The sequence below is a fragment of the Ictidomys tridecemlineatus genome, chromosome 6 (assembly GCF_052094955.1).
Source record: "Ictidomys tridecemlineatus isolate mIctTri1 chromosome 6, mIctTri1.hap1, whole genome shotgun sequence".
NCBI classification, from domain to species: Eukaryota; Metazoa; Chordata; class Mammalia; order Rodentia; family Sciuridae; genus Ictidomys; species Ictidomys tridecemlineatus.
The window spans coordinates 125,548,176-125,836,533 of NC_135482.1; the positions used below are offsets into that span (position 1 = coordinate 125,548,176).

The 288,358-nt window shown below is 39.6% G+C and overlaps 1 protein-coding gene and 2 pseudogenes across 2 annotated transcripts; all 3 read right to left on the reverse strand.

The window, feature by feature from the left end:
- Positions 1 to 31,134: 31,134 nt before the first annotated feature.
- Positions 31,135 to 91,497, reverse strand: LOC144365030 (uncharacterized). Of its 2 annotated transcripts, none has more exons than XM_078015750.1 (4): positions 91,336 to 91,497; positions 90,545 to 90,872; positions 47,250 to 47,394; positions 31,135 to 31,264 (listed from the first exon to the last, which is right to left on the reverse strand). In XM_078015750.1, the coding sequence occupies exons 1-3, from the start codon at positions 91,400 to 91,402 to the stop codon at positions 47,361 to 47,363; spliced, it is 429 nt and encodes a 142-aa protein (XP_077871876.1). In that variant the 5' UTR covers positions 91,403 to 91,497; the 3' UTR covers positions 31,135 to 31,264; positions 47,250 to 47,360. The 2 variants fall into 2 exon arrangements, with proteins under 2 accessions (XP_077871876.1, XP_077871878.1); XM_078015752.1 differs by lacking the exon at positions 31,135 to 31,264 and adding an exon at positions 32,791 to 36,878.
- Positions 71,567 to 74,913, reverse strand: LOC144378445 (thyroid receptor-interacting protein 11 pseudogene; annotated as a pseudogene).
- Positions 91,498 to 112,707: 21,210 nt separating the features above from the next.
- LOC144365108 (heat shock factor protein 2 pseudogene) lies at positions 112,708 to 126,580 on the reverse strand (annotated as a pseudogene).
- Between the last annotated feature and the right edge of the window lie 161,778 nt (positions 126,581 to 288,358).

Here is a 288,358-nt window from a genome sequence, read left to right on the forward strand (position 1 = left end):
CAAGTTGAAAGTTAAGTGACAGTGTCAATTTGAGACATAAAAACAAAAAAGAATGAGGAAAAATTAACAAACCCTAAGAGACCTGTGAGACGTACCATCAATCATCCCAACATATGTTTGATGGGCGTTCTATGAGGATAAGAAAGAACTGGGCATGAAGAAGACTTGAATAATAATGATCAAGGTGAGAAAGATGACAGATGTTAACTAGGAGGCAAGTCCCAATCTCCTCACAAGACAAAAAGAAGGCAGCAGAGGAAAAGCAGAATTGAGTGGTGGGTGACAAAATAAATGCTCTAAGACTCAATATTGCAAAGTTTGAAACCTGGAGAGACTTGAAGATAGATTATCAGAGTCGAGGATCAACTCTGAGTCCCCTGATCATGCCAGGACGGGTTGGGAGAGACAACAGAGAGACAAATAAGAGGGGAGCAGAAAACCTCTGAAGCTCACTTACTTAAAAACATTTGGAAGGACAGAAAAAAATTAAAGCTTGACAGTAACAGCAGGTCCTTAAAACAGTGCAAATAGCTTAAAACCAAATGATGAAAAGAAAACTGAGCCAGGGGACTGCACCATCTTGTGGAACCCTCAACCAAAAAGTCATCCCCTTAGATCAACACAGCATCTTCCCACACCCAAACAACTGCAAATTAAGCCTGAAGAAAATCCCTTGCAATAAAGCCCCTTAAGAATTCAGACAGGGAAAAAAAACTTCTAGAAGGACTACTAGTAACAAAATATCACTGAAAGCTCCTTTCCTTGTCCCTCACTGTGAACAAAGGGAGTGTGATGGCAGTACGTGGGGTGAGGAACTGTGACTAATCATGCTCAGTGCAACCCAGGCAAGGGTAGAAAACACTGTGCAGGATCTGCTCAGTAGACTCAGACAGAGACAGTAATAAAGCAGCTTTGGCCCCCAAAAGGAAAGTGGATTCACAAGATCTTTACCGTTGACACTGTGGGAAGGCATTGTGGGAAGCTGAGATACCATCTCTGGGATCATGGGGCCATCACAAGGGGAAGCTACCTGAATATCCAGGGGCCAAGAACTGGTTCCTGGATTAGCAGCTGCAGACAGAAGGATCTAGGCTAAGTTCCCTGAATACCCTAGGAAACTTAAGCTAAAGGCACCACAAAGATAGCCAGAGGAAGATTAGTTAAGGTGGAAAATTACCAGAGTCAAGGCATGAAGTGGCTGCTCCTCCCCTTAACAGGCATCCAACTTGACTCATAGTCATAACTGGTAAGTGAAAGAGCATGGTGTGGACATTGGTGGGATCTTTCATCAAATATAGTAAACAGAGGGTATCAACACCCATCATTCACAACTTGGGGCAGTGAAAACTAGAGCCCAGCTTAACCATCTGAGTCTCTTCATTATAGTACCCCAGAAATTCACAGAGTGGCATGGCCAGGGGGATACTTCTGCACCACAGATCACCCATGAAAAACCCAAAACCAGAGTTCCTGCACTAATAGACAACCATCAAGATTTTTACCACCATGAAAAGAATCCTATTGAGAGGAACAGTTACATGTTGACCTATAGAAACCACAGGGATACTCCAAAGCCTGCGTCATGAACTCCTGTGTTCAATAGAAGCAGTCAAGTCACAACACTGCATCCTCTGAGCGGTCAGCTGCAGGCTCTGACACACCAGAAGTTGCTGGTGGGAGATTCATAACAAGTAGGAAATTGGTTCCTATGCCCCTGCAATTTAGGAGAGATGCACAGCCAATTACTGATGGTCATCAGCCAAATGTTTAAATCCCAGTGAAATCCAAACCAGGATTCAACAAGAATTTTCTTCACCCTGACATGGTTAACTATAATTCTGATGTCAACTTTGATCACATAAGTAACTCTTTAACATGAATGATAATTTTTGCACCAATAGCCAATATTGTGCCTTCAACCTATTTGAATGTATTTCATCTAATGGTTTGAGGCATTAATAGTAATCAATCTTCCTATTTTTTCCTAGTTCTCATTCATACTTGCTTCTCTTAACTCCCTATTCATCCTCTTGCATTATCCACTTACCTCAAATACAGAGCAATCATTTATTTCTCCTTTTTATCATAGTATGAATTATTATTTTATATATTTTATTTTCTTCTTTCTCATTTTCCCTCTTCTTTTTGCCCAACCTTTTTTCCTCCCCTTTTTTTAGCCCTCATTTAAGGTTTTGGTAGTTTATTAAATTTAATAACTAATTTTTTTCACCTATTCCAGAATTTTATTATAAGTTTATATGTGGATTTGAAGGGGCTATGGAGAAGAGTAGAAAAAAGTTTTTGTTTCTTATAAGGCTGAATAGAATGAGGTTTTTAGTACAATCTGAAGTGATTATACTAAATAGGGTTCAATGGCATCTCTCAAAGTGATGCTGACATTGGGATCAGCAGATGTTACACATTGACTTAAAATATCATTGTCTAGATATCCACCCAACCCAGAGCTCTTAAGAGAAATAAGGTCACAAAGTAGTCCTTCACTTGCAAGAAGAAGTAAGATCTATAGCAACAGATGGGTAGACATAAAAACAGTATGAAAAAGCAAGGGAACAAACCATCCCAAATTGCCCATAATGCTTCAACAATTGACTTCAGTGGAGGAAATATTAGAGAAGGAACTTAGAAAGTCCATAGTTAAAATGTTCTATGATATAAAAGAAGATTAAAGAGTAAAATCAGAGAGAAAATACAGCAAGAAAAACATTACTTTGATAATGAGATAGAGATTCTGAAATTGAACCAATTAAAAATCCAATGAAAGACTCAATAAACTAAATTAAAAATTCAATGGGACGCATCACCAATAGATTAAACCACTTTGAAGACAGATTTTCAGGCCTAAAAGACAAAGCATATAATCTTGAAAACAAAGTTGACCATAAAGCAAAGATAGTAAAAGACCATGAACAGAACATTCAAAGAATCTGGGATAATATTAAGAGGCCAAAATTAAGATCTGTTGGAATAGATGAAGCTCTGAAAAAGAAGCTACTGGGATGCACAATCTTTTCGGTGAAATAATATCAAAAATTTTTCCAAACCTTGATAATGACATGGAAATTCAAATACAAGAGGCATATAGGACTCCAAATATACAAAATCACAATAGATATACTCTAAAATACAGTATAATAAAAATGCCTAACATATGCAATAAGGATAGAATTTTAAAAGCTGCAAGAGAAAAATGACTGGACACATTTAGAGGTAAACTAATCCATATTTCAACTTATTTTTCTACCTAGACCCTAAAAGCCAGGAGAGCTTGAAATAACTTATACAAAGCTCTGAAACAAAATGGAGGCCAATGAACAATACTGTACCCCCAAAAAATTAAGCTTCAGAATTAAAGACTAAATTAAAAATCTTCCATAATAAATAGAAGCTAAAAGAATTAATAGGTAGAAAGCCTGCACTACAAAATATATTCAATCGTACTCAATAACATATTTCATGTGGAAGAAATGAAGAACACTATAGAAAAGAATTTGACTAGAATAATAATCAATTAAAGTAGAATTTAAAGTTCAATTTAAACATTTGAAATAAATTAATAAATGGTAAGAAATAAAAATAATCAATAATATTAAATGTAAATGACCCAAACTCTTAAATCAAAAGACATAATTTGGGAAATTTGATTAAAAAACAAGACCTAACAATATGCTGTCTGCAAGAGACTCACTTCACAGGTAAAGATATCCATGGACTGAACTTGAAAGGATGGAAAAAAAAATATCATTCACATGGGACTCATAAACAAGCAGGGGCAGCTATTCTCATATCAGATAAAATGGATTTTAAGCAAAATTAATTAGAAAAGACAAAAAGGTCACTTCATACTGCCTAAGGGAATCATACATTAAACTATAGTGACCATAAATAGTTATGCCCCAAACAACAGAACATCTATGTATATCAAACAAACCCTTTTTAATATTAAGAACAATATAGACTATAACACAATAATACTGGGTGACTTTAACATGCCTCTCTCACCACTGGATGGATCATCTAAACATAAACTTCATAAAGATTTTACAGAACTAAAAAGATACAATTATAATGTGGACCTAATAAACATACAGAATATTTATTCATAAATTACTGAATTCATTTTCTTCTCAGCAGTGTATGGAATATTTTCTAAAATAGACTATTTTAGGTACCAAAGAAAATCTTCACAAATACAAAAAATTAGAAATACTACCTTGCATTCTATCGGATCATAATGGAATAAAATTAGAAGTCAACTATAAAATTAAAAATATAAATTTCTCTAAAATCTGGAGATTAAACAATACACTGTTGAGTGAAGAATGGATAGTTTAAGAAAAGAGGTGAGAAATAAAAATTATTAGAAGTAAATAAAACTAGTGATACAACATACCAAAATCTCTGAGACAACAAGAAGACAGTTCTAAGAAGAAAGTTCATATCATTGAGTTTATACATTAAAAGAATAGAAAATACCAAATAATCTATCATTATATCTCAAGGCCCTGTGTGAGGAACAAAGCAACACCAAAAATCATTAGAAGATAGGAAATAATTAAAATCAGAGCTAAAATTAATGAAATTGAGAATAAAAAAAAACACACTACAAATGACCAATGAAACAAAAAGCTGGTTTTTTGAAAGGATAAAGAAAATTGATATTAGTTCTTCTTTAAAGGTCTTGTAGAACTTGGCTGTGTATCCATCCAGTCCTGGGCTTTTCTTGTTTGGTAGACTTTTGATGGCATCTGCTATTTCATCACTTGAAATTAATCTGTTTAAATTTTGTATATCATTCTGATTCAATTTGGGAAAACTATATGAATCTAGAAATTTGTCGATGCCTTTGATATTATCTATTTTACTGGAGTACAGATTTTCAAAATAATTTCTAATTATCTTCTGTATTTCTGTAGTGTCTGTTGTGATATTTCCTTTTTCATCAAGTATGTTAGTGATTTGAGTTTTCTCTCTCCTACTCGTTTTTAGCATGGCTAAGAGTCTGTCAAATTATTTTATTTTTTCAAAGAACCAACTTTTTGTTCTGACGATTTTTTCCAATTGTTTCTTTTGTTTCAATTTCATTGATTTCAGCTCTGATTTTAATTATTTCCTGTCTTCTGTTGGTTTTAGTGTTGATTTGTTCTTCTTTTTCTAGGGCGTTGTGATATAGTGTTAAGTGATTTATTGTTGACATTTTCTTCTTTTAAGGAATGAACTCCACACAATGAACTTTCCTCTTAGAAATGCTTTCATAGTATCCCAGAGATCTCAATACATTGTGTCTGTATTCTCATTCACCTCTAAAAACTTTTTAATCTCCTCCTCCATGTCTTCTGTAACCCATTGTTCATGCAGTAACATATTATGTAGTCTCCAGGTGTTGGAGTGGATTTTATTTCTTATTTTATCATTGATTTCTAATTTTATTTCATATGATTTGACAGAATGCAGGGAAGTATCTCTACTTTTTTATATTTGCTAAGAGTTGCTTTGTGTCATAGCATATGGTCTATTTTAGAGAAGGATCCATGTGCTGCCGAGAAAAAAGTATATTCTCTCATTGAAGATTGGAATATTCTATATATGTCAGTTAAGTCTAAGTTATTGATTGTATTATTGAGTTCTATTGTTTCTTTGTTCAGCTTTTGTTTGGAAGATATATCTAGTGATGAAATGATGAAAGAGGTGTGTTAAAGTCACCCAAAATTATTGTGTTGTGGTTTATTTGACTCTTGAACTTGAGAAGAGTTTGTTTGATGAACATAGCTGCTTCATTGTTTGGGATATATATATATATATATATATATATATATATATATACACGTATGTATATATATGTGTATATATATATGTGTATGTATATATATGTATATATATATCCCTATTTTATTTTATATATGTTTTATTTATATATATATAAGTTTTATATATAAAATTATATATATATATATGTATATACATATATATATATACATATATATATATATATATATATATATATATAAATTGTTAAGTCTGTTGGTGTCTGGTTCCCTTGAGCAGTATGTAGTGTCCTTCTTTATCCTTTTTGATTGACTATAGTTTGATGAATACTTTATCTGATATGAGGATGGAAACCCCTGCTTGGTTCTGCAGTCCATGTGAGTGGTATAATTTTCCCAAACCCTACACCTTCAGTCTCTGAATGTATTTTTCTATGAGATGTGTCTCTGGAGGCAACATATTGTTCGGCCTTTTTTTTTTAATCCGATCTGCTAGTCCATGTCTTTTAATTGGTGAGTTTAGGCCTTTAACATTCAGGGTTATGATTGAGACATAATTTGTATTTCCAGCCATTTTTTTAAAATTTTTAGTATTTTATGTGACTTGGTTTCTCCTCAAAACTACTCTAAGATTTCATCTCACTCCAGTCAGAATGGCAGCTATTATGCATACAAACAACAATAAGTGTTGGCGAAGATGTGGGGGAAAATGTACACTCATACACTGCTGGTGGGGCTACAAATTGGTGCAGCCAAAATGGAAAACAGTCTGGAAATTTCTTGGAAAATTGGCAATGGAACCACTATTTGACCCAGCTTTCCTTCTCCTTGGTCTATACACAAAGGACTTAAAAGTAGCATACCACAGGGACACAGCCACATCAATGTTTATAGCAGCACAATTCACAATAGCTAAACTGTGGAACCAACCTAGATGCCCTTCAATAGATGAATGGATAAAAAAGTGGCATATATACACAATGGAATATTACTCATCAATAAAAGAGAATAAAGCCATGGCATTTGCAGCTAAATGGATGCAGTTAAAGAAGCTATTGCTAAGTGAAATTAGCCAATCTCCCCAAAACCAAATGCCAAATGTTTTCTTTGATATAAGGAGGCTGATTCATAGTGGAAAGTGAGAGGGAGAATGGGAGGAATAGACAAACTCTATATAGGGCAGAGGGGTTGGAGGGGAAGGGAGGGAGCATGGGGTAATTAATGACGGTGGAGTGTGATGATCTTTACTATCCAAAGTACATGTATGTAGACACAAGTTGGCATTAATATACTATGTATACAATCAGAGATATGAAAAATTGTATTCTATATGTAATAAGAATTGTAATGCATTCTGCTGTCATATATAAATTTTTAAAATTACATAAGAAAGAAAGAAAATTGAAAGCCCTTAGCCAAACTAATCAAAAGTAAGAGGAATAAACCAAATTAATAAAATTCAAAATGCAAAAGAAAATATTACCACAGACACTGCTGAAAAAATTCAGAGGATCATGAGAAACTATTTTGAAAATTTATGCTCTAATAAACAAGAAAAACTTGAAGATATTGACAAATTCTTAGAGACATGAGACCTACCCAAATTGAACTATGAGGATATAGAAAACAAACAGGTGAATTTCAAGTAATGAATTTGAAGCAGCTATCAAAATCCTTTCAACAAAGAAGAAATGAGTATTGCATGGATTCTCAACTGAGTTCTACCAGACCTCTAAAGAAGAACTAATATCAATACTCCTGAAGTTATTCCAAGAAATAGAAAAGGAGGGAATACTGCCAAATTCATTTGATGAAACCAGTATTACCCTGATATCAAAATGAGACAAACACACATCAAGAAAACTTCAGACCAATACCCTTAATGAACATAGATGCAAAAATTCTTAATAAAATATTGACAAGCCATACAAAAACACATTAAAAAGAAGGTGCACCATGATTAAGTGGGTTCCATTCAGGTATACAATGTTGGTTCATCACAAGAAATCAATAGATGTAATTCAGCATATAAATATACTTAAGGAGAAGAACTGCATGATTACTCAGAAAAAGCATTTGATCACATACAGCATTCACTCATGTTTAAAACACTCGAAAAACTAGTTATACACGAAATTTACCTCAACATTGTAAAGATTTATGACAAATCCCAGGCTGACATTATAGTGAACGGAGAATAACTGAGAGCATTTCCTCTAAAATCAGGAAAAAGACAAGCCTGCCCACTTTCACTGCTCCTACTCAACATAGTCCTTGAAACTAGCCAGAGCAATCAAGCGAGAAAAGAAAATTAAAGGACTACAAAGAGGAAACTAAGAGCTCAAATTATCTCTGTTTGCTGACAACATAATCCTATACTTAGAAGACTCCTCCCACCAAAAAAAAAGAACCCTGCAGGATATGTCTAGATCTCATAAATAAATTTAGCAAAGTAGCAGGATACAGGATCAACACTTATAAATCAATCATGTTTATATAATATAATGATTAATCTGCTGGAAAGTATATTAGGAAAACTATCCCATTTATGATAGCCTCAAAAAAAAAATCTTGGGAATCTATCTAACAAAAGAGGTTGTTATGGTTTGGATGTAAGGTGTTCCCCAAAAGCTGATGTGTAAGACAATGCAGGAAGGTTTGGAGGAAAAATGATTGGGCAATAGCCTTAACCTAATTAATGAGTTTCTCCCTGATGTGATTAACTGAGTGGTAACTGGAAGCAGGTGGGGTGAGTTTTGCAGAGGAAGTGGTTCATTGGGGGCCGTGGCTATGGGGTATATATTTTGTATCTGGAGGATGGAGTCTTTCTCTCTCTTTCTGCTTTCTTGGCCACACACTTTTCCCATGATGTCCGGCCTCATCTTTAGCCCCAAGAAATGGAGCCAGCCTCTAAATTAACTTTCCCCCCTCTACAAAATTGTTCGGGTTGGATCCTTTAATCAGAGCAGTGAAAAAAGCAGACTAAAGCACAGGTTAATGACCTCTACAATGAAAACTATAAAACACTAAAGAAAGAAATTGAAGAAGACTTTAGAAGATGGAAAGACCTTCATGTTCTTGGATAGGCAGAATTAGTATTGTCCGAATGGCTATATTATCAAAAGCTCTAAACAAATTCAAAGCAACTTCCATCAAAATTCCAATGATGTTCTTCACAGAACTAGAAAAGGCAATTATGTAATTCATTTGAAAAATTAAGAGACCCTAAATAGCCAAAGCAGTACTTAGTGAGAAAAACAAAGCAGGAGGTATCACAATACCAGAACTCAAATTATACTACAGAATTATAGTAACAAAAACAACATGATATTGGCTCCAAAACAGTCATGAAGATCAAAGGAATTAATTAGAAGACACAGAGACAAACCCACATAAATGCAATTATCTGATACTCAATAAAGATGCCAAAAACATGCTGGAGGAAAGATTGCCTTTAAACAAGTGGTGATGGGAAACTGAAAATTCACGTGTAGTAAAGTGAAAATAAGCCCCTATCTCTCATCCTGCACAAAAGTCAATTCAAAGTGGATAGATGTAGGCTCAACACTGCAAAATGTTGACAAAGGAACTGACTTTCTTAGCAAGATTCCTAAAACACAAGAAGTAAAATCAAAAATCAATAACTGGGATGGCATCAAATTACAAAAGCTTCTCTACAGCAAGGAAAACAATTAAGAGCATGAAGACATTACTGGGTTTGAAGAAACCCAAAAACTGTGAGTGAGGAAATTGCTAAACAGACCTGCATCAATGTTCATAGCACCCTTATCATAATAGCTGAAAGGTGGAAATAACTTAAAAATGGAGAAGGAACATGTGTAGAACTCATAATAAAGTATCACTTCACTATATAATGTGCTGATATATGCTACAAAATGCATAAATGTAGAAAAAAATATACTCAGTGAAAAAGCTATATCCAAAAGACCATACATCATATGATTCCATTTATGTGAAATGTTCAAAATAGACAAATTCATAAAGAGAGAACATATATTGGTGGTTTGTAAGATCCAGGGTAAGAGTGAAGTAGAGAATGGCTGCTATTAGGTACAGGGTTTCTTATTGGGGTGGTTTAAATTATTCTAGAATTAGATAGTATCTTTTGCACAACTTTATAGTGAAAGTTTCTGAATTGTGTATTTTAAATGGTAGATTTTATGTTAAACAAATTATATCTCAATTTAAATGTTTTGAAAAAAGTAAAAGGAGAAATAGACAAATCCAATGTTATGATTGGAGACTTCCACACCATTTTTAATACAATTGATAGATACAATAGGCAGACTGTCAGTAAGGGTATAGATAATCTGAATAGCTATATCAATCAGTTTGATCTACTTAAAATTTACATAAAACTCCAGAAAACATCAGAATGCATATTTTAAATATTTTTTAAAGTAGACCACATTTGAGTCATGAAGTAATCCTTAATATATTTACAATAGTAAGAATTATACAAATATCTTCTCAAACCACACTAGAATTAAACTACAAACCAATAACAAAAAGATGACCAGAAAATCCCCAAACATTTCAAAATTAAGCAGCATAATTCTTAAGAACCCATTTATCAAAAAGAAGAATCAAGAGAAATTTAAAAGTTTTTCAAACTCAATGAAAAAATATAATATATAAAATTATGGCAATGAAAGAGCTTACAGAAAAATTTATAAAACTTTACATATTAGAAACTAAAAAGGATCTAAATTTATCATACTGGATTTCTAGTTTAGAATCTAGAGAAAGAATAGTAATTTTAGCCTAAATAAGGCAAAAAAAAGAAATTTTTGAATTGAAGCCAGCATTCATGAACATATACAGAAAGAGAGAGATTTGATGAAACCAACAGCTAGTTTTTTGAAAGGGTGTATAAAGATATATCTCTAGTCAGACTCAGAAAAACAAAAGACAGAGGAAACAAACAGCTGATATCAGAAATAAATTACTACTACTGATCCTATGAACATTAAAGGGTGATAAAGTAATACTTCACACACACAAACCTAATAAATTAGATGAGATGGATTATTCTCTGAAACTGACAAACTGTGAAAACTCACACAAGGTATATAGGTCACATGAGTAGATATATATCAATTGAAAAATTGAATCTATAATTAATATCCTTCCAAAAAGTGCCAGGTGCAAATGATTTTACCAATTGATTCCACAAAACTTTTAAAGAAGAAATAATGCTGATATGCCATGAACTTTCCCAGAAAATAGAAGGAGATGAAGCACTTCATCAGGAAACCTATGAGGGCAACTTTACCTTGATACCAAAATTAGATAAAGACAATAGTCGAAAGGAACATTACAACCAATATCACTTATGAACATGGATGTGGAAATCCTTGACATAGTATTAGCAAATCTAGTCCAACAATGCATTCAAAGACATGTACCCTGTGATGAAATGGCATTGATTTTGTCAAGGTTGGTCCAACATTCAAAAATCAATCTATCATGTCATATGCTAAATAAAAAAGTTACATTATCATATTAATTGATATTGAAGGACATTTGACAAAATCCAACTATGACTGATGATAAAAATTCGGAGCAATCTAGAAATGGAGAACTTTCTCAACTTAATTTGTAATAATGTATTTTAACAGCCCTATAACTAGTAAGATTTTTAATGATAAGAGAATGGATTGTGAGAAACTTTTGGAATTGTCTACAAGATAGCAATATCACCTCTTAACATTTCTATTCATCATACTTGAATTCCTACCTAGTGAAACAATGAACGAATAAATGAATGAATGGCATGAATATTAGATACAAAGGAATAAATGCTGTCTTTGTTCCTTGATTGCACAATGGTAGATATATATCTCAAATGTCACAGAAAAAGGAAATAACTACTTTAATATAAATAGTCAAAATGTATCTGTACATGTTCTATTGTACAAAACTTCAAAATACTGATAAAAAAATCAAAAAAGAAGTAAATAAATGAGAAAATATTCCTTGCTCATGGATTGGAAGACTTTTATTGTTAAGCTGCTGCTTTTTCCCAACTTGATCTGTAAGTTTAATGCAATCTCGATGAAAATCCTAGTAAGTTTTTTGCAGATGTTGACAAACTGATTCACAAGCTGAATGAAGACATAATGCCTAAACTAGCCAAAACAACACCGAAGAACACCAAAGTAAAAATCTCAGCATAAAAATTACATTAAGCCCAACACTGTGGTAAGAGAGAAAGAATAGGCACATAAATTAGTGAAACAAAATGGAGAGCCCAAGGTTTTGGTCAGTTTTTTCATTTCTGTGAATAAAAAAGCTGACAAGAACAATATAGAGGAGGAAATATTCATTTTGGCTCATGGTTTCAAAGGTTCAGTCCATGGTTAATTGACTCCATAGCTTTGGGCCCCAAATGAAGCAGAACATCATGGTACAAGGGGATGGCAGAGGAGAACAGTTCAGGACATAGCAACCAGGAAACAGAGAATGAGCTCTGCTTATCAGGGACAAAATATAAACCCCAAAGACATAGCCCCAGTGATCTACTTCTTTTTTTTTTTTTCAGAGTAGAAATTAGAAGTTTATTAAAGGACAGCAGAAAAGACTTCTCCCGGAGGAAGAAGGGGAACCAGGAGGTGGAATCCGTGGAAGTGCGGTTGTTTCCCCTTTTTATAGTTCTTTCAGTGATGGAATGTAGGTTGGAAGGCCCAAGGGGTGGGACACAGGTGGGCCAAAGAAGTAGTCTGAGCAGGAAGGACTTCATTATCACTTCTTTGTGATGGGCTATCTTCAAATCTGCTGGGGGCTATTCATTAATACTTCTTCCAGGTGGACTTTGGCCTAGGGCCTCTTTGGGACTTCATTAACATTCCATGAATTGTCCTGTGTTTTCCCTGAGTCATTCCCAGCATGGCCTCCATCTTAGATTTCACTCGGTATTAGACCCGATTTACCTAACTACACTGACTACCTAACTTTAAATCTGGCTTCATTCCCCCCTCTAATTTGGGAACTCCTTACCGCTGTAAGGAAAGGGGGCGAAAAAGATTGTTCTGGCTTCTTCAGGCTGACAAAAGGGGCGATGTTGGGGCAAGCAGTTTGGAGTCCCCTTTTAAAAATCGGGTCTATCTAGTGGTCCATGATAGGCTGGAGGGCCATTTGAGTGATGAGTGGTTTATAAGAGAAAGAGGAATTCATTAGTACTGGAACCAAATTGATGCAGCAATAAATGCCATAGCACAGGAATATGCCAATGAGTATGATGGCAAAGACAGAGACTAACAATGTTTTTCACCAGGAAGTACCAGAGAACCAGAAGCTAAAATATTGTTTCTGTGACAAAGTTGCTGAGGACATGGCTTCTATCTGAGCATGTAAATCTTTAAGGATATTTGTCACATTGCCAGAAATGTCAGCGATGTAAACACAACATTTAACTTTTAGGTTACAGATGTCCTTTTCCTTAAGATACAATTTAATAATTTAATGTCATCTGATCTTGCAAAATCCTTTTATTAGTATGACCTGTGTCTAATAGAGAAATCTAATTTTGTTACTTAGGGCTGGATAACCATACTAGCAAACACCAAGCCTACCTGTGTAGGTTAGGAATATCTGTGGGCCTTAAACTAAAAACTACTCTGGCAGTTCCTTTTGATAGTTATCAGGCATTCCTACCTAAGAATCTCTTTTGCAGCCTCCAGTTTACTTATTGTTGGAGGTTACATTTAACTATTATTATCATTTAAAATGCCAGGAACAGCTGTGTTTTGGCTTTGACTGTCTTTGCTAAGTGTTTAAGATGAAGCAAGTCAAACTGACTTTGTTTCCACCTATTGTTAACAGTCAGCTGAATAACCCTGGGAGTCCTCGGGAACTTCACAGCAGCTTCTCAGTTCTGCTAGTGCCATTTGCGCTAGAGAGCCTAATCTATGTAAAGGTTTTATTGCAAAACACAAAAGTACTTTGCTACTTTTCTACAAAAGGTTAAAAGCTTTCAGCCTTTCTTTAATTCTTGTTTTAGATGTGATATTATGTTGTGTTTGCTCAAGTTCACAACAATTTATGTAGGCTTTGTAAAATGATGTCTAAAAAGCAAAGATCAGCTTCAGATCTATAGTATTTAAGACTTATGAAGAGCCCCACCTTGAGATAAGGCTCTATGTCCCATCTCACTGCACGTGAAAGTGACTATGAAAGAAGTAGGCCAGATTTCAGTGCATTTAAAGTTCTTATAAATGGCTTAAAGATTGCCTGTTAATGTTTTGCAGAGGTACTGCTTTAAGAACTCACAACCTGGGTTAACTTAAGATAAGGAGTTATCACCTACAGGATAGAGAGATAAGTACTAAAGCCCAGTACTCTTAATATAAGGCTGCTGAAGTTTATTTGCTAGATGTTTAAGATTAAGTTTTAAAATTAAAGTTAAATTAAAAGGGCCAAGAAAACCAATATTTGGCTCTTGCCCTCTGAGTCAGTCTGAATCAGGGATAGGAGACTTTTCCAAAGAGCTTTGCAACTCTAGGCCACATAACCTCCTGATTAGGGAGATTAATGAGACCAGTGGAGGACAGAAAGCCAATCAGTGCATTTGCTGTGAAGAGGAGGGTCATCAGAAAAGGGAGACATCCCTGATGCTTCCAAGGGAAGCCACATGGTCAAGCAAGGCCTGGACCCATCCCAGTGGTCTACTTCTATCAGCCACATCCTACTTGCTTACAGTTAACCACCCAGTAAATCCATATCAGTGGATTAATCCACTGATTAGATTAGGGCTATCATAACCCAATCACCTCTGAAGATTCTTGCATTGTCTCACACATGAGCTTTTGGGTAACAACCCATATATAAACCATAACAGCTGGAGACAAACTCAAATACAGCAAAATGGTTTCAGAAACATGTACAAAGTCATTTTAGTAGAGAAAGGATAAAATTTTTAACAAATGATGCTGTAAAACTTGGGCCTTCCTACATAAAGAACTTAGATTCTGACCTCATACTTTTCACAAGTATGACTAAAAATGCAACATATGTGTGTGTATTGCATTTCTTTTTTATCATTATGATCCATTCTCATGCGCTTATTCACAACCAAATTTTAAAATTGGAAATCTTAAACAAAAAGTCTATTCAGTAACGTTTCTGTTCATCCATCAATAAATATTTACTTTGTGCTCATTGTAAGCCAAGAATATTTTACCTTGGGAATATAAAATCAATAATTTTATTGACTTCATGGCAAATGAGGGAGACCTTCAATAATTCAAATACATATTATTTCTAAAACAAGTAAAAGGAAAATGTTCTTATGTAGAACCAAAATTTCAGAACAGAAAAAAATGTTTAGTTCTTTGATTTGGTATTTGACTGCTAGCTGCCTACACATTTTTACAATGCACTCCATAATTTCAGTCTTCATTAACCAATTTCACACTTAATTAAATAAAAACTTGTTGATATCTAATATTCTGTGTGTATCCTATGTAGGATTTAGAGATAGTCATTCTTTTATTCAATGTTTTTTGAGGGGTAACTGTGAGCCTAGCTCTAGAAATTTACAAGATGAATTAGATATATTTCTTATCCTTAAATAAGTCAGTACAGAGAGAGAGGAAAATGCAATAAAAATCCAATGAAATTCACTGTAGCAAAATGTGCACAAGGCATCATGGAACTAACCTAGCCTGAAGGGAAAAGAAGATTTCCGGGAGATGCCTCTTCTGAAGTATGCGAGTAGAAGATTGAGAGGGTAGGTAGTTTCCAAAAGCAGGCAGGAAGAATATAAGAAGTAAGGATATAAGAAGAAATATAAGTAATATGAGAAGTAACATGAGAAGTTAAGTCTGCTGCACTAGAATGTGAGCACCAAGCAAAAACCAAAATGGAGGCCACCAGGTACCACTGGCCTGTTAGTGTGGCTTTTCAAGGGGAAGGCAGGAATGGAAAGAGTTGCCAGGAGAAATAGGAAGAAAAGATTATGGAGAGACTTAAGCTATGTTATGTGAACTTTATCCTGTGTGATAGGGATAGCACCTGAGTTTTTAAGGAGGAGAAGGATATGGTCAGATTTAGAAGTGAAACATGATCCCCTGAGAATCTTATGGCCTCAAAACTCAATTTTCTCTTTATAGGAGAACAGTTGTGCTTATTCCTTAAAGAAATCTAGAGTTCAGGGAAAAAGAAACAAATTTTTTGACAAATAACCAGTGCCAGGGAGACTGAAGGAAAAGTAAATGCAGTGAGAAGTCTTATTTTACTAAATTTCTTTTTTTTCCCACAAGAAGATTGGGACTGTGAATTCTGAATTAAGGCTGATCTTTAGAAATATCTATTTCAAGGACTGGAACATTTAAAGAGCAAGATCTCTCTCTGACAGGTTGGAACATGTAGGAGGCGTGTGTTTTGTATACTCTGTTCTGAGCAGGATCACTCAAGTGGTCACAGAGAAAGATGATCAGAGTTGAAATTAACCTTCTGGATGCTTCTGGTTAAGAACATGCCTTTGGTTGGCATTATAAAATGCTTAACACATGAAAACACCTTCTTTTGAAGTAGCTACGGTGATCAGAGAAAAATATAACTTTCCTCTTGGTGACTAAATGAAGCAAATTATAGTGAGGGCTAGAAAGAAGAAAATTACATGTTGTCATCAATTTGGCAATAGACTAATAATTTTAATAAAAACTTTCCCTATTAATTTTGTCAGTCACTTTTCTACCAGGAATTACCGTTGCATGATTAACTATCCCAATGATCTAGACAGGCTTACATTAAAAGTTTTCTTCTTTAGCAAAGGTTCTCTAAGTGCTCTCGTAGCATTTAATATTCTTACTCATTTACCAAAAAGAATAATGAAAAAGTGATAGATCATAAACTCAAGAGTTGTGGAGAAGAGAGGTCATCTAAAAGTACAATCTGATGGTGTGCTAGATCTCTGTCTTCAAGTACCACAGAATCACCTGTGAAGGCTATTTACTGATGGAGTCATGGTCTCCAAATCTCTTGTCAAGAAGGTAACATGCACATGTTTAGTATAGTTTTCTGATACAACCCAAAGCGTAAACCTAGCAAATAATAACAACTTTCATATATCAATTTAGGAAACTGCTTTAAGTATATATAACAAGAATAAGAATAGCTCCTTGGAGCATGCTTGAGCAGCATTTTTAAAATGCTATTGAGTTCTCTGTTAAAAGTATGAATATTACTGAGAAGATCTGACTTCACAAAGATTAACAGACAGTAACTAATATTTTTGAATGACTCAAAACAATAAAAATTAATGAAAAAGTTAAAATTACTGTAGTCTCAAAAGACAATGCCATATGCTAATTTGGTTAGGTTGTTAGGGAAATGAAATCATGCCTGTAAAACTGCCTTTGAAGGAGCAAGTTTATATGAAAAAATAAATATGTGCAGAAACAAGATCAGTAGGTATCTAGACCAAAAATTTGCCAAAATCATTTTAAAAGGAAAAATCAAAAATATTACCCCTAAAATTACATCTTGCTTATTTTGAACCATTAGTAGTTTTTAATTTTTTTCTTTGTTTTAAACTTATATAACAATGGAAAAAACACAACTACCTCCAGTATTTTCATACTTCAGGTTTCAGAATGTTGGCACAGAGAAAACAGTGTTAAAGTGCAGTACACGTTTAACATTGATTATATGTGTAACAAACGTCATTCTTACAATGGCTCTTTCAGGGTCTGAGGGCATCCCTCAGGGGTAGAGTACTTCTCAGCAAGCATGAGGCCCTAGGATCCATCCCCAGTATGAAGAGTGTCTTTCTAAATATTTAATTTTTTCTCAGTGATGCTATGAATTTCTACCTGTTTCCCAGAATTAGTACATACAACTAAATAACTGAATTTATTTTCAGGCAAGTGCACTTTAACCTGTGGCATCTAGGTCATTAATAACCCCACAAAGGCTATGGACCTGTTATTTTAAACTCAAGAGGTTTTTGTAATCCTAGTTTTGCCATTAGGGCATTGCCAAATAGAAGAGACAAGTAAATTCCAGGATTAATTCTTGCTTGGCTTAAAAAATCACTGGCTCCACAGCCAGATCTGCTTAGATATGTCCTTCAAGGACTCGTGCAAACTTTTTGCCTGAGCTCTTCCAATTCAGTAGTGCAATCCTGAAACAAATAAGAGTAGATAACTTACAGAAACAACATATGAAGTATAAAACTCTGCTAAAAATTTTAAATGTCAGGAGGATTTCCATTGAGCCTGCAGATCTTATCACTCTGTGAAATGCAGCCAGCTCTGTGTATGTATTGGAGTGACTGGTAGAAAAAATACCCTGAATGGTATACTTAATACTGCTTAGACAGGAAGTCAGGCACAGTGAACAGTTTACTGTTAGAAATGGGTTCAAAATCCTATTACACTGTGTATGATTTTATTGACTCAGCCTTTTTCCTCATCTGAAAATGGTGATAATAAATGTATCTTGGTAGAGTCTTGTAATGAGAAAATAGTGTAACTCATGTGAGGTACTGGGAAAGCTGTCTAGAGTAGTGAATAGTCAATACCAGTTTTTTTTTTTTTTTTGGACCAGGGATTGAACCCAGGGGCAATAAACCACTGAGCCATAGCCTCAGCCCTTTTTTATATTTCATTTCTTCATAGTTCAGTTGCTAAGTGCCTCGCTAATCTGCTGAGGCTGGCTTCGAACTCATGATCCTCCTGCTTCAGCCTCTCTAGTTGCTGGAATTACAGGCATGAGCCACCATGCCTCACTCAATAACATCTATGAGAGTAAAAAACATAAGCCTAATCCTTTATTTCAATCATCTTCACTGATTATTTTGTTTGTATAACAGAGACAGCAGGTTATATCAGCAATATTTATAAGCACATAGAATAAAGATCATGTCAGGGGCGCCTCTATGGACATTCTATAATTTTTATTTAGTTAAAATTAAGCATGGGAGAATGGGAAGGGAACTAGACTGTGTCATATGGAAAGATTTTCAAGAATCCTTGAGGGATTGTGAATTTATTTTTTTTTAAATATGTATTGTTTTTTAGTTTTATAGGTGGTCACAATATCTTTATTTCATTTTTATATGGTGCTGAGGATCAAACCCAGTGCCTCATGCATGTGAGGAGCACCATCTACCTTTGAGCCACAAGCCCATCCCAGGATTGTGAATTTATAGTGGCGAAACTAACACTACCAAGTGATTTTTTCACTTTTACTGAGAACCACAGAAAGAGTAGAGAAGATAGAATGTTATAATTATTCAGGATTTAGGGTACTATTATTTGTATGTGCATGTTTTTTAGGCAGGTATAAATGATTTTTCTTTAAAAAAAAAAAACAAGGTCATAGGGTAAGCAAGAGTGTAGTTGAAGTCACAAAAATAATACCAAGAGTACATGGCTTTTGAGAAGATTCAAAAATTCCAAGAGAAAGCCACAACACTAGTTTTTCACATGAGCATCCAAGTCACTAGGAATTATGTTGGGATGAAAGATGGAAAGATAATCTGGGTCAGCCACTGAAGGCTTCAGTGACTACAAATTTGACCAAGTTGTCAGATAATAGTATCAAGGAGAGAGAATAATGCTCTATAATTGGATACTATGAATCTCAGTGGAGAAGCATCCTTGACATCAAAATATAAGTTGTCAATGAGGAACAGGAGCTAAGTGAATGTGAAACAACTGTCATTGTCACCACCAAAACAAGGCTAATCGTGATGAGGAAGACATGTGTATGAAACTAAGAACAAGAAACTGGAGTGAGCATATTGCAGAATAGTTGAAGATGTAGGAAAGTTCATTCACCATGAAAAGACCATTCTAAAGACCAGAGTGGGACGAGTTGCAAGAAAAAGTAGCAGTGGGGAAGAAATGGACCCAGGAGAAGATGCTCAGGAATGTAGAGACAAGGACACAAGAGAAGACGGATGTCAGGAAAGGCGGGCGTTTGTGATGATGTTGAAGGGTGAGGTATGTGATTATCACAGAATGTTTTGGTCTACAAGACCCCAAACAAACTTTGGTTTATTTATTTATATTCAGCATTTCTCAGGACCAGTTGGTTCTGGTGGGGAGCTTTTTGCTACAGAGAGAGTACAGCGTATTGGTTAGATACATGTATCCTGAAGTCACAGCATCAGTTGCAAATCTTCCTGCAGTGTTTACTAGCTGTGCGACTTTAGCAAGTTACTTAATCTCCCTGAGACCTAGTTTTCTTACCTATAAAATGATCAACAATAGCCCTTATGTCATGGAGTTGTAGTAAGGATTGCATTAGATAATGTGTAAGATATTGAGCATTGGACATGGTGAATAGTAAGTGCTCATTAACTGGTGTGTTGCTTTTGCTATTAGTATTTTTGCATGTATAAGGAGACAATGACTTTTTTGAATGTTAAAATAGACCATTTAAGAGAAAGTTATAATTTCTTCTTCACTATTAGCAATATTTATTTTAATTAGTTCCCAAATTCTTCCATCAGAATACAACAGAAAAAGTTTTTATAAAGAGAAGATTCAAGTCCCTCTGGTTAAAACACAAACAAACAAACAAACAATCTTTGTGTAAAATGAAACTAGTTTCCAGGATAATTTCCTTTATCACTTGTTGCCTAACAAACCACTCTGAATTTAAAGGCATAAAAAATAACAATTTAAAAAAAAATTATCTCGCATTGTTCTGTTCTGAATTCAGCCATGTTTTGACCCTTTGGGGTTCTGGCATGTGATAGAGATCACACAATTACTTCAACAGGAATTGGCTTTAATATATATATATATATATATATATATATTAATATATTATATATATATATATATTAATTATATATTAATATATATATATATATTAATTGGCTTTAATATATAATATATATATGCATATGTATATATATATTCATTTCATTGATCCCATCTGAATAATACAAAAGAATCATCCTATGTTAAGGCCAACTTGTTAGTGACTTTTATTTATTCTATATATATAATAGTTTTATATTTACAAAACAATTCCAAAGACAGTAGGATGTCCTTGGATGCCCCATACTCAGTCTCCACTATTATTTACATATTACATGACTATGGAACTTTTATTATAATGAAAGAACTAATATTGGTTATTAGTCCACAATTTATTCAAATGTCTCAGTTTTACCATTTTTCCAGAATTTCATTCAGGGTTATATGTTATATATTACACATATAAAAAATCTCCTCAAAATCCTTCGAGTTTCTCAGGCTTACTTTGGTTTGGATGGCCTTAAAAGTTTTAAGGATTGCTGGTGAGGTCTTCTGTATAATGTGCTTTAATTGTGTTTTTCCTTATGTTTTTCTGATGAGTACACTGGTTACTGTGGTTTGGGGGAAGACTACAGAAGTAAGGTTCCATTCCCATCACACAATGTCTTGGATACATACTATCAGTATAACTTCTCCCTATGGGGGTTACTTGTATTTATTGTGTTTTGCTGCTGTAACAAGTTACCACAAACTTAGCAGCTTAAACAACAAAACTATTATATTACAGTTCTTTAGGTTACAAGTCCAACATGGGTACTTCCAAGCAAAACTCAAAATGTCTGCAGAGCTGTGTTATTTTCTTGAGGCACTAGAACAGCATTCCCTGCTTTTCCAGCACCTAGAGGCTGCCCCTACACTTCTTCTTCTTTTTTTTTAATAGCAAGGAAGATTTTATTTAAGACTATTGCAAAAAGATCAAAGCTATTACAATAGGGGAGATTGCATTCAACTCAGGGGAAATAAAAGGCAAGAGAGTATTTAAGTGCTAAGATAAGCTAGTAGAAAAGCACTGGAGGATGTTAGGAGGGACACTGATAAATGTGCTTAGGTCTTTCGTGTTTGCTAATTGTGTTTATTTTTTTAAGGTCATATTGTTTATTTATTTATTTTTATTGGTTGTTCAAAAGATTACAAAGCTCTTGAAATATCATATTTCATATATTAGATTCAAGTGGGTTATGAACTCCCATTTTTACCACAAATACAGATTGCAGAATCACATCGGTTACACATCCACATTTTTACATAATGCCATATTAGTAACTGTTGTATTCTGCTACCTTTCCTATCCTCTGCTATCCCCCCTCCCCTCCCCTCCCATCTCCTCTCTCTATCTCATCTACTGTAATTCATTTCTCTCCTTGTTTTTTTCCCATTCCCCTCACAACCTCTTATATGTAATTTTGTATAACAATGAGGGTCTCCTTCCAAACAGAGGTGAAAGATTTATACAATGAAAACTACTAAAGAGAGTTTAGAGTTTAGTTTTAGAACCCTAAAGAGAGAAATAGGAGAAGATCTTAGAAGATGGAAAAATATACCCTGTTCATGGATAGGCAGAGCTAACATCATCAAAATGGTAATATTACCAAAAGTTCTCTATAGGTTTAAAGCAATGCCAATCAAAATCCCAACGGCATTTCTTGTAGAAATAGATAAAGCAATCATGAAATTCATATGGAAAAACAAAAGACCCAGAATAGCAAAAGGAATTCTAAGCAGGAAGTGTGAATCAGGCGGTATAGCGATAACAGATTTCAAACTATATTACAGAGCAATAGTAACAAAAACAGCATGGTACTGGTACCAAACAGGGGGGTGGACCAATGGTATAGAATAGAGGACACAGAGATTAATCCACAAATTTACGACATCTTATATTTGATAAAGGGGCTAAAAGCATGCAATGGAGGAAGGATAGCATCTTCAACAAATGGGGTTAGGTAAACTGGAAATCCATATTCAACAAAATGAAACTGAATCCCCTCCTCTCGCCATGCACAAAAGTTAACTCAAAATGGATCAAGGAGCTTGATATCAAATCAGAGACTCTGCGTCTGATAGAAGAAAAAGTTGTCTCCGATCTACATATTGTGGGGTCGGGCTCCAAATTCCTTAATAGGACACGCATAGCGCAAGAGTTAATGACAAGAATCAACAAATGGGACTTACTTAAACTAAAAAGTTTTTTTCTCAGCAAGAGAAACAATAAGAGAGGTAAATAGGGAACCTACATCCTGGGAACAAATTTTTACTGCCCCTACACTTGTTGACTCCTGGCCCCTTTCTCTATCATTGAAGTCAGCAGTCTTGTATCTGTCTTTGCCTTTCTTACTTCTCCCTTTAACTTTCTTCATCTGTTTTCTTCTTTCATTTTTAAGGAACCTATTCATTTCATTGATCCCATCTGAATAATACAAAAGAATCATCCCATGTTAAGGCCAACTTGTTAGTGACTTTTATTTTATCTGCACCCTTCATTTGCCTTTTCTAAGAGTTATAACATATTCAGTTGCTTAGAAACCAGTACATGCACATTACTGAGGCCATTAGTCTGTGTACCATATTAACCTTGATCACCTGGCTCAAGGTAGGATTTGTCAGGTTTCCTCACATAAATTTACCCGCCCCCCCTTTTTTTTCTCCTTCCCTTTCTCTACTGAACGCTCTGGAAGAAAATAACTATTCACAGTTCATTTTTAAATTGGATGCTATGGTTTGAAGGTGTTTCTTTCTAAAATTCATGTCATAGGTTAAACCACCAGGTGATAGTATTAAGAGGGGGGCTTCTGGCAGGTGAAGTCTCACCTTCAGGAAAGGGATTAGTGCCCTTGGAGAAGGGTTTGAGAAAGAGAGTTCTTCCTTTTTTTCCCCCTGCACTTTCTACCTCATCCACCATGGGAGAACACAGAGAAGGTCCCCTCTATGAGACCTCTACCTCACTGATGCCCAATCTGCAAACACCCTGATTTTGGAATTTCCAGACTCCAGACTGTAAGAATAAATTTTTATTGTTTATAAATTACCCATTCTAAGTTGTTTTGTAGCAGCACAAATGAACTAAGACTTAATGGGAAATCAGACTCTATCTGAAGGGCAGAGTAGCTACATAAATTGTTTGAAAGTATGATTTTTTGAAATTTATTATCCAATCATTTATTTAAGGAATTATGAGTATTTATGTTATTGGGTTATAATCTGATACTACTAGTTTATATTGTTTTTCATTTTTTCTAGCTTGTCTATGGCAAGCTCCTTCAGGTGAATCTTGTATCTCTTTGACTTACCTTCATAATGATGGGGTTTCAGTTATCTTTTGAATACTTCTCCTATTCCAACTCCTACATCTTATATTCCTGGCAACCTATGATATTCTGTTCACTCTCTTTTTAAAAATTGAGATGAATTACTTTGTCTTGATTCTTTAGTTTTGATTAACACATAAATTATAGATATTAATAAGGTTCAATGGGATATTTCCATACATATTAATGCAGTTTGGTGTGATATTCCCACACATGCATAAGCATGCACTGTGCATATCCAACCTATCCCCTTTCATCCTTCCCAAGAACTATTCATCACAATTCTATATTCAGAGAGGTGTTTTATTAGCTTCCACATATGATAGAGAACATCTGGTATTTGTCTTTATATGCCTGGCTAATTTTGCTTGACATAATTTCTTCCACTTCTATCTTTATTGCTGCAAATGACAATTTCATTCTTCTTTATGGATGAATAATATTCCATTGTGTATATCCAACATGTTTCCTTTATCCATTTACCTTTTGACATGCATCTAGGCTGATTCCATACCTTGGTTATTAAGAATAGTGCTATAATAATCAGACCTGCAGGTGTCTCTTTGGTATGCTAATTTCATTTCCTCTGAATATATACTCAGAAGTGAGAAAGTGGATCATACAGTAGATCTATTTTCAGTTTTTTGGGGAATCTCCATACTGTTTTCCATGATGACTACTAATTTTCATTCCTACCTTTTTCTCCACATCCTCACCAGCATTTCTTATGTTTTCATTTTGTTGATAATATCCATGCTAACTGGGGTGAGATAATATCTCATTGTGGATTTGATTTACATTGGCTTGATGGATAATGACATTGAGCATTTTTTCATGTTTGTGGGCCATTTGTACTTCTTTTGAGAAATGTCTACTCAGATCATTGCCCATGTTTTCAATTGGATCTCTTCTATATTTTGTCATTAAGCATTTTGAGTTCTTTACATCTCCTGGATATTAACCCTCTGTCAGATGACTAATTTGTAAATATTTTCTCCTATTCTGTAGGTTTTCACCATACCCCATGGATTGTTTCCTTTGCTGTGAAGAAGGTTTTTTTTTTTTTTAATTTGATGTAATTCCATGGTCAAGTTTTGCTTTTGTTTCCTGTACTTTTAGGATCCTATCATTGTTTGTATCGATGTCTCACTGTTGCTCCTGTTTTCCACTAGTGGTTTTGGAGTGTCAGGTCCTATGTTTAGCTCTGTGATCCATTTTGAACTGATTTTGTACAGAGTGAGAGAAAGGGGTCAAGTTTTAATCTTCTGCAAGTGTATATTCAGTTTTACTAGTAGACGAGTCTGTCCTTTCTCCAATGTAGGTTTTGGCACTTTTGTCAAGAATAAATTGACTGTAGACTCATAGGCTTTATTTCTATGATGTCTATTCTGTTTAATTTCTGTGTGCATTTGTTTTTATGCCAATACTATGCTGATTTGTTTACTATGGCTCTGTAGTGTGTCTTAAAATCAGGTAATGTGATGCCTCTAGCTTTGTTCTTTTTGTTCAAGATTGCTTTGGATCCTAAATATCTTTTTGTGATTTCATATGAATTTTTAAATTATTTTTTCTAGTTCTGTAAAACATATTATTGATATTTTAATGGGGATTGCCTTGAATCTATAAATCACATTGTGTTAAAACATTTACTCTCGGTAGTTTTGTCAATCCAGAATGTTATAAAATTTGAATTATACAATATCTATATCTATCAGATAGATAGATAGATATATCCATCTTTTTCAGACTATTTTCCTAGCTCTGCACATTTAAGATTCATCTAAAGCTCTGTGACTTGATAGTGCATTTCTTTTCATTTCTGATTGATGTTTCATCATGTAGATGTACTATAGTTTATCCAGTCACCCATTTTAGAACATCTAAGTTGCTTCAAGTTTGGAGCACTTATGAATAAATTTACTAAAAATGTTCATGTGCAGGTTTTTGTGTAAATATAAGTTTTCAAAAACAATCACATAAATAAGGAGGAGCACATTTGTGAGATTGCACAGTAAGACTATGTTCAGCTTTGTAACAATCATCCCCACCCACAATAAATAGGAGTCCCTGTTGCTCTATATTCTAACAAATATTTGTATTGTCAATGATTTTAAATCTTAGCCCTTATAATACATACCTGTGTTATCTCACTGTTGCTTCAATTTTCAGTCCCCTAATGCTAATCTGTGTTGAGCCTCTTTTGTTATACTTAAAATGCCATCCTTACATCTTCTTTGGAGAGGTGTCTGTCCAGATTCTTTGATCATTTTTTAAACTTCATAGATTGCTTTTTTTATTTCTGAGTGTCACTAGTTCTTTGTGTATATTAGATATAATATACACACTTTATAAAGTGTGTGTTTTGCAAATGTTCTTCCTCAGTTTGTCTACCTTTACATTCTCTTAATCAAGTCTTGCAAAGAACAGATTTAAGTTTTGACTTGAACTAAGTACAATTTTTTCAGTTTTCTCTTTCATGGATAATACTATAGTTATGTATTTAAAAATCTCATTGACAAGGTCCTATGTATCACATATTATATTTTCTTCAGGAATTTCATAGTTTTGAACATTACTTTTAAGTCTGTGATCGACTTTGAGTTAATGCCTATGTTTAGGATGTTTTTGCACATGGATTTCTAATTGTTCCAATACTACTTGTTGATAATACCATTATTTCTTCTTGAATTACATGTGTACTTTTACCAAAGATTAGGTACTATGTCTATTTCTGGTCTTTTCCTATTCTGTGTGCCTTCTGCAACCAAAAGTATGCTGTAATGAATATCACAGCATTTTATTGGATCTTGAAAGAGGGTAGTGTGAGTCCTCTAATTTTTTTTGTCACTATGTCAACTATTATAGATTCTTTTTCTTTCTGTATAAACTTTAGAATCAAATTGCCTCTATCTAAGAAATAGTTTGCTGGGAATTTGACTCTAATTACATTAAATCCACAGATCAAGTTGTTAAAAAAGAAGTGATATTTAACAATCTATGTTGTCTAGTAATACTGATAATCCACAGGTGAGAACAATATTCCTAATTAAATCATCATTAATACAGCTATTCTCCTATAGAGAAATGCCAAGGTCTCGGCTTGGCACCAGAATCATGAGCCACCACACAGCTTTGTAGGTTCAAACAGCAATTCTTTATTCCTGCTCTCACACCGCCTCCACACAGGTCCAGGGGCAATCCCGTTTTGCCGTCTGCCCGTACAATTCACCTACTCCACGAGGCTATCTCCAAATCCCATTTTAATCTCACGAGAACTCAACGGGAACAAGCAGCAGGAACACCCTAATCCCAGCAATAGTCTTCAATCTCCAACTTCCCTAAAACCCATTATCTTAAACTGGCAACGCCTTAAACTCAAGGAGCCAGTTACTTCCTCAAACCTGATCAGCTCTAAACCCGGATCTGCCTTGGTCCTTGAGCAAGGTCACCTTATTAAAGCATGCATGCAATGTCCCATCGAATGTCCTCTAAGCAGCATGGGGTACGCTTGGCAAGGAAATTTCGATGCGTCATTCCTACTTGGTAATGGCCCTAAGCATCTCCCCCCTTCTGATTAATTAAACAACAAGCAATGTGGCTTAGGACCATGCCTGGTAGGTTGTCCAATTCAACATGTGGTTCTTACCCGTCATGGGAGAACTGACCTTTACACGTCAGTTTCCTGTCTTAGGTTGAATCCACTGCAACCAGATCAACCCGTCACTGACTACCAGTCCAGCATTCAGCCATGCTTGTGGATAGGCCTAAGCACCAGTCGGGGGATGAGGTTCTTACCTCACCTCTGTTGGCCCCCAAATTTAACCTTGGTGCCAGTGGGGGGGTGAGGTTCTTGCCTCACCTCTGTTGGCCCCCAAATTTTAGACCATCACTAGTAGAAGGGAGGAAGATACAGAAATGCCACGACACCAAGCCAATTGATGGCTCCTTTGGAAAAATTGCGTCACTGGTGACACCATCAGCAAAGATGCCAGCATTACCACAATTAACATGGGGTGTGCTGGCAAGGAAATTGCATCACTGGTGACACCATCAGCAAAAATATGCCAGCAGTACCACAATTCGCTGCACCAGATGATAGTTCACAATGCATGCAACTGATATATAGTCCAGGCAAGTTCTGCAGGCAGTTCAAAGTGGAAGAGTCTATCAATATGTCCATTTCCTCCCAAAGTAAATCAAATCTCTGATTGAGCATTACTTGTTGAGTTATATTCATTGATGCATCAGTTTATACAGTTTACTGTGGTAGCTATCATAGAAGCTGTAGTTTGGTTTTCTTAGTCTTCACCGGCACTGGGATGGAGATGGGAATTCTGGCAATGATGTTAAAGAGACATTATCCTGAACAGAATTATTAAATATAATGAAAAGGAAAAGTGAAAGTAAACAAACAGATCTGTTAACCACCTTTAAAAACAATTCTTAACAGCTGTTTACCTAATTTAGATTAAACCACTTAAATCACATGAATTAAAAAAAAAAAGAAAATTCGGATCCATTTTTTCATGAGTGCTCCTCATATAAAAATATGGACATACACACATACTGACATGCAACACAAAACAGGGCACACATAACATACAACACATAAGACAATAATAACTGCCTTGTAGCTTACCTAGGTAAAATCTCCATTGCAATGTTTAAAAACTCCACAGTCAAAAAATAAAACACAGTCAAAAAACAAAACTGATCAGAAAAATATTAACCTAGGTTTGTATGAGCTCAAAAAATAAAATAGAACTTTACGATGTGGGAAAAATGCAATAATAAAATAGATATTGAAAAAAGGCACCGTGGTTAATCACTGTCGCAGATGTAAGAATAGCCAAGCTGGAGCTCTGGATATCAGCTGTTATGGATTTCAGTCAAATCATCTTCTTTTTCTGTAGAAATTGTTTTGGTTAATGTCTCTGGAATCTAAATCGGCTGCTGTTCTCCCTGTGGAAACACAAAAACAGAACCCCGACTCCAGACAAACACTGGGTCAGAAGCTTTCAAATGTCCTGTTAGAATATCTTTCCAAAGTACCTTAGGCTTATGTACATTTTTTGGATACATATGTCTTTCCGCAGCATTAAGTCCTGATGAATCCAAATTTAAAAGGTTTAGAGTAAAAAAAGGGTTATTTTAAGTTTATCTTTGGGGGATATATACCCCTATAAGATCCTTTTAAATTTAAGTCTTTCAAAAGCATTCTGCCTTACTTTTTAGAATTACTTTAGTCCTTTTAATTTTTTTGATGTGGTTTTAAACCATAGTTGTCTTAGCCTTTTGCATTTTCTATCTGAAATACCTTTACTTGACATTTTCAACCATTTTTGTCTTATTTCTATCTTCTACTTTTCTTCTAAGGTTTTTATATTTACCCTTAGTTGCTTTCTTCTCTCCTAGTTTTCTTTTGTTTCATATTTTGTGGGTTTAAAATTCTTGTCTTTCTATATCTTTTTTATCTTCCTATATCTTTTTTATCTTTCTACATCTTCTCTCTTTTTTTTTTACCTTTTTGTACTTCTGTTTTTGAAGTTTTCCACTTCAAATTTTTAATCTTCTTTATCTAAATCTTTTATCTTATTATCTTCCCATTTTCATGGGTTATATTTTTTTCCTCCGTCATGAAGGCATCTTAACCACCTTCAATTTAACCTTTTAAAGCCTTTTGTAATGTACTTAGACATTTTACAACTTTTTACTTTACCAAAGATTATCTCATCTCCCTCTTTTTAGTTTAATAAGTACATTTTAATAGTTTGATGAGTAAAGCAATCTTTTTTCCCCGCCATGAAGGTATCTCAACAACCTTCAATTTAACCTATTAAAGCATTTCATTTATCATCTATACTGTACTTTTAAATGTACTTTTTCACCACCTACAGCTTCACTCTTTTAAACGAGCTTAGATTTTGTTTAAATCGCTTAATATTAGTTTACATGGTTGCCCTTCAACCAAAGGCTCCTTTTTACTCCATTAAGAAGCTTTGTCTCAATCTGCCATGTACAAATACCTTTTTTCTTCTTTCTTCCTTTCTCAAGTTTTTAAAGTAAGTTTAGTTTCCTCAAAATCTTTTTAAATGGCATTTTACAACTTTTTACTTTACTACACAGAGATTATCTCATCTAGAAACATTGTTTTCCTTTAACCTTTTATATTAAAATATATTTCCACATCTTGAATCTTTTTATATCTCTTTTTTAACCATTAACCCTTTTTATAAATTCACATTCTGAAACAACTCTTATAAAATTTCCTATGTAGACAAATTACTCCACTTTAGTAAGATGAAATAATTTCATATGGTGTGGAAAGGGAATATGTAATAGGTTGTTCTGAATGGCTTAGAGCTGACTACAAAAGCAGAACATTAATAAAAAGAAACTGAGGACACATGGCTTAACCATGTAATATGTGAAATGAAAAAAAGTAGTATAGGAATTTATAGGAGGAAATAATTTAGGAAGGCTTTGCATCTATGTCATATAGACACTGGGAATGATTGGCTGTGCTAACAAGTAAATTACCTAATCTCTCTGGACTGTCTATTTTCTAAATTATTAAATGAGCTAATGATAAAAATTGCACCATAATTTTGTGATAATAGTTTGAAGTACCACATGTGCACAGCCTACTTTGGTACTTAGCACATAGTGGGTCTCAATTAATGCGAGTTCCCTGCTTCAAATTTTTCATCTGTATCTTAAAACTGGGGAAGTAAGAAGTAGTTTCTCTGTAATTAAGGAGAGCATGATGGTCTTGGACAATAGACTAATACAAAGATTGATCGAGTTTTCTGTAAAGGGGCAAATAATATATATTTTCAGTTTTGTGGGCCAAATTATCTCTCACAGCTACTAATCTATGCCTCTGTTACTCCAAAACCACAAATAATATATAAACGACTGAGTTCTGAGCAAACTACAAAGTTTGTTTACAAAAACAAGCAGGTATCCAATTTGGCCTGTGAACCTTGGTTGAGGGCCATAACATTAGCACAGTTGCAGGAGAAGAACCACACAAGTTGTTTTTGAAATAACTCAACAGAATGATGACTTTCGATAGGGACATATGTGGAGCAAGACTGAAAGGAAAGCTGTGAATAGATCCTCCTGGGAGCTGAGAGTGTAAAATTTATTGTGAAAGTGAAGTTACAATACTCAAAAATATTTAATTGGTTATTTATCATTAAATAGTATGATAATAAGGAAAAGAATAATTTAAAAACTAACCATAATCTCATTCCTTCAGTGACATGACTCTGTGCACTCCTGCATTATGTTTCCTCTGTGTTCCCACAGCTCTCTGACCTCCTGAGGTTGTCTTACAGCAATCTGTTCATAGGCCACCTGGCACCTGGTCCTAGAATGGGTACATTTGGGAAGGAGAAATTTAACTCTATTTTTATTTTTTTTTAAATCCATGTGGCTGAGTACAGAATCTGCCAATAGACAGAGAAACAACAACAAATACACACACACACACACACACACACACACACATGTGTATGCATGTGTGTTCTGGGATGTGGCTTAGTGGTACAATGCTTATCTAGAATGTGTGAAGCGCTGGGTTCAACTCCAGCTCCACAATGAATACATAAACAAACAAAATATACACACATCTGCATGTATACATAAATGTACATATATGTGTATTTTTTACAGGAGCAATTAGTAATAAAGCAATATAAAAAATTAAAAGTTCTATGTAATATTGCAGCAAAAAATAGCCTTATTAAGAATGTGGTATCAATCCTTTTAAATACTGTTCTCTGCTCACCCTAAGTGACTTCATGTTCATATAATATTTTAAAATATAAAAAAATTTCACATACAATATACATCTTGCTTTAAATTCAGTATAACATAGTCAGCAAAATTCATATTATAAAATAGTATAATTATTTTCATCATGTTTGCATCAAAATGCATTGAACTGGTAACTCCTAATTAACTTAATGATTATTCTATTGTATAGCATTTATTCCTTCCAAATTTGCCATTATTAATAAGGTTTCAGGAGTCTTTAAGAATATAACTTTAAATAAATTAAATTAGTATTTTAAAATATATTCCAAAGAGTTAAGATTAGTTGCTTATAATCAATATCACAAATTGCATTATCACTAGTTAGTTATGGCAGTGTTACACTACTATCATAAGCAGTGCACATATTCACCTATGTTTACAATTTAATTTGTGACTTTATTAATGTAACTATTCCTAATTATTATGTTGTACTGGGTTATTCAATTAGTAATGTATACTCTTTTCTTTTTACTGGATTGATTTATTTCTCATTTGTGTTTTTCATATAATTATCCAATTCTTTATCACTATTATGATATTCATACACATAAAAATACACTCCTTATATACTATAGGTATTAGTCTTTTGTGTATTTGATTAAATTTCTTTCCATTTGATATCCTATAGTGATTTTTTGTTATGTCCCCCTAGGAATTTTTTACCATGTCCTCATTATCCACATTTTCTGAATACTTAGTTTGTATAGGTCTGACCTCTATTTAATTTGATACTGGGAGGTTATGAATTTATATTCAGTTGTCTGAGTTTTTTCTTTCTTTTTTTTAAATTTTAGGTTCATTTGTGCTACCATCCAAGTTAAGCAATCCTCAACATATTTTGATCTTTATTACTATAGATAATATTGCTTGTGATTTTTTGCGTGATTGTTTATTAGAACACATTAAAACATTCAATGCCAGAGAAACTCATAATATTATAATGACTGTGGACACAAGAATGTAATTATTCTATCAAATAGTTAAATCAACATGTTTTTATTTGCTAACTTACATAATAGTAATACCAAGTAAAAACAGTAGTAATTATAAATAATAATTTTCTATTTTATTACCCTTAATTTCTAGTAAAAGAGATGATAGATTGTGTAATTTGAGGCACATACTTTTACTTTGAGGCTATCTATTATAATTTAAATATTTTTTCAGAAACATTTTAATTGACATATAATGAGCATATTTATGGGTTATAGTGTATTCAATAAAAGTATACAGTGTATAATGATAAAATCAGGGTAATGAGTATGTGCCTCTCCTTAAACACTTAGCATTTCTTTGTGTTGGAAAATTTCAAACTCCCATATTCTAGTTCTTTATAAAATGCATTAAAAATTGTGAACTGTAGTTACCCTACTGCACAGTAGAATACTAACTGTATTTTCATATCCAAGATCCAGCCTCATCCTCCCTACTCTTTCTACCCCCTTTAAGGACCCCTATTTTACTCTCTATTTCTTTTAAATAATTTTTTAAAATATTTTTACTCATATGTGAAAGACATTGCCTGTTCTTGATTTCATATGAATGATATCATTTTTTTTTTTTTGTGTGTGTGTGTGTGTATTTGTTTGTCTTGGTTATTTCATTCAGATATGATTTTTGAGATGCATCCATATTGTTGTTTATATCAGTAATTCAATATTATTGTTGAGAACTATCATATTAACACACACTAGTGTTTATCCATTATCCTGACAAAGAATATTTTAGTTGTTTCAAAGTTTGGACTATTAAAATTATTAGCAAAAATTAGCTACCAAGTTGTTTTCCCCTGTAGTTGAACCATCTCCTTGGCAAATTTTGGTATTGGTAGTCACTTTAATTGTAATAAAACATATATAGCACAAAATTTGTCATTAGTGACATTTATTATATTTGCAATGTTATACAATCATCATCATTATCTAGTTACAGAATATTGTCATCACTCCAGAAGGAAAACCCATGCCCATTACTCAGTAATACATTAAGCAGTAATTGCCTCTTTTTGGTTTCTTTCTGGATCTAAGCAATCATTAATCTGTTTCTGGATTTGAAGCATTCTTTAATTTTAGTTCTTTTAATAATGAGATGACATCTATTTGCCTTAAATATTTACATTTTTTAATTGGTCACTTTATCTACTGATGTAAAGTCTGCTGAAGATTTTTGCCCTTTTTTTCTTCTTTGTGTTATAGTAGTGATTTGTTAAGAGTTCATTTAGTTTTGATACAGGCTACAGGTAAGGTAGAATATATGTATTGACCATGTTTTCTTGAAGTGTTGCTTGCACCAATTTTTCAATACTGTCTTATGATGAACAAGTTTTTAATTTTGATAGTCCCACTTTTAAGATTAGTGTGTTTTTGATTGTTAGAACTATTTGCTACTCCAAGATTAATGAAGATATTATACATTTCTTTCTAGAATTAATAATGTAACATTTTGAGTATAAGTTTGAGAATCACACAATAGAATACTTCCAGGAGCTCCTTCCCCTTGGTTGTACCATTATCATACATTTTACAGAATTCTATGTAGGTTATAAATATCACAGGAATGCCATCAATATTTAAAAGTTCAGTTGACTTTTAAAGAAATAAAGAGAAGGAAAAATATATTACTTCATAATTACCCAGATATTTACTATTCTGGTACTCTTCATTTCTTATATAAATCTGAATTTCCATCTAATATTGTTTTCTTTAAATCTAAAATACGTTCTTTAGTACTCCTTGATATATCAATCTATTGGTGATTTATAAGTCATATTTTGCCTTTTGAGGAATGTTTTAATTTCACCTCATTTTTTACATTTAATTTCACCTTCATTAGGTATAGCCCCCAATTGCTTTCTTATTCATATTTTTATTTTGATACATTAAAAGCATCATTCCACAGTGACAGTATCACTCTATTGTCTTCTAGTTTCCCTATTGCCCCCCAATCAAAAGTCTGCTGCATATTCTTCTATATTTAATGTGTTTGTTTAATGATTGGTCTTCAGAATTTGATTATGATATAATAAGTGTAGTTTTCTACGTATTTATCTTCTCAGAGTTCACAGAGCTTCTTTTAAGTTGATAGTTTTCATTGAGTGTAGGGAAATTATACTGTTAGATCTTCAAAAAGGTATTTATTTCTTTCTCACCGTGTTTTCTCTCTTGGCTCTAAGTATGCAATGATAAACCAGCTGATCTTAATGGATTGGTCACTGAAGCTGTTATTTAGTTTTCAGTCTTTATTTTCTTGGATCTTCTCATGAAATAAATTTTACTAACTTAAGTTCGTTGACTCTTTAGTCTTCAATATGTTGTTCTTCCTACTTATTTTTTTTAAGCTGTCAGATATATTAACTTTCAGTACTAGATTTTACGTTTGCTTCTTGTTTATATTTCCCATTTCTGTCCTGACATTTTCTATGTTTATTCATTCTCTCCTTCTTCTATGTAAATCCTTTGTAGCTAAAATATTTGCCTGCTAAATTCAACTTCTAGGTTATCATGATGATCTATTCTCTCTGTTTCAGGCATATTTTCCTACTACCTTGAAACTATATTCTAGACATTGTGGTTAATGTGCTATAGGGAATCTGTATATTTTCTTCCATAAAAAAATCACATTTTGTTTCTTTGGGTAGATCAATCACTGTCAGATAATTAACTTTAATTCATTGAGATGCTGTGTGTCAACAGCTCTAGCCAAGAACCCAAGGGAATCTCTGTGTACAGTTCTATGCTGACCACTTGTGCAGCTCATTGGTGTCCTGCTCAGTAAATTTCAGCCACCTCCAAAACATCTCTGACACTGTCTCCTCAGTTTAGCAAGTCTTCTGTGCCTGTTCAGGATCCATTTCCTTGTAGCTTGTATAGAAAGAGACCACAGGCAGAAAGCAGGCTTAAATGTGAATGTGTCTCTCCTTTCCTGAGAATCAGGGTTTTGTAGTATCTCTGCCTAATGCCTGTAAACAGCTTTCTCAAATATTCTGTCCAGGTTTATAGATGCTTGCAACTATAAAAGGAAGGGCAAATGTGTTAGCTATTACATGTGAGAGAAATTTTCATTAGGGACCTTTTATCATTTTACAATCACACTGTATTGTAAAATGATAATAATTCATATTTATAACAATATTGCTTTCTCTTTTCTTGCAATGTTTTCACTCCAGAGTGATCCATATTTACCCCAATTTTTTAGCCTGGTTCTCTTTTTTTTCCTATGAAGAATATTGTTGGTTAAAAAGCAATTTAGAAAAGCAATTTAGAAATCCCATAAAGGGCTGTAATTATATGCCATAGTAATAAAATGTTAAAAGAAATATTAAATATTGGAGTGGTAACTTAAAAACAATTACAATGATAACAGGGGAAGTAGTGTTAAGGGGATTAATATAAAGAAAACCTATTGAAGGGACCATTAAGTGTGTAGGTTATTGCAAGGTCTAAATAAGATATTGACATGGGAATAGAGAAAATTAAAGGCTAAGAGATGGGAAGGATCTGCTGGCTCAATATATTTTTTTTGTACTGCACCTCATTTCAAAGACCTCTTTTACATATAGGTTGTAGAAATGTGAACACGGGCATAGAATAAAAATAGATTACTGAAATAAAGTATAAGGGAAAAAAATGAGGTAAAGAGGTTAAAATCCTAGATCACATGTGAAAGGAGCCACAGTGTGGCTATGAGATTACAATAGGAAAGAGGAAAAGAGAACACAGTATGCACAATGGCAAATGTAGATGTTTAAGAGACATTATCAATTAGGCACGTCATTAATGCACATATCCCAACATCTAAGAAAGACATCTCTGGTGGATTCTCACAAAGATACCACATCTAGGCATATTTCTGATTGTGCCTTTATTTTAAAGTCAAGAATACACGTTGTTTGAATCACAAAATTGCATCTTCTGATGCTTGAGAGTAATATACTTTCCTTTATAGTGGTCATCCATTCCAACAGAAATATATTCACAAGAAGTATATTCATTATGAAACGATTGGATGGGCTGGTGTATGGTTCGCAATATTTTGTCCTCCATAAAACTTCTCAGGGCTCTTAAGTTTTTTTCCTCTTTGCATTTCCAACCACATTCACTCTTTTCCATGTGTGGCCATCTGTAGACCATGTAGACATATGACCTAATGGTTGACTTATTGACTGACTGAAAAAAAAAATGAATGAATGGACAAACAAAAAGATAAATATCCAAATTCTAAACAATACCTTTTCACATTGCAAACAAAAATCCATTCTGTACAATGACAAGCATTTACTTACTCTTGTGTCACTTGGCCAAATGGGAGATTTTGGAGCAGTAATCTTGTAGAAAAATACTGGATCTAAGCTTATAATTGACCTTTTAAATATGTGTTATAGCTCAAGCTTCTCACTTCCTAACTTTCTTTAGACTCTGAAATGTTGGGACTGTGCTAATCTCAACAAGAACTTTGTAGCTTTAACCTTCCCAGATATAAGAAATATTTGCATAGTGTGAACTTTATATTGATTCTTAAGATTCATCAGATAAATGTCATTGATGTATTTTAAAATGAATAGGATCCATCTCACAAAACTGACAGGGAAAATTCAAGAAAAGTTTAGATTTTTTTTATTCTACACATAAAAGTCACCATTTTGTTAGAGCAAAAACAATTTTAGAACTTCTGGTTCTCATACCTCTTCAGTCATGATCTCTATGTGAGTCATTTTTACATTGAGAAGTAGTAATCAATATTGATTTTGCTCATTTGTCCATGTATTTCTTCTTTATTTGACTATCTATCACATATGACTATGAGTTATTTTAGTTTATGGAAAGCATTTAAATGGGGACCGAAGTTAAATGCAATAAAAAGATCAGGTGAGAGAGATGAAGGATTTTAGTAACTGAAGAAAGGTTTTCACAATCTTTTTCATTTTTGCCTTTCTATTTACAAATGCGCTTCAGATGATCTCCTGTTCATAATTCTAAGAAATAAATGAAACCTTTTTCAAAGTAGATTACAAAACAATTTATGTCATGTTGAAGTGATTAGACAAGAGTTATAATTCAGTACCACAGTTGATATTGTTCCTGGTTGGATTAGATAGATGCGATTGCTGAGCCATTTTTCCTTGATTTGATAGATGAATTATATGAATGCAATTCATAAAATATAAGCAATATTTGAATGCATGATAAATAACCCTACCTTGTGGAGGAATTTTTTAACTCTGGATATTTTATTTGGAATTGGGTATCTCTAAATGAGATTAGTCTGTAAATTTTATTCTCAAGCCCTTTTGATAGATTATTGTATCAGTGATAAGCAAAATTCATGATGTTAGCTGAGAAGCTATCAATATTTTCTACTTCCTGGAATATCATGTGGACTTTAAAATGATAGAAAAAGCTATTCATCAAAGGATCTAGGGGCATTGCCAACCTGGATTGTATTTCCTTAACAAGTTTTTTATTAATCCAATTATTATTGGTTCATTTGTTTTGTTTCTTATGTCAATTTTGGTCAGGCATTATTTTCCTAGAAAATCACCAATTTGGGTTTGAGGAGTAAATCTCAGTGGTAGAGTGCATGCTTAGCATGTGAAAGGCCCTGGGTTCAATCCCAGCACCAAACAAACAAACAACAAAAAAAAGAAAAGATAAGAAAAGAACCAAATTAAGACAATATTTTTATATGTCAGAATAAAATAATATCCCTAAAAATGGATTTTTTGTGATATTATATTTAGGAATTATTAACATATATACCCAGAAGTTAAGTATTCCTTACATGCTCTGACAGGCAAATTATAAATCAGCAATGTGCATTAAACTGTTTACTGGAAAATTCTAGCATCAAATACCTCCTAATTTTTGTTTAATGTAGTTATTTCCCTAAAATACTTGAACCTTGGCAAGTATGGTCAAGTATACCAGTCACACAAAATATTCCTATAAATACACTGTAAAGCAATGATTTGTGGGTCAAATATTTAGAAACATCAGTATACAGATAAAAAAGTGATCTATATTCATCTCTTTATCATATATAATTCTAAAATAACAAAATGTATACAAACATAAATGTGAATGCAGGTAGATAAATTCTTTATATTTTTCCTCAATTTGGGACTTCACTTCATTTACAAAATTTTGAAGGAATATTTTTCACTTTTTTCTTCTTGATTATTAAGATATAAATTATATTAATTAGTTGCTAGCTACAAATTTTATTATATCATTTATGTTTTTGTCTACAGTTTTTCCAATTTCTTGTTTTGACTGCATTTGAAACAGTAATTATTTGAGACTTTTTTTTCTTATTAAAAATGGATCGTTATGGTTTGAATGTGAAGTGTTCCCCTAAAGCCCACGTGTAAGGCGATGCAAAAAGGTTCAGAGAAGAAATTATTTTGAGAGTCTTAATCTATTCAGTGATTAATCCCCTGATAGGGATTAAATGAGTGGTAACTGAAGTGTAGGTTGTGGCTGGAGGAGGTGGGAATTGGGGGGGATGGCTTTGGGTATATATTTTGTATCTGGTGAGCAGAGTCTCTCTCTCTCTCTGCTTCTTGATCATTATGGGAGCTGCTTCCCTCTGCCACATTCTTCCACCATGATGTTCTGGAATGGAGGAATGGAGCCGGCCTTCTATTGACTAAGACCTCTAAAACCATGAGCCCTCAAACCATTCCTCCCCTAAAATTGTTCTGGTCAAGATCCTTTAAGTCACAGCAGTGAAAAAGCTGACTAAAACATAGAAGAAGATTTCTTTTTTAAATTTTTACCCGTAGAATCCAATTTGTACAAATGAGACATTAAGAGCTTATTTAAGTATTCTATGTGATAGAATCAGTTTTTTAAATGTTTGCAAAAATATATAGTCTTTCTTTATGAAATACAATAATATAAATCAACTTATTAATAATTTATTCACTAAATAATATTCATAAGGCTTCATTTAAAAAGGCACAATAAAAATGACAAGGTTGTAGATGTTCTAGGTGAATATATTTTTTTAAAAAGCATCAAACAATTTAAGGTTTGCAAGGAAATATTATAATTGGTAATTTTTTTTAACAATTTCTATCATCTGATTAATTTTTGCCTAATTGGTCTATGTAAACTTTGGATGGCATTTTGAACAATACAACTACAGTCACTTGCTCTTCAATTTTCTTTGACTTTATAATGAGTTTTTACTTTAGATTGGTTTAGTCATTAGTATTTCAACAAATACTCACTGAATATCTATCCTATTTCATGTGCATTTCTTGCTACTGAAAGTATAATTGTTAATTTTTTAAAAATCCCCAAAAGTCCCTGCTTTCATGGGGTTCCCTTTCTAGAATCATAGTATTATCCTTGATATTGTGTTATTGACACTAAAAGATGATGAAAGATATGTATTAATTTTGGTTTATCCTTTCGTAAAAGATATCTATTCAATGTTAATTTACAACTTTAAATATTTGTACTTGTTCTTCCTTAAGTTTGTATTAACCCAGAATAATTTTACCTATACTTTGAAGTTTTTTCCTTCTTTCTCCTTTCTCTTTATGGACTGATTCTTTTAAGAGAATATGCCATTTGATATACTGTATCTCATTGTTTGCTCTACTTTTATACTTACTTAGTCCATTCAGTCACTATGTATTATTGGTATATAACCTGAGACAGGCAGTTTCCCAATTTCTAGTTATAGAATTGTGTATGACACCATCGACATTCCTGCTTCCCTGGAATATACTTTTAAGGGGGTAGAGAGTGCTGTGAAGACAATAAAGTTAAATAAGATAAAGGAGGTGTGTGATGTTCTAGATAAGTGTGCAAAGAAGAATTCTTTCAGTAGGTGACATTTGTTGATTTCCAAATGAAGATCCAATACTTCAAGGATTTGAGAGAATAGTGTTCTAAGTAGAGGAAACAACAGATGAATAGATTTAGAAAATTTTAAAAAAGCCATCGTAGAGTGGGTTAAGTAGGCAATAGAATTCTAACATAAGACCACTACCATAAAGTTTGACCTTACATCTGAGAATAATCAGGGCAAAGTCTCCTGTCAATCTAGGTAATAGAACTTTTATGTAAAACATGCAAAGAAGGTGTCTCAAACTGATTCTGCCAATTGTTAACCCATCTCTTGCCACAATATCACCAGAGCAAAAACTAAGAATTTCTTAGTGAGCAATTTCATTTTTATTAGTTTTTTATTTATGTATGAAGCAGAATGTATTACAATTCTTATTACACATATACAGCACATTTTTTCATATCTCTGGTTGTATACAAAGTATATTCACACTAATTTGTGTCTTTATATATGTACTTTGAATAATAATATGCATCATATACCACCATCATTTCTAACCCCATACCCCCTTCTTTCCCCTCTCACCCATCTGCCCTATCTACCTTGCTCTTGGATAGACAGAATTAATATTATCAAAATGACCATACTACCAAAAGCACTATACAGATTTAATGCAATTCCAATAAAAATCCCAGTGACATTTCTCATAGAAATAGAAAAAGCAATCATAAAATTCATCTGAAAAAATAAGAGACTCAGAATAACTAAAGCAATCCTTAACAGGAGGAGTGAAGCAGGTGGCATCACTATACCAGAATTTAAACTATACTACAGAGCAATAGTAACAAAAACATCATGGTATTGGCACCAAAATTGACTGGCAGACCAATGGTACAGAATAAAGGACATAGAGACTAACCCACAAAATTACAATTATCTTATATTAGACAAAGGTTCCAAAAACATGCATTGGAAAAAAAGATAGCCTATTCAACAAATGGTCCTGGGAAAACTGGAAATCCCTATGCAACAAAAAAAAATTATTAAACCCCTATCTCTCACCATGCACAAAACTTAACTCAAAATGGATCAAGGACCTAGGAATTAAACCAGAGACTCTCCATCTAATAGAAAAAAAAGTAGGCCCTAATCTTCATCATGTGGGATTAGGCCCCAACTTCTTTAATAAGAATACTTTGTAGCAAGAATTAAATCAAGAATCAATAAATGGGATGGACTCAAACTTAAAAGTTTCTTCTCAGCAAAAGAAACAATCTGTGAGGTGAATAGAGAGCCTACATCTTGGGAGCAAATCTTTACCCCTCACAAATTAGATAGAGCACTAATCTCTAGGCTACATAAAGAACTCAAAAAACTAAGCACCAAAAAAAAAAAAACCTAATCAATAAATGGGCCAAAGACCTGAACAGACACTTTTCAGAAGATGCTATAATATCCATCAACAAATATATGGAAAAGTGCTCATCATTACTAGCAATTAGAGAAATATAAGTCAAAACTACTCTAAGATTTCATCTCACTCCAGTCAGAATGGCAGCTATAATGAGGACAAACAATAGTAAGTGTTGGTGAGGATGTGGGGGAAAAGATACTCTCATACACTGCTGGTAGGACTGAAAATTGGTGCAGTAATATGGAAAACAGTATGGAGATTTCTTGGAAAATTGGGTATGGAACAACCATTTGACCCAGTTATCCCTCTCCTGGGTTTATACCCAAAGGACTTAAAAAACAGCATACTACAGGGACACAGCCACATCAATGTTTATAGCAGCACAATTCACAATAGCTAAACTGTGGAGCCAACCTAGATGCCCTTTAATAGATGAATGGATAAAAAAAATGTGGCATATATACACAATGAAATATTACTCAGCAATAAAAGAGAAAATATCATGGCATTTGCAGGTAAATGGATGGAGTCAGAGAAGATAATGCTAAGTGAAGTTGGCCAATCCCCCAAAACCAAATACCGAATGTTTTCTCTGATATAAGGAGGCTGATTCATTGTGGGGTGGGGGGGGAGCATGGGAGGAATAGATGAACATTAGAGAGCAATTTCATTGAATAGAATAAGGAATTCTATAAAAGAGCTCTAGTTTCCTTATTCATCTCCATAGACACAAACCTGGCACTACAACCCAGTCAAGAAAGAAATCTTCCAAGAGTATTTTCAGAAAGACTGACAGATGTTCCAGTATTGGGAAGGCACTGCAACTGGTACTTCTGAAGGCCCAAGGCTGGATGGCTGGGTCTGGCAAGGCAGAGGCGAAAGGTATATTGAAACAGACTGAGGTTTGGTAAGGATTCCATGGTTTTCCTGTGGAACACGTGTAAGGAGGATAGATAGGTGGGACTCAGACTGGTTGGAAAGACATCCCTGCGATGGATCAGGGATGAGGACTGCCAGAAGGCTGGGAAGAGGGGATTAGAATTAATTCCAGAGGAAGAACTGTCACCCTAGGATGCGACAGGTGAGAGAAGCCAGTGACAAGGACAACCCAACTTGAAGAGAAAGACAAACTTGGAACTCATCCCCTTTCCTCTAGCAAGGCAGGCCAGGCATCAGTAAGAGACATAGGGAGCTTTGGAAGAAAAGAGGACATCGACTTTTGTTTCAGATCCCACTGGACTTTGTTAAATTAGAAAACTTAAGCTTTTTATCAGTATTTGACAGTGACTTACAATCTATGAAATCAGCATGGTATTCAGGAACAAGGATATGAAACTAAGTCTGTTTTTATCATTTCATTCCCATAAGTTAATTTTGTTCAATAAGTTGACTGCCAGGATTTCAATATATAGATTCATTTATTTTTGTCAATGACATATTTGGTCTTAGATTCTGCATGTATGTAGTCTCTGCTTTTGTAGGTATAATACAACGATATTCTTAATATTTTAAATTACGTATCTTTCTATCAAGAATAATTTTTATCTTTATACTGTTTCAGCCATAGGAATCAATTTTTAGACAGAGTTCTATTGACTTGAATTCTTTTGAAATCACAATCTCCTTTTCTGAATTCTTTGTCATATATCTTTCAGTAAATTGGTATATAACCTTGAGTAATTTTTTTGATAAATTATATTGGCCTCTGATGTCTGAGAATCTCTCTCTATTGCATTTGCATAGGAATGACAACCTGGTTAGATAAATATGTTCTTAATGTACAATTTTTACCCTTTAATTGTTTTTTCCTTTCTACTCAGTATTTCACAGATTCCTACTGAAACTCTGCTTTGGGTTTGAAGAATATTTGTAGAGTCATTTGTTTTTGTTTTGACAACATCCTTTTTATTACCAGCCTTTGTCTAGGTTTAGATCTTTCACCCAAATTTAAGTTCTTTAGAATAAAGTTCAAGATTTTTTCAAAACGTCAAGGACAAAAATGTTTTGTTTTGATATTTATTTGACCACTTCTTCTGATTTATCTATTCTGCTTCTTAATCTGTATTGTCACAAATGTAAACTCCTTATTCTTTGTACAAGCTGGACCCATGTACAGCCATCCATTGCTTCAACAATGAAGTGGCCATGGGACCACTCCATTCCTCCAGCTTGCTTCTCCCGTATGTGCGCCGTCACCTGAGAAGCCCGTTCTGCCTTCACTCCAATGTAAGATTAGTAAGTTCCAAACTATGGACAGCTCTAGTCTTCAGAGCTGATTCTAGTTTTCCTCCATGTTTTCTTTTCTTTTAGCCATTCTATAGCAGATATGGGGCTGTATTTACCTGTACTCTAGTAAGTAGTGTATACTGACATCCAAAAGCATTTATTTTAGGTAGTGTTATATCTTACACTCAAAGCAGTATTTTTTCTTGCACTCTCATAGAAATGTTTATATTACTGAGTGTGGATGAAAGAATATATGTAGTGTTATTGAAATTTGTCAATGCATCTTATCAAAATACTTTCCAAAAATGTCAAATTTTAAATCTCCTTTCAGTACATAGTATCTGTCATTTTTGGTTTGGGGGATTTTGGGTCGTTTGTTTTGCTTTTAACTTTTTATTTTGATAGGCGAAAATCATGTCTCAATGTTTAAGTAAATTTAAATTTAGCTCTAGTGAAGTTAAACATGATTTCAGAGACTTTAGTGTTTTGTAAATTATCTATGAAAGACTTTGGTCTTTTTAAAATGGTTTTTAATATATCACTTATAAATTTCAAGGAGTTCTTTGTATACTAAGAATGTATTAGTTATAGTAGGATTAATGCTATAATGAATAGGCCCTTAAAATATTCTTTTATTCCTGTGTATATATTTAATTCACATAGTCATGATAATTTACTGTATGATTTTTACAATGGTCAAAGCAAGACTACTAATAGGTTTTAGGAATAAAATAAGTTGTGATGTCTACTATATTTCTAATAAAAATTAGGTTTCATGGTTCATTATTGTTTTCCTAGATTTAAAAAGAAATCATTAAATCTAATGATCAGAATATAAGTGCCTAAATTCCTTCTCAAGAATTTCCTTTTTGGAGAGAGCAAATTTTTCTTTCTTTCCATAGCTTGGCTAGTGTGAGTTGTGCTGCTATCAACATTGATGTGGCTGCCATCACTCTAGTATGCTGATTTTAAGTCCTTTGGATATATACTGAGGAATGGGATAACTGGGTCTAATGGTGGTTCAATTCCTAGTTTTTTTAAGGAACCTCCATACTGCTTTCCAGAGTGGTTTCACCAGTTTGCAGTCCCACCAACAATGTATGGGTGTACCCTTTTCCTCACATCCTTGCCGACATTTATTGTTACTGGTACTCTTGATAATTGCTATTCTGACTTGAGTGAGATTCAATCTCACATTGTTTAGTGTGCCATTTGATTATATTTACTCATTATTTTAAGATTTTTTCCCATTACTATTCATACATAAGATGAGGGTCATTTTTTTTAAAATTATACCATTAGTAGCAAGGTTGGATTTTAATGATATTGTTTTTCGTGTTCTTTGAAGTAGCAGGTAATATTTGATAAACACGTCATTTAAGGTTCGGAAGTTGTAGAGTAGAGAATTGTATAAGCCAGTCTTCCTTAGCTATTTGCTTGTTATTGCCTGTTTTGTTTGGTTGGTTGTGTAGAGGAGCTTACTTTGAATAGGTGATTTTCACATTTTTATTTTATTTTCCAGTGCAACAATCTTTTATTGCTGGGACTACATCTTCTTCCTCTTCCAATTGTCATTTTTATTTTTATTTAAAATAAAGATCCAGCAAAACAAAAACAACAAGGAAGAAGAGTATGAAAGGAGAACTGGGTGAAGTATAAAAGAGAATAGAAGCAACACTAAGAATTAAAATAAGAAAAATTGAAAAAATAGTGTAGAAGAACTATTTTTTTTTAAGTCAGTGTAGTAACTATTCTAAAAATTTTTTGTTGTTGTTAGAACTCTTGCACTACTGGACTAAGCAAAAGATCACTGGAGAAGATAGGAAAAGTCATCTCTGCTTTCTTTAAGATGACATATTCATGCCATTTTTTTGTCCAAGGACAAATTTTTTTATTAATCTCTTATAGATGTATGTGATGGTGAGATTCCCTGTAGTATATTCACATATGTACATAGGAAACAGATTCATTCTACTGTCTTTCCTTTTCCTATCCCCCTTCCCTCTAATCCAATGAATTTTTAATCTTATAATTTGGCATTAATTGAAATGTTATTGATCTTGTGTTGTTGGAATTTCCAAACACATTAATAATAGGTTGAAAGCAAATTGAGAAACTTTGTCATAGATTGCTCACAAAAATTTATATACTAACTATATTATAAAACTGTGGTATTTTATCTTTATATTTCTAAGATCTTTCAAGGTAAATACTACTTAGTCTCTTTTGACAAATGACTTTGCTAATCTTGTCTGTCTTATTCAATTGATATTCCAAGTCACACCTAAAAAAGAATCAGATTTTTTAAATTTGAGATTCTGCTTAAAGTTGCTTAAACTCATAAAGACTTTAAAGATTTAGTTATTCTTACTAGACAAGATCATCATATGCCTCTTTATTTATGATTTCTCTTAAAAACTCTAATATGATTCCATAATTTTAATTATTTTATCATATTGTGTAAAAATATTTTACATTTTGTTATATAAGGCAGCTATTTACTTTGGTATATTTATTTTTCACCTAGACACTTTGATTTCCAATTATTTCTAATACATAGAAGTGCACATAGTCGGCAAGCATTTATGAGTATGATGCCAAGTTCCCCAAAATTGTAGCCAATATATGTGATTTGTAGCTTATTGAATTAATAAAACACCAGGCTGATATTTCTGCTTTTCTTAATCCAAATTGTAATGAGAATGTTTTCAGAGTTGCATTTAAATATGATGCTGGCTGTTCTCCATATTACAAGAGAACCTCTCCATTTCTAATTTACTATTGGGAATTTTCTATGATTTCTTATTACTCAGGCTTGCTTTAAAAAGTGGGAGTTCCAATAGATCTCTTTAGGAACACAGTCCAATAATTAATAACTCTAATTTTCAGGAAATATCTTTATTCCACAGTTAAATCCCTACTGCTTTAATTTAAACTACCTCTTATACTATCCCTCATGAATTGAGGTAGTTTGTTATTCACATTTTTCTCTCTAATAACCCGTCTGATACAATATTGAAAAGGCTTAATTACACCTGACCATACTCTTATCCATGTGGATAAAATGTAAATAAAAATTCTTTCACATAGTACTTACAGTCTCTGAACCAGTTTTTTCTTGGATCATGCTTCACAGCAATGTAATTTGTTATATTCTTTCCAAATGCTTCAATGAATCTATAAGTGATATGTTTCAACTGGGATTTTTTTAAGTGATAAAAATAATAGAGAGCTTGAGTAATCTGAAAAGATAATAAGAAAATTCATTCTGTTTAAATATGTACATGTGTAAAATTATCTACCAGAAGCAGAACCTGAATCATTTGTTAGTGTCTCTCAATGCAGACACAACTAAATAAAATAAAATAAAAAATGGCTGTGAACAAATAAATTAATAACAACACACATAACTTTTAATGATTAAAATAATTACATATCAACATTTATATATTTCATACAGTTATATTCTATTATAAACTTCAAATAAATAAGGACAGTTTAGCATTTACCTATGTGGAGAAAAGTGTGTTTTGCTTCACTATGGTAAAATCCTAAACCACACTGCTTATTAGGCAGTTGTATTCCTTTAAAATAACTATTTAGATTCCTGTAATTGTCAGGCATATGAGAGTAGGCAGTTAGTGGAAAGATAAGGATGTCAAGAAACACTGATTTTTATCACTGAGTTCCAGTGATAAATTATACTTTCCTGTATTCATTATTTTTCATTTGGTAATTACTACTCTTTTAAAATTATTTTCCTATATACTTTAAAATATACAGTGAAGAGTATGATCATTTGAACAATTACTGTTATTATATTCAATTCCCTTATCACCATACTTCTCACACATGAAAATTTTTTAACTAGACACTTGACCTGATGGCATGAATTATTTAGTAGTAATTTTTAACCTTTCCATACAGAGAAAATATTGATCAAAAGATAATATTCTACTTTAAATAATCATTAGGCAAAAGGAAATTCTTAGGAAATTGGCTTTCCAACTTGAAAGTAAATATGCTTAGAAAATTAATTTAGCAATATAAAATGATTTTTTAAAGCATACTGCATTGAAGGCTATACTTCCCACTATCAGTTTCCATGGAGTTTAGATGGCTAAAAATAATATTAGGTGATTAGTCAAAGGTAAGTATGAATACTGCAAAGTATATATGAGTTAGAGTGGATATTATTAAATACTGTCAGGAATTAAATGCACAGCAAGGCAGGAAAAACTCTGGCAATGTGAAAGAATTTTAAACTTACTTTTATATGGTTTGAGGTTCTTACCTTAGATAATAAAATGAAACTTTTTGTTTACAAAGAAGATTTTTTTTCTAGACAAATATTGGGAAGCTCACAAAACATGAAAAACAAGACCAATTTTGACATTGTTTCAATATGTAGGCCTATATACATATATAGTAAATTGCTTTCAGAAATAATTCTTGAGATTTGAGACACACATGTACTTTGTTTGCTTGTTTTATCACTAATTTTACTAATTGGTATAGTAAATTCTAAATAAAAGCTTATTGAATTAGTGAATTAATGTATATGTTTATTAAAATCAGCTGAAAATATTTTTTGATGGGAGCATATCCCAAAATATGCTCTCACAAGGAAAGACTTAGGATTGTATAAATATTTTATTTCTAAATTGGTTAATTGCTCCTTAAAGACCTAGAAACTATGAATGCCTGGATCATATGATTTATAATTTTTAAATAAATTTAAAGGAAAAAATTACTTTTTCTCTTGATCATCTTCCAAATACGTGTATTTTTCTTCAGTGTTTAGACAGCATTTTATAAAGATTCTAGTACTGTCTTCATCAATCTAAAAAAAATGCATTGAAGGGCTGGGGATGTGGCTCAAGCCGTAGCGTGCTCGCCTGGCATGCGTGCGGCCCGCGTTCCATCCTCAGCACCACATACAAACAAAGATGTTGTGTCCACCGAAAACTAAAAAATAAATATTAAAAATTCCCCCCCCTCTCTCTTTAAAAAAAAAAATGCATTAAATATAAATTGTTATCCTGAGCTCACATAGTGCTCTCTGAGGCCAGTTCTGCAGAGAACTATTCCATCTTCACAGATTACCAGTGACCTAAGAAAAGATGAGGAAGTTCCAGCAATCAAGTAGAAGAATTAGGTTTTGAACTCCTAAACACTAAGTCTACTGTGATCACCCGTCATGATTAAAATAGGAAATCCTTCAAGTGTCACTAATTTAAATAGGACTTTTGTTGTTTTATAAAATCCAATGAACCATTCAGAGTGAATGAATCAATTTTTTTCCCTTCCCACTGCACCAGTGATCTAATTCAACCATTATAAAGTAATTCTTTCTATTTTCCTGTGGCCAAAGCAAAACTTAAAATATGGGGGCAAAATGGTTACTATTGACAGAGATGAGAAAGAGGTATTTTCCTCTTTTGCTCTTCTTCCTTCTGTTTATCATGGACTTTTCAATGACAATGAATTGAGGAGCAGTTGTTAATATGTTTATTATTCAGTGGTATAGGGGAAATGCTGATAGAACTGATAACAGACTCTTAAAATTTAAAAGCTTCTTTTGGAAATACTGCACCACTTTCTCAAAGTAAAACCATTTATAGGTAATTAAAACTGAGAGTCAGAAAAGGCAAGTTTAAAAGGTTTTTTATCTAATTTCTGAACATTCCCCCCACTCCCCAGGCTTTAGCTGCTTCTGTTAATAGAAGAAAAGAAATATGAAAGCAGCTTTCATCTGGGATGTATTTTACATGGGATTTGTTTTCTCATTCCATCAATACGAATTTATTGAGTTCCTGTTATATGGCAATAATTGTTAATAGGCACCTTTGATACAATGATGCACAACACAGGTAAATCCCTTGTTTTCATGGAGCTTATAATTTAGAAGACAGAAAATTTTAAAATATAGACATTAGAAAAAGTTCCATGTTGGGCTGGGGATGTGGCTCAAGCCGTAGCGTGCTCGCCTGGCATGCGTGCGGCCCGGGTTCGATCCTCAGCCCCACATACCAACAAAGATGTTGTGTTCACTGAGAACTAAAATATAAATATTAAAAATTCTCTCTCTCTCTCTTTCTCTCCCCCCTCTCTCACTCTCTCTTTAAAAAAAAAAAGAAAGAAAAAGTTCCATGTAGATGGAACTCTAAATTTGACTAAGATGCATAACCTACAATAGACAAATGCTCTACGATAGAACAAAGAATCCGGATATTCTTTTTACATTACAGTTATTGGAGAATTATTCAAATAAGAACTTGGATAACATAATTCATGAAAAACAAGCAGTTGGAAGTTAAGTGAACCAATAATTTGCAGTCAGTGTTTTTTCATTCAGGATTCTAAATAAACAGAGAAACACACAGGATTCTTAGAGAGAGGGAGGGGTGAGAGGAAAGGCAGTGGGAGAAGGAGATAACTTTCAACAGTACCCTGGTGACAGACACATATAAAAACTTAAAAGGCTCAGATCTCAGGTACAGGAAATTGATTTAATACCATTTCTGTTTCACTCTACACATTTGTTGAATTTTAAAACTACATGGGGCATAAGATTTAGAAGTAAAACACGACCATAATGTTGTGATACTATAGCTCTGTAATATAATTTGAGGTCCAATATTGTGATGCCTCCAGCATTGCTCTTCTTGCTCAGGATTGCTTTGGCCAAATTAACTTTAGAACTTTTTTTTCTAGCTCTATGAAGAATGTCATTGCTATTTTGATGGGGATTGCTTTGAATCTGAATAACACTTTCGGTAGTATGGCCATTTTGATAATATTAATCCTGCCTATCCAGGAACATGAGAAGTATTTCTATTTTCCAAGGTTGTCTTCAATTTCTTTCTCTAATGTTCTGTAGTTTTAATTAGAGAGGTCTTTTATCTCCTTGGTTATATTTATTTCCAAGTTGTTTTTTTTTTTTTTTAGGTCATTATAAATGGGTTAGTTTTCCTTTTTTTTTCAGCAGATTCACATTGAAGTATAGGAAAGTGATTAACTTATGTTAATCTTGTATCCTGCTACTATTTTAAATTTCTTTTTGAGATCTAAAAGTCTTTGGCTAAAATCTCTTTTTCTTTTCTTTTTTTTTTTTTTTTAAACCGGGACTTCTAAATATAGGATCATGCCATCACAGAGATAATAAAAATGACTTTTCCTATTTATATCTTTAATTTCCTTCTCTTGCTTGATTGCTCTGGTTAGGTTTTCAAGGACTATGTTGAATAAAAGTGCTGAGAGTAGACATCCTTATCTTGTTTCTCTTTTTTAGAAAATTCAGTTTTTTCTCTGTTCAGTATAATGTTGTCTTTGGGTTTCTCATATATAGCCTTTCCATTGTTGAATTAAGTTCCTTCTATTCTTAGTTATCCAGAGTTTTAAACATAAATAAGTCCCAAACTGGCAAATGCTTTTTCTGTGTCTATTGAGATAACCATGTGATTCTGTCCTTAACTATATCTATGGTACATTACATTTATTATTTATTTGTATAGGTTGAACCAACCTTGTATCCCTGGGATGAAACCTACTTGGTCATGATGCAGTATCTTCTTGATGTGTTTTTGAATGCAGTTTGCCAATATTTTATTAAGCACTTTTGCATTTAAGTTCTTCAGGAATATTGGTCTGACGTTTTAATTTCCTTGATGTGTCTTTGTCTGGTTTTAATATCAGGGTGATAGCGGCTTCATAAAATTAATTTGGCAGTGTTCCCTCTTTTTCTATTCAATGGAATAATTTGAGAATTGATATTAGTTCTTTAAAGGTCTAGTAGAACTCAATTGAGAAACCGTGTGGTCCTGGGCTTTTCATTGTTGGAAGACTTTTAATAGGTGCTTCAATTTCATTGCTTGATATTGGTTTAAGTTTTCTATATCCTCACAGTTCCACTTGGGTAGATCATATGTCTTTAGGAATTTGTTAATATTTTCAATATTTGATACTTAACCAAAACAGACATAAAGACCAATAGAGTAGAAAAGAAGCACAGAGACAAATCTACATGGATATTGTAATCTGATACTGAACAAAGTTACCAAAAACATATCCTTTTTAATAAATGGGGCTGGTAAAACTGGATATCCATATATAGAAGAGTAAGACTCTCTTACCCTGCATAGAAATAACTCAAAGTGGATCAAAGACTTAGGAATTAGACCAGAAACTCTACAATAGCTAGAAGAAAATGGAGGCCCAAGACTCTAACTTGGTGGTACAGGTACTGATATCCTTAACAAGACTTCTAAAATGTAAATGATAAAACCAAGAATCAATAAAAGACCTTCTTCAGAGCCTATAGAACTGGAGAAAATCGTTGCCAACTGCTCCACAAGACCAGGCATTAATATCCAGAATATATAAAAACCTCAAAAAAACACCAAAACAAACAGATAGCCAAATTAATAATTTGAGAAAAGAACTAAACAGACACTTCTCAAAAGAAGAAATATGGCCAAAATATATGAAAAAATGCTCAACATCTCTGGCAATCAGGGCAATGCAAATCAAAACTGCATAGAATTTTCATATTACTCCAGTCAGAATGGCAATTATCAAGAATATAAATAATAAATTCTGGTAAGTATGTGGGGGTAAAGGTAAAGGTACATACCTATGTTGTTGGTGGGACTGAAACCAGTACAACCATTCTGTAAAGCAGTATGGATATTCTGCAAATAAACAAACATACACACACACACATACACACACACACACAACAAAAAAACTAGGAATAGAACTGTCATATAACCCAGCTATCTCATTCCTTGTTATATATCCAAAAGAACTAAAATCAGCATATATAGTGATACAGCCATATCAATATTCATAGCAGCACTAAAGCCAGTTATTGAACCAGCCCAGATGCCCATCAACTGAAGAATGAATAAAGAAAATGTGGTATGAATACAGAGTAGAATTTTCCTCACCCATAGAAAGGAATGACATTTTGGCATTTGTTGATCAATGGATGGAGCCAGAAATCATCATCCTAAGTGAAATAAGCCAGATCCAGAAAGTCAATGGTTGAATGTTCTTTTTCTCATATACAGAAAGTAAACCAAAATAAAAATAGTAGTAGTGGTAGTGGTAGTAGTTTTAGTAATAAAGCATGGGGTGGTGGGTTCCATGAAAATAGAAGAGAGATCAATGGAGTAGGAAGGGATTGGAAGGGAGGGAAATTGGAGGGATGGGAAAAGGAAGGAACAGTGGAATGAAACTGACCAAACTATCCTATGTACATATATGAATACAGCACAGCGAATTTCACCTTTATATATATCTATAATGCACTAATAAAAAATCATAAATTGGGCTGGGGATGTGGCTCAAGTGGTAGCGCGCTTGCCTGGCATGCATGCAGCCCGGGTTCAATCCTCAGCACCACATACAAAGATGTTGTGTCCGCCGAAAACTAAAAAATAAATATTAAAATTCATTCTCTCTCTCTCTCTCTCTCTCTCTCTCTCTCTCTCTCTCTCTCTCTCTCAAAAAAAAATATCATAAATTAAAAATAAAAGAACTAAAACATGAACTGAAGAATCCAAATTTCCAGCAGTCTTTGTGCATTAAGGAAATCAAGATTAGTGTTTAGAATTTACAAATGAGTGCTCCAGATTTAAATGGAGAGCTACACTCAATATTGTAGATAAGTCAAAATAGACAAAACCTTAATAATACTGAAATATAGCTTTATGCTTGGGTCTGATTGAATTACATTAGCCAACCCACATTATATAACCTTAGCAAGAGAAAAATTTAAAACCTTTTGGAGAGACTTCAGATCTTCAACATTTTTGTATACATGATTATGAAAAACATTTTTTAAAAAGGCTAATCCCTGTCCAAACATAAGAGAAAAAAATAGCCAATAAAATAAGACCTACAAATGAAATTGATTTTGATTGGCAGACAGGACTTAAAAATAATTATGATTAATATGCTCAAGAAAATAAAGGAAATGTTAGAAAAACAGGTTTTCCTGAGATATTAGAAATTTACACAGATAAAGTGCAATTTTAGTGCAAACAGGGTTAGGGTTAGGATTAGGGTCAAAGGAGACATAAGTTCAATGACCTTTCAAAAAAGGGCCAGTGACCCTAGTGTGGTGGCTATTCAATTCGTTTTTTTTTTCTCCTGCTTCTACTACAGCAAATAAGAGATCAGAGAATCAGACTGTATGAATTTTTAGATCAGTTCTGCACCAGTCAGAAATGTTTGCACAATGCACAAACCATTTCTCCTGGACCTGTACCCAGGAGAAAAAAAGAAGATTGGAAGAAAGGAATCCCTCAGAAACTCCTATTAATACAGGAAAGGGGCCAAGTGAATGAAGGCTACAAGACCCAGGCTTATGTCTGTATATTTCAGAGCTAGAATGACCTGTGGAAAAATCCTTTTGGTTACTCCTAACAGAATTTCTTTTCTTTTGCTAGTTGTACAGTGTGATATGTGAAATAGTTTATGATTTACATACTCTGAAAATGATGGTAGTTATGTGTTTATGTTTCTTTGAAGATAAAATAGGGCTCTCAGCTATCTAAGAAACATGACAGAAAAACAAACCTTTGTTGTCTTATGCTTCTGATGTCATTTACTGTGAGGTACTGATCCTGAATGATCTGGCCAGATGTCCACTCTCCACCCATGTGCACCACTTTAAACACACTAGACTTGCTGCTCTAGAAACAAATCAGATCCATTCTCATCTCAAGATTTTTGAACTATGTATTCTGGAGATTAGTGTTCTATCTGACATATGTGTGACAAAACTTTGCTCCCCAAATGTAGGTTCTCTCTTAACCTCATTGATTGTTTCTTTTTCTGAGAAGAAGCTTTTTAGTTTGAGTCCATCTCATTTATTAATTCTTGATTTTATTTCTTGCGTTCTGGGAGTCTTGTTAAGAAGTTTAGGGCCTGATGAAGATTTGGGTCTACTTTTTCCTCTATTAGGTGAAGGGTCTCTGGTCTAATTCCTAGGTCCTTGATCCACACTGAGTTGAGTTTTGTGCATGATGATAGATAGGGATTTAGTTTTATTTTGCTGCATGTGGAAACCAAAAACACCAAAAAAACAAAACAAAAAAAAAACAACCCAATCAATAAATGTGCTAAGGAGCTCAATAGACACTTCTCAGAAGAAGATATATATTCAATCAACAAATATAGAAAAAAATGTTCAACATCTCTGGTAATTAAAGAAATGCAAATGAAACTGCACTAAGATTTCATCTCATGCCACTCAGAATGGGAGTTATCAAGAATATAGACAACAATAAATGTTGGAGAAGATGTAGGGAAAAGGCACATTTATACGTGGCTGGTGGGACTGCAAATTTGTGCAACCAATCTGGAAAGCAGTATGGAGATTCCTTAGAAAACTTGGAATGGAACCACCATTTGACCCAGCTATCCTACTCCTCCATCTATACCCAAAGGATTTAAAATCAGCATACTGTAGTAACCCAGTCACATCAATGGTCATAGAAGTTCAATTTATAATCACTAAACTGTGGGACCAACCTAGATGCCCTTCAGTAGATGAATGGATAAAGAAACTGTGGTGTATATACCCAATGGAATATCACTCAGCATTAAAAGAGAATAAGATTATGGAATTTGAAGGTACATGTATGGAGTTGGAAAATATCATACTAAGCGAAGTAAGCCAATCCCAAAAAACCAAAGGCTTTCTGAAAAGTGGATGCTGATCCATTATGGGCAGGGAAGAGGTATGGGGAAAATGGAGGAACTTTGATTGGGCAAAGGGGAGGGTTCCTTTACCTCCATCTTTCTTGATTATTCAACATATGTTTTGTCACTATCTAATCTAACAAATAATATATTTATTTCATTTATTTATTTTTTTCTTCCACTACAACACAACTTCCATCAGGGCACAGCTCTCCCTTTTTAAAAAATTCTTTATTTGTCAGAACGGGTTTAGTTTTGTAGCAAAATTGAGCAGAAGGTACAGAGATAATCCACATACCCTTTAACCCCACAAATGCATAGCCTTTATTATAAACATTCCCCACTAGATTGGTGCATTTGTTAAATGGATGAATCCACACTTATGCATCATAATCACTCAAGGTCCATTATTAAAATTTGGGTTTTCTCTTAGTGTCACTACCCTGAAAATGTTCTTTTCATCCTTCCATGATTCCCAACCTTGGAAACTCAGTGCTCTTTTCTCTATCTGCACAGTTTTATCTTGCCAGAATGTTACATACTTGGAATCATACAGTATGTAGCCTTTTAATTGATTTCCCTCACTTAATAATATTTAAGTTTTTTTCATGTTGTTATATGGCATACTACCTTCTTTTTTTGCTGAATAATATTCTGCTATAAGGATGTACCATAGTTTATTTACCTATTAACCTACTGATTAACAGTTTGGCCACTTGCAAGTTTTGACAATTATGCATGAAGTTGTAATAGACATTCATGTGCAGGTTTTTCTGTGGACATAAATTTAAGTTCCTTTGGGTAATTTTTGCTGGATCATTTAGTTAAAGCATATTTAGTTTTTAAGAAACTCTTGAACTCTCTTCCAAAGTGTCTGTACCTCCTTACATTCCTGTCCATAACAATTGTTTGTCATACCAGCAATGAGCACTTCCTGTTGCTCCACTTCCTCACCTGCATTTTGTGGTGTTAGTGTTGATTTTGGCCTTTCTAATAGGTACATAATGGTATCTGATTGTTGTGCTAATTTGCATTTTTCTAATGATGGATGATGTGCAACATCTTTTCATATGCTTATTCACCATCTGTATATCTGTTTTGGTGAGATATCTGCTAATGTCTTTGACCCATTTTTAATCTTAAACCTTATTAAGGTTTAAGAGTTTTTGTATATTTTGAACAGCAGCCCTTTATCAAATGATTCCTTTGTAAATATTTTCTCCCAGAATTTTTTGTATTCTCATTTTCTTTACAATTGTGTTTTGAAGAACAGAAATTTTTATTTTAATGAAGCTCAGATTATGAATTCTTTCTATCATTTAGTACACCTTTGGTATTGTAGCTGAAGTGTCATTATTAAACTCAAAGTCCTTTAGAATTACTACTGTATTATTTTCTAGGAGTTTTATATTTTTGAATTTTTAATTTAGACCTATGATCAATTTTTAATGTATTTTAAACTGATACATAAAACCATAAAATTTGTATACACCAATGAGGTGTACGTTTCATACACATACACATGCTATTTTATTTAAATCAGGTTAAACATATTTATCTTTCCAAACAATTAACATTTCTTTAGGATGAAACTAAAAATAATTTATTTTAGCTACTAATGTACAGTATGGATGAAATGTACAATTCATAATTGTTATTTATAGTCACTCTACTGCATAATAGCACATTAGAACTTCTGGCCAATCTTTCTCCGCCCCTCCAAACAAACTCCACTCTCCCCAGCCTCTAGTAACCACCATTCTATTTTCAACTGCTATGATTTTTTTTTTAAGATTCTATACAAGTGTAGTATTAGTCATGTGATATTTTTCTTTTTGTGCCTGGCTTATTTCATTGAACATAATGATTTCCACTTCTATCCATAATTGTCTCAAATGACAGGATTTCATTCTTTTAATGACTGAAATAGTATCCCATTGTATATGCACACCATTTTTTCTTTATCTACTCATCACTTGGTAGACACTTAGGTTGTTTCCATTTCTTGGCTATGATGACTAATGCTGCAATGAACGTGAGGGGTGTCTTTTCTGCATTCTGATTTATTTACTCTGGGAATATATCCAGTAATGGGACTGCTGGATGATATGATAGTTCTCTTTTTAATGTTTGAGTAACTGCCATCCTGTTTTCCATAATGGCAGTACTAACTTAACATTTCCACCAACAATGCACATCCTTTTCTCCGAATCTTTGCCAACATTTGTTATCCTTATTCTACTTGATGGTAGTCATTCTTACTGACTTACTAAGGTGAGGCATTATCTCATTCTGGTTTTAACTTTTATTTTCCTGATGATTAGTGATGTTTAGCATTTTTTTCTTGTACCCTTGTCCATTCATATGTATTCTTTGAGAAATGTTTATGTATATCCATTGCTCATTTCTTAATCAGGCTATTTGCATTTACGCTATTAAGATTTGAAGTTTTTTATACATTGTAGATATCAACCTCTGTCAGATGTATATTTTGCAAATATTTTCCCTCATTCTGTGTATTATCCCTGCACTCAGATGATTATTTTTTTTGTTGTGCAGAAGCTTTTTGGTATGATATAATCCCATATGTCTATGTTTGCTTTTGTTTCCTATGCTTTGAGGGTTCTTTTCCTGAAATTTCTTTTCCCATTCCAGTGTCCTAAAGTTTCTCCCCTAAGTTTTCTTCCGGTAGTTTCAAGTCCTAAATTTAAGTCTTTTAATTCATTTTGAGTAGATTTTTTGTAATTGGTGATAAGAAGATGTCTAGTTTTATTCTTCTCCATGCAGATATCCAATTGTCCCAGCTCCACTAAATGCAAAGATTATCCTTTCTCCATGCATGTTCTTATACCTTTCTTGAAATTCAGCTGACTGTAGATTCATGGGTTCATTTCTATCTATTTTTTTCTGTTGGTTTCTGCGTCTGCTTTTATGTTAATATCATGCCATTTTGATTCCTGCAGTTTTGTAGTATGTTTTTGAAGTGACACTGTGTAATACCTCCTGCTTTGTTCTTTTTGCTCAAAATAACTTTGCTATTCAAGAATTTTTGTGTTTCCATATAAATTTTAGGATTTTATTTTCTAGTGATGTGAAAAAATTAATTGATATTTTGATGGTGATTGCCTTGAATATATAGAGAGCAATAGATTATATGGGCATTCTGATTATATTGATTCTTCTGAATCATGAACATGGGATATATATCAAACTTTAGGGTCCTCTTCAATTTCCTTTATAAATGTTCTACAGGTTTCATTGTAGAGTTATTTCACTTCTTTGGTTGAATTTATTTCAAGGTACTTTTTTAGTAGATATTGCACATAGTAGTGTTTTCTTGATTTCTATTTCAAATAATTCACAATACTATCTCAATGATTCTTTATATTATTGTAATATATACAGAATCCCTAAAATGTATATTCTTTATTTAAAAAATTACTGAGGGATTACATACAAAAAATTGTGGCCAGCACTAGTGACTTATGCATGTTGATTTTGTGCCTTGTAACTTTGCTGAATTCATTTATTAGTTCTAATAATGTTTTATGGAGTTTTCTCAGTTTTCTATATATAAAATCATATTATCTGCAAACAGAAACGACTTGACTCTTTCTTTTTCAGTTTGCATGGCCTTTATTTCTTTCTCTTGTCTCATTCCTCTTGCACAAGTTCAGAACTGTGTTAAATAAAAGTGGTGACCATAGGCATTTTTGTCTTGCTCCTTGTGAAGAACATTTTAAGCTTTTCCCCTTTCATTGCAATGCTGGCTCTTGGTTTATTTTAAATGGCCTTTAGTATTATATGTTTCTCCTAAAACCTCTTATTTTTCACTGTTATTAACATAATGGGATATTGAATTTTATCAAAGGCCATTTCTGCATCTATTAAAATGACTTTTTTGTCCTTTTTGGGCTATTATTTGTAAGGTCTCTGTCTAGATTCATGGTTTTACATATGAATGACCACTTGTTCCAATAGAGCAGGGTTTTGGACTTGTTTGACTATAAAAATGCTTGGTGTGTATTAGTTTCTCAATATTTTTTTTTAAATGGAGAACTGTTTGAGTATAAAAATGCTTGGTGTGTATTAGTTTCTCAATAATTTTTTTAAAATGGAGAATATAAAATCTGGTGTTTTGGTGTATGTCACAATAATATAAACATAAATCAAAAGTTTGTCGTGATTAAGACATGTGATTTTTCAAAGTATGAGTGATTAGGAAATTTATTTCATACTAGAAATCTGTTTATTAGTATGATTTCATTTCTTAAACTTGTTATTATTCAAGAACTGAAGCCAGGACTTTGGAGGGGCGGGATATTTAGTTAAGTGATAAGTTTGGGAATGGTTGGAAGAAGGAAAGGAAAATGAAAGAAAATCTGGCTAGGTAGCCAAGAAATCAATAATTTGAGTCCTGAAAGCATTTATGTGCAAAATATACTTAAGACTCAGCTTTATCTGCTTTCCGGTAAATAAATACTCTTCCAAAAATTTAATCAAACTCTGGTCAGTGAGTTGTATCTCAGAACTATAGTTCATTGATTTTAGACAAACAAAATAAAACACTGATTTCACTCAACTGTTTTTAGAGCAAATTCATATTCATTAGATAAACTTTGTTGAATTCTTATGTTCCAGAAAAACCAGTAAACACTTTAACTTTAATTATGTAATTTAATCTTCATAAAATTCTTAAAAGAGACAGAGGCAAGTTGAAATTGATCCCTGCTTCCCCTTAGAGCCAAGTTTTACCAGACCATATTTTGAGGAGTAATACAAGTGGATACCCTAATAAGACATTAAGGGCTTTTTGTGTTACCTAGGAAAAGGATGGAGAAAATGCTCTCAAATGTAAAAATATTAGCACAGAACAACTGGAAACATTATTTTTCCTATTTTAAGTGTGAGAAAGATGATACTCCATTGACCAAGGTCATAAAGTTTTTAAAAAGTGGAACCAGAATTCTTATAAGCTTCTCAAATACTAATGTGCTTGATATTCACTGAGATATAGTGTTAAAATTCAGATTTTGATTCCTATAAGTCTAAAGCATTTCCAAGAGTCCTCATTTTTTAACAAACTTCCGGGTGATATCAGTGCTACTGGCTATGTATCACACTTTGAGTACAAGGTCCTACAGAGATGAATGTGGAGATATTGAAAAGGTGAAAAATGCATAGTTAGCCTATTGAAAACACTATAAAAAGAATAATTATGCTCTCGCTTTCCATTTTTTACTACAAGATTGCAAATCTTCATAGGCAGCGAGCACCTTTATTACACCTCCACTAATATAGCAAAACAGTCATTATGTACAAAGATAAAAGGGAAACAATCAAGCAGATGCTGTAGTTCATGTCCATCAGGGGAGCAGAATTTGTGATGGAAAAGCCCTTGGGTTCACCAGGCTTTTCCATATGGTTTCTCTGTCAGTTTGGGTTGGGTTTGGCCACCATCTTTATAACCATAGATCAAGATGTTACATTACTTCCTGGGGAGGAAGGAAAACCATGGAAAAATCAAATTTTTTCTTTATTTCTGCAAAAATGGAGCATGTGAGGTGGGACTGCCTAAATCATCATTCTGAGTTTTGTTTAAAAGATTTTGAATTTAGTTAGGTATTATTCCTTACTCGTCTTCCAACACCCTCAACCCCCACATGTATATCTGCCTAGAAAGTGCCTAAATAAATAAGCAGTAAGTAGAGAAAGATAAGGGAAAATAAATTATTTTCTTTCTCATACTTATCTGAGATATGCCACAGGTTAAATTTTGTGATCTTAGTGTATAAAATATTTGCAAAGAACATATTCATAACCTAATACCTGTGTTTTAGTAGTATCATTAAGTTTTACTGAATTATTTTGCTTAAATGGAATGATATCCATTTGATAATAGCTAATGAAACATAGGTGTGTTACAGAAAATTTTTAAATAATTTGAAACTGATTTTATGAGAGTTTACATTATATTGGCATTTCATTGATACTTGATTTTCAAAATTGTATTGAATTGTATTCAATAATTGCTTAACAATAGACATAATCAAAGCTTTAAGAAGCGTATATAAAATTGAAAAGCAAAAGTAATCTTTAAACGAAAAAGAAACAGTGACTGAATTATTTGTAAATTAAGGACTATATTTATAGTTTCTTTCTTTGAGATATTCACAGGCAACTGAAAAATCAAATTTTACTTTCTTCTCCTGTTTTTTATATGGTCCAAACCACAAAGTCACTGTTTTATTTTTAATTGTGATCTTGTAAATTTCCTGTAAATTACCTTTCCCTCAAAGCTTATATTGTTCACTCTGTTTTTGCCTCATGGTGACAGTCTCATTTTCTGAAACTTCTGGAAACTCATGAACTCTACTTCTTCATGAGTTTTTAAAATACTATTTTCTTTTGACCCACCATGTGACAAATATTGGACCTTGGTAGTAATAATAAGCCCATTTCTATGGAAATGGTGCAGATATTATTTAATCAGTCTTGCTGGATACTGAACAATTCATGAACGGCTTGTTGAAATTCAATAAGCCGTTCATGAATACTTGAATTGAGAGATTCTGGTTTTTAAGAAAAAAAACAGAAGCTGGTAAATATCACTGGGGACAAATACTACTTCGTCAAATTCAAACTGGCTCTGAAACATCTCGGTTTTTAAATTCTTCCTGAATGTGTCTGCAGCAAGGAGAAAGATGAGGTATGACCACAAGGTAAGGAAATGCATGTTCTTAGGTGATTTATAAAGCCAGCTCTCCAAGTGCAATTCAAGACAAGGACTTGCAGAAATGTTTGAGGCCTCAGCAGCATCATTGCTACCAACATACAGTCTCCTGGGCACATTCTAAGAAGGTCAGCACTCATTGTGGTATTTGTTCATAATAGTCCTTGTTATTTTATTGTCACACTTTGCAAGTTGGTGTCAGGCACTTTGAAACTGAAGGAATGCCTCTCAAAGGCCCTTGGAGATCATGATGCAAGGAGCTTCGTTTATATCTGAAGAGGGCTGGAAAAAGAAAATAAACTCATATCCCTTCTACTATCAGTGTACATCCTCATCCTGCCACGGATACGTTTTTAATTGCTCTCCTTAAAAGCTTGATCCAAAAGCCTTTGAAGTAAACAGCTCTCTACCATTATCCCATTACCAGTGAACAGCTTCTCAATCCTGCCCTGATTTTGAGAGAGAGAGAGAGAGAGAGAGAGAGAGAGAGAGAGAGAGAGAGAGAGAGAGAGAGAGAGAAAACATTTAGAAATTGTTCTGAAACATGGTTTCTGCTAACATTTTCTTGTGGGTAATCTTACTGGCCTATTAGACATTTGGCGAGGATGTGGAGAAAAGGGTACTCTTGTACATTGCTGGTGGGACTGCAAATTGTTGCGGCCAATTTGGAAAGCAGTTTGGAGATTCCTGGGAAAGCTGGGAATGGAACCACCATCTGACCCTGCTATTGCCCTTCTCGGACTATTCCCTGAAGACCTTAAAAGAGCATGCTACAGGGATGCTGCCATATCGATGTTCATAGCAGCACAATTCACAATAGCTAGATTGTGGAACCAACCCAGATGCCCTTCAATAGATGAATGGATAAAAAAAATGTGGCATCTATACACAATGGAGTACTATGCAGCAATAAAAAATGACAAAATCATAGAATTTGCAGGGAAATGGATGGCACTAGAGCAGATTATGCTTAGTGAAGCTAGTCAATCCCTAAAAAACAAATACCAAATGTCTTCTTTGATATAATGAGAGCAACTATGAACAGAGCAAGGAGGAAGAGCAGGAAGAAAAGACTAACATTAAACAGAGTCATGAGATGGGAGGGAAAGGAAGAGTAAAGGGAAATTGCATGGAAATGAAGGGAGACCCTCATTGCTATACAAAATTACATATAAGAGGTTGTGAGGGGAATGGGAAAATAAACAAGGAGAGTAATGAATTACAGTAGATGGGGTAGAGAGAGAAGATGGGAGGGGAGGGGAGGGGGGATAGTAGGGGATAGGAAAGGTAGCAGAATACAACAATTACTAATTGGGCATTATGTAAAATTGTGGATGTGTAACCGACGTGATTCTGCAATCTGTATTTGGGGTAAAATTGGGAGTTCATAACCCACTTCAATCTAATGTATGAAATATGATATGTCAAGAGCTTTGTAATGTTGTGAACAACCAATAAAAAAAATTTTAAAAAAATAAATAAAAAAATAAAGTCATTTAACTTCTGTGATTCAACTCCATCCTTGAGGAGAAGCTACATACCTGTGGGTCCCATCATCTTTTCCTAGCCCTTAAAGGCAACTGCTAAAGCTCTGATTACTATGACTTCTGCTATTTACTCCTATATTTTGGAATAATATTTTATTTTTTATTATTATTACTATTATTATTATTGTTATTAGCTTAAAGTACTGGGGATTGAACCTAGGGGTATTCTAATAGTGAGCTATATCCCCATCTCTTTTATTTATTTTATTTTGAGATCAGGTTGCTTTGGGTGACCCTGAACTTCAACCTTTCTGCCTTGTCATCCTGAAAGGATAGGTATGCACCACCACACTTGGTTTATGTTATCTTTACTTTTCAGACATAATCTGTTGACTTCCTACTATGAAAGGTAAGGATTATTTTACCTTTTTCACCTCAAATACATACCATTTTTCTTCCTCTCATCTTCCTAATAGAGTGGTATCATAAACAACAAAGATTAATTATTTAAGTTGTTAATACATAGGTATGATAGTATGCTTCAGTGTGTAAAGAAATGTGTAATTATATACTACTATATATTTCCATTAAAATAATACACATTATATAATTAATATACTATTTTATATATATTACTACTACATACTTTACTTTTTCATTTTCCCCACTAATCAATGGACTATTTAAGGACTCTTAATTCATAACCCTATTTTATGTATCTATCTCTAATTGTTCCACAATTCTTCACCAAACTTGTGAGCTCTTCTCATGTCACTAGTTGATCACATTACTAGTTCCTTTCTATTGTTAAGAAAGACATCCAACTGGGCACCATGTCACACTCCTATAATCCCAGGGACTTCGGAGGCTGAGGGGGGAGGATGGCAAATTTGAGGAAAGCCTCAGAAACCTAGAAAAGCCCTAAGCAACTTAGCAAGACTCTGTCTCAAAATGAATGAATGAATGAATGAATGAATGAGTGAAAAGGCTGGCTAAAGATGTAACTCAGTGATATCAAATCCCTGGATTCAGTCCCCATACCAGGAAAAAATAAGATATCTACTCTTCTAGACCATGTGTCTTCCCTTTTCATTTTAGAGGAGTTGTTTCCAGGCCCCCTGCACAGCTAGGATACTCTTTCCCTATCTTACTGGGAATTAATTACATTTGCCTCTTTCATGGTTAAACCACTCTTTGTACCCAAGTCTTCCTCTTTGTTGGCTACATCCTCTTATTGTAGGGTGAGTTGCTTTCTGAGAAAGAATGCAAGTTTTCTTTTTTCTTTTTAGACTTGCACATCGGACAGTGTTTTTACAATATTTCCTACCTGAACATATGACTAACAGTGCAGCTAGATATAAACTTTAGGTTGGAAATGACTTTCCCTTTGGTTTCTAATGCCATTAGGACTTTCTTTTTTAAATATATTTTTGGTTGTATATGAACACAATATATTTATTTATCTTTATGTGGTGCTGAGATTTGAACCCAGTACCTCATGCATGCAAGGCAAGTGATGTACCACTGAGCTACAACCCCAGTACTCCCATCTTACTCCCATTAGGGTTTGAGATATGACAGTATGGAATTTTCTACCATATATTATATGAACTGTTTTCCACTATCTACAACTTTGAAGATTTCATCATTGCTTCATTATCTATGAGGCTCTAAAATTTCAGGTGGTATATTTTCACATTTTTACACTAATATTTGTTGTTCCATGAAATTTTCTTAAATTACTTTTTGTGTGTTTTTCTGCCCTCTTGTTTTCTTCCTAGAGTTCATATTAGATAAAACTTTCCATCTTCTTTTTTTTCTATTTTAACTTTCTTTGGGTTTTGGAAGTGTTCTCTAATATCCAATACATTATATACACTTTTCTTAAATTTCTATCACTTTTTAACTTTCTAGAGATCTTCCTTTTTCGGATTTCCTATGTTAAAATATTATCCGTTTTCAGTTTTTGATTGTAATATATTTTCTTACCTCTCTGAGTATATCAATTGTTCTTTTGTGAAATGTTTATCTAGTATCTGTACCACCCCAATATTTCAAAGTTCTTTTTTTGTGTTAGTTTGATTTTTATCCACTGTGTAAGAAGTTACTCATTAATATTTAAAAATTACTTGTTAAAAAAAGTGGCTTTTTTGCATGAGGATAGGGCTGGTGCACAGGGAAGTCTTTGTAAAGTTTTAGGGAAATAACTTGATGGCCTCCTTACCCAAAGTACACATATGAAGATGTGAATTGGTGTGAACATACTTTGCATACAACAAGAAAATAAAAAAATAAGAAGATATTCTATTTATATCAAAATAGAAAAAAAAAAAGAAAATTAAAAAAATGGTTACTTTCTGCTCTATCTTTCTAAAGATTTTGCCCTGTGTATCTGAAACTTGCCAGATGACATAATGTCTAAGAATGTATTTACATCATATTTAAACTATGTTTTTCAAAAAAATTGATGGGAACTCTTCCTAGAATGTCCAGAAACCTGTACATATTGCCAATTAATGAATGCATTTTCTCTTGCTAATTATTTAGTTTGTTGTATGCTCTCTGTGGACACAGCTAGAAAGATAAATGAAAATTATTCCCTAACATTGATAAAAGGTAATTAAACAGTTGCTTAATTTTCCATTGCCTGCAGGAAAAATCTCATGACCTTGATGACAGGTTAATCTCCCTCCTTTTCTCTAGCTTTTCTATACAGCACTCCTAGTGTATCTAACCATCTGAGCTGCTTTCTATGATCCCCAAACTATTATAATTTTAATTCCATTGCAATTCATTTCATGTTTCTTCTCCCTTAAAAAAAACATATTCTTGTCTTGGGCACATCACAGTTCAAAAAGAATTTTGCTAATTTCCTGCACACACACACACACACACACACACAGATGCCAGCTACCTTGATTCCAAGTAAGGATATGGATATAAGAAAGAAGGCCCCTACACATGAACCCAGTAGCATCATCTCATTTGAAGAAAGACTGCTCTCCAATTCTTTGCTCAAACCAAGCTACCAGTTCAAGAAGAGCCCTGCACACCTACAACTGGTACAACTCTAGGCAACTACATTTCCCAGAGACAGCATGACATCATCTAGTCTATGTTCTCAGTACTCCCTTCCCTTTTCTTTCTTTCACCTCTCTCTTCCTATTCACATTCCATTTTCTTGTTTCTCAAAATCCTCACTCTTAGGTAACTGTCATCATTCTCCTCAGGCAGTTGGTTGATAAAGACTTAATTAAGCCAGTGGCTTGTTGGAGCCAAACTGTACCAGCTTGTAAGAGATAAATGCTCAATATTTAGGAATTTTACAAACAAACTTTCAACTTTTGGTAGCTAGTAATCAGCCTTGGAAGAAATGCTTATACCCAGAAAATTGGCATTGTTAACACTCCCTACTGGCCTGTGAGGAGCTGGTTTATCTGCACACCACTGGGTATTACACTGCCCAGGGGATCTTGCAGTCTTAGTGGGTACTCCTGAAAACCTTAAAGATTCAAAACGAACTTCCATCTCTGAGATTTCTCTAACAGGAAATATTTTCTAACAGGGGTAAGTGATAAAAACAATAGAGACATTTCCAAGGGTTACCACATAGACAAAACCCTATATAATCTTGATCAAAGTTGGCTCTACAGATGTATACCACTAGGAGATATGGCAGGGAAAAAGTCAGAAAGGCAATGCCTTTCTGGGTCAAGAAAGATTCCCAAAGACACATGTACATGTAATTATTATATAAAACAATTCTGTAACACTGACCTGCTGAGACAGACTGTTTCCAAGTTACTGACCAAAACGAAGAGTGAAGCATGCTTTCCAAGAGAGGACCATGCTTCTTACACCACCACAAAGGATGTGGAAGTAATTCAGTCTATGCACTGAAAAACTATATTACTGAAAGCCAATTAAATACTCTAATGATTTCTAAAAACTGAAAATAGGTCTTAATATTCTATTGAGATCTTCCAAAGTCAAAACTTCTGGTCTAGTGGCTAAAGAACGGCCAATCTTTGTTACTTAAGTTGCATTGAACTGCACTTATTCATATTCCCAGAATATTTTCTTTAAAAGAGGGAAGGGATCAGTAGTGCTTAATATAAATTAGTCATCTTTTCCATGTATTTATTTCCATGCTTCTCTGAGAATTTATTCTGTGTTAACTCTGTACCAGTCACTGTCATGGCTATACACAAGAACATTTAAGTTCTAGTCCCACATTGTGTTTCAGAAGATTATATTTGAAAAATAGATGGGGAAGGAAGTACTACTGAAAGCCCTCATAGAGATTCTACCAGTACTATACAGAGAAATCACTTTCTGATTTGCTCACTATAATTAGAAAATGACATTTGAAAGTTATAAACTTTTACTTTTTGGGTCCCACAGTAATAGTCATCAAAAGCCTTTGAAAGTATATGATTTGATTTCTAAGGAAAAGATATAATGTACCTTTATTAGCATTATTGAGAGAAATATAAATGTAATAAATTAAAAATGTTTTATAGGGAACACCATAAAATATAGCAAGAAAACTTTGGTTTATAATTAACCCATGTTTCTGAAAATATAGGGTTTCATTTTAATAAAAATGGATTTTAAATAATGGGTTCTAGGAACTATGGTTGTAGCAACACTTTGATTTATTTTTATACTTGTTTACTATTGGAAAAACATATGTATTCCTGTCAAAGCACATCAAATTCATGAACACATTTTATATGCAGAGCTCAACGAATATGGTCTTGCAAGATATACTCATTTTAAAATATGGTCAATAATGGAAAAGATTCCATAAGCTTCTGAGAAGAAGGTAAATTCAGCTGTTTGGGGGTGAAATATTCTGTAGATGTCCATTAGGTACATTTGATTTATAGTATTAAAGTCAGAAAAATCCTTATTAGTTTTATATTTGGATGACCTATCTGCTGGTGATAGGGTTTGTTGTAAACAACATTTAGTTGGATCTTGTTTTTTGATCCAATCCATTAATCTGTGGCTTTTTCCTGGGGAGTTGAGACCAGATGCATTCAGGGTTATTATAGATATGTGTTTGTAGTTTTATAATATTTTGGTTTGTTTTCTACATTTAATTCTGTCTTATTTTTCATTTACTTGGTTGCTCTTCTCATGGTCATCATCTATTAAGAGCTTTGGGAATTATTTTTGGGTACATCTTTGTGCAGTTTATCTTTGAGTATCTTTATAGTGCTACTTTGGTGATCAAAAATTCCTTTAGCTTATCCCTGTCATGTAAAGCTTTTCTTTCAACATAAACTTTGAAAGAGATTTGCTGGATTTAGAAATCTTGACTGACAAAATTTTTCTTTAAGAGCTTCCTTTGAATATCTCATTCTGGACCTTGCTCTTCTTTAGGATCTGAGTTCAGAAGCCAGAAGTGAGCCTTAGTGCCTTGCTCTTAAACGAGACCTGATGTTTTTCTCTTGCAACTTTTAGTGCTCTTTCTTTATTTTCTAAGTTACGTATTTTGATTATCATGTGTAAAGAAAGAAAAAGTTGAAACTGAGAGAAGATTTTTTAAAAAGATAAAGAAAAATGAAACAAAAGCTTCTATATATTTATAGCTACACGTATTTTGTCTTCTATTTTTGATTTTTGTATATTAAGAAAAAAGATAAATCAAAAGTTTCCAACCCAGGCTAGGTGAAATTGGACAAGAGAAAAAAGCAGGCCCTACAGCAAATATCTTTCTGACACCTGCGGCTTCCAAAACCACTAAGAACACTCATTGAAATTGATTGTATGAAAATTCATATTAAATTATGTAATGAATATTAAATAATATGATTTATGTTAAATTTTATTTAAATTAAATTAATTTCTTTATATTTTATTAAATTAATATAAATCAAATTTAATAAATTTTTAAATATACATTGTTATAATTTAATATAAATTAATTTTATTAAATAAAAAAAACCTAATTTTATATTAAGTGCTACATCAAAAAATAAATTTAAATTAAATGTAATAAAACTAACATAAAATTAATAAAATAAATTTAAATTAAATGTGATAAAAATTAAATTATATTTAAATTACAATATAATTTATATTTAAAAATTGATTTTATATTAAAGTTTATTAAATTAATTTTAATAAAGAATGTCCTTTAATGGTTCTAAAACTACAGGTTTCAGAAAAGCAATTGCCACATAATCTGCTTTCTCTCTTCTCCGACTTTGCCCAACTCAACCTAGAAACTCGATTCATCTTTTATCTTAATTTACAAAAATAAAAAAGATTAATTATATATACTCTTTTTGTTAACCCAGAGAAGCATTTAGATAAACAGTCCATATTTTAATGATACATTCTTATAAATTGACTTTTCATTGGAAATGATTGATGTAATAAGTCTTTTGGTTTGACTCAAACTTAACGTGTAGAAAATATTTTCCTTATGAACATATTTAACTCCTAGAAAATTGAATTTAAGCTGAAGTGACTTTTTAGACAATTAAAAATAGTTAAATGTATAGGTTCATAGTATTTTGATTAAAAAAATCTTAGAATTAATCCACTAATTTTTTTATTTGGGCCCTCCAACTGTAATTTTCTTTTAGTAGTTGTACAATGTTTTCTTTGATAAAGAATTCACAACTTCTTGCTACATCATACTCTAACTTTGGAGATATATCTTTATCATATGGGTTGGATTTTTCTTTTCTGTCATTTAAATGTATCATTTTTATTTTAATATAATCAAAATTAACAAATATTATAAAAAAGAGGTTGAGCTATATAAGTTCACTGATACTGCTCTGATTCACAATCAAAGTATTTAAGAATTGAATACTGCATACAGTTACCTCATAACATCAGAACAAATTTTAATAAACCAAAAGTGCTACAGCAAACAAAGAATCAAACAATAATTTTAAGTGTTACATGAAAAAAACAAACAAAAAAAAAACAAAAAGAAAAACAAAAAGAAAAAACTTGGTAGCTCTATATATCAGGTTTTTTTCTTTACCTTTTTTCTACAAATGTATGGGTTTTTTTCCAAAAGAAAAAAAAAGTACCTTATGTTTATGGATTCTGTAAGTGCTAAATTATCTCTGGCTTGATAATTATCTATTGCCTTAAAAGGTCCTTTAGTACAACATTGGAACTGTTGTCAAGGGGCATTGGCAATAGTGTACAGGTCAAATGAAGATGCCCAGGTCCACCAGGTCCAACCAAGTCCAGCTGGGTTAAAAAGAGTCACAGCTTCCAAATGGGGAGCCAAGAATGGCTCAATTCTGTTCCATATTTACAACTTCCTGGTACTTTTAGACCTGGCTTTTCCTTCCTGGTGAATCTAAAAGTTTCATGGTATGATCAGAAATTTTTCATGGTAGAATAGCTGGATGAGATTCTCTTTCCAGAAATTGAACCAAAAGTCCTGAAAAAGAACTTTTAAGCCTAGTTTGCTCAGCTGGTCTCAAAGGTATGTTGGGGTCACTTTTGGAACTTCCCATTCAAAATACTAATCCTTGTTCTCTTTTCCATAATGCAGGTCTGGAGTTGCTGGTGGATGTCAAGGACATCCTAGATGTATGAAATTAGAGACATTCTAGCATAAAGAGCTCCTCTCTGCATGTCTTTCTGCTGGATAATTTGAGTGAGTTTCTCAACCTCATCTTTCGACAGCTGATCTATCTGTCTGGTTAAAGACATATTCTTTGAATTCTGAAGTTTAATCTCAAGTATTCGTTCTTTGACTCTTTTCACAAAATTTTCCATTTTGGCTTTACAGATGGCATGGTTTTCACTCCCATTTTCTGTATTAAGGCTTTTCACTTTTGTTTCTGGAAAACTATCAGCATTCTCTGTTTGAATATCCTGTCTCTCTTCATGCCCCTGGGCTTTTATTTGTTCAATGGTTTTCTGCAAATTCTTAATTTCCTTGTCTTTTTGAAAAAACAGTTGAGTATGTGCAGCCTTCATCTGCTCATACTGGTATTTAAATTTATCCATTTCCTCCTTCTGCTCCTGTAGTGAATGAAGTAGTTGCATGTGACTCTGGTTTTGATCTTCAATGACCTTTTGATGGTGTGTAACTTCCTCTTCCAGATGATTCTTGATGATATTCAGTTGAGATACCTCAGATTCTAGTTCTGTGATACTATCAAGGGTTTTAGGCTCAGCCACAGCTACAACTCGATTCTGCTGTTCCCTAATTCTTTCCAATTCTTCTTGCAGATGAGTGTTTTCTTCTTTCATGGAGCTGAAACTTCTGTCTTTTGCCTCTATGGTCTGCCTTAAAGTTTCATTTTGTTTTAAGGCCTGAGAACACTTATCTAAATCCTTTTGCAGTGCTGAATTTTCTTGTTTGAGTTGGTCAATAAAAACTTCTTTCTCATTTATAAGTTGCATCAATTGCTTCTCTTCTTCTAAATGAGATGCCAACATTTCCTTAGTTTCTTTTTGATCAGTAGCCATTTGCTCAATATTCTTTTTCAGTCCTGCTATTTCAAAGTCTTTCTCTTGACTGAGTTGCACTACACGCTCCTGTTCCAGCTGTAAGGCAGAGGTATTCCAATTACATACATTTGAGAGTTCCTGAATTGTCTGCCTGTAACTGTTTGCTTCTTCCAACAGTCTCTTTTTGGCCTGATACAGTTCTACTTCTATCTCTACTTTCTCTCTTTTCAGCGTCTCCATAATAGTGTCTTTTTCTAGAGAAATTTGGTTGTTACCAGCAATAGATTCTTCCAACTGATGCCTTACATCTTCATATGCTGAAATCAACTTGTCATTTTCCACTTTGAAATCAAAAGCAACTTTTTTAAAATTTTCATTGAGCTGTTCTACTTCTGCAAGATTTTGCTTCAAGTTTGTAATTTCGACTTCCCTTTCTTTAAGCAAGTCATCCTTAAAATTTCTGTTAGAGTCTTCGTTAACAGCATGTCTTAACTTGTTCAGAACTCTACATAATTCCTCCTCCTTTTGGCTAATATGATCCTTAAGTTCCAGGTTTTCCTGCTGGATGTTTAAACTACTTTTCTGTGACTGACTTAGCTGACCTACTAAATCTTTGATTTTATCTTCAAGCTTCTGCTTGGTTAAATGCAAATCACGGAGGCTCAGTGCACTCTCAGTTAACTTTTCTTTCTGTACATGCAACTCTTTAGTCATGTCCATATTATCCTCCTCAAGTTGTTGAACTCTCTCTTTTTCATCCTCTAGATCTTGTTTCAACTTCTTGATTAGACCATCTCCTTCATTTTGCTGTTTTGATAGCTTATCTATTATCAAATTCATGTGCTTTGTATCTTCCTGGTGCTCATTTTTCAGTTCTTCTAACTGAGCTATCAGCATTTCCTTTTCATTAATACTCTCATTCAGTTCTTGCTCCTTAGCCTCCAAGTTCAGTGTTAACTCATGTATTTGTACATTTAAATTCATGTCATTTGAAGCCTTACTTTTAAGGACTTCACACTCCCAGCTAAGTTTGCAAAGTGATATCTGAAGTTCTTCCTTTTCTTGATTCAATACTGACTTCTCTTTTTCTAAAACTTGCACGTGCATTTGAAGTTTCAGATTGTCTTCAGCAAGACTGGTATCCTGCCTTAAACTACTCAGTTTCATTCTTTCATTATGAGTATCAGACAGGGCTTCTTGTAGTCTGAACACTTCTCCCACTGATGAACTCTGTGGAGGAATTGTTCCCTTTTCTGCCACAGGATCACTCTCCTCCATCACAGAAGGCTGCAATTTACTGCATTCCAGTTTCAAGTTTTCACACTCTTCAGTTATTTGTTGCTTTTCCACACTGACATGCTCTTTTTCTCCCTTCAGGACATCTCTGTCGTGTTCTGCAGAAGATAATTTTTTCTTTATGTCTTTTATTGTATCCTCAAGTTCTCTGATTCTTTTTATGGACTCTAGTTTTTCACTTTGTAGAACCTGAATCATGTTTTGCATCTCCCAGACATGAGACTCATCACTTACTGTAACTCTTGAGTCACCTTGGTGTAACAGCTTTTCAAGTTCTGCAATCCGTCCTTCATAGTCATTTGACTCCTGTTGATGCTGGTGATTTAACTCCGCCAATTTCTGTTCATGTGCATTCTGCAAAACGGACATTTCACGTTGGTGATGATCCATGTCCTGACTTCGGTTTTGTTCCAGGACCTTAATAGTATGTTGTAGTTTGCAGATTTCACTGAGTCCATAACCAAATGAACAAGGTGCTTTGGTTGCTGGTACACCACCCACTCCTGAAGGTACTGATTGAGCAGCTGAGTGCGCGCTCAACAACTGCTTGTGTACTGCCATCTGCCTTGCTTGAAAATGGCTAATTTCTACCTGTTTCTGTTGCAGCTCATTTTCGTAACTTGTAGATTGAAGGTTTATTTGAAACTGTGATGCTTCATCCTTTCTTTCCAGATCAGTACAATACTTTTCAAGTCTTGTATTCTCGGATCTCCACCTTGATTCTGTGGCTTCAATTTTCTTTCTCCGACAACGAAGTGAACCGGCTTCCACAGCTTTGGAGACCTCCACAGGCATATCTATGGTGCAGCTGGAGCCTTGGCCAGTGGGGGAAGCCAAGCTGCCTCCCTCCTGACCCAAGGACTGGCCCAAGCCGAAGCCTAGGCCTCTAAACCACAAAGACATTGCTAGAGCTTCAGAGAGCCCTCATCTCTGCTCCAAAAACCACTGTATGGCCAACCACCTTCCCGCTGAATGTCCTGGAACTTTGGTGAGGTAAATTATGACAAAAGCATTCAGAATTCCGGACAGTGTAGGGTTCCTGCCACCCTTGGTGCTCTGCCTTAAACAGAGACCTGGCCTGGGCTTTGACCAGGAACTTGCCGCCAGGGGCTCAGTCACCCCCGCGAGGCCTCTGCTCCCTCCCTGGACTTTCAGGATAAATTCTCCCTCAGAGTTAGTGACTCCCCCGGCTCTGCGAGCTGCTCCTGCCACCTCCATGCTGGCCACCAGAACACCCCCATGTGAGAGCCTTTATCCTGTCTTGGAGGCATGAAGTTGAAGTTCTGTCCTCAAGGACCATAAAGGAGTTACAAAAAATTAACTAAAATTAACTAAAACTAAAACACAACAGAGGAGAGAGAGCAGGAAAATTTGGTATTGGGATGGGGAGAAACTAAAGAAATGGGATTAAGGACAAAAACCAATATACAAACAAATAAGCTAATGTAAAATTAAAACAGTTTAAACCTACATATAATTATATCCCACCTGTGTCAAAACAAGGCTAAATCATAAACACATGCAAAAGAAAGCAATTAAATGAAAGTACATAAATATATATTTTTCTAATCCATCCACAAAGTGAGGACACACACACACACACTTGTACACCTCAAAACTTACAGAATAAAAAGAAATTATAAAGAAATAAAATACAATATTTACCCAACCCCAGGAATATGGTTCATTTGTCCCATAGCTAATATGGAAAATGTGTATTATATGGTATATACTATGTAATTGCTTACACACATTATAATTTACACACATCATAAGTTCAAGAACTCCAAACTCTCTGAAAGTTCACGCATTCTTTGAATCTGAATGAAAAATATAGCACTCTTCAATAGGTGAGGCACTAGAGTGACACAAATAAAATAAGAAAGTCAAGTATAAATACACATGGAAAAAAGAATTTATAAAAATACATATAACCAATAGTATGAACTCACTGAATGGGTTAAGAGACAAATTAGATTATGAAACATCATGAATAATATATCTAATTATGTTTTGAAAAAGTAGCTATGGTTGTTTCAGGAAGCTAGAAATATTTAGCCATGTCCAAATCAAGCACTGTTTTCTCTGGGTTAATAATTCCCAGTTCTTCTCTCATAGCTTATGTGGCTTAAGATCACACACTTCCACCATCCTACTCACATCTCTTTGGATATATTCTGCCTTGACATAATCCTATAGAAGATGAATAATAACAAGTAATAGTTGAAGAATAGCCGGATTGGCTGCTTATAAAAGAGCCCCAATCTATTTTGTAGTGGGGAGGCCATTTTGTAGTAATGCAGCCTAAATTAAGAAGTGCTTTTTAGTATAATCATATTGTATTGCTCACTCATTTTAAACTTAAGTCTCCTAATCTGACAGATTACATTGGCATACACAGGTTACATTCCAGCATATGCTGGAACATGAAACTCTTACTGTCATTTCATAACATATTCCTTACTTGCTCATCCTGAAACTTATGGAATAGTAAATCGAATATGACATTTGAGAATAAAATTTGGTTTAGTATAGTGAATATTTTATGTTGAAACTAAATATGGTCTACATGGGAAAATAAATTTTGAGGATATTCTCTTTATCTTATATGTTCTTTCTACAACATCTTCGAAAACAGAGAGTATATTCTTCAAAAAGATGAATTATATTCAGGAGGCTGAGTCAGTAGGAGTCCATGTTCCAGAAAAAAGTAAAAAGAAAATGGAAATGGGAATGTAGCTTACTAGTAGAGGATTCCTGGGTTCAATCATTAGTACTACAAACCACCACCAGCACAACAAAAAACAGCAACAACAACAAAAAAGCGTAATTCTAAGAGTTTGTATTTATTGAGACTTTACTGTGAGCCACAGTAACATTGTGAAGTAGATCAAAATGTATTTGAGATTATTTTAGATTATTAGATGAATAAATAATTTAGATTATTTTAGAAACTGATTATTTGCTATAATTCTTACATAAAGAATTTTTCAAAAAATATTCTTTTATTTTTTTATTTGTTCTAAGTAGTTATACATGAGAGAAGAATGCATTTTGAGCATCACACATATGTGGAGTATAACTTCTTCTTCTTCTGGTTGTACATTATGTAGAATTATATCAGTCAAGTAATCATATATGTACATATGGTAATAATGTCGGATTCATTCTACTATCCTTCCTACCTAACCTCACTCCCTTCTGTCTGATCCAAAGTTTCTCTATGCTTCCCTACCCTACTCCCTTACTGTGGGTTAGCATCCACATATCAGAAAACATGCAGCTTTTGGTTCTTTGGAATTGGCTTATTTCACTTACTATGATATTGTCCAGCTCCATCTATTTACTAGCAAATTCCATAATTTCATTCTTGATTAAGGCTGAATAATATTCCATTGTATATATATACCACATTGTCTTTATCCATTCATCTACTGAAGGACATCTAGATTGTTTCCACAATGTATCTATTGTGAATTGTGATGCTATAAGCATTGATATGGCTGTGTCCCTGTAGTATGCTGTTTTTAAGTCTTTGAGTTATAAATCAAGGAGACGGATAGCTGGGTCAAATGGTGGTTTCATTTCCAGATTTCCAAGGAATCTCCATACTGCTTTCAAAATTGACTGTACCAATTTGCAGTCCCACCAGCAATATATGAGTGTACCTTTTCCCCCACATCCTCACCAATACTTGTTGTTGTTGTCTTCATAATAGGTGGCATTCTGACTGGAGTGAGATGATATCTTAGAGTAGTTTTGATTTGTAAGTTCTCTAATTGCGAGGATGATGAACATTTTTTCATGTATTTGTTGACTAATAGTATATCCTCTTCTGAGAAGTGTCTCTTCAGGTCCTTGGCCCATTTGTTGATTGGGTTATTTGCTTTTTTGGTGTTTAGCTTTTTGAGTTCTTTATATACCCTAGAGATTAGTGCTCTATCTGATGTGTGAGGGGTAAAAGTTTGCTCCTAGGATGTAAGCTCTTGGTTCACCTCACAGATCATTTCTTTTGCTGAGAGGAAACTTTTTAGCTTGATTCCATCCCATTTATTGATTCTTGGTTTTAATTCTTGTACTATAGGAGTTTTATTAGGGAAGTTGGGGCCTAATCCCACGTGATGAAGATCATGGGCTACATTTTCTTCTATTAGACATAGAATTTCTGGTTTAGTTCCTAGGTTGTGATCTACCTTGAGTTTTGTGCATGGTGAGAGAGACGGGTTTCATTTCATTTTGTTGCATATGGATTTCCAGTTTTCCCAGCATCATTAGTTGAAGATGCTATCTTTTCTCCAATGCCTGTTTTTAGCCACTTTGTCTAATATAATTTTAGTTTTAGGGGTTAGTCTCTGTGTCCTCTATTCTACTCGTCTGTTTTAGTGCTGTTTTTGTTACTATTGCTCTTGTAGTATAGTTTCAGGTCTGGTATAGTGATGCCACCTGCTTTACTCTTCCTGCTAAGAGTTGCTTTAGCTATTCTGGGTCTCTTATTTTTCCAGATGAATTTCATAATTGCTTTTTCTATTTCTATGGGGAATGCCATTGGGATTTTGATCGGAATTGCATTAAATATCTAGTGCTTTTGGTAATATGATCATTTTGATAATATTAATTCTGCCTATCCAAGAGCAAGGTAGATCTTTCCATCTTCTAAGTTCTTCTTTCAGTTCTTTCTTTAGGGTTCTATAGTTTTCATTGTATACATCTTTCATCTCTTTTGGTAAGTTGATTCCCAGGTATTTTATTTTTTTGAGGTTATTGTAAATGGGGTAGTTTTTCTCATTTCCTTCTCAGAAAATTTGTCATTGATATACAGAAATGCCTTTGATTTATTGGTATTGATTTTATATCATGCTACTTTGGTGAATTCATTCACTAGTTCTAGTAGTTTTCTGGTAGAGTTCTCGGGGTCTTTTAGGTATACAATCATATCATCAGCAAATAGTGCTAATTTAAGTCCTCTTCATATTTTTTTCCTTTAATTTCTTTCATCTAATTGCTCTGGCCAGCTTTTCAAGAACTATGTTGAATAGAAGTGGTGAAAGGGGGCATCCCTGTTCCAGTTTTTAGAGGGAATGCCTTTAATTTTTCTCCATTTAGGATGCTGTTGGTATGGGGCTTAGCATAGATAGCCCTTACAATGTTGAGATATATTCCTGTTATCCATTGTTTTTCTAGTGTTTTAAACATGAAAGGGTGCCGTATTTTTCAAATCCTTTTTCTGCATCTATTGAGATGATCATCTGATTCTTATCTTTGAATATGTTGATGTGATGAATTATATTTACTGATTTCTGTGTGTTGAACCAACTTCCATCCCTGGGATGAATCCCACTTGATCATGGTGCAAATCTTTTTGATATGTTTTTGTATTCAATTTGCCAGGATTTTACTGAGAATTTTTGCATCTATGTTCATTAGAGATATTGGTCTGAAGTTTTCTAATACTCTACAATTTCCAACATTCTACAATTTATTTCAGGAAATAGAGAAACAGGCCACTCTTCCAAACGCGTTCCATGAAGCCAATATCACCCTGATCCCCAAACCAGGCAAAGACACATCAAAGAAAGAAAACTTCAGAGAGAGCATGTTTTGAAATAAATTCTTTCTTCAGTCAGGAGAAAAGGTGCAAGAGTGAATTGGTAATACTTTTAGATAAACTGCAACTTGTTTCTTTTGAAAATATTTTATTTATTTTTTATTTATAAATTACAGTGGAATGCATTACAATTCTTAGTACATATACACAGCTCAATTTTTCATATCTCTGGTTGTACACATAGTACACTACAACTTTTAAAATGCAATGGAAGAATGGGAAAAAAATTCATATTTGGGTTACTGGAATTTCTGCAGCAATGTAGACTATAAGGCTATAGTTTCAAACACATAAACCTTAGCATATTAAAACTTATGAAAGGTCTTAGGCTTCATTGAAATTGACTCTATTTTACTCCTATCTCAAATATACTTTAAATAAAACAAAGGAAAACTTATATTCTTTAAGCTCCTCTTCAAGCTTATTATGTACATTTACCAATTATATGAAAAAATCAGATGCCAACTGGTTACAAAAGACAAGTGAAACTAAGGTTAATTTTTTACCTATAACTTCCATGTAGAAATCCACATAGAAATATAATTATATTTTAAATCTAAAAATCTACCTATGCATCTATATATTTACACATATAGACATCAAAGAACACATCAGATATCCACTGATTTACAGATAGTGAAGTCTGTAATATTATATTGTAAATAACACTTCTTTCACTCAATTGCTTGGACCAGCTTTTTCACAACATAATTTAAAAGATGGTATGAGGAATGTGGAAAATACAAGTGTCATGGTTTAGACATGAAGTGTTCTCCAAAAGCTCATGTATAAGGCAATGCAAGAACCACCAGAGTGAAATGATGAAATTATGAGAGTTATAACCTAATCAATAGATTAATCAACTGATGTGAATTAACTAGATGGTCACTAAAAGCAAGTATCGTGTTGCTGGAAGAGATAGGTCACTGGCAGCATGTCTTTGGGGTTTAGATTTTGTCACTAGTGAGTGGAGCTTTCTTCTCTGCCTCTTTGCTGCTATGTCCTAAGCTGCTTTCCTGTATCATGCCCTTTGGTCATGGTGTTCTGCCTCACCTTGAGCCCAAAGCTATGTAGTCAGCCAACCACAGACTGAACCTCTGAAACTGGGAACCAAGTTAAACTTTTGCTCCTGTATGTTGTTCTTGTGAGGTCTTTTGTTCACAGTGATGGAAAAGGTGACTAAAACAACAAGGAAGGAAACTTTGGTAAAACAGCTAGTTCTAAATTAAAACTGAAAACTCAAGGAAGGCCAGAGTGTGGAAGGGTACTTTATGGGTACAGCAGTGGGCTTACATGGAGAGCCAGGTTAGTGGAATAGGCTCTGCTCATGTTCAAGGCCCACTATGGGATTTTTCTCATCTATTCTGTTCTTTCGTCTTTGGCTTCTGCATGAACCTAAATAAACACAATCATTATCTAGAGGGGTATGTTCACCATATGGCATGGGCCCAGTTATTAGTTTCAGAGAGAAACCAAGTGTTGAAATTGACTGTGGACATGGTGGTCTTCACAGCCTTTGAGGCAGATTGTTTGCTCAGGGTGAGGAACTGGCTGCAGAAAGGAGGCATTTGCCTCTGCTGCTGAATTTATATTCTCCAAACAACTCTGTTCAGATTTCCTATAGCAAAGGAAATATCCTTCCATATGATTTCCATCATATGACTATCACGGCCCTTCTCCATGAAAGCCCCTCAGATGTTTGAAACAGGTACAAAACCATCCATCTTGTAGCCCAATTTATCCCTCTACACCTTGCTTTTATGCACCTATATACCACTGCCTCCTTCAATAGGTGTCTCCTCACAATCCTTTTATTTTATTAGAGTATAAAAATAATCAATGACTAATGTATAAAATCCAAAGATGTAATACTCTTAACTTTTTGAAGTTTGTTTTATCTATCTTAATTCCTCTCGTAGATTACTGATTGTAAAGTGGATTAGTGTGGTCTAGAAGTGTGTGGTCCAGCTGGAAAATTGAATGTGTGACATAGACAATATCAGAAGGACAAAAAGTAGTTGTTTGAATTAAACTGGGTGAAAATGACATTGAGCTGGCTGATGACAGATAAGTGGAGGAATAAGGTAAGCCTGGCCACAGAAGATGCTCAATGAAGAAAAGAGGTAGAAAAAGATACATGTTGTTTAGAGAACGGTGTGAAGTCAGTTTGGCAAATGGGTTATATGAAGGAGACGAAAAAGATTAAACTATAGATCTAGTGGGGCAGGATTTATTTCTGTCCAAAAAATTCTAGGAATACATGCCATTATTATATTTAAGGAAATGAATAGAATAAAATTTTTGTTGTTGCAATGTCGTTCTGCTGGCAGGGTAGAAAAAGAATTGAAACGAGCAAGCTGGGATCAAGAAGAGGTCACTTAGGAGGTTATCACAGAGACAGACACGGAGAAAGCTAGAGTGGCAGCAGTGTGGGAATGAAAGAAAGAAAAAGTACTCAAGAGGAAGAATCACTATACCTGGTGTCTGATCAAATTTGAGGGGTGAAAATTTCTGGGAATCCAATGCCTGGGGCAATTTGAGTAACTTAAAGATACTCAGAGTGTTTAAAACAGAGGTTATTTCAGAAAAGAGCCAAGAAATAAGACTAGAGGTAGGACTGAGCCTGGTGCAGATCCATGAAACAGGGGTAAAAGACTTAGAACTTCATTCCCAGGACAATGTGAAGGCTATGAAGAGTAATCAGCTGAGTTTCTAGATCAGGGCTCCATTTCCAAAGAGCTCATTCAGGCCACAGTGTGAACATGGAATTGGAAGAAGGGGCGAGATGAAGACAGAGATAAGTTAAGAGTATTGCAATTATCCACATGAGAGAACACAGTAGCATGGATAGAAATGGTAACACAAGAGAGTGTTGTATTAGAAATATTCAGCATGAATTCCAAGATTTAGTAATTGATGTGATTATGATATTGTAACACAATATCAAGCATCCAGTACACATACATTCTGGGCCTGCAATGTGTTCCACAGTCTACAGGGTTTAGTCAGATCACAGGAGGTAAGGTCATTTGAAAAGGAAGAGAGTTAGTTTCTACTTGAGGTAGGAGCATCCAAGGATGGTGGGATATACAATTCTAAAGTTCAGGAGAAGTACTGAGCTAGAGATTTAGATTTGGGGATCATCTACATACATGTGGCAATTGAGACAATCAGAGTAGATGAGGTTGCAGGGAAGACATCTATAGGCTGAGAGGGGAAAAAGATCTAGATCAAACACTGAAAAACAGAAATTAGTAAATTTTCCTATTGACCAGAATGGGCACTTAAATCTACAGATGATACCTATTGTTTCTAAATACTTACCTCCTAAAGAAGATTGTCAGTAATTTTTTCCCCAAATATTATCACTATGGCTTACTGAGAATTTCAAATTTGTTCCTACAACAATCATCCTGAAGTGGATCTACCATGAAACTAATAAAGCTTCAAACACAGGGTTCCTCACTTGCACTGGCCTCTTCTGAAGTATTTGGTGGGGACTTAATAATGTATTACCAAGTCTAATGTTTTTATAAGGTTTGCAAAAGTAAAATATGGGCATATCTCTGTACTATTGCATGTTTGGTTCCAAATCACTGCATAAAACAAATACAGCAATAAGTTCAATCACATGATATTTTAGTTTCCCAGTGCATATCAAACTTAGGTTTACACTATACTGTACTTTGATAACTGTGCTATGGCATTAAGTCTGAAAAAAAAATGCACATGTCTTAATTTGGAAATACTTTATTGTTAATAAAATAAAAGGCTAATGATCATCTGGGCCTTCAGTGAGTCCTCATCTTTGTGCTCCTGGTGAGTTTTGCCTGGATGATGATCATTTTTGATCAGGGTGGTGAATGCTGAAGTTTGGGGTGCCTATGATAATTTATTAAAATAAGACAACAATGAAATTTTCCTCTCATGAAATACTTCTACGAAGCACACAATGCTGTTTTTAGTATTTTATCCACAGACCTTCTTTCAAAATTGGAGTCAGTCCTCTCAAACACTGTTACTGTTTTGTCAACACAATTTTTGAAATATTCTTCGTCCTCTAACACAAAATTTCCACAATATTCATAGCATCTTCACCAGGAGTAGATTCTATCTCAAGAAACAAGTTCCTGTTCTCAACCATTAGTAGATACTCCTCAACCAATAATGTTTTATCATCAGATAACAGCAATTCAATCACAACTTCAGGCTTCACATCTAACTCTGTCTTTTACTATTTCCACCAGGTACTTTCTCCATGGGAAGCCTGAACCTCTCATAGTCATCCATGGGGGTTGGAATCAAGTTCTTCCAAATCAATGTCAATGTTGATATTTTGACCTCCACCCATGAATCATGGATGATCTTAATGACATAGAATGATGAATCCTTTCCAGAGTGTTTTCAATTTACTTCCCCCAGAGTCATCAGCAGAATCACTATCTAGGGTATCTGTAGCCTGACAAAATTTATTTCTTAAATCTTGAAATTTGAAACTACTCCCTGACCCATGGGCCACAGAATAAATGTCATGTTATTGGCCTGAACACAATATTAACCTCAATGTAGGTCTCCATCAAAGCTCTTGGGCATTTTCAATGAGCAGCAACACTTTGAAAGGAATTTTTTTTTTTTTTGTAAGCAGTAGGTCTCAACAGAAGGCTTATGACATTCAGCAAACCATGTTGTAAACAGATGCACTGTCATTCAAGCTTTGTTGTTAATAAAATCAAAGTAAAGCAAGCTTATTATTGCAACCAGCTGGGCTGCCTCTCCCAACAAAATTGTGGGAGCTAAGGACAGCACTGCAACTTCTTGCAGCCCAGCTTTATAGCCCAAAAAGTTACACAAAGAGGGTTACAGATAACAAAGGAGCATAACACAAATGCTGGTTTACATTTTTGCTGGCACTGACATCAGAATTTTTGAAGGTCATTAGAGCCTCAGAGAAGGTCATTATCTGGCCAGGGAAGACCTGGATTTATGAGGCGTCTCTAAGGTTTAGGAGAGGGTTGTTATCTGGTCAGGGAAAATGGGGAATGGGTGAGTTCAAGGCATGAGCAGGCATTCCAAGCAGGTTTACAACATCAAATTATGGCCAGGCTATACAGACATCCTAATATTTTTACAGAAAACAGAAATGAATCCTTCATAACATGTGATAAGCTGGCTTCTGATCTAAAGAGAGAATTAGGCTATGTATATCAGCTCATATTGTATCTTTTCACATCATCTGGTATTACGTCAGCCATTTATAGATCTGTTTTTCTTACTACACTGTTAACTGGGAAAAAAATACAGATTTATTCAGCTATAATTCACACAGCATACAATTCACCCATTTAAAGTGAATAACTGAATGATTTATAGTATTGTCACAGAGTTGTACAACCATCACCACAAACAACTTCTGAACATTTTTATCACCCCCATTGGGAATCCTATGCCCATTTGCACTCACTTCCTTTACTCCACCCCAGACTTGAGCAACTACTAATTGACTTTCTATATAGGTCTTCCTATCTAAACATTCCAAGTAGATTGAATTATCCAAATGTGATATTTGGTGTACATGTAATCTTTTGAGGGCAGAAACCAAGACTGATTCTTAGAAGAAGGAGTTAATGATAAGGACATGTGACATAAAAAAAAGAGAATTTGTTTGGAGTCAGACAGGTCTGAGTTAAAATAACAATTCAGTTTTTACTAGCTGTGTAACTCTGGGTAAGTCGCTTGATCCCTCTGTTCATTGATCAATACAATGTGGATAACAATATCCTTCTTAAAAGATTGTTGTAAGGGTAAGGAAGAGGATATGGAAAGTTCCTGAAGAAGAGTTTGCTCAATAAACCGAAGTTGTTATTTGTACTTATTTGTACACCCATAGCACATGGCACAGTAGATCATAAGGTAGCTTTCTTTTGTTTCTCAGCCACTGTTCTTCCTCAGAAGAAAATTAATCTAGACAATACAGGGAAACAGTGAAGCCAATAAACAACGCTAGGATCTGAGATCAGAAGGAAGGTAGTTAGCCTTACTTCTGAAGATACTTAGAAAAATCAGCTCATCCATCTCAACTTCTAGTTTTCAGTTGCATATACTTATCTTGTAGTATTCATTTCTGCTTTCCTTATGAGGGGACAGTAGAAGCCTGAATCACACCTGAAATTCTCCTTAAGACAGATGAGCAATACTATCTGAATCATGAGGAGAAAGAAGTATAGAACCCTTTCACAAAACACATGTTTATCCATAAGAAGGAAAATCCAATCATCATGACAATTAAATTATATCTAGAAATATCCAAATAAATTACAAACCTTCACCTTCTAACAATCAGGGTCCCTCATAGAAAAGAAAGGTATTCAGATACTAATTCAATTCCAAAACAAACAGGAAACAAAGAGACAAAAGTCACAATAATAAGTTTGTTTGCATCAGACATCTAGTAGAGGATATATATATAATTTAATTACGAGCCAGAAAGAAACTGAGTAGTATACCTTCAAATAAAAAGGGTATACAAGTAATTCAGTCCCTATGGAAAAAAAAACATGACAGGATGCTTAAAGAAGAAAATATCTAATTTACAAAGGATAATAGTATAAGTTATAGGAGTTTTCTATAGGAATTAATTTAAAAAAATAATAATCCTACAAACTATGGCAAGAATTTAAAAAATATTTATTCAGAAGAGATAATGTAGCAATTGACTATTACAGTAACTTGAATTAATAAATTCCAGCCCATTAAGTAGGCTGAATAAATTTTCAAACATAGCCATGAGGCAGGATCCATTATTAGGACAGAAATAAGCTGAGCATTTCTATATGAAATGGATCTTGCTCTTTAATTTACCCTTTCCCACACTTTTCAAAAACTTTTCTGATAACAAAATTTAAGTTGACCTTCTAATCCAAAGAAAGAGGGCCAGTAAGTTTTTCCATTCACTTGTTTCTCTCAAAATCAGATAGAAAAAGATAAACAGTAAATACATATCAGTTTTTAATATATCTAGTTCCTTATGCTGGTGGTCTGCTCACATGTGTTCATGAACAAGTCACTCTAAAACCTCATGCCATCTCCTCTCCTCCCTTTGTGAAAAGAAATGCTCTGTCAAGGCAGAAAAACTTGAGACCTTGTTTCTGGTTTACCATATAACCTAGCTATCACACTTCTGAGTATATCTCCAAAGGAAACCAAATCAGTGTATGAAGGTGATATCTGAACTCCCATGCTATTGCAGCACTGCTCACAATAGACAAGATACAGATCAACAGATGTGTGTCCAGCAGCAGATAAATGGGTTTAGAAAATCTGTTATATGTTATTATGTAATCTATAATTATGTATTGTTATTATGTGGAATATTATTCAGCCAGAAAAATAATTAAATTCCATCATTTGGAGCAAAATGGATTAAACAGGAAGACATTATGCTAAGTGGAATAAACCAGATGCAGAAGGACAAATACTGCACATTCTCACTCTTAAGTAGAAGTAAAAAAAGCTGATCTCCAAGAAGTTGGTTAATCGGTACAACAATAGTTACCCAATGATAATAATCCCAATCCAGCTCCAGGACTTGGCCACCAAGGAGGGGAAGCAATGTTTACATTTTGACTGGGCTTCTATTTGCATAAGAAACTTTCTTATACTAAGACAGATGTTTAATACTGAGCATCTCTGAAAATGGTCCTTCAAGCTCTAACAAGCTTAGGAACTACATGGGGGGAAGGGAGAGGAAACTGAAGGGGCAAGATATTGGCATTCAGTATTACCCTAATCATACCTAGACTGAATCAACATCCAGAACCGAAACAACCAACAAGAAACTCACTGTAGAAAATGAATAGAATACAAATCTCCTCTCCTATAAAATGATGGAATAGAAAAATTATTATTCATCAAGTTTCTGGGTCCTCTCTAACATTCACAATGACCTAGGTACTTATCCCATCATTGAGTGTCTACATCAACTTTCTGTTGCTGTCAAACCACACAAAATCAAAACTTAGGGCTTGGATTAGTTTTTATGCTTTTTAACATTTCCCAGGAGTTTTGTTTCAAATGCCAAAAGTCTGCTCCCCAGGCTAGTAATCATTAGAAACCTGCCCTATCTTTGGCTTTTCCATTGACTTGTTACTTGACCCAGATGAGTGGATATTTTTAAATTTTTCTAGTTTCTCTTTCTTGAGATAGGAATGATAATATAGTATCTATCATTTGCCTTTAAAGGGTATGGTAAATGTTCTTCAATCTTATGGATATTCTTCTGAACAAATATGAAAAGGCATTTCATATTCAAATATTATGACACACACTAATACGATATTGAAATAAAACATTAAAGTAATAGCTCCATGGCATTAGCTAACAGAGGTGGTAGTCATGAATATACATACATTCTAACCATCAGGCACCTTATAACTGCCCAAGTTCCTTTTCTTCTTTGGAATGAAGAAGCCAATGGTCCATTCAATGTATTCCTTAGTCATCAAAATATTTTATATTCCACCAAAAGACTGTTGCCTGTGACTCAGGTATTTTAAAAACTGATCAAGGTATCCTCTAGTATCTAACATCTCTATTTGCCTTAGATAGGTACATAAATCAGACTTGCTACTTATTATTATAAAGGTTAGTTTGATGTGAAATCTAAGTCAAAGGAGCAGAATTATGGAGAAATGGAAAGTATATTTAATCCATTCTACATGCATTGTCATGGGGCTCAATTCACCAAGAATTGTTGTGGCCTTAAAAATACAAGGATCTCAGTAAAAGTGAGGTATGAGATAGGATGACCTCTGTGCTTACCTTGTTAAGACAGCTGTAAGGAATGACAGGAAGGATTTTAGAACTTAAACCCTCTCAAAAAACTTCAATTTCAATTTTGTCTGTTATATAATATTAAACAAATTATTTAATTGCTCTGAGGTTTCTTATGTATAAAATGGGAACAAAATTGCTTTTGTTGCAGTCATCAAATCAAATATTCATTTGTTTATATTGTTCATTTGTAGCTCTGCCTCTGAGTTTTCTTGAGGGTAGGGACTAGTCTTATTCATTTCTATACCTTGAATACCTAACACAGTGCTCAATACAAAAAAAAAACACTCTGTTAAATTGTATTGAATCAACTATACGTACTATTACAGCTCTTTGATAACACACTGCATAATATTTTTCTAAAGATAAAAATGCCTGTTATAAACTCAGATTATATGGCACATTAGATTACTGCTCAGTAAATCTTTACCATGACCTTCTCCTCAAGGAGAAATTCTCCTACCCCTTGAATATATGCTTGGCTATGTGCCTTGCTTTGGCTAATAGGATTTTAGTGGCCATGAGTAGAGGCTTGTCTTGGGATTGCTCTCTTAAGTTCCTGCCTTCCACCAAGAGAGGAGCATGCTACGGGGTAGCCCCTAGTCCTGAATGGTGGGAGATGCCAGGAGTGAGGCCTTCCTGAAGCCACATTGGATCAGCCAATCTTCAACTGACTTAGATGTGTCAGGCAGAAATAGTACTCTATGCCACTGTTTTGGAGGGTTTGCTAGACAACATTACTGAAGTACACTTGATTAATAAAGATGGTGTTTGATTAAAGAATGTGCATCATTTTCTATAGTATTACTTCTAAAACTGGACTATAATTTTAATCCAATGGGTCCATTTTCGAGGTCAACTCAGTAGATTACCTAATTATTGTAAATGTGTTATTTGTTTTTCAAGTAGTATAATGAAGCTCCTCTAAGTGCATCTCCTTTATGATCATCCAGTGATGAGACCACCAATTCATACTGGAAAGTTTAGGTCCAAACGTCACTATGGCAGACATTCACTTTTAGTAGAATCCCAGGAGCAAGTCATGATTTGTTTTTTCAAAAGGAAAACAATGACTTTATAAAGTGGTCTGAGCCTTGTTCTAAAATCCTAGGGACCCATACTGATTCTGTCATCTGGACTTGCTGCAGGCTCTATTCATATTCCTCATCCACTCTGGATACTCAAGCCCCTTGCTGTCCACTGGTTTAGAAAAGCTTAAATAGCATAGCCTCTTATACTGAAGTCTGGCCAACCCTGGAGTTTGTTTTCATTTGTCTTGCACTAGGCTCCACTGGAAACATTTTTGGATGGTGATTAAATGAGTCAGAGAAGATCTAATTCAGTTCATCTTGCTTCAAAAAACAATGCGATCAAGCAACTGCACATAATCAACTGGAAACTTAAGAGAAATTTTTATATATAGATAGTTCTAGAACAAACTTCTCACTGTTTAAGTGAACACAAAATACAGGTTCAGGTGGTAAATATTAAAAAAAAAAAAAAGCCTAACTTTTTAACCTAGTGAACTTTGAACATTTTAAAAGACACAACTTTCAAAAATATCAATTCCAATGATCCTTTAAAAGTAAAGAAAAATGAATACTATAAGGAAGCCATTAGAACCCTGGGAGAAGGAAAAGCAAAGACAATACACTGAAAAGTGCCTTTCGGAAAGGTCAAACCAGCTTTGTCCTGTTTAACCTCTCAAGTAGATAAAAGAACTAGCTGTAAGAATCACAGCATTGTTCCAGTGCTAGAAAAGGAAAATTTGGTAAAGGATACACAAAAAGAAACAACAGGAATTCAATAGAATTTACCCTAGAAGTGACAGAAAAAAAAAGTCAATTCTAACACTTTGAACTCAGTTTTTGATAGAGTCCCAGGCCTTCCAACAGTTTTAGATAAACCTAACTTTTAAAATCAAAATATATCAAATGGCTAGCCTCTCCTTGACAGTCAAAATGTCACGTTCCATTCTGCATTTGATTTTAAAAGCAAAAATAAGCCTTTCTAATTTTCAGTTTTTGAAAACTCAGATTCATTGCTGAAAGTAAACCACCAAATTAAAAATTAATCGCCAAATAAGAAAGGATTCCTATTCCACCCAATAGCGACCAAGAAAATGACATGCTCCCATTCATCCCTAAACCTTTGCATAGTTTCTTAATAATTAAGAACTCTGCTCATCACTAGGGAACTATTCCTTGCAAAGGCCAAAATCGCCATTGCCCCTAAATACCAAAGACAAGAGAGGGAACCCTTGTGCATTCCTAGAAGCTCACCCAGGCAGCTCGAGGGTCAGACGCCATGGCTCCATTCCCAGCATAGGAGCAGCCCAGGGGATGATCCATCCAAGTCCAGCGGTTCCAGGTCGCTCAGTCCTTTCCTCTGGTCCTGCAGCGCGCCACTGGCTAGCTGCCCCAACCACTCTCCCAGCACAAGGAGAGCATGGCCTGGCCTCCAAGGCCGGGGACCTTGAGTACCGAAGCCCAAGGGAGGAGGCCCACAACCGCCACACACGAGGGCACCACGAGGGCGCTCCGAGGTCCGGTAGGACTCGACCCCCTCGGCAGTGGGCACGCGGGGGCTGGGCCACGTGCGGGAGACCACCTGCGAACCAAGAGGAATGGCTGAATGAGAAGGTCCTGGACGCGAAATGGCCCAGAACAATCGTTCGTGGGCCACGAGTAAAGGACCAATCGCAACCTGCGGCCAGGAATGCGGACAGCTGTCTCGCTTTCGGGTACCGCGCGCTGACCACTGTGGAGGTTGAAGAGGACTGAGGGTGCGGGAGAGGAGGGCTGCTGAGCTGCTATGGCGGGAAGCCCCGGCTGACGCGGGAATTACACAAGAGGACGCAGCTGGGCGGCCGGCGAGGCGCGGCCCCTACTGGGCCCCACCGCGTGGCCGAAGCGCGTATGGCGCGAGGCAGCAAATTCACTGGACCGCGGGCCGCTGAGGGCCCGGCCCCGCGCCCGCCCCTCCCCAAGAGGCTGCCTGGCCCAGAGCCGAGAAGCAATGGGCAGCCTGGACCCTGGACCAGGGTGCCCAGCTGGCCGCAGCCCGCACTCACCGATCCGCGGTCCCACCGCCGGCGCCGGAGCCGTTGGATCTCCAACGTCCCGCCTTGCCGCGGCCATCTCGCGCCCCCTTCCGCAACACACCGCCCACAGCTGCGTGAGGTACGTCGCCTCCCGCCCGGCCGCGGTCGCAGCCACGCCCCCTCCAGGGGCGGGGCCGACTGAAGCCGGAGGGGGGGATCAGCATCTCCAACCAGAGACCACTCACAGGGCCGCTCCATGAAGATTGACGAGCGTCTGGGCCAATGGGGAACCAGTAGGAGTGAGGAGCACCGGCGAAGGTGGGTGGGCGATTGCGCAGGAGGTGGCACTCATCCTTAGTCCTCAGCTTGGGAATGAGTCTTTGGCTGTATCTTCTTCGGAGTGGAAAGGTGAGGATGGTTTGGGTCTAGTTCTCGGCAAGTACCTTTATGTTTCCCCCGGTTGCCAGGTACCCAGTATAGTCCCTTGAGTTTCCATAAGACCCTAATCTTAGCTGAAATTTGAGGGCTCCTGGAAACAGGTCTGTCTATCTGTAGGTAGTCAAACATCCTGCCCGGTTGAGGTTTCAATTAACCCTGACAGAATTATAGCCCTCTTGCCAGTTGGCTTTACCCTGTCCAAATCTGGTAGCCTTCTGCCTTCAAAATCTTACCGTCTTTCCCTCTGCAGACTCTTCTTCCTTTTATATTAGTCCCATTTCTAATTTCTGTCCGCCTTGCGTGAGAAAAGCCTCAGTACCTATTAAAATATATTCCTGAATCTACCAACCTAAGTAAGCCCTGGCATAGGGAAACATAGCCAGGTGGTACCAGGTGACTGATGCAAAACTAGACTTAAGAAAAAGGAGGAAAGAGGAAAGGCAAGGAAGAAAGAAAAACAAGTATGCTTTCCTAGGTCTGGAAGAAAATGAGTTTTAAAATATCTTACAGAAATGTTATATGTATTTTGTATCCATGTGTCTTTTAAATTATTTACAAATAACATCACAATATGAAAAAGCACTCTTAGGAAAAGGATTTCAAATCCCAAGAAAGAATCCAAGAAAACCTAATTCATCTTATCTTGCTCTTGTCTTCACCAGAGGTGTGATAGGTATGATAAAGGTCCACATCTGTTCCAGCTAGTTACAAAGTAAAGGCTGGGGGCAATGCGTAGTAATTGATAATTATAGCAAAATTCAAAGTATCAGAAGGACAGTGGAAGAAATCAAACACTTCCCTATGCCAATCTATTAATCTACAGCAGTTTCAAAGGAAAGAGTTTTAAAGGTCTATTTTAAGATGACATATACTCAGTTTGTATATCATACCAACATGAAATGTACTGACAACTAACAAGGTAAGTAGGATTTTAATGAATGGTTGCAATGTCCTAGTACTTGAAATATTGATACATGATAAATTGCAGTAGAATTCAAAGGTACATTGACATTCAAATAAAAATGATTTTACTTCCTTTCCTCTTCATTTACCCAGGAGAATAGCTGCCATGTCTGTATTTAGGTCATTGATTGAAAAATATGAAGCCATGGGATACCCAGAGTGTGTTTTCAGAGTTGCTAGTTACATTTTTCTGGCCTCTCCTTTCCTCAGTAACCCTGCCTTACATGAATTGGTGCTAGGCTTAGTTGGCACCCCTATTAACCTTCAGTCACATGGTCCTGTTTTTTTTTTTTTTTCCTACAGGTCTTCTCCAATTAGATCATTAGTTCCCTGAAAGTAAGGTCCTTATTTTAAACTCCTCTTTCCTCCCCTCAAAATGGCTAGTTCAATACTAGACATGTAGTACATAGAATTCTACCCTTACTATTGTGTCCATAATAAAAGTTTGTTTCAAATATAGTGCTCCTATGAACCAGTCCTCTACATAAAAATTAGTTAGAGTATTCTTGTTAGGGGGCTAGTGCCTACCACTGAAGGGTGTCTCCCCCTTAGAGAGCTAGAAAAAGTATAACTGAATCAGAGTGTATTGGTTGTCTGTCCAGAAACTTGACTAAAGTGCTTATCAGGGACGTATCTTTTCCCAAAACAAAAAGACTAGAGAGAGTCCCAGGCCTTCTGCAGCATCTTCATGGTGCCACACGTCTTAGGCTCCTTGTAGCCATTGGCTGTACTGTCCTTGTCATGGGGCTTTTGCCTTCAACCTCTGATGATGGCTATTCCTCTTCTAGGCATTTTGTCACATGCAGGTTAAATGGTGTGGGCGGTATTGGGAGAGAGGCAAAAAGCAAAAGATGAAAAATATTCATGCCAATAAAATCTGCCCATTTAACAGTCTTTCCTCTGTTTGCCTCTGATTATCAAGACCCATGTCATATGACCATCCCTGTCTGCAAAGGAATCAGAAATACTATTTTAAACAGGATTTTGTTTGTAAAACGGAGGAATGCAGATACTAGGTGTGGAAATATTAGCACCTGCTATAGTTACTGAATAAGTGAGTTTGTGATTGAGCTCTAATTATTTCATCAGGAAGAACTACTTTTTTAAAATGCCACTGAATTTTCAACGAAAAGACTAACCATCTGGGCTGGGATTGTGGCTCAGCGGTAGAGCGCTCACCTAGCACAGGCGGGACCCGGGTTCGATCCTCAGTACCACATAAAAATAAAGACATTGTGCTGTGTCCATCTACACCTAAAAAATAAAAAAAAAAACTAACCATCTGATTTTAAAATGAGCAAAAGATCTGAACAGACAATTCAAAAAGTAAGTATGATGATATACAGACGACAAATAAGCATATGCTCAACAACACATATCATTTGGCAATTTCAAACTGGAACAATAAAATATAACATACCTACTAGGGACGAAAAAAACAAAAAAGCCAAATGCAGGCAGTGATACAGAGCAATAGGAACACTCATTCATTGCCACTGGAAAAGATGCAATCACTTTGGAAAACAGTTTGACAGTTTCATATAAAGCCAGGTATAGTTTTACCATTGGACCCAGCAATCACATTTCTAAATATTTGCCCAATTGAGTTGAAAATGTTTTTCCCTTTTTATTCATTTGTTCTTTTCAGGGATACAAAAATGTAGAGTGTATTTTGCCATAGTTACATGGAGTATAATTTATATTAGGATTTCATTGTACGTGATGTGGAGTTTCACTGGTCATGTATTCATATAGGAACATAGGACAGTGATGTCCAATTCATTCTAACATCTTTCCTTTTCCCATCACCCCCTCCTATTCCTATCCCCCCTTCCTTCCATTCTTTCCCCTTGTCTAATCCAATGAATTTAAATTCTTTACCCACCCCATTGTGTGTTAGCATCCATATATCAGAAAGAATAGTAGGCCTTTGCTTTTGGGTATTCTCTTATTTCACTTAGCATGATATTCTCCAGCTCCCACCACTCCCCGGGTCGAGGAGACTCCCCTCGAGGGGCGAGACCTCTCCAACCAAAGTGTTGGCGGGAGCTTCCACCGCACACCGGGTCGAAGAGAAGCCTCCAACTGAGGAGTCTGGGGGAGCTCTCACTGCACACCGAGTAGAAGGGACACCCCCCCTCGAGGGGTGAGAACCTTCCAACAGTTGGGGGGAGCTATCACCACACCCCAGGTTCGAGGGGACACCCCACTCTAGGGGCATGACCCCTCCAGCCGGGGTGTCGGGAGAAACTCCCACCACACCTGAGTCGAGGGTACTCCTCCCTCAAGGGGCGGGACCCCTCCAACCGGGGTGTAGGGGGAAGTGCCCACTGCACACCAGGTTGAGAGGACTCCCCAAGTGAAGGAGACTCATCTCCAACCGGGGTGTCCGGTGGAGCTCCCACAGCATCCCGGGTCGAGGGCAGTCCCACAACGAGGGAAGTGATCCCTCCAACCGGGGTGTTGGGGGATCTCCCATCGTCCCATGGGTTGGGGGGACTCCCCCCTCGAGGGGCGAGACCCCTCCAACCGGGGTGTCGGGGGAGCTCCCACCGCACCCTGGGTCTAGAGGATACTCCCCTTAGGGGCAAGACACCTCCAGCCAGGATGTTGACACCCCCAGGTCGAGGGCAATCCCCCCTCCAGGGGCGAGATGCCTCCAACCGGGGTGTCAGGGGAGCTCCCACCACACCCTGAATCTAGGGTACTGCCCCCACTATGAGAGAGACACCTCCAACCAGGGTGTTGGGGGGAGATCCCACTTAACCCGGGGTCGAGGGGACTCACCTCTCGAGTGGTGAGACCCCTTTACTCGGGGTGTCGGGAGGAGCTCCCAGCACACCTTGGGTCAAGAGGACGCTTCTCCTCTACAAGGTAGACCCCTTCAATGGAGGTATCAGGGGGAGCTCGTACACCACCGCACCCCAGGTCAATGGGACTCCTCCCTCGAGGATGGAGACACCTCCTACCCGTATGTCAAGGGGAGCTCCCACCACACCTCGCCTCTAGGGGACTCCTCCCTTGAAGATGGAGAACATTCCAATCGAGGTGTCAGGGGGAGCTCCCACTGCACCCTGGGTCGAGGGGACTCCCCACTTGAGGTTGGAGAGCACTCCAATCATGGTGTAGTGGAAAGCTCCCATCGCACCCCGAGTCGAGGGGACTCCCCCTGCTCAAGGGTGAAGATTCCTCAAATTGAGATGTCAGGGGGATCTCCTACTGCACCTCGGGTCAAGGGGACACCTCCCTGAGGAGGGAGAGCCTTCCAACCGGGGTGTCTGGAGAGCTCACACTGCATCACAAGTCGAGGGGACTCCATACCTTAGTTGGGAGAGCCCTCCAACCGGGGTGTCGGGGGAGCTCCCACTGCACGCGTGTTTAGGGTACTCCCCCCTCGAGGGTGGAGGGCCCTCCAACTGGATTTCTGGGGGTAGCTCCCAATTCACCCCTGGTAGAGGGGACTCCCCCCTTGAGTAGCAAGACCCCTCCAACCTGGGTGTCGGGGGAAGCTCCCAACGCATCCGGGGTTGAAGGGACTCCCCCCCAAGGGGAGAGACCCCTCCAAACGGGGTGTCGTGAGGAACTCCCGCTGCATCTTGGGTCCAGGGGACACCCCCCTCTACCGGGTAGATCTCTCCAATTGGGTTGTTAGGGGGAGCTCATACACCACCAAACCCAGGTAGAGGGGACTTCCCCCTCGAGGTGGGAGACCCCTGCAACCAGCGTGTCGGGGAGACGTCCCACCACATATCGGGTCAAGGGGAACCCTCCCTCGAGTATGGAGAGACCTCCTACAGGTGTGTAGGGGCTGCTCCTACTGCACCTTGCCTCTAGGGGACTCCCCCCTTGAAGATGGAGAGCATTCCAACTGGGGTGTGGGGAGGCAGCTCCCACCACACCCAGGGACGAGGGGACTCCTCCCTCAAGGGTGGAGAGCCCTCCAAACGGGGTGTCAGAGGGAGCTCCTACCACACCCCGCATCGAGGGGACTCCCCGGTTGAGGGTGGAGAGCTCCCCAACCAGGTGTCGAGGGGACTCCCCCTTGGAGGGTGGAGAGCCCTCCAAACGGGGCGTGGGTGTGTAAGGAAGCTCTCACTGCACCCTGGGTCAACCCTGGGTCGAGAGGACTCCCCACTTGAGGGTGGATAGCCTTCTAAATGGGGTGTCAGGAGGAGCTCCAACCACACCCCGAGTGGAGGGAACTCCCTGCTCTTGAGTGGAGAGCCCTCCAGAGGAGTATCGGGGGCAGCTCCCACCGCACCCCGGGGTCAAGGGGCTCCCCCCTCGAAATTGAAGAGCCCTCCAAATGGGGTGTCGGGGGAGCTCCTAACACACTCCGGTTCAAGAGGACTCCCCCCCCCAGGAGGGAGAGCCCTCCAAACGGGTGTCCTGTGAAGCTCCAACCACACCCCCAGTCGAGATGACTCCCCCCTCCAGGGGGGAGAGCCCTCCAATCAGGGTGTCTGGGGGAGCTCCCACCACACCATGAGTGGAGGCGACTCCCCCTGAGGGCGGAGAGCCCTCCAACGGGGTGTTGGGGGAGCTCCCACCACAACCTGGGTCGAGGGGACTCCTCCTCCGAGGATGGAATGCCCTCCAAACAAGGTGTCTGGGGGAGCTCCCACCACACCCCAGGTCAAGGCGACTCCCCCCCTTGAAAGGGGAGAGCCCTCCAAATGGGGTGTCATGGGGAGCTCACAACGCACCCCGAGTTGAGGGGACTCCCCACACGAGAAAGGAGACCCCTGCATCCGAGGTTTCGGGGGAGCCCGAAAGGCATCAGGAGTCGAGTGTACTCCCCCCATGAGGGGGGAGACTCCCCAACTGGGTTGTCTGAGGGGAGGAGCTCATATACCATTGCACGCTGCGTCCAGGGGACTCCTCCTTCGAGGGTTGAGAGACGTCCAACCCGGGTGTCATGGAGAGATCCCATCGGGATGTTGGGGGGGGAGCTCCCACAACACCTGGGGTAGAGGGGACCCCGGCCGAGGGGTGAGAGCCCTCCAACATGGGTGTAGGTGGGAGCTCTCACCACACCCAGGGTCCAGGAGACCTTCCCCCGAGGTTCGAGAATTCTCCAACCAGGGTGTCGGAGTGAGCTCCAACCGCACCCCCAGTAGAGGGGACTCTCCCTCGGACACGGGGGGAGAGCCCAAAAACTGGAGTGTCGGAAGGAGATCTCAATACACCCCGGATCGAGAGGACTCCCACCCCGAGGGGGGAGAGCCCTCCAACCGGGGTGACGGGGGGGGGGGTTCCCAATGTACCCCAGGTCGAGGGGACTCTTCCCTCGAGGAGCGAAAGTCCTCCAACACGGGTGTCGGGAGAGCTCTCACCGCACCCCAGGTGGAGGGGACTCCCCCCTCAAGAGGGAGACCCCTGCAACCGGGGTGTCAGAGCTGCCCCCGCACTCTAGGTCGAGGGGAATCCCTCATTGATGGCGGAGATCCATCCCGGGATCATGGAGAGCTCCCACCGACACCTTGGGTTAAGGGGACACCCCCTCAAGAGGGGAGACACTTCCAACCCGGGTGTTGGGGTGAGCTCCCACCACACCCCTTTTCCAGGCATCTCCCACCTCTACAGAGGAGACCCCTCCAACTGGGGTATCGGGGAGCCCCCACTGCACCCCAGGTAAGGGGACTCCCCCTTAAAGGGGGTAGACCACTCCAACCAAGGTGTCGGGGGCTATTCTTTCCACACCCCAGGTTGAGGGGACTCCCAGCTTGAGGGGCAAGACCCCTCCAACCCAGGTGTCTGAGGGAGCTCCCACTGCACCCTGGGATGAGGGGCCTCCCCCCACCAGGGGTGAGACCCCTCAACCAGGGTGTCATTGGGAGCTCAGATGGCACCCCAGTCGAGGGGTCTCTACCCCCCCAGAAGCGAGAGAACTCAAACCGGGATGTCAGTGGAAGCTGCCACCACACCCCAGGTCTAGGGGGCTCCCACCCCAAGGACCGAGAGCCCTCCAACCAGGATGTTGGAGGGAGTTCCAACCACACCACGGGTCAAAGGGACTCCCCCCCTCAGGTGGGAGAGCCCTCCAATCGGTGTGTTGGGGGGAGTTCCCAATACACCCTGGGTCAAGGGGACTCCCCCCCAGGGAGGAGACCCCTCCAACTGGGGTGTTGAGGGGAGCTCCCACTGCACCCAAGTAGAGGGGACTCCCCCACCGAAGGGCAAGAGCTCTCCAACCAGGTGTAAGGGGGAGCTCCTAACGCACCCTGGGTCGAGAAGACTCCCCCTTCGAGGGGCAAGACTTCTCCAACCTGAATGTCGGAGGAATCCCCCAATGCACCCGGGTTGAGGGGACTCCCCCTCTCAAGGGGAGAGACCCCTCCAACCAGGGTGTCGTGAGTAGCTCCCACTGCACCCCTAGTGGAGGGGACAGCCCCCTCTATTGGGTAGACCCCTCCAATTGGGTTGTCAGGGGGAGCTCGTACACCACCAAACCCAGGTAGAGGGGACTTCCCCCTGGAGGTGGGAGACCCCTGCAACCGGTGTGTTTGGGGGATGTCCCACTGCACATCGGGTCAAGGGGACTCCTACATCAAGGATGGAAAGACCTCCTACCGGTGTGTAAGGGGGTGCTCCAACTGCACCTCGCCTCTAGGGGACACTCCCATTGAAGATGGAGAGCCATCCAACCAGGGTGTGGGGGGAGCTCCCACTTCATCCTGGGTCGAGGGGACTCCCCCCTCAAGGGTGGAGAGCCTTCCAACCAAGGTGTCGATGGGAACTCCCATGGCACCCCCGGATAGAGGGGACTCCCCTTGCTCGAGGGTGGAGAGTCTTCCAACCCGGGTGTCTGGTGGAGCTCCCACCACACCCGGGTCGAAAGGACTCCCCCCATGAGGGGGGAGAGTCCTCCAACCAGGGACACCACACTCCTGGTAGAGGGGTCTCCACACCTGAATTGTGAGAGCTCCCCCAACAGGGTGTTGGGGGAGCTCCCACCGCACCCCATGTTGTGGAGACTCCCCCCTCGAGGGTGGAGAGACCTCCAAACGGGGTGTCAGGGTGAGCTCCCACCACACCCATGGTCGAGGGGACAGAGCCTTCCAAAAAGGGTGTGTGGGGAAGTTCCCACTGCACCCCAGGTCTAGGGGACTCCCCGCTGGAGGGTGGATAGCCCTCCAAATGGGGTGTCGGGGGGGAGCTCCCACTGCACCCAGGGTCGAAGGGAAATTCCCCCTGGAGATGCGTCAGGGGACTTCCTCCCAAGGGGGGAGAGCCCTCCAACCGGGATGTCGGAGGTAGCTCTGAATGCACCCTGAGTTGAGGGGACTCACTCTCCAAGGGGAGAGAGCCCCCCAACAGGGGTGTCATGGGTCTAGGGGACTCCCACCTCGAGGGGCAGGACCCGCCAACTGGTTGTCGAGAGGAGCTCATACTGCAGCTTGTATTGAGGGAACTCCCAGCCCGAGGAAGGGGGGAGCATCCACCCCTAGTCCAGTGGACTCCCCCCCAGGGGCTCTACCGCTCCAACCCGGGTGTCCGGGCGAGCACCCACCGCACCCCTGGTTGATGGGATTCGCCCCCAGGGGAGAGACCCCTCCAACTGAGGTGTCAGAGAGAGCACCCACCATACCCCAGGTTGAGGGGACTCCACCCCAAGGGGTGAGACCCCTTCAACCGAGATGTCAGGGGAGCTCCCACCGCACACCGGGTCGAGGGGACTCACCCCTCGAGAAGCGAGAAGCGAGAACACTCCAACCCATGTGTCTGGGGGAGTTCCCAATGCACCCCGGGTCGAGGGGACTCCCCCTTCGAGGGAAGAGACCGCTCCAACTGTGGTGTGGGGGAAGCTCCCAACACACCCTGGGTCAAGGGGACTCCCCACTTGAGGGGCAAGACCCCTCCAACTGGAGTTTTGGAAGGAGCGGCCAACATACCCCGGGTCCAGGGGACTCTCCATGGAGGGGCGAGACCCCTCCAACTGGGTTATTTGGGGGAGGTCCCACCGTACCTTGGGTCTAGGGGACTCCCAGCTCAAGGGGCCGAGACCCTTCTAACTGGGTTGTCGGAGGGAGCTCCCACCTTACCCCGGTTCTATAGGAATCCCCCCGAGGGGGAGATCCTTCCAACCAGGGTGTCGGGGGGAGTTCCCAATGCACCCTGAGTTAGGGGACCCCCCCCTCAAGGGGGGTAGAGCCCTCCAACAGGGATGTCGTAGGTGCTCCAACCCACCCCAAGTCGTGGGGACTCCCACCTTGAAGGGCGAGATCCGGCGGGAGCTCCCACCGCAACCCCGCTAGAGGGGACTTCCCCACCAAGGGGCGAGACCAATCCAACCGGTTTGTCAGGGGGAGCTCCCACCACACCCCAGTTAGAGTGGACTCCCCCATTGAGGGGTGAGATCTCTCTAACCAGGTTGTGAGGGGGTGCTCCCAATGCACCCCAGGTCCAGAGGAATCCCCCTCTGAAGGGGGAGATCCCTCCAACTGGGGTGTCGTGGGGAGCTCCCAATGCACCCCAGGTTGAGGGGACTCCTCTCGATGCCCAAGAACCCTCCAACTGGGGTATTGGGTGGAGCTCCTAATGCACCCCGGGTGGAGGGACTCCTCCCTAGAGGGGTGAGACCCCTCCAATTGGGGTGGCGGGGGGAGCTCCCAATTCACTCCGGGTGGAGGGAATTTGCCCCCCAAGGGGCTAGAGCCCTCCAACTGGGGTATCGGGGGAGCGCCCACCACACCCTTTGTCGAGGGGACTCTCCCACTGAGTGGTGAGACCCCTCAAACCAGGGTGTCATGAGGAGCTCCCACCGCACCCCTGGTCATAAAGTCTCCTCCCCCAAGTGAAGAGAGCCCTCCAACCCCGGTGTCTAGGGGAGCTCATATGGCATCCCGGGTGTACGGGGGACTCCTCCCCCTACGGGTGAGACTCCTACAACTGGGGTATTGTGGGGAGCTCCCACCGCATCCTTGGTCAAGAAGACTCCCTCCCCTGGGGGGCTAGAGCCCTCCAACTGGGGTGTGGGGGAGCTCTCACCACACCCCTGGTCAAGGGGTCTCCCCCCGGCCAAGGGGGAAGAGCACTCCAACCTGGGTGTCCAGAGGGAGCTCCCAACACGCACACTGGATGGAGGGGACTCCCCCGCTTTGGTTCAGACCCCTCCAATTGGTTGTCGATAGAAGCTGCCAACGGACTCGGTCCAGGGGACCCCCCGTGGGTTCAGACCCTCCAACCGGGGTTTCGGGGGTAGCTGCCAATGCACCCCTGGTTGAGGGGACTCCCCCACCCCCAGGGGCGAGAGCGGTCTAACCGAGGTGTCGGGCGGAGCTCTCACCGCATCCCGGGTTGAGGGTACTCCCACTTCCAGGGGCAAGACCCATCCAATCCAGGTGTTGGGGGAGCCCAAAGCGCACCCCGGGTCGAGGGACTCCCCAACCAAGGGGGGAGAGCACTCCAACCTGGATATCGGGGGGAGCTCCCAACACATCCCAGGTCTAGGGGACGCCTCCCTGGTGGGTTCAAATCCCTCCACTGGGGTGTCAGTGGGAGCTCCCGACACACACCGGGTCGAGTGGACTCCCCCCTCGAGGGGCAAGACTCATGCAACTTGGGTGTTGGGGGGAGCTCCTAACGTACCCTGGGTCAAGAGAATCCTCCCCCCCGGAGGGGTCAGACCCCTTCAATCAGGGTGGCGGGGGGAGCTCAAGGTGCACCCCGGTTCGAGGGACTCTCCCCCCAAGAGGTGAGACCCCTCCAACCCGGGTGTGGGGGAGCATCCACCACACCCCATGTCAAGGGGACTCCCCCTCTTCGGGGGAGAACCCTCCAACCTGGGTTTCTGTGGGAGCTCTTATACCATTGCATGCTGGGTCAATGGGATTTCTCCCAGAGGGTAGAGAGCCCTCCAACAGGGTGTGTGTGTGGGGGGAGCTCCACTGCACCCAGGTCAAGGGACTCCCCCCTTGAGAGTGGAGAGCCTTCTAAACCCGGTGTCAGAGGAAGCTCCCACTGCACCAGGGGACGAGGGAACTCCCCCCTCGAGGGTGGAGAGTCCTCCAAATGGGTTGTCAGGAGGAGCTCACAAAGCACCCCAAGTGGAGGGGACTCCCACCCCAAGAGGCAAGACCCCACCAACCAGGATGTCAGGGGGAGCTCCCACCGCACCCTGGGTGGAGGGTACTCTAAGCAAGTGTGGCGAAACCCCTCCAACCAGGCTGTCGGTGGGAGCTCTCCCCAACACCTCGGTTGGAGCAGTCTTGCCCCTCGAAGGGGGTGTCCCCTAGACCCCCAATGCACCCCGGATAGAAGGGACTACCCACTCTCGGGGAGAAGAACCCTCTAGCCTGGGTATCGGGGGAGCCCCGAATGCACCCGGAGTAGACGGGACTACCCACTTTTGGGGGAAGAATCCTCCATCTGGGATGTTGGTGGGAGCCCCCTCCGCACCCCGGAGAGAGGGGCCTCACCTCTCCCTGGGGGAGACACTTCCAGGCGCGTGTCTGCGGGAACCGCATACCACCTCACCAGGGTAGAGGGAACTCCCCTCTGCCTTTCACCAACTGCACTGGGCTCCCCAGATTTGTTTGTCCTTTCGTTTGCAGGAAAATTTGGAATTTTCAGGTTTCACTTGGGTTTGCCCTATTGGGATGAATGGAGTTCAGCCTGGATATCAAACAGGGTTTGTGCTAGCTCCAGAAACTTCACAAAGACAATGAATTCTCAGTGAAACCAGAAAATTTTAAAATTTCCTGCCAGCAAACTGTTTGAAATAAAAGACCCAATCTTTTGGAATCGAGTAAGTTTATGTAAAGAATAAATCCTGCACAGAACCAAAAAAAAAAAAAAATCAATATCTAACCCTAGCCCTAATCCTCCATTTCCATTCACCCCTGTAGAGCAAAATGATGTCATACCTGAAAATTCAAACATTTCCTGCCAGTGAATGGTTGAACATAGAAGAACTAAACATGGAAAGCTAAGTAAGAGTAGCTAGAGAAAAAACCCTGCCCAGTATCAAAGAAATAGGAATAAACCTAACCCTTACCATACTGCTAAATTTAAACCTAACCCTAACCCTATGCCAAACACTAACCTAATTCAGAATCATTGAACCTAAAAGACCCCAAATTAGGAAGCCTAGTACAGCTTCCTAAATATTGAACCCTGCCCAGTGTCAAAGATATCAGACCAATCCTAACCTTAGCCCTTATCCAAAAGCTAACCCTAAGCCTAAACCTAACCCTCACCTATTCTACAGCCAATAAACCTAAAAGACCCAAACTCAGAAAGCCTAGTGGGGTTGGGTAAAGATGAATCCTGCTTAGTATCAAAGAAATCTTACCAAAAACATTTTGGAACTATGTCAGTACATGCATATTCTATTGCTTGCTCTGAAATCTCTCAAAGATAAATCTGGAGGTTTTTTTGTACTAAAGCTGAGGGCTACATCAACAAAGAACAAACCAGAGTGTGCACACTGACAAATAATTCAGTGAGTGTAAATTTCCGGAAGCTACCAAAAACCCTTCTTGGTTTCCACTTATATTTCCTTTCATTTCTAGAGAGCAACATGAACTATTCCTGCCAGTGAACCCTTGAACATAATGAACCAAACATGAGGAACCTTGAAAGGCTAAATAAAGGATGAATCCTGCACAGTTTCAAAGAAATCCGACCAAAACTTTTAGAGCTATTTCAGTACATGTATATTCTCCTGTTTGCTCCTAAAAAACTCAGAGAAAAAGCTGTTTGTTTCTACTTCAGCTTAGGGCTTGTTCAACAGAGAACAAAGGATTGTGTGTACACAGAGAAGTAATTGAGTGAGTGAAGCTTCAAGCAGCTAGCACAAACCCTATTTGATTTACACTTCCATTTCTATTCATACCTATAGAAAAATATGAAGTGAAACCAGAAAATTTAAAATGTCTCTGCCAGCGAACTGTTAAACCTATAAGACCCAAACATTTGGACTTAAGTTTATGTAAAGAATGAATCCTACACAGAATCAAAAAAATCTGACAATATCTAACCCTAAACCTAACCATAACCGTAATCCTCAATTTCCATTCATCTCCCTTGGGCCAAATGAAGTCATACCTAAAAATTCAAAGTGTTCCTGCCCACTTGAACCTAGAAGACCCAAACTTAGGGAGCCTATTAAGGCTGAATACAGATGAATTCTACTAAGCTTCAAAGAAATCCAACCAAAACTAACACTAATCATAAAGCTAAGGCTAACCCTAATACTAATGTTAATACTAACCCTAACCTGTTAGAGAACCGTTGAACATAGAAGACCACACCTGGGGAGCCCTTGTGGTGCTTGGTAAAGGAAAAATCTTGCCCAGTATGGAAGAATTTTAAACAAAAATATTTTGGAGCTATTTTAGTATATGGATATTTCTGTGCTTTCTCCTAAAATGCTGACAGATACAGATGTTTGTTTCTACTTAAGCTTAGGGCAAATTCAATAATGAACAAACCAGAGAATGCACACTGAGAACTAATTGAGTGAATGAAGTTTCAAGCAGCTAGCACAAACACTGATTTCCACCTCTATTTCCATTTATCCCTATTGGGAAAAATGAAGTGAAACCTGAAATTTCAAACTGTTTCTTCCAGCAAGCTGTTGAACCTTAAAAAAAAATCAAATTTGTATAGTAAGATTAAGTAAAGAATCAATCCTGCCCAGTATCAAAGAAATCTGAGCAAAAAAATTTTGGAGTTACTACAGTATATAGGTATTCTCCCGCTTGGTCCTAAAAGACTCACAGATGAAGATTTTTCTTTCTACATAAGCTGAGGGCTACTTTAACAATGAGAAAATCAGAAAATACACACTGAGAACTATTGGGTGAGTGAAGTGTTAAGCAGTTAGCACAAACCCTATTTCATTTCCACCTCCATTTCCATTCATATCCCTATAGGGCAAAATGAAGTTAAACCTGAAAATTTAAACTGTTTCTTACATTGAACCATTGAACTTACAAGACAGAAACTTGTGGTTAAGAAAAGAATGAATCCTGCACAGTATCAAAGAAATTTGACCAAACCTAACCCTAACCCTAACCCTAATGCTAAGTTGTTAGACAACCATTTCACTTAGAAGACCCAAACTTGGGGAGCCTAGTAAGGCTAAGAAAAGGATAAAAACCTACCCAGTATCAAAGAAATCTGACCAAAATATTTTCAGATTTATTTCAGTACCTCAGTATTCTCCTATTGCTCCTAAAACACTCACAAATAAAGCTGTTTCTTTTAACTTCAACTTAGGACTACTTCAAAAAGTAACAAATCAGAGAGTGCAGAATTAATTGAGTGTGTGAACTTGCAAGAAGCTAGTAAAAACCCTGTTTTCATATCCATTTCCATTTCCATTCCTCCCTGTAGGGCAAAATGAAGTTACAGATGTTCCCATGTCTATTAAAAAGTAAAATGGGCCAGCCTATACTAGCAAGACATTTCAAGTGGTTTGCAATTATTGGCATATACAGCACTTGACTGGAATCTCCTACAACCCCTTATACTCAAGGCATTATAAAAAGAACACAAAAGAAATTAAAGACCATGCATTTAAAAAAAAAAAAACAGAGGGGAGAAAGTATACCAAGTCCCCTTGCAATGCTTGAATAAAAAAAATCTTATTTAATTTAAACTTCCATTCAATTTCAAAATTTTCTATGGAAACATCAGCCCATAAGTATTGGGTTCCCATCACAAGGCCCTCCCATCTACCTGTGGTCTCATGAAAGGATCTCATAATAAATACATGGGATGACCCAGGGCTCTTCATATGCAAGGGTTCAGGATTTGCATATGTTAACAGGAGCATCACCACATCTTGGTGCCTACCAGAAAGTCAAGCTCTGGACCCCAAGAACCACCAACCAAGAAGATGAAGGAACTAACTCTGGAGGCGAACCCTTGCAGGCAAAGGACTCAACAACGCAAATGGACCTCAAGTAAAGTTACCTGGGGTGATATTATTTGTTGACTAAGTCACAGATAGGCTCCTTTGCCTGGTAGCAATCTCATCCTTGGGCCTATGAGGGTGGTCCTCTGTGCAGTGTTCACTGTTAACAGTGAAGCCCCCTCAGATAATGATAGCATCCCAAGCCATACCTTATTCCCTTGATAAGAGGAATTTCTCTGGTGAAGAACATCTATGTACCTGGGTGAGTGCAGCTCCCTGGAATGTAGCTGATGTGCCCCAAAACCATATTGGCTACTGAACCATATTGGCTACTGCAGCCATTACCAACCATTATGCAGAAAATCAATATGGCATGATAGATATCACGCCAATATTGCTAGCTGCTAGACCCATCAAAAGGGCAGCAGCCAGCTGGATGAATCAATCAATATTGAGTCCAGACCCTCACCATGAATTTGCCTTTATGCCAAATTATACCCATACCCACTATGCACAAGAGTTTGTTACATAACCCTTTGCTCTGCTAATAATCAATGATACTGATGGCATAAATATCACTCATACAGAGATCCTTTGTGCAGTCAATACATCCTGCTGGCTCACAAATTGTATAACCCCTCCTGTGAAACCAAAAATACATTTATCCTCAGAGTGCCCCAGCAATCTGGCTTCCAGTGAACCTGTCCAGAGGGGAGGAGCCCATGGGACATGGAGATAAAGAATCTTCTGAATGAGATCCTGAATTGGACAAGGCATGCAATTAGCCTCATCATCGATGGAATTATTTCCTTTGTAGATGCCATCAGTGCCACAGCCACTGGCACTGCTTCTCTCACTCAGAGTATCCAGACTGCTCAGATTGTAAGCAATTTTTCTACTGTCATGGCAGAAGCCTTTGCTGTTCAAAATGACTTAAATAAATTCTACCAAGCTGCTAATTTAGTCATTTGGCAAGAACTAGATCTCCACCAGGAACAACTAGATATTCTGTTATGTTGCAGAGGCTCACTTGTGACCCTGAATTTTGTAGTATTTGTGTCACCCAATATTTTGTATCTGAAAATGTAATCTTACACTTCTCCAGTTTTTCTCAGTATATTAAGGGCACTTGGAATACTATGTTATAACTATGCATAAACTTACTAAGGCAATTGTCAAAACCAATGAGACTAATGTATCTATCTTGACAACCTCTTCTTTCTTCCAGGTATTGATTGAACATTGGAAAGACATGATAGCCAAATTAACTAATCCTTAAAATGCTATTACCCTGGACTTACTCTTTATAATAGTGATAATTTTTTCTTGTGTTGTGAGATAATTATGTAACCTTATAAATGACACTGAACAAAAGCCAGCAATGCGGGCAGATGTCCTTGCAGCACAGTCAGATGGGGGAGATATGGGGACAAGTGCTTGGAGTACTGCATACGTGGCATATGTTAAGGGTGTCTGAGTGGCAAAACACCCTCCTTGTGCTAGATGCGTGAGTGGCAAACCACTTACCCCATAGGCACAGCCCTGTATGTGAGGCCATGTGTTGCAGTACCTGCACTTGCTCCACAGTTCATTCCTCATTTGGTTGCTGCAAGCACAGGCAGCAAGAAATTGTATTTGTGGCTGCCTACAATCTGCTTAGCTACTTCCTGAGTATATATGCAATAAAATCAGTCCTGCTTTCTTCTTGGTCTCCGGAGGTCTTGATTAGTGGCTCTGCAGTCACACTCTCCTCTACCCTGTTCTGTGGACCTCCTTGCTGGACAAGAGAGAACTCACACAACATAAATGGCAATATAATATATTGTGACTAAGTGGGGTGATCCCCGGAATAAAGAGTTAGTTTAATGTTTGAAAATCAAACAGTATAAGCCACTATGTTAACAGAATAGGATGATTACCTTAATAGATGAAGACAAAGCATTTGGCAATTTTAAGGCATCATGATACCATTCTTTGCCCTCTGGTGAAAGAAGATTACTACCTGTATCTAATAAGGGGTGTTTTGGCCATGTACATTATGGCCAAGTTTGTTTACTCCAGAAAATCAATGTTCATATACATTATTAAAAAAACGGGCTTTGAAAATCACATAAGGCTATCTCCATAACAGCTGAAAAAAATGTTTTATAGAAAAGAATCAGGTATATTCAAAATATTCAGAGTAAATATCAGAGGGTCAAAGCCCAAAAGCTTCCTTTAAGATCTGTAAGAAAAAAGCTTCATTAGCATCACTTCTTTCAGCATTTCATTTTACTTTTTAGGAGATGCAGTATGTCACAGGAAAGAAACCAAACATGGAATTAAGAAAGAAACAACCAACTCAATATTCACAGATATTAGGACGAAATAATGAACTTTCAGGAACATATCAGGTAAGACACTTAGCAAATACAATTAGACCCTTAGTGAACGAAATATGCAAATCAAACACTTAAGAATTTATTTAATTTATGAATATATTGAAACCAAAAACCTCATTTCCATTCCTAATTTTATTTTTAGTTTCTTGACATCCCCCAACAAAATAAAGGAAAAGATACAAAAATATATTTAAATTCATATACACACATACACATACATATGCTCACAATCATACTTTGATTTATATCAGGAAGTGATTATTAAAAAAGAAATTTTCTAAATGTTTTGGCTAGCTTTTTAGTTTTCATATTATAGTAAATCCAATTCATCAATTTTAATTTAACACCAGTATCATTTTGTTCTATAACCAAAAGGTGATCTTTGGTTTTTACACATTTTGAATTTTAACTATTTATAAACATGGGCTCAATTTTATTTTGACATTTTCATATTGGTGAAATGTAGTACATATTTGTTCAGAATTTCACAACAAAACTGCTTAAATGAAACACAAAAATGACAGCTCCATTTTAAAAATTATGTATATCAAAAATTAATATATAAAATGCAATATTAGAGTAAAATTATTTTACTTTCTCAGATTAACCAAAGATAAATGACACTCATGTTACTTTTAATGTGCACAGAGATGCCAAAAAGGACACTTGAAATCACTTTAGCCCATTAAATGTAACATTAATCCCCAATGAAATTGAAGTTTAAATTGTATAATGCATCTCAACCTGAAATCTCCATTCTTAATTAGTAATTTATTCCTTTAACTTCCTATCAGGTTGGACTTGCACATCTTCTTCCCTGGGTTAAAATTTTTCACTTACTGATTTCTAGCATCAAAATTCAGGCTACTAATGCACAACCATGGTATTCTGCTAAGTGTGTATACCATAAGTCTTCAGGAACAATAAAGGTTTATGTTTTATTGATTGCTTAGCATATTCAGTTCAATAATATTTATCAGGAATGTTCTATTTGGACAAAATTTTGGTATTTACTATGGGTTAGGAAGAAATGCTTAATAATGAATTATTAAGTCTAAGTTTGTTTTTTCCAGAGGATCAATAACTTTTATGGTACAATCCAGTAGCAGAAATTATGTCTTTTCAACAGAAGTCTCAGCACAAGTGTTTTCTGCTTCCACTCTTTTTTTTGTGTGAGAATACCACATACAACTCTATCTCTAGCTGAGTGTTCTATTGGACATTACATTGAATATTTACAATCATATATGTCATTAATAAGGAAGAAAAAATTATGAGATTTATATGAAAATCAATAGTTACAGCAAGCTAGCAAACACTTTTAAATGAGGAAAACATCTCAAGAAAATTTCAATTTAATCCAATATGAGCTTTAGTTTGCAGTTATTTGTGCCAAAATTGTTGAAGGTTCTTACTCCTGGACAAAAAGGCCTAACCTTAGTCAATTTGAAAGGCTTTACCTAACAGGCCTTAGTGAAGAAAGCTATCATTTCCAAGGCATATTTGTTACAGAGCCAATGAAATTATTACCATCCTGGGGGGAAATGCAACCTAGGACTCAGAGTCTTTCCTTGGAAATCCTATTGAGATCTCTTAATTGGGGGAAAAAGAGTACTTGAAGATTTGTCTCTACCAGGCCTCTACTTTTCCATTACTACTCTCTAACACACCAACCCCCCACCCCACACACATCCACACACTCCTAAACTGCAAGATCTAATTGCTCAGCCTCTCTGTACAGAAGAATGATTCATAAGTCTTAGTGATCTATCTGACCCTTGACTCAAGACATTTCTTGGGGAAAAATTAGAACAGTGGTGGAATTAGCACTTAAATGATTGAAATCTTGACTGTAGGTTCAATACAACGGAACCTGCGAGCACAGCACCCACAAGATCAGCTCAGCCCTAGAATGCACTTTTTGAACCATTCTTGTCTACAAAAGAGAGAGAATAGCAACATCTCATATTAAGTATAGTAACTGAAAATTTTGGATTTCCTAGGTCAAAACAGGCAATAAATTATAGTAATCCCAAAACTAATTAGAACTGAAAATGACGAACCTGCAAAACAATTAACGACGGTGATTGGACGTATGAATTATTTTAAACATTAGTTAAGTATGGTCTATATAAAGATAGATAATAAATCTTATGACCTCAAAGTGCACATATTTTCTGTAGAAACTCAATCAATCACCTAAGGCCTGAATATTTATATAAAAACTGTTTTGTGCACCTGGTGTGGTGGTGCATGTCTGTAATTCCAGGGGCTCAGGGAGGCTTAGGCAGGAGAATTGCAAGTTCAAAGCAAGCCTCAGCAAAAGGCAAAGTGATAAGCAATTCAGTGAGACCCTGTCTCTAAACAAAATACAAAATAGGGCTGGGGATTTGCCTTAGCACTGGAATGCCCCTGAGCTCAATGCCCGGTACCCAAAAACAAACAAAAAACTGTGCTGTAATTCCAACAACAACAACAACAAAAACAATTTTTCCACTTCTATCAAACAGTATGGTTATTTAGAACCAAATATTTTAAAATTATGCTTTAACTGATACACAAAAACATTTTTAAAAAGTACATATTAATGAGGTGCCACATAATGTTTCAGTACCTGTAATGGACTCATACTTATGAGTTGTAATTTTTAAAAAATTTTTCCTTCATCTATTGACATAAGATTGCTTCATATGAACTTGGAGAAAAAAATAGACCATCATCTACCTCTTAGATATATTCTCTTAACCAGGATCTGACACAAAATTCCCAATATTCCAACAACACATGTACTTAACACCAAACAAGCAAAATATAATCAAATTAACTCTTTACAGGCCAAGTTAATAATTGGTTACATGAAATAAGCATTTTGGAGTACAACTTTGAGTTCAGGAAACTTCATTCCCCACTGGTGCCAAGAATCACTGTAAGAATACTCTGTTTCTCCTGATGAAGATTTGCCAATTTCTGCCTTCATAATAATTTCTATATAATTGAAAATGCCTTATATTCTTTAAAATTATTTCATGTCTCGAGCATGAAGGCCAACATTTGAACTTTCTCCTTTTCTTTAAATCCACAAATTAATAATTTGTCTTCTATCAACTATTTATGTAATACATTATGTATATGTGTTTCCATGTATATGGAGCTGGAACCATATCAGACAGTGAGTATTTGTGTACACTTTGCCCTTCCTGTTAAACATGAATGAACTCCAAACATTTATGAACTACTTCGAACCAAGTGAGACAAATGAAGTTTTACAAGATACAGACACTTTATGTTCCCAGTTTTAAAATAAGCCAAGTGAAAAATACTTAATAAAAATAATTGGAACAGAGAAAGCTTTAGAAGTTCTATCATTAGTTCTAGTGACTTACACTCAAACTTAGACAGACACCATCAAACAAGCAAAACAAAAATAACTGTTGCTAATGGTCATATCTGTAAAATGAAATCCAAATTACAACTGGAGAAAAATGGCCATCTGAAGCCAATTTAAAGATATGCCAATAATGTGCACTGAATTTTGTGTATATCTAGGCAGGTGAGTAACATTTCAAAGCTTTGCAATAGTGTATGGTTAGTGAGAAAAGCAAAAGGTGCTTTTATTCCACAGTATCTGATTAAACAAAACAAAGCAATTTACAAAAACAAATCAATTTTACAAAAGAAAAGTACCAAATGATACTTTAAAATAAATAGTTCATCATTTTGATGAATATATACATGTTGAGTCTACTTCTTAGGGATTTAACTATCTAAAAGTGCATGTCACTATCCAGAGGTGCAGGAGCAAGTTCACATGAATAAAACTGTGTAGCTTCACTAGCTTCAGCTTCAGTCAATGGCTCCAGGTGAACAAGCTTACTTTGGGTTGTTTCTGGGTACAGGCTGCTATCCAAAAGCTCATCGACTTCTATGAGTTTATCTACAGAGGACATAACTTCTGATGATGATGTTGTACTCCCCTGTTCAACAGCAGAAGCAGGATTGCCATCAAGGAATGCAAGAAATGAAAAGGCAGTGTACTGGATAAGCTGCCTATTTGGTTTAGACTTAGATTTTCTTCTTTCTTCTGAAACTGATTGAACTACATTGTTCTTGGTCGCTTCTAATCCTTTATTCTCAGATTTTGTATTATTGATGTAATCTGTGGGATTCATCTGCACATAACTAGTGAAAAGATCAACCAGGAGATCTGGGTATATGTTAAACTGTCTTCCTGACAGCATAGCTTGGAAGTCCTCTAAACTACAATAAATACTGTCAAGATAATTCAACAGTTCAACATTTCCCAAAAGATTAATGTTATCATTCAAAATGGAATCCATCATGGTCACAGGATCTTCATTTAGCTGGACAGCACTAGACATGAGAGGGTTGATGCCACCACTGCCTGAACCTAGGGATTTTCTGGCTGGTTCACTCAGATCTCCACTCTGAATGACAGGTGCATACTCATCATCATTGTCATCTTCAACCATGACAATATCAGGGTACTGGCTACAGTTGGAGGGATCAGATATAACATCCTCATTAGTTTCTGGAATAACTAGGATATTTTCTTCATCCACATTATCATCAGTAACATCATAAATAATGATGTCATCTGAAATCCACTCTCCTGTCTTTAAACTTTCAGTCCTACTGTGTGGAACTTTATGATAAAGATTATCAACTGGTTCTTTATGTGCTGAAATAAATTCTTCTGGGTTCCATTAATGTTCAGAAGTAGAGGCCTTTTGCGCTTTAAACTCACAAGTTTGTTATTCTGAACCAATGTAACAATAAATTGGACAATCTTTCAAATAACTTGTTGCTGCTGTGCATGCTTTGCTTTTAATTCAGACACCTTGTTCCAAAGGGACTCATTCTCAATTTTTAATTCTGAAAGTCTGGACTCAGTTGTTTCCTGTTTTACTTGAACCTTCTGAGCACTACTTATAATTTTTATTAAATCTTCTTGGCGAATTTTATTTTCTTCTGGTTTTGAAAATGAAAACTTCCTTTTAATGTCCTCCAACAAGTCATCCCGGCTTTGTTTAAAGAAAGGATGCTGAAATTCAAGAGGACCATCTCTTTCCTGCTTTATTATTCCAGAGTCAATATGTACTACTTTACGAAAACCATATTCTCTCCTTTGTGCCCTGTTGAAGTCGCTCTAAGAGAGTCGTTTCTCCTGCATGGCAGGAACGACTTCATTTGGGAGCCTTCAGCAGCTTGCAGAAATGTCCGTGTATACTGGAAAATCTGAAAACTTTTTTCCTCCAATTTGTCTTGACTTGGCAGGACAAAGGGTCACTTTCACCAGTCACACTTTGCCCCAAATTTTGTTCTCCTAGGTTCAAGCGTTCTCTTGAACTGGAAATCCAACAGTGTTTGCACCAGCTGCTTGAAACTTTATATATTCAATTAGTTGTCAGGGCGCACTCTCTCCTTTGTGCCCTGCTGAAGTCTTTCTAAGCAGAGGTGTTTCTCAGGAATGGCAGGAACAACTTCATTTGGGAGCATTCAGCAGCTTCTCATGCTCTTCCTCCCTACCCCATTTTGAGTCACCCCTCCCCAAGGCAGAGAAGACATTCCACACTTGGGGGGGGGGATTGGCTAACTTCACTTAGTATTATCTGCACTAATGCCATCCATTTCCCTGCAAATACCATAATCTTATTATTTTTTAGTTCTAATATTCCATTGTGTATAAATGCCACCTTTTTTATCCATTCATCCAGTGAAGGAAATCTAGGTTGGCTCCACAGTTTATCTACTGTGAATTGTGCTGCTGTAAAAATGGATATGGCTGTGTCCCTGTAGTATGCTGTTTTTAAGTCCTTTGGGTATAGACTGAGAAGAGGAATATCTGGGTCTAATTGTGGTTCCATTCCCAGCTTCCCAAGGAATCTCCATACTGCTTTCCATATTGGCTGCATCAATTTGCAGTCCCACCAGCAATATATGAGTGTACCTCCCCCGCCCTCCCCCTCCCCCCTCTCCCCCCCCCCCCCGCATTCTCCCCAGCACTTATTGTTGGCTGCCATTCTTACTGGAGTGAGATGGTCTCTTAGAGTAGTTTTAATTTGCATTTCTCTGATTGCTAGAGATGGTGAGCATTGTTCTGTATATTTGTTGATTGATGGTATATCCTCTTCTGAGAAGTGTCTATTCAGGTCCTTGGCCCATTTGTTATTTGTTATCCTTGGGTTATTTGTTTGTTTGTTTTTTTGGTGTTTAATTTTTTGGAGTTCTTTGTATACCCAAGAGATTAGAATTCTATTTGATGTGTGAGGGGTAAAAATTTGTTCCCAGGATGTAGGCTCCCTATTCACCTCACACATTATTTCTCTTGCTGAGAAAAAAACTTTTTAGCTTAAATTCGTCCCATTTGTTGATACTTGGTTTTAATTCTTGTGCTATAGGTGTCTTATTAAGGAACTTGAGGCCTAACCCCAGTGATGGAAATTAGGGCCAGCTCTTTCTTCTATTAGATGCAGAGTCACTGGTTTGATTCCTAGATCTCTGGTCTATTTTGAATTAATTTTTTTGCATACTGAGAGTTAGGGATTCAATTTCATTTTGTTCCATATGGATTTCCAGTTGTCCAAGCACCATTTGTTGAAGATGCTATCCTTTCTCCATTGCATGCTTCTAGCACCTTTGTCTAATATAAGGTAGTTGTAATTTTGTGGGTTGGTCTATCATCCTTGGTGCCAGTACCATGCTGTTTTTGTTACTATTGCTCTGAAGTATAGTAACCATCTGGTATAGTGATACCACCTGTTTCACTCTTCCTGCTTAGAATTGCTTTAGCTATTCTGGGTCTCTTATTTTTCCAGATGAATTTCATAATTGCTTTTTCTATTTCTGTGAGGAATACCATTGGGATTTGACCAGAATTGCATTGAATCTGTAACGTCCTTTTGGAAATATGGCCATTTTAATAATATTAATTCTGCCTATCCATGAGCAAGGTAGACTGCCAGATTGTATTTGAAAGAAAACAACAAGAACAATAACACTTTGCTCTCTCTCGTAGGCAAAGTCATGCATAGACTGAAAGCAAAAGGATACAGCAGGTGTTGGGGTGGGGGGTGTTGGGAGGGATGACTAACATTCATATGGATCTTGTTAACAAGAAGAGGTTTCTATCCTCATATCAGATAAAGTGGACTTCAAGTTAAAGTTAACTTGAAGAGAATTACAGATTTATTACAGAATAAAGAAGGCCATTTCATGCTGGGGTTGTACTCAATGTTAGAGTGCTTGCCTTGCAGGGATGAAGTGAGGCACTGTCTTTGATCCTCAACACCATATTTAAAAAATAAATAAAATGAAGGTATTTTTAAAAGAAGCCATCTTTATGTCCCATTTACTGTTTATGGGACATATAAATCATCAAGATATAACAATCTTAAGTATGCATGCCCCCAAACAATGAGGCATCTACATACATCAAACAAGCCTTCACAATTTCAAGTTTCCAGTAGATTAAAATACAATAATACTGGGTGACCCTTAAATTGTTGTCTCACCACTCAATAGATCTTCCAAACAAAAAATTTTAAAAAAGCTATACAACTAAAAAATACAATTAATTATTTAGACTTAGCAGACATATATGGGATATTTCATTCATCAATAAATAAATACACTTTTTTCTGAGGAGCACATTGATCCTCATTTAAAATAGACTATGTCTTAGGTAACAAATAAATGCTTCCAAATACTAAATATAGAGATAATACCTTCCATTTTACCAGAACATAGTGGGATAAAATTAAAAATATATTTATTATAACACCTGGAAACTAAGTAATACACTGTTTAGTTACCAATGGATAATAGAAAATAGCAGGGAAGTGATTTTAAAAAATACTTGAGATAAGTGAAAATAGTGACAAAATATAATTGGACACTATATTTTGTTCTAAGAGGAAACTACATTGCTTTGAGCTCATTCACTGAAAGAAAAGAAAGTCATCATATAAATTGCCTAGCATTACATCTCAAACCTCTAAAAAATAAGAACAAAATAACACAAAAAAACAGAAGACAGAAAATAATTAAAATCAGAACCAAAATTAATGAAACAAAAAATATTCAAATAATCAATAAAACAAAATTTTGTACTTTGAAAAAATAAAGTTGATAAATGTTTAGCCAAGCTAACAAAGAAAAAAAGAAATAAACTACAAATTATGAAAAATTGTGACAAAAAAGGAAAATCACCATGAATATCAGTGAAATATTGATGATAATCAGAAACTACTTTGAAAATCTATACTAAAAAGAAAAACTATGATATTGATAACTTTCTAGACATATGATCTACCCAAATTGAAGTAGGAAGACATAGAAAATTTCAACAGATCAATTTCAAGCAATGAAATTGAAGATGTCATAAAAAGCCTACCAACAAAGAGAATCCCAGGACAAGGCCAATACTCAGCCAAGTTCTACCAGTCTTTCCAAGAACTTACACCAATATTGCTCAAACTCTCCCATAAAATAGAAAAGGAGGGAACCTTCCAAACTCATTCTGTAAAGCTAGTATGACCCTGATACCAAAACCAGCAAAGACATCTCAAGGAAAAGAAACTTCAGACTAATATTCCTGATGAACATACATGCAGAAATTCTTGATAAAGTACTGGCAAATTGTATACAAAAACATATTAAAAGGATATTGCACCATGATCAAGAAGGGTTTCTCCTAGAAATGCAGGGTTGTTTCAACATACAAAAACCAATCATAAAATTCACCGCATGAATACACTTAAAGAGTGCAACCAAATCACATTGATACAAGGTGTTATCTGTGCTATGTGCCATTAAACACATATTTGATTTATGAATCTTCTGTTCCAGGCATTGTTACCAGTCATGATATTTACTCTCACACTTATTCACTTATTAAAGTGAATTTCCCATTCAAAAGTCCAAAAAAAGAAAGAAGCAGTTATTATAATAGTGTGTGTGATGGATATAACTGGAATTGGATATATTTTAACTGAGTTTTGAAATGTTTGTAGAATTTTGAAAATTAATCCATACCTAAAATGTGACATGCAATTACCTAAAGTCTGGATACTATTTTATCTCCATTTCCTCCTGAGAAAGGATATCAACTATAGCTTTTATTAAGAAACCGAGCATAGAATTTTCATATGCACATAGAAATTTATCAGGAAATGAGATTTTAGCAAATGGAGTGCTGATGAATCTACAAGGAGATAATTATGAAAATATTAGCCAATAAAATACATGGATTTTGTTTGCTCATGGAATTAAAGTGCCAAATCCTGCTCTCTTAGATCCTACCATATTGATTCTGTTTGAAACTGATACTCTTCTAACAATCTAGCATATTTTCTGCTGTCTCATGCTGCAATATTTTCACTTTGGTTTATAATACTCTATTCCTTTCAGAACACTTCATGTCCACTCTCCAGAAAAACTTTCTATAAATTCAAGTTGCCTGAGATAATTAATAGAAGATACCTGGCTCTTGCTTGATGTTCATTTGTATTTCCCTATCCATAAGCATCTTCACAGAATACGCATGCTTTTCACCTGCATGGAAAATGTACTTGTTCCTGCTACTAAAATTTTTAAGTGTAGAGCAATATTTATTGCATCCATAATGCATGTTATGGATTACTGTATTTGCATAATGTGTCATTTGTAAATGGAGCAGAGAATTCTAGTTCTCTACTTTTGATCTGGGCATACTGTGTTGTATTTATCAAAATCCCTAGTACTTAGTTCTGATGATAAGGTTCAGTTTTCTACACAGGAAAATGTGTAGATGTAACATGTTCCACTGCCAGGCATAGCCAAACAAATACGTGTACTACTAATTTCTTTTTGTTTTTATACCAGAGTTTCTCTGAAAGCACTATATTTATGATGACAAAGTTTGTGGAGACAAGTGCATAGAGTACTGCCTACATGGCATACATTAAGGCTGTCTGAGTGGCAAACCATTCCCCCATGCTAGGCATGTGAATGGCAAACCTCTTACCCTGTAAACACAGCCCTGGGTGTGAGGCCACGTGTTGTAGTCCCTGAGCTTGCTCCATGGCCAACTTCTTGATTGGTCACTGCAGGGACAGTTGGCCAGCAATTGTATTGGTGGTTCTTGTAATCTGCTTAGCTACTGCCTGAGTATATATACATGGTAACTGCACAATAAAATTAGACCTGCTTGCTGCTTGGTCTCTGGAGGTCTTGATTAGCAACTCTGCAGCCACACTCTCCTCTATCCAGTTCCAAGGACCTCCTCACTGAACAAGAGAAAGCCTATGAAAAATTTATCTTCTATCTTAGTCCATGAATCATGAATTATAACATGGAGGACAATTGTAATATCCACCTGTGCTTCTACTCTGAATTTTTACTTAAGAAAGATTCCTCTTGATCATTGTTATTTCCTGGGCTGCTCTAATAAAACCATAGTGCAATGTTTTGTTTTGTCTTGTCTTTGAGAGGCAAATAATCTGAACTGATACATAATTAGATGATTATGATAGATTTAAATGTATCTCTTCCTACACTATTTTCCTGTTTGATGTGTGTGTTTCATTTGTAAACACATGGATATGGATAGGTGTATGTGTTTTGCATTTCTCAGATTATAATCTATAACATCTTTAACATGTATTGATTTTATTGAAGTTGAATGAAGATAATCTTACTCTCCAAGCCTTTCTATGGGACCATCAGGAAATGCCAATGCCCCAGAGTTTGTTGGAAATTACAGATTAAATACTCAAACTTTTACTTAATGTATAAGATTGTCCTCCATAATTTGCAAAATTTCCTTTTGAAATGATTCTGTTGGCCCTGATCTATCCACCAGCATCACTGAACAATCCTTCAGTCTCAGAGGAGTGGTTTGTCTACTGTTAAACTCAGTATTGACCAATACTATTTCATTTCCCATAAAAATCCAAATATTATCTCCTCACATTAGCCACCACAGTTAAACAATGTTTGTGAGTGCTTGTGTATGTGTCATTTTTTCTTTACATTTTACTAAGAGCCTCACATTTTCCATCTAACAAAACAATTAGTATCTGCTCCTAAATATATAACCTTTATATGATTTTACATTCATCGCTATATAACCTATTTAAAGAGTATATTTTTCCAATGTTCCTTCATGTCTAGGATCCACTTTCATCTTCATTAAAAGGAAAAATAATATTAGAAATTGTATGCCATCATTTATTTTCTAAATTCCTGTAGGAGAATTATAATAAAAAGAAATCGTAATTGTTAAAGAAAATTAGCTTAGAACAACCACTATGTCTTTGACATAAATATGATATGTAGATGGTCTAAGCCCAAAGTCAGAGAAGAGACATGAATCATCTAAATCTTCTCTTTACTCTCAGTTTGGGCCCTCAGGAACTGTATATCAAAATATCCCTTTCTCCCTTCTTCCCTTCTTCAGTAGTTTCTCTTGCTCTTTTTCTCCATATCTTCTACCCTCCTCTGCAACTAACTTAAAATTTTCTCTTCTCCCTTTTCCAAAGGCAATTTCTGGTTATTGTAGAAGTTTCTGGTCACCCAAAATGCTGCCAACACATACCCATTGATTTTTTTTTTTTTTTTACACACTGGGAGGTGAATGTTTTTTGAGATATTTTTTCTTTTTCTTTTGTTTTGTTATGGGCCCCTGAGACTCTGTGTCATGTAAGAAATGTTTCTCCTATGGGAACATACTGTCTCTGTACCCATCAAGAGTCACTTAGCATAGAATGTTTAGCAACACAAAATGACAATTCTTATACAATGGAATTGTTCTCTTTTTGGTTCTCATTGTTTTGGACAATGTACCCTGTCAGAGAATGATTGTCTAAACATCAGTAACTACTCTTTAACTTGTACTCAACTAAGGTCATTTTGACCCATTTTCTCCTTCTGCTTATGATTTTAGATCTCATGATGTTTGTTTATGATTTTGAATCATAGTAACAACCACTTATAATTAATGTGATTTTGACTATAAATGTGTACCCTAACTCTTGGAGGGGCTCAAAGGGTGTAGACTTGCAGCCTGCCCCTTGGCTTGCCAGCTAGTGGATCCAGATGATTGGCTGGTGAAGAAAAATGGTTCTGTCTCTTGCTTTAAGAGCTACTTGATGATTGATTGCAATCTCACCATAGCATTTTGAAGGTCCCAGCAAGATGATGGGGCTTTGACTCCATGGGAATCTTGGATCCTCTGAAGGAGAGAAAGACACCCTCCCTTTCCAATTGTGGGAGCTTTCTGCTTTGCAAGGGTTGGGATCTGCAGTGACCAATGATGATCCCACCCATGAAAGAATTTATGATGTGGCTCACGCCTGTAATTCCAGAGTCTTATGTGGCTCATACCTGTAAATCCAGAAGCTTTGAAGAAAGACAAAACTGTGTGTGTTGGAAGGTAGCTTTGTTCCTTCCATTTGACTTGATTGTAATTCCTTAGTAGTTCTGAGCACCTGATTGTAAATCTTTCAAGATGTATCAGGAGCTCTCCTCTGGGGGTATATCAAGTGCTTGATTGTAAATCTTTCAAAGAATATCAAGTGCTTTATTGTAATGCCCAAGGTACATCAAGTGACCAGAAACCTCACAAGGCTCAGGTTAAGAATCAGTGAACTGCAATAAATAGACCATGACAACAGTCTGGAGACTGGGATCCAGTAGAGGAAGGAGAGAGTGTTTGTCTTGATTTTTTCTTATCTTGTTTGTTGTTTCTCCCTTATTTGTTTGTTTGTGTTAATCTCTACCTTGGTTTGTTTCTAATGTTTGGTTTTTTTTTTTTTCAAATTGCTCTAGGAAGAAACTTTCCTTTTCTTTTGACAGATCTGACCCATCAGCCACTTGGTGACCCACCACCCTCAAACTCAAGTCACACTCAGTGCCCTGTTGAATTCTTTTTTTTTAACCTTTCTTTTATTTCTGCCTGTTGTTTTAATTGTTAGCCTTGTCATGGAAAGGGGGAATGTAAAGTTTTAAGATTTCCAAAGTCATCAGAAATGTCAACACAATATTTAGTTAAGTTACTTAATGTCATTTGACTTTTGTAAAATATCTTTTTATTGGCATGATCTCTTTATATTAGCTTACATTGATCAAGCCTACCTGTATAGAAAGTTAGGAAGATCTGTAGGCCTTAAACTGACTAAAAACTTCTGACTCTGGAAGTTTCTCTTGATAGGTATCAGGCATTTCTTTATAAGAATATCTGTTGTCATGTCATAAGAATCTCTGTTGTCACCTCCAGTCTTATTTATTCTAGGAGGACTAATGCAAGTGTACATCTTAAGTTACATCAAAATAACTATTGTTTTTTTACATGCCCAGGAATGGCTATGTTTTGACTTTTAACTATTTTTGCTAGATGTTTAAAATCAAGCTGATCAAATTGACCTTGCTTCTACCCATTGTTAACAATCACCTGAGTTCCCTTGGGGGGCTCACTCTGGGGGAACTTGTGAGCAACACTTTAGCTTCACTAGTGTCATCTGTGTTAGGATGGGTCAAGGTTTCACTGACATGTGGCTTCCTTGGAAGCATCAGAGATGTCTCCCCTTTCCAATGACCCTCCTCATGATCCTCCCCTTTTGCGGTATGTACACTGATTGGCTGTCTTTTTAGGGTCCAGAACTAAAAAATTGCTAAAGCTGAACATCTAAGTTGATGTGTTTTAGATATTAAAATTTCTGTCACTAATTTGAACTTTCAAATCCCACATCTGATACCAAAATTAGAGAGAGGTGATATGTATTTAACAAAAAAAGAAAATTTTCTATGTCTAGTGATACAGAATTATTCAATCTCACCAATGGTGAGAATGGCAGTACCACAGAACATGGAGCTCAGAAACATTAGCTTGACCATAAAATTCAGAATTGATTTTAATAGTCCCTTATATGAATATGGTAAAATTTTGTTATAAGTACTGAATTTATGTGTACATAAAACAGACAAAGAAGTATAAAAATTATAATTTGAAAAAAGAATGTAAATTTTCAAGAATTTTAAAAGTAGAAATACCATGAGAGCTGGACAGAGTAAAGCATAAAATGTTAATTTTTAAATTTTTAATGTCAGGATTTACTTTATAGTTAGAATGAAACTTAACACTATACCTATTTCAGTATTTTAAATCAGTATTCTAAACTACAGGGGAGATTTTAAGTATTTTTTTAAAGAGAGAGAGAGAGAATTTTTTTAATATTTATTTTTTAGTTTTTGGTGGACACAAGATCTTTATTTTACTTTTATGTGGTGCTGAGGATTGAACCCAGCACCCTGCACATGCCAGGTGGGTGCGCTACCACTTGAGCCACATCCCCAGCCCCAGATTTTAAGTATTAATAAACTGGTGTCCATGAAACATTTGAAGTCCAACAAAACTAATCTCAGATTCACTTTTTTTAAGTTGTTGATGGGCTTTTATTAAAATTCCATATGTGGTGCTAAGGATCAAACCCAGTGCCTCACACATGCTAAGCAAGTTCTCTACCACTAAGCCATAATCCCAGCCCCTCAGATTCATTTTTCTGATATGTTTAATAATTATTAAATTTTATGATTTAGATATAGTATAATTCAATTTTTGCACAAATATAAAAAGAATATAGAAAAATTTTAATTTGGAAAAAACAATAGAACATGAAAAAGAGCAATTTCCAGATTTTAGAAATGTTGGTTGTGAAGAAAAAACAAGTAAGGAGTTAATAAGGAGGCTTTTTCAAGGTGACAGAATAGAGGATGTTGCTTTCCTGGCTTTCTATGAAGTGAAACCAAGAAAGCAGACAGGGAGCTTCTTAGCAAGGTGGGTGAAAAACAACAACAAAAAAGTAGGGGACTTTACTGGAATTCAAAACTGGACATTCAAAGCAGATCAGGAGCTCAGGATATTGGATATAGTGAAAAAGAAGGAGGAAGAGGAGGAAGAGGAGAAGGAGGAGGAGGAGGAGGAGGAGGAGGAGGAGGAGGAGGAAGAGGAGGAGGAGGAGGAGGAGGAGAAGGAGGAGGAGAAATCCCCAGCCACACAGCCACTGCCACAGTGGTCCCTCTGTGAGCATAGTAAAGAGATAAGAGAATTAAAGGAAAAAGCATTTGGAGAGGTCCAAGGCATGTCTGGGTACAGAGCATTTAGAGATCAAGGACATTGCCTGGGAAACCTGAAAGATAAACTGCACAGTATCCATGTGAGGAAAAAGAAGTTGCCATGTCTCCAATGAAGCAGGTGGAGAAAAAGGAAACAAAAAATTTTTCAGCAGCCATATGGGAACTTGCAGCAGAGGGGGCCAATTCCTGGGAAAAAAACTGAGTGTGGCCCAAAATATAGACACAGTAAACACACATTGCACAACATAGTGTGCTTTAATGACCAGGAAAAAAATCAAACTTGGAGGGAGGCTTACACAGGAAACAACTGAATATGGAAACTCAGTGGTTTCTACCCCATATCCTCTTCCAATCTGGCATTGCTTGAAGGGAAGGGGTGGGAGAAATTGTTTGGAGACTAAACCTGAGACCAGAAAATGTGGGTCTGAAGTTGGTGTAAGAGACTGAGAACTGTGTCCCACACCACATGAGTGAAACCCAAAGGAGATTGCTGAGGTACATTCTTCCAGCATGAATCATCAAGTACTGAGATGCAATGATTTAAAATCTAAAGATTTTTAAAATTTTTATTTCATATATATTTTTATCCTGTTTTCCTTGATTGTTTTATTCTGCTAACAGCCAAGCTCTCTTGTTCTCCCTTTCATTCTTCCTTTAATTTTTTACTCCTCCTTCTCTCCTCCTCCATCATAATCATCACATCCTATATCACTTCTGTTCTCACCCTGCCCACCATTTGAAATTATAAACTCTTTTTGTAAAATTGCTATTTTTATGTAGACAATAACATATCATTTCTGTTTATTGTGATAATTAACATCGTAGGTGTGATAGTAAAAATTATTAGGCTTGCTGTATATTATTTGCATTGGTTGTTATTATTTGTCCCGCCCAAACAGTGGGGTCCCTGGAAACCTTCAGGGACACTAAAAGATCACAAGGTAAAGACTCCACTGCCTCATATCTATACCATTAGATGGATAGACACACAAAAAACATGAAAAAAAGGGAATAAATTTCCCCAAACAAACCAAGATACTCCAATAATAGAATTCATTGACACCACAGTGGAAGAAATATCAAAGAAAGAGTTTAGAATGTACTTAAACTGTCTGCAAAGTAATAAAAGGTCTAAGAAATGAAATCAGAGAGAAAACACAGGAAGTGAAAGATCACTTTAATAATGAGGAAGAGATTCTGAAAAAAATGTAAGCAGAAATCCTCAAAATGAAGAAAAAATAAACAAAATTAAATATTCAATAGAAAGTATCACCAACAGACTAGACCACTTGGAAGACAGAACCTTAGGCAATGAAGACAAAATATATAATCTTGAAAATGGATTTGACCACAGAGAGATGTTAAGAAACCATGAACAGAATTTCCAAGAACTATGGGATAACATGAAAAGATCAAATTTAAGATTTATTGGGATAGATGAAAGCATGGAGATATAAACCAAAGGAATGCACAATCTTTTCTATGAAATAATATCAGGAAAATTCTAAAACCTAAAGAATAAAATGGAAAATCAAATACAAGAGGCATATAGAATCCCAAATGTACAAAATTACAACAGACCCACACCAAGGCACATTATAATGAAAATGCCAAACATTCAGAATAAGGATAGAATTTTGAAGGCCACAAGAGGAAAATATCAGATATAGGGGGAAAACATTACAGATCTCAGTTGATTTCTAACTCACACTCTGGAATAACATATATATCAAGCTCTGAAAGAAAATGGATACCAACCAAAAATCCAGTATCCTGCAAAATTGAGCTTCATATTTGAAGATGAAATAAAAGCCTTCCATGATAAATAAAAATTAAAAGAATTTGCAACTAGAAATCCTGAATTACAGAACATTCTCAACAAGAAGAGGGGAATGGAGATTATTGGAAAGAACCCAGAAAAGGCTAAATCTTCAGGTATCAAAACTAAACCTCATCATCCCTAATTTGTATAAGCCTAAAGCAGTGACCTTGTCCTCTTGGAACGCTGCTGTGCCATCAATGAGATGATGACCATGCAAGTGTTGGGAGGTTCAGAGCCACTGTTTCCATGTGTCATGCAATGAAGGGAAGTGCCATGAGGACTGGAGCAACAGAGATGTGAACATCCACGGTGGCCACCCCATGACTTGGCCATGGCCCTCACATACCATATGTCACCATTGTGTGTGGGTGGGATACAGAGGAAGTCAGGAAGTCCTCTGAACCCTAATGCTAGCTGACCCTCAGAGCCAGGTCCTGGCAACAGCTACAGGGGATGGAACTGCAGGTCCCTCATAAGAGTCCTAGGAGGAGGTGATATTCTGTTAACCGATGAAACTGGAGGACAAAGAAGTTAGGGGTCTACAAAGACACTCAGAAAAGCAGACACCTAAACTGAGGCAACAACCTGTAGCAGTATCCAGGTAGATGTGTGGTGCAGAATCCAGCTGCCCTCTCACCCTGGGGTGCCTTCTTGTTCCTCAGAAGTGCCCATTTAGACAGAAGCCAAGTCCACAGCAGGCCAGCTATGCCGTCTTCCCTCTGGGTTACTCCCTCACAGGCAGAGGTGTGGGATGCCAGCCCTGCCACAAAGGTAAGTAGTACTGGGGTGGAGGACCTGGTGACATCTGGGAAGGACTAGAGAACAGGGTGGACTGGGAGAGTCCTCAGGTTATGGATGAATCAGTTTTTTATGACAAAATATAGGTAAACTTTTAAATGTTTATTTAGCTCAAGTTTTAGAAGCTGAAAATCCAACCTTGGGCAGCTCCATTTGTTCAATGGAATTACGGTGGAAGCACATGTAAGAGGGATCACATGGCAAACAGGAAAGCAGAGAGTGACTCAGTGGTCAGGTTCACCCTTTTTTTCTTTTTCTTTTTCTTTTTTAAATGGGATCTTTCTATGTTGCCAGAATGGTCTTCAATTCTTGATCTCAAGGAATCCTCCTGTCTCAGTCTCCCAAGGGATAGGAAGGTTCACATCTTCTTTTTAAGAGAGAGAGAGAGAGAGAGAGAGAGAGAATTTTAATATTTATTTTTTAGTTTTCCGCAGACACAACATCTTTGCTTGTGTCCTGAGGTGCTGAGGATCGAACCCAGGCCGCACGCATGCCAGACAAGAGCGCTACCATTGAGCCACATCCCCAGCCCAAGGTTCACATCTTTATAACAATTCTCTCTCCTAAAAACTGATTGAAGTCCCACAAGAATTATATCATTTCCTCCCAGGGGCAGAGCCCTTGATGACCTAAGTACTTTGCACTCAGGGATACCTCCTAAATACTAAACCAATACTCTCCTAAATACTCTGAGGACCAAGATGCTAACACATGAACCCTTGGGAGACACAACCAAATCTAAACCATATCATGTCGGCAGGGCTGGAACTGGACTGTATACTTCCAGAGCTCAGGTGGTCTCTGAGAGGCAGAGTTCAGCTTTACCCCTGGCACCTACACATGGGTCTTAAAGCATGGAGACAGTCTCCTTTCCCACCTGCAGGACTTTAGTGAATGCAGAAATGACAATGATAATGCAGAAAGAAGGGAAGAGTGGTAGGGAGCAGGACATTCAACATGGTTGAGTCCTGCTTCTGCTTCTTCCTATTTGCATGACTTTGGCAGAGTGTTTACAGATCTTAGTATGCAGATCTTACTTTTGCTTTGTAAAACTTATCCCCAAGAAGATCATGGTTCTGTATTTACTATAAAAGGAGTTGCATATTCCATCTCAGGTTTCAGTTGTTTGTCTAACAGTGATTTATGAATGCTGCTTTCTTTATTGATTTGTAATAATAGCTTTTGTGTAAATTTCTTAGGATTTTCTTTATACCTTGTCATGTTATCTGTGAATAAAGATGGTTTAACTTCTATCTTTTCAATTGACATACATTTTAATACATTTTTCCTTACTACACTGTCTTTAACCTCTAGTACTATTTTAAATATAAGTGGATAAACTTGCTTTTTCTGTGGGGGAAAATATTCAGCCTGTCACCATAATATATAGTGTTAGTTGTAGTTTATTATCAAAGACTTTAGTCAGATTAAGGAAATTCCCTTCTATTTTTAACTTGCTGAGAATTCCTTCCATAAATGGGTATTTAACTGATGTGTGTGTGTGTGTGTGTGTGTGTGTGTGTGTGTGTCTCTGACTCTATTGAGGTGAGCATATTGAACTTAATCCCCTTTGTTCTGATGATGTTGAATCTTATGTTTTTATTGTTACATTAACTGTGCAACTCCACATGGTCATGATCCTTTATCCTTTTTGTACCTGGAATTTGATTTGCTAATATATTTATTTGCTACTATTTTTTTTATTAGCTACACATGACATTACAATGATCTTGACAATTCATACATTTGAATCAGTGGGGGTATAACTTCTCATTTTTCTGATTGTACAGATTGAAGAATCACATTGGTCATACAGTCACCTATATACATACAGCAATCATAATGTCTCTTCTATTCTGCTGCCCTTCCTATACCCCCTTCCCCTCCCTTCCCCTCCCCTCCCATCACTTTTTTCTATCCAATCTAATGTGACACACTTTTTTTTTCCTCACAACATCAAACATGTATTCTGTATAATGATGAGGGTCTCCTTCCATCTTCCATGCAACTCTCCTTCTCCCTCCTTTTCCCTCCCACCTTTCTTCCCTATTTAGTGGTAATCTTCTCATGTTCTTCCTTCCTATCCCATTTTGAGACACCCCTCCCCTTATATCAAAGAAGATATTCGGCATTTGTTTTTTAGGGATTGGCTAACTTCACTTAGCATAATCCTGCTCTAATGCCATCCATTTCCCTGAAAATGCCATGATATTGTTATGTTTTAGTGCTGAGTAATATTCCATTGTGTATAAATGCCACATTTTTTAATCCATTCATCTATTGAAGGACATCTAGGTTGGTTTCACGGTCTAGCTATTGTGAATCGTGATGTTATAAACATTGATGTGGCTGTGTCCCTGTAGTGTGCTCTTTTTAGGTGTTTTGGGTATAGTCCAAGAAGGGGACTAGCTGAGTCAAATGGTGGTTTCATTCCCAGCTTTCCAAGGAATCTCCATACTGCTTTCCAAATTGGCTGCACCAATTTGCAGTCCCACCAGCAATGTATGAGTGTACCTTTTTCCCCACATCCTTGCAAGCACTTATTGTTGTTTGACTTCATAATGGCTGCCATTCTTATTGGAGTGAGATGGTATCTTAGAGTAGATTTAATTTGAATTTCTCTGAGATGGTGAGCATTTTTTCATGTATTTGTTGATTGATTGTATAACGTCTTCTGAGAAGTGTCTGTACAGGTGCTTGGCCCATTTGTTGATTGGGTTATTTGTTTTTTGTTGTTGTTGTTGTTTAAATTTTTGAGTTCTTTACATACTCTAGAGATTAGAGCTCTATCTGATGTGTGAGGAGTAAAAATTTGTTCCCAGGATGTAGGCTCCCTATTCACCTCACATATTATTTCTCTTGCTGAGAAAAGAATTTTCAGTTTGAATTCATCCCATTTGTTGATTCTTGGTTTTAACTCTTGTGCTATAGGTGTCTTATTAAGGAATTTGGGGCCTGTCCCCATGTGATGAAGATTAGGGCCAACTTTATCTTCTATTAGACACAGAGTCTCTGGTTTGGTTCCTAGCTCCTTGATCCATTTTGAGTTGACTTTTGTGCATGATGAGAGAAAGGGATTCAATTTCATTATGTTGCATATGGATTTCTAGTTCTTCCAGCACTATTTGTTGAAGATGCTATCCTTTCTCCATTGCATGTTTTTAGCATTTTGACTAAATATAAGGTAGTTGTAATTTTGTAAATTTGTCTCTGTGTCCTCTATTCTGTACCATTGGTCTACCCACCTGTTTTAGTACCAGTACCATGCTGTTTTGTTACTATTGCTCTGTAGTATAGTTTAAAATCTGGAATCACGATACCACCAGTTTCACTCTTTTTGCTTAGAATTACTTTAGCTATTCTGGGTCTCTTATTTTTCCAGATGAATTTCATGATTGCTTTTTCTATTTCTGCAAGGAATGCCATTGGAATTTTGATGGGAATTGCATTGAATCTGTAAAATGCTTTTGGTAATATGGCCATTTTAATAACATTAATTCTGCCTATCCATGAGCAAAGTATATCCTTCTATCTTCTAAGGTCTTCTTCTATTTCTTTCTTTAGGGTTCTGTAGTTTTCATTGTATAGATCTTTCACCTATTTTGTTGATTCGCAGGTATTTTTTTTTTTGAGGTTATTGTGAATTGGGTAGTCGTACTCATTTCCATTTCAGAGAATTTGTCACTGATATACAGGAATGCCTTTGATTTATGGGTATTAATTTTATATCCTGCCACCTTACTGAATTCATTTACTAATTCTAGAAGTTTCTTGGTTGAACTTTTGGGGTCTGCTAGGTAGAGGATCATGTCATCAACAAATAGTGCTAAATTAAGTTCTTCTTTTCCTATATTTATGCCTTTAATTTTTTTCAGCTGTCTAATTGCTCTGGCTAGTGTTTCAAGAACTATGTTGAATAGAAGTAGTGAGAGAGGACATCCCTGTCTTGTTCCAGATTTTAGAGGGAATGCCTTCAATTTTTCTCCATTTAGAATGATGCTGGCATGAGGCTTAGCATAGATAGCTTTTACCATGTTAAGGTAATTTCCTGTTATCCCTAATTTTTCTAGTGTTTTGAACATAAAGTGATGTTGTATTTTGTCGAATTGTTGAATTCTATGTTGTATTTTTTCTGCATCTATCGAGATGATCATATGGTTCTTATCTTTAAGTCTATTGATGTGATGAATTACATTTATTGATTTCCGTATATTGAACCAGCCTTGCATCCCAGGCATGAGTCCCACTTTATCGTGGTGCACGATCTTATTGATATGTTTTTGTATCTGATTTCCCAGAATTTTATTGAGGATTTTTGCATCTATATTCATTAGGGATATTGGTCTGAAGTTTTCTTTCTTTGAAGTGTCTTTATCTGGTTTTGGAATCAGGGTGATGTTGGCCTTATAGAATGAATTTGGAAGTACTCCCTCTTTTTCTGTTTCCTGAAATAGATTGAAGAGTATTGGTATTAGTTCTTCTTTAAAGGTCTTGTAAAACTCTGCTGTATATCGATCCAGTCCTGGGCTTCTTTGGTTGGTAATCTTTTGATGGCTTCTTCTATTTACTCACTTGATATTGGTCTGTTTAGGTTGTGTATATCATCCTGATTCAGAACATATGCCTTAAGGAATTTATCAATGCTTTCACTATCCTCTATTTTATTAGAGTATAGGGTTTCAAAATAATTTCTGATTATCTTCTATGTTTCTGAAGTGTCTGTTGTGATGTTACCTTTTCATCCCATAAGCTAGTAATTTGGGTTCTTTCTCTTCTTCTCTTTGTTAGCATGATTAGTGATCTATCAATCTTATTTATTTTTTCAAAGAACCAACTTTTAGTTTTGTCAATTTTTTTATTGTTTCTTTTGTTTCGATTTTATTGATTTCAGCTCTGAGTTTAATTATTTATTGCCTTCTACTGTATTTGCTGCTAATTTGTTCTTCTTTCTCTAGGGCTTTGAGATGTAGTGTGAGGTCATTTATTTGTTGGATTTTTCTTCTTTTAAGGAATGAACTCCATGAAATGAATTTTCCTCTTAGTACTGCTTTCATAGTGTCCCAGATATTTCAATATGTTTTGTCTGAATTTTCATTTACCTCTAAGAATTTTTAAATTTCCTCTTTGATGTCTTCTGTAACCCTTTGTTCATTCAGTAGCATATTGTTTATTCTCCATGTGATGTAGGAATTTTTTTCCTTATTTTATCATTGATTTCCAATTTCATTCCATTATGATCAGATAAAATGCATGATAGTATCTCTACTCCTTTGTTTTTGCTAATATTTGCCCTGTGACATAATATATCGTCTATTTTTGAGAAGGATCCATGTGCTGCTGAGAAAAAAGTGTATCTGCTTGATGTTGGATGGAATATTCTATATACGTCAATTGAGTCTAAGTTATTAATTGTATTATTGAGCTCTATAATTTCTTTATTCAACTTTTGTTTGAAAGATTTGTCCAGTGGTGAGAGAGATGTGTTAAAATCTCCCATGATTATTGTGTTGTGGTCCATTTGACTCTTGAACTTGAGAAGAGTTTGTTTGATGAACATAGCTGCACCATTGTTTGGGGCATATATATTAATGATCGTTAAGTCTTGTTGGTGTATGGTTCCCTTGAGCAGTATGCAGTGTCCTTCTTCATCCTTTTTGTTTAACTTTGGCTTGAAGTCTATTTTTTTGATGAGTACGGACATTCCTGCTTGCTTCCAAGGTCCATGTGAGTGGTATGATTTTTCCCAACTTTTCACCTTCAGTCTGTGTATGTCTTTTCCTATCAGATGAGTCTTCTGTAGGCAGAATATTGTCGGATCTTTTTTATTAAATCCAGTCTACTAGCCTATGTCTTTTGATTGGTGCGTTTAAGCTATTAACATTTAGGGTTACTATTGAGATATGGTTTGTACTTCCAGCCATATTTGTTTATTTATGTTACTTAACATGATTTGTTTTTTCTCTTTGATTAGTTTTTCCTTTACTGTACTACCTCCCACCTGTTGGTTTTCATAGTTATTTTTCATTTCCTCTTCCTGTAATGTTTTGCCAAGGATGTTTTGAAGCACTGATTTTCTAGCTGCAAATTCTTTTAACTTTTGTTTATCATGGAAGTTTTTTATTTCATCTTCAATCCTGAAGCTTAATTTTGCTGAATACATGATTCTTGGTTGGAACCCATTTTCTTTCAGCTTTTGAAATATGTTGTCCCAGGATCTTCTAGTTTTCAAAGTCTGTGTTGAAAGATCAGCCGTTATCCTGATTGGTTTACCCCTAAATGTAATCTGCTTCCTTTCTCTTGTGGCTTTTAAGATTCTCTCCTTATTCTGTATGTTGGGTATATTCATTATAATGTGTCTTGGTGTGGATCTCTTATGATTTTGCACATTTGGCATCCTGTAGGCTTCTAGGATTTGGATTTCTGTTTCATACTTCAAGTCTGGGAAGTTTTCTAGTATTATTTCATTGAACAGATTGATCATTCCTTTGGCTTGGACCTATATACCCTCCTGTATCCCAATAACTCTTAAGTTTGGTCCCATATTTCTTGGATGTTCTGCTCGTGGTTCTTAACATTCTCGCTGAGGTGTCTATGTTCTTTTCAAGTTGAAATACTTTGTCTTTGTTGTCTGATGTTCTATCTTCTAAGTGTTCTACTCTGCTGGTAATACTCTCATTTGAGTTTTTAGTTTGGTTTATTGTTTCCTTCATTTCCAGGATTTTTGTTTGTTTGTTTGTTTGTTTTATAACCTCTATCTCCCTGTAGAGTTGATCTTCTGCTTCTTGGATTTGTTTATGTAATTCATTGTCAAAGTGATCTTTCATTGTCTGATTTTGCTGTCTAATGTCTTCCTTGAGACTCCAGATCATCTGAAGCATGTATATCCTGAACTCTTTATCTGACATTCCATCTGCTGCAGATATTACCTCTTCTAATATTGAATTGACCCGCATTGTTTGTTGTCCTTTCTTTCCTTGTCTTTTCATACTGCTCATGTTTCTTTCCAGCTTTGTGAAACTGTTATGTTAATGATTTTCCTCTTATATATTTATATTGCTCTTGTATAGCTCCAAAATCTCTCTTTTGTTGAGAAAGACAATGTTAACAGTTCTCAGCATCAATAGTACATCATCTAAGCACAAGTTTTCATTATTGATACATTTATAGTTAGACTCTAAGTCTACAGATTTTGGCTTCAATTATTATTATAAAATATAGTCATTAGTTTCATAAAAGGCATACCATTTCTGGTGGCATATAGAAAACTGAATGTCAGACATAGGATGTTATGCTTAAGGGGAAAGGATTGAGGGTATGAGGTTAATCTAACTTAGCAACTTTGGAGAACTCTAACCAATAGACTGGAAATTTATGGAAGAATGTATAGATTCAACCTCCTATCTGTATTTAGAAAGTTACCCTACATATAGATACTAAAATTTAGGGGGTTGAAAGTGGGATAGAGGGAGTAAAAATGAAGAAAAAATAACAAGGAAGAAAAGAGAAAAAAGAGGGGAAAAGAAAATAAGAAAGAAAAAAAAGGGGGGGTGAAAGGTGGGGCATATGCAATTCCTCTATATTATATTATTCTGGTGATTCAGTTGTTAAAGTCCTATTTCATGCATAGTTCTTGGTTTCACATATGTTGAGGTTGTGAAAGAGAGAGAAGAAAAGATAGCAAAAAAAGAAAAGAAAAGAAAAGAAAAAACAACAAAAAAAAAAGTCTCTCAGAACTCTGTTTTCCTTTCTTCCAGTAGGTGGCGTTGTCTATTCCTAGCTTGAGCCTCTGTGTTCAGGGTGGTAGATGTAGCCAGTGTGAAAGGACATGAGCTTCCACCTGTGGCCTCCCTACTCTAGTCTCTGAGATGGAAACCAGGTGCCTACAGTTGTTGTTTAGCGTTGATAGGTACACCCCCCCCCAAAGCTTATGGGATATATTTTGAGTTGTCACAGCTAAGGGTGGGGGAGTTGAAAACCAGTACCTGCATCAGTTGCAGAACTGTGTTGGTAGCCACGCCCTGGGTTGATGGGTTTTAAGGGTTGATGGACTTCCTCTGGTCTGTGGTGGCTGGGGCCAGGCTTCCTCCTCTGGTCTGACTACTATTTTTGTAAAATTTTTTTAATCTATATTCATGATGAATATTGGTATATCATTTTTATCATGAAATTAGCTGCAAAGTCCTCTCAACTTCTCTATTTACTTAAACAGCTTATGGCAATCTGGTATGGGTTTACACTTGAATGTGGCATAAGGCTTAGCAATTTCCTGGTGGGCAGGCCTTTAATTATAAATTTAGTTTCTGTGATACATTTAAGTCTATTCAGATTTTCTCTCCTTTGACAGTTGGTATTGTAGCTCTTTAAATGATCTGTTCATTTTATCTAAGATATAAAATCGATGGTCATAGAATTGGTCATCCTGTATATTTGCTGAGCTTTCAGTGAGTCATCTACACTAATAAGTCACTCTCTCTCTTCCTCCCTCACCTCCTCATCCTCATCCTCCTCCTTCTCCTCTTCTTCTTCTTCTTTTTTTCTTTCTCTCCCCCCTTCTGTCTTTCTCTTGACATGTATGCTCCTTGTGTTTTCCTTTCTTCTTCATTAGTCTAGTTGGAGTATGTCACATCCACAGCCCAGTTGTGCTAGGGCAGTGGGGTAGGTTATGGGAAAGCCAAAGAAAGTGCCCAGAGACAGTGTGTGAGACATAACTTATTGGGGAAAGTTTACAAGAGGTCAGTTATTGCCTCAGGAAGACTTCAGTGGCGATAGACTGAAGAGACAGCACCTCTACTCCTTACAGTGCTGTGCCAAGCATTGCCTCCTTCCCCTCATGGTGTCTTGTCCAATGGTGGCCAGTTGGACTAGTGACACATATCCTTTCCATGGTGCCCTCAGTCTTGCCCTAGTCCCCACTCAGAGAGGAATTTTATATGTTAGACAGCAGAAGCAGTGATATTATTATTATTATTTTGTTGTTGTTGTTTGTTTTGCATATATGACCAGCATCCCAAGAAATAAATGTCCCAGTGAATATGCAAAAAATTAGCTTCCTACAGAAAACACTAACTTTCCCTAGTACCCAGCACACATAAGAGAAAGTTTGTGTCCTTCAAAATAATATGTATTTGGACCTTCCAGCCCAGACTGTTCTCATTGTTCCTTAACTTGGTTAGGTCTAGGGGAACAGAAAGCAAGCATGGTATTTTACTGTCAATTTTCTTTAAAGATGATACACCATATTTTCAACATTACTCATGTTTTCAAAAAGCTAGCTTTTGGCTTAATGTATTCTCTTTAATTTTCTTTCCATTTTATCAATTCCTCGTATTCTTATATCCTTCCTTTTAGTTACTTTTAATTTTCTTTTTTCTTCTAAGGAAAGCAGGGAGGGAAGAAGGGATAGCAGAAGAAGTCTCTAGCTGTCCCCTCTACCTCTGCAAAGCACTATTGTTTTGACCATTACTGAGCTTTGCCACATGCCTTTCTCCCCGCAATGATACCATCCTTGGCCCTGTGAGGGCCCTGCCACATACTGGGTAATGCTGATCTCTTAGAAGCCCCTCCATGGACCTAGCCTCCTTGCCCACACTCCATCAGCCTTCAGGTTCCCCCCATGATGAGGACTTACACCCCTGGTGGACACACCCCATGACGCTTCTATGCACAGGCAACTTACCTCCAGACAGGAGCTGCCTGTTAGTTATATCTGAACAGAAGCTTCAAGAGCAGAAGGAAGATACCCTAGCCCAACAAGATCCTGCTCAGCAGGGCAATTCTGGGTTCCACCTTTGCCTTCCCAATGGGAATTGTGGCTGAAATTTTAACCTTGCTAACTGGGCACATCTCAGGGGCTGATGAAAGCTGCCAATCACAGGCTGGAATCATGGCTAAGGTACCTGTGAAGGAGTGAAACCCATGAAAACCACACTCAAGAGTGAAGCCAGTCCCCATCAGGCCTATTTCTCTTCTCTGATCTCAGCTGGGAGAATCAGAGCATGTATAGGAAGGTCATTGTTAACCTAAATGATTCTACACAGAAACTTAGTAAGACAGAGGGTGATTTGGCTGGGAACCACTAGCACTAAGAATGGAAGAAATAGAAATAAACAGTTTAGAGTAAAGCAGTGGAGCATAAACAGGTACACAGGAGATGTTTCCCATAGTGGGCAGAAGCACAAAATGCCCAGGCAGGGTACGTCCCAGATCTGCTGAGAACCCAGGGCAGGAGATCAGAGCTGAGCTTGGCTCTCCAGAATACAGTGCTGAATAGGGAGGAGTCACTTCCTCTTGAGATCTCAGAGTTAAGAATGTGAGAGGCCAAGGACCTACTAGTCTCTCCTTCTGTCAGACACTAACTTCCCACCTTGAGCCTAGGAATTTCACTGCTTGAAAAGTAGGAAGTGCAGCAGTTTTCTCAAGCTGGGCTTATATAATCAGCCACAGCAGAAGTTGGAGAAGCAGCAAGACTTCAGGGCAGGAGAACATGAATTTTGTGTGAGCCCAGCAACCTGAAGCTGTTCCACTTCTAGGGTATGCCAGTGTGATCAATGAGAGTTCCAGTGTGCCCAGAACTGTGCAAAGTTTTGGCACATTTGAGCAATGTATACTCGGTCCTCATAGCATGTCTAGGAGCACAGGTTATTATGACCTTAATGGGAGATTAGAAGTTGGAGGGTTCCCAGTCACAGCAGCTCCTGGACTGCGTAGTGAGGGAGGTAGTGGGAGCTCCCCCAAAGTTCATAGCACCAAGCTCAGAGCAGGGACACCAGACAGTATGTATGGCTAATAGTCACTGAGTCAAAAGAATAGGCCTTACTCTGAAGCTCACTCCTCTTCTGATAAAGAGGGGAAAAGGCAACTCCCTACAGGCCTAGATCCAGGGGAGATCAGGTAGGGCTAGAGCCTAGTAATATTTGATGAATTTCTCTATTCTGGTTTCCTTCAGAGAGATAACTGCTGTCTTCACAGTGCTCAGCTTGTGTCTACAGTGTCCTGCAGGACACTTCTGTCCCCTCAGAGCCACCCACCCCATTTCATGCCAGCCTGGCATATTTGGTCCCTGTCTATGCCAAGACAAAACCACAGACTGCATCCTGTGCCCAGCAGGCAGGGCCTGCACCCAGGCTGGGCTGACTCAACCAGATGCACAATGCACACCAGGGTGAGTATTGCCATTTGTGAATGGCAGTTCCCCCGTGGGAGCCAGAGACAACCCCAACTATTCTTGGAGGTTCATTTCAGGGAAATACCAGGGTTTTCAAAGCCTCTTGCCCTCTTTGGGCCAGACAAAGTTCATGCTTCCAGATAAGGGCTCAGCCTCAGCCAGCCTGGGACTCCAGGACCTGTCCCTCAAACACTCAGCTTAGCCACATTTCAGGTCCCCACACCAAGGAAGTAGCACAAGAACCCACACCCTAACTTTGTCCATGGGCAAAGAGAGCTCATAGAGACCAGGTTACTGTGAAAAGTCACATAGAAGTCCAAGAGCTCGTTAGGATCTCATAATGAAACTGAAGGCTGGGCTCTGCCTTGTGGGCACCATGTTCCCATTCCCCAACGTCATAGGTATGTGTTCCCTGTGGGCTCCTCCAATCCCCATGCTTCCTCCCATGCCTGCCTACCTAGGACCTTCAGCAACCATACAGATCTCTCTGACCCATTGCAATGCAAGACTTGCCCCATGGAACAGGCCTGTACTAGAGGTGAGTGAGTGGAAATGTAGGGCTGTGCCTCGGGATGGAGACCCAACACCAACTAGGGCAAGGGGTTGGGAAAACAGACCTTTCCCCAGGGTCTTTGTTCCCCAAAAGGAACAAGATCCACTTAACTGTGGGAATAAGCCCCCAATATGGACCCATAACTAGCACTCTGAGCTCCAACCAACTGCACCTGTTACAGTAGCCTGGAGAGCTACTGATCCAGTTTCCCCTACCCCAATTCCATGCCTCAGCCCCCTGACCCTGTCACCTGCCAGAGGATATGGCTGGAGTTCATGCCTAGTCCAGAACTGTTTTTAGGAACTAGAGGCCCAGAATATCCCCATATCTGCTGTCCAGCTAGCCATTATTGTCCCATGGGCACCAAGGAGCCCACCCAATTCCAGTGCCCCCCAGGCACCTGGAGTAACCAGACTGGACTGACCACGAGTAAGGAGTGTATGCCCTGTCCTAGTGGCTGGTTCTGCATCAGTGGAGCCCAGGAGCCCTCAGGGACAAGCATGGCTGTATATTACTGCCCACAAGGTAGGGGGACAACCTCTGCCCTGGCATAGTCTCAGTTGAATGCTGGGAAATGATGCTTGGAGGGGATGCCATGGGCCAGCCTGTCTCCTTCTCTGGAGAAGATATGGCAGGAAAGGCCTCTGTATAACTGGAGGGATTAAGACCAGATTTAAGAAGACCTTCCTGAGAGGAGAACTGGGAGAGGCAGGATCTCTGAGACTATTTCAGACTGAGGGGAGGTCATCAGCAGACTGAGGCTAAAGGAAACTGGTCAACCACTGTGAATCCTGGTGGAGCATTTGGGAACATCTCAGCCCAAACAAAAGGCAGCCTCCTAAAGGATGGGGCCTGAGCTATGGTACCCTGCTCCCTGCCTTGTTCCCAATGGCATCCCCTAGGGAACTATCCTTAGAAAGCAGCTGAAGAGCTGCTGTGAAGGATGACATAGTCTAACCCTCTTTCCTCCTTCAACTCCCTCTTCTCTCTGAACCAGGCACAAAGTGGGGTACCCAGTTCCCCTGCCCAGCAGGCACCTACAACTCTTAAGCCAGCAGTGGCTGGCTACAGGATTGTGCATCCTGCCCCCCAGGGGCTTTCTGCCCCCGTGGGACTCCCAAGCCTCTGCCGTGCCCACGGTAAGGAAAGCTGAGCCAAATGTAATGGTTGTGTTTGAAACCAAGTCACCATGGTGTAATGTGTCCCTGCTGAACCTGGCATTTTTTCTGGGCACTGAGGGGTTCACAGAGAAAGAAGATCCATGCTGAACTCAGGACCCAGATGCCTTGAGGAGACAGAACACAGGGAAAAAGCAATTCCAGGGCTTCAGTTGCTCAGGTGATGGGCACCATCACCATGGCCTAGATGTTGAACCAGAAAGCACTCTAAACTGGATAAACCAAGGAGGGCATCAGTGTGAGGTATATTTATCCAGCCTTAAAAAAGAGGCACCAAATTCAGGATTTTAAAGTATTTCTTGACTCTGTCATTTGAGAGCATTATCAACAAAGGCATAAAGTCAAGAGCAAAGTTGGGGGCCTTTACAACAGGAAAGACAGGCCAAGCATCAATATACTCCATGCCTTACCATATAAAAAGCTCTTACAAGTCAGTGAAAATAAGACAGGCAGAGGGGGTGGACTATGGAGGCAGAATCAACAGAAAAACATAAATTAAATAGATGAAGAGATAACTTTGATAAATAGCCTAAGTTGGCCTTATTTTAATCTTCAGGTCCTACTACAGGGCTGAAGCAGGCTGGGACTTACCCTGACCTATTGCAAGGAGTCTGGGGCAGAGAAACTTCCTGCCATGTATTGAGGCTCCTTCGGGAATGCTATGAATTGTTGGTACTCTCTCCTCTAGAGGAACCTTCCGCCAAGCTCCAGGTGGAACACAGGCTGCAGCCTGTGCCCCGTGCCCTGCTGGCTACCACTGTCCCGAGCCAGGCACCATCAAGCCTCAGCCATGTGATGCTGGAAGCTTCTCTGTAAGTGACCCTGGGACAAATGCCATCTTCAGAGGGCCCTGAAGTCAGGAGGTGGGAGGCTCAGCCCTGATAAGCCTGAGCTGAGTTCCAGTCAAGGAGGGAGCACACAATTTGTGGAGGGCATGGAGGGAAGTGTAGTGAATATCCCCTCCAGGATGGGTTTAAAACTGGGGAGGCCCCAAATGCTTCCTTTAAGGAAGAGGTGTGAAAATAAGCATAGAGCCTCCTCCCTGGGCCAGAAAGGGAATCCATTTCCTTTCAAGTGGAAGAATCCTGCACACAGGCTGTGTGTAAATAAAACATTTATAGTAAAGGGAAGGGACTGGAGGAAGGACTTCAGTGTTCACAGGCATCTGAAGATAAAGTTGCCCATGATCAAGCCCACCCTACAGCAGGAAACTGGGGAAGAGGCATTTTATATGTAATGCCCAGGAGCAGGGCTGGTCCAGACCTACCCTGGACTCACCTATAGCCCAGCCCTGCTAAGTGGAGTCCAGGGGCTGGGGAGGTCTTAGAAGTTTCTTGTGTGGGCTTGCACACAACTTCTGTACTCACTGCTGCCTTCTGCAAGTCATTGTCATGAGCCTGGCTAGGGGAAGCATCCCCATTTAGTGCTCATGGCAGGAAGTTACAGATGGTGAGGGCATCTGACTTCATTTAGCTAGTAGATTAGCAATGAGCAGGAGTCTCGGAGATTCCTTTTCTAATCCAGAGAAATATTCATGCTCTCCTTCCTCTACCCATATCTGCATTCATTTGTCTCATAATTCCAGTGACAACAGTGCAATTCAATGTGAAGGGGAAGGTGACACTTCAGTAACTTTTACTGGCTCTGCCATTGCCATCTCTACAGGTTTTTCTCATTAGGGAGAGTTTGAGGATTATTCAAGGAAGTAAACTGAGCTCAGGGAGGTGATACTGACACTGGGGGGCTGTGCAAAGCAAGTCATAAACTGCATTTTAATGAATATGACTAGGTTTTCACTCAGTAGAACTGAGGATAACTGTGTTGCTACCCACAGAGCCCAGAGTGTATTTAAGAGACAGGATCTTCCCTTGCTTCTCACTAAGCAGTTTCCTTGCCCATTCCATTTATTTGGAGCTTTGATCTGTGAAGATCCCAACATGTGCCAACCCAGGGATCCACAGAACACAGTTCCCCCTTTTCTAAAGGAAAGGAGTCTGCAGATGGCACAGCAAGGGTACAAATCCAGTGGGGCTCTAGCACCATTTATTTATCCATCTCTCTGCCCAGTTTCCTCCTGAAGTGCCTAGGACTCTAATTCAGACACCAGGAGTCCTGGCAGCCAGGAGGAGGTAGGAAGAGTGGGGAGCAGGGAACAGAACCTTCTATGTGCCCACTTCAGCTCTCCTGACTTACACGGAGTACTACTACTCCACTAGGATTTGAGGCACCTTCAGACCAGGCCTCTTCCTCCAGGCACTGTTAACACTTGGTCATGTCAGACATTTAGATCTCAACCTAAGTAATATTCAGAGAGAGACTCCAAAGAATACTGATAAATAGTTTTGAAACAACAGAGCACTGTAATGAGAATACACACATCATAGTAAAATATGGGCATCTTCAAGGAAGCTAAGGCAGGGAGATGTTTTTAAAGGCAAAAGGGAGAGATTTATGTGAGCTGTTTGAATATAAAAGTCATTGGTCTTGGAGAGCAGAGGAAGATTGGATTCATTGACTGGGGTGCCATGAAAGCCATCTTGCCTGAATTGTAGGTCTTAACAAGTGTTAAAAACAAAATTTGTTAAAGAAATTTTGCAATCGTGGGATCATCCTTGGATGCTTACAAAACATGAGGAGAATGTTTATACATAATGACAGAATGTCTTTGAAACCTATAAAAAGTTATTCTTAGCCAGACAAGAGCTGTATCCCTCATGCATTCCCAGCTATAATGTTCTGGTCTAACTATAACAATTTGTATTGTGGGGACATTAAGTTTCACAGAGAGTCCCCTACTTCTGCCACACTTCTGCTCTGAGGGAAGGGAGATGCACATTGAGCCTGGGGGTCCTGTCAGAAGCAGCCATGCTCAGCTTCACTCACGTCCTGATCACTGGCCTTGCACCAGGTCCCACCTAATGGTAGAGATCTGGAGATAGCCTGGCCTTGTTTCCCATACCTTTTAGGGTCCAGCAGGTCTCCAGTGCCAGAAATGCCCAGGAGGAAAGCTCTGCAACCAGACAAACCTGGCTGACCCCATACATGTCCACCTGGCCACTACTGCCCAGCCCCAGGCCTGCTGTCCATCCCCTGCCCCATGGTAAGACCCTCCCCTGGATCACCACTGGACCTCTGGGTTTATTGCATGATAAAGCCCTGGAGCCCTTAGCCTTGCACTGGGGTTGGAAGGACAACATCCCTTCACATGACACAGGACAGAGTTAGCCCATTGTGTGGGAAGAAAAGAAGGTGGGAGAAGAAGGAAGGGGCTCTGGATGCTGGGAGAGCAAGTGCAGGAGGAGCTCCTAGGAGGGGTCAGCCTCACCTCTCTGACTCCCAGCCATGGCTGCCCTCCCAAGATACACACCCCTCTACAAGTGATGAGGGCTGCCCTGTTTTCTTTGTCCTAGTGCTATCACAATTTGCTATGAAGCAACGGTAGCTACAAACTTCCTTGTGAGGTGAGCCTTTCACAAACACTTTTAGTCTAAGGAAGTCAGTCCCTCCGCTAGTGCTTGTCTTGGGGATGCATTCTTGGGTAGGATGGCTTGTCTTCTCCCCTTGTCATGTCTGGCCAATGGGGAGGGTGGGGTCAGTAGGACAGTGCTCCCTCCTCAGCAGAAGTCGACCTTGTTCAACCTGCAGCCCCAACTCTGGCCTCCTTGACCTTGGCAGTTCCCTCTTACTACAGGGCACTTTTTGAGAGGCCCCTGGGGCTGCCCACATGGAGGATTGCCAGCTGTGCCACCCAGGGACCTTCTGTGGCAGAGCCGGCCTGGCCAAGCCCCAAGGACTGTGCTGCCCAGGCCATCATTGTGGACCAGGCTCCAGCACTGCATCTCCGGTGAGTGCAGGCCCCTCAGAGCCTCCCACAACAGGGCAAAGTCCAGTGCCTGCCCACTAGTGCTTATTGCCTTATGGGAAACAGAGAAGGGTGAGTAGAACAATGGACACTAACTTTACCCAATGAACATGCAGTGACAATAAAGGACACATCTAATGTCCAGGTTCTACTGTGCAAAGCCCAAATACAAATATGTCATCAACTGAAAGAAAGCATTACCCTAACATCAAGGGCACATGAAGCAATATCATTCTTTTGCTAGACACATCTACTAACCCTGGAAATCATACAAGGCATCACTATGGAAGAGTCCAACCCCACTGCAGTCTGGATACTTGCCACACACAGCAAGAGCCCAGAAAATTTCCGTCCTGGGTTCAATAATTTCAATGTGGGGAAGAACCTGGAATGGGGGGAGTCATTTACGTAAAAGTGTTCAAAACACCAAATTATAATAGGTAAAACAAAACAACAACAAAACAGTGAGAAAGCCTAGTAATAGAAAAATGTCTAGACAGAGAAATAACAAATCAATCTAGGGGGATATTTGGTAATAATGACAGGTAACTATAATGTCTGATACATGTAAGAGGGGTATATGAAAGATATATTGAGTGATTGATTAATAGATGAACAATAGTCACATATAAATAAAAAAATTAAAAAAGGATCTCTTTATAAATAGAGTCTATACATGACAATGTTTTTAAATAAAATGATTTGGTGAAAAAATAGATGAATGATAGACAATATAAATTGATAACCCCATAAATACATACATATATAGAGAGAACAATTAATTGATAAATTAATACAAATTAAATGGATACAGACAGATGATTGACAGGTACATTGATTACTTGATAAAGTTTAGATAGGTAGATGACAGTGTGAGGAGAAGAACAATCTAGTCAAGAACAAAGAAGAATTATGATTATCTGGGTGTTATAAAGATCACCATCCTGAAGACAACAATTTCAAGTGGCCTTGACTTTGTACTCCATGGTTTTATAGGCTGGTGGCTCTTTTTTACAACTTAAACTACAAAGGGGGATTTGTCATTAACAAACCCTCCTTTGATGATGTAAAAACTGACATGTTTTTTCGGGGGGGTGGTACCAGGGATTGAGCTCAGAGGCACTCAACCATTGAGCCACATCGCCAGCCCTATTTTGTATTTTATTTAGAGACAGGGTCTCACTGAGTGGCTTAGTGCCTCCTTTTTGATGAGGCTGGCTTTCAACTCATGATCCTCCTGCCTCAGCCTCCCAGTGCTGGGGTTACAGGCATGCACCATTGCACCCAGCTAAAAAGAACATTTTTAATGACATCATTTGATTATTAAGAATTATTCATTCAACAAGATTGTTTAAGAAAAAACATAAGAAAAAATTAGGGCATATTTTCCATCTCTGAGCAGTTTAAGATAGGTAAAGGGGGACTGCTTTCACAACTGTTAAAAAGGCTAGTACATTTCATTCTGGAAAGTTACAGCTTGGCCAGTTCACATGCTTATATACCAGTGGGTATGTGTAGACAGCTCACTTCAAAAGTGCAGCTGGTGTGATACATATACACAATATAATATTATCAGCCATAAAGAAGAATGAAATTATGGCATTTGCCAGTAAATGGATGAAACTGGAGACTATCATACTAAGTGAAATAAGCCAATCCCTAAAAAGCAAAGGCGGAATATTCTCTCTGATGTGCGGATGCTGACTCACAATGGAGGGGAAGAGGGGGAGGAGTGGAGGTTCAAGGTATTGCAAAGGTGGAATGGAAGTAAGGGAGGAGATGGGAATGGAAAAGACCATAGAATTAATCAGACATAACTTTCCTATGTTCATATATGAATACACAACCATTATAACTCCACATCATGTACAATTACAAGAATGGGAAATTATACTCCATGTATGTATGATATGTCAAAATACATTCTACTGGCTTGGCTAACTAAAAAGAACAAATTTTAAAAAGTGCAGCTGGCAATTTGCCTGACACCTGGTGTAGCAAGGCCTCCCCACTGCACATTAAGTTCCCTTATCCATCAGGGCCCTATTTTGATTTTCTTCCCTAACTGATAGATAAACTGATTAACTAATAAAAAAGAGAGGTGATAGATTAACTGACAAAAATATAGATACATGAAAGTGGACAGATTGATTAATTAATAGAAGATAGATGAAAGAAAGGCAGAGAGGTGCACTCACCACAATTAAAGCTGTGTATCAGAACTATGAGCTAAGAAACATGGAGTTGGGATTGTTTAGGTTATTAAACAACTTAAAAACTAAAACCGGTTACATTTTCCTGGAAGTTAAGATCCCAGAGTGGTTTCTGGAGAGATACTGGAGGGCAGGAAAACAGATGTGCCTGGACTGAGCCACACTAAGCTAAGCTAAGCTGAGCCAGCCATGGGAGGGAAGCCAGCCATGGTTGGAGGAAGCCTCTTGCTGTCAGCTTTTAAACCTCAATGACCCCTCTTTCTTCAGGAGGGACTCCCCTTTGGTGACCTCTGCCCACCTAGCCACTTCTGCCCTGCTGGCACCAAGGATCCCAGGCAGTGGCCCTGCCCTGTAGGGACCTGGAATGCAAAGAGAGGGGCTTGGGACCAGAGCTGGTATCTGCCCTGCCCACCCTGGCTATTCTGCACTGAGGCTGGTGAGGCAGCCCCTAGGGGTCCATGTGCACCAGGTGAGAGCACAAGTGGGAAGAACATCCAATAGCCCTGAGAACCACAACTCCTAAAAAGAACCTCCAGAGGACAGGCATGCTAAAGTGTGCCTTGGTCAGCATGGCCAGGTTTGGGCTAGGAAGAGGGAGGCAGGCTGGAGAATGACCAGGGTAGGGATGGGGCCTCACAAGGTAACCCTGTCACAAGTCATTTGCATCAACCCAGCCCCAACGCCCAAGTAGACTGGGAGAAGAAGGGGAGAAGGATAGAGGTATCCTCGAAGCTGCTCACTCAGGGAAGAATTTGTATCCTCATAAGACACTTTGACCAGGCTCTGCAGAAAGCCTAATCATCCTCCAAGAGCCTCTAGGATGGGGGTCCTGTGCACCACAACTTCCTGTGGGCTTGGTAGTTCCACCATTTTGCCACTCAAACCCACAGCCTCCCCTGATCACACAGGGGACACAAATTAAAGATGTGGGTTGAAATGGGCCCTAAAACATGAGTTCATAAAGATGCTGTACAACCAGCACTGGGCAGCAGAAACCTGAGCTGGATGAGGTGCCAGGCTCCAGTCCACAAAGCTCCAGTCCACAAAGCTCCAATCTGTTGCTTCTTCTGCCTGCAGGATTTTATTGCCCAGGAGGGGCAAGGACCCCAAGACCTCTGGGAGGACTTTGTGGACATCTTGGAGGCCCCCTAGTGGCCATATCCAAGCTGGACAAGGAGCACAGCAATGGCACAGGTACTTGGTAGCTCAGAAGGTGGAAGAGTTGCTTTGAAAACTTGCTACAGACCAAGGGGGATAGACTCTCAGATGAGCAGAGCCACTTCTTTTCCAGGGCAAGAGGGCTTCCCCAAGAAGACCTGTCCTTCTGGTCACTACTGCCTCTTGGGCTTGTCCAGTCCCTGGCAGGGTCAAGGCCAGATGCAGAGCTGTCTGCCATGTCTTGCAGGTAAGGAGAATGGGCAGCTGGGGTCTATCCTGGGGAAAGAAGCCAAGATTGTGTCCTGGGATCAGAGAACATTGGCTTGCTAGAAACTGCTTCTTCTGCAGCTTCTGTTTGAAAGTTAAGGTGGGGAGGCTGGGGTTGTGGCTCAGTGGTAGAGCGCTCACCTAGTGCTTGTGAGGCCCGCGGTTCAATCCGCAGCACCACATGAAAATAGATGAATGAAGCAAACTGAAAAATAAATAAATAAATAAACATCTTAAAAAAAAAAAAAAAAAAAGGAAAGTTAAGGTGGGACCTTTGGATAGAACAGATCTGCTTTCCCCTTTGGAGAAATCAGTTCACTCAGGAGCTCTAAGCATCCATTCTCCCTGTAGATCTGAGGTGAACATTAAATAACATAGAGCCAGGAATTAAGAACAGACATTTACCTCTCTCCTGTAACCTCGGAGTGATGGGCATAACTTTGTGCAAATTATAGGATCCCAGTGTTTAAGAACTGTCATACTGCCATCTCTCTGCACCTGTCTCTCTAGCAGGAATATGACCTTCAGTCTCCACGCATTTCCCAGTACATACCCACACTGATGCACTGATGACACATCCTGAAACACACACACACACACACACATCTTGAAGACAAAGAACAGGACCACGTAACTGGGTCTTTTATCCTCCCATAATAACACTGGCCCCTTCTCCTTGAGTATATTCAAATAATTACGTGTGTCCACTCTCATTCTACAAACATCTGAGCATACCATCAGGAAATGACCTAAAGGTATAAAGAAAAGTAACAATCTTGGCCAAGATGGGAGCAGATTTCAAAACAAATATCCAGAGACCCATGCTCAGTTGCCTGTGCTGTCTTTTGGCTGGGTCTGGCACCTCCCAGCTACCCTGAGGAGGACCAAAAGCACAGGATGAACAACAAATCCTGACACCTCTTTCTCATGCTTTCTTTGGATTCCTGTGCAGGGTCCTACCAAAATAGCCAATAATTCTTTCAAAGGGGCACCTCTGAGAATCCACCCACTAGTCCCAGGAGAGTCAGGGTTGCCCAGGAACCTGGGCTTGGAAGCTTCCTGCCAAGGAAGGTTCAGTTACTCCAGTCTTTATGCTTCACTCCATTCTTCTGGAATGTCCTACTGTAAAACCCTGTAAGGAGGGGGTGGCTGGGACTAGGGAAGGGCTGCACTTTGGTTAAACCTTCTTCTAACAATCTGGGCAGGAGCTGATGTGGCACACCCCAATGGAAATGGTATCCTGGTGATGGCAGGGGGGCCCTGTCCTCTAGGCCACTTCTGTCCTATGGGCACTGGGCTGCCCCTGCCCTGCCCTGTGGGTACTTTCTCAGATCGGTGAGTGCTGCTTCTTTAACCTAGGACCAAACACAGTACCAGCTTCCTCCCAGACCTCCTTCCCAATGACCTGGTCCCCTAGTGACATGGGAACATGGGTCTCAGAAAGTAGAACCCTCCCTACCTTGGAAGGGTGGAAATCCCCTGGGAAGTCATTGTGGGTTGGAGAGAGAACAGTCAGACAATTGTGGCCAACATGGGTTCCTGGGGGCTTATAATACTCAAAGAGAGCAAAGTGATGAAGAATCCATGTACTTTCCTGAGTCCTATTTGAGACCAGATCCCATATCCCTCTTTAGAAAGCTTCAGCCCCCAAAAGGGGACAAGCTAGAGCAAAGGAACAGTCAAGGATCCCATGGATATTAGAAGTCTATTAGATGTTCCAATTAGAGCTTCCGGGGCGGAGGTGGTTAGCAGCCCCAGAGAGCCTGAGATTGAATTGAGGACAGGCAGCCCCATAAGGCAGCACCTACCAGGATGTATCCACCCACAACCTACAGAGCCTCCAGGTTCCACTGATCACCTTCTTATCTCCCAGATTTCTTTTTGTCTACCCAGGATATTTCTCTCCATGGCCTCTGAGTGTCTGTCCTGCCCTCCAGGACATTTCTGTGCTGCTTCTGGCCTTGCTGCCCCTTCAGGACTCTGTGCCCCTGGCTACTTCTGTCTGGCAGGAATCTCCTCCCCAACCCCAAAAGGTAGGGAGACTCTCAGAGCACGGCCCCTGCCCCAGTCAGACACCCTACAATAGGGCGCTCTGAGGTCGGGACCCAGATGAGTAGGGGCAACTGCATTTGGGGTACTTGGAGGAAAGATGGAACATGTTTGAGTTGGTACTGGACATGACCTTGGCCAAGGTGTCCTGTGGTCTGATTATTACTCCTTCAGTCACCTCCAGCAGCAATGTGGCTCATGTCCTCATACGCCATATTCATATCTCCAACTGCTGAGCTCACTACAGTTCCACTCAAACCCACTGAGTTAGTCATATATTTGTTGGGAGGTAGGCAGAGAAGACAAGGAGGTTGGGGAACTTCCAGTCAATGGGTACAACACTGGTACTCCACAGGTCATGTAGGGACTAAGCTGAACATAGGCTTCGTCCTCCATAGGGTACCTAGGTGGTACTTTGTGGGTAGGTGAGGTCCAAGACCAAGGTTTCCCAGACCGTCTGCAACCCCCACAAGGTACAGGGGAGGCATATGGTTCAGGTCTTGGAGGCTACAAGCTAGTGTCAGGCTCCCTCTAGACATGGCTGATCTCCTGAAGGAGGCTTCTGTTTGGTGTCTCCATTGGGCAGGTGGCAGGTGGAGTCTCTGACTCTTCAGGAGGAGAAGAACCACAGGTAGACAATACTGAACCTCAGCTTTTGGGGGGGGGGTGGCTGAACGTGTGACAGGGCAAATCTTTCCTTCTCTGCCATGTCCATTATTCAGAAAACATCAGAGACACAGGTCTAGCTCCCAGATGGAGGGTAAAGTTTTGGGGAATTGTGGGTGGGGATCTGGAGGGCAGGAGCCAGTTCCCTCCTCCCCTCATTGAGTTGCTAAGTCAGGACAATGGCCAGAAACAGAATCAGCCTTCAGTGGAGAACTCGAAAGTAATGCCTCTCCGTCTATTTATGGAAAAGTGAACACTCAACGGGCCATCCCAGAGAGAATACCTGAAGGGATAGCAAAAAGGGTCTCAGCCTGTGAAGTGCCCAGGACATTGCTGGCACCTCTACTGACATCTCAGGACGTCATCCTCAAAGACTCATCCGTTTCTCTGCCCACCTGCTGAGCAGAGATGTTCTGAGTCTGCAGTGACATAACATGTGTAAAACACTTGTCTTTGATCTATAAGGTTCTATATAAATGATAACTTGAAGTGTTATTTCTCTCCAAAAACCTTAAAAATCTGATCCAGGTCCACAAGGGACCCCACTGGCAGCACACAACTGCCCCAGGTTCTGGCATGTTCTGCTGTGACTGGGACTGCACCTCTCATGCAGCTTCCTTCCCCCTCAGGTCTCTCAGAGCATGGAGGCCCCTGTCCCCAAGGCCACTTCTGCCCCCAGGGAACCAGCGTTCCACAGCCCTGCCCTGCTGGCTCCTATAGCTCCCTACCTGGCCAGGCCTCCTGCTTCCCCTGCCCCGCTGGCTACTACTGTCCTGAAAATGTCACCAACTTCAGCCGTCACCCCTGTCCACCTGGTTTCTATTGCCCCCAAGGTAAGTACCTAGGCAGCCTGGTGAGGCTGGATAGTGGGGTGAGAGTTCAGAAGCTCTTAGCTCATTTCTGAAGCACTGTGCCTCCTGCCCCTGGAGGGGAGAGCACCTTCAGGAACCATTATGTAGGGCCTGCTCCTCTCAATTTTGCTTCTCAGGCACCAAACATGCCACCCAGTTCCCCTGTCCTCAAGGTTACTACAACCCAGACCCGCTGACCCACAGCCTGGATAGTTGCCTGCCCTGCCCCCCGGGCCATTACTGTGGACAGGAGAATCTGACCCAGGCTTCGGGACCCTGTGATGCAGGTAAGTTTCTAGCATTACCCTAAGAAGGCTCCTACTCATCTCTCTGCATCTTATTTTTGCCCCAGGCCTGGTGTCGCCTGGAGCAGATACCAAGAGGGTTGTGCCTAGGATCTGGTGAGCTCAGCCTTAATTCCCCTGGACTATCACCCTCCCCACCCTGCTGGTTCCCACTCCAGGCTGGTTCTGCATTTCAGCAGCATGGACTGCCCGCCCCTTTGACCTGGACAACTACACCAGTACCAACTGCTTGTGCCCAGCAACAGCCACAGGAGGGAATTGCCCAGCTGGTTCCTACTGCCCTGAAGGCAGTCCATGGCCCACACTGTGTCCACCAGGGTCCTTCTGTGCCACCTCTGGTAAGGACTCATTGTGACCTGTCCCCAGCTGATGCAGTACCAGGTTGAGTGCAGCACATAAGTTCCTCTTCCTATAAAAGGACCATCGGATTTTTCTCTAACCTTATGGAGTTGTACTACAAGCTTCTTGTTGGAACTATGGAATGCAAATCCTCACTGACCCTCACTGTGGGGTGAGCACAGGCCATTCACCACAGAATAGCATGGGGGTGGGAGAGGGTAGTAGCTAGATCAGCAGGTTCTGCAGAGGGAGGGATCTGTGATACCTCCCTCTTCCACAACCATGCCTGGAGATCTGAATGCCACTACTTCCTAACCACTTGCTGTGGAGGGATACTGCCAGTTACTAGGATCCAAGTGTGCAGTAGTTCATCCTGCCCTAGAAGTGCCCAACTCCTTCTCATAGGCTGTGAGGTCTAGGCCCCATCCTGAGTCTACTTATAATCTAATTTCAGTTCTGCAAGTAACTGAACATGACCTCACTCTCTTTGACTAAGAGAGTAACCGTGTCCCAAGCTTCAGTAGGAAGAGAAAAATATATGGAATACTTTTCAGGGCTCAATACAGGCTCAGCACAGGATTCATCTCAGATTCTTCAAAGGCTTAGGACAGGTTCATCACGAGTTCAGCATAAGATTAAATACAGGCTCTACATAGACCCAACACAGAGTTCAGCAAAGGTCTCAGAACAGACTCAGCACAGGACTTAGCATACAGCTTAATGCAGACTCTGCAGTCTTAGGATAGATTCAACACAGTCTTACAACAGGTTCATCATAGGCTCAGCACAGACACAACATAGTGCTCATCACAGGCTTTGCACAGGCCAAAAATAGAGCTCAGCAGTTAGTAGGACAGGACCAACACAGTGTTCTTTATGTGGCTCAGCATAGTCTCTGCACATCCTCAGTACAGATTGCCGCACATGGCTTAAAACACATTTGGCAAAGACTTAGCACAAAGGCCACCAAAAGAAAATGCTCAGCAGAGCAAATAGACACAGCACATGCTAAGGAAAGGATCAACACAGAATCATGGGACATGATCAGCACAAGTGTAGCACAAGCTCAACACAGGCTCAGCATAGACTTGGCACTGAATCATCTGAGACTTGGCAGAAACTTTGAATAAGGTTCAGACAGTTTTATCTTGATGTGACTCTAAGTTCCAGCTATGAACTCCAATCACATCCTAAGCATCTTCAGGAACTGACACCCACAAGGACCACAGTCTGTGTGGTCCTTTAATGAGTAAAATGAGCACCTTGCCTGGTTCCCTCTCACCCCCAGGCCTTTCCACACCCAGTGGGCCCTGCCAGGCTGGCTACTTTTGTACAGGAGGCTCTGCATCCCCAACTCCAGAGGATGGTGTGACAGGGGCACCTTGCCCCCCAGGATCTTTCTGCCGTGAGTATCTCTTTGGACCCCCATTTCAGTCTTAGCCACCCCTCTCTACCTTGTCTGCCAAAAGACCTGATTATTTGGTTCTCCTCAATCTCTTGGGTGGTGGGGAAGAAGCCAGAGGAAGGAAAGGTGCTCAATAGCAGTTGGGCCACAGGGAAGAATCTTTATAGAGGATCTGGTTAAAGGGCACTGTGGGCCTGTGTTATGGTTTGAGTGTGTTGTTGTGAACAGATAAGAGTCAATGATGGTGTCATGATTATAGCTAAATCTAATCAACTCTCAGTGCCCTGAGCTCTAGCGAGTCTTCTGCAGCTTGAGGGGAAGGGACTGGGATCTCTCCATGTGCTGCAAAGGGGCCAAGGAGCCAGACCAGCAGGAGGTGGGCAGCAGTGGTTCCTGCAGGTCTATGGATCACTGTCATCCAATGCTCTGAGGTTGCATCCATTCCTGCTGTTTGCAAGGAATCTTTGCTTCTGGAACTTCCCATGCTTTCAGCTGCAGGGTCACACAGGCCCACACCCTGTCCCATCGGCACCTTCTCCAGCCTCCCCAAACGAACAGTGCCTTCCATGTGCCAGAACTGCCCGCTGGGATTCTACTGCAAGGAAGCTGGTCTCCAGGCCCCCAGTGGGCAGTGTCCAGCAGGTGAGAGTAGGAAAGGCATGGGTAACAGGAAGGAATGAGGCCAGTAAAGACCTAGGGACAGCTTTATGGGTACTGTGCTTCAGGGTCAGGGGTCAGGGCCCTAGAGGGTCCTGGTGGCAGAAGACACTGACCAAACACAAGACAGGACCAAAGATCTCAGCAAGGGTCAGTCTTTCCTCCTCAGTGTACCTCACTCCTACCAGATTATTATTGTGACTCTAGTACTGGGCCTGTCTAGGACTTCAGCCCATCCCCCATGTCCTCAAAGGTATTACTGTCCCCTGGGCACACAAAGCTGCCCAATTTGTACTTATGGCTCATGGAAGGGGCTGAAGAATATCACAGAGTGCCAACTGTGCCCATCTGGGAAATTCTGGCACTGACTGGACTCATAACTCCCACAATTACAGACACACCCAGGGTTCTTGGCACAGAGAAGGATAAGGGCAACAATGGATTTGAATGGGGAATAGATGGTAAGGATATGATTCAGGGAGAAGCTCCCTGGTCTGCACTGCTGACCTGCAAATGTCAGAGCAGACAGCGTATACACAGCAGAAGGTGTCTGAATGTTCATGGTTTCCAAAGACCTTCCTCTCACCCACACTCAAGTGATTGATGCCAGCATGATTCTCCACTCCCCATCCAGGGGGTCTGGCCTCAGTGCCTGGTTCCGAAAAGATCTCCAGGTTTTTCTGATGTCACCCAACATTGGGAACCCATGTAACTGTACCCCTACCTTGAGGCAGAAACATACCCCGGCTACTCTCTCCTACCCCCTTCCAGAGTCTTAGAGTCTCTGTCTTCCTGGTTAACTGATTTGGGGGTTGGGGGAAGCTAGAGCACTTTCTTGGGATGTTTTGGTGGCTCCTGGGTGAAATAGCTGGGAATGTTTTGATCCCTAAGGAAAATGCAGGCCTTTGGGCCGACCCCAAATGGAACTGATTCTTGTTTCTGTGGACACAGAGGGTCATTGAGGGTCTCTGAGGTCTTTAAGATCACCTTCAAATTGGGCTTGACCCCAAAAATCTTTCTATGAGTTCAGTATTAATTGATACAGGAGGTGGGACTCTTTAGGACCAGCTGCCTCAGGGCTGCATGCTTGACTGGCCTTGGTTCAGGCAGACCAGAGCCCCAACAATGGTCTCCAGTGAGGAGAATGTGGACCACACTGACCAGACATTCCCTCCTTCAGGAGGCAGTACTACAGGGCACTTGTGAAAGTCAGGAGTCACCAGCAAGGATCCAACTAATGGGGCACAGGGCCTCCTCTGCCCAGCTAGGCACTACTGTCTTAAGGTTACCTCCCATCCCAAGAGTCACTGCAAGTATGTCACGGTGAACTTGTCTCATCCATTCCAACATTCTGCTGTTCCCTGGCTCTGAGCCCTGTTCCCCACACTGGACAGCAGCCCTACCTTGCAGTCAGGCCAGGGTTGAGCTGTGCAACTGAGCATAGAACCCCCTACAAGGTTGTCCTACCCTGTTGTCCCCAAACCTCCTGAATGTGGACCTGGAAAACCCTCCTAATAGCTGACTTTATCCCTCTGCCTTTCCTCTGCCCCTTGTGCCTTGGCTACTTCATACCTAGTCAGCCTCTCGAAGCCTGATTACTCCTTCCCTCTTAGATCCCTGGTAGCTGGGCAGCAAGTGACACACACTCTTATTACCCTGTAACAACCCCACAAAAAAACTCCCCACCTTTCATTTAGTTATTAAAGATGACCAAAGACTCCAGAGCTGAAAGGTCCTTCCTGTGAACATGGAGAGAACATTTCTATCCCTGTCCATGAGGAGGGAGGGTCCAGGGCACAGAAGTAGCAGGATGGCCTGGTTCTCTGAGTCTTGCTGATTCTGCAGGAGCACTGGTCCCAGCCCTCTTCCCACCTGGCAGCTAGTCTGTGGAAGGTACCAGAGCCCCAGAAGGATGTCAATAATATTCTAGAGGATAACTCTGCTCTGGGAATCAATCACCAACCCTGCCAGAACCCTGCCTCCAGGGTGGGCACACAGTTTGTCTCTTCCCTGCTCCAGGTCTGGACAGGAGGCTGTGTGCACAGAAACAAGAATCAGTTCCATGTGGGGTCAGCCCAACTAGACAGCAAGGGAAGGAAACCCCTGCAGGTCAGCCAGGAAATGCCACATGAGGCTTACAGAGCTCAGGCCATGCCAGGAACCCAAATACCTTGTAGACAAGGTCACAGAGAAGACTCCAGTGTCCAGTCTGTGACAGATTCACTTCCGACACCTCTTTACTCCCAATAGGGCTAGGATGGAGGGCAGAAGAGGCCAAGAGTAGGAGGAGCACATCTGTAATCCCAGTGGCTCAGGAGGCTGAGGCAGGAGGATCTTGAGTTCAAAGCCAGCCTCAGCAAAAGTGAGGCACTAAGCAACTCAGTGAGACCCTGTCTCTAAATAAAAAACAAAATAGGGCTAGGGATGGCTCAGCGGTCTAGTGTCCCAATCAATCCCTGGTACCAAGTAAAAAAGAAGGGTGTGGGGAGTAGGTGGACTGAGGAGAAAGCACATGTTCCCACTGCTGCTCAAAGCCAGTCTGTCCTCAGGCCACATGATCTCCAGGGACTGTTCTCAACTAAGCCTTTTTTACTTGGTCCACATTTTGCAGCATCTGCTGTACTCGAGAACCGTCCCTGCCACCCCCATGGAGGGTATCTCTGAGGGATTCTGCCCACCTGAGCACCTCTGTCCATAGGAAAAGGTAGGCCCCACACCATGTCTTCCAGGATCCTCTACCTCCAGTATATACACAGCAGTACGTTGCATCTGTCCAATGCCACTACTGTGTCTAAGGGCTGAGACCACAGTTGTGTCCCAGAGGTTAATGAGCTGCCAGAAGCCCAGCTGTCTGTTCTAAGGCCAAAAGGGTGGGGCAGTAGGCTCTGGGCAGTTACTTGCCCATGAACCCACTTGCTTCAGGTTTTGCTTGAGTCTCTAGGTGCTTAAAGGCTTAGGCCCAGAGGCAATCATCCCTGCATTCACAGAGCACTCACATGCCTTGGGTAAGAGAACCCAGCAGAGAGGCCAGGCTATGTGGACACCTGAGCTCCCCAGCCTACCCCACCAGGGAATTCTTTGTCAGCCTCCCCTTTCTTACCTCCCCAGGCCCCCACCTGGGTCCTGCTCCTTCCACAGGTTTCTACTGCCCTAAAGGCACAGGCCTGGACTGGTAGCCCTGCCCCACCCCCCAGATACTATGGCCCCCAGCCTGGGCTAATCAGCCTTCTGGGGCATCAAGCCTGTGATGGGGGCAGGATCTGCCCCAAGACCAATTCAATGGAGACTGGTGAACAGAGCTGGGAGGGCTTCTTCTGTATCAGGGGCTCAACTCAGCCCAACCCAGAGCCCAGCACTGAAGGTATTCCTGAGGTCCCTGACTGAGTCAGAGTCTTCTACCCAATTACTGGTCAACCCAGAGAGACAGATTAATATCTTCTGTGTCCTAGGTCATGCTCCCGGCTCTCATTGCTTGGTGTAGGACACCATAGCCCAGGGATGAACAAAGCTTGTGTCCCCTCCATCCCCTGCTCATGTTAGGTAGGAAACTAAGCATCCCCTGTGTTTCACAGGGTCCAGGGCTGACCCCAGCAAGCTCACTAGGAGTCATGGGTCAGAGATTCTCAGCCACCTTCAGGTTACTATAAGCTCTGCAATGTGCAAGAGGGTAGGTAGGCATCAAATCAGAGCATCAGAGATGGTCAATTTGTTAGGCTTCCAGGTGATTCTAATGGGAAGCCAAGGGATCATGGCTGTCATTTGTATCACCTGGGATCAAATCCCCTTTGAAATTCATTGACACAATTCTAGAAAACACATCCAGGCACACAGAGCTTCACATGTTTTCCATGTAGATCCTGGAACCCTGTGTCCAGAGACCGAAGGACAAACTCCTGCACTCCCAGCCAATCCCTATCTTTGGTAGATGAGGAAACTGAGGCTCAGGAGAAGGGATGGCCCTGTCTGAGGGCACACAGACAGTCACCAAATTAGCCACCCAGGTTTCTGCCACTCTGCAACCTCCATAGGACCAAGGGTCACACTAGCCTCTGGCAGGAGGCAATCTCTCTCAATACACAGTTCATTCTCCAGCTCCAAAGGTGAGGTCCTGTTGAGCAACAGTAAAGAAACCAAGCTGTTCCTGACCTCAGTCACCTCCTGGCTTATTGGAGCATGGCCTATGCAGGGTGAGGGAGGGCAGAAGAGGAGTCACAGCCAGGCAGCTCAGAAACTGTCCTGGTTCATGAGTGTCACTAGAGGAAGTAAAACATGAGCCCACACAAGATGTCTGCATGGATCTCATAATAAGAGCAAGCATGGAAGCTTACTTATGAGCCCCCAACTTATGAGCCCCCAACTTATGAGCCCCCAACTTATGAGTCAGACACTGCCAGTCCTCTATAGCCTCCCAGCCTGAACATCCCAGGAAGGAACCCACACTCCCAGGCTCTCCTTCCAGTGCACACTTCCATCATCAGAAAAGCTTCTCTGACCTCTTCCTGTAGGTGCCAGCAGTATGGGTGTATATAAAGAAGGTGTGGCCTAGAGGGGGACTTCCACAATGTCCTCACAACCAGTAGTAGCCCTATCACCTGAGCACAAACCTGCATCAGGAAAGCAGGAGATAATACAGGGAGCACCTTCCTCCTCCTCCTCCTGCCCTTCCCAGTGGCCATGCTGACCTGGTTTCCAGAGGAGGTTGCCCTTGTCCTCAGGGACACTAATACCCCAAGGGATCAGCTGTGCCTCAGCCCTGCCCACTTAGCACCTTCAGCCCCCTGAACAAGCTTGGCTCACAGTTAGGGAAATCTCAGCTGGGACAAAAGGCCAGGGTGGGGAGGACCCTGTTTGGATTTGACCAAACCCCATGGCCTTCAAGGTCAAAGTTTACCATGATGTCTTAAGGTCAGAGCCACCAGTCCAGCTACCCGCCTTCCTTCTTCAGGTCCCCTCCACCAGTGGCGTGTCCTGCCCCATGAACACATAACATAGTCTCATGTTCTGTTTTAGTTTGGACTTTATTTATAAGGTTTTCCTCACTAAAATAGGAGAATCCCAAAGCCAGGGAGCTTTGTCTTTTGCTCACTGCTCTATAGCCACAGTATAGTTCCCACAAGCAAGTGTGAGATGCTGAACAAGTAATATACGCTGGGGCTGAAACATCCGGGAGCCCAACAGGCCCTATGCATGCAGTGGTGTAGGGAGGGAAGGACCCCCACCCCAGTAGGTCTTCAGAGGTAGAGGGGGACTAGGCATCCTCTGGGGGTTATGGTCAAACCACAAAAAGACAATTAAGTAAAGAAGAAGGGATTGAAGAGATGGAAGGAAGAGATAGAGGAAGGGCAACATATGGATGGAGTAGTTTGAAGGGTGAATTCTTGGCTACAAATGAGACCATTGGATTCATGTTTGGAACTGACACACAAAAGGTTCAGCCTGTGGGGACTGGGCATCCACCCTAGAAAATGTGCCATCAAAGAGACACGAGCAATTCCAAAGTCAAGTGGGAGCTCAGCAGCTCCTTCCTCTGCCACCTGATAGGGGCCACGGACCCTGGGGAGACTTAACAACTGTCCATGGGACTGTAAAAGCCCTATAAGCTTGGGGATGCTATAAGTCACAAGAGGAGGGGGCTCCTTCAGCCCTAATCTGTGGGGTCTGCTTCCTTGTCAGGACATTTTTGCCCCCCTGGAACTGTCTCCCCCAAACCCTGCCCAGCAGGAACCCACAACACCCTGACTGCTCAAGGCCACTGTGAGCCTTGTCCCCAGGGGTGAGTGCTAAGAGGCATCCTGGGGACCCTTGAGTTTCTGGGTACAATATTTGCATTCCTGCTGCAGAAGATGGCTGAGTCAGGGACCAGCTCAGATCCTTTCCACCAAAGTTTCTTAAAACTATAAGAAGTCACCAGAAAATTTCCACAACTCCCCCTCAGCCATCATCTGTCTCTGTCTTGTGATCTCTTTGTTAAGTATCACTGAGTCATTCCTAACTTCAAGCCTGCAATTATTTACCTACCATTTAAGCCATTCACCTCCTCTAACCCCAAACCCTCAGTTAGGGCAATGCACTGTGCAGGGCTCCATCCCCAAGAGGGTGATGACTCCAGAATCAGTGTGGAGAGTGACCCAGTTAGACCTCCAGCATACATCAGGCCACCCAGAACTCTGATATATTCCTCCCCTCTCCTTTCTGTAGTTTCTTCTGCCTGGCCAACACCTCATCTGTGGCAGGGAATGAGTGTCCTGCTGGCCACTACTGCCCAGCCTCCACCACCTTTGCTTTTCAGTTCCCTTGCCCCAGGGGCACATACAAGCCACAGAGAGGGGATGTCCAGCAGTCAGATTGCACTCCCTGTGAGGCAGGTAAGGGACAAGGACTCACCCCATCTCCTTCTTCCCACCTTGGCCACATTAGGCCACTGTACCTGTCCAGTGAGTTCAGGACTCAGGCCTGGCTAAGATGGGGAGGCCTGGGCCACAACCTGAGGGCACCTGAAGGGATCATCCCTGGGGGAGAGGCAACCCAAGCCCTTTGCACCCAGCCCAGGGGCATCTTTTTATTCCTTCCAGGCTCCTACTGTCTCCTGCCTGGACTGGCAGCCCCATCAGGGCCCTGCAGAGCTGGTTTCTACTGCACTCACAGAGCATCTACCCCTAATCCTACTGATGGGATCACAGGAGACCTCTGCCCTCCAGGACATTTCTGTCCCCAGGGTAGCTCCTGGCCAGTTCCATGCTCCCCTGGTGTGTCTATGATGGGTTAGGTATCCTCTCTGGGCCCTTAACAGGAGAGAGGAGTTAGAAGTGAGCCTAAGGAGGGACACCATAAATCCCTGCATTTCTCTTATGGAGCAGGGTTGATCCTATACAGATGCAGCATGGGGCGTGGAGGTTAAAAGAGTACCTGGAAGGATCCAGAACTGGGCTGCCTCTCAGAGAAGATTACAGAGATGCTGGACTGCAGAGACACTATGGGGAGTTTGGGAGGCTTCCACTGAGCTTGTGCCCAAGAATACCAGGTGGGAAATCAGGGCTTATTAATATCACACACATATGAAGCTGAGGGTGCAGAGCAGGATGGTAGCTCTGCCATGGGTCTCCATCCAGGAGAGCTCCTGTCCCAGCCTCAGGGTGTGTACTTGCAGGCTCCTTCCTGCCCATCCCAGGTGCTGCCTCTGTGGAAGACTGCCAGCCATGCCCAGCCGGCTGGTTCTGCTCCCGGGCTGGCTTGAGGTCCCCAGAGTCCTTGTGTGAAGGAGGCTGGTACTGCCCCAGGGTCTCTGTCTCCGGGCACAGTCCAGGTAAGAATGGGCCCTTCTCATCATTCCCAGTGGATCATCTTGGAGGGAGATGTGAGCCATGGGGTCTCCTTCACCTCAAATTCCACATCTGGACTGTGGCAGAAGGGGTGAGGAATGCTGTGCAGTGGGGAAGCTCCTTCTGAACCCAGAGCTCAGTGTCTGCTCAGAAATGGATGTGGAGACTCCTGGGATAAGAAAGAATGAAAGAAAAAGCCAAGAAGCACTTAGAAAAATCAGTCAAGGATGGAGAATTCATGGTTTGGGGGAGGGAAAAAAGTACTCTAGTGTGAAAGATCCTGTCTAGGGAAACAGCCCACGCAGAGAAGGGGAAAAGGAGCCCAAGGACAATATTAATTCCAGCTCCCCTTAGCAGAGCCAGAACAACTCTTTCTTCTGGGTCCTGTTAAAAGAAAAAATTTAGACAAATAAACAGCATTTATTTGAGTAATTGATGATTCATAAATTGGGCAGCAGTTGAAACCAAAAGTGATTCCAACAATGCCACACAGCAGGATGAGTGACCATAGAGATTTGATTGGCTACAGGTATAGTATCTGCCTTATTTGAGCATGATGGGATGAATTGGCAGCCTATGATTGGCTGAAACTGAATTCCTTGTGATTGGCTAAAACGTATTTGTTACAATGAAATAGACTTCTGAAAATTAGGTTGCAACTCATTAAGTAGGAACTCAAAATTCAGACATCCTCAAACCTAGGACTCACTGAGCTCCCAACTCTCAGCACCAGAGGATGCAGCCCTGTGGGAAAGATCTCTAGGCCTCAGACAGCCTCCAAGCATCAGGTTCCATCAAACCTGTGGCTACTTCCAGGAAGGTCTCCTTGGAGCACTGGCCTCAGTAAGGACCCAGCTTATCCTCAGAGCACAGCCCCACGTAGTCAACATCTCCAGGGATGACATCATTAACTAGCCCAAAAGATAACAGGGAATTGTATAATATGCACTGTGCAGGGCTACATCCCAAAGAGGGTGATGACTCCAGAATCAGTATGGAGAGTGACCCAGTTAGACCTCCAGCATTTTATAGGTGCTAGCCTCTGATGCTCCCCATCTTCTCCAAAAGCAACTACCTGTGGGGCCAGTTAAAGCCTTTATTCAAAAAGGAACAATAAAATAAACAGTTCTTGAGCCTGGGGACCCTCCCTGCTACTAGAGCTCAGTGTGAAATGGGCACAGGACTCCTGGGAGGACAGCCCCTCCTATCCACAATCACTACAGACTCAGATCCTTCTATTAAGGCTATGAGGATCCATGTGTTCTTTTTTTATTACATAATTGATTAATATATTTTGTGATACAGTTTTAACCCTTTGCTTTTTAATACTGAGGAGGCGTTTTTTTTTATATACAATACCTTGTTTTTTATTCATTTATTATTTTATGTGGTGCTGAGGATCAAACCCAGCACCTCGAACATGCTAGGCGAACGCTCTACCACTAGAGCCACTACCTCAGCCCCGACATGTTCTTAATACTTGGAACTGGAATTGCTCCCCTTCCAGAAAAAGAAAAAAGAACTGGGTTATAGAAGGACATGCTCACCTTCAGACACAAGGCAGGATGGCCAGGAGTGTCCCGGGTCACAGTGACCCCATTCCCTCACCCACATCAACACAGGAGGAGCAAGAAGGAGTTATATTGGGCTCTGGCTGAGGAGAAGCTGGGAACATCCCACAAAGAAACAGCCCCCTCTTCATTTTTTTTTCTAGATGCTATCTGTCCCCCTGGGCACTCATGCCCCCCAGGCAGTCTGGAGCCTTTACTCTGTTCCCCTGGACAGTATCAAGATGAACTTGGACAGAGCGTCTGCAAGACCTGCCCCGCTGGAAAGTGAGAGCTGCCACCTGGTCTGGGGCCCCTCTTCTCTGTCCATTAACATCTGGCTATTCTCAAGTTCTCTGAAGGCAAAAGGGGCTAATACACATGACAGGTACCCTCATGGATAGTGACTGATCATCATGGGCACCCCAGATTGCAACTGCCTGACAGCCCAGTGCCATCAGGACCCCAAAGCCAATGCAGGACCCTGGAAGGTTGCAGGTTCATGCAAAAGACTCAAAAAATGAAGCCTGTTGTCTGTTATCTATTTTCTCTGCCTTCTCATGGGCCTGTGAGGATTTTGCTTCTGTCCAAATACCCAGGTCCCAGAAGCTTACTTTCCCTGGGGAAACCTCACTTTCCAGAAAGCCTGGGGATGTGTATGACACCAATTCCTTCATGCCTGACCACCTATCCACTGTGTCCACAGGTTCTGTCCCTTTGGGATCCAGGAGCAAAGAGCCAGGATCATGAGGCCAGTGGATTGTCCTGCTGGCTACTACTGCCCTCTGGGTACCCAGAGTCCCACCCAATACCCATGTCTCAGAGGCACCTTCAGAGAGAGGCCTGGGGCACGCAGTGCCAGGGATTGCAGGCCCTGTCCTGCAGGACAATTCTGTGCTGATTCAGGTGACCAGAACTATCTCTCTGGACTTTGCCCTGTCCCTAACTGGTCATTTTATCTCAGAGGCCCCCAGCTTGCTTGTGGAGGAGATTCTAGGTCCAACAGATATGCAGCCCCTTATAGCAGGCACTTTTACAGACCTGGATGGGCCAGGGATGGGAATGGATACAAGAGGAGCTCACAGTAGGAAAGGTACCAGAAGAAGACAGAGTAAATATCAGGACCTGGCCCAGGCATGTGCTGAGCTCTGGCCAAAACTCTCATAGGTTCTGGACAAGGTACTCCAGGTGTTTGGGAGAGACATTGACCCCACAGTATAGGGAGAGGATGGGTAGAGGCTCAAAGATAATATAGGACTTTTGCAGGTAGCAATAGGGGAAAGAGAAATGCACCAAGACACTATCCAGTCAAGACCTGAAGGAAGCAGGGGTTTGGGCCTGTGCAAAAAACAAAGGACAGAACTTCAGGAGGCCTGCCAAGGATAAGGCCCAAGGCCGAGAGGGTAGGCATAGCAATGACCATATTGGAGAAGGGGGAGTAACATGCATTTTTCACTTTGTTGTTGGTTCCAATTTATATAAACCACCTAGAACAAAGTATGGCCAGGTGGTAAATGGAAAGATTGGTGCTGCTGGAAAAGAGGGGAGCATCATTTTCTTGCAAAGTCCCTGGACCCTGAGGGGCCCACAAATATATGGGTGTGTCACCCCAGAATCAAGTTGGAATCTCAAGTTATCAGTCTATCACCTATACCCAGGCCACACCCTATTCATTCCAACCATGCATCCTGGCCTGTATGCCCAAGTCCCATTTCAGTGTTCCATCCATTTTCTGGGCACAGTCCCATGGATGCAACCAGATATGCCTTTTAGCCTTAGAGGGACTGAGCTGCAAAAGCAAGAAGGACATCAAAGCCAAGAAGGGACATAAAGTACAGCTCCAAAGCCTCATACCTTGAATTCCATGGAACTCTATTATTCCAGGAACTCTATTATTCCAGCCCAGGGCACTCTGCCCTTCTCATTTGAAGTCAGTTTTGCTGTCTTGGACAGAGTCTATCTCCACACATCTCAACAGGAGCTGTGAAACGCCTTCCAGATGGGCCATGCTCAGAAGGGTATTACTGTCCCCTTGGCCAGACCTCAGCCACCCTCACATCTTTCCAGTGCCTTCAAGGTTTCTACTGCCCTGAGGGATCTCCCCAGCCACAAACATGTGGTGTCAGAACCTTCCAGGCCCAGGAGGCATGGGGCTCCTGTGAGCCCTGCCTAGCAGAGTTTTATTGTGAAGCCTCAGGGTGCTAGTGGCCAGAGGTGTGGTGATCTATTTTTACATATGAATATATGACCAACTTACTGTGCTTGAGCAATGACATTTATAGAGGGGCAACATCCTTGTAATCAGCAGGGTACAAGTGGACAGAATGTTGGGGATTTAAACCAGAATAGGGCCTATTCCTCCTATACCTTTGGATGCTCTAGCACAATTGAGACACAAGTATAGACAGGGCAAGACAATCTGAGCCAAAGGACCCAAGACCTAGTTGGCCAAGGTATGACTTGGTTCCCCCAGGCTGTGGCATGCAGGCTCAGCCCATGCGGGGGATGCTGGCCAGCATGGGTGTGGGTTAGTGCTGCATCCTGCAGAAGGAGGATTTATGCTCAAAGGTCAACAGGTTTCCTGGGTCATACATCTCCTTACCAGATGGTCAGCCACAGTCAGCACAGACAGAAATCAGACAAAGAATAAAGTATCTGATGGAGAGCCAGACCTAAGCATGTTCAACCAGGGATCCCTGGTCTCTGACTTAGGATATTCAGAGGGTGGGAGTCCTACCTCAACTCAGACTAATGCTGCCATTGCCCCCTATATCCTGTAGCCCGTGGCCCTAGCCTGTGCCTCCAAGGCTACTTCTGTCCCCCGGGTTCTCACTTGGCAACTGCCCACCCATGTCCTCCAGGGACATTTGGGCCCAAGCGAGGGGCTGCTACAGAACTGGACTGTGAGCCATGCCCAGCAGGTTTGTGGACTCTGCATCAACCAGGGGTATTCAGGGTGACTGGGATGAAGGATGGGGAGAAAATGAGGAAAAGTGGAGTGGAATTCAGGCAAACAAATCCACAAGGGATGTGTCTGCTTTATAAGTAAACACTCAGAGCTCAATAGCTGGGTCAAGATGCCAGTACAGAGTCCCAAATATGGATCAGAATACACAGTGGACCCACAGTCTCCACTATCCTTAGGATAATCATAACCTCTTCATTCCCTGCATCCTGATCAGATGCTACTGGAGAGACAGAGCAGCCCCACATGTTCTGCTCTTCCTGCCCATTACTCTCTTGTCTATTTGCCCAGTCATCTCACCTGATGCTTATCTTAGGCCCTGAGGAAGAAGCCAGGAGGCAGGGGTGGGGGGGTGGGGGGTGGGGGGGGTGGGGGGGCAGGAAGGAGGAGTACACTAACAGGGGCAGGATCTTTGCTGGAGCAGGTGGGAGTAGGGAGAGGTCTGTGTGTCACCTGCTCCACCTGGCTCTGCTTCTTCCAGGAATGTTCTGCTCTTCAGAAGGACTGTCCCAGCCGTCAAGGCTCTGTCACTCTGCCCACTACTGTACAGGGGGGGCCATGTCTCCCACACCCATCAAACACAAGGTAGGTAATGCTGGGCCCCTGGCAGCCCAGAGGGGTGCGTATTCCCTGGCACACTCGAGTGTGTATGGGCTCAGGACCACAGATAGTTCAGGGGCCCCTGCTTCCCACCAGGATTGCAGATCCCTGAGGGCAGGATCCTCCTCACCTTCTAGTTCCCAGGGCCTGGCACAGGGTCTACAATAGCTCATCCCATTGATTTCAAGATGTGTACCTCTTTCACATTTAATACCCCTAAAATTAGCAACACCATAGAATTCATGGTGTCTGACAGTCATAGCTAGCAGAGATCTTTCTCTTTTAAATAGTCTCTGTGATCATAGCTCTTCTTGGTATTTGAGGTTGATGACATGTGGTAATAAAAACACACAACAATACAGAGTGTTTGCTCTGTGCTAGGTGCATTTCAGCATGTGCACACATGCACTCAGCATTCTCACAAGGGCCTGGAACAAGGTGGCCCCATCTTAAAGAAGAAACCAAGAGCTTGTGGAATAACTGGCTAGTCCAGGTTCCTTGGCAAAAAGCCAAGGGACCATCTTACCCTAGTGTAGGGAAAATCTGCTGGGAAGGTAGACATGCAAATAAAGGTTGCAGGAACAGATGGACAGATGTAAGTAGTGTTTCCTGATTTGTCACTGACCTGCTGTGTGACCTGAACATGTACAGTCCTTGCCTTCTCCAAGCCAGGTCTTTTAGAACACAGATGCCCTTTCCTCTGGAATTTCACATTAATGCCAGGAGACAGAGAGAGAGAGACGGTTAAAAGTAGGCAACTGAGTAGAACCCAAGATTCAACAAGTCAGAGCTCTCCCACAGGCCCTGTTCGTTCCTCAGCCACAGACCTCCGGGGCTCTGAAAAGTACATATCAGGGAGGAATTCTGCACAGGATCTTATTAGCAATACAACCTCTTTCATATGACCTGGTCCCTGTCCTCTCCCTGAGTCCCAACTGTGGCATGTGCAGCTGAGACCCCAGATCTGATGGTACATTCTCTCTTCCCACTGCACAGGTGGTGGCCACGGGACTTTCTGGGAATGACATCTGCCCCCCTGGCTTCTTTTGCCCCAAGGGAACGGGCTCCCCACTACCATGCCCCCGTGGGTTCTACTCCTCTGCTTCTGGTCTGAACAGCAAGGAACAATGCCAGTCATGCCCCTTGGAGCACTACTGCAGCCAGCCCAGGCTATCCCACCGGCTGGAGGCAGAGCTCTGCTATGCAGGGTAAGATAGAAGGGATGGTCTCAAGCTCCGGTCTGAACCGTCCAGAAACCCAAATCACAGATTAAATCCCCAAGGTCTCTCCCCAGCTCTGGATGTCTCTTCAGGCATGTTGGCTGGACATCCCACAACTTAGGTGGAGTACTGAGCTGGACACACCCTCACAGTCCCCAGTGCAGACTCTCTTCAGTCCAAGGCACACCCTAGGTTGTAGGGCAGGAGCCTCTGCCTCCACCTTACAGGCCTAGGTCTTTTCCTCCTTGGCAACCATCCACTGCCTAGAAGCCTCCAAGATGCCTGCAGTGCTTTTGCCCCTTTTCGACTGAAAGGCTAGAGATACCATGGTCCTCAGGAGCTATAGTCAGGTCTTGGGTGAAAGAAGACCTTCCCTATCTGTTCAGGGGAGATAAGGACAAGGAGCATTTGCAGAGGGGAGCTGAGCTTGTCTGGAAGATGCTGGAAGTTCCCAAAATTGTCTCCCTTAGCCCCTGCCTGTATTAAGGGAGGCCTCTATTGGGCCCCTACCATGCTCCTGCCACCTGCTGCTATTTCTAATCCCATAGCACCATGGAAATTAAAGTGGGAAGAAGGAAAAGATTAGGGACATGACCCATTCACTGATCAGTGGTCTGTCCTGGCCTGGGTGGCTTCCACATTGGCTCTAGAACTGGCATTGTGGAGGAAGCCATCGATGTGAGAAGAATAGGGGAGAAAATTATTTCTATTCCAGGGGCCAAAGTGTTTTGAGGGCTTAGAGGAACTTCTGCCACATTTGACCCCTTTTGATCCCAGGGATGCTCAGCTGAGCCACCAACACTTGGTGTGCCCCCACTAGCTTTGCCCCAGGACAAGCCTGAGGCCTGGGGCTCCCAAGGCTAGCTGGGCTCCCAACAATATGGAAGAGGTCGAGTTATGGTTCTTCATGTTCTCAGGTATGTCTGTCTAGGAGGCAGCACCATCCCCACACCCACTGATGGGAGTCATGGATACAGATGTCCCCCTGGTTTCTACTGTCCCCCAGGAGTCCACCATGAGTTGCCCTGCAAACCTGGTACCTTCAGCCCATTGCCTGGGGCTGATACCTGCTTGCCCTGCCCACAGGGCACCTACTGCCCCCAGGATGCCACTGTGGAGCCCATCACCTGTCCCAAAGGTAATCCTGAGGCCAACCTTGCCCTGCTTCTCTAGGGCAGGACATATTGAGCACTTCAGGTATCCCCAACTCCCTGAGCTCAGCTCTTTCTCCAAACCCTGTGCCTAACGTTGAGTGACACCTCAGCCTCCCAAACCCTCTGGCTTATCCATAAAATGGAGTATATGTGCTGAAGAGGGAGGATATGGAATGCAGGTCAGGGAAGGAGCTGCACCACCTGTGGTCAGTACAGCCCTCCACGGCAGGTCTGTAATGAGAAATCCCTCAGCTATCCTCAGCACGTGAAAGGAGAAGTACCCTGTTGATGGCCAGGTGGCCTTTTATGTTACATTCTCCTGAGCACAGACCCCCACTCCTGTGGGCTCTGGGGGTAAGCAGACAAGGGTGTTCTGGAGGGAAGAACATGGGCCTTAGAGTTAAGACGTCTGGTCAGTCCCAGGCTGTCAGCAACATGAGGCCTGGGAACCACCAAGAACCATCCAGGGGTGCTGGGCCAACTCCTCTCAGTAAATACCCCAGTGAATACTCTGTAGAAGACCTGGCTTGATACTCTAGATCCCCTTTTGGGTACATGGGGACAGCTGCCTGTGGTGATACTTGTGTGTTCCAGGGCAAAACCTGGGATGATGGGGATAGAACTTCAGTGTCTCTAGCACCAGAAATTCTTACTTCTCAGCCTTTCAGTGCCAGAGCCATCTGTACTGGGCATACTTGTCCTGAAGGACAACCCCAGCCTAGGGCTGATGGCCCTGCATACACACAGACCTTCACCTAGCCCACACTTCACAGGCCTGGACTCTGTACCAGTATCCCCCCACACCCTCTGTCTGTGACCTCTGCCCCCTCAGGGCTACCCTACCTTCTCTACTATAAGTGATGGGAGGTCATGAGGTGGGTGGCAACTGTGGGGCCTGGACAATCCATGCTCACTCCTGCTTTGCCTGCAGGTCACTACTGCCCAACTGGGGCATCCTCTGCTCACCCCTGCCCAGAGGGAACCCTGAGCTCCCAGGAAGGTGTAGTGTCCCCCAGGGCCTGCCAGCCCTGCCCTGCAGGAAGATATTGCCCTGGGGAAGGAAATGGGCAGCCTGAGGGTAGGTAACAACACCCCAGCAGAGCTGGGCCCTGGCCACCAACTAGTTAGCCTGAGGTCGCCCTACTGCATGGCCTCCTCATAGTGGACAGAACAGGACATAGCAGAGCTTCTAGAGAGCCTGATCCTTCAGGGACAACCAGACAGAGATGCCCCTGGGCTCACAACAGTCTTCCAAAGACAAAAACAACACACAACTTAGGACAATCCCTGCCCTGAGTTCTTGGAGTCCCTAATGTCCTCTTCTCAGCAGAGCAGCATACAGGCCTGGGCCTGTCTGTCACCTCTTCTTTCCACTTCCTTCTCCTCCCTCCCTAGAAGGACCCAGCCTCCTGCCAGGAGCAGGTTCTAGAGCCACAGCCGGGTCTCATCCATACAAGTTTGACACTGGACTGGTCACTGACCACTGGAGACCAGCCTACTCCCTGATGAATGGGATGACGGCAGAATCACCTTCCATAGTCACTATAGAGAGTAGGGCAGTCCCCAGCCAGGTTGAGCCTAATGCACTGCCAGCACCCACAATGTTCTCTCCTATCCTTCTCACATCGATGGCTTCCTCCACAATGCCAATTCTGGAGCCAATGTGGAAGCCATCCAGGCCAGGACAGACCACTGCTCAGTGAATGGGTCATGTCCCTAATCTTTTCCTTCTTCCCACTTTAATTTCCATGGTGCTATGGGATTAGAGATAGCAGCAGGTGGCAGAAGCGTGGTAGGGGCCCAAAAGAGGCCTCCCTTAGTAAGGCAGGGTCAGATAAAGGATGTGATGTTTCTATCCCTACCTTAAAATCCCACATTTTTCTCTACCCCAGGACCTTGCTCAGGTGGCTACTACTGTGAGGGGGGTTCCATCAGCCCCACACCCCAAGGAAATGTCACCTTTCCCTTTAATGGACCCTGCCCCCAAGGCCACTACTGCCCACAGGGTACTCTGTACCCAGTGCCCTGCCCCCAGGGGACCATGAGGAACAGACCAGGTAAGCTTTTGTCCTGTGCCAAACCTTCTTCTTCCTGGGGACCCTGAGTGGCATCTTCCACATGTGATGTTCAGACTCTACACCAGGCTGCCCCATAAACACTACCACATGACAAGGAGTAGCCACTGCCTAGTGTCTATGGGCGCTAAGCCATGCCCAGGTATGACTGATAGGTCTCTTTTTCAGTGCAGGTGTTCCTCCACCCCACAGGCTGTGTGCCATTGCAATTTAAGCAGTATCACTGGCCAACTGAGGCACAGATGCCCTAAAGAGGCCCTAACAACAGTGGCTCCAAGCAACAAATTAAGTCAGGCTCTGCTGTAGCTCCAGGGTGCAGCTGAGCCCCTCAAAAAACCTCCATCCTCTGGGGTCATAATCCAGATTGGGGCACACAGATCTCTGCCCATGCTACCCTCCCTGTGCAGGTGGCACTTCTGAGGGGAGCTGTGGGCCCTGCCCGGCTGGCTCCTTCTGCCCCAACCTGGGCTTCATCTCAGCCACCTGGTCCTGCATGACCAACTCGGACTGCCCCTCAGACTCCAGGGCCTTCAGCCCCATGGCTCTTCCCTGTCCTCAGGTACTTTCCCATGGGTTGTGGGAGGCAGCTCATTCCCTGGAGCTTAGGAGGAAAGGGGATGCAGTCCTGGATTGAGACTGAAGCACAGCCCTCAGACTATAGGCATCAGGATAGCTCTTGGTGCCTCAAGAAGAGGACACAATCACCCCATCTCCCAGGCCCCAATTCTTTCCCAAACTACCCCTGGCCTCAGGGACACTCTGGGCTGCTAACACCTGGACCACACCTGACCTCAGCCTCAGAGAATTTACTTTGTATCCACTGTTCAGGGTCACTTCTGCCAATCAGGGGCTGCATGGCCTTCCCTGTGCCACCGTGGGCACTACCAGCCCTCCCTGGGCTCGGAAACCTGCCTCACCTGTCCACCAGGTTCTTACTGTCCGCATCCTGGCACCAAGGCACCGAAGCCCTGCCCAGCCCATGCCTACTGCCCAGCTGGTATGTACAGAAGCCCTTAGCTCCATACCTCTCCTGGACCCTCTACCCTCTTCCACACACTTTCTGCCTGCCAACCAGCTTTCATTCATTCATTAATTCAAACCCCAGGATATGTCCACCTGTATTTGCCTCCAGCCTCCCCAGGCTCTGCTCAGGACTCCCTCAGGCTGCCCACCCCATTGCTGTTCTCTTCATCTGCTGACCCCATGCTCCAAGCCCTGCCTCTTCCATGAGAGCCCCAGGGGTTACCTAAACCAGATATGTCAGATTATCCTAGTGCCAATCTGGATCAACAGGAAGAGATTGCCTATGTGCTATAGAAGGGCTCCAGGGAAGGGTCTGGATGCTGGGACAATGACCTAGCACATTCCACAGTGCTGCCCCAGGGACCTGCATTTGCTCTGCCTGAGTTTGAGTCCAGCTTCACTAAACATACTGTGCATGAGTTACATTCAGGCACACTAATGTGTGGATTTGTATATTCACACACTCATGCATGCACACACAATCATGTACTATCTTGTACCACCACACATGTGTACACTTATGTGCACACACACACACACAAGTGCACATATAAGTATTTTGTTTGCAAAGCATGGCACACAAATACATGTCCATAAAATTCATTATCTTCTTCATGTCGTAAGTAAACCTGGGGGTAATCCTCTTGCCAATCTTAGAAGTGTATTTCCTCACAATTGTGTGGCCCTCGGTGATGCACACATTTGTTCTTCCCCCTGAGGTATTGAAGGCACATGAACCTCTTTTAATTAAGGGAACTTTTGCCCAAAATGTATAGAGTATCCTAGCCAGACAGTTGCCTGTAATTCCAGCTATTCAGGAGGCTGGGGTAGAAGGATTGCAAATTCAAGGCCAGTCTAGGCAACTTAGATGTTGTCTCAAAATAAAAAGCAAAAGGGGTGAAGGGTCTATTTCTATGGTAAAGCAACCACGGGTTTAGTCCCCAATACTGCAAAAGAAAAAAATTTTTAGAATATCCTAAGTCAAGGAAGTTGGCCCCATCATACTCAGGAGTCCATGTTGTACTAGGCATTCCCCATATCTTCATGTGGTGAAGCCTAGGGGTACCTCTGATCCGTCACAGCACAGCACACTCACACCAAGACAACAAACCCAGGGGCAGGGTGTGACCAGAGCAAGTTGGAGAACAGGCAACCAGCCTAGGCAATTCCCATCCAAATAGTTCCACCCCTGAAAAGAGGGGAGATGGCAAGAGGCAGCTAAACAGTGAGACCTGCTTAGGTATGGACCAAGATTCAAACACAGAGGAAACTGTACAGTCTAAGACACAGTGGGCAAATAACAAGCTGCTTAGCAGGAGGCATGGCCTCCTCGCCCCCTATAGCTTTACTTCTATTTAAAGACCCTCCATCAGGGTTGCTCCTTTGTGATAGAAACTGGACTTGTCCTCTTTGTAAAGGACAATCATCCTAGTGAGGGAGACTGAAGTTACTTCCATATGGTTATCAGTCACAAAGAAATGGCACCAAAACCCCAGGACTGTTGGGGCAGCTGGATGCAAAGAGTGGAACAGATAAGCTCTTACCATGAGTTAGTCTAGGAGTAGAGGCTACATGTCCCAGAGTGAAAATATGGTCCAGCTCCCTAAGGGTATCTGTTGGCTCACTATCTCTCTCTCCTCTAGGTACCTGGTCCCCAACTCTGTTTCCCCCAGGAACTTTCACCCCCCAGGATGTGTCAGGCCTCCAGGAAAAGCATGATTGCTTCATCTGTCCCCCTGGTCACTACTGCAGGTCAGTTACCACCTACTGCCTTGTCAAGCTGCAACAACCCACAGCCTCCTGCTTGTTCTGTCCTGAGGCTATGCATCATAGGTGATTGAGAAGACCTGCAGCCCAAATTCAGGTGGCACTCAAAGTAGCTCCAGATCTGGTATCTGCAGTGAGCCAGATGAAACAAGAACATCAGGTCTCCGGACAGGGAAGCGTCCAAAATCTTGTTTAAGACAAATGCCTCTGTTCTCTCAAGACCCAGTGGAGGTTGTCAATGAAAGAGTTGCTCCCATTTCATGCAGCAGTGATCTGCTTCAAAGCAGATCATCTTTCACTTAAAAGATGACAGCAGAGTTTCCTCCAGCTCTTTCCCATCATTGGGAAGTTCATCTAAAGTTTAACTTGCTCTATCCTGCTGCAGAACTGGAGATGAGATTCCTGGCTGCCTGGGAGATTAGCACAATCCTTCAGGGATGTAGCAGGACCCAGAATCCCAGAGAGTGAAGGAAGAAGGTGGGATACCTGCAGCTCACCTCCATTCCCATTTCCACCCTACAGCAGCTGGGTCACTGAACTCTCCAGGAAGGATTCCTCCTTCTGGTGGCAGCCTGAGTCCTGCTCTTGACCACTAAGCCAAACTCCACAACTTAGTGGAGAAAAGATATGCGGGAGTCTATGAGTTGGGGCAATGTGCAGAAGGAGGCTGCCTGCCTGCATTGGGCCCAGGTCTCAGCCTTCCCGGTTTTGTGCTCTTGCATCTTATCCGTGTTATCTGTGGGCATACTGACACGCTCTCCTGGGGCACAGTGAAAGTACTTCACATTGTGAATCACAGAGGAAGGCAGGAGGCTCCAGGCTCAACTCAGACCTTCCATCATAAACTTCTGACCCTTCTTCCCTCTCCTTACCTGTTAGAGGTGGACAGATATGGGGAAAGTGTCCTGCTAGTTATTTTTGCCAACCTGGGACCTCTGAAGTAATGGCATCAGGCTCTATGCAATTTCAGAACCCGTGTCCCCAGAGACAGCTCTGTGCAGAGTGGTGCCCAACAGGTAATGACCTCTGCATGTTGCCTGGGGGTGTGAAAGACTCAGGACTCATCTAATTGTTGTATATATAACATGAATATACACTTATATGTGCATGTAACATGAACATGCTTCCCATACAATGCACATGATTACTGGTGTGATAAATACACAAAATAAGTAGAAGTAGGACTAACGTCCAGACTTCTCATTCCTGGCCAACAGGATCACACTCTAGCATAGCCCCCCACAGTCCTGATGTGCTGTGCTCTCCTGCCTTCCACAGGCCACAATGTGACCTCTTGTGTTTTAGGATTTTACTGCCCAGAAGGCAGTGAAGAACCCATCTCATGTCCCCCTCATACCCTGGCACCTGGCCCTGGAGCCCAACAGAAAGAAGATTGTAGGCCCTGCCCCCCTGGACGCTGGTGCAAAGCAGGTGAGGTTCTAGCAGCAGAGGGAACTCTGCCACAGTTGGAAGATGCTGGTATCTTGGGGAGTCCTTGAAGGTCATATTTAGAGAGGAAGATTAGTACACCTCTCACTCTGCAGGGGCCCAGGCCACACAGCCCTGCCCCGCTGGCCACTACTGCCCAGGAGGGAGTGAGACGCTTCCAGGAGCTCCCCAGGCATGCCCTGAGCACACCTACTTAGCAGCAGAAGGAAGCCAGAACCAAGCAGAGTGTCTTCCCTGCCCTGCCGGGTACCACTGCCAACGGCCAGGTGAGAACCCACCTGTAGGATGAACAGGGACACCTGGGAGAAGAATGGAGAGAGCCTCAAAAAGTTCCCAGGGCCACCACTGCTTTGCCTGGTTCTTTTGCCCTCTGGTCTCTCTTCCTTCAAAGACCATCCATGTCCTCCTGGTCACTGGTGTCCAGGTGCAAGGGGTGCCTTCCTCTGCCCTCCTGGCACCTTTCGTTCAAAGCCAGGGGCATCTACTCCAGAAGACTGTGAGCTTTGTCCCCCTGGCTACTACTGCCCTGATCCTGAGCTGAGGGGCCGTGCCAATGTGTTTGCCAACCCCTGTCAGGCTGGGTCAGAGTGCCCAGCAGGTGAGTCTTCAGGATGTCCCAGCCCTGCCCCACCCTCCACATATCTGCCTTCTATCACCTACCCCTACTTAATATACTCACCTCTGAGGCTCAGGTCAGGGGCCCAGCAATACCCTCTAAACTCAGGCCACAGGTGTGCATGGCTGCCTGCTCACCCCAGAGCTGCCTCCTGGGCCCCAGGCCAATCCAGTCTTTGGTTGGCATCTATGCCATCTGCATCTCCACAAGACCAAAGTGCCTTGAGCCCTGCTCCCTCCTCTGGATCAGGGATAGGCTGACCGACAATTTAATACAGACAAAAGCCCAAAGCACACTGTTCTGTGCCTCACAGCTAGAAGCACAGGAAAGCTGGGTTCCTGAGGCCTTGATTATTTGGAATGTTCTCAAATTCTGAGCACACCCTTACCCAGGCCTGCAGGGAGGCCAGGGCTGAGGTTCTCCTCCAACTCCCACAGGTTGCCCAGCGCTGCCTACCTGGAGATGTCCGCTTGGCCTCTACCCACGAATGTGTGTCCCCTAAGCAGCATGACTATGCCTCCTTCTGCCACCCAGGGGGAGGGGAGCTCAGTACTGACCTAGGCATGTGAGTAAAAACAGGGCATCCTAAAGGGTGACAGTGAACCTTCCCCTAATGGGATACTAAGCCTGGTGCAAACTTTCCAGAGGCTTCCCAGGGTCCCCATTCCACACTCCCCAAGTGGAGGCTGGTCAAAACCATCTGAGGGCAGTATTCAGGATTGGGGAGGAAATGGCCCCATGGGAGCATGGGGTCCTACCAAGGCCCTCAGCCAACTGCAGGGGTGCTGGGTGGCCCCATCCAGGAATACTAACCCCAAACATGTTATAAACCAGAAGAGGCCCCACTTTTGTCCTAAATTCTGATCCTCCAATTGACCTGTTGGATTATCCTCTGAACCAAAAGGAACATTCCAGGCTGCACAAGTCTCTCCCCAGGCTTGTCTCTGCAGTACGCCCAAAGCAATAGTATTGAGTACATCAACCTGCATTACCCCATTTTGTGAGACAGACTCCTATAGACTAGCCAGGTATTAAAGAAGCAGGGGTGGGAGCCTGCATTGTAACACATTGTCACTGATCTCCAGCACAAGGAAGGAGATAGCTAGCTCATTTCCTTAGGCAGAGGAATCTTTCCTGAGGGTACATTGCTACTTGAGAGGCATAAGGGCCTAAAGTAGTCACTCCTTACCCACTGGACAAACCCCACCCTCTCTTCTATTGCAGCTGTCAGTGCTGGGAGTATATCTCAGCAGAAGAGCTCTGTGATACCTGGTGTCTGGCCAGGGCACCCCAGCTCTCCATGGCCTGGGGCCCTGGCAGGGAGCTGTTCCTCACAGTGAAAAGTGAGGCTGGGGAAAATATTCAGAGGGTAAGCTCACTCAGGGAAGTCTGGCATGGAAAGGCAGCCTCTGCCTGGAGTCAGGGGAGATAGGACCACCCAGTGCTTGTGGCTCTGAAGAAACCAAGGGAAAGTGCATTTGGTAATGGTCTTCCCTGCCTAGGCTTGCTGCTCTGTGGGCCTTTACATTATGTGGGCTGAGCGAAGGCAGGAAGGAGGCAACATGTGGCCTTTTCATGTCAATCTCAACCTTACACTTTAAATGTCAGAAGGAATATTAGAAAACATCAGTGTCCCTTTCTAGCATGTGAGACAAGGCTCAGAGATGGGAGGCCACTCACCATGGTCATCCTGGACCTCTAGACACAGTAGAGGTTCATGTCATAGCCACCATGGTGTGGACCACATGGTCTTCAGACTCAATATTTCTTCCAAGGAGGATGAGCAGGAACCAGAGTCTGGTCGTGGTGGGATTGGCCCCAGAAGAATTATTTATCTACCAGAAGGTTCACTCTGCTTCACTGATAGACTGATGAGGATGGCCTAGCTTGGGACAGAACAGCAAATCTGGGATGAAAGGAAGAGGTTTTCATTCAGTCTTTTAGAAAGATATTTTCAGAGAAACAGAAGAGAGGCAGGTGACCAACAAAGAACCCAGGAGGTGTCTGGGTGCTTTCTGAAGAGAATGAGGGAACAGGGTCCAGAAGGCCATCTTGGCGGGTATCAGTGAGGAAGCAGATGACATAAGAGAGGTGGAGATCATATTCCTAAGCCCCAAGAATCCCTGGGGACCAGTCTGAGCTCTCATTGTCCTTCTCTGCTGCCCTCTCCCTGCCCTGGCATCTAATTATATGTCTTCTCTGGAGGTCTCACAGGTTCTGAGCCCTGGTCAGCTATTCCCAGGAAGTGCCAAGGTCCACTTGGTCCAGTTTGGTGCCCATGGCGTCTTCGGTATCATCGTCTCCAGAGTGGAAGTGCTCAACCACTTCCTGCACGGTAAACTGAGGAGGGGGTACCCAGCGCAGGCTTTCCAAGAAAGGTGGGAAAGGAGGAGATGTGGCTGTGTTTTTCCAGGAAGAGTAAGGAAGGGGCCCTGAGGGACACCACCCATGATCCTTACAAAACACTCACTATGTCCAGGATGTTGAGAGGTGAGAGTGAAACAACAACCCGAGAAGACCACAGAGAAAAGACATTTGCATGGAGAGAGCCATGGAGGGTGGGCCTGTGTCTCCAGAGACGGAGACTGGAGTGACTCATAGGTGAGCATGTGCCTCCCAACCAGGTCCATATCAACAATGCCTTCCCCATATGTTCCCAGAAAAACCTGCCATCAGCCCCCTGCTGCAGAGGCATGATCGAGCCAGAGGCCTGGAACACCCCAACACTGACCCCTATATTCCAAACCCAGTGATGTGCCTGGCTGAAGGAGATGTGATCCTCTTCCAGCTCCATCTTCTTTCCCACAGTGAGTCTTCCCTAAGATCTGGGACCTGCCCTCTCTCTCAGTTCTGGATCACCATCCCCTTTTCCCATACAGATGACCCCACATATAGACAAAGTCTTTGCAGTGGAGAAAATCAAAAACCTATGCTGTCCCCAGTTCTTGACCCAATTGCTCACTGCACCCTAGGCCCCAGTTTCCTTATCTAGATAAGTCAGGAGTCATGCAGATGGCCTAGCTCCAATATTCTCTGACTGCCTCTGCAGTCAGAGGCCTGCAACATCTCTGTGCCCTGAGGATGGAGGGGACTCACCAAGGGAGGCTCTTGTGTACCTGTACCTGGGAGCCCCAGTTCTCCATCTTCAAGGCTGTGCCACATAGTAATATTGCTTGGCTCAAATCCCTGCAAAGCTGCTCCTAAAAGCCCTGCAACCCTTCCCTCTTAGACATGTTGGTTGTTAAAGTAAGTCTTCCTTGACATGAGCTAAAGTTGGCATTTTCCTGGGAACATTTTCCTTCTACCCCTTGGAACTCCACAAAGTAGGCTTGATTCCTCCTGCATAGACAATACTCTGCTGATGGAGGAGGGCACCTGGGTCCCTCCTATTCCTGGCTTTGTCCCCTCAACCTTCTCATCCACTATTGTATTTATTAAGCACTGGTCCTAGGACGCTCAGAAAACCTTGATTCTCTACCCTTCCCCAAGGGCACTGATGTGGTGTAGGCAGACATTCCCCACCCCACCTCCCATGGTTTCTGGGCTGGCTAAAACTCAGACCCAAGAGGGTTGCAGCCCTGAAGGCAGGAGAGAGGCAGAGTAAAAAGGCAGGAGCTCCAAGGATGCAGGCTCACATGGGTCAAAGAGGGAAATGAACATGGAAAATAAACTTCATGTTGGACTCTGTGTCTTGGTCTCCCCTAATCCACGAAGACTTGAACAACCCCACCCTCTCTGAGTCTAGCCATTAGTATATGAGGTGAGCACAGTCATACGTCCCTTCCTTCATACCAGAATCCCCATCTTGGATGTAGCTACTTGTGTTTCTGCCAGAGATCCCATTCGGCCCTCAGTTACTAGATTACTCAGCCACCCCCACAGTACACATTGAGCATCTGCTACACACCCCCTCCCTGCTCCACTGTGATAAACACCCGGTGCCTGAGCATACCAGGGCATCAGCAGTGCTCACCTCAAAGGGTCCCTGGCAACCTTATACAGAGCATTCAACTTTGTAGGGGTCTCTGTAAACAAAGGGAAGAAGTACTTACCCTGCTATCAAAACTGTGACATGCACCATCCCATGCATCACATGATGACACATATCATTTCATTGAAAACATGTCTGTTTCACTGTTTGCCTAACGTCTGGGTGACAGGTTCCAGATGGGCTGCCCAAGCCTGGAGCAGCCTCTAGACCTCAGCCCAGCCTTGGTTGTGTCCCCCAGACCGCTCATCCAGTCACTACCCTGTGTACCAGAGACAGCATCTGCTCAATAGCAACCCTTACTGAGACTTTGGGGCCTTCAGGAGACTTGGCCATCTGGTACAAGAGACCCAGCTCAATTTCTCAAGGTAATGCAGCTGAGCTGACAGAGCTGGGGTCTGGAGGGTATTGCTGTTCCTCTCATGCAGGTCATAGGCTCCTTCTAGAAGAGCAAGTAGGAGCACCTAGAATCTACAGCCCATGTGAAAGGAAAAGTCAGAAAGACTCTGAGCATGGGTGGCCTCCAGTGCTGGTACAGATAGAGCCAGGCTGGCCAAGATCTCCTGTGCAGGGTGGGTCATCATGGGCAGTTGAGTTGGGAATGTGTAGGCAGACATTCCCCACCCCACCTCCCATGGCTTCTGGGCTGGCTAAAACTCAGACCCAAGAGGGTTGAGGCTGTTCCTATGTGGGAAGAGGCCCTACCACAGCCTGAGGACACCCAGACTCAGCCTGATACGAGCAACCCACTGAGGCTGACTCCCTTTACTCTGGCTCCTTTATTCCCCCAGGTTTGCCTACCAGTTCCTAGATCCAGGCACCTACGTGTTTCAAGACAATGGACAGCCTGAAAGCATCACCGTGGTGCTGGTGAAGGAGGAAGGGGCAGCCTGTGGCCCTGGCCTGGCTCCTGTGCAGCCCTCCTCCCCATATCAGCTCCATAGGCTCAGTGTCCTCAGGCAGAGACTACTGAACCTTGGGCCAGACTGGGCAGCAATCACAGGTATTGATCCGGACAAGACGGCCAGAACCATGAAATGGGCAAAAAGCGGCAGGGCCTCAAGTGTGTGTAAGCTCCTCTGTGGCTGGTTCCAAAGACAGTTTATGGGCACAGTAACATGGACACAGTGAAGCTTGGCCTAACAGAGCTGTCATTTGCAAGCCAAGAAACCTCAATTTCCTTCTTTCTCACCTTCCCTTCTTCCATCCCTTGGCCCCATGACTCCTGGGAGCAGCTCTGGGGAGTAGGACCCTAATCGAAGTCTCCAGACCAAAGAGACTCCACAAGAGTGTTTTCCACCGTCCTTCCTGCCTTCCCCCATCAGATAACAATCTGCACTGGAGTCTCCAGGCAGTGTCTTGAGACAGGAAGAAACTCAGCCCTGCCCAGCAGGCAGAGAGAACACTACCCGACCACTGCTGAGGATCCAAGTCCCTGGGCTTGGGAAGACAGCTCACATAGACTAATACATACCCTCAAACATACGCACACACTCAGAGCACAGAAGGGCTATGGGTAGAGGACAGCCTCCCCATCAGAGACTAATGTTCTGGAACCAGAGGCAGAAAGGGAACACTGTGGAGTTAAAGCCCAAAGGCAGAGACCAGGACCACAGAGGCAAATGCAAAATGCCATTCTCCAGGATCCAGGAGGCCTTGGAAGGTTCTAAGGGACCATCACCCAAACTTCTTCCAGGGGTGCTACTTGCTGCTGGCTTGGTGACTGCATTGCTGACTGGCCTAGGCCTTCTGCTGAGACCCTCCCTACCTCAGGCCTGCCCCATTAGGTCTTGGCAACCTCGGTGGAGAAATCTTGGGCAACCTCCCAAACTCACTGAGTATGTGCTCCTCAGAGACAGGTGAGTCCTTCCCCAAAGCATCTATCTCAGCCCTGCCCCACTGGGAGGCACAGGCTGGCCCCTCCCTGTGAGCCAGGTGCTGCTAAGCTCTGCCCTGGCCCTGTGGACTCTGGACAGAGCAACTTCTAGAACTGAACTGTGAGGTGGTTCCAAGTGGAGTCCAGTGTGCTTGTATGTGACTGAAGGCTGAGGCCAGCTCTTCTTTCCAGTCTCCCGTTCTATGAAGACCTGGATAATCATGGCTCTAGCGAAGTAGCTGATTCCAGGAAAGAGACCAGAATCCAGGACACAGGTACCACATTGGGCTAAGTGAGACCCCCTCCTCTCTTCCTCTCTGCCCACCCTCTCTACCCAACCTTCTGGCCCACTTGTACTAGACAAACCCTCTGGGACTTTATCAGGGTAAAAATACCCATGTACCTGTAGCACAAATAGTCATAAGACACATGATGCATTCAACTGAGCCTCACATCACTACTGACAAGTGGTGTTTACATAAGTTGTCCCCAACTTATAGACAGAAAGACTGAGGCCTAAGAAATGCAAGTAACTTATCAAAAATTCTCAACTGTTATGGTATGGAGAGAAGAAGGCACTTAGTTTGAGGAAAGACTCTCCTATCCTTATTGTGTTGGTCAGTTCTTTGAAACTCAAGGAAAACTCTCCAACTCCAGGCTATCTCGCCCTTGCTCACCTCTGAGGCAAGAATGAGGATGATTCTATCTTGTCCATTACATGCCCGTCAGTTCCTCCTTAGCCCTCAGTTCAACCTGGGAAACTCCTACACAACTCTACCTATTTTTACAGCCCTCAGGTCCAATTGTGAGCAGAGGAGAATGGAAATTCTCAGGAGAGAGAAACCTTCACCTGCTTTGAGTTCCAGTTGTTCTACATCCTTGCTAAGACTTGTTATTTTTTGGTTGTGTTGATAGTGGTCCTCCTATTGGGTATGAGGAAGTATTTCATCCTAGTTTTTATTTGCATTTCCCTAATGACTAATGTTGGTAAATATATCTTCATGTGCTTATTGTCCATTTGTATATCTTCCTTGGACAAATGTCAAGTTATTTGCCCATTTTTTAAATCAGATTGCTTTGCTGTTATTGAGTTTTAGGATATCTCTACATATTCTAGATGTTAGGATATCTCTACATATTCTAGATGTTAGTTTGATTTGCAAATATTTTATCCTACTCTGTGGGTGACCTTTTTACTATTCATAATACCCTTCTCCTCCTCCTCCCCCTCCTCCTCCTCCTCTTCCTCTTCCTCCTCTTCCACTCCTCCTCCTCTTCCTCTTCCTCCTCTTCCTCTCCTCCTCTTCTTCCTCTTCCTCTTTTTCTTCCTCTTCCTCTTTTTCTTCTTCTTCCTCTTTTTCTTCTTCTTCCTCTTCCTCTGCTCCTATTCCTCTTCTTCCTTTTCCTCTCCTCCTCTTCCTCTTCTTCTTCCTCTTCTTCTTCCTCTTCCTCTCCTCCTCCTCCTCTTCTTCCTCTTCCTCTCCTCCTCCTCCTTTTCTTCCTCTTCCTCTCCTCTTCTTCCTCTTCCTCTTCTTCTTCTTCTTCCTCTTCTTCTTCTTCCTCTTCTTCTTCTTCCTCTTCTTCTTCTTCTTCCTCTTTCTCTCTCCTCCTCCTCTTCTTCCTCTTCCTCTTCTTCTTCTTCTATTGCTCATCCTCCTCCTCCTCTTTTTTCTTCTTCGTCTTCTCTTCCTTCTCCTTATCCCTCATGTTTTTTCTGTCAAAAGACATTATTGGATTATTGGCAAGTGCTATTGGCAATCCAAAGATGACTTAGACACAGATAGTGCCCATAGGAGTTCACAATCTAAGAAGAGATAGAACAGACTTATAAGAGACTTAGAGTGTGTTTGTTTGTTTGTTTTTGTTTGAACTTTGGTGCTGGGGATCAAACCACGGCCTTGTGCATGCAAGGCCCTTAGTGTCTTTGATGAACAAATGTTTTAGGCTTCATGAAGTTCAATTTATATATCTTTTGCTTTATTGTCTGTGCCTTCGATTAATCCAAGAAATCATTGTCAACTTCAAGAATGTGAAATATTTTTTTTCCAAGAGTTTTATTGTTTTAGATCTCTGATCCATTTTGCTTTAATTTTATGAATGGCCTTAGAAACCTTTTCGAAAGTCATTTGATTAAATATTCAAGGTTTTTTTTTCTGAACTCTCAACCCACTTAATGTTGCCAGTCTGTTCATGTTTTCTGTTTTTTCATAATTTAGTCTTGGTAGATTTCGTGCTTCTAGACACACCTAGGTTATCCAATTTGTTGGCAAATAATTATTTGTGGTACTCTTATAATCCTTTTTATTTCTAAATAGTTGGTGTCCCCTTTTCTCTGATTTTAGGAATTTGAACCTCCTTTTTTTCTTAGTCCATCTAACTAAAGATTTGTAAATTGTATTCATCTTTCAAAGAAACAACTTTTGATTTCATTATGTTCTCTGTTGCTTCTCTCATCTTTGTTTTATTTATTTATGCTCTAATATTTGTTAAATCCTTCCTAGTTCTGTGTTGTTTCATTCTTTTTTTTCAATATCCTAAAATTATAAAATTAAGTTGTTCATAGAGCTATTTCTTGTTTTTTTAAAAACAAGCATTTATTATTATAATTTCTCTCCCTAAGCACTTCACTGAGTCCCATAAATTTTGGTAGGAGTTTTTGTTTGATTGGTTTGGGGATTGGTTTTCATTTATATTCATCTCTAAATATTTCCCAACTTCTCCTGTGACTTCTTCTTTGACTTGTTGATTAAGAACATGTTGTTTAATTTCTACAATTTTTGTATATTCCTTTTTTTCCTTCTGTTTCTGACTTCTCACTTCATTCCATTGTAGTCAGAGAAGATGATTTTATGATATATATCACCTTAGCTTAATGTGACTTAATCTGTAGCCTAACATATAGTCTATTCAGGAAAATATCCCATGGGCACTATAAAAGAATGTGTAATTGTTGTTAGTAATGATAGGTATGTTTGCTAGATCCAGTTGGTTTAGTGTGTTGGCAAGGTCTTCTGTTCCCTTACTTATATAGATAAGAGATAACTTATAGAAGTTCTGTCCCTCAATGGGAATTATTGTAAAGCTATTATTATAAAACCATTATTGTAGAACTCTTTCTCCCTTCAATTCAGTCAATTTTTGTATGGGTATTTTGATACTCTATATCTAAAATGATTATATCTTCTTGATATAGTAAATTTTGTATTTATATATAATGTCCTCTATCTCTTTTTTGAGTTATGTCTGATATTAGTAATGACTTACTCACTTTTGGTCTGTTTTTGCATGAAGTATCTTTTCCTTACTTTTATTTTCAACCTATTTGTGTCTTTGGATCTAAAGTGAGTCTTTGTAGACAGCACAGAGCTGGATCATGTGTTGTTATATATTTTGCCAGTCTATGTCTTTTGATGGGAAAGTATAACCCCTTTACAGTTTAAGTAATTTCTAATAAGAAAGGATTCACTTGTTTCATTTTGCTATTTATTTTCTACATGCCTTATAGCTTTTTCCCTTCATTTCCTGCATTACTGTCTTCTTTTGTGTTTAATTGGGTTTTTGTATCAAAATATTTATATTACTTTCCCATTTCCTTTGTGTATATTTCACAGCTATTTGTGGTTACCATAGGTATTAACCTTAACCTTCAAAAATTCTAAAACTGTAATCTAATGTTAAACCAATGCAGCTTACATAACATTAAAAATTCTTTTCTTTTTACAGCTCCATCCCCATCTCTTCAGTTGTTAATATCACACAAATTACATCTTTATACATTGTGTGTTAGGAAATAAATTAATAATTCTTTTAAATTATATAGAACAAAAGGAATTACAAAGTAAAGTTACAATAATATAAGTGTTAAACCTAATAACTTAAATGTATTAGTGTCTTAAATCATGAACATAATTTTATTCATTGTTGTAATAACACAAGCTTTTGCAATTGCCTATGTGGTTACTGTTATTGAGATTTTTACTTCTTCCTCTGGCTTTAAGTTCCTATCTTGTGTCCTTTCATGTTACCCAGTGGGGCTCCCCTGAGCATTTCTCACGGGGCAGATCTCATGGTGACAAACTCCCTCTGCTTTTGTATCTCTGGAAATGTTCTTATTGCCCCCTCACTTTTGAATGACATTGTTACTAGACACAGGATTCTGGTGGGCAGTATTTCCTTTCAGAATTTTGTACATAGCAATAGGAGAGGGGCCTCCTTCACTCACACCATCCTTTCTAAAGAGCGGAGTAGGTTGAAAGAGGAGGTAAAGAGGCCAAGAGAAGCCCTTGCAAAATGCAAGAAAGCCCATTTGGGCCACATGCTCATTAGGCAATACCTTTAATGGAGTTGCCCTGATTCCTCCCCTCCTGAAGTTGGCTTGGTTATACTCCATAGTCAGGGACACCTTAGTAAAACAAGTACTAACCAGTGCTTGGCCCTGAGAGATACCCAGGATGAGGTGTTCACAGAGCAGTAGGAACATGTACCATAACAGGGCACTGCAAGGCAGCTGTGAGTATGCAGGACAGCAACATGAGCTCAGGTGGAGGGAAGGGCAAAAGTAAAGCAATTAGGTCTAGAAGGACCACACACAAAGTCCCCTCAGGAAGGTTGTCAAGGATAACCTTCAGCAAAGTGGAGAAGCAATGCCAACCATCACCTCTCCTGAGGGCCCGGTCAGCCACAGTCACACAAAATAGGTTCTACCTGAAGCCATTACTGCCTCCTTCCCTGAAGGTCTCCGTTCTTCCTGCCCCACCCACCCTCATTCAGCTTTCCTTTCCCAGGCTAACCTCCCTCCCCAAGCTGGCCTCCTCCCTCTCTTCCTTGGCCTCCTTCTCCTGCTTGCTAAATCCCCAAGGAGGGCCCTGGTCTGGGAGGCTGCTCTTCCCTAAGTCTCATTCCAAGGCCTTACTCCACAGGGGAGTTGCCCCAGGCCCAGACCCTGGAGGACTTCAGCATGCGCACACTCTATGACAAACTCGAGGACCAGAACTTACATGTGGCAGCTCAGCTGAGCAGGCACAGGAAGGATGCTATGGCCTTCTACAGGGCCACAAGTCAGCAGCTTCAGAGGCTCCAGGTCAGCTCCTCTCTCAGAAAATCACCACCCCTCTGAATACCACTGGAGCCCAAAAGGACCCTCATCACTAAGAAATAATGCAGCACTGGTTCTCCTAGGACTTTCTACAGGACCTCAGCTGAACGAAGTTACAAACTCTGGGCAGAGATGGACACCCTGAGATGGAGGCCAAGGCCACTATGGGAGCAGACATGGGATAGAGCGAAGAGCCACAAAGCAACCACACCACAATTTCTCTGAGGGAGCGCTGGCAAGTGGCTCTAGGTGAGAGGCAAGTCAAGGTGGGGTGGGGAAGCATGTGGAGTAGCAGCATTCAGGCTCCCTGCCTGACGGTACAATTCGCCTTTGCAATCTCACCTGGTACTCAACATAGAAGGCAGCACCGAGGCCAGAGTCAGAGTATGATTTAGGAGTGACCAAGATAACAAGGGGCACAATCAGGTAATTGTCTTGTCAGTATCATAAGGGAACCAAGTAGACCTTCTGGGAGAGGATCAGCCCATGTGCCATCAACAGAGGAAAGAGCTACCCTCCTTCTTCCGCACACGGCAGAATTCTGGCACCCCTGTTTCTCCAGAGCTAGATCCCTTGCACACCCCTGTGTGGTGTTGTTAACATGTTACTAGGTAGTACTGTGACTGGCAGCCTGACTCAGAGACCCTGCCAGGATTAGGCCTCATTGACTGAATTTGGCCACCCATTCACACAAGAAATAGGCCAAAGATGGAAAAAGGGAAAAGGAACTTCATGTAGTTTCCCTCAAACTGAGGAGAATTGACTTCCCACAGAAGCAGTTACAATCCCTAGAAACAAAAGCCAGGGGATATACATATGTAGATTTACTGGATCTGAAGAGGTAGCCAAATGAGACAAAAGGCAAGAAGTACACATAAGCAGATTTAGTTAGCCAGTGCTAGACAGGCCAGGGGAGGGGGCAATCTCTACTCTCAGCTTCCTGGACCATCCCCCAGGCTGGGGGGGGGGTACGAGGGGGCACAACTCTTTGGCCTTTACTATTCAGTATAAGAAAATATGGGATGCAGAAAAACTGTTATTGGTAAATTGTCCTTAATTCCTTAATTTCAGTCTGTTTCGAATACCCCCTGTTTTGTTTATCTCTCAATCTTGAGGGTGTTGGTGCTCCATATCATCTGGTTGGCAATCCAGATTTGGATCAGTATATATAACTCCAATGTAAGGACTCAGATGCTAATTCTTGAAGGAAGCAAATTCTGAGCTCTCCCTAGGGGGAAGAACTTTAGTGCTAGTTTGTCTAAGAATTTTTTTTTTTTTGCATTATTAGGGATAGAACAACAGGGGTGCTACCTACCACTGAGCTACATCTCCAACCAGGGTGCACACTCTTGAGACAACACAACATAGTTCATCAACCAAGCCAATGACTTCGTTTTCCTTACCAACAATGTGTTCTTAGGTAGTTTCTATATTAGGAAGAAAAGGGGGTGGGAGAGCTGGGGGGATTTTCCCTGGAATTTGACCTGCAGCTTGGGCTACTCACAAGCATTTGAGCCCTCACCTCCCCAAAGATCACAGTCAGCTTGAGCTATGTTGCTCAAGGGCATGATCCTTACTCCAGTCTGGCAATCTCACCAACACTGTTGTCAGGTAGTAATATTACCACTTGGAGGAAGAGGCTATGTTACACAGATCATTATTCCACAAATATTCAGAACGAAATTGGCAGAAAATAAGTTTTATTCAAAAATAAATTTTATTCACCTTTGAAGGAAAATTGAAGAAACCTCTTGTTTCCAAATTTCCATCTTCAAAAGCAATGGAGTAAGAAAAAATTTTAAAAGTAAAGTTGGTGAAATGGAACAAAAGGCAGAAAATATACATATGAATATTTTGCAGATTTAGTTAACATGTGCTAGCCAAAGCAAAAGGCCATATTCATTCTAAACTTCCTGGGCATCACCCAAGTCAGAAGGACAGCCCATCAGTCTTTACTCTCCATATAATGAAATGGAGGAAAAAGAAAAACAGTTATCAGTAAGTGAACCTTAATTTCATCTATTTACAAAGCAGGATAAGTGTCATCCCCATTTGACCCATTCATTTGTTACAGGAAACCTATGAGTGGCATTATCACCATCTCCATAACCATCATTTTTATCAATGGTGGAGAAAATTGAGGTTCAAAGAGGCTAAAGGACCCACCAAAAGTTGAGCCAGGTGCTCCATCTCTGCCCATACCCTCCACATACCTGTATAGCCGCAGGGCATAATATCTTACTTCACAAGTCCTTAAGACACTCATTTAGCCAGGCTCCACACCTGAGAACCCAGTGAGACAGGCTGTTCAAGCTAGTTAAGGATTCACCCCTTTGGTCCTCACTGAAGGATGTGGGTCCCTTGAGAATGCTTTTGGACCTAAGATCTCTGCACCTAGATCACTTTTCCCAAATCATGTCCTTGGGGAAGAGAGTTGAGCTTCAGGTTGGTTGGAAATCAGAAACCTCACATGACTCAGTCCACACAACAAGCCTGGGGGTTGAGACTTCTCTGACTTTCTCTCCAAATTCCCCTTCTTGGACTTCTTTCTCATTAATAACATTCCTGGACTAGGACATCTGGCCAATGATTATGAGGAGAAAGACTGAGAAAGCCACTTTCCTCTGAAAGCCACCTGAGAAAGCTATAAAGTTCATGTCCCAGTAACCCCACAGAACCCTTTTGGCGGTCACTTACAGGGCTATGTGTGGAGGCTCACCTCCATCCTAGGCTATTGCCAACTACAAGGAGGTGCAGGGCTCAGATTTTTTTTTTCTTAATGTGGGACATTTTTCCCCAAAAGCAGTACCTAATGAAATGTTATTAAACAGGAAAAAAGCTATTAATTGGCCCTATGCAGATGTTATGCTCTATAAATTAGGAAAACCACCCTGGGTAGAATTCCACACTCTCCCTGCCAAACTTCAAGAGTCTTGGCCAGATGTGGTGCCATTAAATGTGGGGGTAAAAGAGGCTGAAGGTGCAGAGTGCGCAGCAGGAAAGGAGAAGCTACAATAGAGAGAAGTAAAAAAAAGAAATGAGTCCATAAAATGTGGGCAGGACTATAATCATTTCAGAGTTAAACACAAATAAGAAACAGTGAGATGTATAAATTATTCCATGAAATAGAAAGGGATGGAACATTTCCAAACTCATCCTACAAAGCCAGCATCATACTCATTCACATAAACACACAACAAAGAAAGAAAACTACACACCAATATCCCTGATGAACTTAGATTCAAAAATCCTTCACATTAGCTAATTGTATTCAACAACATATTAAAAAGATTGTACATCATGACCAACTTGGTTTTATCTCAAGGTTGCAAGGATAGTTTAACAGACACAAATCCAAACATGTAATTCCCCACATAAATAGATTTAAGGACAAAATTCACTTCATCATCTCAATAGATGCAGAGAAAGCCTTCAACAAAATTCAGTATCCATTCATCCTAAAAACACCAAAGAAACCAAAGATAGAAGGAATTTACTTCAACATTGTAATACCTATATTCAAGAAATCCAAAGCCAGCCTCACAGAGAGTGGAGAAAATGCGAAAGCATTTTCTCCAAAATGCATAACAAGATGAGGATGTCCACTCTTACCACTCCTGTTTAATATAGTACTAGAGATTCTAGCCACAACACAAGGCAAAAGAAGGAAATAAAAGGGATAAAAATAGAAAAGTAATAAGTCAAAACCTCCTACTCAAAAATGGTATCATCCAATACTTAGAAGATCTAAAAAGCTCTACCCAAAACACTGCTAGAGCTAATAAAAAAAAATTCAGCAAAGTAGCAGGCTACAGAAGCAATGTACAAAATTCAATAGCTTTCTCATACACCAATAGGGAATCTACTGAGAAAGAAATCAGGAAAACAATCCCATTCACAAAAACCTAAAAAAAAAAAAAATTGCCTACAGATAAATCTACCCAAGGAGGTGAAAGGCATCTACAATCAAAACTATAGAACACTAAAGAAAGAAACTGAAGATAGAAAGACTCCCGTGTTTATGGATAAGCACAATTAATATTGTTTAGATAGTCATATTACCAAAATCAATACAATACTAAATATAATTCCCATGAAAATAATAAAAAGGTCATTCACAGAAATAGAAAAAAAACACTGTCCTAAAATTCAGTTGGAAAAATAAAAGAACCAGAATAGGGAAATCAATTCTAAACAATAAAAGCAATACTAGAGGCATCGCAATACCTCACTACAAATTATACCACAGACCTATAATGCCTGGGACTGAAATAAAAATGGATACACAGACCAATGGCAAAGAATAGAAAACAAAGAGACAAACCCACTCAGATACACTCCCCTGGTCCTTGACAAAGATAACAAAACAAACACTGGAGAAAAGAGCGCCTTTTGAACAAAAAATTCTGGGAAAACTGGTTATCCATATGTAGGATAATGAGAGTAGATCCTTATCTCTCACCCTACACAAAAATCAACTCAAAATGCATCAAAGGCCTAGGAATTAGACCAGAAACTTTGCAACTCCTAGAAACAAATGTAGGGTCAACACTGCAACCTATATGCACAGGCAATGACTTTCTCAGTAGGACTCCTAAAGCTCAGAAAATAAAGCCAAGAGTTAATAAATGGGATGGCATCAAACTGAATAATTGTTTCCTTCTACACAGCAAAGGAAACAATTAGAGAGTTAAAAGAGAACATACAGAATGGGAGAATATCTTGGCTAGCTACTCTTCTGACAGGGATTAATATCTGGAATATATAAACAACTCAAAACCCTTAATGCTAAAAAATAACCCAATTAATAAGTGGGTAAATGAACTAAAGAGACACTTCTAGAATAAATACAAGTGGCCAACAAATATAGGGAAAAATGTTCAATATCATTAGCAACTAGGGAAATGCAAATCAAAACTACCCTGAGATTTCATCTCACTCCAGTCAGAATGGCAGCCACCAAGAATGCAAATGATAATAAATACTGGAGAGGATGTGGAGAAAAAGAACCATTTTTACCCTATTAGTGGGATTGTAAATTAGTACAACTACTATGGAAATCAGTATGAAGTTTCCTCAATAGACTAAAAATGAAACCACCATATGACTCAGCCATAATGTCCCTTGATATTTATCCTAAAGAATTTACTAAGTTATCATACATAGTGATATATGCATACCCATGTTTATAGCAACACAATTCACAATAGCCAAACTATAGGCCTAGGCTAGGTGTCTGTCAATGAATAAATGGATAAAGAAAATGGAATATGTGTGTATGTGTGTGTGTGTATGTATACATATATACATAATGGAATTTTAGTCATTTGTGAAGACCAATGAAATTATACCATTTGCAGGAAAGTGGTTGGAACCTGAGAATATTATGTTAAACCAAACTTAACATAATAATATAATGGAAGCGAGAGGAAAAAAATAAATGGGTGTGAGAGAGATCTAATGAAAATTGAAGGGAGGTTAGTAGACAAAATGGACAAGGGGGAGGGAGAAGGGAACGGAAGGAGAAATACTGAGGAATTATGTTGACCAAATTACATTGTTACAGTGAGTGTGCGAACGGATATGTAACAACAAATCCCACCATTATGTACAACTATAACACACCAATAAACATATGAGGAAAAATTAATTAGGTAGGAGAGGTGATAAATGGAGGAATGAAAGGTGATTTAGCCTGGGCCACTGGAAAGATGTTGATAACCACATACACACAACAAAAGTCATTAGGATTCCAGCACAGTGACACATACCTGTGATTCCAGTGACCTTCGAAGCTGAAATGAGGGGATTACTTCCTTCATAAGTTTGCAAGACACTGTCTCAAAATAAAAAGGACACGGGATATAACTCAGTGATAAAGCTCTACAAGAAGAAGGAGGAGGAGGGGGAGGAGGAGGAGGAGGAGGGGGAGGAGGAGGGGGAGGAGGAGGGGGAGGAAGAAGATGAAAGCAAGACACCAGGAGGACAGTGATACTGTTTGCCTTGAGATGTGCACTGTGGTAACTCCCAGTAGGAAGACTGTGCTTGGGGCCTGAGGCCTGGGTCTCAGAAGGGAGGACGGATGTGGGTATAGAAGTCACAGCATCAAGACAATTTGCATATGGAGGAGCTGAGATCCTAAAGGCATTTAGCAAATGATTTTCATTTTCAATTGTAGATGGATACAATATATTTATGTTTATTTATTTTTATGTGGCGCTGAGGATTGAAACCCAGTGCCTCACACATGCTAGGCAAGTTCTCTGCCACTAAGCTACAATCCCAGCCCCTAAGCATACAATTTTGAAAATCTGAGGAGGGCAAAATTCCTCTCGAGAGGCTAGGAACACAACCCTGGTGGTTCCATGCAAAGATGATCCATGCTGTTGGTCAGTGAGGATGGAAGATATTTCAATATAAGCATATGCTAAAATAAGAAACTAAGTGAAAGGTGTGAGAGGGAAAGAAGCAGTGATTAAGCATGAAGTAAGAGACCTAAGGAGCAAGGAATGAATGGGATCCAGAGCCAGAGCAAGGGAACACAACTTGGGAAAAAGAAGGTCCAATCCAATTAAAGCAGATCAAGGTAACTAGGGAAGATATAAAGAGATTTAGGGGGAAAATGAAGTCAAGGGGCCTCACTGGGTCTCTTTTCTTTTTAGTAAAGGAAGTTTCAAGGGATTTCCTAAGAGTGAGGAAACCAGATCAGGAAAAGGTGTGGGGACTTCAGAGACTCAGAGGACACCATGGTATCATGGTTTTACCACAGCTCCTTCCCTGTCCCCTCAATCCAATACCCTCCCTCTTTGCTTTATTCTCTGTCTCCTCTTTCATCCGTCTACCTCTGTTTCTCTAGCAAAACAAACAAAAATAAATACCCTGCCGATAGCACACGAGTCTCTATATTTACAGAAACTCAGAGCTTGACTTGGCTTTTCAATTTCAAAGTTCCAGTTCTAAGTAAATAGACAAGACAGCACTGGAACAGAGTTGGACAAATAACCAACAAATGTTCCCACCCCCCAAAAGCTCAAGGGATGCTATTTGGGGACTCCCTGACCCCCGCCTCTCTTAAGCCAAGTTACACACACACTGGCAGGGTGCACTGGGCTGGTCTGGCCTGGAGTTAGGCAAATAGATCTCTTAAAATCTCTACCCAGTAGTCAACATCTGGTGGGAGTGATTATCATTCGTCAAATATCATGAGTAAGAATGAATTTGCAGCTGTGATCAGAGCTAAAGAAGAAGTACCACAGGGACCTGAAGTCAGGTGTGGTGGGGAATGGGGAAGGCTGATGGTTTCTGGGGAAAAGGCTGTGGCACTTGGATCTGAAGGCTGAAGGGGGTCAAAGACCCTGGCCTGGGTCTGACTGTGGTAGGGTCAATCCTTGGGGAAATAAGCCTATCTCAGGCAGAAAGAAAGGTCATGATCCTCATAGGACCTGAGGGTGAGATGGAGCTGGAGAAGTAGAGGCTGCAAGGCTTGCTCAGCCCCAAGAGCTCAGATTGGAACCTTCTAGCAAGAGGAAGCCAGAAGGAGGGGCTGTGCTGGCATTTGAAATGAGACAGATAGGGTCAGACACAAAGATACGAAAAAGATCACTCCACTTCATATGTCTCAACATTTTACTTTTAGTATCTCACTTTGGTTTTGCCTTCTTAATTGGACAAGTACCTGAGAAAAAGAAAAATAGCTTTGATCATAAAGTTAGAAATACTGAGGTGCTACAAGAAATCATGCTGAGGGCCATTACCAAGTAGGAATGACGCATCGAAATTTCCTTGCCAAGCGTACCCCATGCTGCTTAGAAGACATTGATGGGACATTGCATGCATGCTTTAATAAGGTGACCTTGCTCAAGGACCAAGGCGGATCCGGGTTTAGAGCTGATCAGGTTTGAGGAAGTAACCGGCTCCTTGAGTTTAAGACGTTGCCAGTTTAAGATAATGGGTTTTAGGGAAGTTAGAGGTTGAAGATCATTGCTGGGATTAGGGTGTTCCTGCTGCTTGTTTCCGTTGAGTTCTCGTGAGATAAAAATGGGATTTGGAGATAGCCTTGTGGAGTAGGTGAATTGTGCGAGAGACGGCAGAACACGATTGCCCATGGACCTGTGTGGAGGCGGTGTGAGAGTGGGAATAAAGAATTGCTGTTTGAACCTGCAAAGGTGTGTGGTGGCTCGTGATTCTGGTGCCAAGCCGAGACCTTGGCAAAATCAAACATGTACTCGAAAGTGGGTGGGTATCTGCGTTCGGTGGTGCATGCCTGTAATCCCAGCAGCTCAGGAGGCTAAGAAAAGAGGATGGAGTTCAAAGCTAGCTTCAACAAAAGTAAGCAACTCAGGAAGGCCTTGTCTCCAAATAAAATATAAAATAGGGTTGGGGAGGTGGCTATTTATATACCTAACACAGGTCTGCTCTTCGCCCTGATTAGAGGACTCAGGGGCACAATCTATGGATTGGCTAATTTTAAAATTCAGATGGGCAAAGGAAAAGGCTATAATTAAAATGGAAACAATTACATTCAATTAAAGGTGAATATTATATTCTGAAAATGAACCACAGGACTTTCTATATCTCACAATAACGAGTGCCATACTGTTTACTATCCATTTTATTTTTTCTCTTCTCTCACTAGAAAATATGTTACATGGTTTGAGTCTGTTTTGTTAATTCTTACATACTCAGTACCTAAAGACACTATCTAGGATTTAATATACACTCAATAGATATAAGAGAGAGTAAAAGGGAAAGAACACGGGATGGCAGGTCAGTGAGGAGGAGCAATGGAGTCTTTACCTCCAGGGGCAAGTTATTCTATAGTGTGGTATGTGACCACCGAGCTAATTTTGTGGAATACATCTTAGTTTAGTGAGGACAGGATCTGTATCCGAAGAGCTGGGTGGGAAAATAGTTTTCCTACTTAATAGAATGACCCCTTTATCTAATTATTTAACATTTGATCTTCTTACTCGTGTGTAAATTAGATATGAGAACTTGCCTACCTCATAGAGTCATTGCAAAGGCTTAGCTGTGTTTAAAATAGCACTGTGTAAACCATAGAGCATGAAACAAATATGGCTCACCTCTATATTGTGAATGTGCCCCAGAATCAGAAGAAGACTTGACCAAATGGCTTCTGGGTGCCCATCACCACATAGAGGAGATGAGAGACACTTCCAGGATGATGGGTGCTATGATCCTTTCCAGCCAAGCCTGCTAGGGTCGAACATCTACAGAGACTTAAGGGTCAGGCTGCATCTGCCATCCAATTTCCTGGCTGGCTTAGAGTCCACTGTATCAGAATACAGTATAGAAGGCACCAGTCCCTGGAAGAAACTAGAATCAAGGGCTTTGCAGACAAATGGATTTCAAATTTGGTTTCTCCTTGTACTTAAACCATATTTTATACAAGCAGCAATGCAGTAGGAGTGTTTACACCAGCATATCCACACATGAGTAAATGGTTACATCACAATTAGGACATAACTAAGCAAGGGAAATGTTTCAGCTCCAATATAATCTCATGGGACCATCAACATTTATGCAGTCTGCTGTTAACGAAAACATCATAATGCAGTGTATGACTGTGCCTATTGCACTAAGATATTGAAATTTTAGTTAAAAAGTATATATGAAAGCACCATTTATAACATAACTGGCCAGTAATGACTACAGAATAAACTGGCAGCAGATGGGTCTGATTTTAAAGTAACCAGCAAATCTGCATCCATGTTAGGCACTTTGGTGGTTCAAAGGAAGGAGATGACTCTCAGCTCTGGCTGGAGTGAATTGCTGGCTTTCCAGTAGAAAAGATGCCTACAAGGGAAACAACAGATCAACATGCAGCCACTCAGAAAACTCCTGCTGCCAGACTGCAATTACCCATCTCTACCACCAGATGACACCTGTGCTCACAGAAGACTGGGGAGCTTTGCATTGTTCTGCAAAGTGAGGTTGCTGGGCAATGTATGGTTTAAAATGCAAAGTTGCAGAATACCTATGGGTTATAAGAGCAAAGCACAGAGTAATAAAAAGAAGCTGAGGGCTGAGGTTATGGCTCAGGGGTAGAGTGCTCACCTATATGTGTGAGGCCCTGAGTTCACTCCTTAGTACCACATATAAATAAATAAAATAAAGGTATTGTGTCAACCTACAACTAAAACAAAATAAGTTGAATCAGGCTAGTTCTCTCTGTTTAAGGAGCCTAAAATCCAAAGAAGGAGGAAACAGGCATCAGATTACTGAACCAGACCAATTTTTGTGAAAATGTGGGATCGTGCTAGCCAGATAGAAGTTCAAATGGAGAACTTTTTGGAGGTTCATAATTCTGTGGAGCATGATTGGATTTCAAGAATATGAAGTGCAAAGGCAGGGCAGAGATAGAGAAGAAATACTCCACAACAGGCAGGATTGTTTCCTTATTAGGGAACCAAGGAACATGGGAAATCATCATGAACAGGGAATTAGGAGTCACCTTATATGAGGTGCCAAGGACAAAACAAAGGAGGGTATCTTGGGTGCAGCAGCAGGAACATCCTGGAAGTTCTCAGGCAAGGCAGTTGACTACTGAAAACTATATTTTGGGGGGCTGGGGTTGTGGCTCAGTGGTAGAGTGCTCACCTAGCACATGCAGGGCACTGGGTTCGATCCTCAGCACCTTATAAAAATAAAAGTATTGTGTTGAACTACAACTAAAACAAAATTTATTAAAAAATAAAAAGAGAAAAGAAAGAAAACAATATTTTGGGAAAATAACCCTAGGTATGAACTAGGGCTCAGCCTGGTGTAGGGAACGATAGTAAATTGATTTTCTTTTAGAGAAGTGAACACTCACTGCCAAAACTGTCAAATCCCTGACAGCCAGTGCCATGCACACAGCGGGTGTATGACAAAGAGAGCTATTAGCTACCAAGAGCCTGCTCCCGTCCAGAATATATCTGCCCAAGGACTCCATTCCCCCATTTTTTCATTATCTTGCAGTTAGATGGAGCCATGTGTGTGGGTTTGGGCCACTAAGTATGGGCCCCATGACCAGTCCATGGCAGTCTCCTAAAAAAAAAAAAAAAAAAAAGAAAGAAAAAGAAAAAACCACCCCTGCTTTCTCTTCCTCCTTCCCCAGGTTGAATGTTGACACAATGGGAGAGGCCACATGGGGAAACCTCCCTGTGCCTGCTTCCTGAACATCTGTGAGGAAATCCCCTCCCTTCCACCATCTCCTGCCTCCCCTGGACTTCACCTGAGAAATCAACATCTGTCATGTTATGTCATTCAAACTTTGGGGTTTATTAAGGACAGTAACTGGTTTTACCTAATACAAGAGTTTTTTTTTTTTAAATGACTCACAATTGTACCTATTTATGAGGTATAGTGTAAATGCCTACCCATCACCTTAAATACATCATTTCTTTGTGTTGGGAATATTCAAAATCTTTCCATTAGCTAAATGAAAGATCCAATTAATTGCTGTCAACTGCAGTTACCCTACTGTGCTCCACAACATTAGCCATCATTCCTCCTATCCAACTGTACATACCTACATGAGCTCACATTCTCCATCTCCTCCCCGAAAATGCAAGATTTTAATAACTCTGTTTAACTGATGGGAATTTCACTGAACTCTGAAGTCTGGGGAGTTTTTCATTGTTTTTGTTGTGGTGCTAGGGATGGAACCAGAGCCCATCTGGATTTTATACATTCTTATGGATTGCTAGAAACAGAGGCTGAAATTTTAGTCCTCCTGAGAGTCCTATAATGCTTCTCATTTTAATAAAGTATGAACTTGAAAAGCACCAAGGTCCCTACTACCTCCATGGGATTACTGATGCTGGATTGGTTTGGCTTCTTCAAACAGTTTCTTGTAATAGTCTCAAAGTCTGGTCTCAATGACCCTTTTTTTTTTTTTTTTTTTTTTAAGATAGGGTTTTACTATGTTGCCCAGACAGACCTTATACTCCTGGGCTCAAGTGATTGTCCCACCTCGGCCTCCCAAGTAACCAGGGTTACAGGCATATGCCAAGCCACCCAGCTTCTAAAACTTTTTAACAAAACTTCAGTCAGCAAATTCATGTGGATCAAGGTTTTGAATTGCTAATTACATTTTAAAGCATTAAGTCCAAGGGCAAAGTCTCCTTAGATAACTTTTTGGCCTGGCATTCATATAGAGAAAAAATAAGAATTCTGTCCTTGAATTAAGCATTAATAGTGATTGTTGAGCAGAACACTCACTCACACAGAGAAAAATGGTTTCTAGGAAGCCATAGAAGGAAGCAAAAAGGTCTTTAAATAGAGTCAGGGTGTCCTAGCCCTGGAAGTCCTCAAAATGATCCAGGTGAATAAGATGTCAGGAAACTATCTGCAGCTCTTTAAAGAGAAAATTATGTAAAAACATTCTTCCTAAGCCACTCTTCCTACCCAGCCTTCCCCACTCCCACTTTTTGCCAAAAACCTATCGAAATGGATCTTTGTGGAGAGTGTCACCTAAAGAAATTGTCCTTACTTGAGTTCTCTGGGAAGAAGGAAAGTATTCTCAACATAGAGTGGACAGATAATGATAGAAATGAGGAAGCATTCTTGAATACCAGGAGTTAATCCAAAGGAAGTTAGCATAAGGTCTATTAAAAACTTGAGTTAACAGCACCCAACACAACTCTGGTGCAAAATCAGCTAATTCTCAATGAAGATGCCGAGCCTCAAGGGAGTATTCACTGAGAATAAATCAACACAGTTGAAAACAAATAAAATTATATTTATTGGGGGCTGACTAGAATTGCAATCCAGAAAAACAGTTGAAAGTATGTTCCAAATGTTATAAAATAGCGGCTATCTTTATAGTTTTTAACCACAAGTAGATTAAAAAATCACATCACTTTTTAGTAAGGAATTAGATTGGCGCTGGCAGAAGTTAAAACTGTTTAGTAAGAAAGGGACTGGGCTTATCTGGGCACGGTAATGCACATTTGTAATTTCAGTGACTCAGAAGGTGGAAGCAGGAGGATCACCAGTTCAAAGCCAGCCTTGGCATTTAAGCAATAACCTATGCAACTAGTGAGAACCTGTCTCAAAATAAAAAACATAAGAAGGGCTGGGGATGTGGGTCAGTGGTAAAGCACCCCTGGGTTAAATCCCCAGTACCAAAATAAAAAAGAAAAGAAAAGAAAGGGATTAGGTGTGGTCTCAGACTCTCAATAGTTTAGAGAAAGAGGTCAGTAGAGGTTAACAATGTCTCAAAAGTAAGGATGGGCTTTGTAAAGGAGGATGGAAAAGCTCCGTAAACTCAACAAGCCAAAACAATCGTTTACCTGTCTTAGATTTTATTAGAAGGACCATAGTGGCCAGTTGAAGGAGAGAAAGAGAAAGAGAAAGACAGAAAGAGAGAAAGAGAGAGAGAGAGAAGAGAAGAGAAGAGAAGAGAAGAGAAGAGAAGAGAAGAGAAGAGAAGAGAAGAGGAGGGGAGGGGAGGGGAGGAGAGGGGAGGGGAGGGGGAGGGGGAGGGGAGGGGGAGAGGAGGGAGAGGGAGAGGGAGAGGGAGAGTTGATTTTTTATGGGATTAACATAGGATGAGGAGGAGCAAGGCGAGTGAGCTGTTACTTCCTCATTGGCTGAGAGTTCGAGCCACTTCAGGGATTGGAGATAAACCATTCAAAGTTCGAGCCATTCACAGGAATTGGAGGTGACCCATTCAGTGTGTCATGGACCTGAGCTCCCGGAAAAGAAGCAGTCTGGGTGCCATCTTTACCAACAGGCTTGGTTTCCTCATCTATATAAAATGAGGGTTCGTAGGTGACAAAATTATAACAAATCTAAATTTGTTTTATTTTGCAATTCTATTTCAACAACAATTCATTCTAGAAAACAGATAAATGTTCCAGTGGGTTGAACAGAAGAGTTTGGTTTTATATACAAAGAAGGACCCAGAAAATGAGAAATGAAGAACAAGAATGGTTTGGTTGTTTCCAAATCACTTTCTCTGTAAGGAGGGTGGGCAGGAAGCAGAACAATAGAAATACAGCTGATGGGTTAAAGTCAGGTTGTTTCAGGTTTACCAGGACAAAGGCTCAATGCCTACTATTGAGATCTGTTTAGCAATGGCCTCCACTTTTTTTTTTTTTCTTTTCTGGGTATTGAGGATTGAACCCAGAGGTGCTTTATTACTGAAATACATCCCTAGTCCTTTTTATTTCTTTTCATTTTTATTTCTTTTCTTTTTATTTTTTTATTTTTATTTCTTTTATTTCAGAAGGAAATGAATTCTTTGAGCTCCTATCATTTGTTAGTCAGATGTTGAGGACTAGCTGGACCACAAATCTCCATAGTACATGTCGTATGATCACAAGGAGCAGAAAGGAGACATGATACAATAGACAGAGCCATCTTTGAGGTCAATGACCCCTACATGATGATGTCTATCCTGGGACAAATTCTTTGGTTTCTTTGACCTTCAGTTTCCAATCTATAAAAATGGGTATGCAGCCAATTTTGGGATTGAGGTTAGAGGCCTGCCTCAGCAACTTAGCAACATTTTGTCTAAAAGTAAAAACTAAAAAGGGCTGGGATATAGCTTAGTGGCGGAGTGCCCTAAATTCAGTCCCTAATACTAAAAAAATAAAAATAGGCTTCTTAATACCAATCGTGTGCAGGAGTTGAGGTGATGCAGGAGAGTACAAGAGTACATGGTGGCTGTCACAAGGGCAAGGAGGAGATATCCAAACAGAGGTAAATGTACAGACATTACAAAGCAAGAAAAACTGAGCAACTGATGGATGTGGCCAACTATTTATGTAGTTCCAATCTACGTCCAAGTTAGTTGATCCTGATTTTGTGAACCATTCTGGCTACTGCCCAAGTGAAACTAACTCTTGGTTCACTAAGGGAGGAAGAATCTCTTTACCCTCCAAGTCTGTATTTTCCCCTCCTATTAAAACATCAACAGCAAGATTCTTATGCAAAGTAGGGACAGAATTAATTCAGCTCTTTCAAAAACTCCACCCAAGCCCTTCACCAACTCCTAGGCTGGAAGACAGCTCAGGCCTTTCCCTTATCATCAATGGAACCGGGACTCAACTTTCCACCCACCCTGGGGCAGTCCTTGAGTCGGGAATTCAACATCACTGACTGGTCCTTTGTGCAGGGCCTGTTCTGCCCCCTTTGGGAAAGTAAAACTGATGGAGACAATGTCCCTATTCTCAGACACACACACACACACACACACACACACACACACACACACACACACACACACATGAAAGCCACTAAAACATAAATACTCAGGCTCTGACTTCCTGGGGTTACATGTGGAGTCACTGTCCTCAAGGTTGTGCCACTATATCCCGCCCTGCTATCTTGGGGCCTAATTTCTTCTGCCTGGTTTTGTTCATCTCATCTCACCAGTGCTTGCTGAGCAGGGGCTGCACAGGTGCTGCACATGTATGAGGAATGCACAGGTCCTGCTTGCAAAGGGCTCACTGTCAGTATTCACTTGGATTTAGAATTACAGAAAATTGAATGGTATTATCTGCTGGTATAAGGAGGCTGATTCATAGTAGGATAGGGAGAGGGAGCATGGGAGGAATAGAGGAACTCTGGATGGGGCAGAGGGATTGGAGGGGAATTGAGGGGGCATGGGGTTAGAAATGAAGGTGGAACATGATGATCATTATTATTCATAGTACATGTATGAAGACACGAATTGGTATGAATATACTTTGTATACAACCAGAGACATGAAAAATTGTGCTCTATATGTGTAATAAGAATTATAATGCATTCCACTATCATATATAAATAAAAAAAAGAAAGAAAGAAAGAAAGAAAGAAAGAAAGAAAACTGAATGGTAAAGATGGGCGCAGTGGTGCACGCCTTTAATCCCAGTGGCTTGGGAGGGTGAAACAGGAGGTTGCAAGTTCAAAGCCAACCTTAGCAATGGTGAGGCACTAAGCAACTCAGTGAGACCCTGTCTCTAAATAAAATACAAAATAGTACTGGGGATGTGGCTCAGTGGTTGAGTGCCTCTGGGTTCAATCCCTGGTACCAAAACAAAAAGAAAAAAAAAAAAAAGGAAAACTTGAATGGTGGCCATATGCCAAACTTTTATACGCTCTTAACAATCTCCTATGTGCAAGGGGTTAATATCTCTCTTTTACAACAAAGAAGAATGAATCTTGGAGAGGCTTCTGCATGCTCACAGCCAGCAAGCAGCAAAGCCACAGATCTGAACTCAAGGTTCTTCCCAGAAAACACCACCCTGCATCCTGGTAGAACTTAACCTTAGAATGACTCAGATGGCAGAGGAACAAGAGAGGATGCTGGACCACAGAACTGATTAGCAAGAGAGCTCAGAAATGTGGTATCACTGCTTTTCATTTCCCAGGAGGTGAATGAATAATAAGAATACCTACTGTTCATTGGTGGCAGGTACTAAGTGCCACCACTCTGTATAATGAGCCCTTTATATCTAGTGACTATTTATTACTTAGTATGATCATCAGATAAAACATATACTATTGTGTGTGTGTGTGTGTGTGTGTGTGTGTGTGTGTGTTGGGAATTAACCCAGGGCCTCAGATACATGTACCCTAACACTGGATGACACTCTATCTCATCCCAATTTTATGTCTGAAAAGCCTAAAATTTAGAAAACCATTAATCTGTGGCTTTTCATCTAGTTTAGTGACAGAATTGGGACTAGAGACCACTTGTAGATAGCACCAAAGTGCCTGCTTTGACCTGTGACATTGTATTGCTCTCTGCCAGGACACAGAAGTTGAGAGGAGGCCCACCTTCTCACTTCTTAAGAGCTTGCTTACAGATTAGTATCCATACTTGATGGTGTGGATTCATATGTACAGTTTGTGAAGATTAGGGAAGAGCAGAAGTTTAAAATCCCAGGAACCCCAGGTCAACACAGTCACCACTGAGAAGCAGAAACAACCAAAGGACCACAATTAAAGCTTATTCTATTTTATTGGTGATGATTTCTTTTTCTAGCAATATAGCTGATTAAGATGCCCTAAAATCCCTAGGACTGTTAAAGTAGAATAACTTTTTGATGCAAGGCAGATCTTCAAAAAGAAGGGGGGCGGGGGGGCAGGGGTTGAGGGGGATGCAATTCCCAGGTCCCAAAAGCTGGGAGGCCATAAGTGCCTGAGCTAATGCATCTGCTAGTCTATAGCAGGGATAGAGCAAGCGGGTGGCAGTAGAGGGGTAGTCCCCAGTGCCACCAGAGCTTTAGCAGAAGATAAGACCTTCAGACTTCTTCACCAGGAGGTGAATTGGAACTGACACATCCCCAGCATAAAGATAATATTTAAAAAAGTGTCCCAGTACCTGTAATCCCAATGGCTTGGGAGGCTGAGGCAGGACTTCAAACCAGCCTCAGCAATTTAACAAGGACCTAAGCAATTTAGCGAAACTCTGTTGAAAAATAAAAAATAAAACCCGGCACAGGCCCGTAATCCCAGTGGCTCAGGAGGCTGAGGCAAGAGGATCTCCAGTTCAAAGCCAGTCTCAGCAAAGGCAATGTGCTAAGCAACTCAGCAAGACCCTTCTCTAAATAAAATACAAAATAGGGCTGGAGATGTGTCTCAATGGCCAAGTGCCCCTGAGTTCAATCCCTGGTACCAAATAAATAAATAAATAAGGGCTTAGGGGTGTGGCCCCATGGTGAAGAGCCCCTGGGTTCAAGTATCAGTAGTAAAAAAAAAAAAAAAAAAAGTACCCCTAAGACAAACTTGCACACTAACTCAAGCTGTTATCTGCTCTAGGCCCTGAGCCTGGGTGTAGAAAGAAATGATTCCCAGAGAATTTAGAACTGCTGGCCTGTGCTGCAAGCAGAGGTGGAGCTTGAATTTACATATCCTTAGTATTCCCAGAGTCCTGATATTATCATTAAGTTGGTTGCCTAACTGGCCTGGCAGAACTTTCATAATTTTCCAAAGACAAAATTACACCTAATTCAAAGATCTTAATTGGCTTTATTTGCAATTCTAGAATCAGGCAGCATCTTGTTCAATAAAATAGACTTAGTGTTTCCAGGGGCTGATAGAAGAAAAGTAGTTTTATAAAGAAGCTAAAAGAAAGCAGAAACAAAGACAAAGATCAGATTTCTCATTTGAAAGTTTCCTTGGAGTAAGGAGGGGAGACAGGGAGATAGAACAATAAAAAAGTAACTTTTGGAATAAGGATTAAAGAGAGAAAATGATTATTATACCAAATTGAAGTGGCTTGTTTGGGAAATTTGGCTGTTATCTTGCTCTCTGGATTTCTACAAGGTGATACCATCTTGATTATAAGTCTGTTTTTCTTTCTTTTTTTTTTTTTCTTTTTTCTTTTTTTTTTTTTTTTTTTTTTTTTTTTGGTACCCAGGGTAAGAGTACAGCCCAAAACAATGACCCTGATTTTTTTTTTTCAGTTCTGGGAATTGAACCCAGACCTACTCATGCTAGGCAATATATCTTTAGCCATTTAATTTAATTTAATTTAATTTTGTTACTGGGGACTGAACCCAGGGGTGCTTTACCATTGCACTATACCTGCAGTCCTTTTTATTTTTTATTTTGAGACAGTGTCTTGCTAAGTTACTCAGGCTGGCCTCAAACTTGGGATCCTCCAGACTCAACCTCCCAAGTCGCTGGTATTACAGGTGTGTGCCGCCATGCACAGCTATAATTTTTATTTAACACAACAAAACCACAAGAGATTCTGAGGAAGAAATAAGCCCCACTAAACACAAGCTCAGAATTTTTAAAAATGACAAAAATTGGAGAAAACTATCAATAGTAAGTAGAATTCAGCAAATAAAATCAACAGCAAAATTAGAGCCCTAGTCTTTTGAGATAATTCAATAGCAGTATGAGAGAGAATGTTATACTAATTAAAACATAAAAGAATGAATCAAATCTCGGAAAAAGAGAAAAACACAAAGGGGTGGAGGGTGGACCAGGGGGGAGGATGCAGATTTGAAAAGGTGTCAAATAGAACTTTCAGAAATGAAACTCATGCCATGTGTGGTGGCACACACCTGTAATCCCAATGGTTCAGGAGGCTAAGGCAGGAGGATCACAAGTCCAAAGCCAGCCTCAGTAACTTAGTGAGGCCCTCAGCAATTTAGCAAGACCCTGTGACTAAATAAAATATTAAAAGGGCTAGGGATGTTGCTAGGTGATTAAGTGCCCTTGAGTTCAATCTCTAGTACAAAAAAAAAAAAAAAAAAAGAAAGAAAGAAACTCATTTAGTCATTTTAATAAAAATTTCAATAAACATGTTAAATAACAGAATATTCACAGAGGGATTATGTAGATTTGAAAGGTGTGTGCGAGGAAACCTTCCAAAACTGCATCAGAGATATGAGATTAAATATATGAAAGAGAAGCTAGACACTCTCACACACAAATGTTTAAGAAAGAGAAATAGGTGAGAGGCAATATTCAGAGTCACTGTAGTACAAATTTTTAAAAATCTTAAGATTCAACAAGATAAAGTCCCAGACAATATTAATAAGTAGAAATTCCAGATTTTAGTGGACTAAAAAATAAAGAAAAGAGAAAGCACTTTGTTTAAATAACATACATTCTCTCCCCATCCTCCTCTCCTCAGCTTCCCAAGTAGTTAAAATTATAGGCCTGTACTATCACCACATCCTGCCGTTAATTTATTCTCTGACAGTTCTGGGGGTAAGAGTCTAAAGTCAGTTTCACTGGGCAATAGTCCGAAGGTCCATTCCTTCTGGAGGCCTTTAGGGCAGTATCTGATTTCTTGCCTTTCCCAGCTTTTCATGGCTGTCTGCATATCTTGGCTTATGACCCCTTCCTCCATCTTCAGAGCAGCTCATTTTAATATCTTATTATTGAGATAGGAGGGCTCTTGGGGGAGAGAAAAAAGAGACCCTTAGAGAATGGAGACTCAGATCTATGAGTATGACCAGACACGCTTGTCTAGATAAACAAATCACCAACAAATGCTTACACCAGATAAACTAGAGCAAAAACAGAATCATTTAAATATCACTAGATTCAAAGACTTATGCAATGTATCCATAGATGAACTATGGCTAGGCTGCTTAACCAAAAAAAAAAAAAAAAAAAAGAAAGAAAGAAAGAAAGAAAGAAAGAAACATTCTGAACTCTAAATATCAAATAATTGACTTAGGGTTTTAATTTTCAAAGCTTGCCTAAGAATCTGTACATTTCTTCCAAAAAAAATCAGAGCTCAACCCTGAGTGCATCTTTCAATGTTTTGGTCAGCTTTTTAACTGCTGTAAACAAAAGACAAGAACAATTTTAGAGGAGAAAAAGCTCATTTGGAGTTTATGGTTTCAGAGGTCTCAGTCAACAGATAACAGATGCCTCAGGTCTGAGGACTTTGTGACAGAAATGTGTGGTGGAGGAAAACAGCTCAGGACTTGGCCAACAGTGAAGCAGACAGAGAGCTCTGCTCAACAAGGACAAAATATCTACCCTAAAGACACACCCCAAGGCACCCACCTTGTCCAGCCATACCTTAACTACATAAATTAATCCCAATCAGGGAATTAATGTACTGATTAGATCAAAATTTTCATAGCCCAGTCATTTCACCTCAGAACTTTCTTGCATTGTCTCACACAGTGGACACCTAACATCTAAACCAATACACTCATCTTCTTTTTCAGAGGTGAGGGGGCACCCACACCCTGCCTTTAGGGTGTGTATACATTTGCTGTACTTTAACAAATCTTTGCTTTTGCCTTGCTTTCAACATGTCCTGAAATGCTTTCAGTGTCATAACTCAGAACCTGCCTGGGCTGAGTGGAGGTCCCACTGACCCCTTGGAAGGACCTCCTCTGACCCCTGTTCAGTAAAATGCTTCCATCATCATCTTTATGGTTACAATGGGTCCACTTGGATAATGCAAGATAATCTCCCCAATTCAAGTTCCTTAAATTAACCACATCTGCAAAGTGAGAGGCACATCTTTAATTGCAATCAATTGTATTATTGATTAGATGCCTCTCCATGATTTGGATCTTTTACCTTTTTTCTTCCTAATTGCTTCTGAATGTCTTCCAAGAATAGAAAAAAAAATTCTGAATAGTGTGTATGGGACAACCTATTAAGAGAAACTAAGGCAGCTGCCAACATCTATAAGAGATTCTAATCTCTGAAGTGGTCTTCCATGTGAAGATTCCTGATCATGGACAGGCAAGATTATCACAAAGTGCTTGCCAGCACAAGGGAATCTGTACAATAAAGAAAACCCTGGTCACAGGTTGAACAAACAAAACAAAAACAAAAAGAACCTTTGCCAGGAACAAAGATTCTTTGTCCGAGCAGGGCACTGCCTCATCCTTAACATTTCCTGACAGGTTTTATAGGATTTTCTTTCTAAGAAATGGGACACCCAACTTCTAAAACATGTAAAGAAGGTTCCCCCATCACTTGGGGGGCCCCAGATGACTGTGTTATGGTCCTTTATTGTGTCATTTTTTAAATCAATGGTAGAGCATAATTCTCTAACTGCAATAATAGAGTTAACATACAAAGGCATTTTAGCTGTCTGCCTACCACTCTATTTTTTTTGTTTTGTTTTATCTGCAGAATTTTTTAAAAGACAAATTGAAATAAAAACATTGCAAAGTCCACTTGAAAGGTTTTTTGTTGTTTGTTGTTGTTGTTGTTTTTTGCCCAGCACTAAAACAATAAATAAATAAATAAAAGTTTTTCTTATATCATTCAGCAAGACAGAAAAAGAATAAAACTTTTAGGTCAATGTTTTTGCAATTTACAGCAGCTCCATGGCAACCTAAATACCTAAGAGTCATTCATTTTAAAAATGTAAATTTAAGTTTTCCTAAACAATAATCATTTAGGATTCTGATTTTTTTTCAAACCACCTTTCTGCCTTAGTCAAAATATTGATCTCAGAAGAATAAAACAAGATCTCTCTCATCTAGTACAAAAATTACTTTGTATGCCACCTGGGCCAGAAAAAAATCAAAGAAAAACTGCAAGTGATCTTTTAAAAACCATTTCTAAAAATGTTTCCCACCAGCATTGATTAGCCAAAAAAAAAAAAAAAACAAATGAGCAAACAAAATAAATATAATTATGCTATCAAATTCAAGTTTACTTGGAGGTTTATTATTCTAGCCAGTCCTAGGAAAATAAAAACATCAGAGTCAACCCCTAAATTTATTTGAGATTGGAAAAAGAAAAAAGAAATTTAGAAAATGCTTTTTTTTTTTTGGTAGCAGGGATGAACTCAGGGGGACTTAACCACTGACCCACATCCCCAGCCCTTTTTTTATATTTTGAGACAGGGTCTCACTAAGTCGCTGAGGCTGGCTTTGAACTTGTGATCCTCCTGCCTCAGTCTCCTAAAATGCTGGGATTACAAGTATGCACCACCAAAAAGGTGCTTTTTAAAACCAAGTTGCAGAGACTGGTACAGTGACTCAACTGAAATCCCAGTGATTCAGCAGATGGAGAAAGGAGAATCACAAGTTTGAAGCCAGCCACACCAACTTAGTGAGATCTTCAGCAACTTGGTGAGACTCTGTCTCAAAATAAAAATAAAAAGAGCTGGGGATGTAGCTCGGTGGTAGAGCACCCCTGGGTTCAATCCTTAGTATCAAAAATTTAAATAAATAAATAAATAAAACCAAGCTGCAGGTTGGTGGTGTAGCCCAGTGGTAGAATGCTGCATGTTGGGTGCTGGCCCAGGTGGCATACAAATTAATTTTTGAATCCCCAGCACTAAAAAGGAGAAAGAAAAAGCTACTGGCGAAGGGTAGAGATTTACCTGTAATCTGGTTTACAGTCTTTTTTAAGACTACTTATCAGGACAAATGAAAATCTTAAAGTTTAGCCATATAAACAAGTGACCTTAATTTGTTCCATTTTGTCAGAAATATAATTTGGATTCAATTGTCTTTCAATAAGCCAGTGAGTTTACAAGTATTTTTCTGTCTCATAACTAAAATTCTAATATGAAAGCTATAAAATCTTTGTGCACATTTGTGCTTAAGGGTGTTATACATGTTTACACATTATATGTTATGTCTACATGGGAAAAACTTAAGGAATTCTATTTAAATTAATTCACAGGTAATAAGCACTCACATAAATTAAAACTGCTAAGATTTATAGTAGTAAACAAATATTTTTCAGTTCACATTATTAAATATATCTTTGTTATTGAATAAATTAAATGGTTTTAAATTTTGATTGTTCCCAAAATTAAAATGGAGGTCTCTTCAAATTGTTAGTATACACTTTGGCCAGAATTTGTTGGCTAGATAGGGTCATTATTTATCTCAATTATTTTTTTCAGATTGAAAAAGTAGAAGTTTGACCTAAGAACTTACAGTCATGTGCCATATCCATTGTTTCCTGTGTATCAAGAAAAATTTAACTTTTAGAGTTTTTCTTTGACATGGAAATAAATTGAAATGCTGATTATGCTTATCTAACATCTCAGTCTCATAAGTAAACTAATATTATTTTTATTAAGTGAATGCAAATAGAATAAACATTTTAAAATAAAATTTCCATGTAATTTAAAATTTTAAGGTGGTCATATTAAACAAGTGATAGATAACTCAAAATGTCTGAATCATTTCTAAGTTAAAAGCTTATAGTTAACTTCTAAAATTCTGCAAATAAGATAACATATGTTTGGGTATATTAATAAATTTATCCTATTATAGACATAAATTGTTGGCACATGGGAAACAATTCAAAATTATTTTCTTCCTGGATCTTCATGAGAAATTAAAATTATTAAGAGTTTAAAAAAAGGGCTGGGGATGTGGCTTAAGCGGTAGCGCACTCGCCTGGCATGCGTGTGGCCCGGGTTCAATCCTCAGCACTACATACAAACAAAGATGTTGTTTCTGCTGATAACTAAAATATAAATATTAAAAAATTCTCTCTCTCTCTCTCTCTCTCTCTCTCTCTCTCTCTCACTCTTTCTAAAAAAAAAGAGTTAAAAAAAATTCTCATCAAGACATGTAATTGTAGGGCTGGGATTGTGGCTTAGTGATAGAGCATATGCCTACCATGTGTGAGGTACTGGGTTCTATACTCAGCACCACATAAAATTAAATACATAAAATAAAGGTATTATGTCCATCTACAACTAAAAATTTTTAAAGTCATGTAATTATACATACAAAGAATTCAAGAGGAATATTAGGATGTGTTTTAATGAAAAAAACTATAAGAAATACATAAAATATGTTCTTATATTGAGAAAGAGTAATTGTATGTAATTAGGAAAAATTTTTAATGGATTGTTTCAAAATGTAAATTTAAGAAAGGAAACAAAGACAAGGCAGAGAGGATCCAGTAAGTAGTGGAGAGATATACAAAAATTTCAGGTATTTTTGGTGAGAAAAATTAAGAGAAAGAGAGTTTTTTTGGCATGAAAAATAATTTGTATAGTAGAATAAATTTTTGACCCAAATAGAATGACAAGGTTGTTTCAGAATTGAAAGGATGAAACATAGGACAGAACTAAAGTTTGGGGCAGTTTGCAAAAGGTCTGAGAAGGTCATAAAGGTGTGGAGTTTGGAAATCTGAAATCTGTTTTTAAATTTTTCAACTATAGTCTAAACCACATACACCTTTTCCTGTTCTACAGTTTCCATGAATCTCTGCCTCAACTCTTGTAGTTAGTGCCTGTAAGCCTTTTTTCTCCCGTTTTCACTCTTCAATTGTGGCCCAATATTTAAAATGTTTGTCTTAAAAGCCTAGCATAACTTGATTTTTCACTCTTAGCCTTTCTTGAATCTTTGAAGTGTTCCATGTAGCTAGATAATTTTCACGTGTTTTTACTATTTCCAAGAGTCATGTACTCCCTCTCAACATACTGGTTTTCTTGTTTACACTGTATACATAATATACATTCATAACCTTGGACACATATCTTCCATTGCCCATTAAATTGAAGTATATTTTCATCAGGTTTGACTTCCAAATTGTCTAAATTGGCTTCCCCAAAGGAGAAGCAATCACATTGCAGATTTTTCTTTGATTGGTTGGAGTTTATTGTAGTGGTGGTAGTTTTGTTTGTTTGGCTTTGAGTTTTTGGAGCTTAGGGAGTTTTTTGTGGTGGTGGGCGTTTTAGTTAGCTTTTTGGTAGGGAAGGAAAATTTTATTTTGACTCAGTTTCAGAGGTTCATTCCATGATCAATCGACTCCACAGCTCTGGGCCCAAGGTAAGACATTGAGGTGGAAGGCATCACATTAGAAAGCAGCTCAGGAGGACCTGACAACAAGGAAGCTGAGACAGAGAGAGCTCCACTCACAAGGGACAAAATATCAACCCTAAAGTTCTGCCCCCAGTGATCTGTCTCCTCCAGCCACACCCTACCTGTCTACAGTTACCACCTAGTTAATCTACAGCCCTACAACAGCAGATCCATTCCCTGTTAGGTTAAAACTCTCATAATCTCATCATTTCACCTCTGAACATTCTTGCATTGTCGCATACATGAACTTCTGGGGGATATCTCATATCTAAACCATAACAGTGGAGATCTTAACCAGAGCCTGGAGCATGCTAGGCAAGCATGCTACCACTGAGCTACATCCCCAATTTTTTCTTTGCTTTTGATAATTGGTCTGGGAAACAAAGATTTTTGTGTTCCATAAATAATTTCTTGTGTTACTTGCTGTCCTTATTGACTACTCAGGAAGACTGAGCCTTAAAAAAAATAAGTGCTTTTTGTTTATTTGTTTGTTTTATATAATTGAGTTCTATTCCTCCACCCACCCACCCAGTACTGGAGATACCCAGGGGTACTTTACCATGGAGCTACATCCCTGGCCTATTTTGAGTTTTTATTCTGAGACAGAGTCTTGCTAAGTTGCTTAGCACCTTTCTGTATAGCTGAAGCTGGCCTCTAATTTGCTGTCCTCCTGCCTCAGCCTCCTGAGACCCTAGGATAATAGGTATGGGCAATGACACCTAGTTGTTGACCTTTTGGGTACCAAGATTTAGCCCAGGGGCACTTACTGAGCCACATCCTCCTTTTTTGTATTTTATTTAGAGACAAGAGTCTCCTGAGTTGTGTAGGGCCTCACTAAATAGCTCTGAACTCTGGATCCTCCTGCCTCAGCCTCCCAAGCCACTAGGATTATAGGTATGTGCCACTGTGTCCAGCTTGGATATTGACTTTTTAAAGTCATTTAATTGGCTGGGAGTATATCTCCTCATGCTAAGGCCCTTGGTTTTATCCCCAGCATCATGAAAATAAGAAATATATAAAGTCTTTTACATTATTACCCTGTGTGCATATATGATTATATAACCTATATAACTACATCATGTAAAACCAGACAAATGAGAAGTTATATTACATTCATGTATGATGTATCAAAATGCATTCTACTGTCATGTATAACTAATTATAACAAATTTATATATGTGTATATATAAAGTCTTTTAATCATTCTATGTACTTGAAAAGTGCTTACTTCTCATCTGATTAAATCTGACTTATAAATCTAGTTAAATCACTTTGGTTAAATGAACACTATTTCATAATGATCAGTGATTTTTATTTTATTTGGGTTTTTATTCTTATAATTTTATTTTAACATATTACCCATTTAGTTCATTGTGGAAAGCAGGCTTGCCATTCTCTGAGTTAGCCTATGATGTATAGAACTGCAGTTTTCAGTCAGTGCAGTAAACCTTTGTTACTCCATTTTGTAAAGCAGTAGCTTGTCATATGATACTCTATTTTGACTTTAATAACTGATGTGAAATGACTCCACATCTTGTTTGTACAAGTAAATAACCACTATAACCACTATCTGCCTGGCACAACCATAAGGCATTAAATTAATCTTATTAGCATAAATTAATCATGCTAATGACTACCTATGAATTTATCAAATTAATCAGGTGCACAAAGATTCATGGATGTATCAAACTCATATGAGAAAACCAGGTCCATGAATACACCAGATCTCTTTAAAAGGCCTCTGTTTCCCATAACAGGCAAAATACACTCTCTAGGACAGGAGTCCCCAGTGTTTCTCCTTTGCTAGCAAAGCAATAAAATTTCTTTTTCTTTTTTATCCCCTCAAAATCTTGTCTTCGTTATTGGATTGGCATTGGGGACAAGGATCAAACTTTTGGTAACAAGCTGATCCAGTCTCATTTATACTAACCAACCCTTTGTATTTTTTTTACTTCTCTGAATATGAATCACCATATCCCTCTTAATTAGTTGCTATTTGTTAACTTCAAAAAAAATTGCTAATACTAGAGGTCACACAACTGAGCTATATATTAGTAGTCTCTCGTTAGCTTTGTTGTAGATAATACCTCTGACGTGTGGACTATGATGAGAAATTGCCTAGGTTACTTTTCAGGAACTTTACAATCATTTTTATCAAAATCAACACTTCTTGTTCAGGCCTGCACAAGTGTCTTTTGAACATTAGAAAACCTAACATTCCACTCTCAGATTATGGTAATGCCACTATTTTCTGAATATATGTTCCATGAAGAGCCACAGAAATTAATTATACAGGCACAGACTACCATGCACTCCCAAACACCTTTTCCCACACTATCCTGATTCTTTATTTTATAGATAGCCCTAACTTCTGGCCTCTGGAAGGCATATTTAAAATTTAGGTCTCCCACTTCATGCTCAGCTGCCTTGCAAAATAAACTCTTTTGCAAAATTTCATTGTCTCAGTGATGGGCACATTGTGCAATGGGTAAAATAGGCCTGGTTTGGGTTTGCTTCCTAGATTTAAGGAAACCATTTTCTTAAGCTCTCTGTAGTTTATAGCAATTTGATTAAATACACACACACACATATTTTTTTGGAGTTGTAGATGGGCAGCATGCCTTTATTTTATGTATTTATTTGTATGTGGTGCTAAGGCTTGAACTCAGTGCCTCACACATGCTTGGTAAGTGCTCTGCCACTGAAGTACAGTCCCAGCCCCAAATATATATTGTTTTAAACAAAAATGGAAGCATTTAACTTTTTTCCTACTGTTTGAGATAGGTTAATAAAGGAGAGGCATATTCATGCCTCTTATTGGAATAGGTGGAGACATTTCAGTAATTCAGGTGCCACCTCTTTTCATACCTCTCTTAATCTGGTGTTTCTCATCATGATAACTGATAAGTATATAGTTAGCCTTAATGGAGGGAAGAGACTAGGCAAGTCTAAGTCAAGTGAACGCTGTATTATAGTTTGAGACCAAACATTTCTCAAATGATCAACATGTCTATAGGTAGAGTTGAGTAGAATCTGACCCAAAAGTTAAAGCAACAAAGGAAACAGATACAATAGAAAGACATAGATGCCAAATATTGTAATCTGTTTCCAGTCACCCATTGGATATCTGCAGGCTCAAGTAAAAAATCAGTGTTTTCAACAAAAGTGGACTTAAAGTCTCTGAAAAGTAACCAAGCAATTGTTATGATCCTGTCCCAAATGTCAGAGATGTTATCTATACCAAAGCTAGTGGGAGACTAATAATGTGTTGTTCAGGTGAGTGATCTCCAAAATCAGTGATTTCTAAGTTAACTAAGAGACAATGAAGTGAGAGGGTTTATATAGGGCTTTCCTCACTAACAATGGCAACTATAGGAGTTGGGATATAATAGGAAGAAGTTAGCCCCTGATTGTAAAATTTTAACTATACCATTGTCTTGCAGAGTGAAAAGGTAGGTATAAGTAAGGAAAATTTTAAAAGGGTCTAATTTTGATATGGAATATTTTCTTGTCTTTTTTTTTCTTCTTCTTCTTCTATTTGAGACATGGTTTTATTACACTGCCCAAATTCCTGGAGTCAAATATCCTCCTGCCTCAACTACCCAGCAACTGGGACTATAGACATGTGCCACTGTGCCCAGCTTTGGAGTTTTTCTGATGTCAATTTCTCATTCTGCTTTGTAGCTTGACTCTCTCTGGTTGTAACATCAACTAGTAGGGTGAAGTTTCCTCCTGCCGAACCATAGCTAGGAGACTTGCACCTTGAAATTTATATCAGGTTCTCCAGCTTTTGGTTTTAAAAATTAGGGTTAGGGTATAGTTTAGTGGTAGAGTGCAGACTGCATGCTTAGCATGGGTGAGAGTTCAGTCCCCAGCATCAAAATATTTTAAAAAATAAAAGCATAAACCTTAGCTACTGCTGGTAACTTAATAGAATCTGACATAAGGAATTCTTTTATCCACCTAGTGGATTATTTTGGCATCATTCTCAGTACAACTTTTTGTTATACTAGTAGTGCTGGAGTTGCAGCTCAGTAGTAAAGTGTGTACTTTACTATTTACATGTTCAAGGCCGTGAGTTCAGTTTCCAGCATCAAAAAAAAGTATACTAATGATTCCTTTTCATAACGCTTCTTTAATTCAGTTCACTCTTGAGATAGCAAATGACAAAATTTCTCTAGATTATTTATTGGCTAGTTAAAAAAAAAATGTGCTGTTGCTAATACTATACACTGTATCTGAATAACTCCCTTGGGTAAATTAGGACCCAACAGTCCAACCTCTGTCTGATATTACTCTTGTTACTAACCCCTGCATCCAAGTATTATTGTTTCAAAATATTTTATGGTATCCACTTCATTTCATTTTTAAAAACTTTTTCTTGCCTCAACCTCATTGAATAGGCCCATAATTTACTATAATAAATGCATTTCCTTTATAATGCTGTACTATTCCCAAATAATATTGTTATTCTTCGGAGAATAGCTCTCTAATTGCTAATTTCTGTTGACAAGTAAGAGACAGCATGTCTTCTTAAATCAATTAACAAATTGATGACTTTCATCTACAAAGTAATTGATATCACCTTGTTAAATCTTTTGAGATGAACATATTATGAATAATGCCTCTTTTGCAGCATCTATTCAGATATGTTTAATAGAGTCTTCAATTCTATAAAAGACATAAGAATAGCTACATTTCCTAAATGCTTAGCATCTCCCAGTTCCCATGCTAATGCATTCCTGGAATGTGAGTGTATTTTAGCCCTATTCTACAGGTGAGGAGGTTAAAGGGCCCTTGCCCAGATGGCTTGGATCCCCACTCAATACTGCCTCTTCATGGAATAGAGCAAATAGTGTTCCAATTTCTCTATCTGAATCACTTAGGGGTAGAGAGAATTTCTGTACAATAAAATACCAAGAATTCAAAAAACTACTTTGGTCTCTTTCCCACCCCACTGCCAGCTAGAGAACTTACTTTGATATGAGTATCTCATGATTAAGTTTCTTAAGATTTTTTTTTTTTTTTTTTGCCCCAGCCCATGGCCAAGGGAACTCTTGGCATTTCTGACAAACACCTGAGTTCTGCAGGTCTAGAGAGTTGAGCAGAAAAAGTAATGTGACATCTGGCAGGATTGTCTATATCGAAACCTGCAGGAAGAAAATGCTAGAATAGGAGGTTGCTACTGCTTAAGAAAACCCAAAGACAATTGACTAGGAAGTCAATGAGACTCCTGGGGAAAAACCCAGGGTTGAGTTCTCTTCACTCCACAAAAGCTAGTGACCTTCAACGGTTCAAGTCAGAATTTCTATACAATACCTTTCCCTGCAGGGGGCACTGCACTACAGGGATGGGCTGAAGCATACAATGACATTTCTGTTCAGTGTCCATTCCTTGGGTTTGAAGTCATCATAAAAATCCAAAGTAGAGCAATACAAAAAAAAAAAAATTTCTACTATGGATTTAAGGAAGTAAGAATTTGGGAGGAAAAATAGCCTTGGTAAATAGTTCTTAAACACTATACAAATATTTTATCTTTTGGAGCCATGGAGCAGGATGGAATGGGAGGTGCTGTGCATGTATCTCATAAATCTGAGCCAGGCACAGAAGCATAAACCTGTAACCCCAGCAACTCAAGAGGCTGAGGCAAGAGGATCACAAGTTCAATGTCAGTCTCAGCAATTTAGCAAGGCCTTGCTGAGGCTGGGTCAAATACTTAAAAAGAGCTTCAACAGATTCCAAACTCTTGATGAAAAATTTGACCTTCTTCTCTGTGGGCACTCTGATTATGAGCTTCTATCACTGAGATTACAGATGTGTGCCACCTCACCCAGTGAGAATGTCTACCTTAAGACTCCCTGCCACCAGTATTTCATCCATTTGGTAGATAAAAGAAATAGCATCTAATTTTAATCTTTGTGAATTTGGTTTCTAATCAAATATTTTTTTTCATTTGCTTATTTTTTTATTTGTATTTCTTCCATGCTCAATGTTTTTATATATTGAAATGTTTATGCTTATTTCATTGGTTTAAGTGTTGTGGGCATGGTGGGGCATGCTTCTAATCCCAGAGACTCTGGAGCCTGAGACAGGAGGATTGCAAATTCAAGGCCAGCCTTAGCAATTTAGCAAGATCCTGTCTCAAAATAAAAAAATAAAAAGGGATGGAAATGTTGCTCTATGGTAAAGCCCCCTGGGTTAAAGTTCCAGCACTGAAAAAGAAGAAAAAAAATGAGCTCTCTATATATTAATGCTTCTAGCATTTTTAAAAGTTTCAATTTTTATTGATGTTTCAAAAAACTGAACCAGTCAGGAGTGATGGCCCACACCTATAATCCTGCAACTCAGGAGGCTGTGGCATGAAGGTCACAAGTTTGAGGCCAGCCTGGGCAATTTAGTAAGACCCTGTCTCAAATAAAATATAATAGGGCTGGGGATGTATCTCAGTGGCAGAGCGACCCTGGTTTCAATCCCCAGTACCAAAAAAGGAGCTGGGTAGGGAAAACACTTCAGTAAAAAATAAAACCAGCTCTGTGTTTTATTTTCCACACTAGAACTTAGTCAAAAGGCCAAGAAGTGGTGTGTTTTATTTTCTGTATTGCTTGTCTGTTTTGTATTCTGCTGATTTCCTGTTTATCTTTCCCCCTCCTGCTTATTTGGGGCTTAAGTACTTGTAAGTTGGAACATACAATCAACTGATTTTATACCTTTTTTATTGTCTTTTCTAATGTAAACACTTAAAGCTATAAATTTCCTTCCAAGTATTACTTTTATGCATCCCACAAATGATAATATTGAGTTTTTATTTTCATTTTTAGTATAAAATATTTTCTGATTTCTATTGTGATTTCTGCTTCTAACCATAATAATTTAAGATGTATATTATTTAATTTCCAAATATCTTAACAAATTGTTAAATTTAATAGTAGTTACAGTTCATAACTAGGTTCTTGGATTTTCTCTATAGACATTCCATCTTACGGTATACATTTTACATCAGCTAGGCCCTCTAAAATTGTAGTGTTAAATTGTACAGGGAATAACATGAGTGCTATGTCTGATTTTTTTTTTTTTTTTTTTTGGTACCAGGGATTGAATCTAGGAATGCTTTATCACTGACTACATCCCCAGCTCTTTTTACTATTTATTTTGAGACAGGGTCTCAATAAGTTGCTTAGGCCTTGCTAAATTGCTGAGGTTGGCTTTGAACTTGCAAACCTCTACTTCAGACTCCCAAGTCATGAGATTACAGGTGTGTACCACCAGGCCCAGTTTACTATAGGTTTTGAGGCAATACCAATTAACAGATTAAAGAGGATTTATCATGAACAAAAATTGGAAATTTGAGTGTATTTTCTTTTTTTTTTAATTTTTTTTTAGTTGTAAACACAACACCTTTATTTTTTTTAAGAGAGAAAGAGAGAATTTTAATATTTATTTTTTAGTTTTCGGCGGACACAACATCTTTGTTTATATGTGGTGCTGAGGATCGAACCCGGCTGCATGCATGCCAAGCGAGCGCGCTACCGCTTGAGCCACATCCCCAGCCCTTGAGTGTATTTTCTAATCCTACTGCTATAACAATGTGATTGTTTTTCTCTTTTAGTCTTTCAATGTGTAGAAACCATGGAAGATTTTCTGATCTTGAATTAGTTTTCCATGTCTCAGAAAAATCCTGTTGCTCTTTTTTAAAAAATAGTCTGGATGTATTTTTTCTTGCTTTGTTATTATATTTTGATAGTGATTTTAATATATCTGAAATTTTAGGGGGCATATGATGAGAATCGAAATATAGTTTATTCTATAGCTGATTTTTCTTACACTATCAATTGAATAATTATTGTGTACGCTCTCAATAATTTTTGCTTCTTCTTTTCAAGTATTTAAGTTATCCTGTGGTTTGGGATTTGTTGTTGTTGTTATTATTGTTTGTTTGCTTTTTACAATGCTGAGGATTGAATCCAGGCCTCATACATGGTAGGCAAGCATTGTATCACAGATCTAAATCCTTCAGCCCTATCCTATGGTTTTCAACAAAAATTTGTGTTTGTTTGGTACTGGGGATTTTGCCCAGGGGGCTTTACCATTGAGGTTCTTCCTCAGTCCTTTTTATATTTTATTTTGAAACAGGGTCTCACTAAATTGCTGAGTATGGCCTTAAACTTTCAATCCTCTCGCCTCAGCCTCTAGAGTTGCTGAATGCCATCATGACCAGCTTGTTAATAAATGTATTTTAATGTTATTGGCCAATTTAAATTTTTCTTGATAGTTATCATGTTATAAGTGATTTTTTTTTAGTTCAATGATGGTAGCAAAGATTTTCATACATAGGAAAGCTTTAGAATATTCTCATAAGGACTTCTGTGTGTATCTTGTGTAGAAATATTTTCACATGGGGCTGGGGTTTTGGCTCAGTGATAGAGTGCTTGCTTAGCACGTGCAAGGCCCTGGGTTCAATCCTCAGCACCACATAACAATAAATAAATAAAATAAAGGTGTTGTGTCCAACTACAACTAAATAAATAAATTAAAAAAAAATATTTTCACATAGTGGAAAATCATTTTACAAGAGAGTTCTGCTTATCTTTGCAAGGGAATTTATTACTTTCTATTACCATAATACATTTTTTAAAAATTTTTTATTAGTTGCTCAAAACATTACAATGATCTTGACATATCATACATTTGATTCAAATGGGGTATATAATCTTATTTTTCCATGTGTACAGATTGCAGGATCACATTGGTTACACAGCCACATTTATACATAGGGCCATACTAGTGTCTATTGTATTCTGCTACCCTTCCTATCCCCCTTCCCCTTCCCTCCCCTCCCCTCCCATCACCTCTTTCTACCCAATCTACTGTGACACATTTCTCTCTCTCTTTTTTTTCTTCCCCTCACACCATCTTATATGTAATTTTGCATAACAATGAGAGTCTACTACCATCTTCCCTGCAATTTCCCTTCTCTCTCCCATTCCCACGCACCTCTTGTCCCTATTTAATGGTAATCTTCTTCTCATGCTCTTCCTCCCTGCTCTGTTTTGAGTCGCCCCCTTATATCAAAGAAGACATTCTGCATTTGTTTTTTTAGGGATTGGCTAGCTTTACTTAGCATAATCTGCTCTAATGCCATCCATTTCCCTGAAAATGCCATGATTTTGTTGTTTTTCAGTGCTGAGTAATACTCCATAGTGTATAAATGCCACATTTTTTTATTCATTCATCTATTGAAGGGAATCTGGGTTGGTTCCACAGTCTAGCTATTGTAATTTGTGCTGCAATGAACATTGATGTAGTTGTGTCCCTGTTGTATGCTCTTCTAAGGTCTTTTGGGTATAGTTGGAGAAGGGGAATAGCTGGGTCAAATGGTGGTTCCATTCCCAGCTTTCCAAGGAATCTCCATACTGCTTTCCAAAACACATTTTGATGATAGAAAGGAAAGCATGTCCACTCTGGTCCATATTAATGACAACCAAGTTTGGAATCCAGTTCCAGCTGGACCTGGAGAAAGCATCAGTCCCAGATGGCCAGGTAGTAGCCTGGTTAAGCTCCATTCCCTGCAAAATTATACAAGGACAAGATTCACCCTTCAGAGCAAGTAGGACTGTGGCTAATCCCAGGACTTGACCTAAACATAACCATTGCTTTCAGTTCTGTATATTCTTCCAGAACCAGGGTATATTCGCAGAACCTGCGTGTGTTTATACATATATTCAGAAATATGAAGTAGAATGAAGGGATGTGTGCCAGCTTCACCCAAACAGTATGACTTATCCTTAATGTTTTTACTCAACAATGTCTGGGAGATCTTTCCATGCAAGTACATGTAGGTTTAGCCCAGTACTGCATGATGTACCATTGTATCAAGCAACACAACTTACTGAATCACTCTCTGATTAATAGGCATCTAGGCTATTGACAATTTTTCACTATTACATTGCAATAACAATCTTTCAAGACAAAGTTTAAAGATAGTCAGTGGCATTTGAGGTTCTCTACAACATGTTTTTTCATCTGTCTCCAAAGTCTTACCTCCCTGAAAAGGGCCCTTCCCCAAATAGCATGCTCCAGTCAAACTAGTTTAACATGCTTTTCTAGCTTAAAACATGGGCACAAGCCAATCCTCCCAAATAACAGTCTCACTTCTCAACTTTCTAAATATGGCCTATTTTAGAAGGTCATCTTGTATTCTCACTCTTCCTAAAATCAATTTCACCAAATGGCTACTGTATTCTATATCACTCACTCTCTATTTGTACACACCCTTGTATTATATGATATTGCATATTTCGTGAAGTTACCAATCCTGATGACTCCCAGCAGAAGCTACTTGAAGTCAGAGAAAAGCGAAGCATTTGCTATACTGTTGAGCTACACCCCCAGCCTCTCTTGATTTTAACTGAACTCCCAAGCTCTGCTTTATTTCCTTTTGAGGCACTCCCTTCTCCAAAGTCAGACAACTCCATCCACATTATTTCTTTACACACAAAGTGATGATGAGGACACAATCATGATAATGATGTCATCCTCAGTAGCTCCCCAGTGATATCACCAGCCTTCCAAATCAAGTTGTCATACTCTTAGCAGTGAAAGAACTTTTACCTGGATGCAGTGTTAAGGTGAAGGCCAGCCTCAGCAACTTAGGGAGACCCTATCTCAAAATAAAAAAAAATAAAAAGGACTGAGGATGTTGCTCAGTGGGAAAGCCTGGTGGTGGGGGACTTAAAGATCCTTAAGGAGAAACTATAATGGCAGATTTCAGGCCTGTTAGATCCTTCCCAAGCCACATGGGCACTAACAACTCAATAAATGTTTTAGCTTCTTCATGTCCAAGGACTTGAGTCTATAAAGCTGGCACATCTTCCTGACTCCAGAACATCTTTCCAGTCTAGCTCTGCAAGTAATTACAGCTACATTAACCTAAGAAGTGAAGACTGTTAACTCCTTCCACTCCCAACTTGCATCTAGTTCTGTGCCAAATCTGACACTGGATGCTCTATGCAAAGCAGTGCTAAGTGAAACCATTAAGTGACTGAACTCCAAGAAAACCAAGTGATTTGTGTAAACAGCTCCCAATTTCTTCCTTCTCCTGCTTTGTGTAAACAGCTCCCAATTTCTTCCTTCCCCATGCATGTGATGCCATTGACTCCATGCGAGTTATTTCAGCTTAACAAAAGCTAATACACCTGTCCTGCCCCTCTGCTTTCTGGCCCCTTCCACTTCTACAGAAGACTTTATTATAAGAAATAGTAGTTACTAGAGAGTAAGATCAAGAGGAGAAACCAAGGACTGGATGATACATGTAAAGGAGGGGCTCCATGATTTCTCTTTGGCATACCCAGATGTCAGAATCACGACTCTTGCACTTTGTGGTCATTATAAAGTAAAATAAGAGTCACTTGAAATCAAGCACTGTGATATCATGATAGTCAATCTGATAAACAAGAGGGAGGGCTACTAAGTTTCAACCCTGTTGGGGACCGCAAATCAAGTCAAGATGGCGCCTGGCAGTTTGCCAGGAGGAGTGGTTTGTGAGGCAATGCCACCGAGCCATTAAGATAGTGGGGATTCCTTATTGGCTGATTGCTGTAACTGGATGATGCTAATTGAGTCAAGCTGTGTGTAATCAGTTAGGTATATAGACCTCTGCTGTTGAGCAATAAAGCGGTTCCCGTTACCTTGGGTTCCCGCTCCCTTGAGTTCCCGCTCAATTCCTGCTGAGTTCCCCCACAATAAAGCAGTTCCTGCTTTAACCTTCAACTTGCTTGTCACCTCTCGGTTATTTTGCCCAGAAGGATTGCGGCACAACCCAGGCAGGTTGGAATGGTATGACATAAAATTTCATCATACTACACAGAATGAAATGTAAAACGTGAATTGTTTATTTCTGGAATTTTCCATTTAATATTTTCTATTTAATTAATTTTCCATTTAATATTCACAGTTGACAACTGTTGCATATAACTGAAACTAAAAGTGGTTAAGAGGGCTCTACTGTAGGAAGTATTTCACCACATACTTTCCCCTGTGGGGACTGCCATCCTATGAACTAGAGAACATGAGGAGGACACTCAAGGAAGAAACCAAGTGGGTTTCACAGCTTTTACTTGACAGATGAACCCAAGCTTTCCAGATTCTTATCCAGATTCTTATCTTATGTTTAACTCCTGAAAACTGTTTTCCCATTTGATTAGTAAAAAGAGGTCTGTTGAGAGAAGGAGTGATCCCAGGAAAGAAAAAGACCACAGACACCAAGGCCAGGGCAGTAAGTCACCATCTACTTTACCTTTCCCATTCCTGTTTCTTGGGAAAGATGGATCCCTCTGAACACAGGTTCCAGGTATTCAGGTCTCAGTCAATACAGGATGGGTGTAGAACCAAAATAAGAAGGTAGAAAAAAGTAACCCAGATCTGTATAAATGAACTAAATTTACCTATGGGGAGAAAAAAAAAAAAACAGAACTAAGCTGGGCATGGTGGCACATGCATGTGATGCCATTGACTCCAGAGGCTTAGACAGAAGTACTGGAATTTTGAGGCCAGCCTGGGCAACTCAATGAGACCCTGTCTCAAAATAAAATAAAAAGAACTGGGAAATAAAAAGAAAAAAAATAACTGGGAATTGCTCAATGGGTAGAGCACCTGCCTAGCACGCTAGAGGCCTTGGGTTCAATCCCTATCACTGCCAAACAAAAACAAAACAAAAAACTATCCATTTGTGTTGTGGGTTTTTTTTTTCAAATTCATCTGTATATTACTTACAAGAGGAAAACCTTAAAAGGAACCAGCACAAAAAGATTGAAAATAAGTGATTAAAAAGAATCAGACAAACATTAACAAAAATGAAGCAGGTGTTACCATATCAATAGCAGAATAGAATATAGGGGAAATTATTAATAAAAGTAGAGGGCTTGGCATGATGGTACCTGCCTATAATCCCTGTGGCTCTAAAGGCTGAGACAGAGAAATGCAGGTTCAAAGCCAGCTTCAGTAACAGGGAGGCACTAAGCAACTCAGTGAGACCCTGTCTCTAAATAAAATCCAAAAAAGGGCTGGGGATGTGGCTCAGTGGTTGATTATTCCCTGAGTTCAATCCCCAGTTGCCCCCCAAAAAATAAAAAAAAATTAAAAAATAAAGATAGAGGGACATTATCTAAGAATAACAGGAAAAATCTATCAGAGAGTACAGCATACCAAATTATAGAACCTCTAAATTATAAAACAAAAACTGGCATAAATTACAAGAAATGTCTGAATCCCCAATTATAATGGGAGATTTTAAGACACTTCTAAAAGAACAAACATATAACTAATTAATAAAATGTAGAACAATGGAACAACATGAGCCTAATCCCATGATTTCCAGACTCTGCACTGAGACACCCCAGAATGCTGAAGTAGAGTCACAGAGACACTGCAGGTGGCTACAAGTTTCTTCGGAAATAGCAACATGTAACATCTAGTCAGGCACTATGCAAGAAGCTACTAGTCTGAGGGAGTTCACAATTTCAACATTAGATTACTACTCTCTTTCCTTGACTTTGTGAAGTCTTTGTGACTGGGTTTTTAGCAGTTGTGATAAAAAGCAATTGCCAGAGGGATATCAAGATGGAATAAAGATAAGACTGGCAGTAGCATCCAATTTGCTTCTAAAGTTTGAAAAGTTGTGTGGTGCCCAACAGGTACACACAGCCAGTTCACAAGCAATCTTGATTAAGAAGTTAAAAATATTTTTCTTTCAATGATGTGCATTATTTTTCAAATTCTTTGGACACAAATATTTATTAAGTCACTGGGATCTAACAGATTCATTAGTATTTCTTTTAGTCTAGGAGTGCTACAAAAATAATTACTTAGACACTAAGTATGCTGTGACAGATAAAGTTTGGAAATCTCTGGGCTAATCTAATAATGTATATAGAAACATCCTGCAAAATTGGGACATATCCATTATTTTCAGACATACAAACTTTTAGAAAAACTCGTTATATATTGGGTCACAAAGTCTCTACCTAGTTTAAAAAAATTAATATCTACAAATCATAATGTCTGTACTTGATATCTTTAAATTAGAAATCAATAATAAATGCTCTTAATAGAAAAAAATAAGACCAGCTAAATTTTACAAAGTTAGTTCTAAACTTAGGCAACACCCTGAACCAAAGATAGTTCAGAATGCCCCACCCCACCAGCATGCAGGTTATATTTATAGACAGAAAAAAACCTAAGGGACATAGAGAACAACTTGATTGGCTTCAGTTAGCATTATCCTTGAATAGACATGGCCTGATCAGTTGGCAGCCTGTGATTGGCTGAGACTCCATTGCTAAGTTATAAAAGTATGCTCTTAGGTAAGGGTATGATTTTTTTTACATATCAAGTCAGGGTACAGTTAAAAATGTATGGAGGGGGCTGGGGTTGTGGCTCAGTGGTAGAACGCTTGCCTAGCACGTGCAAGGACATGGGTTCAAATCTCAGCACCACATAAAAATAAATAAAGTTATAAAAAAATGTATGGAGGATTTTTGCTGTGGGCCAAACTATATCACCAAGCATAGAGACAGTCTATATCAGATTTATTTCAGTTTAACAAGATGGTTTTGGTATCAGAGGATCAAAAGAAAAACACATTAACAGTTTTGATTTATATATATATATATATATATACATATATACATATGTCTGTGTGTGTGTGTGTATACACACACACACACACACACACACACACACACACACACACACACACACTGGGGATAGAACCCCAGCCCTTAAGAATTCTAGACAAGGGGCTGGGGTTGTGGCTCAGTAGGAGTGCTTGCCTAGCATGTGGGAGACACTGGGTTTGATTCTCAGAGCTGCATATAAATTAATTAATTAAATAAAAGTCCACCGACAACTTAAAAAAATTTAAAAAATGAATGCTAGGCAAGCACTCTACCAATAAGCTACTTTCTTATTTATTTATTTATTTATTTGGAGATAGGATCTTACTAAGTTGCTCAGGCTGGCTTTGAACTTATGATCCCTCTGCATCACCCGCCTGTGAATATTTCTAACTTAACAACAACAAAAACAAATCTACATTTAAAAAAAAATTCACGAAACATGCCTAGTGGGAGATGAAGAGGGAATTTATACTTTAGATGCATTTATATAAATATATGAAAGATAAAAAATAAACACAAAAAAAACTAGGAAAAGGGCAACCTAAACCAAGGAAACAAACCCAAACAAAGTAGGATCAAGAAAATAATATAGATTAAAGTAAGAAGTAATGAAATGTAAAATATAGAAATAATAGAAAGAATAGACCAAATCAAAGTTCATTCTTCACCAAGACGATTAAACTAGACAACTCCCTGTAAGACTGATCAGAAAAAGAAAAATTGCAAGTTTAGAATGAGAAGGGTGGCACATTCACATATTCAGTAGAGTTTTTTTTTTGGGGGGGGGCTTTTTGGGGGGGAGTAGCGGGTACCAGGGATTGAACTCAAGGGCACTTGACCACTGAGCCACATCCCCTCACTCTGCTCTTTTTTGTATTTTACTTAGAGACAGGGTCTCACTAAGTTACTTAGGACCACACTTTTGCTAAGGCTGACTTTGAACTTGCGATCCTCCTACTTCAGCCTCCCGAGAGCTGGGATTGATTGCAGGCGTGCACCACCTCGCCCAGCCTTCAGTAGGGTTTTTAAGATCATAATAGCACAAACTTAAAGTCAATAAATTTTCATAATCTTTGATGAAACAAAAATTCCCAGTAAAATATAACATCAAAATTTACCAAAGAATAAATAGGAAGAATAGAAAAAACTGACTCAATATTCAAAAATATCCCACCTAAAAAGAAGTGGGTTGTAGCTCAATGGTTGAGTACTTGCCTAGCATGCATGTGGCCCTAGGTTTAATCCACAGTATCATAAAATAGAAACAAAACAAAAAATATGAGGTAATAATGAATAAATGAGGAAAATAGGCAAATCTCTCATGCAGAATCCCAAATAATTTGTGTAGCTATCTCACCCTCAAGAAAATAAAATATAACTTCCCACTCCTTAATTGTGGGCTGCACAGGGTGCAGTATGAATTGGGGAGTTGGGTGAAGAAAACAACTTTCCAGTGAAGAAAACTGTGAAACACTAGCTCAGCCACATGTTCAAGATCAATATTGATAGAGATAAGTCCTATGAATAATATGTGCTTTTTCCCCCACCAGTGGTATAGATTGAACTTGTGCATGCTAAACATTCACTCCACCACTGAGCAATATCCCCATTCCCTAATACTATATACTCTTGATAAGATGTGATGAGAATGATATTGTACCTCCATGATCCGCTTTCCCAAAACTCATAACTCCAGTGTAATAATGAAGAAAAAAATGCTAATTGGGAGACATTCTACAAAAGACCTGGTCAATATTCTTTAAAATGCCAAGGTCATTCTAGCTACTCAGGAGGCTGAGGCAGGAGGATCACAAATACAAGACTACCTCAGCAACTTAGCAAGACCTTGTTTCAAATTTTTTTTTTAGAAAAGGAAAATCTAAGAAACTGTCACTTTTGAGAGGAGCCAAGGGGAAGTACTTAACAATTAAATGTAACATGGCATCCTGCATGGGATGTTGGAACAAAAAAGGATATTAGGGAAAACTTAGGAAATCAAAATAAACTATGAGCTTTAATGAATAATAATGTTTTTAATATCAGTTTATTAATTGCAACAAATATACCACACTAACGTTAGATGTTAAAAGTAGGGGAAAGCATATGTTGGGGGAAGAGATATATAAGAACTTTCTGCAATATGCTATTGCCTAAATTTCTCTAAAATTATTCTAAAAAATAATCAAATAATCATAAGGCCACATTATTGGCTGGGGATATAGCTCAGTTGGTAGAGTGCTTGCCTCACATGCACAAGGTCCTGGATTCAATCCCCAGCACCACACACACACACACACAAAAAGGCCACATTATTATCTCATATACATGCAAAAAATAATTAAAATTCAAAAACTGTTCCTTATTTTTAAGATAATAGGTTCTATTTGTTGAATTTATTTTTAAATAAATAAGTTACTTTTTAAAAAATGCTTAGTAAATATGGAATAAAAGAAGAATCTTCTTCACCTGATATAGGGCATCTACCAAAAGCATCAAACTTAATTGGGAAACACTAGAAGGACAAAGGTGCCTGCTCTCACCACACTATCCCACAGAGGAGTGGAGACTAACCTCATATGTTAAAAAAAGAAGAAAAAAAAACTAAAATTAAACAAAAAAAAATGTTAAGATTGAAAATAAGTGGGGAAATTTTATTATTTATAAATGATAAGCTTGTTTATCAAATAAGCCAAAGGCAAGCCACAGACGGACTACGGATTCAACTCTGTCACCTGACTCCGGTATTAGCCAATTTCCACCTCAAATGGGAGGTCTCAAAGCAAAAGAGGGTGTTGCTCAGGTTTTTCTTTTCGGTTTGTTTATTTCTCAAATTATCTTTTTCTGCCACATCATCTTCTTCCTCCCAACAGGATCATCTGTAGTTTCTATCCCAAAGCTTCCCTCAAGATTGTGCTGGCTTAGCAGTGAAGAGGGAAGGACTAAAATGTAGGTCTGTGTCATTCACAGCCAAGGCTGAACTTCACAACACTCACACCAGACAGTCCCGTAGGGCAATGGTGTCAGTCAGCCCTATCCTCCCCAGATGCCTCCCCCACCAAATCCTAAATATGTGATGTCCCATAGTTAATATTTTTCTTTCCCTATGTCAAACCAACAGCAGCTTTGTCCCTCCAAAAGGACAAAATACTCCAGGAACAGATAGACCTCTATCTGACATGCACTCATGTCCCTCTGCCCAGCCTCAACAAGAGGGAAGGTTAGTGTGACCCCCAATATCCCAACACCGACATTCTACCACCTGGCAAATGATTTTGAAATAAAAATTAAACTTAGGAAAAACATTCTATTTCTTATCCAAGCTTGTGGTCTGAGTCTCACCCCCACTATGTAAACACTATTGCTGCTCAATTAATATTCAGGGATGAAGACAATCTGAGTCACAAACATCATAGCTGGGACCAACCTCTGTGACAGTATTCCAAAGCAAGCTATCGTGGCGACAATTTCTGAGAATAAAGTGGGGGTTTGGTTGGTGGTAGATACTTTCATGTTTATTTTATATAGTGCTCTATTACTTTTATGTTTTTCTTTAATTTTTCTAAAAAACAACTGCTTGCCTGGCATACATGAAGGCCTGGGTTCAATCGTCAGCACTGAAAAGAAAGTAATGAGTGAAAAAATAAATTAATTCCAGTCATTTCTGGTTTTTGTCCCTAAATGAGGGATTACATAAGGATCCTGAATCATATGTGCAATTCATACATCATACACTTCTGACCTTTATTTTCTAACCTATATAGAATCCATATTTGCATAGACTTTATGGGGAAACAAATTAAAATTCTATTTTAAGGATATGCTGAGCTCATAAGGAAAATACAAAGTTTAATTCTAAGTAAATATATTTGGACTATATTCTCTCCCTCCTTATACTCAGAAGTTTTATCTGGTTTCAGAGGAGCCATTACTCCAAACTGGAAGGATGAACTCATACCTCATTACTCTTTTTTTTTTTTTTTTGATAGAAAGATTTATTATTCTAAGACACTGTCCCTATGTCAGTACTTGTGCACTAGGGAGAGCTTGGCTCTCTCCAGCCTCTCTAACTTGTGGTCCCCTGGGCAAAATGCTCCCAGATTTTGATTTTCCACAGGATTGCTAGGCGCAGGCAAGCCTACACAAACCTTGCTGCAAACTCACAGATCTGGGCTTTAGTTTCCATAGGCTCCGCCATGCTGTAGTCACAAGATGGCTCCTGGATAGAGGACAATTGATAAACTCCAGTGGAGAGGAGTTTGGTTTGGTTTTGTTTTTTAATCCAATTAATGAGCCAAGCAGTCTATGATTTAGCTAGGGCAGACTGCCATTCCAGTCTCAGGATTTTTCCAGTGAAAACCAAATATTCCTGCTATTTGAGTTCTGGGTAGCCAAGCTAAGAGAAATGATGCTTCACGCTATTCTGCCATCATTGTCTCCCAACACACTGTTTTTATTGGAAGGAACTTTTCAAGATTTTTCCAATGTATCTCCCTGTCTCTAGAGTTAGTTGATCAGGTTTTTCTAGGTTTTCAGATATAGAATGCTACCTATACGAAAGTTCTACTCTCCAGCCTCCTCTTTCCTATCTTGCAATGTTCAATCCATTGATACTTCAGCTGTGGGCTCTAACAGTCCTCCCTGACTATGATACCAGAAGTGGGCTGAAGGTATAGCTCAGTGGAGAGAACTTGCCTAACATGCATGAAACCCTGGGTTCCATCTCTAGCACTAAGAAAAAATAAAAACTGTCCTTCATGACTATGTGACGAGAAGTGAGTTCACTCAGGTCTAAGTGCCATTTCACCTGGAGAGCTTTTCTCCCACTTTTCCTTGGGACACTGCCCATCCAGCATCCTGTACTTGGTATAGCTACCTGCTGAATGCCCTTGATTCCAGTTCATCAGCACTACACTTTTTCAGTAAGTAGCAATAAAATTAATTTGTCTCCCAAGAAGTTTATAAAAAGAACCTGTTCTATTTTTAGATTGTGAAGGGAGAGGGGAAAGGTAAATAGTTTCCTAGCATTTCCAAGGAAGGCTTCTTCCTTCTGTCAACCCTCATAAAACTTTTGTGGAACTTTACAGAGAACATTCAACAAATCTTTCCTTCCTTTAAGCCCAGAGTCAAAAGAGTAAAACCTTTATGTCAAGAGTCAAGACACTGAAGTACAGGCTACATACCAAAATTAACTCCCAGGTTATTTTGTTCTGGATTTTGTCCTTGTGTTGTGACTTGCTCTATGATATTGTGAAAACCACTTAGCTCCATTGAATTTCCTTCTTCCAATCTAGAAAGCACTTGTAGCAACTCTATCAGTCAGACTCCAGCCAGAGAAACAGAAGCAATAGGAGATACATAGTAAGAGACTGAGTGCCAGGAATTGGCTGACATAAATTCATGGGCTGCAGGCTGTTAGGACAAACAGCTGGAACTTGGAGATGTGAGTCAAGCCTACGGTCACAGATAGAATTATTCCTTCTTCAGAGAAGCCTCAGCCCTTCTCTTCTTCTTTTTTTTTTCTGATACTGGGGATTGAACTCAGGAGTGCTCGACCAATGAATTATACTCCTCATCCTTTTTTATTTTTTGAGATGGGATCTTGCTAAGTTGCCAAGACCGGCCTTGAACTTTCAATCCTCCTGCCTCAGTCCCCTTGTAGCTGGAATAACAGATGAATGCCACTGTGACTAGCATTTTTTTTTGAAGGCTGGCTTCAAATTCCTGAGATAAAGTGATACTCCTACCTCAGCCTCCCAAGTACTGGAACTACTATTGCTGAATAGAATTCCATTGTGTGTGTTGGGGGGTGGGGGAGTACACCATATTTTTTTGTCCATTCATCAGTTGATAAACACTTAGGTTTGATTCTGTATCTTGGCTATTGTGACTAGTCTGCAATAAACATGGAAGTGTAGATGTCTTTTTTAATAAACTGATTTCATATCTTTTGTACATAATAGTGGGATGGCTGGATATATGATAGCTCTATTTTTAATTGTTTGAGGAACCACTATATTGTTTTTCTACAGTGGCTGTATCAATTTACATTAGAAAGCATGGAAAGGAGGAAGATAAATCTATAGTATAAAACATTGGTGAATGTATTGTACTTATGGTCATGTGGCAAGACTAAGATTCCATGGCAAACATTTGGGGAAGCCACTGATAAGTAGAACCCTCAAAGAAACCACCATTCTGTGGTCCGTGCCATTTCCTGCAACCTCTGAAATAAATCAAAACCAGAGCTCCTGATTAATGCTTCTCTTACTGGAATTGATAGTTCATTATCTGCTAACTACACTAACTCAATACCCCAGTGTGAGTAAAGTGGCTTCAGAACTAATCATGAGGAAATCTGATCTATGAAAATGGAGCAGTCATCCCAGTGACTCAGGAGGCTGAGGCAGGAGCATTCCAAGTTCCAGATTAACCTGGGCAACTTGGCAAGACCCATCTCAAAATAAATAAAAAGGGCTGGGGATGTAACTCAGGCATTCTATTCCCAGTACTAGAAGGGGGGGGGAGAGAGAGAGAGAGAGAGAGAGAGAGAGAGAGAGAGAGAGAGAGAGAGAGAGAGAGAGAGAAGGAGAAGAAGAAGAAGAAGAAGAAGAAGAAGAAGAAGAGGAGGAGGAGGAGGAGGAGGAGGAGGAGGAGGAGAGAAGAGAGAGAACAGTCTGATGATAATATCTGGGCTGTCATCAATAGCTTTTTTTATATAAAACTTCATCCCAAAAGGCAAGATTCTAAGATTCTTTCAGATTTTTTTTGAGCTAGGGTTTCACTATGTTGCCCAGGCTGCTCTCAAACTCATGAGCTCAACTAATCCTCCCACCTTAGCCTCCAGATTAGTTGAGACGGCAAGCCTGCACCGTCATGCCTGCCTAACATAATTTCTTTCTCCTTTTGCTAGAAGTTCCCCATGAAGTTTGCTGGGCTTAAAGGGTTTAACAAGGTTGTATTAGAGTTTTTCACAGACCCAAAACCAATAGGATGTTGACAGAAAAAGAAAAAGGAGAAAGAGATTTATTTTAAAGAATTGACTCACACAATGTGGGGACAGCATGTACCAAATCAGCAGAGCAGGCCAGAGTTAGCGATTTGGTGTAGAGTGGAAGCAGTCTGCAGCAAAGTTTCCTCTTCCTCAGAGGCCTTCATCATATCTCTTAACCCCCATTACGGAGGTAGGGTCATTAATACCATCTTTTAAAAAAATTATGATTTCACAGCAACATCCAGATGTGTTTGGCTCCAAACTGCATGCTAAAGGCTAGAGTTTCATGAAGGCTAAAAGGTTACATCACAGGTAAGGTGGAATGACTAAACGAAGACAAGCATTTTCATTTCCATATGGCATGCTGAGACACAGTGGATTGAGGTCCTGGCAAAAGACCTGTTTCCCAACCAATGCCAAGCCAAGCTTCTTGGGAAGTGGGTGGTTCCAGGGCATAGCCCCAAGTGTTCTCATTCAAATCTGGATCTGAATAAATATGCCTCTAAGTCACCACTACAGTGCTGAGAAGAATTCACAGGCATTTCATGAGACCTGCTGTGTGGTATTGGAGCTCTAAGCTGTCTATGATGGTCTGGATTCTCAGGCTCCACAGTTCTTCCTTCACTCACTGCAGGAGCAATGCTGTGTCTCTGCAGCAGAGCCAGCTTGCCAACTCTGATGACAGCATCAAGTCAAATAACACACCACACAGGGGTAGATAACAACTCACAAAGCACAGGATTCACTGAACTAAACTGGAAAATCTAGAGACCACGGGTGTCTGGACCCAACACCGGGTCTCTGGGATTGGAAACTGACTGTGTGGATGTAGGCTAGGTGCTTTTGGCTTCATTCCCTTCTGCTGATTCAGAACCCTGGTGCCTCAGGACCCCCAGTAGCTCCAAATATCAGAAATGGTCCAGTTTCTCTCCTTCCTCTCCTCTGCTACAGCCCTGGTCATACTCATTTCACATCCACCAGACATCAGGACTTGCTACCACTTCCTGCAAGTTCCTGTTGAACCCTGTGGGCTTCTATCAGGCATTGTAACCACTGATGCTCAGAGACTACAGGTACCAAAACCTCAGGGCCTTCAGAGCTCTTTTTGACATTTGAGAGCTTTTACTATTAGTATCCTCCTGCCAGAGATGCACCCATGTGCTGGGCCATGAGACAAATGGCATGTCCATACACTGCCTGTCCTTCAGCAACTATGGTTTTCTCCTGATCAACCCCGGCATATGTGGCACCTTCTATGCAAGCAGGTGCCTTCACTGACTGCCTTTCATTTTGCCTGTCCCTCAGTTGACCAAAGATGCCCAGACAGCTCAGAATGCTTGTGCTGGAAATAATATAGGCTCCAACTGGAGGCTCTGCATGCTAGCAATATGTTCCCTCACTCTTTCATGAAACATATACTCACCAGTTAGATATAAAAACACACAAATAATCAGAACTATGATTAATTTGGTGGTCATTCCAAATCAACATATTGCTGTAGGATGAATCTACAACTGTTTATGAAAATCTTCCTACAAATATCAGTGACACCTATAAATAGAAACCAGATACCAGCACATAATGGAACATACTAACTCACCATCGGTGAGATATGTACCCCACTCATGTGGTCTCTGGAAGTGGAATTAGCTGTACTACCTCATCTACATTCCCACAATCCCTTTTTTTCTATGAACAAGAGAGGTCTTTTGTCAGGGAGCTACTATGAGACATTTGCCCCTTCGTCCACAAATATGAGCTACAAGAGCAGAGCACCCCATTTTAATTAAATGCAATAAAACTATCATGGGAAGTACTTAGAAAGGCAAAGTGAAGTGTAAAGCAAGAGTTCTCAGACCAGCAAGAGTTAGAGCTACAAGGGTTTTTGTTGTTGTTGTTGTTTTGTTTGTGATGACGCTGGAAATAGAACCAGGACTTCACTATGCTAGGTATTATGCTATACCCTCCAGCCCCAGAAAGAATCTTAAAGAGCATCTAGTATCTCAACCTTAGAACAAACCCTGAGGGAACTATAAGGGAAAGTGTTAAACCTCAGCTCTAAACTGTACCAGCCCAGAGAGATGGTCCAGGTATATCCACACAGGCAAGCTAGGTACCAGTGATATGGTCCATGATTCTCAAGCCCACTGCTTCATATGACTCACTTGAGGAGGTTTATAAAAACAAGCTTTCAGGACTTATCCCAGAATTATTTGGGTATAGGATTTATGAATCTGGGGTTATAAAGCTTCCTTGGATATTCTTCAAAGAGTAGAATTTGGAAACCACTGATATCTCAATCCTAACATGTCTAAAGCCAAAGAAAAGCAAAATATCTTGCCCCAATAAATTGTAAGCAAACAGAAAAACAAGGACTTGAATCTACAGATTCCTAATTCAGCATTTTTCATAAAGAGAACATTAATCTCTCACCTAAGGTCTAGGGTTGTAGCTCAGTGGTAGAATGCCTGCCTAGCACTAGGATTTTTTTTAAAAAAATTTAAAAATTTTTCAATTTTTTAAAAATTTATCCAAGAAAAATGAGATGTAGAGGCACCTACTACATGTTCCATTATGTGCTAGTATCTGGTTTCTATTTATAGGTGTCACTAATATTTGTAGAAAGATTTTCATAAACAGTTGTAGATTCATCCTACAGCAAAATGTTGACTTGGAACAACATTTGGTTGATTTGGGCTCAATCCTCAGCACCACATAAAAATAAATAAAATAAAAATAATGTATCCAACTGCAACTAAAAATATATTTTTTTAAAAAATCCCTCACCTAAGCTGGTTAGATATGTCTTTTAAGCTTCACAAACAAATTTAAACTATAGTTTTTCTATTTCATCAGGAATCTCCACAACTAGACTGAGTTTTCCAGCTGCAAAACAAGTATTTTCAGTTGCTCATAAGGAAGTCTTTCCTAGTTACAAAAGTTAACTACTGCAATCAAAGGTTATATGGAGAATTATGGGCTTTATTTATTTTTCAATATATATTTTGATACAGAATTTTGCTATGTTGCCCAGGCTGGTCTGGGCTCAAATGGTTCTCCTGCCTCAGTCTCCCAAGTGCTACACCACCGTGCCCTGCTTGGGCTCTCCTTTTAAATAATTGGTGTGGGTTTTTTTTTGTTTGTTTGTTTATTTGTTTGTTTTTTAGGGTTAAGGATATATCTCAGTGGTAGAGCACTTGTCTACTATGTGCTAAGTCCTGAGTTCAATCCCCAGCATCACAAAAAGAAAAAAAAAATTAAATTTATCCAAGAAGAATGAGATGTAGAGGCACCTACTACATGTCAACTAATGTGGCTATGCCTCTGAGGAACCTAAAAATGGTTTTAGAGGCTATGGAGTGTAGCTCAGTGGTAAAACAGTTGTCTAGTATGCATAAGGTCCTGGGTTCCATCCCTAGCACTGCAAAAAGAAAAGTAAATATCAGATGTGTTCTCAAAGGACACACAACCTGGGAGACAAATGAATGAACGAAATGAAGTAGGCAGAGAATCATAGAATCAAGATAGTGATGGCTTAGCTCTTAGGAGAAGGCAGATAGTAAGGCTGCTACTCAGAGAAGAAGCAAGTCTAGGGAGGTTAAACATATTTCCAAACCCCTCTAACCCTAGGAGAAGGGAAACAATCACAATTTGGTTTTTCTTTTAGATCTTCTAGTTTGTTGTTAATTTGTGCTAATTGTTGTTGGAGGAATATTTGGTTGTTCTCTTCTTGATATTTTTTCTTGTTGTCTTGTTTGCTTGCTTATTTAGGACATGTCTTTCACTTAAGTTGTCCTTTGCTCAGTCAGAAAGGAAATATTTGCCTCTTGGTTGTGAATCTGGGGGTGCTCTATAAATGCTTTGTGTCTGACTGATTCTAGGTGGCCTCACTGGGCCATGATCTCATCTGGTCACCTGAATCCAGAGTGACATTGTAAAATGTGCACCCTCTGCTGGTAACCTCTAAGAACTGGACATTAGCTTCAAGATGCCACTGAATTCCCACAACACAGTTCCAAGACACAAGAATCTCTGAATAGGTGGTAAGAATTTTCTGTCTAAAGTGATTATTGATTTAAAAAAAAAAAAAACACCTTACTTCCACACTTATCAAAGTGATAGTCTTACGCTAAACTGGTTCATATGGCTCTTGAGAAGGAATGGCACAGTAAAAAAACAAATTTTGAAATGTGTCTTTTTTTTAGTTGGCCTAACAATGAGCAGACTAATAGAGCTTAGTCAATGTCCCCAGATGTGCCATCGAATGGACAGGCAGTGAAAGACTCATGCCTAAAGCATCTAGAGGGAGGAGGGTGGCTGGAGTCAGCAAATAAAAATACCAGACACCCAGTTATCTATGCATTTCAGTTAAGCAATGTATAATTTTTTTAATAATCCACATAAGTGTGCCCCATGCAATATGTGAGACAGGCAAAAAAATCATTTGTTTATCTGAGATGCAACTTAAGCAGGGTACTTTGTGTTTTATCAATCATCCTAAAAGGAAGGAAAGAGAAATGAGATTAAGTAGAAAGGCCAGGGCAGAAGCTAAGAAAGCTCTTGGATGAATCGTTGGTGCCTGGAAGCTGAGCCATTAGACCTGAGATGATAAATGGTCTCAATGAGACCCTGGAATGAGTCTTCCATGATGGGCACTATTGAAATTGAATCTATTCTCTACCATCTTTGCAGGGATGATTTAAATCCAGCTATCTTACCTTTTAATATAAATTTGTATCTAAGAAAACACTGCAAAGAACCTCAGCAAAGTACTTTAGTATCTTATCATCGAGGAAGTTTTCATGTTTAAATCTCACTTCTCCTCCTATACCTGTAGTTAGCACTGCTCCATACAAATGCAGTTTGTCCTGCTTTTCTGACTCTCCCTGTTTCCTGAGCTGCTTGTTGATGAACACACATTGTGCTTCAGCTATATTTCCTAAGGGGACATTTTGGCAGCCACAATAAGGCCACCCATAAATGTACAAAATGTTTTCTCTTGCATGGACTCAGACAAGGTGTTCTGTGGTTTTAGCTGGGCCTTTCCCACTTCCGGCCTCCCCAACTCCCAGATCCACATTGGAAGCAGGTCCAGCACACCTCACCTGTGTGAATGGGGCCTCCTCCACCCACTACCTCTCAGGTAGATTTCCCAGTAGGATTTACAGCCAGGCAGCTGCTACTTCCCTCACAGCTGTCTCTTGACAACAGTGTTTCTCATTTCCTTGACTTGTTTTTCATTTCCACTTTGTACACAAAATTATTGAAGTCTTGAGATAAATTTTTAATTTTTCACCATGTGAAGGTATGGTTCTCTCTCTGCACCCTTCAGGATCAGCAAAAACTAAGCCCTACCCTGAGTAAATAACACCAAAGATGTGGGATTTTTCTCTTTTTTTACTCCACTTGTTTGAAGAGTGAACTTTTTATATTTTCAATTACTAATTTCCAGATAGATATGTTCACAGAGTTAGACCAACATATTCCATGTTGACTTCAGATGTTGGATTATCACAGATGATGATTTAAAGTACATCAAAAAGATAGGGAGAGGTGGCCAAGACAATGAAGTAATCATCATCAATGCCTGGCTCTTACAGAATTCTGACCCTTTAAAAAGCTAAGGTCATTCTTCTAAGGTACCCTTGTGAGCCTGATCTCACAAGGGACAGATCAGCCATGAACATTTGAGGGTATAGACACAGCTTAGCATCACTGCAAAAAGAGCTAAGATTTCAAATTCTACTTTTGTTAACTTAGATCATCACTTAAGAATGACAGTGACACATGGCACATGCCTGTAATCCTAGCCACTTGAAAGACTGAGGCAGAAGGATCACAAATTCAAGGCCAGCCTGGGTAACTTAGCAAGACCCTGCTTCAAAGTAAATAAATAAATAAATAATGCTGGGTATATTTCTCAGTGATAGAACACCCCTGGGTTTAATCCCCAGTAACTAACACACTCACATGAGCATACACACACATACACACATGCACACACACACACACAAATGACAGTCTTGTTTTGCTATTACATTGAAGCTAATCCTTGTGGGTAAGGTAGGTCACATCTCTTTTGACATTCTTTCACTGCAAAAACTACCTGTACCACATGGTTCTTGGAATAGCTCAGTTCATCCTGGAATCACCAAATAAATATACATTTATTGGAGGCATGGAGGAAAAAGTGCTATCTAAAACTTAGACTGGTAACCATCATCTGCCCTTTCCCAGTTTCATCTCAAAGAGTCTTGATAGAGCAGATAAATTATATCTGAAATATTCTCAGAATAATTGGGGTATTAAAGTTCCTATGGCAGAGCAGCCATTTGCATTCTGTACAAATCTACTAACTGACAGGAAGCAGCACACAGATGGAACAGTTTCAGTCCCAGCTATGTCAGAAGGAGAGTAAGAAGAGTCTTGTGTTTTTCTATAAATGCTCTCACCATTCCCTCGCAAAAAAAAAAAAAAAAAATGCTGTTTCCATCATGCAACTATCATCATGCAACTATGATTCTCAAGAGCTCCCCAAGATAAAAGGATAAAGCTCAATGACTTCACTCCCTGATGGAAGCTGTCTGATCAGCAACTTGTTCATTCCCACCCCAACCTTGGCTTCTTTGCAGGAACCAGTCGACTGCCCACTCCTCAGTTTACCCAGCCTTCAAAATCCACTTCCACTTGAGCCCTTTGAGAAATATCAATTATTATGTTGCTTGCAATTCATTTGTTCCTCAGCTCCTCTGATGCCTTCAGGTCTGATCCACCCCACCTAGCTGCCCAGTGCTGGACCATGGGCTGGTTTCAATGTGCCCTTTGTTAATATTCTAACTTAATAGGATGTGTCTTTTCTCTCCAGCCAGGTTGAAAGCTTTTAGAGGAAGAGTCTGGGATGGTCCTACACATATATCACAAGCTGCCAATCAACAGTCTAGGAATAAATAAATATTAGAGTATCTGCTTTTGGTTTTGTGACTCTAGAGACTATATTAGCTTCACTCATGAAAAGAGAAAATTCCTGCCAAGTTAGGCAAGTGTGAATTATACATACAGACATATAATCTTACATATTTATCTTACACATAAATGTGTGTATGTATATATTAATATGTATGTATATATTTGCATATACATATTGTCTTATAGTTCCCCCTACCCCTGCAAAGGGGGAGATGTAAGAAAAAGGGTACAACATTCAAAACAGGTAGGATGAACGCTTTAGATATCTAAGTACAATATGATGACTATAGTTATAATATTGTAAACTGGAAACTTGTTTAGAGAATAAATTTTTATCTAAAGGATAACTATTCAATAAATGGCTATATTAATCAACTTGACTATAACTATTTCACTTTATATATCAAAACATCATGATATACACCATATATATACACAGCATATATATATATATATATGCTATACACCATATATATGTGTGTGTACATATACACATATATATATACATATAATTTTTTAAAAAAAACTTATTATCCAATATAAGATACAGAAAATAAACACAGTGGTGACCTAAAAGTACCCTGGCAGAACTACATTTGGAGGCAGCTCTATTACAAGAGAAGAAAAATGTGCCTTGTGGCAAACCTGACATCCCCACCCAAGCCCCTCACAGCCCCTCCCTGCTTCTGAAAATGTCACTGTATGCTCTAGTCATACTCCTTAACAACCCCAGGCAAGATCATTATCATAGTTTTACAAGCCAATTTCTGAACAGCAGGTTTCTTTTCTGCAGGATGTTCCTGTGCCAATCACAGGATTTCCTATAATGAAGAAATGAGGAAACAGTGTAGAGGTGTGCTAGAGCTTTGTTTTGTTTTTGTTTTTTCATTCTGACTCCAATCACAGGAGGCTCTGGTCAGCAGGGAAACGCTGGCCTAGTCATAGCCTGGCACACTGGACAGATGCAGGTGTGTGGGGAGGGTGCAGGGTGGAGACCATCCAGTGTGTAGGAGAGGAATCCAGGGAGAGGGAGAAGGTGGGTGGCCAGGAGAAGCACTGCCAGTCCGGATGTGAAGCAGGAAGTGAAGCTTCCTTTTCTCATTGTCACCTGGGACCTCTTCCCTGTACTTTTATATTTTCACAGCCATACCTTGTAGCCAACTGGACATCCCACCCTACAGTTTGAAGGAGCTTTCAGGACACCCAGAGGAGTCCTCAAACACAAGGTCCCAATTCAGCCATCCTTTCTCACTCTCTTCCCACCTTCCTTGGATGGTGCAAAGGGATAGAAAAAAAATCTGCATAACTCTCTTAAGCAATAAAAATCATGTCATTTCTCTTACTTTATCTGTTTACTGTTACTATAACAGAATACTTGAGACTGGGTAGTTTATAAAGAACAAAGGCCTATTTGGGCTCATGGTCCTGGAAGCCTAAGGTTAAGAAGCTGCATCTGGTGAGGCCTTTTTGCTGGTGGGGACTCTGCAGAGTCTGAATTGATGCAAGGACATCACATGGTAAGAGGAGTATACCACAGAGACAAAGTTAAACTGGCTTTTATTACAGACCCACTCTCCAGATAACCCACTAATTCATTAATCATGAATGGATTAACCCATTCACAAGGGTACAATCCTTGTGACTTAATCACCTGTTAAAGGTTCCACCTAGTCCCACCTCTTAATAACTTAGAAGGGGATTAAATTTCAATGTCAGTTTTCACAGAGACATTCAAATCATAGCACTACCCTAAAGAAATCTTTTTCCTTTATATTCTCAATGCATTTTGAGTCTATACTATTTGGTCCTAAATGATTTTTTTCTCTTGCATCATTTACCATTGTTTCCTTGCTAACTTTGCCTCCTAAGCACAGTTCCTAGAGGACAGAGAATGGCACGATTTCATACTATTTCTCCTCATCACTCACTGTGTCCTAATAGTTTCCAATACATTAATCAGCTTTCCATATCTGTGAAAAAAATTCCTGAGATAATCAACTTAAACTTGCTTTTAGGACTGTAGCAAAGCAGAACATCATCAGAGAGAGCACATAATGGAGCAAACAGCAGCCAGAAAGAAAAAGGGGTCAAAGACAAAACATTTCTACCAAGGCACACTCCAACTCTTTCCTCCAACTAGACCCCACCTCCAAAAGTCTCTACTACCTCTGAACACTGTTACATTGGGGATCAAGCCTTTGACACTTGAGCTTTGGGAAGATATTTCAGATCCAAATCATACCATTAGGTGAATGAACTGATTAATATGAGCTAGGTATAGCAGTATATATCGTGGCAGGGTGTTCAATATTTGTCAATAAGAACAGTCATGGGAGGGTTAGGTATGTAGCTCAATGACAGAGCCCTTACCTAGCATGCATGAAGCCCTGGGTTCACTTTCCAGCGACCCTCCTGAGACTCAGCCTTCCCGGTTGCTGGGTCTATACAGGCATGTGCCACCATGCCCCACTCTCTTTCCTTTGAAGAGCATTTCACCCAGAAAAGAGGATAAAACACAGAACTCCCCAAAAGTCCACTATTGCTCAAGTCTGGATTAGAATATAATGTCTCCTCCAATTCTAAAACCTCTCTGTGAAGTGTATCCCTACCTGAGTCGTCTTAGCTCTGAAGATCTAATGACTCGATGATGTCATCCCTGCTCCACAGTAGAAGGACTTCAGACTTCAGAGGTCGGCAGGGTCTAAGGAGCGGAGGACGCGAGCGCACAGCACAGTGGAGAACTCAGAGATCTCCATAGAGGTGTACGGGAGGTGTCATCCGAGTTTCGATAACAGCGTGAGCTCCATACCCTCCCAGCTTTTCTTCCCATTCTCAACTTCCAAATTTGTTTCAAAATTCCAAATTCTCTTCTGTATCCTGCAAAATAATCCAGTTACTCTTCAGTATTTCTCTCCGTTACTCCGAATTCGCTCTGAGACCCGCATTTGCAGATCTAAATCCCCTCTCTTGGTAACCAATTGCGACACTTTCTTACCGCAGAGAATTGCAATTCTCCCCACTCCATTTACAGATTTTTATAAATTCCTTTATTGGTAAATAAATTACATTTTTAAAATAAAATTGGATATGGGTTTTCACCGAAGATCGGACAGTGAGTGTGGGCGCCTGGAGCTTGTCAGATGCAATCGCGCTTGAAGGAGCACGGGCTCTCCCCAGGCACCCGGGCTACGCACTCCAGCTGCTCTAGCGGCTCCACCCGCAGAGCACCCAGGTCGCTGGACCCGTGCCGGGAGACCCTGTAACCTCCCAACCCGAGAATATGGGAGGACCACACCCCAGACCTTGTGGATCCCTCCTACTTCCCCCGGCTGCGCGCCTCTGGTTTCCCGCCCTGGGAACGTCCCCAGCCAGGTGAGTTGCGTTTCAGTTGGTACGTGGGCGGGGCGGACAGCCTTTAATAGGACACTCACCCCGACAGCTGCAGGTGATTTGCGGGAGGGTGCGGGCGGGATTTTCGCTGCCTAGGTTATCGGCACCACCAGCGCAGCCAGGGCCGTCACCCTTCCGGAACCCCGGCTGGTGCACCGCCACGCGGAGACTACCAACATTCCACCGCGGGATTGGCCCCCAGCCTCACCACCCGACCCTATCCCAGCCCAGCGGCTGGACCCGCTCTGGTGCACCTGCGCCCCACAGGAGAGGACCCGACTTCCAGCCAGCGCCCCGCGGCGCTGAACACCGCTGCCCCAACGCCAGACCATCGGACACGGGCCCTACGCACCACTGAGCGGTGCAAGACCCATCACACTGACCGCCGCGACCCCTGCCCCGCTGCAGGTCCCTTCCCATCCCCCGGCTTTTGCACCATTGCCCCACCACCAGACCCGACTCCCAGTCTCTGCCACCACCAGGGCCGCCTGACCCGACCCCAGGTCTTGAGCACCACTGCAACCACCGCAGCTTGCTGGCATCCAGCGCCCTCCCGTCCACTCTCCGGCACCACCGCCAGCCACAAGATGCGCCAGGTGCGCGCAGGCTCAGCCCCTGGTGGGGATCAGATCCAACCTACAGGAAGAGCGCAAAGGGCAAGAAAAAGAAATGCCCTGTATGCAGATCTCTCTTCTAACCACCAAGCCCCCCGTATGGCACTTCTAAACTGGTTGGGTAATGAAAAGAGTCCAGATGTGTAGGGAGGAGGTCTTAGGGGTCCTAGGCTACCTCCACAGCACCTCTTCTAGGGTCTCTCATTCAAAGATTGTACTGGGCTAGGATTAGGTGGATGCTGGTGTGATGGTATGAAAAGCCTGTCAATAAACCCATCCTGCTGGGGACTGAGGGTAGTAAGCTAAGTAGGCACCTCCTCTCCAAGAAACAGGGGGCTGCGCAGGTACAACCTGTGAGAACAAGGTCCTAGGAAGCCCTGTGATTTACTTCCCGCCCCAGAGAGGGTTCTCTAGAGGAGATGCCTGCTCGTTTCTGCCAATCCAGCCTTGCCCAGAGAGGAAGGAGAGGGCTCTTGGGAGGTGGAGGAGGGCCACTCTCCACAGTCTTGTTCCTCTGTGTCTCCTCCAGGTGAGGATGAAGAGGCTGGTAGGTTTCTTACTCTATACAGGTTCTGAACCACAGGAAAGCAAACAGAACCTCTTCAGAACACCCATTAGGGCCCTATATTACACTTCTGCTTCTCTTTCAGAAAAAACTAGAAATTTACTCTGTGGAGCTCAATGGAACTAAAGACATTACACAGACTGACCAGGGGGATGACAAGGAGAAGTACAAAGGCCTGAAGAGCAATCACTTGGAACTCAAAAAGAGTCACCAAAAAGAGGAGCTTAAAAAAGAACTTGATCTGGTCAGTAGCAGTAACCTTGAGGCAAAGAGGTCCTGCTGCCCCTCCTCCTGAGAGTTTTCTATAACCTTTCTCTTGAGAGAGAAAAATCTGTCTCAAGGATTTGGAATCCTCTTAAGACTTGTTATCTTGTTATCTTTTTTTTTTTTAATGGTATGATAATATCTGTCCTGGTCAGTCCCTCTGCAGGATTCCTGTGTTCTGGTTGGAGGCAGTCTCTGGTAAACAGCAAGGGGAAATTTTCAGATTCCAAGCCCCACAGGCATAGCCCAGACCTTTCTCCTTTTCAGTTGTTTTAATGAGATATAAATAGCCACTTGTCGGTTTTCAGTTGATAAAGAAAACCATTTGAGTTGAAACCCCCAGGAGGAAAACCAAAGCCACTGGGCCTTGCTAGGTTTGGGGTATGTGTGCCCATGAGAAAGAATAGTTCCAGTGGTAGGAATGTTGGACTTAGAGTGAGCTTGGATTCAGGGAATCTAAGTCTCAATTCTCTACCACCTTAACTGTAACTGGAAGAAAAAAAAAGCTAGCTTTGCTGAAGTTTCATTTGCTTTACATAAAGGGGGGAACAGTTTGCAGAGTCTATACATGAGATATGAGAATTTTGTAAATAAAGTGCTTTATAGGAGTGTAATATTATTATAGAAGAACTTTGGAGTTATTGAAGCTGGCAGCTTTAATAAAGAGCTGCCTTGGAGCTTAAATGTGACTGATTTTATCTCACAAATGCCAAAGGCAAAACTTCCACAGGGAGCTTGAGATTCTGTTAGATTGCTTGTACAGTCCATTGCAGAATTTAAAGCTCTATGATCTTTGAGCAACTACTGGACTGATGCAGCTAGCTCATTCAAGGCTAGATAGCTGGTTATTTAACATTCAGGAACTTGGCAGGTAACAAGTTGACTGAGGTCACGGTAGCAGCTTGAAATCTGGCTCTGAAGAGGAATCGACCAATTCCACAAACCAGAGCTATTTATCTTTCCTGAAGAGCTTGTTAAGCATTCAGTATCACACTGCTAGACATTGGTTCATATATATTCTGACAGACGTTTAAGAACACAGCCCTGAAGTTGAGTGCAGTGGCACATGTCTGTAAAACCAGATACTTGGGAGGCTGAAACAGGAGGTTTACCAGTTAGGGCAACTTGACAAGACCCTGTCTCCAATAAATTTAAAAGGGCTAGAGATGTAGCTCAATCATAGAGTATTTGCCTAGCTCATATGCCCTGGGTTCAATCCCTAGTAGCACACAAAAAAGAAAGAAAAAGAAAATAAAGGAAGAAAAGCAAAAAACAGCTCTGAGATTGGTCTGACCTGAATTCAATAAAATCTCAGTTTCCAAATTTTGCAAAGAAAGAATTTTCAAATGACTGGTGCCTACCTTTTAGAGATGTTCAGATGGTTAAATGAGATAAAGCAAGAAAAATAACAATATCAAAGAATGGTAATTATTTCCTGTGTATCTCTAGCATATTTTATATATATATATATATATATATATATATATATATATATATACATATATATATATATATATATTTCTTTCTTAAAATTGCTACTTACATGAATGATGAAAATACATCCATTCTCTCCATATGCCTGTTGATTGTGATGTGACTTCTTTCTTTGAGCAATCTATGAAGATGGATAATACTGTATAGAAAAATCATTTCCAGGCTATTAGCCAGAGTGTTTCTCTGCTTTCCTGCTGAAAAGCTGAAAAAGGAATATCTTGCTTTCTTCTTTTTTCTCAGGCTTCTCAAAAGACTCCTATAATTTGTAACAGTATGCTTAAATGCTTTGACACCCCTGACCTGTATGCAAATTAGAGCCCTGATAACTCAATTTTCTCTGACCTCTGAATGAATAATCTGCCAGTACTAGCCAGAAGAGAGTGCACCAGACACCCACCACATCACCCCCAACCTTCCCCCAAGCTCTCTTTCAGGCTGGAAGGAGAGTGAAGCTAATAGTACTCTGGTTTATAGAATGGCCCTTAAAGTCAGGCCCATTCATGCAAATGGTGGCTCTGATCTGCCTTAACTTAGCAGTACTTTACTATGCACAGAACTCTACTTAACCCTCTGAAACCCCATTAACAACTATTTGATTGATACTGGTAAGAATGGATAAATGAGCAAAGCAGAATCTGACTGAGATGAAGGTTATAATAATAAGTTATCTTTTACTGGAAGGCATAATTTCTTATTGCAACATGGAACTTTTTTGCATATTTAAGAAACCAGGTGCAATGGTTCATGCCTGTGGTTCATGCCAATGGCTCATGCCTGTAATCCCAGCTACTCAGGACACTGAGGCAGGCAGGAGGATCACAAGTTCAAGACTGGCCTGGGAAACCTAGCAAGACCCAGTCTGAAAAAAAGGGAGAGAGAGAGAAGTAAAAAGGGCTGTGGATGTACTTCAATGATAGAGTACCTCTCTGGGTTCAATCCCCAATACCAAAGAAAAGAAAGGGAGGAAGGAAGGAAGGCAGGCAGGGACATGGTACCAGTCACAAGATAAATCTATTTCACTCAGGGCTTAAAGAATCCTGGGTGGCCAGGTGTGGAGGATCCTGTAATCCCAGTAACTCTGGCAGCTAAGGTAGAAAGATTGCAAGTTAGAAGCCAGCCTCAGTAATTTAGCAAGACCCTATCTCAAAATAAAAAATGAAAAGGCTAGGGATGTTGCCTAGTGGTAAAGCACCTCTGGGTTCAATTCCCAGTCCTAGGAGATGGGGGAAGTAGGGATTCCTGGGTGCTGAGCTTTCTAGGGGCATGAGGAAGAGTTATCTCTGGGTTTTCTATTACAGAAAGACTTTTCTAGTCTCGGTGGTTCTCAAAGGGAGAGGAGGGAGGAGTCCTTCTGTCCCATTTGGGACACATTTAACAATGTCCTGGTATATCTTTTTTATTACAACTCAGCAGGAGGGTGTTGGTGGGTGGAGGGCCCACAACAAAGAATTATTCGCCCAAAATGTCAGTAGTGCCAAGAATGAGAAATGATTCTATGGCAAAATTTGCAAGTGTGGGCCTTACTGGCATTTGTTTACTGGTAGATTTTAATTCATGGAGCTTCCAACCAGCGGACTCCTTGAAAAGTTTGCTTCTTTCTGACAAAGATCCCCAATGAGTAGGGAGGATCTGTCCAAACACTGTCAGTTTTGGGTGTGCTCAACACCCTCAGCCAGTCCCAGCATCCAGGTTTGAATGAATTATCTAGCTAGATATACTAACACATGCTAGAGACCAGATTGAAGTGGTAGGCATTTCTTCCCTTACAAAAACTAAAAAATAACTTCTAGGTGTCAATGGCAAGTGCAGTCTGAACTCTCAAGAAGGCTGAGACTAAGAAGGACAAGATTCTCTGCAGCAGCAGCACTTTCCATTGCTGGATAGCCACTAGCACCAGGGCCCTTTCTCCCTTTTTCCTCAAACTACATTTTTCTGGTTCACTTCCTCTCAGTTTTCAAGATTGGGGGTTCCTCTTTTGGAATGACCTAATTCACTCTATTTTCCTTCCTTTAATGAACTCCAGGATGACCACAAACTCAATGATAAAGAATTGGAACAGAAATTTGGTACAAACATCAGCAGGGTAAGTCACCAGGAAAATGGTGGGGAGTGGGGTCAGAAAGAGAAACCTCCTGACCATGTAAGGTGGTGTGCTCAAGGTACATGGAAAACTGGAGGCACTTTTAGGATGGGTGACCTACAGCCACACCTATGAGACTGCCCATCATTCACATGCCTGGACCCTGAGATTGGGATGGTTATCTTCTGGGAGCTGGTGGGCCTGACCAAGGTTCAGGCTGAGCTCCTTCACTGAGATGCCTAGGTATCTTTTTGGTATCCCCAGAAGTGTGTACACATGCTTCCTCATGGTCATGGCCATAGATTGTTTTTAATTCATGCCTCCAGGAAGTGTAATGGTGCATTAGGGCTCTTCTTAAAGAGACTAAGGAAGCTCCTGTCACAAAGTGAGAAACCAAATTAACCCTCTGAGAGCCCCATCTGCTCTCTCTGAGAAGGAACAAAGTCTCCAAGCACACTAACGTCTTATAAACTCCTTCAGCATCTATAAACTTCAGCATCTTATAAACTCCCCTACCACAAAAGGAATGTTTCCTTCTGTGAATTCAAATCCAAGTTCAATTTCAAAAGTCTGGGTGTTTTGTCAGGCATGGTGGTATACGCTCTTAAACCCAGCAACTCCGGAGGCTGAGGCAGGAGGCTCGCAAGTTCATGGCCAGCCTCAGCAAAGCAATTTAGCAAGTCCCTAAGCAACTTAGCAAGATGCTGACTCAAAATAAAAAGGGCCAGGGATATGACTCAGTGGTTGAGCATCCCTGGGTTTAATCTCCAGTACCAGAAAACCAAACAAAATAAAACAAAAGTTTGGGTGTCTCAATGTAAGAAAATACAGATAATGTCCATCTGGTATTTTTAACTCACAAAAATACTTACTGTGTGGTTCACACTGGGTTGGCAGCAGGCAGGACAAAGAAGGACAGGTCACCTCTCACCTTAAAGAGGCAGATGCATAGGTATATGTAATGTCCACTTTATGCCTCCTGGGTGTCACAAGAGAGGTTGAATCTATACATTAAGAGAAAGGATTCTGGCCAGAGTTACCAGAGTAGTGTTTGAATTTGGACTAAAGAGGACAATCTAGATATACAGAGTACCCCGGAGCCGAAAAGGACATTGTGGATTTAGAGAACAATCTGGGATTTCTGTGAGCTAGTATATGTGGAAAGCCAGGAAGAGAGGTAGAGAAGAGGCTGGGGAATGTCATTTAGGAGAAACTGCCAAGCTCTTTCATATTAACTCATTAATTCTCAAGTGTTCAATTCTGCAATATTTCAATGAAATTGATACAGGTGTATTAAAATAGGTTGTAAAACATAATCTAGAGTTTATTATATAATTTATTATCATTAATAATATTAGTGATAATCACTAATAATATTAATGTTTATCACTAATCTTTCACCTATTGTTTTCCTCAAACTATCACTCATAAATATTTACTTCAAAGTTTCTATAAGTAATATATTTGTGGCTCAGTTTTTTAGGTGTTCCTTAAATAGGACAATGGGACATAATGGGGCAAACTGAGGAACAGGAGCTATATTGTATAAGTAAGTGGGCACAATTTCTAAATAGAAGAAATTTGATAAGATTGGTTTTCAAAAAGCAGTTCTGGTAGAAGACTTTTTTAAAAGTGAGAGATGGAAAGGTCCAGAAAAAAAGGAATGAGAAGCCAGGATCAAGAAATAAGGATTTAAAAACTGAAAGCCCCAGGAAGATGGGAAGGAAAGAGACCAGGAAATTACCAGCAGCATTTGGTAGGAGGGAAGTTTGAATGAATCCCTAATCCCATTAGCCAAGTTAGAGAAGCAGAAGGAGAAGGGAACTTGATCAGGTGGTATGCTGTAGCAGGCAGATGAAGGTAAGCAAATATAGAGGTAATATAGAGGAGATGATGATGAATTTTTATTTTGAATCAATTGCCCCTTGTTATCCAGAGAGGAATGGTTCCAGGATTCCCCAAGGATTCCAGAAACTATGTGTGCTGAAGTTCTTCTATAAAATGATATAATATTTACATATATCTTTCACACACCCTCCCATATACTTTAAATCATCTCTAGATGACTACAATATCAGATACATTGTAAAAGCTAGGTAAATAGTTGTTGTGTTATAATGTTTAGAGAATAATTACAAGAAAAAAGTCTGTACATATTCAGTTTTAATGCAACCATCATAGACTTAACTACACTTTTTGTTTGTTCTGGTACTAGGGATTGAACACAAGGGATTTACCAGTGAGCTATATTCCCAATTATTTTTTATTTTTAACTCTGTGGCAGGTTCTCACTAAATTGTTGAGGCTGACCTCAAAACTTGAGGTCCTCCTGCCTCAACCTCCTGAGTTATTAAAATTATAATCACAGGGCTGGGGATGTGGCTCAAGCGGTAGCGCGCTCGCCTGGCATGCGTGCAGCCCGGGTTCGATCCTCAGCACCACATACAAAGATGTTGTGTCTGCCAAGAACTAAAAAATAAACATTAAAAATTCTCTCTCTCTCTCTCCTCTCTCACTCTCTCTTTTAAAAAAAAGTATAATCACAGACATGTACCACCACACCTAGCCTTAACTACATTTTTGATATGCAGTTGGTGAAGTTTATGGATGCAAAGGCAAACTGTACTATCAGAAATGTCTCTGAAACAGCCCTGTGGAAATGTTCAATTATTGAGAATGATGAAGATTCTGAGATTCTGAAAAAGGAATTACAAACAGAGGGTGATGATATCAAGTTGGTGACTTGGAATTGAGTTATTCAAAAAATATTTGAGTTGCTAATACTGAAAAAGCATTAGACCCTAGAACACACTTAAAAAAAAAAAGACCTTGCCTTTAATTAGTTCTCAACACAACTGTGGAGAAAAGATATATACTTCTTGGGGGAAAGGCTATGAAAGTGTAGGATTTCAGGGTGGTATGCCTCTGCACACCCTTGGATGTCACACTTACCAGGGAAGGAACTGCTCACGTGGCCCTAAGGGTCAGGTAGTATTTATAACTATTATAATGAACCAGAACTTGGAACTTAAGAGTGAGTATATACAAAAGTAGGAAAATAACAGTCTAAGGATAAAAACCTAGCTTATGTGACATATGGAATGGATATTTTCTGGATGGTTATATTGTTTGGGGGCTGTTTACCAGGAATTGGACCCAGGGGCACTGAACCATATCTCCAGCTCTTTTTAATTTTTATTTTGAGACAGGTTCTCACTAAGTGGCTAAGGGCCTCACTAAATTGCTAAAGCTGGCCTCAAACTTGTGGTCCTCCTGCCCCAGAGTGGCTGGTATTACAGGCTTGTGCCAACATATCCTAGTGACTAGCTTCTTTATTTCAAATTCTTCTCAGCCAAATTACTCCCATCTGTGGCTAAATCTCTCAGAAATGAAATTCCTAAGCATAGCTTCATATAGCACCTCTGGAGCCAGTGACCTAGCTGAATCCTGGTGTCACTGTTTACCAGTCAGGTGACCTTGGGTAGGTTACATAGACTCTTTGTGCCTCAAATTCCATATCTGTGAGTGAAGGTAATGATAGTATCTTCCTCAGAGAGTTATTCTAGAGAATAAATATATGGGGAGCACTGCTTGACTGATAATGATTATTAAATATACTTTCAAAGAAGGTGGGTGGAGGAAATAGGGAAAGGTTATCCAAAGGGAACTAAGTTACAGTTAGATAGGAGTAAGGAGTTCTGGTGTACCATTGTACAGTGGGGTGACTATAGATAATGGTAATGCAATATATATTTCAAAAAGCCATTAGAGAAGATTTTGGAAGTTTTTACCATAAGAAAATGATAAATGAGACATATATGCTTAAACATTATATCATGTATATAGGTATCAAAATATCACATGGCACACCATGAGTAAAATAATAATAATTCTTTTGACAAGGTGGGGAGTTGAAAAGATGAGGCATCAGCTTCATCTGCTTTTCCCAAGGCCTTCTTGGGCATGTTGATACCTAAACACAACCTGCAGATATAGAAAGCCCACCCTCTGAGGGAGGAGAAATGTCTAATTTCTGTGTTTCTGAATCTGTTTTTCTTGACTTTTTTAGGGTCTCTCCAGCATCAGAGCTGCTGAGCTTCTGGCTCGGGATGGACCCAATGCCCTCACCCCTCCCAAGCAGACTCCAGAGATTATCAAGTTTCTCAAGCAGATGGTGGGGGGCTTCTTCATCCTGCTGTGGATAGGAGCCCTCTTGTGCTGGATTGCATATGGAATTCAGTATGCCAGTGATAATTCTGGATCCCTAGACAATGTAAGCCACCTTCCTGGTTTTGCTTAGCAACAGGGAGGAACATAGTCAGACCCATTAGGTACAAAGGGGGCTAGAGGCAGGAATTCTCCCAGCTGTAAAACAATAGATATCTGAACTACTACTACTACTTCTTCTTTTCTTTTTTTTTTTTTTTGTGTGTGTGTGCATGCGCACATGCACACATGTGGTGCTAGGGATTGAATCCAAGGCTACATGCATGTTTGGCAAGTGCTGTACCACTTAGCTACCATGTAAGCTATACCTATCCCTGGATACCTGAGTTTTTCATATCGCAGAGGCAGCATGAGCATGAGTTTTAAAAGAGACAAAACACCCGAGTTTCTAAGGGAAAAACATATCTTTATACCCATGAAATATTTTGGAGCTCTCTTTCCTCAAAGCTAATTTTGCCCTTTACCATGGGGACAATTATGCCTACTAAGAACTGAGTGCCATACCCTCAAAACTGAATCTTCTGATACCATGCTAAAGAAGAAAGCCAAATGTTGTATGAGGCCACTGATATGAAATGTCCAGATATGCATGTCCCTGGGGACGGGGGCACGTCAGTTGCCAGAACTAGTGATGGGAACCAGGTGTGATTATTGAAGGGTATGATGGACTACAAATGTTTCCAATTTCAAATTTTAGGGGATTTTGGAATATCTGCATATACATAATGAGATGTCTTTGGGGTAGTGCCCAAGTGTAAACACAAAATTTGTTTCATGTTCATTTATGTATATTTACTTGGCCTGAAGGTAATTTTTTGCAATGTTTTTAGTGTGCCTGTGTTGTGACTATGACCCATCCCATGAGGTTGAGTATGGAATTTATCACTTTGGTGCTCAAAACTTTTAGATTTTGGAGCATTCCAGGTTTTGGATTTTCAGATTAGGAATGTTCACCTGGTACCTGTTTCTCTTGACTGCTACCTCTTTTCATGCAGGTGTACTTGGGCTCTGTACTTGCGCTAGTTGTTATTTTAACGGGGATCTTTGCTTATTACCAAGAGGCCAAAAGTACCAACATCATGGCCAGCTTCAGTAAGATGATTCCCCAGGTGAGTAGCAACTACCCTCCTCTGGTCCTCTTGTGATTTCCAGGTGAATAGGTAGGCAGCCTTGGTCCTATCCTGTTTTCTGGGTCTTCTTGGTTGGGCTCCCTCTCTCTCTGGACCCTAGTTCCTCACAGGGTTTTGACACTGTCAAGTGAAGAGAGATCCAAGAAATGTTTAGTCAAGGGAAAAGCAGGACAGTCATTGCACAACATCCTCTACACCATTTAGAACGTCGTTCAGGGGGTTCCAGAATTTTCCTTCATTGGCAGCTAAGGAGACCCACCTGTGCATCTCTTGTGACTGCTTTCACTTTCAAAGCATGTTGCCCCACAATGCTCTTATTCCTCCAGCAACCTATGTTAGGTGTCCACAGCAGGGAAACCTGGCCTAGGCCCAGAGAATTGTCAAGTGAAGGAAAAATTCTGGAGAAAAAGATGTTCCTGCTGTGCTAAAAAACAGGATACCACCTCATTAAAGTCCTCCCCACTTCAGCAAGGCTTTTAAACCTTTCAACTCAGTATTCATCCTTGATGCCTTGCCAGGTGGCTCACCTTTGTTCTACTTTCTTTCTGTGAGGCCCAGCTCCCACTTTGCCATGTCTGCCAAATAACTGCTTTTCCTGCTTTCAATAACAGAGCTCAATTTAAAAATAGTTCTTAGGATCTTCAGACCCTAGGTGACATAGTCTTCAGTTTCATCTGTGCATTCTGACAGTTAATGGATTCCATGCCCCTGTCCTGGGATTCAGTGAAATACAGAAAAAGGAGGAGGGCCAGCATCATCACAGGGTCTGACATGTCTGTCATGGTTTTCTTCTGCAGCAAGCCCTTGTTATCCATGATTCAGAAAAAAAGATAATTCCTGCAGAGCAGTTGGTGGTGGGGGACATTGTGGAGATTAAAGGAGGAGACCAGATCCCTGCGGACATCAGGCTGCTGTCTTCTCAGGGGTGTAAGGTGAGCATCAGGGAACACCCACCTTGAAGCTCCTGCTCGGAGCTGACAGGTATTCTGTTCTTTCCCAATCTTGGTAGAAGAGGCAGGAAACAAGGTGCCTAATTTTGAGTTCTTTCCAAAATTTCTTCTAGGTAGATAATTCGTCTCTCACGGGGAATCTGAGCCCCAGTCTCGTTCAACTGAGTTTACCCACGAAAACCCCCTGGAAACAAAGAACATAGGCTTCTATTCTACAACCTGTTTGGAAGGTAAGACCAGTTGTCTGCCAGCCACAAGTCTGACCTGTACCACTTCTCCTTCTCAGGCCTGATGTTTTTGTCTCTCCTGTCCCTTGGTATAAATATTTACCCAGAGGAAACATGGAACTGAAGGTTCCACAGGACCAATGTTGGCCTTTATAATATCATGTGCTGATTGCATAAGCCACCAGAGAGGGCTGTCGGTAGGACTCCTGGAGTAAAATGTCTACTTCCCCTATAGGCACAGCAACCGGCATGGTCATCAACACGGGTGACCGCACCATCATTGGTCGCATAGCCTCCTTGGCTTCAGGTGTTGGAAATGTGAAGACGCCCATTGCCATTGAGATCGAGCACTTTGTTCACATTGTGGCAGGCGTGGCCATCTCCATTGGCATCCTTTTCTTCATCATCGCCGTGTCCATGAAGTACCATGTCCTGGACTCCATCATCTTCCTCATTGGCATCATTGTGGCCAATGTTCCTGAGGGCCTCCTGGCCACTGTCACTGTGAGTCCACACTGTTAGGCAGCCTGCAGTTCCACACTGTTGGCACCTACCATTGCTGCTGGGGAGGCTCCTACCCACAAACTACAGCCCCCTTTCAACAACAAATCCTCCCTACCAGGGACCACCATGGAACATTCTGAATAGACTGTTTCTTACAGGAACTGACTGAGAACACCATTTACAGGGTTTTCTAGACCCCTAAATGCCTTCCCCACATTTCTTTAAAACAACAACAATAAAAATATTCCTTGGTAATTTCCACAACCCAGGAATTGGACACATTCTCTCTTCCTTCTCTCAGGCCAAAAAAAAAATAAAAAAATAAAAAATCCTCTATTTCTTTTCTGTAGAAGATTTCAGCCCGGTTCTTCTTGTCTCTCCCTGTGTTAAGGACCATCTTATTAAGTCCTCAGATAAAAGGCTCCTCCCAGTCTGTGTCTTGGAGGCCCACAGGGTTGGGGAGGAGGAATTCACACTCCCATTGTGTAATTACAATGGCCTATGTTGCCCTGGCCAAAGACAAGAGCAGATTTATTTCAAGTCTCTTGTGACTCCAGGAGATAATAATTTGAAGAAAGTTTAAAACAAAACAAAACAAAACAAAACTTTGAGATCTGGATGTTTCAAAGGATCTTCAAAATAAGGAGCTTGTAAAATTTAACACTGGGGCTAGCACTGTAGTCAGTGGTAGAATACTTGCCTAGTATGTGTGAAAACCTGGGTTCAATCCACCACTACCTTAAAGAAAAAAAACACAAATGTTTCTTAAAGTCCCAAAGCAACATGTGAGTCCTTGAGGACAACCTCTTTGGCCTATAATAGTCAAGGTCTCTCTTACCCATTCATGCTCATGAGTGACAGGGGCTAGGTTGCTAAAGTTTCCCCACCCCCACCCCCAACTCCATCCCCCAGTGCTGGGTATCAAATCTAGGGCCTCTGCCTGTTAGGTAAGTGCTTTACCACTGAGCTATACCCCAGCCTTCCACGTTCCACTTTGGAATTATACATGTTCCCACACTGCAGCCATGCAGTCTGTTATTTGTGGGCCCCCAGAAGCATTTTCTTCAAGGAATGAAGGGACAAGAATACTATCCCATATTTAATTTAAGAAAAAATATTGTGGCTTATAAGGCTTTTGGTAGCTTTTAAGTCACTAGACAAACCTTGCTGCATTGCCAACTATGTCTTTGGTCTAAAAATTTTCCAGCTCTCTCCTAAAATCCCAATTACACCTAACTTCTGTGATTGAACCTGAATTCAAAATGATTATTCCCAAAGCCTCCTTTGCTCTTTCCTTTCAGGTTACCCTGTCACTCACAGCAAAACGGATGGCCAAGAAGAACTGCCTGGTGAAGAACCTAGAGGCAGTAGAGACCCTCAGCTCTACCTCCATCATCTGCTCAGACAAGACCGGAACCCTGACCCAGAACAGGATGACGGTGGCCCATTTATGGTTTGACAACCAGATCTTTGTGGCTGACACAAGTGAAAACCAATCAAGTGAGTTTTCTAGAGGGTTTATTCAGACCCAAATCCATAGACTCAAGCAGAGGGACTGGTTGAGTACAGCAGCCAGTCTCAAACAGGGTGTGAAGGGTGTGACTTGGGCATGACAGGCCCAGCATTCACAGTGACCACTGGTCTTTCTCTGTGTTCCAGACCAAGCCTTTGACCAAAGCTCTGGAACATGGGCCTCCTTATCCAAAATCATAACATTGTGTAATCGAGCTGAGTTCAGACCAGGACAAGAAAGTGTCCCCATCATGAAGGTAAAGCTGCTACAGCTCTTGGTCTAAGCCAGTGCAAGATCACTTTTTCTGTTCTCTTGGGCACTTGATATAATTTCTCTAGCTGTGTGAAGTTTGCACTAGTGAGAGCAGATCCCAACTCATAGACAGACATAAAGTTTTCTTCACTCTATCTAGTTATGAGAAATCACAGATGATCTCAGGATACTCGTTTAGGACCTTTTGAAAATTCTCTTATTCCAGAAAATGAACGTGTCTTTAAGTTGCTTTCCTAACTTTTTTACAAGCTAAGTGAAAATAAGCAAAGTTTTGTTTTGTTTTTATTATATAAATGCCATTTACTAAAGTTTAAAGTGTAATTGAATGGAAATAAAGGGACTGTTCTTAATAGTCCTCTTGACTAGAATGTGGTGGCAAATGGAGTGCCAAGAATATTGGAATATTGAAGTATAAAATAAACTCTGGGCCCCATGGCACATGCCTGTAATCCCAGCAACTCAGGAGGCTAAAGCAGGAGGATCACAAGTTTGAGACCAGCCTTACAACTTAGTGAGACCCTATCTCAAAATTAAAAATGAAAGAGGCATATAGCTCAGTGACAAAATGCCTCTAGGTTCAATTCCCAATTCTTCAAATAAATAAAAAATAAAGTAAAATAAAACTCTTTTTTCCTTTTTCCCTTTTCCCCATCTTTCTCCCCTTCCTCATTCTCTTCTCCTTCTCCTCCTCCCTCTTCCCCCTTTTCCTTCTCTCTCTTGCCTTCTTACTTCTTCCCTTCTTTCTTTTCTCTTTTCCATCTCAGTGAGCCACTGAATCTGTTTTCCTGGCTTTTCCATTTGCCAACTTTTCTTCACTGATTATTCCACTTTCTCGTATTTTTGGTGTGTTTATCACAATACCTTGCATCTAAATAGCTGGACCAACCTCTTCATGGGCTTTGCTGATTCTAGTTAATTCCCTCCCATGATGTTCATTTTCACATGCCTCTAATTTTCCTCAAATATTGAATGTATCATCACCTAACTTTGCTAAAAATCTTCCTGTGATTCCCTATTTTCTACTTCTTGAGTCTAGATTTCAGCTTGCCTTTCATGGACCTCCAAATCTTGTCACACCTTCTATGTCCAACCGTACCTCCAACACTCACAATGCAACCTTCACTGTCCACTGTGGTATAGCTCAAATCCTCCAGTTCTCATAAAGCTCCCACTTATTTGAAATTTTCTAGTACTGGTAGGTGACAGCACTGTTTTACACTCTTACCACGGTCTTGATTCAGTTATTGATGGTCACATGATAGCCTTGTCTCTTCAGCTAGATGGTAAGCTTAGTCAGGAGACATGTTAGTTCATGTGCTAAAGGCATGTAGGTTCATTAAACACAGTCACACAGGAACCAGAGAATTTGCTATAAATATTTATTTCTTTTGGTTACCAGAAAGTCGTGGTTGGAGATGCCTCGGAAACTGCTCTTTTGAAATTCTCAGAGGTCATTTTGGGTGATGTGATGGAAATTAGAAAAAGAAACCGCAAAGTAACATAGTGTCTTAAAATATCTGCATTTAGTTTTTTCATGTACTTTATTCTTTTTTCTAGCTGTGGGTAAATAAGATACATCATCATTAACTGAAGTTGTAGAGCAACTTGCAAAACAACAACAATCACAAACATCAGAAATAGAAAGAAACTAAAAAGTTCTGTTTCATTTGCAGGTAACTTATTTCATATAATCTTTTAAATGTCTTCAAAATTTTATTAGGAAAGAAGGTTTTAAGAGAATTTCATATTAGGAATCAACTTTAAATTCCTATTCATTCTCTCAGTTTTTCTGTTCTAAGTAAAGTCTACATGAGTATTCCAGATTAATGTAACATTTTATATTCCCAATACAGTATAAAGATTCACCAATATCATTTAACTATATAAGTGTATGAAACCTATCACATAGAATCATTTTAAACTCACTTTATTGGATAGTTTTTCCTAAAACACTGAATTCAATGAAAATTACATTGTTAGCCAGAGTTTTAAAAGTTATGGCTAATGAAAAACTAGTTGTCAGTGAACATTTCATCCAGCCTCCCCCTATCCCTTGCCTTTCAGATTATATTCATAAGTCCAGTATCAGAAACATGGAAACCATTCTTGTTCTTTGCATGTAGCATAACTAATTATAACTACATTTTGTGAATGTGACTAAATAAACGAATATAAAAACAGTCTCATCATTTGTAAATCTTGTTATTTAGTATTTCATATAAATTAAAAGAATAGGCTCTGGAGCTGAATGAATCATCTTATTTGAAAGGCCAGATTTGGTACTTTTAGTCTGCATTTGAATTTGTGTCACTATCTCCTTATTTTTAAAATGGAGATAATAATAGTTCCTCCTTCCAGGATTTTGTAAGGTATAAATGAATGACCTTATACCTATCTGTAAGGTGTCATTGGTGGGGTCCTGGTGCACAGATAGTACAGGGCCTGATTTTGACAGACAGTAAATTAGCAGTTATATTTTGATGATAATTACATTAATGTAACATGATTACTTATAAGTATTTGCATGTTAGAACCCTTATAAAAAGCAGTACATTTATACAGTAGGATATGATGCAAGAATAATGTATTGGATTTGTATAAAGAGATTTTCTGGACAACTTACCAGTCCTCAAAGAGTTTTGCAGATATTTATTTCTTTAGGGCCCACTTTCTATTGAGCATTTTGCTATGCATTTTTCTGAACATTGTCCTTATACTTGTATTGCTCACGATTTATTTGGGAAGGAGATGAAGTAAACAAATAACTGCACTCAGGGTGGTAGCATCTACAATAGAGGTAGTAGCTGAACATATTTAACACTGAAGAATTAGTGATTTCAAAAGAAGTGATGTTTCAATCTTGATTTTTAAAGAACAGTTGGAATTCACTGATTGATTTGGTATCTGCAGCAGGTATAAGGTTAAGGAAACTGGGATGAGGAGGAAGATATTCCAGATAAACAGAATCTGAGAAAATTCACCAAAGACTGAAACAGCATTTGCACATCCATAGAACTCTAAGTAATTTGATAATAAAGTAATTTAAATTAAATCTAAGAAACTTAATATAGTATGGAGTACATTTTGAGAAGAGGTGGAAGATATATACCTTGATAAGAAACTTGGACTTTATTCTAAAAGTGATGGGAAAACTGGTTTTTCAACAGGAAACAAATTATAAATTTCTATTATATAGAGAGAATTTTTAAAAATATATATAAAGCATTTCTCATTAATTCAACATCTATTCATGACAAAAGTGTCTTAGCAAATTAGGATTAGAAGGGAACTTCTTTCATCTTAAAAAAAAAATCCTAAAGACAACCATATACCTAAGGTTGGAAGACTGATTGTTTCTCTCTTAAGATGAAGATCAATGCAAGGATGTCTGCTCTTATTTCTATTCAGGAATTTACTTGGAATTAGAGCCAGTACAATGATGTAAATACAGAAAGAAATAAAAGGTATCCAGATGAGAAAGAAAAATTAACCCGTTTCTATTCACAGGTAGCATGATTATTTTTAGAAAATCCCAATAATTTGTAAGAAAGCTCTTAATACTAAAAAGTTAGTTGTAAGATATAAGATTCATATACAAAGAACCCATTATATTTCTATATATGAGCAGAAATATATAGAATTTTGTAATCTTCAGAAATTCTATAATTCTATAATTTTTAGAAAACTTTGAAGCAATACCACTGACAATAGTACCAAAACTATGCAATACTTAGGGATCATTTTGACATAAGGTTTACCAAATCTATATGTTGAAAATGCAAAATAATGATGAGAAAAATTAAACAACAATTCATGTGGAGACAGACACTATGTTGTAAATCAGAAACCACAGGATTATGATGTCAGTTCTCCAGTTTTCCTTATACATTAAAAGTAATACTAGTCAAAATCCTAAAAGATTTTTTTTGTTGGTGCTAGTGTTGTTTGCTTGCTTTTTGAGTAATTGACAGGCTGATTTCTAAATGTTATATGGAAATACAAAGGAGGACCTAGAACAGCCAAAATAATTTTGAAGAACAATGTTGGAAGTCTTATACTATTTGGATATTTTCCAACAAAAACAAACAATTCTCTGTTTCTCCCAATGCCAACTGCATATTGAACAGTTCAATTATATTCTGATATTATGTGAGGTCAGCATCAGGTCTCACAAGTTAAAGGAATCATTCCCACAAGGCTTCCCCATTTCCAATGTCAATTAAAATTCCCAGACCACTCATACATTCATACTTCTGACCAACTGACTATAAATGTTAGTCAGTTTTTCATCACTATCAAAAATACTTGAGAAAAATAACTTAGAATAGGAAAGCTTTGTTTTGGCTCATGGTTTCAGAGGTTTCAATCCATGGTCACCTGGCTCCATGGCAGGAATGTCATGGGAGAAAGTGTGGCAGAGGAAAGGTACTTAGCCCATGGCAGTCAGAAAGCACAAATAAAAGTAAGGGCCTAGGACAGATAGTCCCCAGGGCATGCCTGATCTCATGGAACAGGCTGTCAACTTTTATTCAACAAATGCCAAATGCCCCATCTTCCTTTAGTTCATGCCACCTCCAAGTAGTCCATTCAGCTGTCTGTAGATTATTCCCCCAATGATATCAGAGCCCTCATAATCAATCATTTTCCAAAAGCCCACCTCTGAACCTTGCTGTACTGAGGACCAAGCCTTCAAGAAATGAGACTTTGAGAACATTCCAGATCCAGACCATAACAAAGGTTTCTCATGTCTAACCCCCATACATACTCAAGGTCTAATAATTTGCTAGAGTGGATCACAGAACTCAGGAAAGCACTTTACTTACTATTACTAGTTTATTATAAAAGATACAAATCAGGAATAGCCAAAAGGAGAAGATGCACAGTACAAGGTGCTAGGAAGGGACTTGCATAGAGCTTCCATATGGAGCATACCACCTTCCCAGAACCTGAATGTGTTCACTAACCTGGAAGGTCTCCAAAATTCATCACTTACAAATATTTTTATGGAGGTTGCATCATGTAAGCTTGACTGATTATTACCTCAACTTCTCTCCTCTCTCCTCTCCCAAGAGGCTGGGCAGTGTACATAAGGCTGAAAGTCCAGGACTTTAATCAAGTCTTGGCCATTCTGATAGCCAGTCCTCATCCTGAAGCTCTCCAGAAGCCCATTGAGAGTTACCTCATTCCAAAAAATAAAAAAATTTTTTTAACTGATAATAGAGGAACACTTGAATATCCTCATGCCAGGAAAATTCCTTGGAAGAAAAATTCCTAGAAAGGAAGAAAGAAAGGTAGGAAGGAAAAGGAAAAGAAAAAAAGGAGAAATAGGGGTAATGGATATGTTTATTATCTTAATTGTTGTGATGATTTTATGAACATAAAAAATATTAAAACTCATCAAATTGCATCTTCAGTACGTGAGGTTTTTTTCCTTCTACTTTGCCTTAAAAAGCCAATGCAAAGGAGGACATAAGACTGCGTGAAAGGAGAAGAGAAAGAGAGAGGAGGAGGAGGAGAAGGCTGATTAAGAGGAAGAAGAGGAAGGAGTAGTGGTAGTAATTTAAAGTTGGAAATGTATTGAAGGAAAAAGATATTAAAGCTAGTACTAGAATTTAACAGTCTGTTAGATCAGAAAAGAGAGGAGATGATGACCAAAGTAGTGTTCATCTTCTCTCCCTATATTAATAAATAGAGTTGATATCCTAATGTAACTGACAACACCTGTCTCTTTCCTGAACATGTGTAACACTTATGCAATAAACACTTACTGAGTATCTACTTTGTGCTAGTTCTATCTTAAACATTGGGAACATGGTGATAAGGACAGAAAAGATTCCCACAGCCATAGAGTTACTTTATATTTAGGGGAGGGAAAAATTGAAGAAGTTTTCTAAAAATAAATAAATAAAGTAATAGATAATTTAAGACACTGATGGACTCCAAAGAAAATGAAGTAGGGTAATGTATAGAGAATAACTGGGAGAGGGGAAAGGGTTAATTTATATTTTGAGTCAAGGAAGCCTATTTGGAGGAATAGTAATAAAGATGAATAGTGACAAGACCCAGCTGTATTACAGAATTTTTTTTAAATGTCATGCTGGGAATTGAACCAAGGGGTCTCATGATTGCCAGGCAAGTGCTCTACCACTGAGCTATATCTCCAGCCCAGGGTTGAGAATATAAGGTAGACTGAAAAATAAATAATTACAAATGCTCTTGGTAAGGAATTAGGCATATTTAATAAAACAAAAGGAGGTTAGAAGAAGGGAGAATAGTAGATGGGAAAGATAGCAAAGTAGATAGGTACTAGAGCATATAAGGCCGTATAAGCCACTTTGGTGAATTTGAATTTTATTATTAATGCAATGGAACATCACTGGAGAATCTTGAGCAGGGAAGTAGCATGATATATGTCTTTCAAAGATCCTTCTTCCTGATAAAATGGAGCTTAAGAGAGATGGATAAGAATGAAAATAGGAAGATGAATTAGAAATTAGGCCACACCACAAAGTATTGGTCAAAAGTAAATGTGGGGATTGATGTTAGAGAACCAGTTCTCACATTTTGTTGGGAAGTAGGTTGTAGTGTAAGGGAAATGGAAAAATTAAGAATAACTTTATTGCTTTGGATTATCCAGGTGGAAAATGATGTAGTTTACTGGAATCAGAAGAAGTGCAAAAGCGAACATGTTTGGTTGTGGTGTGGTTTGTATATAAGGTGTCCCCTAAAAGTTCCTGTATTAGTGCAGGAATGTTGTGAGGTACAAGGATTGGATTGTGAGAGCTTTAACCTTCTGATTGGTCCATCCTAGTGTGAATGGCCTGAATGGTAACTGTAGGAAGGTGGGGTTTGGCTCAAGGAGGTAGGTCACTGGGAAAGTACCCTCTAGGGGTTCATCTTCCCTGTGACTTCATTCCTACTTTCCTCTCTCTACTTCCTTTCCTACATGTCTTCCACTACTCCCTTCAACTATGTTCTGCTGCCTCACTTGGGCCCAGAGGAATAGACTAGACCTCTGAGACCATGAGCCCAAATAAACTTTTCCTCCTCTCCGTCGTTCCTATTGGGTATTTTGGTCACAGCAATGAAAGGCAGACACAGTGTGTAACTTAAATATTTTCTAAATATATCTAACTGAGGTGTCTATTGAACACCCAAACAGAAATGTCAATAGGACATTTTAAATATTAGCACTGAAGACAAAAATTGTTTTTCACCAGCAAAGTGTTCTTTTCAATGTACTTACCTTTTTGGTCTTTGTCAGAAAAAGGATTGAAGGCCTTTGTCTTTTTAATACAATGCCTTTCTCCCAACATTAAAACTTTATTTAAAGAGAATGACCATCTAGATAGAAAAAAGGAATGGAGATAGCCTGCAATTATTTTGGTGGGAGGATCTATAGAATTTGATGCACAGCTAGAAACAAAGAAAAGGAGGAGTTAAGGACATCTCTCAAAGCAATACTGTTAACTACTTTGGGGAATATAGGGTTATGTTAATTTGCATTTTTGTTCCCAATTTTTCATCCCTTTGTATATCCACACCCTTTCCCATATCATTATAATGCTCTCACATCATGGGTAGACATACTGTGACTAGCTGGGGTATTAGGAGATATGATTCCAGCAAAAGCTTTTTAAAAGCTCTTAAATAGTTGAGCTTTGGCTTTTCTGCATTTGCTATCATCATGAGCAGGACATTCCTGGGCTGACCCACTGGAGCACAGGAGACACATAAAGTAGAAAGAAGTCGCCCTGCCAGTCCAGTCCAAAGCCAACCTAAATTGTCTTACAACCAGCCAAACCCCAGTAATTTTTTTCTTTGTTAAATATATAAATACTTAAATTTCAGATATACCTATTTTTTTATATCTTTATTTCTTTTTATGTGGTACTGAGGATTGAACCCAGTGCCTCACATGTGCGAGGTGGGCGCTCTACCAATGAGCTACAGCCCCAGCCCACATATATTTTTAAAGGAGATATAAATGTAAATATATATATATTTTTTAAAGGACATAAATATATTATTAAATGTATATTGATCTGATCTAGGAGAGAAAAATAAAAATTACAAAACTTCAACACTAGAGTTCCTAAATTCAAAACCAGGATTTGACCCTTACTGATCAAATGATGAATTACTTTTGTTATTCAACATCTCAGAACCTCAGTTTCATTATCATACTGTGGGAATAACAATGGAAACTGTTAAGGGCACTCACCCATATCATTTTTCTCCTGCCTTCTTATCTTTTACATGGGAAACTGGATCCAAAACTCTGTGGCTAATTTCTCAAGTTCCTTTTTCACAAATGCCAAGAGAAGGAACTAAGTGAACATGTTTCCTGTGTAAGGGGGTTTAAAAATTTATGTTTAAAAGCAATTTTGAATATAAGTCCCAGGGCAGGGAGTGACTCCAGTGACCACTTGCCTAGCATGCAAGGCCCTAGATTTAATTCTCAGCTATACACACATACAAATAGATAGATAGATAGATAGATAGATAGATAGATAGATAGATAGATAGATAGATAGATAGATAAATATAAAAATAAATAAAAACACCTTAGGTGTTTGAGATGTGAGTACAACCACCTAGCCAAGCTAGCCAATCCCACTTCTCCCAGTCATGTGAATCACCTAGCCAACCCCCTTTTTTTCCCAGTCATGTCAGCAATGAACACCTATTTGTTGTTGTGTCACTGAGGTTTTTGTGGTTCTGGCAATAGATAACTGATACAAGGGGAAATAGGCTAGGAAGGGAGGAAGAATTAGTCTTTTGGACATGATGAGTTTACGATGGCCAATGGCATTTGGCTATGGAATTCAAATACATAGCTCAAAATATAAATATGGGCAAGGTAACCCAAGGGTTATGTAGGGAGGGAAAAGAGGAAATGATAAATTCATGAACTCTGAGGAAGACCTATGTTTGAAGAAATCCTCTGAGATTAAGAAGGAATGCTCAGAGATAGCTAAGGAGAACGAGGAAGATGGATGCTAGGAAAACTCCTTTTAAGGAGGTACCAGTTAGCCATGACAAAGCCCTAGAGAGGTAAATTGGATATCACACATATCTTAATACTCATTTTATAAATGAAGAAATTGAGATGGGATGGTTTGCTATGCATGATCACACAAAATAGTGAACAGCAGTAAGGGTTGCTGGAACCTAGGTCTAGGTCTTTTAATTATTCTTTTTTTTTTTCAGTGTTGATGAACCTTTATTTTATTCATTTATTTATATGCAGTGCTAAGAATTGAACCTAGTGCCTCACACATGGGAGGCAAGTGCTCTACCACTGACCATGATCCCAGCCTGTCTTTTAATTCTTGAGTCAGGGTTTTATCATTTTTATTATATTGTCTTCCTTGACACCCATAAATATATTATTAAAATATATTATTAAATGATTTTAAGTATTTTTACATATAAAATATTAAAGCAAAATGATAAAATTTTTACATTTAGGATTAAGTGACCATTAAAAATTAAGAAATATATAACTGGGATCTTTCTGAGAAAGTAATTGTTATATTATTGCATATTTCCTTCTATTATGCATCACTTCTTTTCTTTCAGGTTTCATTGCACCAACAGCTTGATACCTGTTTAATGGCAAGACAGCAGAGGTTATAGTCATAGAAGATGACAATTCCTAGACACCAGATACTCCTTGAAAAAAAGTGAAAGACAATGGAAATTATCCTTCTCTGATTACATATTTATAATTCTCAAGAGCCAAGTTTAAAAAAAGTAATATGCAAAATCAAAACTGAGACAAAATTCTCATCACTTGCAGACTTTTATAGTCAGTTATTATTTATAACAGTTATTATTTTATATGAATGGAGAACCAATATGGAAAAGAACACACTTTTAATAGTAAAAATGCTTTCCACCATGACAGCATTAATATGGAAACTAAGCAGATTCATATTTTCACTTGATTATGACTAATCTGACACAATACAAAAAGCATCTGAAGTATTAAAGATAAAATCCTTACCTTACATGTTCTCAATAAAGAGATACCACGGAAGTACACCATAACAATAGAGAAGACAAGACTCAACTCTTAAATTTTTTACTGAACCTGGTAAGATGTAGTACACCTGAAGTTTTAAACACTATTGGTGTATGTATACATTGTTAAAAGCATTTTGGAAATGAATTTGAGATTACCTAGTACTTTTCTTACGCTGACATGTTTTATCAAGGCACAATTGTCATAAGTCCACAAATTGTAAATGTTTTGATTTTTTATTTTTATATGTTCTTTTTAGTTACACATGACAGTAGAATCCATTTTGATATATTTAGACAAGCATGGAATATGTCCTATTCTAATTAGGATCCTGGTCTTGTGCATATACACGATGATGAGATTCACTATGGTGTGTCCATATCTGTACATAGGAAAGTTACATCAGATTCATTCCAGTGTCTTTTCCATTCCCATCTCTCCCTCCCTTCACTTCATTCCCCTTTGTCTAATGCAATGCACTTCTTTCTTCCCCATCCCATTATTGTAGGTTAGCATCCACATATCAGAACATTCAACCTTAGGTTTTTTGGAATTGGCTTATTTCACTTAGCATGATAGTCTCCAGATCCATCCATTTACTGGCAAATGTCATAAAGTAATTGTTCTTTATGGCTGATTAACATTCCATTGTGTATATATACCACAATTTCTATGCTAATGGGCATCTATGTTGTTTCCATAGCTTGGGTAAGTGAAATGTACTGCTATAAACATTGATGTAACTTGGTCAATGTAAAATTTGCCAATTTTAACGCCTTTGGGTAAAAGTTGAAGAGTGGACTAACTAGATCAAATAGTAGTTCCATTCCTAGTTTTTTGAGGACTCTTCGTACTGTTTTCCAGAGTGGTTGCACTAATTGGAGTCTCACCAGCAATGTATGAGTGTAGCCTGTTTTCCATATCCCACTAACATTTATCATTACTTGTAGTATTGATAATTCCCATTCTGTTTCGAGTGATGTGAAATCTCAGCATAGTATTTGCTTGTTTGTTTTTGAATTTCAAAGTGTATTTTGACATTTTTTTTCTATTTGATTTTCATTTCTCTAATTACTAGGGATGTTGAACATTTTTTTCATATATTTGTTAACCATTCATATTTCTTCTTTTTCTCTGGAACATTGCATAGTAGACACAGTTAATGTTCTGCCCAGATCCTCTCAGATCTAGTTTTCTCCTTCCCAAGCAGCCCTATTGAGGCATGATTTTACCTCCAATTGCTCTGATCTGAGACTTTCCTTGGAAGGTTTGCTATCCTCAAAAGGATTTTGCCTGATTCTGCAGTTTGGCTTTGCCCTTTTATCCTTAAGACTTTAATAATAAACCACTTACTCAGGAATCTCAATCTGAGTCCACTTCCAGGAATCCCAAACTAAGTCACCTTGTGGAAATAATCACACAATACAATCTTCATTTTCTTTTCTTTTCTTTTTTTTTTAGATGTCAGCCAGTTCTAATTTTTTTTTACATATTTGAAGAAGTAATTAAAAAGACAATGTTAATCAACTTTTTAAGTCACACAATAATAATAGAGAAAGTAATGGTTTGTTTGCCAAATTCAATTGGATTTGGGGCCAACTGCAATAAACTTCAAAAAAAAATCTAAGTCTGTGGAACCTGGACTTTAAAAAAAGCAATTGGAATTAACACTGCTCTTACATTCATGGCTCAAGGAAGCTGTCATGTTTTGTTTCTTTGTATGTCAGATATAACAATATTGGTAGAAACAATGTAACTTTTCACACAGATAAACATCAAGAGACCAATCTGTATACACAAACTAAAAATTGAAAATGGATCCATTCAGATCTTACATTACTGAATCATATAACAAATGTGAATTTGTTGACAACTTCCCAGAGACAGAACAGTATTAAAAATCGGTCATCTTCATCATTCTCCAAAATTATTCCTCATTTATTTCCCCATCCTTATCACAATTAGCTTCATCAAGCATTTCCTGCAGTTCAACATCTGATGAATTCTCCCTGAGCTCCTTGGCTGCTCTTCTGATATTATTTAGTGTTATCCTCCCAGTATCATCATGATCAAATAATTTAAAAGCCTTCAATATTTCTTCTTTTACATCTTTCTCTCTCCTTTTTACACTGATAATGGAAAAAAAAGTTTTCAAAACTAATGGTGCCAATTCCTTCTTTGTCCATTTCAGCTATCATTTGTTTAACTACTTCTTTCTCTGGTTCAAATCCTAAGGCCCATGATACAATCTTTTTTTTTAATTTTTATTTATTTTTTATTTTTTTATTGGTTGTTCACAACATTACAAAGCTCTTGACATATCATATTTCATACATTAGATTGAAGTGGGTTATGAACTCCCAATTTTACCCCAAATGCAGATTGCAGAATCACGTCGGTTACACATCCACAATTTTACATAATGCCCAATTAGTAATTGTTACAATCTTAAATTCTTTCACATCTATGGTCCCAGAACAATCAGCATCAAATAAGTCAAAGGCCTTTTTATTTTCTTCTTCTGCATTTCATTCAATTCATTTTTTGCTGCTCTTTTCTCTGAACATGTCGCCCCTCCTGCTGCACACCCACATTGCTAGGGTGACCTGCAATCTTCATTTTCAAGACATGACTATTATTCTATCCCTCCTTCTCCCTCACCCCAGATCAATTCCACTCACAGCAGCAGTCAAAATTAAAAAGAAAAAGAAAAAAGGACAACATGATGAGAAACAAATGAAGGAATAAGTTAGAAAAACTTCAATACCTTGGAAATCATTGTTCCTCCCCACTTGCAGAAATTTGATATAATTTATTCACTTTTTTAAACAAACATGCCAAAAGACCCAAATTTTATTATATGCATTTAGTCCACCTCTCAAAGTACATATTACCTATCAAAATAATCACTATTTTGTATTATGAATCTTTTTTAGTTTAATACCCTTAGAATCTACCAGGTTGCTACAAACAACACATTTAATAAATAAATCTTGCCTCTGTAAGTCAAAGGTGAAAACTTGGAATATTTTTTCAACTGTGTTGAGGTCACATGACATTAAACAATTTACTAGAAGACTCAAACAACCAGACAAAAAGTTCATATTTGAGGAAAATCAAATATGAACTTTCAATTCTAACTAGAAGACAAAGACGGGAACAGGGACAAAGCAAATCATGTGCATATCCACAGATCTTATGTCATCATCTAATCATCCTAATTCTCACAAACCATTCTGTCCTATCTTTTCTATGTTTAAAAATTAGCAGTTCCCCCTTTCATCATTCGGTGTTCCAGCTCAAGAACACCAGAGTAACCACTTGAACTCAGAAAATGACAAGGAAAAGTGGAACTACAGGACAAAATATCATAGTATGACTATGAAGTTGTCACCATTTATCACCACAATTACAGACAATTTATAGTAACTTTAAAAGCATTTATTATTCAGCTGGGATATAACTCAATGGTAGTGTATTTGCTTCCCATGGTGCAACCCTGGGTTCTATCCGTAGCACCATAGAGGTAGGGAGGGGAGAGTACTTATTGTCAATACCAAACACTACCTTCCTGAAATATTTATGTCAAAACTTAATATTAGTAATAATTTATCAAAAACAATAGTGATGTGAAAATCATTTTATTTTTTTTGAACATCAATATAACTTTTTTTTGCATTTGAACTGACAATAATCTTAAACATTGATGTTGCTAGCCCTCAAAATTTGTAGCTTATAAATAATTTTAAACTGCTACACAATGTTACACACATGCAGAAGTAGGGGACAGCCATAGGACAAGATTTTTCTTTTTGTTCTATAGCCTCAAAAAGTTCACTCACATGAATTAGGTTTAAAAACAGAAAATTGATGATGAAAACTCTTAAAACATTTCACATGTTATAAGTCCTCTGTGTAAGGTATATGCAGACACCTTGAGGACAGCTCATCTGATAACGGGTAAGGACCATATGTAGTAGTGGACAACCTAAGGCAGGCATGATCCCTAAGCCACATGCTTGTTGTTTAAACAGAGAGGGGGAGATGTTGAGAGCCACAGCCCAAGGGGCCCCAGCAAACTTCTAGCTGCCAACTGATTGGCTCTTCTGAGGTGATGCTCACTGGGCTGTTTCCCCGCCCTTTCAGACCACAGACCTGCTCATTGGGGGACTTTTTTTGGCTCTGCCCACACGACCCAGCCAATCAGCCTCAAGAGCAGGAGGAGTGGGAGAGGTAAAGAGGCTTGTGGGGAGCCGGAGGTGGCAGTTGGGCTCTGAGGATTTTCCTGAGAAGCTGTGTGGTGTGGTGTGTGTTCTAAAAATAAAGTTTGTTTCTTTTGACAAGTGGCTCCTGAATTGTGCCCAGCCAGACTGTGGCATTTAGTCACTGTGATCTGTTGACTATACACATAAATGCACCAAATAAGTTCTGAATTGTAAAAATAATAGAGTCATTGAATATGAACCTATTCATGGGATTTGACACCTCAATTTGTAGTAGGTATAATCCTAAGTTAATTTACTTTCCTTATATAAGAAAAATTGCCTTAATAAATTTGTCTAAGATTGCCTTTCTATGTATTTATCATAATGCTCAACAATATGTGCTGAGAATATGGTAACATTCAGAATAATGGTGTTAAAGCTTGGCATGAGAGAAGAGAGCTAAAATATTCCTGCTGATAATTTGAAAATAAATTTCTCAATGGTTAGTGCTGAGGGCAATTACCAAGTAGGAATGACGCATCGAAATTTCCTTGCCAAGCGTACCCCATGCTGCTTAGAGGACATTCGATGGGACATTGCATGCATGCTTTAATAAGGTGACCTTGCTCAAGGACCAAGGCAGATCTGGGTTTAGAGCTGATCAGGTTTGAGGAAGTAACCGGCTCCTTGAGTTTAAGGTGTTGCCAGTTTAAGATAATGGGTTTTAGGGAAGTTGGAAGTTGAAGATTATTGCTGGGATTAGGGTGTTCCTGCTGCTTGTTCCCCTTGAGTTCTCGTGAGATTAAAATGGGATTGGGAGATAGCCTCATGGAGTAGGTGAATGGTGTGGCAGACGGCAGAACACGATTGCCCCTGGACCTGTGTGGAGGCGGTGTGAGAGCGGGAATAAAGAATTGCTGTTTGAACCTACAAAGCTGTGGTGCCTCCTGATTCTGGTGAAAGGAAGTTGATATTTCTATTTTTAACCTTAGTTTAAAAGTCTAAAAATCCCACAATTTTCATAGTTTATAGGGATGCCATTCTCCTTGAATTGCCCAAAAGGTTAATGAAAATAGTTTCCCTAAAATCATAAACTTGCTGATTTGTTTGTCTTAAGGAGGTGGTTACTGATTTACTTTTAGTTGTATTTGACAATTTCAGATCATCTTGTTATCAATGGAAGCACTACTTCTGGAAGAATGCAATATCAAGTGGCAGGTTTTATTTTTTCTGAAATACAATGGATATAAGAAAGGAGGCCCCTACACATGAACCCAGGGGCATCATCTCATTGAAGACAGACTTCTCTCCAATTCTTTGATCAAACCAAGCTCCCAGTTCAAGAAGAGCCCTGCACACCTGCAACTGGTACAACTCTAGGCAACTACATTTCCCAGAGACAGCATGACATCATCTAGTCTGTGTTCTCAGTCCTCCCTTCCCTTTTCTTTTCTTTCACCTCTCTCTTCCTATTCACATTCCATTGTCTTGTTTCTCAAAATCCTTGCTCTTAGCTAACTGTCATTATTCTCCTCATGCAGTTGGTTGATACAGAATTAAGCCGGTGGCATGCTGGAGCCAAACTGTACCAGCTTGTGAGAGATAACTGTTCAATATTCAGGGATTTTACAAGCAAACTTTCAACTTTTGGTAGCTAGTAATCAGCCTTGGAAGAAATGCTTATACCCAGGAAATTGGCATTGTTAACACTCCCTACTGGCCTGTGAGGAGCTGGTTTATCTGCACACTACTGAGTATTAAACTTCCCAGGGGATCTTGCAGTCTTAGTGGGTACTCCTGAAAACCTTAAAGATTCAAAATGAACTTCCATCTCTGAGATTTCTCTAACAGGAAATATTTTCTAACAGGGGTAAGTGATAAAAATAATAGAGACATTTCCAAGGGTTACCACATAGACAAAACCCTATATCATCTTGATCAAAGTTGGCTCTACAGATATATACCACTAGGAGATATGGCAGGAAAAGGTCAGAAAGGCAATGCCTTTCTGGGTCAAGAAGGATTCCCAAAGATACATGTACATGTAACCATTATATAAAGCAATTCTGAAACACTGACTTGCTGAAACAGACTGTTTTCGAGTTAATGACCAAAACTAAGAAATGAAGCATGCTTTCAAAGAGAGGACCATGCTTCTTACACTACCACAAAGGATGTGGAGGTAATTCAGTCTGTGCACTAAAAAATGAAATTTATTGAATGCCAATTAAATAATCTAATGATTTCTAAAACTGAAAATAGGTCTTAATATTCTACTGAGATCTTCCAAAGTCAAAACTTTTGGACTAGAGGCTAAAGAAAGGCCAACCTTTGTTACCTAAGTTGCATTGAACTGCACTTATTCATAGTCCCAGAATATTTTCTTTAAAAGAGGGAATGGATCAATGGTGCTTAATATAAATTAGTCATCTTTTCCATGTATGTCATTCTATGCTTCTCCAAGAATTGATTGTGTGATAACTCTGTACCAGTCACTGTTATGGCTGTACACAAGAACATTTAAGCTATAGTCCCACATTTTGTTTCAAATTTAACAAATATTATAAAAAAGAGGTTGAGCTGTATGGTTCACTGATATGCTCTGATTCACAATCAAAGTATTTAAGAATTGATTACTGCATATGATTATCTCATAACATTTCAAAAATAGACAGTGAAAGAAGTATTGCTAAAAGCCTTCATAGAGATTCTACCAGTAATATACAAAGAATTCACTTTCTAATTTGCTCACTAGAATTAGAAAATGACATTTGAAAGTTATAACCTTTTACCTTTAGTTGGATCTTTCTTTTTTTTTCTTTTTTTTTTTTTTTGATCCAATCCATTAATCTGTGGCTTTTAACTGGGGAGTTGAGAACAGATGCATTCAGGGTTATTATAGATATGTGTTTGTAGTATTATAATATTTTGGTTTGTTTTCTACATTTAATTCTGTCTTAATATTCATTTACTTGGTTGCTCTTCTCATGGTCATCATCTATTTAGGAGCTTTGGGAGTTCTTTTTGGGTACATCTAGTGCAGTTTCTTTTTGAGTATCTTTGTAGTGCTACTTTGATGATCATAAATTCTTTTAGCTTATCCCTGTCAGGTAAAGCTTTTCTTTCTGCATCAACTTTGAAAGAGCTTTGCTGGATTTAAAAATCTTAACTGATAAATTTTTTCTTTAAGAGCTTCCTTTGATTATCTCATTCTGGGCCTTGCTCTTCTTTAGAATCTGAGTTCAGAAGCCAGAAGTGAGCCTTTGTGGCTTCCTCCTAAATGAGACCTGATGGTTTTTTGTCTCGCAGCTTTTAGTGCTCTTTCCTTCTTTTCTATGTTAGGTATTTTGCTTATCATGTGTAAAGAAAGAAAAAGTTGAAACTGAGAAAATTAAAAAAAAAAGAAATAAAAGCTTATAAATATTTATAGCTACCATGTATTTTGTCTTCTCTTTTTGATTCTGGTAAATTAAGAAAAAAAGACAAATCAAAAGTTTCCAACCCACACTAGGTGAAATCGCAGAAGAGAAAAAAGCAGACCATACAGCAAATACCTTTCTGATACCTGCGGCTACCAAAACCACTAAGAACACTTTCATTGAAATTAATTGTAAGAAAATTTATATTAAAGGATGTAATGAATATTAAATAATCTGATTTATGTTAAATTTTTTTAAATTAAATTAATTTATTTACATTTACTAAATTAATTTAAATAAAATTTAATAAATTTTTAAATATACATTATGTTACAATTTAATATAAATTAACTTTATTAAATGAAAAACAATGCTAATTAAATTTTAAGTGCTACATCAAAAAATAAATTTAAATTAAATGTAGTAAAACTAACAAAGTTAATTAATAAAATGAATGTAAATTAAATGTAATAAAAATTAATTTGTTTAATTATAATATAATTTATATTTAAAAATTGATCTCATATTTAATTTTATTAAATTAATTTTAATAAAAATGTTCTTTAATGGCTCTAAAACTACAGGTTTCAGAGAAGCAATTCCATATAATCTGCTTTCTCTCCTCACCGACTTCGCCCAACTCAAGCTTGAAACTCTTGATTCATCTTTTATCTTAATTTACAAAAATGAAAAAGATTAATTTTAAATACTATTTGTCAACATAGAGAAGTGTCTAGATAAACAGTCCAGATTTTAATGATACATTTTTACAAATTAACTTTTCATTGGAAATGATTGATGTATGTAGTAAGTCTTTTGGTTTGACTCAAACTTAACGTGTAAAAACTATTTTCATTATGGACATATTTAACACCCAGAAAATTGAATTTAACCTGAAGTTACTTTTTAGACAATTGAAAATAGTTAAATTGATAGGTTCATAATATTTTGATTAAAATAATCTTAAAATTAATCCACTAAATTTCATGTTTGGGCCCTCCAACTGTAATTTTCTTTTAGTAGTTGTACAATGTTTTCTTTGATAAAGAATTCACAACATCATGTTTTGTTTTCATATACTCAAACTTTGGAGATATATCTTTATCATATGGGTTGGATTTTTCTTCTTTTCTGGTATTTAAATGTATCATTTTTATTTTAATACAATTAAATTCAACAAATATTATGAAAAAAAGATTGAGCTATATAAGTTCACTGATACTGCTCTGATTCACAATCAAATTATTTAAGAACTGATTACTGCAAATAATTACCTCATAACATCAGAACAAATTTTAATAAACCAAAAATGCTACAGAAAAAAAGAACAATTGTAAGTGCTACATCAAGAAAACAAAACAACAAAAAAATAAAAACAAAAACAAAAAAAATAGGTAGCTCTATATATCAGGTTTCTTTCCTTTATCTTTTTCTATCAATATATGACTTTTTTCCAAAAGGAAAAAGTACCTTGAGTTTATGGATTATGAAAGTACTAAATTATCTCTGGCTTGATAATTATCTATTGCCTTCAAAGGTCCTTTAGTACAACTCTAGGGCTGCTGTCAAGGGGTATTGGCAATAGTGTACAGTTCAAATGAAGATGCCCAGGTCCACCAGGTCCAACCAAGTCCAGCTGGGTTAATAAGAGTCACAGCTTCCAAATGGGGAGCCAAGAATGGCTGAATTCTGTTCCATATTTACAACTTCCTGGTACTTTTACACCTGGCTTTCTCCTTCCTGGTGAGTCTAAAAGTTTCAAGATATGATCAGAAATTTTTCTTTGTAGAATAGCTGGATGATATTCTGTTTCTAGAAATTGAACCAAAAGTCCTGAAAAAGAACTTTAAAGCCCAGTTTGCTCAGCTGGTCTCAAAGGTATGTTGGGGTCACTTTTGGATCTTCCCATTCAAAATGTAAATCCTTGTTCTCTTTTCCATAATGCAGTCTGGAGTGGCTGCTGGACGTCAAGGACATCCTAGATGTATGAAATTAGAGACATTCTAGCATGAAGAGCTCCTCTCTCCATGTCTTTCTGCTGGATAATTTGAGTGAGTTTCCCAACCTCATCTTTCGACAGCTGATCTATCTGTCTGGTTAAAGACATATTCTTTGAATTCTGAAGTTTAATCTCAAGTATTCGTTCTCTGACTCTTTTCACAAAATTTTCCATTTTGGCTTTACAGATGGCATGGTTTTCACTCCCATTTTCTGTATTAAGGCTTTTCACTTTTGTTTCTGGAAAACTATCAGCATTCTCTGTTTGAATATCCTGTCTCTCTTCATGCCCCTGGGCTTTTATTTGTTCAATGGTTTTCTGCAAATTCTTAATTTCCTTGTCTTTTTGAAAAAACAGTTGAGTATGTGCAGCCTTCATCTGCTCATACTGGTATTTAAATTTATCCATTTCCTCCTTCTGCTCCTGTAGTGAATAAAGTAGTTGCATGTGACTCTGGTTTTGATCTTCAATGACCTTTTGATGATGTGTAACTTCCTCTTCCAGATGATTCTTGATGATATTCAGTTGAGAGACCTCAGATTCTAGTTCTGTGATACTATCAAGGGTTTTAGGCTCAGCCACAGCTACAACTCGATTCTGCTGTTTCCTAATTCGTTCCAATTCTTCTTGCAGATGAGTGTTTTCTTCTTTCATGGAGCTGAAACTTCTGTCTTTTGCCTCTATGGTCTGCCTTAAAGTTTCATTTTGTTTTAAGGCCTGAGAACACTTATCTAAATCCTTCTGCAGTGCTGAATTTTCTTGTTTGAGTTGGTCAATAAAATCTTCTTTCTCATTTATAAGTTGCATCAATTGCTTCTGTTCTTCTAAATGAGATGCCAACATTTCCTTAGTTTCTTTTTGATCAGTAGCCATTTGCTCAATATTCTTTTTGAGTCCTGCTATTTCAAAGTCTTTCTCTTGACTGAGTTGTACTACACGCTCCTGTTCCAGCTGTAAGGCAGAGGTATTCCAATTATATACATTTGAGAGTTCCTGAATTGTCTGCCTGTAACTGTTTGCTTCTTCCAACAGTCTCTTTTTGGCCTGACACAGTTCTACTTCTATCTGTACTTTCTCTCTTTTCAACGTCTCCATAATAGTGTCTTTTTCTAGAGAAATTTGGTTGCTACCAGCAATAGATTCTTCCAACTGATGCCTTACATCTTCACATGCTGAAATCAACTTGTCATTTTCCATTTTGAAATCAAAAGCAACTTTTTTAAAATTTTCATTGAGCTGTTCTACTTCTGCAAGATTTTGCTTCAAGTTTGTAATTTCGACTTCCCTTTCTTTAAGCAAGTCATCCTTAAAATTTCTGTTAGAGTCTTCCTTAACAGCATGTCTTAACTTGTTCAGAACTCTACATAATTCCTCCTCCTTTTGGCTAATATGTTCCTTAAGTTCCAGGTTTTCCTGCTGGATGTTTAAACTACTTTTCTGTGACTGACTTAGCTGACCTACTAAATCTTTGACTTTATCTTCAAGCTTCTGCTTGGTTAAATGCAAATCACGGAGGCTCAGTGCACTCTCAGTTAACTTTTCTTTCTGTACATGCAACTCTTTAGTCATATCCATATTATACTCCTCAAGCTGATGAACTCTCTCTTTTTCATCCTCTACATCTTGTTTCAACTTCTGGATTAGACCATCTCCTTCATTTTGCTGTTTTGATAGCTTATCTATTATCAAATTCATGTGCTTTGTATCTTCCTGGTGCTCATTTTTCAGTTCTTCTAACTGAGCTATCAGCATTTCCTTTTCATTAATACTCTCATTCAGTTCTTGCTCCTTAGCCTCCAAGTTCAGTGTTAACTCATGTATTTGTACATTTAAATTCATGTCATTTGAAGCCTTACTTTTAAGGACTTCACATTCCCAGCTAAGTTTGCAAAGTGACATCTGAAGTTCTTCCTTTTCTTGACTCAATAATGACTTCTCTTTTTCTAAAACTTGGACATGCATTTGAAGTTTCAGATTGTCTTCAGCAAGACTGGTATCCTGCCTTAAACTACTCAGTTTCATTCTTTCATTATGAGTATCAGACAGGGCTTGTTGTAGTCTGAACACTTCTCCCACTGATGAACTCTGTGGAGGAATTGTTCCCTTTTCTGCCACAGGATCACTCTCCTCCATCACAGAAGGCTGCAATTTACTGCATTCCAGTTTCAAGTTTTCACACTCTTCAGTTATTTGTTGCTTTTCCACACTGAGCTGCTCTTTCTCTCCCTTCAGGACATCTCTGTCGTGTTCTGCAGAAGATAATTTTTTCTTTATGTCTTTTATTGTATCCTCAAGTTCTTTGATTCTTTTTATGGACTCTAGTCTTTCACTTTGTAGAACCTGAATCATGTTTTGCATCTCCCAGACATGAGACTCATCACTTACTGTAACTCTTGAGTCACCTTGGTGTAACAGCTTTTCAAGTTCTGCAATCCGTCCTTCATAGTCATTTGACTCCTGTTGATGCTGGTGATTTAACTCCGCCAATTTTTGTTGATGTGCATTCTGCAAAATGGACATTTCATGTTGGTGATGATCCATGTCCTGACTTCGGTTTTGTTCCAGGACCTTAATAGTATGTTGTAGTTTGCAGATTTCACTGAATCCATAACCAAATGAACAAGGTGCTTTGGTTGCTGGTACACCACCCACTCCTGAAGGTACTGAATGAGCAGCTGACTGCACACTCAACAACTGCTTCTGTACTGCCATCTGGCTTGCTTGAAAATGGCTGATTTCTACCTGTTTCTGTTGCAGCTCATTTTGGTAGCTTGTAGACTGAAGGTTTATTTGAAACTGTGATGCTTCATCCTTTTTTTCCAGATCAGTACAACACTTTTCAAGTCTTCTATTCTCAGATCTCCACCTTGATTCTGTGGCTTCAATTCTCTTTCTCCGACAACGAAGTGAACCGGCTTCCACAGCTTTGGAGACCTCCACAGGCATATCTATGGTGCAGCTGGAGACTTGGCCAGTGGGGGAAGCCAAGCTGCCTCCCTCCTGACCCATGGACTGGCCCAAGCCGAAGCCTAGGCCTCTAAACCATGAAGACATTGCTAGAGCTTCAGAGAGCCCTCAGCTCTGCTCCAAAAACCACTCTATGGCCATCCACCTTCCAGCTGAATGTCCTGGAGCTTTGGTGAGGTCAATTATGACAAAAGCATTCAGAATTCCAGGCAGCTCAGGGTTCCTGCCACCCTTGGTGCTCTGCCTTAAACAGAGGCCTGGCCTGGGCTTTGACCAGGAACTTGCCGCCAGGGGCTCAGCCACCCCCATGAGGCCTCTGCTCCCTCCCTGGACTTTCAGCCCTCTGGTTGGGTGAATTCTCCCTCAGAGTTAGTGACCCCCCCGGCTCTGTGGGCTGCTCCTGCCACCTCCATGCTGGCCACCAGAACATCCCCAGGTGACAGCCTTTATCCTGTCTTGGAGGCATGAAGTTGAAGTTCTGTCCTCAAGGACTCAAGTTCTGTTTTCTGTGCAATCTAATCTGTTAATGACAGTTGCCAATGGAACTTTATTTTATATATATATATATGACACTGGAATACATTACAATTCTTATTACACATTTAGAGCACAATTTTCCACATATCTGGTTTTATACAAAGTTTTTGCACACCAATTCATGTCTTCATACATGTACTTTGTATAATAATGATCATCACATTCCAACACCATTTCTAACCCCATGCCCCCTCCCTTCCCCTCCCAGCCATCTGGCCAATCTAGAGTTTCTCTATTCCTCCCAGGCTCCCTCTCCCTATCCCACTGTGAATCAGCCTCCTTATATCAAAGGAAACATTTGGCATTTGTTTTTTTGGGATTGGCTAACTTCACTAAGCATTATCTTCTCTAACTCCATCCTATTACCTGCAAATGCCATGGTTTTATTCTCCTTTATTGCTGAGTAATATTCCATTGTGTATGAATATATATATATATGCCACATTTTTAATCCATTCATCTATTGAAGGGCATCTAGGTTGTTTCCACAGTTGAGCTACTGTGAAGTATGATTTGTATCTTTCATTTCCAGGAGTTATGACTGGTTTCTTTTCAATATTTTTGTTTCTTTATTGAAGTTATTTTTTTCTTCAATATTAGCTTTCTTTATTCATTGCTTAGAACTTCTTTTAGTTTAACATTTTAATAATTGTTTTTAATAATCTTTGTCTGATATTTCATCTAATTCCATATCTTTGGGATCCTTTGTTGGCAGATTCTGAATTTTGGAGGAGATTTCGTGGCCTATTTCCTCATGTTTTCAGAGGTCTTGGTTGGACTTGTGCATCATTTGATAAAGATTCTCCTTCCTCTTTTAAGTCCTCTTGTGGATAGTTGTCTTTTTTGCTTTATGAGGAGATATCCCAGAGTGCAACCTGTGGTGCCATCTGTGATTGTTCCTCCTTGGAACCTGTTTTTGTTTGTTTGTTTGTTTGTGGGTTTTGGTTTTGTTTCCCCAATTCTCTGCCCTTGAAGTAATGTGAAGGCTCAGGTGGGGCTAGATTATCATGTGGAGTGAGATTTGCTGTTACTTACTTGGCTCAGTTGTGAGTATTATTCCACAGCAAGATCTCAACTCTGTGAACTTGAAAAGTCCCAATCACTTTCCAGCCCCTCTTACAGGAAGTGGGAGCCAGGAATAGCACTACTGTTAGTAACAGATGTACAGTTTCTGCTGTCCACTTTGACATTTATAGCAATAATTGCTACCTATATAGGAATGTTGAGGTGAGCATCAGTACCATCAATACCAAAAATAAAAAATCTTGAACTCAATCCAGAATTAAACAGCAGGTGTCTACTATGTCGTATATTCTATTAATAACCACAACCACAGGAATTGGGTAAGAATTACATTAACTATCTAATTCTATTAGTCAATGGAATTAAAGTTTCTTAAGTAAAGAGAAAATAGGGTAGGAAGGCAAGAAATGTTTGAAATATGTTAAGTAAACAAAAGAGAGTCAGGAGATAGGTAGCTGATATTGACCATAAAGAAGGAGTTACAAAAAACTTAACTAAAATTAAAAGACAAAAGAGGAGAGAGAGCATGAAAATTTGGTATTGGAATGGGGAGAAACTAAAGAAATGGGATTAAGGACAAAAACCAATATACAAACAAATAAACTAATGTAAGATTAAAACAGTTTAAAACTATATATAATTATATCCCACCTATGTCAAAACAAGGCTAAATCATAAACACATGCAATAGAAAGCAATTAAATGAAAGTACATAAATATATATTTTTCTAATCCATCCACACAGTGAGAATACACACACACACACACACACACACACCTCAAAACTTACAGAATAAAAAGAATTTATAAAGAAATAAAATACAATAATTACCCAACCGCAGGAATATGGTTCATTTGTCCCATAGCTAGTGAGAAAAATGTGTATTATATGGTATAAACTATGTAATTGCTTACACACATTATAATTTACACACATCATAAGTTCAAGAACTCTAAACTTTGTGAAAGTTCATGCATTCTTTGAATCTGAATGAAAAATATAGCACTCTTCAATAGGGGAGGCACTAGAGTGACACAAATTAAATAAGAAAGTCAAGTATAAATACACATGGAAAAAAAGAATTTATAAAAATACATGTAACCAATAGTATGAACTCATTGAATGGGTTAAGAGACAAAATAGATTATGAAACTTCATGAATAATATATCTAATTAAAGTAGCTATGGTTGAGTTTCAAGGAGCTAGAAATATTTAGCCATGTCCAAATCAAGCACTGTTTTCTCTGGGCTAATTATTTCCAGTTCTTTTCTCATAACTTAGTGGCTTAAATTCAAGCACTTTCACCATCCTACTCACATCTCTTTGGATATATTCTGCCTTGACATACTCCTATAGAAGATGAATGATAACAAATGATAGTTGAAGAATAGCCCGATTAGCTGCTTATAGAATAGGCCCAATCTATTTGTACTGGGGAGGCCATTTTGTCATAATGCAGCCTAAATTGAGAAGTGCTTTGTAGTATAGTCATATTGTATTGCTCACTCATATTAAACTCATTCTCCTAATTGGACAGATTACATTGGCATACACAGGTTACACTCCAGCATATGCTGGAACATGGATCTCTTACTGTCATTTTATAACTTATTCCTTACTTGCTCATCCTAGACCTTATGGAATAGTGAATAGAATATGACATTTGAGAATGAAATTTGGTTTAGAATAGTGAATATTTTATGTTGAAACTAAATATGGTCTACATGGGAAAATAAATTTTGAGGATATTCTCATTATCATATATGTTCGTTCTAAAACATCTTCAAAAACAGAGAGTATATTCTTCAAAAAGATGAATTATACTCAAGAGGCAGAGTCAGTAGAAGTCCATTTTCCAGTAAAAAATTTAAAAAGGAAAATGGAGATGGGAATGTGGATTACTTGTAGAGCATTCTTGTGTTCAATCATTAGTACCACAAACCACCACCAGCACAACAACAAAAAGCAACAACAAAAAAGCATAATTCTAAGAGTTTGTATTTATTGAGACTTTACTGTGAGCCACAGTAATACTGTGAAGTAGATCACAAATGTATTTTAGAGATTATTTTGGATTACTTAGATTAATAAATAATTTAGATTATTTTAGGAATAGATTATTTCCTGTGATTCTTACATAACGAATTTTTATAACATCCTAAAAATATTTAGTATAAAGAAATTAATATGTGCAGAAATACACATTATTAAAATGTACAATACTATCATTTGAGTAGTCATAAGCACCTCAACCCTTAAGCAGCAATATACGTCCCAGTATTCTTCATCCTCACAAGTTTTGTAGCTAAAAACTGCATTTCATTTATCATTAAACTTAAATTCCTTCTCTTACCAGGGATACAAAGTTCTTTTTCCTATATCCACAAGTCACTTTTGCATCTGGAAAAAAAGTATTTTTCCTAATTTAAATTAGGGTTCAGGAGTTCTGGGATATAACTTAGTGGCAGAGCACTCAAATAGCAAGCTCAAGGCAATGGGATCAAACCCCAGGAACAAAATTCAAAACTAAAAGAGAAAAACAAAAAATGAAGCCTTCTTTTTCAGTTCATTCTTTCCTAAGAACTTTGCCCACATAAAATGTATACAGAAGGATTTGTGTTTTCTCATGTTCTATTATTTAAAATTAATAATTCATATTGTATCAGGGAATTATTTTGTGATATAAAAATCCAGCTAGTTTCCTACAAATAATTATTACATATTTCATTGACGCATAATTGTATTTCTACGAATATATGATCATCAGTAGCACATTCTAAACTTTTTCAGATATTTGGGTATTTGTTGTTTTATTCTGTTCCACTCATTTATCTGCCTTTTTGTCTATTGGCAAACAATTTGTGACAGTTGATGGGGAATTTGGTACACAGAAGGGCAAGTCTTTATTACAAACACTTTCTTAGTGTCATCATTATTCTAAAAGATTGTACGTAGAACTCAAAAATGATTAATCTCTGACATTTTTATTTCGTTATTTGAAACTTTTAATCATAGAAAGAGCTCACACTTTGGTAATAATAAATATTTCCCTTAAAATACACCACTCCAGGGTTCAGGCCCTGGCTATTCCAGGTCTCCTGAGAACAAGCCAGAGAAGGGGCATTAGGGCAGCAGCTTGCAATCTCTGCAGCCTGTACATATCCTGCATCTGCTGTCCTCTTGGCCCTAGTGACTGAGACCCTGTACCATTTGGATGCTGTGAACAGATGCTCTGATCTCTGTGCCTAAATAAACAAAAAACAAGAATGGATAACTACAGAAAATGATACCTAGACAACATAAATCTGCAGATTTTCATTCAAAGCATTTAGTGAATGTTCCTTAGTGTGGTCAGCCTGATGTGACAAGATTGAAAACCCACAATGTGCTTGGTACTTTGGAGAATGTGCTTCTTCATGCTGCCATGCATGACCTCTATTCTATTCTCAGAACTCATTAAAGTTAACTTAGCACTTGCAGAAAAAAAAAAAAAGCCAAAACAGGGATTCACAATGATCTTAAAGGAAGATGGTTGGCTGATCAAGAGACACTGAGAGCACATGAACTAGTAAGTAAAGCACATGAAAAGCAAGAAACACATAAAGAGAAGTAGAAGTAGCAACCTTAAGAAAACTAATGTAAAAAAACAATTGCAAAACTAAAGAACCATCTGCTTGCATCAAAGACCCTTTTAAGGCTGCAGATTAGACAAAATTTAAACATAAGTATACAGCAATAGAGAATAGTGATGTAGTTATATTATGAGTGATATTTTTTAAATAATGAACTTTCCCACCTGGACTATAATATACTTTTCATTTTTTTTCTATTTTTTTATTGATTCTTCTTAGTGAGATATAATGTTAGGGTTAGGATTAGGGTTAGGGCTAGGATAGGAGTAAGGTGGCATAGGCACAGGCTGGGTGAGGACACAGGTCAGCTCCCTCCAGCCTCAGGCAGATGCTCCTTCTCACTGACCCTTCCAGTCTTCCCTGGCTCTTTCCCCTAGGCGGCTAGCACAGAATGCAATTCCCCCCTAGGGCAGGACCCAGGGACAAAGAGGCAGACCCAGCAAAGTTCCTAGCCCAGACACTGCCCAGCTTTGGGATGGCCCCAGTGTATCAGCAGGCATGCTCTCGCCCTCTGCAGGCCCCTCCCGCCGCTTCTCAGCCCCCTCACTGAGGTCCAGGCACCCATCATACTCTGACCCCTTGGTGAGCAGCTTTGCAGTGCTGGCTGGCCAGCCTCCTGAGGGGATATGACCGCATCAGGGAAACCGGCTAAATTTTTTTTCCATGTGTGGCTGCTCATCAAGAGAGCCTGGGTGTCAGACTGCCCCAAGGTCTGTAAGTACTAGGTGCTGATGAGTCCCTGAGAATGATAAAGCCAAGCATCCAGGTAAAACAAGGCCACCCTTTTGCCCTGTCCTCCGGGGAATGGCCTGGATGATGCTGGCTTCTTCTCCATTGCCCCACCTCCCCTAGTAGGCCCTTTGCCTCTGGGGCTGCAGGCCTCCCAGACTCTATTACCTGTTATTTTATGTATGTCATTGACATGACAGCTCCCGGGAACAAGGAGATGCCTGACTTCCTCCAAGTCGGCATCCCTGGCAGCTTTGTGTAGGTGGCCTGTGGGATTGTAGCCGAGGACCTTAGCTCGCACTGGGATGTCACCCAGGGTCTTCAGAAAGGTGTTCATCCTTCTTCCGGTGCGAGGGTGGAGATCCTAGAGGCCAACTACTGCGAGAAGATCTGTTGGAAGAGGCAAGTCCCAGTAGCGCAGGACCCAGACACAGAGAGGCAGACCTGGCACAGGCCCTAACCCCGCTCACGGATGCCCCCAACTTGTCAGGAGGCTTGCTCCTGCACTCCGCTGCTTCTCAGCCTCTTGGCTGCTGAGGTCCTGGCGCTGGCTCTGCTCAGGGGGCCAACCTCGCGCAAAAACAGTTGTTGCTCACAAGTGCATGTGCATGCACGTGCACAGGAGTTCCACAGGAACTGTCTAACCTGCTGCACTGACTGCGCTCCTGCAAGACCCACCGCATGAGCTCTAACCAGCACGGGCTCTTCTGCCACTTAGAAGGTGTAGGTGTGGGACACAAGGTCCCAGAGGCAGCGGCGCAGGAAGAGGAAGTTAGAGCCTGACGCACCTCAGGGACCCAGTACATAACTGTAGAAGGAGAGCTGGCAGAGGGTTCCCCAAGCACAGCTTGCAGCTTGGCACAGGTGGAGCTGGATGAAACTTATGCCTCCTGGTGCCAGATCAAAAATCAGTAACTGGCGGGCTGGAGCACCAGCGGCAACGGAGGCAGAGGAAGGAGGATCAAGAGTTCAAAGCCAGTCTCAGCAAATTGCTGAAGTATTTAGCAACTCAGCAAGACCCCGTCTTTAACAAAATATTTTAAAAGAGGCTGGGGATGTGGCTCAGTTGGTAAGCACCCTGGGTTCAACCCCCAGTACCAAAAATAAAATAAATCAATTAAAAAAAAATACTGAGCTCAATGCAGAGAAGACCTTTCCAGCTCCTGCAAGGCCAGACCAGCGCTGGCCCCGCTCAGAGGCACCGAGGCTGCTCTACTGTACTCCACAGTCTTGCCTTGCTGTCCAGGGGACACCAGGCCTAAGAGCCCCATAGTCTCTGAGAGTGCTGTTGGTGCCTGTCTTTCTTAGAGTTCTGCTCCTGCCATGCACTCTTTCTGGGCCCCAGGACTCTATCAGCCTGGGCAGCCAGAATTGCAGCTGGAGCCTCCATTCATGTCGCAGGCCTGCTCAAGGCCAGGACTGTACACCACAGGTCAAGAAAGAGGCTTTACAACCCAGCTGTCCCTCTACCCCAGGGGAGAGCCACTCCCAAGCAGAGGTCCCTTCTCCCTTTGCAGCCACCTTCCAAACTAAGGGGCAAAGGCACTGGGGTGAGGGAGGTCCCAAGGGGAAGGCACAGGGTCATACCTTGGTTAAAACTGAGTTTAAAGTAGGCTGGAATTTATCATGTAAAGCTAATCAACCTTTTTTTTTTCATTATTATTTACTTACCTACTTACTATTGACAATTGGACCCGGAGACAATTTATAACTGAGCTACATCCCCAGTCTGACTTTCAACTTGTGATCCTATTGTCTCAGCCTCCTGACTTGCTAGCATTACAGGTGTACACACAACCTGGAATATGGCCTCAACAGTATTGTCTTCTTACTTTCCCCTTCTTTTTTTCCCCTTCCTCCCTCCCCCTTCCTCTTTTCACTTCTGCTAGCTGTTTTCTTTCATTTTTCTTTGTACTGCATGTTACACCAATGTACGCTGTGCACTGATCAACATCCATAATCTTTTTCAGTTTTCATTTTGAGAAAGGATCTCACTAAATTGTTGAGGCTTATGTCAAACTTGCTATCCTCCTGCCTCAGCCTTGATGAGATTTGTTAGGAATAAAGGAATGCGCCAAATGGTCTGATTTTTTCCTTTTTAAAAACATTTTCTTAGTCTTAATTTTTCATGATTGATGACATCTTCACTTCATATTTTTTAAATTTAAATAAAGTGATTTAAACAATTTACTTTGATGAACTGTTTTACAAAAATACTGTATATTTGACAATTATTTATAAATTTGATGTTCTATAATAAATGTATACTTGAAGTACTCTAGCTACTTAATTTCTTTCTTTTATAATTTTATTGGTGCATTACAGTTTTGCATTCTAGTAGTTGTAATTTTTCCAATGTTTAAATATACTAGTGATCCTGTTGTAGACAAAAATTCTCTCCAATCAATTTTTTTATAAAATATGGTTCTTACACTCACATGTCCATTTACTCTGTTTTGCTCTTTAGTATGCATCACAAGGTAAATGACCAAAAGTCTGCTTTGGAACACTTTCACAGATATTCTGCTAAAATTGATATCAATAATGAGTTGAATAAAGATTTTCTAGCCCCTCTCTAAGGAGGCACTCAAATTTCCTATTTTGAAATCAGTGAGTCTTAAAAATTAGAAAACTAAGTTCATATTGAAAACTGAAGGTTTTG

Coding starts and splice junctions, on each gene's coding strand:
- LOC144365030 (XM_078015750.1), bottom strand. CDS start 91,402: ATGGCCGCGGCAAGGCGGGACGTTGGAGATCCAACGGCTCCGGCGCCG. Junction 90,873..91,335: donor GGCGGTGGGACCGCGGATCG/GTGAGTGCGGGC, acceptor CTTGGTTCGCAG/GTGGTCTCCCGCACGTGGCC. Junction 47,395..90,544: donor CTGACCCTCGAGCTGCCTGG/GTGAGCTTCTAG, acceptor TTATCTTTTCAG/ATTACTCAAGCTCTCTATTA.